The 288,358-nt window shown below is 40.8% G+C and overlaps 13 protein-coding genes across 24 annotated transcripts in view; 5 read left to right on the forward strand and 8 right to left on the reverse strand.

Annotated features, from left to right (window-relative positions):
* The first annotated feature begins 838 nt into the window (after window positions 1-838).
* Window positions 839-8,947, forward strand: angptl4 (angiopoietin-like 4). The gene is made up of 7 exons (XM_084056392.1): window positions 839-1,481; window positions 2,874-2,984; window positions 3,541-3,634; window positions 6,186-6,299; window positions 6,534-6,629; window positions 7,069-7,353; window positions 7,487-8,947. Exons 1-7 carry the CDS (start codon window positions 954-956, stop codon window positions 7,669-7,671), a joined length of 1,413 nt encoding a protein of 470 aa, XP_083912518.1. The 5' UTR covers window positions 839-953; the 3' UTR covers window positions 7,672-8,947.
* Window positions 8,948-11,061: 2,114 nt separating this feature from the next.
* Window positions 11,062-34,246, reverse strand: LOC311044667 (dipeptidyl peptidase 9-like). 4 transcript variants are annotated; one of them, XM_084056383.1, is made up of 21 exons: window positions 34,099-34,246; window positions 32,527-32,616; window positions 32,131-32,369; window positions 31,195-31,307; window positions 29,825-30,004; window positions 29,221-29,389; window positions 28,702-28,812; window positions 27,820-27,948; window positions 26,894-26,955; window positions 26,702-26,802; window positions 25,186-25,363; window positions 23,898-24,057; window positions 23,036-23,115; window positions 21,336-21,488; window positions 19,581-19,716; window positions 18,485-18,630; window positions 18,244-18,390; window positions 17,811-17,963; window positions 15,336-15,478; window positions 13,091-13,202; window positions 11,062-12,414 (listed from the first exon to the last, which is right to left on the reverse strand). In XM_084056383.1, the coding sequence occupies exons 2-21, from the start codon at window positions 32,580-32,582 to the stop codon at window positions 12,322-12,324; spliced, it is 2,661 nt and encodes an 886-aa protein (XP_083912509.1). In that variant the 5' UTR covers window positions 32,583-32,616; window positions 34,099-34,246; the 3' UTR covers window positions 11,062-12,321. The 4 variants fall into 4 exon arrangements, with proteins under 4 accessions (XP_083912509.1, XP_083912508.1, XP_083912510.1 ...); XM_084056382.1 differs by having other exon boundaries at window positions 29,221-29,392; XM_084056384.1 differs by lacking the exon at window positions 34,099-34,246 and having other exon boundaries at window positions 29,221-29,392; window positions 32,131-32,392.
* Window positions 34,247-34,920: 674 nt separating this feature from the next.
* rps15 (ribosomal protein S15) lies at window positions 34,921-38,343 on the reverse strand. The gene is made up of 4 exons (XM_084056394.1): window positions 38,287-38,343; window positions 37,814-37,899; window positions 36,775-37,009; window positions 34,921-35,082 (listed from the first exon to the last, which is right to left on the reverse strand). The coding sequence occupies exons 1-4, from the start codon at window positions 38,287-38,289 to the stop codon at window positions 34,969-34,971; spliced, it is 438 nt and encodes a 145-aa protein (XP_083912520.1). The 5' UTR covers window positions 38,290-38,343; the 3' UTR covers window positions 34,921-34,968.
* Window positions 38,344-41,452: 3,109 nt separating this feature from the next.
* Window positions 41,453-50,831, reverse strand: cnn2 (calponin 2). Its single transcript, XM_084056393.1, has 7 exons — window positions 50,661-50,831; window positions 46,717-46,838; window positions 46,413-46,479; window positions 45,794-45,931; window positions 44,588-44,704; window positions 43,715-43,861; window positions 41,453-42,941 (listed from the first exon to the last, which is right to left on the reverse strand). Exons 1-7 carry the CDS (start codon window positions 50,715-50,717, stop codon window positions 42,630-42,632), a joined length of 960 nt encoding a protein of 319 aa, XP_083912519.1. The 5' UTR covers window positions 50,718-50,831; the 3' UTR covers window positions 41,453-42,629.
* Window positions 50,832-54,124: 3,293 nt separating this feature from the next.
* On the reverse strand, window positions 54,125-62,884 carry crsp7 (cofactor required for Sp1 transcriptional activation, subunit 7). The gene is made up of 3 exons (XM_084056387.1): window positions 59,366-62,884; window positions 57,925-57,999; window positions 54,125-57,843 (listed from the first exon to the last, which is right to left on the reverse strand). The coding sequence occupies exons 1-3, from the start codon at window positions 59,435-59,437 to the stop codon at window positions 56,131-56,133; spliced, it is 1,860 nt and encodes a 619-aa protein (XP_083912513.1). The 5' UTR covers window positions 59,438-62,884; the 3' UTR covers window positions 54,125-56,130.
* A 283-nt stretch (window positions 62,885-63,167) lies between these two features.
* Window positions 63,168-84,325, reverse strand: crtc1a (CREB regulated transcription coactivator 1a). 4 transcript variants are annotated; one of them, XM_084056388.1, is made up of 15 exons: window positions 84,086-84,325; window positions 81,037-81,153; window positions 80,607-80,746; window positions 80,328-80,387; window positions 79,208-79,302; window positions 77,832-77,917; window positions 77,702-77,736; window positions 77,110-77,300; window positions 75,648-75,790; window positions 75,381-75,473; window positions 74,132-74,239; window positions 71,733-71,837; window positions 68,722-68,805; window positions 68,292-68,460; window positions 63,168-67,247 (listed from the first exon to the last, which is right to left on the reverse strand). In XM_084056388.1, exons 1-15 carry the CDS (start codon window positions 84,209-84,211, stop codon window positions 67,042-67,044), a joined length of 1,758 nt encoding a protein of 585 aa, XP_083912514.1. In that variant the 5' UTR covers window positions 84,212-84,325; the 3' UTR covers window positions 63,168-67,041. The 4 variants fall into 4 exon arrangements, with proteins under 4 accessions (XP_083912514.1, XP_083912516.1, XP_083912515.1 ...); XM_084056390.1 differs by lacking the exon at window positions 74,132-74,239; XM_084056389.1 differs by lacking the exon at window positions 71,733-71,837 and having other exon boundaries at window positions 84,086-84,322.
* A 142-nt stretch (window positions 84,326-84,467) lies between these two features.
* On the forward strand, window positions 84,468-90,546 carry LOC311045312 (uncharacterized protein). Its single transcript, XM_084057147.1, has 4 exons — window positions 84,468-84,569; window positions 87,626-87,727; window positions 89,165-89,509; window positions 89,996-90,546. The coding sequence occupies exons 3-4, from the start codon at window positions 89,175-89,177 to the stop codon at window positions 90,144-90,146; spliced, it is 486 nt and encodes a 161-aa protein (XP_083913273.1). The 5' UTR covers window positions 84,468-84,569; window positions 87,626-87,727; window positions 89,165-89,174; the 3' UTR covers window positions 90,147-90,546.
* A 2,515-nt stretch (window positions 90,547-93,061) lies between these two features.
* Window positions 93,062-95,584, reverse strand: gdf15 (Growth differentiation factor-15). Its single transcript, XM_084057915.1, has 2 exons — window positions 95,282-95,584; window positions 93,062-94,462 (listed from the first exon to the last, which is right to left on the reverse strand). The coding sequence occupies exons 1-2, from the start codon at window positions 95,544-95,546 to the stop codon at window positions 93,681-93,683; spliced, it is 1,047 nt and encodes a 348-aa protein (XP_083914041.1). The 5' UTR covers window positions 95,547-95,584; the 3' UTR covers window positions 93,062-93,680.
* A 7,675-nt stretch (window positions 95,585-103,259) lies between these two features.
* mast3a (microtubule associated serine/threonine kinase 3a) lies at window positions 103,260-153,368 on the forward strand. Of its 4 annotated transcripts, none has more exons than XM_084057711.1 (28): window positions 103,260-103,460; window positions 106,093-106,124; window positions 113,314-113,402; window positions 115,187-115,259; window positions 118,878-118,898; window positions 119,110-119,188; window positions 123,226-123,383; window positions 126,592-126,667; window positions 126,974-127,183; window positions 130,491-130,592; window positions 130,821-130,953; window positions 132,461-132,531; window positions 132,741-132,826; window positions 133,561-133,769; window positions 134,512-134,650; window positions 134,941-135,073; window positions 135,527-135,692; window positions 136,875-136,976; window positions 137,497-137,619; window positions 138,985-139,106; window positions 139,943-140,124; window positions 142,017-142,138; window positions 142,460-142,651; window positions 144,799-145,022; window positions 145,418-145,540; window positions 145,681-145,817; window positions 147,762-147,946; window positions 149,790-153,368. In XM_084057711.1, exons 1-28 carry the CDS (start codon window positions 103,422-103,424, stop codon window positions 150,683-150,685), a joined length of 4,224 nt encoding a protein of 1,407 aa, XP_083913837.1. In that variant the 5' UTR covers window positions 103,260-103,421; the 3' UTR covers window positions 150,686-153,368. The 4 variants fall into 4 exon arrangements, with proteins under 4 accessions (XP_083913837.1, XP_083913838.1, XP_083913835.1 ...); XM_084057712.1 differs by lacking the exons at window positions 103,260-103,460; window positions 106,093-106,124 and adding an exon at window positions 109,749-110,240 and having other exon boundaries at window positions 149,790-150,314; window positions 150,357-153,368; XM_084057709.1 differs by lacking the exons at window positions 103,260-103,460; window positions 106,093-106,124 and adding an exon at window positions 109,749-110,240.
* Window positions 153,369-154,348: 980 nt separating this feature from the next.
* Window positions 154,349-201,929, forward strand: pik3r2 (phosphoinositide-3-kinase, regulatory subunit 2 (beta)). Its single transcript, XM_084057725.1, has 16 exons — window positions 154,349-154,587; window positions 165,397-166,336; window positions 177,799-177,891; window positions 181,106-181,177; window positions 181,949-182,104; window positions 185,013-185,223; window positions 185,942-186,027; window positions 188,625-188,727; window positions 189,016-189,114; window positions 190,185-190,365; window positions 190,664-190,783; window positions 190,998-191,140; window positions 191,425-191,601; window positions 192,633-192,704; window positions 193,611-193,784; window positions 194,148-201,929. The coding sequence occupies exons 2-16, from the start codon at window positions 166,018-166,020 to the stop codon at window positions 194,353-194,355; spliced, it is 2,214 nt and encodes a 737-aa protein (XP_083913851.1). The 5' UTR covers window positions 154,349-154,587; window positions 165,397-166,017; the 3' UTR covers window positions 194,356-201,929.
* Window positions 201,930-203,311: 1,382 nt separating this feature from the next.
* ifi30a (IFI30 lysosomal thiol reductase a) lies at window positions 203,312-207,911 on the forward strand. The gene is made up of 7 exons (XM_084057740.1): window positions 203,312-203,565; window positions 204,739-204,927; window positions 205,686-205,760; window positions 205,969-206,055; window positions 206,201-206,353; window positions 207,336-207,404; window positions 207,611-207,911. Exons 1-7 carry the CDS (start codon window positions 203,428-203,430, stop codon window positions 207,677-207,679), a joined length of 780 nt encoding a protein of 259 aa, XP_083913866.1. The 5' UTR covers window positions 203,312-203,427; the 3' UTR covers window positions 207,680-207,911.
* Window positions 207,912-236,295: 28,384 nt separating this feature from the next.
* On the reverse strand, window positions 236,296-265,903 carry LOC311045722 (homer protein homolog 3-like). Of its 2 annotated transcripts, XM_084057738.1 has the most exons (11): window positions 265,440-265,903; window positions 265,098-265,146; window positions 263,829-263,932; window positions 259,231-259,387; window positions 255,682-255,813; window positions 254,379-254,483; window positions 251,629-251,759; window positions 244,424-244,580; window positions 240,837-240,944; window positions 239,717-239,797; window positions 236,296-237,277 (listed from the first exon to the last, which is right to left on the reverse strand). In XM_084057738.1, the coding sequence occupies exons 5-11, from the start codon at window positions 255,781-255,783 to the stop codon at window positions 237,092-237,094; spliced, it is 870 nt and encodes a 289-aa protein (XP_083913864.1). In that variant the 5' UTR covers window positions 255,784-255,813; window positions 259,231-259,387; window positions 263,829-263,932; window positions 265,098-265,146; window positions 265,440-265,903; the 3' UTR covers window positions 236,296-237,091. The 2 variants fall into 2 exon arrangements, with proteins under 2 accessions (XP_083913864.1, XP_083913863.1); XM_084057737.1 differs by lacking the exon at window positions 263,829-263,932.
* A 1,152-nt stretch (window positions 265,904-267,055) lies between these two features.
* The window catches only part of LOC311045717 (regulator of nonsense transcripts 1), a 26,862-nt gene continuing 5,559 nt past the window's right edge, over window positions 267,056-288,358 (reverse strand). Inside the window, exons 5-24 of one of the 2 annotated variants that reach the window (XM_084057714.1) lie at window positions 287,786-287,966; window positions 285,054-285,215; window positions 284,586-284,673; window positions 284,156-284,254; window positions 283,766-283,874; window positions 282,866-283,025; window positions 282,190-282,308; window positions 281,168-281,332; window positions 280,787-280,901; window positions 280,488-280,631; window positions 278,674-278,887; window positions 273,800-273,917; window positions 273,420-273,576; window positions 272,921-273,063; window positions 272,311-272,485; window positions 271,997-272,078; window positions 270,891-271,052; window positions 270,521-270,783; window positions 270,082-270,204; window positions 267,056-269,861 (exon numbers count right to left, since the gene is read on the reverse strand). In XM_084057714.1, coding sequence (XP_083913840.1) covers window positions 270,085-270,204; window positions 270,521-270,783; window positions 270,891-271,052; window positions 271,997-272,078; window positions 272,311-272,485; window positions 272,921-273,063; window positions 273,420-273,576; window positions 273,800-273,917; window positions 278,674-278,887; window positions 280,488-280,631; window positions 280,787-280,901; window positions 281,168-281,332; window positions 282,190-282,308; window positions 282,866-283,025; window positions 283,766-283,874; window positions 284,156-284,254; window positions 284,586-284,673; window positions 285,054-285,215; window positions 287,786-287,966 — 2,776 coding nt within the window. In that variant the 3' untranslated portion in view covers window positions 267,056-269,861; window positions 270,082-270,084. Of the gene's footprint in view, window positions 269,862-270,081; window positions 270,205-270,520; window positions 270,784-270,890; window positions 271,053-271,996; window positions 272,079-272,310; window positions 272,486-272,920; window positions 273,064-273,419; window positions 273,577-273,799; window positions 273,918-278,673; window positions 278,888-280,487; window positions 280,632-280,786; window positions 280,902-281,167; window positions 281,333-282,189; window positions 282,309-282,865; window positions 283,026-283,765; window positions 283,875-284,155; window positions 284,255-284,585; window positions 284,674-285,035; window positions 285,216-287,785; window positions 287,967-288,358 lie in introns of both variants that reach the window. The other variant, XM_084057713.1, reaches the window with a different exon arrangement.

The raw sequence follows: 288,358 nt of genomic DNA on the forward strand, positions 1-288,358 counted from the left end.
TGAACCCTAGTAGTCAACAAATGACAGGACCACAATGGAAACAAGCCCCTAGGACTTTTTGTGTTATCCTTTTCCGGTTCACTCATTGTAAACCGTATCTCTGTCCCTGTAAATTGCTAACTGTTAACAAAGTATTCAATCAATCAATCAGTGACAGGTAGGCTAATGGTCAAGTAAAAGAGTGCAGCACAAAGATAACAATTAAGTGCTACAAAATAATTAGGACACCAGATAAAAATCTAATCTAACATCTGTCTAAACAACTTACTATCTACATTTTTATCATTTGTGGACATTAAGCAAACAGAATGTCTACCTCTAAATACATCAACATACAGTATGTGCACAAGTAACCAACATATATTTGCATAGTATAACTAGCATCTATCAACAAAAAGAAAAAGAAAAAAGGATTATACTGCAAAGCTCTTTGAATACATCTTACTCAAAATTGCCATAGTGATGTGATGTGTAAAGGAGGATGTTCCTTTGATGAATACTTCACAATGTGTTATCCAATGATAATACATTATCAACAATTAAGACTACATTTATCTCAAACCGAATCAAATACTTGAGTGCATTTCCTGCTGGGAAATGTGTTCTCTTTCCTATGCTGTGATGGAAGCTGCCCTTATTGTTACATCATGTCTCTCCTCCTATGCCTCTCTGACAATAAATAGTTAATGGGGGGTAGAGAAACCTGAGAGCGACTCCACCCCCCACCCTCCCCTCCTGGTCTTCTCTGCTAGCCAATGACAGCAGTTGCCGGGTGGAACTAAGGGCTGTGAAACTATAAAACAGTCCTGCTGTGTACACTGGGGCAGGAGCTAAGCTCTCGCAGACCAAACGCCAAAAGGGAGGGTGTTGCATGCTACATCTCATTCTGCAAACCAATATAAAAGTGCATCCTTCTCAAGCAACCCTTCAACCACTCCACCAACAGAGCAACCATGAAGACAACTCTGGCTACGCTGACACTCTGCCTGGTGGCTCTCATGGCTACCGGCTTCCCCTTCGAGAGGAAAGGGGGCGCGACCGGCGGCGGCAAGGAGAAGCGGGTCCAGTACGCGGGATGGGACGACGTGAATGTGATTGCCCACGGCCTGCTGCAGCTGGGCCAGGGGCTGAAGGAGCACGTGGACAAAACCAAAGTCCAGATGCGGGACATCTCGGTGAAGCTCAAGGCCTTCAACGGCACCGTGACGGAGCTGGGCAAGGCGGGTCAGAGGCTGCAGGCCGAGGGACAGGTGCTGAGGGCTCGCGTCCAGGGTCTGGAGGACAGAGAGGGGCAGGTGTTGAACGTCACAGCCGAGCTCAGGGAGAAGGCTGAGGAGGGGCAGCGCGAGAGGAAGATGGTGATGGAGAGGATGAACCAACTGGAGGACAAGGTGGACACCATGCTGCAGGGAAAGGGACTGTTGCCCGACACCAACGCTGGCAACGCCGTCGGGAACTACAGTGACGCTGGTATCATCCAGGTGAGACTTGTGGGCGGGTTTCTCTCTGTAATGATTGCAGGTGACAATGGTTTGGGGAGGCAGGGGACATGGTTGGGGAGGCAGGGGACATGGTTGCGGAGGCAGGGGACATGGTTAAGCATGTGCGGTTTAGGGGCAAGTGTGAAGATAACGAGTTACATACAGAGCACAATGAGGATAAAGAGGATTATCTGTCTTCCTTTGTCTAACGACCATTCTCTCCCATTGTGTGGAAGGCAATTCGACCATTCTCTCCCATTGTGTGGAAGGCAATTCCTCCATCAGTTACATTAAGTTATAACCATAGACAACTGTGCTTTCTGCAGGCTGCTGCCTATGCTGTGTTCATATGGGCAACGCCACACAATATTACAGTACTTAGAACAATGTAAAGTTAAGCAAATATGAAATCTATTTTAATATTACGACTTTTAGAATGTAAACTCATGGTGTATATGAGTTAATGAATGAAGGAATCGGGCAGTGGGCCAGTGTGCACCAAATGGGGTGGGGGGAATGACCAGCGGATTATAAAGAGGCTCTTTTTGATAGACAAGGACAGTTGGCTTGCATGGTGGGGTTATTTCTATTGACTCAAAAGGAACTGAATGGCGATGCACAGTGAGCAATCTGGGGTGGGGTAGCGTTCAATGGACAGAGTGGAACGAACAGGCAACAGTGTCAGACAAAGGGACCTTAGCTCTCCTGCACCAGTTGCATATGTGTGACACATTTATTCTCTTTAAGTTGGATAATATATGATGTGATCACTGATCCAGGATCATCCAGCTGGAGATCTGGTTTGCTTTGTTGCTTCCCACATGCAAGCCAAGTGAATTGCAAAACATTTTATAGTGGCACGGAAAATCCCACGCTCATGAGTTATGTAACCTAAGCACGGTCCGTTGGGAAATAGGCTGCATAATCTACATTAGCCTACAAACGATTGTTGTAGGCTTTAGAGGTGGAGTATTAGGCTAAGTCTCTAGCCTGGATAAATGCATAGAAAACACCTATTTAAAATCTAAGTAGGCCTATTGGCTTACTTTTAACTAAGTGAAAAAGGCCACTGCACTGCAAACGGCTATGGTTGCTCTAATTGTGGATTTGTATTGATTCGTCCTGAAAATACCATTGTGCTACATGACTGTTTGCTTATAACCTAGACCAGTGGTTCTCAAAGTGGGGTCCAGGGACCTTGAGGGGGTTCCAAATGGACCCAAACAAGTCTGTAACTCTGAGAGTGTACAAATGGAACCACATGAACCCGTTATGGTGGTCCTTGAAATTAAAAAGTTTGAGAACTACTGATCTAGACTAGTAGTAGACATGAGATCCTATGTATAAAGAAGAGAACGGTCAATAAGATGTACCTGGTTGCTGTGCTTACAGATGATGCTGGAGACTCAGAACAGAAGGATCGATGACCTCGTGGAGAGGATCAGGCTGCAGCAGGACAAACTGGACAAACAGAATGTGCGCATCAGAACCCTTCAAAATCAGGTAATTATACTGTACATGCTTATTATTATTTGAACGAACAAGGAACAAATGTAAGTCGACTATACAAATAAGTTTGCTACATACAGACTCAAATGTGAGTAACCGGAAGACTCGCCCCAATACACGCTCGCCCCCCATTTCTTTTCGCGGACCAGCGGTTCTTGTTGTATTCTTGTATTTGTTTTTACTGAGGATAAGGTTAGAAATAAGTTTAGGGTTTAGGCATAGTTTGTCTGAGGTTAAGTTCAGGAATAAGGTTAGGTTTTGGCACCGTTTTACTGAGGTTACGTTTAGAAATATAAGGTTAGGTTTCGTTTAGGCCTAGCTTACTCAGATTACGTTTAGGAATACCAAGTGAATATCGCCCGATTTACCCCGGGGCGACCGTGATTTGGGGCGAGCGTTTTGGTATTCCAAATGTGCTGGAGAAATTGGAAACGCGTGTGATTATTTATGGCTAACGTATAGCTACATAACATTTTATCACGATCTGTTATTATAATAACATGTGCTTGTTGTTATGCCTGGCACTAATATTACTATTTGACTTTCTCAGATCCAGCTTACTAAGGAGAGGGCAGCCTTCAAAGCCAGCAGAACAGACACTACAAAGCAGAATGGCAGCGTGGAGCAACGAGACTCACCCATCGGTAAGTGAAGGCCCACATAGTTCCAAAATCCTTCTTTACATCGACGTAAGTCGTCTAATTAAATGGCCAAACTAATCCCAACCCTACATGCGATAGACCATCTGTTTACGAGCGACCGTAAAGAAGCTTACATCAGTAACAATTATAGGAAGGCTCCTCCAATTAAAATTCGTTCCCCAAATGTGAAAAAACGCCCATTTGTCATTGTTAATTAATACTCATTAATAATCACATCACAGTCACCGAAAATATATATATGCTTGTACAGAACAGGAGATTATTTTGTCTATTTAATCTCCTTTCTCATTTAACAAGGCATCAGAGGCCCAAATGAATCAGAAATAGACAGAAGATTGAGAAGAATGGAATTATTCATGGTGAATAGACAAGGAGCCTTCCCCATCTAGCAGGCAAAATTACAGTTACTCTGAAAGGCAGTTAATTACTTGACCTCCACCACTACCAAGCATCTGCTGCTGCAATCACAATTGCTCACAGAATTGTGCTATGACTGGTCCAATAGGCCTAGTCATAATGCCTGCTTTCATTGGGTCTGTGTCAAGCTGGATACCGGCCAACTGGGGAAAAGTTCAGACACAGAGGTCCTCTGGTTTATGCACAATTGATTAACCAAGTGACTGCAAGTTCCTGTTTAGTCTTTAAAGAGGATGAGGGGATAAACAGGGAGCTATATGTGTAATGCGCCAAGTGCCAACAAAGTGGGCAGTTGTTGCTATTGTCCTAATCGTTTATCACAAAATGGGTATCTTATGACGAATTAAAACAATATTATTTCAACATAATGATCCTAGCTTTGTTTTTAAAGCTTATTTAAATTGTGAGAGTTTTAGCCCGCCTCTGTCACGTTCTGATCCAAATTCTAGGCTATAATAATAGGAGCCAAGTAGGTGAGAGGTGAAGTGTAGCTAGAGGGTTCAGTCAGCCAGTAGAAATCACAATAAGACCTCTGATGGCAGCATTCTGACATCAGCAGGATTTGAGGAATGCCGCAAAAGAAACAGCTTCCCTGGCCAGGCTCCAACTGGGGGAAAGGTTGTGAGTCTCGGACAGTGTTAAGTCAGGGTCACACAGAGCCCTAGTACAAAGGGATTTACTCACCCCGTCACTTTCTGTGTGGGGAGGAGGGCTTTTGCTCAAACCTTGCATGCGATGTCCCTCAGATTAGGGCCAAAAGAAAAGGGGGGAGGAAAAGAAGAAGAAAGGGAGGTCTAATTTTGTCGGGTTGAACTTTGTACACACATCTCTCTGTTGTTGTGGTGAAGACACTATTACCTCCTCCCTGTGTTCAGGCCTGCTCACAAGCATCTCTCAGAAATGCACGACCTTTCCCCTAGATCTGTCACAGAGTCAGACAGCCCTCTCCTCCTCCTCCTTCTCTCATCCTCTCCTCCTCCCCCATCCCTCCATGGAGACCCCCCCCCCCCCCCATCACCTTCGTCTCTCTCGTTCTTTCTTTGCCATCGTAATGAATGTAAAGTGTGCCATAGTTGAAGAGAACCCCTGCCCCCCAATGTGGTTGTCCCTGCATTATATAAAACAACAATAATAATAATTAAAAAAAACATCATTGAAGGGGTGCTGTTGTGCCTTATGAGCCATTACAACTCAAATTGGCCCCTCGGGGCCTTGCATTTGTTTTGCACCACTGTCTCACATAGCAACAGCCTGCATTCTCCACACCACTCTAAGAGCATCCCCTGTGCATGCACAGGCCATGCGCTGCTACGTCACTGACTGGATGCTGTGCATGTGAGGAATGAGTGACATGCCAAGGGGGGGGGGGGGTGGGAGTAGAGGGGGGGTTAGAGGAATGTATGGCTAGATGCATGTAATCAATAGCCTAGGAAAGCAAGCAGCTGAAGAGGAGGGGTGTGGGTGTCTGCTTGGGAACTGGGAGAAAGGTCATGTTTACTACTGAAGGCGAGGAGTTCTCACTCCCTCGTTCGCTGCCTGTCTCTCCTTTGTTCAGTCTAGTGACTCACGGTCATGTTTTATCTCTGAGGTTTCCAAACTCGGTGATAAGTTCGCGTGGATCCCTTTTCTGTAGACTCTTATTTGCAAACACACATCTTTCACAGGGGAGCAGAGCAACAATAACAAAGCCTATAGCGAATACGTATCCAAAACTGTGTGACCTACTTCTGAAGCAGTACGCCGATTCATATTTCATGAGGTCCTGTTTAAAATTACTGCTCTACTTCTCCACACTTGAGTGTGAATGTTGTCCTTTCAAGACACTTGGTAGACCAAGTGGATTTGGGCCTTTCCTTTAAAACTCCATGCTGGCAAATCCCTCACAAAGTTCCATTCTGTAAAGTTAAAGAAAACAGTTTTTGTTGCTCTTTAAAGACAAACCCAAATAGCTAAAAATGTGTCATTTATAAATAGGATGTGCACCAGTGTAGGGGAAAGGTTGGTCGCTTTTAGTGTTTGTGGCCTTGAATGGTACTGACTTGAGATCAAGCCTTGTAAAGTTATTGTTTATGTTAATAGTGTTGTGGGTTTCTTTTCCTCTGTGTTCTCTTTCTAGAAATGGCCTCAGACTGTCATGAGCTGTTTCTGCGTGGCCAGACATCCAGCGGGGTCTATACCATCCAGCCATCGGGTGCCCAGTCTTTTGAAGTCTTCTGTGAAATGACAGCTGGTAAGTTGATCACAGACTTCACTGCCTTCATTGGTCTTAACTGCACAGCCGAAGTAGGAATTACTAACCAGACCATCGGTAACCGACTTCAAACAGAAGCATAGCTCAAAGTCACAAAACTGTTGTTTACAGTAAAAGGGGTTCCCTTACTGTAAGCTCATATCTACCATAGCCAGAGTGACTTGGACGTGAGATAGGACATGACTAATCCTTTCACGTTGTCTCTCTCTACAGAAGGTGGATGGACAGTGATTCAGAGGCGCCAGGATGGCTCTGTTGACTTTGACCAGCTATGGCAGGCCTACCAGAAAGGCTTTGGCAGCCTGAATGGTAAGTACATCCGCTGTTGTGTTTTTTCTGTCTGTCCCTGTCTCACTAGCTGGCCAGTCAGGGGATAGGGGATCAGTTATAGTCTACATCATTACTTCTTGCCACCACTATATGAAAGACTATAGGGTTAGGGTTAGGACGGTTTAAAGCATCTTAGCTTGTGCCGGAAATGAAGATTATCTCCACATTAAGATGCTTTTGTGAATCCCTGCCCAAAGTAGCGGATTACTTGTTGACCCAAGTCTGCCATCAGTTTGATTAACACACCTCGATAGCAAGGGAAATATATTGATCAAGTGGATGCTAATGGAAAAAGGAACAGCAAGTAAAGGTTTTATCAGAAGTTCAAAACCAACAAGAGACCATAGCATTCGCTATTGTAGTCACTTCCCCTGCACTGGGTGGTGTTTTAATGCTTTGTCTTTGTCTCCCTCTCTAGGAGAGTTCTGGTTGGGCCTAGAGAAGATTCACTCGCTGTCTAAAGACGCCGACTACATACTCAAGATACAGTTTTCTGACTGGAAGGAGGACTCGGACTCCCTCCGCCTCCGTTTCCGCCTGGGTGGAGAGGAGACCAAGTACACCCTCCACATCCAAGACTCCGACACTATTGGGAACCTGGAGAGCTCCCTGGCCACTGATGCTTCCTCAGGCCTTCCCTTCTCCACCCGTGATCAAGACAATGACCAGAAACCTGACACCAACTGTGCCAAACACCTATCTGGTAAGTTTTAGTCACGTCACTTATTTTGTGCATTTGGAAGTTCTAAAAGAATTGAGATAGACCTCAAACTGGAAATACATCCTGCAGCATCTTAACTAACACTTTTCCCTCTCTCTCTTTCTCTCGCTCTCAGGCGGCTGGTGGTTCAGTAACTGTGGCCATTCCAACCTGAACGGCAGATACTTCCAGAGCCCGCCTCCCAAGCAGAGACACCAGAGGAAGCAGGGTGTGTTCTGGAAGACCTGGAGGGGACGCTACTACCCTCTGAAGACCACCACTATGATGATTGCCCCCGCTGAGATAGGCAACAAGTCTTAAAGGAAAGAAAAGGAAACTAGGACAGACCTTTTCTCTTTTTAATGGTTGACGGGGTGGGGGTTCAGTTTCACTCCCCGTTTCAACGTCTGGGCGTCTCCCTGTGGCATAGACTTTACAACAGAGCTAAAGCCCACAAAACACAACCCAGAACTCATACTTGAATGGGCTCCATGTTTCCATCGCTCTGTTTTCTGAAAGCTAAGCCTCGACTCCCCAGAAACAGAGAACGAAAGAGACAAATTTAACGATGGAGACATGCTGAAGCACGGCTGATGTGATGAAAAGAGGAGTGGACGATTCACTGAGTTAACACCAGCACAGTGTAGGGTTTGAGCCTATTCCATTAGCAAAAGCTAGGGCCCCTAGGACTCAAATAGTAATGCTTTAGTTGGAGTACCGTAGGGCGAGTACTGGCCTGTGTGCAGTGTTGCAAGCCAGCCGGCATTTTCAACAAGCTGAGACTTGTCTCCAGAAATGTGTTTTTTAATACATATGTGAGCTGTAGTTGAGGTTTCTAGCAACAAAATGGAACTATTAGCTAAAAAATGGCTTAAAAAAGCTGCATTGAATTGTACAGGATTGAAAGGCAGCTGGAAGATTAACTTAACCCCAATGGTGCGGACCAAAATTTGACTTAAACTTAAGTCATTATTCCACAAAAATGTTATTGACCATAACCACCCCCAGTATGGCTTAAAATGGCAACAGTGTAAATATGGTCAATGGCATTAGTATTCAAAGGCATTACATGTAAAAATGGCGTTTCAAAAGAATTACAGTTTGTCACTGTGTTAAGAATGAGTGACAACAACTGACTGGGTCTTTGTTTGACTTACCATTTCCCTACAATGCATGAGGCACTGAAAACCATTCCAGCCTTTGTACAGTATAATGTAATGTACACTTATACATTAGTGTTTCCCCTGTGGAGATTTTTGAATCATTTTGAATCATTTTAAGTCATATTGACTGACCCTTAAAGATTTTAGACATGTTTTTGTACATAGTGTATGTATGTATGAATGAATGTTGTCTTTTCAGAACTTCTACTGTAACTGATTCTGTTGACATTTTCTTGTGACTGTTTGTGATTGTTGTTCCCTTTATTTAAGTGCTGAAAAGAATCAGTATATATTTCTTGTGCTGCCTGTTTGTAATTTATATTGTCTATATTGTCTGTTTCACATTTTCCAGATGTAACTATTGTTTTTTTTAAAAGAGAAAATAACAGATTCTTGGCCAGAATGAGCCAATAAAATTGATTTAAACTAAAGAACCTTTGTCTCCGTTGAATCTGAAGGGAAACTGTTCAAAAGTATGCATGTAGATTTTCACTATGAAATAATGTGGTTAATAATATATTTTGGTTACTTTGGGTCCTCGGGAGACACCAAATGTATCTCTTGGGTCTCAAGCTAAAATGTTTGGGAACCCCTGGACTAGACTGTGCTGAACATCACATGCAGATGTGGCAGATTAAGGGTTAAGTAGTTCTTGGCATGCAGCATCTCAACAGGCAGGTGACACTTGACAGGGAGGAATGCTCTGACCATGCTTAAGCTTGCTGGATCGCGTGGCACCCCGTAGCTATGAACATCCTGATCCCAACCAACTGGATAATAAGTACAACATGCAAATTCTTAAAAACATGTCAGATTTACGACTTTGTGACAGACCGCAGTGAAAGTATTGACAGAATCTTGGCTTACTTTCCTGGAAAACAAATATGTTGTTCAGCATTTGTCTCAAAAAAACAAGATGAATTAACCACTTAAACCCCATATGGGTAACCAGAGTCACCCAATAGTGAATTATTACATTATAATACATTAATATAAATTATAATGTATTACAACTATGATAATTACAATACAGTCCAGCAATTATGATTCTTGACCTTAAGTTATTACAAAATAATTTGTAAATATGTGATTGTTGTCATAAATCATTATGAATGTTTATGAGTGCTTATAGCTATAATTATACAATGTTATAAGCAGATTATAATGCATTACAAGCATGGTTATAATGCATTATACTAGACATGGGCTTCAGAGAAAGTATTACCTAAATGGAGTTATTTTAGGCATTAGGCTGTATATTATCTTTTTCTAGACCTTTGGTCTAAAAATGTGTAGATACCAGTACTTAGATTTACATTAATCATGCCAAAGATGTATTTTAATATGTTGAATGTGAAAAACAAACCCTTCATATTTGAGCAAAGACCACCAAACAGTTGCTCATATCTGTAAATTAAGACCAGGACTTGCTTTGGCATGCCTGGCATAGCAATTACACATTAGAAAGTTTGCCAACATAATCATTGTATTGTATCAAAATCAATAGTGTTGTTTTGATTTTGAGAAAAAAAAGAATTAACTGCATTTAGCAGAGGATAGAACTTTCTGAACTCTACACATCCCTGATACCCATACAACCAAAGAAACAAGCTTGCGTTTCTTACCCTTAAGAGACTGGAAATCAACGTCAGTAGCCTCTCTGACATCTTCATGTTTCACATCGACACAGGGCCTTGGCTCTCTTGCCATCTTATATGTGCCATCTCACCATGGCCTTTGAAAGTGAGACGGACGGGAAGACCATCCTGGGTGATTTCCCAGATGCTGGGTGTTTGGTACCAACCTCTCACACACATGACCTAGATGGAAAGTGTTCTCCTTTGAACTTGGTGTATCATGTTGTGATGGGAGTAGGGAGCTACTAGGTTAGATAACTTAACCAGTGGGGATGAAGGGATGTAATTTAGTTAACTATCACACCCCTTACTACGTTTATTGAAAATTCCCTGTGAGACAGTAGAGCTAAAATACAGTGCTTTTTCATAATGTATATGTGTGGAATAATCCCACACTACAACATGTACCGATCATGGCCATACATGGAGTTCAGCACCAGGCTTCTCTACAGTGGGGGTGTAAAGCAGCACAATCTCTGCTGCATGGTAAGATCAAGGTTAGACATCAATCACCTAGATAGCAGCACCCATGGTAACTGGGGGAGGCATCACTCATGGGTTCCCATGGCAACTGCACAGAAGGACCAAGAGCCTCTATGCTGCAGCACCTGAGTGAGGCTTTCACAAGCACTTACAAAGCCCTCATGTTCTCACTGTGGTGGTGGGTGGGTGGGGTTCAATGTTGGTGATATAAAGACAGGGCAGTAGAGGGTTATATTACCACCTCCGTCCTTATCATCACTCTACATAAACATAAGAGGGTCACAGTGGAATATTAATGTAGATAAACAAATCCTATTGAGAAGACTTACCTCTGGCAAGTTTTGTGCATGCAGAGTAGACTATATGTACACATGCAGAAGCTATGTTGTGCGTGTAGTCTAGGCTGAAATTAAAATGGAAAAAAAAGGTGACTTCATCATACATTTATTTATCATGTACAAATTGTATTCCGGTGGTACAAAGCTGTTTTAAGACTCCAGTGCTCACCCTCCAGTTGTCTTTTTATTGCGGTAAAAAAGTAAATACCAGCATGATCAAGAGTCAAGAGGTACTTTGGCAAATATCATAAAGTATGTCTTAAGAAGGCAAGCAGACATCTTGAGCGTTGAGAATGTGAGGAGGGGCAGAATAACGGCGCAAAAGGTGTCAATGAGTGGCGTCCATCGACACTCATAAAAAGAATAAAAATTCGTAAAAATATTTATTTGAAACAATACACACTTAAAATAGTTGATGCGAGGAGAGCCTGGGCATACTGCCTTTCTTAACACAACCTCCAATGTCGACACTCACAGCATGTACTGTATGGATATTGCATTTGATCTTATTCACAAGGTGGTCATTTTGTCCTTACTTCATAGGTCCCAACCAGAATATGAAGTAAACACAAAATGGCCACCATGTAAATATGGACAATTCTGTGCAATGCAGTGTATGTGTGAAAAAAAATTGTAGGCATGTTTGAGACAGAAAACTGAACGTATATATATATATATATATATACTTATATATATGCGCACATGCACCTACACACATAGTTAACCTTTGACTCATGTCTGCAAATGTGTCGATAGCTTCATATTTGAGCAGTCACTATTCCTAGTGCTGGCTCAACGGAATAAAAGGCGGTGCTGCAGGAACAAAAAACACACACACACACACACACACACACACACACACAAACACGCACACACACACTCACACAAAAACATTTGGCAAAAACAATCATGGTTCCAGAGATGAAGACGTGGGTGAAGCGATTAGTCTGTGAGGCACAGCACTGTGGACGTTTCTACATACACGCCAACATGTTCACTTTTCCGAGGTGAGATTGCAAATCTCTGGCCCTGGTAAACTGTAGCCGCCCCCACCCCACCCTGGCGGTCTGCACAGAAGAGGAAGCGGCATGGCAGAGACAGGGAAAAGCAAGAGAGAACTGTAACAACAGAACAAGAGAGCGAGAGAGAGACGAGGGAGAATAGTTTGATAGTGAGATGTCCAGTTGAGAGTTGGGAGTCGCGGGTGTGGCTACAGAACGTCTCTGATAGTCTCTCTGTGACACGGCTTAGAGAACACATGGTGGAGAGGGCTGGTGGAGGAAATGGGTGAGGTTCTGTCACAGGGGTAGGTGAATGACAGTGGGGTGATCTCCGTGTTGCTGTTTCTTCTCAAAGATATTGTTGTAAAAAGTGCAGCAGCATGATCTCGTAGTGCTCTCCAGACTCAGGGCAGCGGATACTGTGCCGCTCGTTGGGGTAGACCTAGAAAGGAAGAAAGAAAAAGGGTACTATCTGTATAGCAAAATGCTCTCAAATGTGGATCTCTACAAAAAACATACCAAACAGCTTATACTGAATATAATGCAGTACAGTATGCTAAATACAGACATATCACATTCATTCTAATCTGTTATGTCTGACAGTACAGTGTGCAACAACAGTAAGTGCAATAGCCTGCAACTCTGGTTCATTTTGTTGTACTTCACTAGGTCTGAAACTATCGATCATCTTCTTGTCGATTATTCCATCGATTATTTTGGATTCATTGATTAATCGTTAAGTGCTTCAAATCAAAATAGATTTTCTATAATCAACTAAAATGGTTACTCTGATGAGCCACTTAAGCCCTATTTTATACTTCGTTGTACTACGGTGTTGTGCAAAAATAGCATATACAAGCTCACCAGGTGTCATACTGAGACACATGGTGAGCATAGATATGCTACTTCGATATTTTTTTTAATCAATTTGATTAAAATTATACTGCAGCCCTATATTTCACACTACTAAACGTATATGTGTTTCATTCAGAAATCAGTCAAATCGAAATGAGATTTTTTTACCAAACAAAATTCTCCAGATGAACTGAACCCTTTACACCCTGATGTAAAATGACCAACACTGACAGAGTCGGACAGAGAGAGCTGGTGAGACTAACCTGTAGCTGGTAAGGCTTCCCAGCACGGATTATCTGTGACACTAAGAAGTTGGTGTGGAAAAAGTGCACGTTTTCATCTAGGAAGCCATGGAGGATCAGCAGACGGTTGGGCCTGAAACGACATCAGGAGGGTTACACCCATAATAAAGTGATTATATGGTGGTTATATAACTACTGTACCGAGAATGTATAATATTTACTAAGCGGTTTACGAGAGGGAGAGAAAGAGAGCGAGAGAGTGAGAGAGACAGAATCTAGCAGCAAAGTTTGACTTCAAGATAATTCCAACATAATATACACCACCACTTTATTTATATATTTTTCTATTACTGCTGGAGAAATGTTCTTTAATAACCCATTAAGACTACGAGGGTTACCGCCTTCCATTTCGACATCTCGCCACTCCGACTACGTGGCTTCCGCGTGCGGTTAGGGTTAGGGATAGGTTTAGTAATGTCGGAACAATGACATGTCGGAACAATGACATGTAACCGACTACGAGAATCCTTGTCGTTTTAGATTTCTTTGGCTATTCAAAAATAGCAGATAGACAAGCAGCTATGAGCTTGTAGATCTGCTAACATTTGTAACTCAAGTCTTTGCTTCTGGGGGTCCCTGGAAATAAATATTGAGAGATATTCTTATATATATTTTTTTGTTTTTAAATATATTTTTCAAAAAACTGTTAGGATTTAGAAAACATTTTAGAATCGGCCTCAGGTCTTAAAGGGTTAACTGGTCTTGACGTTAAATGCAAAGACCTTCATTTCATTAACCCATTACCCGCTAGTGTTCTTTTTCTTTCTCTACAGAACACACAGCAGTATTAGGTCATTAATACCCATTTGTGGTTCTGACACAACTGGAGTGTGCAGCGTGTGCTGATCCTTCATCAGTGTGGATGCTCTCATCATTTTCATTATAGATATCGTTACAGTTGCCATTCTAGGTGTACTGTAGTGTGGACAGACCTTTAGTTTGAGAAATATTGTAGCTCCAGGGCTGATTGAGTCAGTTTTGACGTGCATAATGTAGTGTAGCTTAAAGGCCTGATTTATACTTAGTTGTGCATCGTGTCTTGCGCTGAAAATAGCTGATCTACAAGCTCACAATGCGTCGCGTTGCAATGCGTTGTGAGCTTGTAGATCGGGTATGTCCTGTGCGAGACACCAGCGAGTAACCGAGTATAAATCAGGCTTGAGAGAGTCATGCTGCAGGCATGCCACCTGCACAGCACTCAGTGACTTATGGGCCTTAACCCATTCAATCCGGGAACGCATCTGTGTCAATTTAGATTTCTTTGGCTATTCAAAAATAGCAGATATACAAGCTCATGGCGTGCCACGCAATATATATCATTTTGTGGCATTTTCTTGTCATGAAAAAAGTTTGATAACTACTGATATTATAGCAACATATTTTTAAAAAATAAAAAAGTGTCAGGATTTAGAAGACATTTGTAGAATCCCCAGAAGCAAAGATTTGAGTTGAAAATGTTCGCTTTGAAAAAACAAATAGCAGATCTACAAGCTCATAGCGCGGCTATGCGCTATGATGAGCTTGTAGATCTGCTATTTTTAGATGCATTTCCGGATTGAATGGGTTAAATTAAATGAGGCTCGTCACTCATCTCAAGTATGAGACATGGTTGTTGGCTGAACAGAAAATAAAGAAGAATTCTATTATACTTGTGGAACTGAATGACGGTTGAGAACTTAGCTAAGACAACTCGGCATATTGACACTTCTTCAAATAAGGAAAAACACAGGTATGAGAAATGCTACCTGTCACATTTCAATTATAAGTTAAATCTAAACACTTTTGACACTCGTTATGATCGAGTCAATCTTTGGACTGCCCCAGTTCATCATCAATAAGGCCAAAGGGTTCTAGAATTTCACTTCAAAGATACATCCAAGTGCTACACAGCTGTTCAGGATAAGCATCTCTGACCTAGGGTATAGCTTTAGTAATGTGCTCTTCAAGAGGAATAGGGAATATCCTTCATAATTATAATTCAGCTGAATGAGTTGCTGCAGATATGCTATCATTAGACCTGAGCCAAAACATATATGGAACGTTTTCTAAATGTTAAAACATCAAAGACTGAGAAGTAGAAACATCCCTCCATGAAACCCCTACACTGAACAGATTCTTGTTCAAGTACAGTAATTGTGTGCGCAATGTGTGTGAGTGCGAGTGCGAGTGCGAGTGTGTGTGTGTGTGTGTGTGTGTGTGTACTGACTCGCTGGGAAGCTTGTCAACGTGCAGCGCCACAGAGCCCTCTTCATATCCCTGTTGGTTGTTCTCAGGCACATCCATGTAGCGCTCTGTGTAGCCTGTATCATAGGCCATCCACACAGTCACTGGGGCGCCCGCAATGGCCACCTACCAAGGACAATACAACGCACAGAGGTCAAATGGAATACAGTTAACCACATGAACACTAGTGTCCCTATTCTGGCCATGTCATAATAGGCGAAAATAGATGAACATATGGCAAAAATAGGCCAAAATGCTATACTAATGACATATATATATAGTATGTATAAGTGGTTAAAAAACAAAACAAAAAAATAGATAAGAATGAGAATTATAATGATAGTAACATTTTTATGTATTGCACTTTTCAAAGCCAAGTTATAAAGTGCTTCACAAACCAGGAAGAATAGAAACTGATCAGCTAAGAAAAATGTTAATAAAAAAATAGGTTTCAGCTACAATAAAATAAAAGATGATACAACAATAAAGTAATTCAAATAAATAAAAATGCCTAAGATTATTAAAAAAATACCTGACAATAGAAGTGATTTTTAAGAACAACTTGTTTATAGTAATAGAATATTTGTTCTAGTCGGACTACTTAATGGAAATTATCCGGACAATGGGCATTTTAGTTAGAGCTGTAGGACAAATTACAAAGCGTTTAATCACAAAAACAATTTTCACCCTTTATTTCAAAAGTGCTGATATTTTCTGGAAAACCGACATGATACACACATCTGAGCTAAAACAAAATCTGAGAGAGGGATGTGCATCTGGAAAGGCAGCATGACTATAAGTGGGCTGTTAACAATCGTGCGTTACCCAAGACTGACGCCATGTGGTTGTATGAGGCAACTACATTTGACATCAAGCCTGAAGGGCTGATGGCAGTTCTTCACAAATATCCACATCTCATCAGTACAGTCATGAGACATAATTACAGTTTGGGAAACAACACTTGAATTTCAACCCTGGTCTGATGTGAGGAGATCAATAATGTAGTGTGGCAAAACATACCCTATGTCTTCTGTGTATTTATCCGCAAAATGGTGACGTCACAAAATGACGACATCAAACACGTTGTTTCATGTCATCGAACATACAGAATGTACACCTGATTAAGCTGTTCAGGAACATATTTATGTTCAGTCAAACATTCACCGCTCAAGAAGATCAGTCACCCAAAATAAATAAATAGAAGAGGAGTTAACCAACATGAATGACTTGTTCCTGGTAGTACAGAGTGACATGTCATGGAGATAACAGAGCGTGTTGATATTGGTCACTCGACCATTATTATTATTATTATTAGTAGTAGTAGTATTACATCGTTCCCACGCAAGTCAGGAACGATGCAAGTTGGGAACGTATGCCTCACCTGGTTATGCAATAATACCCATTGTACCTGTTGCCAGAGTACTCACTGTAAATCCCAGTGCGGTGCAGGCGTACTCGGGAACATGCCCTACCGTTTATACAACGGACATTTCAGCTAAACAGCATTACTTTACACTTTGGCTATTCAAAAATAGCAGATCTACAAGCTTGTAGCGCGGCACCGAGTGCCGCGCTACAAGCTTGTAGATCTGCTATTTTTTTTTTTATCGTGAAAATGTGTGCAAATCTTTGAATATGTATATTCTTTTAAAGTGAACATTTTTAACTCCAATCTTTGCTTCTGGGGGTCCCTGGAACAAAACATTTTGAGATGGGGGTCGGTGGCCAAATAAATATCATTTTTTAGGGTCCTTGACATGAAAAAGATTGAGCACCACTGATATAGAAACATACGTTTTTTCAGAAAACTGTTGGGATTTAGAGGACATTTGTAGAATCGGCTTCAGGTCTTAATGGGTTAAGTTATCTTGCTGCTACCTATAGCTGCATCTACTTCTTTGTTCGTTCTGTATCTGCCTTGTGTTCTAAGCTGCTGAGCAGCCTCTGGCATATACATTCCCCCTGTGGGATCAATACGGGTCTATCTAAGTAGAGAAGAGACAATCAGTCATTATCAGATCATCTGTCAGTGCAACAAACAGGCGTGCAGAGTGTTCCCATTGGCTTGCAGAGTGAACACATGCAGAGTGTTCAGCCTCCACACGTTTTAAGTGACGGGGTCAAGTAAAGTTATGCGATGCATGTGTCCTCTCTCATCTTAAATGTTTATGTCATTTGCTAATCTAAGAAGCACAAACGTCAATGGAGTTTAAAATGTGAATGTATACAGGCAATCCTATATTTACTGTGTAATCTGTGAGATATGATTAATCATCTTTTTTATATCTTCCTGCAGCCAAATGTCCCATTTGGGACAATTTGTCCTATCTGAATGTGACTTCAACACAGTGTGCTCCCAGATTGATTTATCTGAGACAACAATGTCTTCACAAAGATCTTTAAGTCTCTGGACAGGAAAAGAAGGGGAAAAAAACGGTGTTGTTGGGCTGCTGCTCACCTTGAAGATATTAGGTCTCTGGATGAGGCCCATGAGTGACAGGAAGCCGCCGTAGGACCACCCGTGGATGGCCACACGACTCAGGTCCACAAAGTTGAACTTCTCTGCAACGTACTGCAGCCCTTCCACCTGGTCCTCAATCTCCACCTGGCCCTGGACCACCAAATACACAGCAGGACAGAAAGCAGGACGCATGGATACACGCGGCACATGTCAGCCATTAAGCAAAAAGACAACAGCATGTACAACAGAAATCCACTTTGTATCAATGCAATAACACAACCTAACTGCGGTGCTTCTGTAATTATAGAATGAATACAAGTGATTTCATTACAAATGTACCATGTATTCTGTGTAGTTTAGTCAAACATCACTATTGTTATTATTATTATTCCATTATTATAATATTTAGTATTATATAGTTGTTCTTCACCATTTTGTTTTTCAGTGCCCCTTCAAACTCCAAGCCCCTCTGACAGGATCCCCTCCCATCGATGACAACCACAGCATAGCCCAGAGCGGCCAGCGTGTTCAGACGCAGATACTTCATCCCCTTGAAGGAGTTGTTCACCAGCTGGACCTGCACATGCACACACACATTAAAACTAGTACCGCTTCTGCAGCTCCATAAACATCAATGATGCTACCATATGGGGGTTGGGTGGTAAGACTACCTGTGGGCCGCCATACACAAAGAGGACAGTGGGGTGTTTTCTGCCGGGCTGCAGTTTGTGAGGCTTGTACACCATCCCATACAGCTGGAACCCCGACTTTCCTGGGAAGTCAAAGATCTCTGGCGGGTAGTAATCTCCAGGGCATGCTGAAAGACACATGAATATATGTGGTCCTGTACAGAACACGGCACAATCTAGGAGAATAGGTGACATCTACTGTGCTAAAAATGTACAGACCTGTGTAATAATACGTTCAATATTTTATACATCTTGGAAGTGGTAATTGAATGAGACTCAACATGTAAGAGTGGATGTTGACTGTATGATTAAATGAGTTTCCAGACGGATTGCTCAGTGAATAAAATCTGCCTAATTCCATAATCTCTCATTCCTCTGCTTTCACAATTAAAGAAGATACATAATGATGACATTATGGGTGATTTATTATTTTATTTGTCTGGCCGTGTTGCAGACTGAAAAAAGCAGATCTGCAAGGGCTATAACTAAGTACAAATAACCCTTTACTGTGCTACATGTTCAAAAACTGTTCAGAATGTGAGCAGAATGAACGGTCAACAGTCCCAGTTATCTCTGAACCACATCTGTGGTTCAGAGATGTGCGGTACATAGTGGAGCAGTATGTAATGTCGCTGATTGCAAACCGGACTGTCTGGAGGACGCCTAGTCTGGATCTGACTGACCCGTCCTTGATCTAATCAAAGCTCGAGCTCAACTTTCCCCTGCACTTATTGACTCAATTGATTGTTCCATAAATAACCTCGCAGATAGGTGGACAACCTTCACATTTGTCCACACTCTTTGAGTAAGCTAAAAAAAAAGTGGCCAATTATGCAAACGGTTTCATTATTCAATTCCGGGAATTTGCCATATCAACTTCCATGTCAAAAGGAAAAGAGTCCAATGTATAACCTTCGCCACACTCTTCTTGTCCGATGTCATTTTCATCGATTTTATTCTTCTAACTCAACCAAGCATCTTCGCTGGGAGGCAGGCAACTCTTTGATATCAAGGATGCGTGTCAAAAACACTGCCATCGGCTCATGTGGTTTATAGATACATGCATTTGTTTCCTTACTTGGCGATTCCATCATGCTAGCCCAGAACTCGGGCACCAGGTGTAGCGGGTCATCATTGGGGCCAGTCAGCTTGTACACATGGACACATGGACACGTGCTCACGTTACTGTAGTGGCTGATAAACATGTCAAAGTTCTGTGTGGAGTGAGAGAGGACAGAGGGCGGAGACAAAAAAAGAAGGCAGTGATTAACCACCTCAACCCTATTATACAGTACTTCGTTGACCGGGGTCTCCCAGGGGTCTGTACTTGGTATAGAATCTAAACCAAATCCCTTCAATGAAAACAGACAATCTACAAACTCATTATGCAACACGTTGTGAGCTTGTACAGAAGATTTGCTATTTTCACTTATTATGACATGTCCAGAATAGGGATGCTAGGGTTCATGTGGTTAAGAGAGATGGCATGTGCCTTACTTTAAAATGCAGTACATCAATTCATTTATTCAAGTTCCTTTATTTTGGCAGAACCCAGTAGGTAGGTAGGTATAGAGGAAATTAGGACATCATGTGGCCGTTTAACATAGGGAGCCAGAAATCAAACAAAAAACTAAAAGCAGCAGTGCACTAATCCACTTAGCCAGCAGGTTCTGTACTAGGTGTTTGTTTGTGGATGAATTCACTATTTTACACCTGTTAATTTGTGACAGGTGAAGTTGAATTTGAGCTTTGGGTAGCGGTGATAGAAGTACTAGGACTACTGTACATCATACCACTAGCTTATGTCACACCACAGTATCCATACGTTATTTTCTGCTTGCAACACTATCTTTCACATGTATGCAGTGATAAACTCTTACCTATGCAGAAACGCCTTTCTTTGGCTGACACAAACCCTAACAACTGGACCGGTGAATGACATAATTTGGTTTCTCGTCATCATGCAGCCCTTGACATAACACAGTGTAACAGTTTGTCAACAGCACATCCGCCTGCTCCCCCTGCCAAGGCCAGATGGGGACACAGCATGACGGGGAGAGCTGAACACAGGGTCAATACTGGGGCTCTGGCAGGCCACGTGAGTGGCTTCTTACGCAAGCCGTCATGTCGGGGCTTTCAAATATTGAGTGATGCATAGTTCCAGCCAGGGTACACTGTACAACTACACTCTACAATGGGTGGTGAGATCAGATATCTCTCTGTACTGGTCAGAAAACAGGGCCGCAGATACTGATCTGTGAGGCCACCGTGTGGGTAGTACTAAGAACTGCCATTTTGAGACTAAATCTAAAGATGTACTCCTCTCTCACGTGTATTGTATACTATATTGTATATCTTAGCAGGTACAATATCTTATAGCAGCAGTGTCAAAAATGTAGAAGAGCAGAAGCATTAACTTCTTTGCACATTTGACCTTGCTGCTAAAAGATACTCTTAAGAGGTTTATCATACTGCCGTTTTACCTGCATTTTAAATGTACTTATTATATTACTATAATTACTATAATATATATTTAATTGTTGTGGAAGCACAGTCTCTACGGAGCATGTTCCACGAACATTTTGCTGCTTGGACCTGTATAAATAAGTGACAAATAAACCCATGTTGAATCTTGATTCTTGATTGAGGTTTCGAAAGTCAAAAATTTGTAACAGTCACACACCTACAGTATGAGCTACATGGTTTGTAATATTGACGGTCAATCGGGCATGCAGACATGGATTATCATCTAAGGGTACCAGGCTCATCAAATGTGAATAACTGAATGTTAAAAGGATTATGAGCAGGAAAGCAGGTGGCTGGCAGGCTGTACCTGACTAACAGAGCAGCTGTGAGAGAAGCCAGGCTTGGTGAGTCTGACCACATCCCCAGGAGATTCATAGCTGACCACGTACAGATGGTGCTCCAGGGGGGTATCCCTGGTGGCTTGGAAATACACCAGCTTAGTTGCCTCATTCACCCAGATCTGACAAAGGAGACACAGAGGTGAGAGGTCATGAAGGTAACAGTGAGCCAAGACTATATTATATACACATCGTTGCTGTTGGGTGGAAACATTCTTATGTCCAAAACCGTTACTTTTCAGGAAATGGAGAAAAAATGGATGCAATATAGTTATTTAGTCACAAGCTCGTTAATACTTTTCCTTTGGTTAATTATTTATTAAACCCACAGAAACTTAACAACTTTCACTTTTAAAATGTTACAAAAATAGCAAATAGTAGCAGGTCTACAAGCTCACAACGTGTTGCATGTGACGTTGTGAGCTAATAAATCCAATATTTTCTAACTTTTGCACGTCACTCTTGTACGACGAAGTACGGCATTAATTTACGAACAAATTAAAGGTTAAAATAGATACTACTGGACAGCAACGGTATATACCGGTAATATGCATACGCACGCATAGTTAGTATATTAAGGGCATAAGGGGTATAAAAACATTTATGGACACAACCCATTAACACATTAAAAGGACTGCAAGGGCCAATACTTCTAGCGGTTATTATAGATATTTGTCTGGAATACGGTTCTCATTTTCAGCTCGAATCCGGCAGGTAGAGTCGGATTCGGGTCGACAATTTCTACCATTTGGTCGGGTCAGGTAGGGCTCGGGCTGCAAGCACTGAGTGAATGTATTGAGTAACCATACAAAGGATCTCTAACAATCCAAATGAGTATGTTTACTTAGATGATGACATGGGGCAGAATTAGGTTTATTGTTAATTAGGAATAAGTTTATTACTTCTTTGAAAAATGAACAAAAACCTGAGGGAGATGTTTTACATTTTCTCCTGACTGCTGGTTGTATGTAATGATGGTTTGTGACTGGTTAAAGGCTCATACAATCACCTGCTAAGTCATTTTGGTCAATATCCACTGATGATGCCCACAGACCGAGTAAATGGTCCTAATTGAAGAACTGAGACGCATGAGAAAAACTTCTTGCCCAGCAAAGACGTCATTGAACAGGAGAAGGCAGCAGATTCATGAAGACATCCTCTATGCACAGTGAAAGGTTAAAACTCTATATTCTTATAATAATCATTGCTATAGAGTATTAGTTCAGTCACAGTCACAGGGGTCTCCCTGTCTCTCAAGCTCTTTAATAAATAGAAAATACATTTTCAGGTAGGTGACAACATTTCAGCTAATCAGGAGAGCCCATTTATCAGCTTCATTTTTATATTCACTTGTTTAATATGCCAAGTAAGATTCTCAATCCTGATTGGATACATTTGGTATCCCGAAATGAAAATGCATTTTCTGTTTAATAAAGAGCTGGAGAGACATGGAGACTCCTTGATACTGAACAAACACTATATACAGCAAATAGCAATGAGTACTATCATAATATAGAGCTATCTAACACTTATTTTAACCAAAGAAAAGCACTCACCTACCTTTAAGCCATACTGCAAAATGTTACATGTAAAATGGTCACAAAGGGATGCTGGGACAAGTGAAAGGAAAAGATATAAAACATTTTTTGGTGATGAGTCAGTATCTAACCTTAGATCCGTGCCTGGCCAGGACCTCCCACTCCCCGCTGGTCAACGTCATTTCCTCCTTGATTGCACATTTAAAGTCTCCTGAACAAGGCAGAAACCACAGAATCAGCATGGACAAAGCTAACAATATAAGATATTGATCCTTAAATTAACATCAGCATAATTATCTTTGGATACAATTTGTTAAAAAGAATGATAGACGTTTTATTATCGCTGTCAGGCAGAAACCCAATACTTTGTCCTCATACTGTGTTGTATGACAGACTGTGTCATGCAAAGGTTTTCAAAAAAAAAAAAATTACGAACTCACAATGCAACTGAAACCCGAAAAAGGGTAGCCAGGTTGAAAATGGTTAAGTCTATCTGTAGGTTTTCTAGGTATTTAACCATTGAAAAATATGTTCATGCTTATGCAAGGGATAATCAATGGGAACTAGGTCATTATTGAGACATAAATCCCGACAGGGTGATAGTACCTGACTCGATAGTGGAGCGGTCTAATCACCCTATTTCTCGCTTCAAATGTTTTCAAAATCATTCTTGAGAACAATGTTTAGCTGTACATGACATGGTGTGTTTGTTTATATAGCAGCCATGTTGGATACAGCACAAAATCAAGCAAACAGTCTTTGATTAGAGAGTGGTCGGTTATTGAGATCAGCGGTCATTATTCAAAAATAACAGACGACCGATGAATTCAGTGATTGACCAATCAGAATCAAGCATTCAACCAAGCTCTGTAATAAAACTAAATAATAACTACAATGTAGCCATTGGAACATAGGTTATTTTTTCCATTTCCTCAAAAGTAACTGTTTTGAACATACAAGGTTTCTGTCCGACAGCAATATGTAGGGTCTTACCCTCCTCGTGTTGGTAGTCCCCTGCCCAGTGGTAGCTGCCAGGTTGTAACAGAGACGTGATTTTATACAGGTGGGTGAAGTTTGTTTTCGACTCGTTCACCCAAATGAAAGTTAACTCGTCTTCCGTCGTTTGAACGAATGGATAGAAAATGTCATGAACCTGTGGGAGGGAAGGAGTGTAACGTTCAAAAGATGACATAACATTTCCCTCTTATTAACAGGGCAGACTTGTTAACAAGCCAGTCAAAATCAGACCACGTGGATATAAAGACAATGTTTAAGACCTATTCAAACATTTTCAAAAATAGCCGAACAATAAGCTCACAACGTGTCGTGATGCGGCGTGTTGTGAGCTTGTACAACTGCTATTTTTGAAAAATAATTCCCTATAATGACATGCCCAAAATAGGGATGCCAGGGTGAAGGTGGTTAAATGACTAAAGATATCTTTCGCCACATTGGGCCCGAACCACTAAGCTGGTCGTAAATATCAGTGTAAATAACGTGTAAATAAAGTGACTAAAAGAGGGTGTATTTTCTCTAAGCAAAAACCGACGTGCAATTCACAAAGGGGTGTGTAAATCCCTCATATGTGCGGATCACAATTGTTCCTAATTTTTGCCTGAAGGTCAGAGGCGCGTTCATATGGAAGATCCTTTGCATTGCTCCAAGCCAAGGGGCAAGTCTTAGATATAATTACGATGAGGCCGAAAAAATGGCCAGAGTGGCGCTGTTTTACCCTGCGCCGACCTGCGGTGTCAGAAAGAATTTATTTTAACGCAAGTGAATGGGTTTTTTGACAAACTTTAGACTAGATTTTCTTACTGTAATAAAAATTGTCATAAATTCTATATGCTTCCAGTCGCTAGTTTAAAGTCTCCTTTCAATCATCAGGATATGCGTTTTGCTAAATTATGGTCCTATTTATTATAAAATTGACGATAAAGTAGTCTATTCTCTAGGAGGGGCGGGATGATTTGATTGACAAGCTACACAACCAATAGCATTCATTCCCCGCCCCCCGCTCTTGATTGACAAGCTACCCAACCAATAATGGTCTGGTCTCATTCTGGCGCGTATTGAAAGATGGCGGACCTACAGTCTTGCAACAATCGGCTTCATTTTCGGTCTGTAGAAAGCAGCGGAGGGGGTTTGTCCATCTCATTTATACAGTCTATGCTCCAAGCCCCCATTTAAGACCATAAAGCTGTTTACACTCAAAATATGGGTGTAAACAGCTTAGTGAATCGGGCCCATTGTCTTTTCCCACTGAGCCCTGGCATCTCACATTGATCCAGACATCTGTGGTCTCTTCATAGATGATGTACGGCTGTGCATTGCCGGGAAGCGCCTCCAGGTTGTCCTGCCTCTGGGCTGGGTCGTCTGTCACAGGTATGAACATGGCGGGGGGCAGCAGGACCAGCTGCAGTCTCCGCTGGCAGCGGTCTAGCAGTACTGCCCAGCCACTACACACACGCACACACACACACACACACACACAGACACACACACACACAAACACAAACACACACACCCAGTTGATAAGAGGCGGGTTCACACTATGGCAGTCAATCTCAGTTGTGCTCATGTTGGAGCGAGAAGTGAAAATTTAAGAAAAATCCATAAAGTTCCTCCATCAATGTTCTTTGGACAAAGGGGGCGATCACACAGAAAAGCATCACTAGAAAAAAGTCGCCAGCAAAGCCATCGTTTTCCTATGGTACGGCATGCCTGGTGTGCGTGCCTCTCTTGCTCCGTGTGTTGTGTTTTTATAATGGAAGCATAGAAGTTCAAATACTCTTAACATTTTAGTGGAAGGCACGGAGTCACACCACTCCTTCCTGTTTTGATGCCGGTAGATGTGGTAGGAACAGTGGGACAATAGCAAATGCAAGTTTACGATTTTTTATTTTTTTTATTTATTTAGAGTAGCCAATTATTTTTCACCCCTTTTTCTCCCCAATTTAGTCATTATGCCAATTGATTCCTCCCCACACACATTTCTGTGTTGTCACAGCTGTCGTATCCTACTGACTCACCTGCCAGTGAGGAGCCTCCACCAGGAGGACGTAAAGCCTTCGTCCTACTCCTCCCGCCCAACACTCCCCGCTGACAGGTGCCGCCCCAGCCCATAGGAGTACGTGCAATGACCGATATCACCCTCCCCGCCCGGCTTCTCTCCCCCTAACACGGGCCAATTGTGTTCGTGTAGACGCTCGACAAAGCCGGATGCCCCACAGTGGATTTCAAACCCACAACCTCCGTGGTGGTGGGCAGTGACTTTACCACTGCGCCACCCGAGCTCCTAATGCAAGCTTAAGTTTGACATTATATTCAAGATTCAATGTCTGCTTAAATCCTTTTTTTCCCTGCGATTCATTATTCGATCACGCGGTTATATACACAGGTCCACTACACTCTACATGCTGTTTTAACCGATGTACCTTGTCAAGGCGTTTTTGACACATCAGCGCTTGTAGTGACGCATCTGGTGTGATCGTACCCAGCTGTCAGAACATCTCAGGACCCACTTTTGGGGTACCGACTAACTGCTTGAGAACAGCTGTCAGACAAGCCAGGCTAAACATGCCACAGTCAATATTTAAACCATTCCATTTCCTACCCTTCTAGGATACTTTGGTATAGATCACTAGTGATCTATACCAAAGTTCTTTATAGTTTCAGATAATCCAGAGACTCATCTGATCCTCAATTAGAAATATTCAGCGTTGTTAATGGCTGTGGTTCCACTTTTCGAAAGACAATACTTTTTAAAATACTTATGCTGCTACAGTATAACTCACTATTTGCCGTCACTCGTCCATCCTGCCCTGGCGATGTATTCCGTCCCAGGAAACAAGGAGGGGAAGGGGACAACAAGCTCTTTATCTTGCGTGCTCACAATCTGTAAACACACATACATACAAGCATTAGAAAAATGATGTAATAAGTGGTCTGGAAAAGAAAGAGAGACAAGCAAGGCAAAGTACTCTTACTCTTCCTTGAGGGTCTGTCTTGATTTCTGCCAATTTAAGGGTGGTCAGGGGATTTTTACTACCTGCAAAAGAGAGAACAACACGATTGGGTCAAAAATCCCAGTATTTGGCTCAGCTTTATGTGCAGAAATGTGAGCAATTAAGCTAAAGTTCCAAAAAGTGGTCCCAGTAATTAAAGTGCATAACAAGCAATGTTGAATTTATGTGTCAGTCCATCTGTCTTCTGACTCTTTTGTCTTGTGTGTTGCGATAGTGTGTTTCAGTTTTTTAAGTGCTTTTAATTTAAGAAGACATGGCAAGCACATGGATTTGAAAACATGCATGTTCCTTTTGTGTGTGGCAAAACACATATGCACTTTGGCATTCAGTTAAAGGGGCTATACCATGAATTTCATTTTTTTTTAGGTTTTTAGTATTTTTTGGGCTCCCCAGTGTCTCTTGTACCCAAATAAATATTTTTTTTTAACATTCAGTCATTCATGCTCATTTCATGGATTTCCTGAATGGGCGTGTCTGAACAGGCCATTTCAGAATGGCAGGGCAAGTGATGTCACTTGCCCTGATTTTGCATTGATGATGGCCAGACAGAATTGCTCAGTAGCTCCCCCCTGCCCAATAGGACGTTTTGGTATTGCAGCTGAAAAAGCTTGGAATGACAGACAGTCAGATTGTGAGAAAAAATATCTGGATGTTTTTTAGGCTTACAACCTGTTTAAAACGTATTAGGGGGCAATATTTATATATAATATATTTTTTTTAAATTCATGGTGTAGCCCCTTTAAGACTGTGTCCCATGTCATCAATCTGCTTTGGTTTGCCTACTGCTTTCAGAAAGTAAAAAAGAATAGTGATTATTCTAAATTTCCAAGAGGAACAACTAAAACAACATTCTATAGGAGAGGTAGTTGTTTTGTAGCACAACTCACCAGTACGAGGATATCTATATGCATCTGCCTTGCGCTCCTCCAATGCCGGAGATGGAACGTGAATAATCTCCACCCCCGTCTCATCCACCTCTTCATACAATAGATACATGGTCTTCCCTCCATCTGGGTCTGACAAAAACAACAAACAGAATTGATATTAAAATGTCAATATCCTACATTTAACCCATTAAGACCTGAAGCCGATTCTATATGTCTCCTAAATCTCAACAGTATTCTGAAAAACGTATGTTTCTATATCAGTGGTGCTCAATCTTTTTCATGTCAAGGACCCCCAAAATTATATGTATTTGGCCGTGGACCCCATCAAAATATTTTGTTCCAGGAACCCCCAGAAGCAAAGATTTGAGTTAAAATGTTCACTTTAAAAATATATATATTTCAAAGATTTGCACACATTTTCACGATTTTTCAAAAATAGCAGATCTACAAGCTTATAGCGCGGCACTCGGTGCCGCGCTATGAGCTTGTATATCTGCTATTTTTGAATAGCCCAAAGTGTAAAATAATGCTTTTTAGCTCAAATCTAAAAATGACACAGTTCCAGGTCTTAATGGGTTAATGTCTGCATGTGCTGCAAGCACATCCCATCTACATCTAGTCTGTGGTTGTTTCACAAATATGGGTTTAATTCAAAAGATATTACATTTTATTTATTGAACCCATATGCTTCTAATATCTTGACAAAGGTTTAACATTTAGATCTTAAAATTGGATACACATTTTTATAAGGCATCATGATCAGAGGGCCATATAGCAAACATAGTCTTACCCATAATGTGGTCCACCAACATGTATCTGGCCCAACACTACAGGCATTACAGTATGTCCTTTGTATTCATTCATATCTAATCATGTGCTGACCTTCTACTGCAGACGGGCTCCACCAGTAGCCAGTGAATCGGTCAAACTCCTCCTGGATGACAAACGTAGCTACACCTGCAGATTTCGGGTCCTCCTTCACATTGTCCAGACCTGGGTGAGTAATGTTAGGCAAAGCAGAAATGAACACAGGGAAAAAACTGAGTTTTATTACATCCATGTAAACTCCCTGGTATAGACATATACTGTATAACAGTGGTTTTCAAAGTGGGGTCTACAGACCCTCAGAGTTCAACAATGGAGTTCCAAATGGACACTTACAGGTCTGTAACTCTGAGAGCTATGAGGGTTCTTGACATTAAAAAGTTTGAGAACCACTGCAGTATAACAGACATTCAGAAGAAGAACAATAACTGCAATTACATCTCAACACAATAGCATCTCATATGTATTTTCTTCTTGCAGATGTCAGCTGTGATTCAACCCAACGATTATGTGATATCCTTCATCACGGTATATCACCAGCGCTGGAGAATAAAACTACACAGGGAGTCTTCAGACCTTTGTGGCAGTAGGTGAGCCTCCTCTCCTCGCCGGTCTTGATGTTGGACATCCAGAGGTCATTATTGTTGATGAAGGCTATGAAATCGGGGTCCCCGGGGGAAATCTTGGGGTCCATGCGGGTCCCTGAGCACTGGGTTTTCACCTCCACAGGCTTCACGGGAGTAGTCTGCTAAAACCAACACACACAAACTGTCAGTGGAGAGCAAAGCAGGAAAGCCAACTTGGGTTATGTACTGTATAAAAAGGTTAGAGGATCAAGACCCAGGATCAATGTAAAACGCTTGCATCAACATGGTCTATTGAATAGGAGTAGTTGGAAATACAGGCATGAAGTAGCATTCACGTCTACTGAATCGTAGATGTTGACTGTAACTCACAAAAAGTAGTGAACTAGTTGATTAATTGCCAGAGATATAATATTTATTTCATTCAATAGTGATCAATTCCCATCAAAAACATCTAAAATAAAACGAGTAAAGGGCTAACTAATGTAGACAAATCTGGATAGGTGGAATAACAGAGCTCCAAGAGGTTGTTTACAAATGGGCTGCAAACTGATTGGACTGCTGTTGTGCCAATGAGAATGAGACTTGTTACTCACGATGTAGCCGTTGGGTCCGCATGGTCCGTCCTGACAGTAGAAGAGGCTGTTGCTAGCCTGGAACAGGAATAGGCCCGTCTTGCTGTGGTAGTCGTACGAGGTGATCCCAAATGCTCCTAGACGCTTCCGCTCCCTCAACAGCTCCTCTTCTCGGGAGTAGGCCCCCTGGTGTGGCGTTGCCTGGCAAGTCCCAAGGTGAATTCAAACAAAATTGTTTTAGAAAATGATGTCAGAACAGGATTGAGAATTCAATTTTGAACAACCAAATATTTATCAGTCAATCTACCAGTCACTGCAGAGCAATAAGAATTGATCGTGCCATTGCCATACCTTCATATGACCCTTAACAGGTCATATGGTAGGTCTATGTTTGTGTTTTATCATTATAATTTTAAATTTGTCCTCCAGTGCCAGCTAACAATACTATGGCTACACCTTGAGGGATACCTCATCACTTCAATTCTCAGATATTTAAACTGGCTTCCTGTCTGTTTCAAACTCTGCAAATCTCAATTCTTCTCTTTATCTTGTGCTGCCATCTTATTCTAAAAGAAAATCTGTTTTATTTAACTTATCATTTTATATTCTATTCTCTTAATAACTATTTTGATTGCATTCAAATATCCTTATATAAATGTCTTTCTTTTGCACTTTGTCTAAATGATTTTAATGTGTAAAGCAGGGGTCTTCAACCTTTTCAGGCCAAGGACCCCCTAACTGAGAGAGAGATGAAGCAGGGACCCCCACCATATATTACATAAAATTGTGTTGCAGATTAAAGCTTTTCATAGATGTTGGATTCATGTGAATGTGTATTTTCAGACATTTAACGACTTAAACCGTCAATACTTATTAGTAAACTTTCACTCTGTACTTGGTCTGCTCTTTTTCCCCCTCTTTGCCGAAAATAGCCGATCTACAAGCTCACAAGGCCTCGCAGCACGAGGCCTTGTGAGCATGTAGATCTGCTATTTTTGGCTAAAGTTCTTCTTGGCTAAAGTTCTTCTCAGAAAAGGGATGCTAGGGTTCAAGTGGTTAATGTAAAAAAAAAAAAATCCTATCACACAAAGATTTGGCGGACCCCCTGTAGTAACTCTGAGGACCCCCTAGGGGTCCCGGACCCCCTGTTGAAGATCCCTGGTGTAAAGCATTTTGAATTGCCTTGATGAAATATGGTGTAGAAATAAACTTGCCTTGCAATATCTCAAAATAAATACTGAATTACAATACCCTGCCTACAATGAGACAGCAGAATACATATATTGTATGACAGTAAAGGTTCCAGCGGCGTTGCAGTGGTCCATGGGCGTCACACTTTCAGTTTAGTTTGGCAACAGCTTAAAAAGCACAGAATGAGAACGGATGTTCACCTGGAAGTGGTCCAGCATCTGTTTCCATGACAACACTAGCAGAGCCTCTTTACGAATCTTCTTAGGTATTTCGGAGAAGAGCAATGAGTTCTCTCTGCTTCCATAAGGCATTCCTGGGCAGATTTATAAAAGTCGAAATCAACACGAGAAAAAGAAGAGAACACTGGGCCCGATTCACTTAGCTGGTCGTAAATATCAGTGTAAATAACGTGTAAATAAAGTGACTAAAGGAGGGTGTATTTCCTCTAAGCAAAAAACGGCGTGCAATTCACAAAAGGGTGTGTAAATCCCTGATATGTGCGGATCACAGTTGTTCATCATTTTTGCCTGAAGGTCAGAGGCGTGTTCATATGGAAGATCCTTTGCATTGCTCCACGCCCCCATTTAAGAACATAAAGCTAAGTAGGTCGGGGAGGCTTATTGTCGGTATCAACCGAGAACGCGGTTACACAGTGAAACGGCTATCCCCGTTTCACTGCACTAGACCCCTGGTAGATGGATTGCTGAGGTGGAGCGCAACACCTACCATCAGCTCCCAGTACTTAACGCACATGTTTCTTTAGATGATCCTAAATTCTACATTCTGATCAAGTACTCTATATGACTTAAATAAAGTAGGTAGAGGAATAAACGAATGAGGGCTGCACAAAACTGACCCAAGACAAAAGTTTTCTCAAAAATACAAGTAGGAGGTAAAAACAATATGTTAATGATTACATTCCTCAGTGTGAATATAATGCAAAATATTCTCCCATGTGGGTATTTTGCACAGCGAGAGAAAATATTTCTGGCTGAATGAAACAACCCCTTGTTTAAAAGCTGCCTAAAATAGGAACTGCATTAGTCAGATTATGATTTTCTTATTGTTTTTTTCAATGAACTCTGCATCCCTAGTATAAACCCCTTTTGGTCGGAACAGTTTATTGTGTGACTTACCAAGATAATACAAGCGATGGGAGTGGGTCCCCTGCTTTTCTATCTTCTTCACAAACTGGAAGTCATGCGGTGCCTTGTTGGCGATCATGCCAGAGTACTTCCTGCTAGAGTGGATGATGTCACGGATGCCATCCCACGAGTGTTTCTCCACATAAAACTGGGAGGGCACATCCTCCATCTCTACCACCTCTGTGCTGTCCGAAAGGCCGTCCACAGCCGTCATGCTTACTGTCACACAGCTGGAGGGAGAGAAGAAGTGTCCCTATAAAATAAAGGCACATGCGTGCACATGGCGACTAATTTCAAATATAAGACAGCGTATAATAAGCTACAGTACATGATCATCCTAAAGTTCATGAGCATCAAAAAGGTTGACAATGCCGTTTCATACTCTACCTTTTCCAAATACCTTCTGTATTATCACTAAGCTTGACCTTCTTAACTCTATGCATTCACTGGTCAACGCGCCTCACCAGCTTCTGCAACCTACAAAATGAATAAATGAAGTCAAATTTAAAAACAATCATGGATCAAACAAAACAGTAGACATCTACTGTACATCAAGTCATTGAGTTCTCTACAGTTCTTCTGGGTCAATAAGCATTCTCAAAACTGTCAACCTGAGCTGTGCTAAGTTCTTCAGGGTCAATCGTCATACCATTGAGCAGATAACTTTATGTATTACACCCTTGGACACATGCTGTTGTGCAGCTTCAAACATGAGCAATGAATGGATCAAGGATCAAAAATAGATTGAATTTAACTGCCAAAAGATGAAGTCCCAGGCACTCAAAAAGAAATGCATAAATGAAGAAATTATGATTTTCGATTGAATAAGGCATTCTGATTACACGCTCATAAATAAGATTTGATTTTAAATCCCGGATGAAGGTGACATTGAAGGCATGGGAAACATCACTTTGCTGTTTCTATACTGAATACAGGAATAGGAAAATCTACTTTGAGCCACCATGTGGACAAGTTACAGTACTTATCACAAATGTAGGGTTCATAAAATAGAAATGAAAGAAGAACAAATCTATGCAACTACACCCAACAAAAGCAGTGCTGTGCATATGTTGTTAATGCGAGAGTATGGTAAACATTAATTGTGAGCCTGTCTGGTGTGGTGGAGCATATCACCACAAACATATTTATATAGGAAACACTGAGCTTGTGTGCGTAAATAAACACTCATTGTGACTCTACAGAGGAAAAGGATTTAATATGATAGCGGTGCAGAGTTATAATCAGCATCAGACAGACACCAAGGCCATGTAAAGAAAAGCACCAGTGACCAGCCCACTAAAGAAAAGTGAGAATTTAGGAATGGTGAATAACCAGATCTTCAAATAAACAGGATCAGGACAGCAGTATCGCTGTCCTATTGACTATCTATTGAGCTTTCCTAGAAACTTAACTAAGCCTATTTCATGTTTTCATTTACATCTGGTTCATATTTTTGTTTTAGGTCTGCGTTGAAATCTACATAAAAAGACGTGTATACCAGCTCGAAATAATAGACAGGCCCATCCGTTTAGTGCACATGTACGGCAGAACCAACCTTATAAAACCAAACAGCAATGTGGGTGGGGATCAAGTGGTATGTGTGGTAAATGGCTGGTAGCCTTAATGTTAAGTCAGCTAGCTCACAACAAATCTTTGTTCTCGGATTGCACCTTTAGCCTGTCACAAAACACCGGCACACTACAGATTCATAATGTTTCTCTTTGAATTCAAATGATACTGATAACACTAGCCTCTTTCAAAATAACTGTGCGAGATGTTACGTTTAGAAAAACATGTTCCCTATGAGACATAGTGACATGACAGCTTTCATCTGTCATTTCGTTGCTTTCACGCTAACGTTAGCCTAGCAGGAAGCTAACACTTGGTGGTTTCCTTATAAAACCTGACACTTCAGTCAGCGTCCCTGGGAAAAAAAGCCAAAGCGGGGGAATTACTTACCAAACTGGCCACTGTTTCTTTTAACAACAGCCCTACGTTTTACTAGCTTGGTATCAATACAATTCTGCAAGCGTTAAAGGTTGTGTCCATGGCCCAGAGTGGCCAGATACAAAATGTAGCTTTGCTTTCAGAAAGCGGAGGAACTAGGAGGAACCTTAACCCGGTGGATGATGCATCGGCACTTTTTTAGGGCCGCACTGCCGTTTACACCAGGCGTTGGCGACAGTCAAAGCTGCGCTATGTGCGCAACTTGGTCGCAGCCCAGGCCGAGGCTGCGCACAGCACTAGTTTAGTACACACGACTATCAAAACAAAGTATCTGTGGCATCACAGGACATGATCATTGTTGTTGTGTACCAGTTACACACGAACAAAATAATCCCAAATAATTAAACTCAATAATTCAAAAGAATTTTAACATTAGATGAAAATTAAGGTAGTTTAAAAAAATTCAATGATTTAACTTACATATTTCATTACACCACATGGTGGACATAATTCAATAATTATGCAATTTTACCAAAAAATATTAAACACATTAAAAATGTAATCATGTGCGGTAACTGGCCAATTTTGAAACATCCAGAGTGTTAATTCAGTGATGCACTACCAACACATACATGGGACCACAATGAAAATAAGACCCCAGGACTTATTTGTGTTATCCTTTTAGCCCAAGTGTATTACTGCACCTCCTTGCCGTTAATATTTTTGACTAATAAAAATATTCAATCAAAAAACAGTCAAACCATACAGATGCAGTCAGAGCACATTAGTGTACATAGTTTAATTTCATCAAGTAAAAAAGACAAAGCGGGAGAGTCTTGGACCAATTCTTTTTATTTATTTATACAACAAATAATAGCCATTCTACTTCAGAGGGATGAAACGGGAAGAATGTGTGGCTCCGATACCGGGGCGACCGTGCTTGACTGGCTTGTAGGTGATGGAGAACTCCCCCAGGTAGTGACCACACATCTCAGGCTGCAGAGGAGACAAAACAATCAATGTCAGAGAAGAATTCGAGAGTCCTATGCCACACTGAAGCAGTCTAGTGCAGGGGTCTTCAACAGGGGGTCCGGGATCCCTAGGGGGTCCTCAGAGTTGCTACAGGGGGCCCGCAAATCTGTGCGATAGGATCATTGTTTTTTGCATTAACCACTTTAACCCTAGCATCCCATTTTAAGGACAACTTTAGCAGAAAATAGCCGATCTACAAGCTCACAACGCTTCGCGATGCGAGGCGTTGTGAGCTTGTAGATCTGCTATTTTCGGCAAAGAGGGGAAAAAAAGAGCAGACCAAGTACAGAGTGAAAGTTTACTAAGTATTGACGGTTTAAGTGGTTAATGTCTGAAAATACACATTAACATGAATCCAACATCTATGAAAAGCTTTAATCTGCAACACAATTTTATGTAATATATAGTGGGGGTCCCTGCTTCATCTCTCTTTCAGTTAGGGGGTCCTTGGCCTGAAAACGTTGAAGACCCCTGGTCTAGTGTACTACCGTCACCCAGTGACTCATTACAGGCAGACGTTCAGCTGCGGAATGAATGTAAAAGGCACCAACACAACAAACTCACTAAACAGTTTGATGTTCAGCGTCTTTTGTGTTGGTTCTGCTCCTATATCAACTGTAGAACCTTGTGTATACTGGTACATGTTAGCTGTCGGTAAGGCTCTATAAGCAGAACTCTGACCTCTCCATCAATTGCATTACTACAGACTACACTAATCATAAGTAAATGATTTAAGTGGTAAAGTTCTCTTTTTAGCACCCTACAATTGCTATTGTTTTGTGGAAACAAAGTATACTCAAATCCACAAACCAACTCTGTATGGTGTGTAGCAAGTAAACAATGCACTTGCTACACACCATACAGGCAGTGTGTCGATCATTGATAACTTATAATATCAGTCCTAGTACAAATAAAAGAAATAAACAGTGGTGACCAAAATGCAAATTAAACCAGACAACATTTAACCCTACCATATAATGCCTTAAAGCACTTGCCATCTTGTAAACCATCTTATTAAGTGTTGTACAGGTACGTGCAATCATTAAAAAGGATCATGTAGCCAATTTTTTTTACATGAATGATCCATTTGAAAATCTAGCATTAAACTGCCCAATGCATTGTGTCTCGAGAGCTCGCCCTCAGAGGCTCTGGAACAATTCTTCCAGGTAGCCTTTAAAACACATCTCTCGGCAGGATGACTTATTTTATGTATAGGGAAATTTCAATTTGTGAAGTGGCCCTTTAATTACATTGTATACCAGATGTCAAGACATCTCAATGTAGATGCTGATAAATCAAAACAATTGTCAGCGGACTGTCACTCTTGACAAAGAGTAAAAGTCTTGATGGATGACATCTGCACAACTTCAGAACACGCCCCGTTTGAAGGTTCATCATACCAAATAAGACACCCACCATAATAAGATGTTTTCCTGAAAAGGCTCTAAATTAATGCTCCAGTGACCTTTGTTCACAGAAATTATACCATCAGATTTTTTTGCAGTTAGATGAACTATATATAGACAAATAAATACACAACACTTTTAAGTCTAAAATAAGCCAATAACATCAAGGCTTCCAAGTCATGACCAGCACAAGAAAATACATAGTGGAGGGGAAAAGGGTTCCTGTCCCTTTAGTCTACAAGTGTCTCACCTTGATTTCAACCTGGTTAAAGGTCTTGCCATTGTACACGCCGACCATAGAGCCAACCATCTCAGGCAGGATGATCATGTCCCTCAGATGGGTCTTGACAACCTCTGGCTTCTCCATGGGGGGAGCCTCTTTCTTGGCCTTACGCAGGCGCTTCAGGAGAGACTGCTGCTTGCGGCGAAGACCACGGTTTAGCCTCCTCCTCTGGCGGGCACAGTACAGCTGCATCAGCTGCTCACTGGAGGGGAAGATGGGCAAATAGACCAATTAATTGTTTACTAACATTGAGACTGGATGCGCAGGTGATTGTTTCACGCAATCAATTTCCAACCTGTTGTTTCGGGGTGCGCTAGTTTCAGCACACCCCAACCCCCTCTTGTGTGTTGGCTAGTGTGGCACGTCCTGGCGAGACCTGATAGAATGGGTTTCATTTAGCGCATACTGGTTGCACGCATACTGGTTCTTATCAGTGTGACGTCGTCTGTTAAGGGGTCTATAGAGCTGAGACTGTGTGCCACCACACCAGGTGAACATGGACGGAGCCATCAGGCAGATTTAATACTTTATAAACAGTTTGCAAATAGTATAGTGGTACGATTATACAATGGTGCTAAAAGGATAACACAAAGCCCTTAGGAATGGTTTCCGTTGTGTTAAATAAATCACCACGTAATATACTGTACAAGTCATCATCAGCTCTAGTAGCAATAAAACGTATATGTACAGTTAACAGTGGGGGGGGGGGGGGTTCTGAGCTTAAGCTTTATAAATTGCAGACAGGTGTTCTTTTACGGTGGTTTTGGAGGAGGGTAAGGGGTCACACTTTTTGATGTCTGTTGGTAGGGCATCCCACATTTTGGTGGCATAACAGTAGAGCAAATTTAACCACGTTTGTGATGAATCTGGGTTGAACAAGATCAGTGGAGCTCCCTCTGGTGTTGTGTCGGTGTATGTCTTTTGTGTTTTTGAAGTTGGCTGCTCATCACTATATGTACACATTACACGTTCACAGACTTTCTTGGAGTGGCACAGATTCACTTACTAGGACATGTCCAGAAGCTGGTCCAGGTCAACACCTCTGTAGGTGAACTTCCTGAAGGTACGCTTCTTCTTGATCTCGGTATCAGCCTGTGGAAACCACATCGAACAGCATCACTAAACCGTGGCATTCATGCTACGTTAGAAATGGAAATATGACAATTCTACATTGGCAACCAAGAGGGTATTGACCCACGTAGAGGCCCTCTACTATGGTGTAAATGTATATTATTTAGACATGTTTAAGTACTCAGTGCGGCTACACGATATGGTTAGCTTAGCCACCGGCTTCCATCGGCTAAAAGTTAAACAACAATAAATGGGGATTATCTGCCATTCTGCGCTGTAATTCACTAATCGATCGTTTGCAAAAGTGTGGGGCAACTGGACGTTATACATCGGTAACATGTGAGAATCTTTGATAGCTAAGATGAAGATAGATTGCATTATTGGATTTACGAAGGCTTGGAAACATACCATCTTGCCTGAAAATCCGGGGGAAAGAGAACTCCCTGAAATCTCGTCGGGCCTAATATCGCGTGACTACCTAAATCTTCCGGTTTAGCGCACGATCCTTTCCGGTCCCATGGTCCCAACTTGTTTGAACAGCAGATGGTGCTATTGTACCAAGGTATAAGGTTCAACCATATTGAATCATATATATATATATATATATATATATATATATATATATATATATATATATATATATATACATATACATATACATATACACATATACATATATATATATATATATATATATATATATATATATATATATATATATATATAGGAGGATATATATATAGGAGGTGTGTGTGTGTGTGTGTGTGTGTGTGTGTGTGTGTGTGTGTGTGTGTGTGTGTGTGTGTGTGTTTCTTTCTTTTTCCTTTATTTATTCAGGGAAACCCATTGAGAGCAAGCTCTCTTTTTCAAGGACGCCCTGATAACAAACATTTGAATCACATTACAATGTCACAACTTTGACAATAAAGCAAAAAAGAAAAGCAGAAGCATAAAACAACATTAAAAGAATCGCAAAAGGCAGTGAATCAGACAATACAGTGAGGACATGGATAACAACACAGAGATTTAAAAATCAGATGCAAGATAAACAGTGTGTGTGAGGGGGGGATTTATTGATAGATGTATATAAGTTAATGCTCAAATATGTGGACCCCTCAGCCAATAGTCCCCTCAGTGGCCTATACAGTACAAGGCCTCTCCTATGTGGTCGTCTGACTAACAGGACTAGAATCGGACAAGTACTTTCATATGCAAATAGATATTATGGGGGGACACTTGCTAATTCCGCGGGGGAAATTCAGCATTGAGCTTCACCCAGCTGAAGGCTGCCCAGATGGTTCTGATGAGCGTTCAGGAGGAGCACTTGGCGGTTAAGTGTCTTGCTCATGGACACCTCAACACATATAGCCGGGGCTCGAACTTGGGACCTTCTGTTTCACAGGCGGCCTCGCCTCTTTGCCCATTCAAGTCCACAGACCACCAGTTGAAAACCCCTGCGTATAGTTGAATGATTCAACTATACGCAGGGGTTTTCAACTGGTGGTCCGTGAAGATAGTGCATATGGTCCCTGACTATGCATTTAGTAATGTAGGAAAGTGAAGACTAGTTGAGAAACAGTGCACTAAATGACCTGGTGACCTATGATGACATACGTGTCAATGTTGTCAGTTTACTGGGAAGTCAGAGGTCAAGAAATTCCTCAGAAAAGGGAGTTAGAATGTCAAGAAGGGAAAGTGTACCAGATTGACTGGTTGAGTCATCATTATTAGGAAATGTGCCCATAATTGCATGTGTCTGCTCATAAGTTACAATCAGTATATCTGTTAACATGAGTTTAATATAGAAGTTTAAGAGTACGGACTTAGGGTAACCGTGGGATACTAGGAATATAGATCAGTGGTTCTCAACCTTTTTAACTCTGGACCACTAGCATAATTCAGTTAAATAATGAGTATTGTATCATGCAACAAATGAAATCAAGCCTTTAACAGTCATTATTTAATTTCAAGCTTTTTCCCCCCACACCACACCCATATCCCCTCCCAACACAACAGTGGTCCCCAGGTTGATTCTTAGTCAGGTTGGTGGTCCCTGGTGTAAATCCTGTATGATGAAATGTCTATAGGTGCTTTATTGATCCACACATGCCTTACAGCTGGAGTAGTGAGAGATAATTGGCTCAGGGGCCTCTGTGAGTCTTAATCCGTCCCTGACCCTAGTCAACAAATAACAGAGTAAATAGGCACATAAGTAAAGTGCAAAGAGAACATTGTAGTGCTTCAAATAAACTAGGATAACAGATAAACATCAAACCTAGCATCTGTCTAAACAACCTGCTATCTAAATAACATTCTTGACAGTTGTGTATGGTGACAAGAAGTCACAGTTTGACTGGTATTGTCCCGGTTTCAGGCTGGGTCCCAACAAAATATCTCTAAAATACAAAGATGTCCTAGTTTTCATCATTCCCTATCAAATTGTCCCTACCACAGTTAAAATAAGGCTAATGATAATATTATAGACCTACTTGTTTTCAGCACTTACATAGACACGCTTGAATGTGCGGTTCATTGTGAATGTGCGGGTTTGAAAATATGGTCCCCTCAATTTGTGGTTAAGCAAAGAAAACCAAACAACAAAAACATGGGAACAAGTCACAGACATGATGTTACATTTAAAAACACATAACAAGAACCGATGTGGATCAATATAAAGAATATGTTTTCAGCATGGCCATTAGGCCAGGGGTCTTCAACGTTTAACTGAGAGAGGGAGGAAGTAGGGACCCCCACTAAATTGCATAAAATGATATTACATGTTATACCCCCCTCCCCCCTTTTTTCTTTTTTGAGAAAGCTTTGATAAGAGGCTTTCAAAAGCTAGCTCACCATTTTTAGCGGATTGTCTCATCAATGTCTGTTGACCGAGATTTGAGACTAGCTTGGAAGTATTCCACTGTTTGTTTATTTTAAGTGCCTACAGACATTTAATTTGCACAGGACTATCAACAGTGTTGTTTGTTTACATATCATCTTTGCTAATAATATGTTGAGTTCATGTTAATGTGTATTTTCAGACATTTAAACTAAAATAATATAATAATTAATTATTAAATTAATAAAATCCGATTGCAGCCTCCCATAGTAATTCTGACGACACCCTAGGGGTCCCGGACCTCCTGTTGAAGACCCATACTGTAGGCTACATTCTCATACTCAATCATCTACTCCTGTATCCGCTGTATATCTACATCTACTCCTGTATCTGACTTGTTTGAGAGCACTCACCGATCCCGTCATCTTATCAGGTGTCGAATGGTATGTTATCTCATGAATGGCTTCTATTTGTTGAGTACACAATCACACAATATATCTTCAGTTATTGGCTTCCGAACTGGGCTACATTACTGCAGTCAACTTCAAGAGGGTGAAGGCCTTGTAACAAATGCTAACCAAATTTATATTATATCTTTTTTTAATCTATTTTTTCTAATACAAACTTCAAGAGGGTGAAGGCCTTGTGACAAATAATTAAACCTCCCCCTTTTTCTTGTTTTTTCCTTTTCTTTATTATATTCTATTTTTTCTTTTTTACAAATGACAACACATCTGATGAAGAAATAGCACATTTATTACAGTTTATTCACCAAAAATAATAATAATAATTCAGCTTGAACAAATGTTTCCATTATTTAAAAAAAGGATCCTGAAGGAATAGGACTGTAAGGCAGCAGTCCCATATGCAATGTTATTTGGTGTTTAGGCACCAAAGAGACTACATCTTGATCACAAATAAGAATAAATAATTTCTTTATATGATCACGTATAAAAGCATGCATGGTCCTCATATCAACCATCACTTAGGTATGATTTCTTAAAACACAACAAACAGGCAAATTAATTGAGTATTCTGTCTTGGAATGTTGAAAACTTCAGTTGAGCATCTATTTTTTTTAATATTCTCTAATCCAAAGAAAACAAGCCTGGCTCCAGTTGGACTGGCTATGCAAACAAAGGAACCCCCCCCCCCCCAAAAAAAAAAGAACGAAAGAAAGAAATTACACAGGAAACAAAAGAGTGAAATTAGTTGAGAGCAGGGATATAAGATGGTGGTGAGACAGTGGCTTGTTCCCACAAACCCATTTTGTTCCCTCGTCTGTCTCAGCAAATAACCAAACGTGCTTATCCTTTATGTCACTGACTTAAATACTGAAAGGATGCAAGCAGTACTGTAACAAATTCACATTATTATTCACATAAACTATGATATACATACCTTTTATCTAGTTTTCACAAGAGTATATAAATACAAGAAAGTGTTTAGATTTTTCAAGAACTTTAACCTTTTTTTATCTGAAAAGTCTCATTTTCATGTCCACGAAAAACAAAACAAAACAAAAAAAACGTAGGGACTTTCCTTGATTGACGAGTAATATATGGGACAATACAGAGTGGGACTTTGGCACTTCAGAAACTTCCCTGGGGTACAAAAGCTGCTCACTGCTGAGGCAGATACCGGCTTTAGTGGTTACATTCTAAACACAATAGCCGTTTGAGAACAAATATAAAATAAAATAAGACTCACTGAAATACAATTCATTGTGATATGTGTAACATCTCTCTTGCACAGATGTTGGTAAGAGGGAAATTTGATACAAAATTATTTGGATATTACCCAGAAAGGTGCAAAATCCTATGAGTAACAACAATACAAAAATAATAAAAAGCCTTCTTCTGTTTGCTGACAGTCTATCACACCTCTATACAACAACTTTCCTCGTCCATTCATTCTAATAATCAGTCCCTTCCGCTACAACCTGTTCCTCTTCATGGTAACCTTGGTAACCCTCGTCTTGGAAGTCTGGGATGAACTCGCGGGCTCCGCCGTCTCCATTCTGGTCTTCTGCTTCTTCTGTAGCCTCACCGCCTTTGGGACAGTATTTGGCATCATAGATCTGCCGGCCCAGGCCGAAGTTCTGGCCACTCTGACTGGCTCCCTGGTTGGACCCCATCTGCAGGGACATGGTGCTGTTGTCACATTTGTCTGTGCCCAGCTTCTGGTCGTAGATGGCACGCCTCGTCCCTGGGGCTGTCATTCCAGCCTGGCGGAAAACGGAAAGAGAGAGCGAGAGATATTTTAGACCCTTTAGTAGCATCTCTCTGGCAAGTCATTGTGATAACCTTAGACATGTCCTAACCCAAATTCTGAACAAAAGTCATATCTAGGTCTTGAGATTCTCAGAATGAACACTGATTTGTCACTGCACACAGCACTGGAACTAAATCCAGCTGGGTTCTAGGCCAAAGAGATTGGATGTCAACTCCAGCAGGCTGTTAGAAGACTAAATACGAAACTGATTCATCATAACAGGGCTCAAGAATAAACCATGCTTGGCCATGGTTGTCTGTGCTGTCCTGAATAAACCACAAGTTTCACTATGTTCAGAGAATAATTGTATTCAAATGTCCTTTTATAAAGCGTTTCCTTTGCACTTTGTCTTAATCCATCAAAACCTGGAAAGCAAAAACATTACTAGAACAGTGGTTTAGAACAGTGGTTCTCAAAAATAGCAGATATACAGGCTAATTTTCTTTTTTTTATACAAATCTTCTCTTCTGGGGATCCCTGGCCAAAACATTTTCAGATGGGGGGTCTGTGTCATGCAAAAGTTTGAGAACTACTGCTTTAGAAGGCATTTGTATAGAATCGGCCTCAGGCCTTAATCAGTTAATGCTCTGTTTGTTTGTTAGCAACTTAGCATTGTTAGTATTCCAAATAGAATAGAAAGACCTATTACTGTCAGCGAAGAATGCTAACAAGCCAATCTAGTAGTAAACCATTGACCATTGACAAACAACTAGTGCATTCCAGTACCTGGCTAGCCCCCTTGTTGGTGCCCATTTGCAGGCTAATGGTGGAGTTGTCCATGGGGGGCAGGATGTGAGCTTTAGGGTCATACAAGTGCCTCCTGGTGCCATATGCGTTCATACCTGCCTGGCTGGCACATTTGTTGGTCCCCATCTGATGATACAAGAGAGAAGAAAACACATGGATCAGTTATAGAATTACAACAATTTAGGCATTTAGCAGATGCTCGTATCCAGAGCGACTTACTGTATAAGTGCAAAATCAGAGTAAGTGGAGTAAGCATGAGCCCTAGACGGCAAACAACAAGGTAAATAGTCACATCAGTAGAGTGCAAAGAGAACAATGCCTCAAAGAAACTAGGTAAAGAACAACAAACCTAGTATCTCTCTAACATTCTTAACATTTATAGGTAGCAATAGATAAACAATAGTCCCATTGAACAGTTGTATGCTTCAATCTGCTGTCACACCCACAGCTACAGCAAATTATATTAAACTGGTAAGACAACCAGTAGCATTGTGCCTTATTCACACTCTTTACAGCAGCCCTCATATCTGTTTGACATGACTTGTTTCATGTGATGGCAACAACAAACCAGACAGGTTTAGGGAATTAGTGAGAACAATGTACATGTGTTTTCTATAAGTGTGGTATTGTGGTGTGGGAATAGTTTCGCAAGAGCCAGTGCACCGGTTTAAGCTGGTGAGCAATGAAAATAGCACGTACAAACTAGAAGTCAAATCAAGCTATTATCAAATCAATCAATATATTTGTGACAAATCACACATTTGTGTATATTATAAAAAAAATCAGAATAAACAAAAAAATCTTACATTATTCACACAATTCAGCCAGTTTTAAATTGAAATGTTAGTGTACCTGCAGTCCGATGACACACTGTCCAGCCTTCATCTTCTCCTCATCGAATAACCTCTCCTGCTTGTCAGCATACTTCACACCAATATCTACACGGGATTGGCAGCCTTTAGTCTTAGCCTGAGGGGGGAGAATGTAGTGTGTAAAGTTGTTTTGCCGGTTATCCAATAACATGGTCAGTTACCTTATTAGGTTATGCTTTTTCTGTAGGCTTTTATGGTGCATTACAATCAACTTAATATACTATAGTGTGCAGTTAAATATTTCAATATACCCTATTAGTTAGTAAGAAATATAGTAAACACATTTTCTATGCAGCATTCATGTTGTTGATACAACATTCAGTTTAAGTTCAACCAAAACCAGAACAAAGTATGGTGAAAAATAAATGTAAAAATAAAAATGAGTCTGTGGCCATGTCTGTAAACTGGACTCAAACTCATTGACCGAGTGTGTTCAGATACAAGACAAGTCACATACATCCTCATGCAAACATACACAACTCCTTTATACTGCAAGTTAAGCAATATTAATACAGCACTAGCCCCATCTGTGACCTCCCCCTCTGCTGTAGATCTGGGACTCACTCACATAAAATAAAGATTTGGCTGAGGGGGCGACCGGCGAAACAGTCAAATTCTTACATATTACATAGGCAAAAATTATGATGATCAGGAACGCACCTCTATCATAGCACCACGTTCCTGATTATGAACGTGCTTCTCGTTACATCCGGCGAAGGCTGGCAAAAAAATATATTTAAAAGGTTGTTTCATCCCATTGATTCATTTTCCCAAATAGTTGGAACTACATACATCTGTAAGATACCGGGACAACCTTTTTTGATACGATGATCAGAAATACACGTACACAAGTCGGATCTTTGCTTCATGTGACCGAGTCCCGGCGCTATAGCAGGGGGGAGGTCACAGAAGGGTCTAACACAGCCCCTGCTTCATCTATACTGCATACACTGCAGAAAAACACTTTTAATTAACCCTATTTTGGGCTTGTGATAACAGGCAAAAACGTTTTTCTTTTTTTCTTTCAAAACTAGCCAAAGTAGTGGCTCTGCAAGCTCACAACATGTATTGTTACAATGTGACGCACTGTGAGCTTTAGATCGGCTGTTTTCAAAATTCGTCATACAAGTATATAGGGCTTCAGTGGTTAAAGCAAATCTGAAACTGCTATGAAACTGAGTCTCACCATGCCAGCAAGCGCGAGCAGCGTGGTCTGGACCTGTGTCATATTCCCGCTCTCAAAGATGTCGTTGGCCTCAAAGATATCATTAGCCCTCAAGCCGTACGCTGTGATGGCTTTGATGAAGTTGGTCAAGTTTTCCAGCTGAAAACACACAAGATCTCAGGATTAACAATAGCATATATGCAGGATTTACAGGATTTGTGTGTGTGTGTGTGTGTGTGTGTGTGTGTGTGTGTGTGTGTGTGTGTGTGTGTGTGTGTGTGTGTGTGTGTGTGTGTGTGTGTGTGTGTGCGCGCGCGCGCGCGTGTAGAATTCAACAAGTCTTAAAATTAGCAGAGCCTGCTGCCCCACAGATATAGTGGTCTGGCTGATGTATCCATTATTTGACTTTAGTTTTTCAAACCACTTTCAACTTAGCGTCCCTATTTTGGGCATATCATTATAGGTGAAAGTTGAAAGCATGTTGAAAACAAATCTGTTGGGTAACCGTGCATATGTCGGTGTTTAACTAAATGCAATATTAAGTGTGTAATAAATGTTAATGGTCTGCTAAAGGAAACACATTGTAATTATGAATGCAGTGAATGAGAGCAACAATCACCCATGCTTTGAACAAACTTACTTGATGCCAGTTCATGGATGACTGGTTGACCTTTTTCACAGAGCCTGGCTGAAGTTTGTTGATCAGGCTTTGTGAAAGAAAGAGAGAAATAGAGAGAGAGAGAAAGATAAAGAAAGAAAGACAGACAGACAGAAAGAAAGATTATTTATCATTTTAATGGAAGCATTTCAGGTGGAGACATGGGAGCAGATGTGCAGGCTACTTTAGTTATACCATAACTCTTCAAACAGAGATGAGACATGGTGAGTAGACATTACACACTGCGTGGGAGTGTGACATGTGATGCCCTAAGAACATTACTTACTCGCACAGTATGACACCATTCTTCAGGCCTTTCTGGAAGTCAGGTCCGATGGTACATCCAGTCACATCTTCAATCCAGACCCTCAGCTCCTCCTCCTTCTGGAGGTCATACTTCTGAGCAATCTGATTGGACAGAGAGGTCAATGGTCAAATGTGTTTCACAATCAGACATAATTAAAACATGTTTGTCCCCATATTCATGTTTTTATGTATTAGGGACATGACTTGTTTGGGTACACAATATGCACAATACACATACATACACAGACAAAAGCCTAATTAAAGGGCTGCATACATACACATAACAAGAGTTATATGGATATTTATATAGTTAGATATATATACACATTGAAATGCAACCCAAACTATATAAAAAGAGTATGACTAGACAAACAAATATTTCACATAAAGCAATACATTGTGCCCAATGCCCATGACCACTAAATTATGTTTATGCTATCCACAGACCTATAGTATGTAGTGTCAATGTCAATACTGGCAGTCATATTTTTATTGTGACTGGTTTCATGGCCACTCCTAAATTTCACACTTGGTCCAAATGGGATATATTATGTCTCAGTGGTATTTTCCTTTAATGAAATGTTCTACCTTCATGGGGTGACATTGACATGGTGTGACCTAAAGCACGCACATGCACACGCACACACATACATACATCCTGTTGAGTAAACTACTTCATTCTCTCCTGAAGCACAGGAAAGGGGTGGGTTCAGTTTTATGTGATTTAACACACACTGACTCTCCTGTGAGGCTTGTTATTACCTTCAGGAGCAATGCTCCGATTTAGAAACTTTACAATCAATTACACATGTGTGAAAGGCACATTAAAGTTGGCCTCGAAAGGAACTGCTCAACAAGTAAACTGTGTGCATACAATGATGGATAGGCCTGTTTGCAGCAGGAAAGCTTTGCTGAACCATGTGTAAAAAAAAATATATATATATATATATATATATATATATATATATATATATATATATATATATATATATATATATATAAATAAATAAATACAAATCACTCAATAAAACTTAAGCAGCTGGCCTGCTGAGGTATTGTGCTCCTTTGAAGAGTGAAATACAGGCAAAAACATTTCAGAAAAGTTGAGTGAACGCAAACCAAGAGGCAATGTGCCACTAACCAAACCACAGAGTAACATACTATATACATCGGCCTGCTAGATGTCGCTTGTAGTCAAATGACAGTGGATTGTACTTCTAAGGAATGTCTGTCTGTCCTCTAATTACATTTGCTTCATACAGTTATCCACATGTTAAAATAACACTGGCTCTAGTCTATAGTTTAATTGCCCATAAGGCGTTTTAGAGATGTAATTTAGAGAGACAAGCTGAACTCAAGGAATTTGTCCTCAAGGAATTTGTCTTGTGGTGCTTGAATAAAAGAGCTGAATGGGGCAGTTAGTTGGGGCACTGTAATGACTGTATTCATCCAGTGGATGAAAAGGGGCCGTGGAAATACTCAAAAATGTTGCCAACTACAGCTAGGGTAGTTTGAATTAATTATATATTTCCCAAACTATGGGTCGGGAGTTATAAATTATTTCAAAAGAAAGAATTTCAAAAGAAATTCCATTAAAAAAAAAATAATAATAAGAGTAGTGAAAATAGCTCACAACGTGTCGCATCGCTGTGCGCTTGTAGATTGGCTTTTTACATTCGTTTGGGTCCCAGGGAGACATCAAAGTTCTCTTTTGGGTGCTCGAGCTAAAAAGTTTGGAAACCACTGATATAGAGGACTGTGTCTGTGTAGAATGCTGTCAGCTATTTGCTGCGTCCTCGAGCCTTAAGCCGAGAGGAAGGAAAAGTGCTAATCCTTGAATGCCTCACATTTCACAGAGGAGGCTACGTCACCAGTGGCAGGAAATACCAGTCAGCTCAACATCTCCATAACTCGCTCCTCAAGGAGGACACAATGCTAAGACTGAGTAAATCAACATCCATTCTTTACCATCCAGCACACTTTGTTCTGTGGACCTGCAGAGATGTGGGGAGGGGACAGGACCCTCTCTCTCTCTCTCTCTCTCTCTGCCATACATGGCAGAGGAATGCAAATGGAACTATAAATCAGCTGATGGTGGGCTAAAGGCACCTTGGTATGTATGTGTCAGAGAGTAGACTCACTGACTTAAATGCATAGGCTCTGCAGCCAGTTCAGCAGTCAGTACAACGCTTATTGTTACATGACACTGCAGGGCCTCTGCCAGATTGCCAACAACTACTGTACTTCCTTCTCTGTTTGCACCTGATGTTGCACCCATTGATTATCATACAAGGGACATGACAATTTGTGACTGACATGTATTAAACACTATGGCTTTGATACCTACCTATTGGGCTATGATGGTGGTAGGACTTTCAGCTCACTCAATTTGTTATTATTACACATGATCAAAATAATTAAAACACACACACACACACACACACACACACACACACACACACACACACACACACACACACACACACACACACACACACACACACACACACACACACACACACATTAATGCTACAACTTTCTTACAGAACACAATCTGAAAGTCCCTATTTTAGTATTTTTTTGAAAGAGCACTATCTCCAGTATCAACAGTGGAATTTTAAGTGGACACATGATGCGGATGCGCCCAAATATCTGCGGGCAGGTTCAAATAAACAAGGTGTTTATGACTATACCGAGGCAGGCTGCTGTATAAATGTTGCACATTCCCAACTAATCGTGCCATTCCGGAGACCCAAAATGTATGGGAGTGGATTTGTTCTTCGAGGAGACACTCACTGAAAACGGAGTTTTCCACCTTTCTACAAAGATCTAACATGACTTGAGCAGAGAAAGGTAAAGGCCGCTTTAGCACAGACAGACGAGAGCAATGGACTGGAACAGGGGTCTTCAACAGGGGGTCTAGGACCCCTAGGGGGTCCTCAGAGTTACTACAGGGGGGCCGCCAAATCTTTGTGTGATATGAACTTTTTTTTTTTTTTACCTTAACCACTTGAAACCTATAGCATCCTTTTTCTGAGGGGAACATTGACTGAAAATAGCAGAACTACAGTAGCAAGCTCACAAGTTGTGAGTCACAACGGTTTGGTGTAGAGGGAAAAAAGCAGTACAAGTTTTTCAAGTATTGAGGGATTAAGTGGTTAACTGTTGAAAATACACATTAACATGAATCCAACACAACGCTACACAAGTCTATGGATCTATGAAATCAATGAAAAAGTTTAATTTGATCAAATATGTAGTGGGGGTCCCTGCTTCATCTCTCTCTCTCAGCTAAGGGGTCCTTGGCCTGAAAAACTTTGCAGACCCCTGGACTAGAACAAGGCCATAAGGAGACTAGGGGAACCTTGGACAAAGGATGGATGGCATCTAGCTGTGGTCGGAGTGGTCCACAGCGTTAAAAGGAGGAGAAGTCCTTCTAACGCTATGGACCAGAGCTAGATGACATCCACCCACCCGGGACTAATAGGTGAATTACATTATGGCCTAATGCGGATCACAACGCCGGGCAACGAACTGCTCGGGAAAACAGAACAACAAAAGGGAGAACATTTTTGCCACAGCGACACGTTCTTTGCCGAAAGGACAACGCCCATGGACAACTTTTTTTTTTAAGTGAGTGTCCTAGCAGCACTTAAACCATGCCTTTCTTTCAAGACAAAACTTACAAGTAGGCTATGATGCTCCATAAGTGGGAAAACAAGTTCAATGTACCATGGCAAACTTAATCTCAAATAAAAACAAAAACATTTTATGTAACTGCAGTCAACACTCGTTTTTTATACCTGTGATTACAAAAAAACGTGCAAAATCGTATACCTTTAAATATCAACACTTAAACTACGTGTTGTGGTAAAGCATTATTATTACATATTACAACTGCAAGAGTATTATCATTTCACCTACCTTGTTTTTGACTTCCGCAGAAAACCCATAGGCAGGACCTCTGTTAAAACCAGCCATTGTAGAAGATAACTTGTCGACTTTCAGATACTTTACGTGTAATAAATGGACCCGCTTTAGGAACAGAAATACTGCGCGAAACTACGTCGTTTTGGTTTCTCTTCCAATGAAAGCCAGGAGTTGAACTAAATACTTCCTCTCTGTCCCGCGGCCCACCAATCAGAACGCTCCCACGCTGCAACGAAGCGTTCATCGATTCGAGGCTCCACTAGTGTTGCCATGTCGGCTTATTATAAGCGACTTTGGGCTTTTTAAAATAATAGTAATATTGCCAAAACACTGGTGACAGGGAGCATTTGTGTTGTTGGAATATTTAAAACATATTCCTATTATACCACATTTTATTGCAAGAGTTTTTGAAAATAGCAGATCTACAAGCTCACAACGTGTCACTATCGCTTCTTTTGGGCTTATTTTCATAAACCTGCTTATTTCTCTCACTAAATATGGCAACACTGAGCTCCACCTTTCCCTTTTTCTCCCCGAGGTCGTGATTGATATCAAAAACTCCTTATATGGAATGAAACTCCCCAAATTCCTGAATGGGGGGAGTGCCCCTCCAGTCCCACCCTGCATGCCAGACATGCAGCGGCCCCAGTCGCCTTCCTTGAGTCACTGTCGGGGGGGGGAGAAAAAACATGCTAGAACTACTAAAAGTTCGAGAAGCTACCATGACGTAATGATAGACCTGTAGAGCCTGGTTTTTAGAATGGAAGACGCGCGCGCGTGCACACACACACACACACACACACACACACACACACACACACACACACACACACACACACACACACACACACACACACACACACACACACACAAACACACACGCACGCACGCACGCACGCGCACACACACGCACGCGCACACACGATAGAGTAGAGAGTCTCTGATCTATCATCCATTCTAAAAAACAGGCTCTTCAGGTCTAATCAGTAGACCTGCGACCCGTCACCTGTAGTCTGTTTTTTTAGAATGGATGACACGCACACGCACGCACGCACGCGCGCACGCACACACACACACACACACACACACACACACACACACACACACACACACACACACACACACACACACACACACACACACACACACACACACACACACACACACTACTCATTCCAAGGTTTTTTGTACTGCTTTGGAATGATGAGAATGTCTAGTGCACTGAATTAGATTATGAGACCATGGTTGAAAGCTTAATGGATCATCTTGCATTCAGCTACTTCTGAGTCCAGCTTGGCAAAGCAGGGGCTTTATCTGATAATGGGAAACCGCTGGACAGTTGCCAGACAGTATATTTAATACCTTTCCTAAAGCCACAGCTTTGGTCACCATATACACTGCAATATTATTAGTATATTCTGAGTAAAATTATTCATTCTACTTTCTCCTTACTCATTTTGAATAAGTATACTCCAAGCTATTTTTGGAAATGCAAGAATTATTTAGGCCTACATAGTAGCCAGTTATGCTTTTATGATACAATCAAATGGTTTCGCACTTTCACAGCCGACAGCCACAGTGACCGTATACATTGCAACGGTTAATCAGAGTAGCCTATAATATATATATAATCTATATATAAAGAACGGAATCAAAGGTGATCAAAAAAATAAATCAAACATTTCTCTCTTTTGTCAACAAGTGCTCTCAGGACTCTTGCCGGAGCCCTCATTCAATGCCACTTTAACTATGCTTGCACCTCTTAGTTCTCCAAGATTTCAATGTCACTAAAAGACTAAGATTCAGACCTCCCAAAACAAACTGATTTGACAACTTCTCGGCCTGGACCCTCCTATTTCCAACACGTTTTTTTTTTTAGGATGACTCAGGGTAGAAGACAGGGTTAAGCAATTAAAAATGGGATTGGCTTTCAAGATAGTCAAAGGGGCTCTGCCCTCAATACCCCCATATCTGACTAACTACCTAAATAAAGGGAGCGATACCCACAGCCACAATACTAAAGGGAACGGCAACAACGACCTGGTACCACCCACCTATTCAAACATGGGTAAATTCTTGGAATGTAAGTGTGGAATACCCTGACACCATCCCTTAAAAAATGTGGATCACTGGCTTCCTTCAAAACAGGCCTGAAAATCCATCTTTCAGGAGGCGATAGGGGGAGGTAAACTCACCTCTCCCATAGAAAGATGATGGCATACACTATCTACATTCCCCCCTTTTCCTACTCTGTACATATAGCGTTTTATATTTGTAGATAATATTGTATTTTGGTGTTATTTTTTATGCTATGTTGATGAATTGAATACACAGGACCACAATGGAAACAAGTCCTCAGGACGTTTTTGTTATACTTATAGCCTAAATGTGTGACTGTGCCTCGTGCTGTTTTCATTTCTGTCTAATAAAGTATTCAATCAATCAATCTTCAAAAGCAACTTTTGAACTTTTAGGAACAGAAATAATCGTCTTATATGGGCCTATAACATGGGCCTGCTTACTTCCGGATATTCTACCACTGGAGAAAGTCCCCTGTAGTCTACAAACAGTTCTGACTGATTTTAAGCAGATGGTCAAAGGAGCACAAAGGGGGCAAGGATGAAAACACCTGTCTTGCTTTTCATATACTGTATACACCCACCATGGACAATTACACCATACCATTGCACACGCAAGTGTGATTCAGAGTCTGAAACACAGCATGCATGATGTCATGGCGGTACCTCAACTGGACACATCCACCTCCGACGGGGAGTACGCCTTGCCTCACATCACATCCCCTTGGCTTCAGGCGATGTGACTGTGTGAGGGTCTCACAGGTGAGCCTACTGATGACACACCAGCCTCTGATGAAACACGCAGCAACATGCAGAAGGCAGGCAGTGACTGAGTCACAGCCACAGTGTCTTGATTTAAGATCCCCTGTGTTAGAAGGAATAGCAATTTATGACCAAAATCAACACTGAAAATGCTACGAGCAGCATTTCACTGGTTCACAGAAGAAAAACAAAATGCCTTTGAACATATGACAAAAAACCTACAGGGACACAGTTAAGGAACAATATACTATAAGACTAATAATTGTTAAATATATTTTTTTTAAAAATGTTTGTCTGGGGCTGTTTGTCTGTTATAGACAAAAAAATACATTAATGTGCAAGTTTGCTAAGCCAATATTGTAATATGTCTCAATTCTCAGCTAAAATTCTTAGTTGTCACACATATAGAACACCTTTTCAACACAACATACAGCATACCAGGCAAAGTGCTCCCCCTTGTGGATGACTCTCTCTATGGTTGGGGAAAAACAAATCTTCAACAATGCATGATGGGGACAGACAACAAAAATACTAACAAGCCAGCTCATACAGTCAGTTTGACTGCATACTGATAAGATAAAAAAAAGAAAGAAAAATAGGAAAAAGAAAAATAGTCAATTGTGCAGAGGATTTAGATCACTTTATTTTTCAAACAAGAGATGTTGTTAAACACTGAACAAATAAAGATGCCCTAATCAAAAAAAACAACTCCTGATTCTTATCATCCATTGTTAGCACTTTCCTTTATTGCGAGCATTGCTGTTGTGCGGTGTCGTCATTGTCTGCAATTTCACCCATACTTAGTGTAAAAAAAGAGAACGGTGCATATTCCAGATTTTATAATCAAACATGGAATTTGGAATTCTCACACATAAACCTAGATCCAAGGACAGGCGTGTTTTATGCGGAAGCAAATCCAGATTTACCATTTACCAAGGCACATTGGTAGGGATGGAAGGTCAATGAATGGATGGCTGGATGCATGAATGCACTGTTTGCACACCATCTGGTCTTGGGCTCATTACTGTCATTTGTGGGCAACAGTGGTAGTAACAGATGAATACAAGAAGAAATAAAGGACTTATGATTTTTGTCACATGGAAAACATTGATGATGCACGCAGCTTTCTCTCCCTCTTGGCTCTACACTGGTCGAAACATCACTTAGACAAATGATAGTTTTATAAGAGCGACAGGATATCTGGTGTCTATATATTACGTACATACAATTTGAACTTGTGGGTGGTAAAGATCATTTCCTATACACACAGTTATCAAGTCAATGAAATGACTAACAAGTTGTCAACTTATGTACATGTACAGGTCAGAACGCTGTACCCTCACTAAGGCTTGATTTGTACATAGTTGTTGCAGGTGTTGTGGGAAAACAGCCGCTCTACAAGGTTCACAACAAATTGAAAGCTTGTAGATCAGCTAATTGGGTATTCGACACCTGCACACAACCATGTATACATTAGACTTAAGGGGCTTTTCTAAACATCATGTGATGGAATTCTTAGCTCTTATTCACAATATCTTATTGAAATGTATTTTTGTTGTCTGTTGTAGAAGCAGGCTATTGTAGGAGTTAGTAACACGCCGCTTAAACCTCGTAACTTCTTGGAAGAATTGAATTTGACTCTGAGACACGGACACATTGAAGTGCAGTGGTGGCAAGAGAGCGAGAGAGTGGGTGAGGGGTGGAATATGGAATGTTGGTGACCAATCACATTGACCAACCTTAAAGAAAACGGCATGCCTCTTTTGCATTGCAGAACAGGCCAACAACATTATGATGCAAACAGGGATGAAAAAAAGCTCGTTTTTTTGTTTTGTTTTTGAACATCTGTTTTGTTACACCTCCCACAAAAGAACTGGTCAAAATAAATAGATGCATACATGGTAAGAAAATGTATAATTTAGTCTTTTATATCTCACATAAAGCTTCTTGTAACTGCCAAATATGCAACAGTATTCCACACACTGGGCATGCTTGGCTTTACCTGTGCTAGAAGAACTCCTTTGAACACCTTTCTGGGTACCAAGTTAGTGGCCCAGACTGGACAGCTAAACCCTGCCTTCCCTCCAATAATATAGGACCCTGATTTATGATTTATTCTTAGTAGCTAGAAGGAATATAGGATTTATAGTATTGCCATAGTAAACCACAAAGGGCTATGATATGTACTGTACACTGGCAAATTTACTCATTTACGATAAGCTTGACCAGATCATTGAAAACTCTGCAAGCACAGGTATCATAGACCGATTTGTGGTTCCTGTGGATGATACTCTCCAGTTGTCCTTTTTACTTCCTAGAATAGTAGCAGCACTCTGCAAACAGGGCCTCATCATTCCTGTGGCTTTCATTTTGAAAAATAGAACAGAAACAGCCCTTAGTTCGACAAACGCAACTTTTTCTTTTATTAAACATCTCTTTTTTTTAATCTTTCTATACCAAAACCTCAATAAGATTATCTTTGAAAAGAAGGAGAGGCATGGAGGGAGTTTAGCTGGTCTGGCTTTCCCCAAACTCACAGTGGACAAACAAAATCACAAAGTACCCCATCTCTGTGGAGATGCAGTGAGAAAGGAGTGGAGAGGACAGCCGCCTTCCCGAGCTCCTCAGTCTAGGCAAACATATGGCAGGATGTTCAGTTTGCTTTCATCCCCATGAGGGTCCAACGATATGCACTCTGTCCAGTCATACCAGGCGCCGTTGGTGTCAGAACAACCGTTCACCCCCGGCCAATGCTGTGTGTTTAGCCTGACCATGTCCTCGTCCGTCACCTCTCGGCTGATGCCCGGCTTATCCACAACCGTGCAGTCCGTCTGCAGAACATGCGTCTTCCTTTTCTCCTTGATGTCGTGTTCCTCTCGTTTCAGGTACTCTGACATGAAAAAGTGTGCACTGGGGGCCTGGACCCCTGAGGAAGTGAGCACATTGCTCTGGAGGTTCAAGTAGGACTGGATGATTTCGTTCCTGGAAAGCTCCTTCCAGTTTGTCTGTTGGAAAGGGTTGGATGTGACTGCTTGATTGGAAACAGAGGGCTGCGGCACAGAGCTCTCAGTCCTCTGTCTAGACTCAGCAGGGTCAGGCATGAGGGCTTCCTCTGTGTGAGAGGGTTCTTTTTGTACCAGAGGTTTGATCTGACCTGTTACGGGGTCAAAGGTTATCCTGCGTTCTTTTAATCGTACAGGCTTAGTCATGTCCTCTATTTTCTGGCCATCTAGGTTGACAGAATAGTCTCTAGACCTGTACTTCTTTCTCCTCTTTCGGTCTGAGGAGGATCCTGCTACTTCCGCATCAAGCTCTTCCCCGGCCACCTTGGGGGACAACAAAGAGGAGGGCGTGTGCAGTTCAGAGTTGTGTATTTGGAGCTGGGGGTGAGAGAGGGAAGGGGAGACTGAAGGGGATTCCAGTGTTGGAGTTGCGTCATGTGGGGCGCAGTGGGGAGGGGCTTCTGAGGAACTAGCCCAGTGCATTGAAGAAGACCTATGAGAAGCAGGCAGCCCATCACCAAAGGGCGTCTGGGCTGGGGAGGTTAAAGGCTTGGACGAGGGCATGGGCGAGCCCCTGGAAGAGGGGCTTGGGATAGATGTCCCTTTTGGTGCACATGTTGAGGAGCGTTTAGACATTGTTTCCTGCTTCACACTCCTTGGACTGTTGGTGGGGCCACGGGGACTTTTGGCTTGATAATTCCCCCCCCCTCCTCCAGCACCGCCACCACCTCCTCCTCCACCCCCTTCGTCCATTCGGGCATGCTGTTGCATCACAGCAGCCTTGATCAAAACGGAAGTACTAGGTAGTTTGGCCACTCCAGGGGAGCTGGGGCGAGGCTTGACAGCGTTGATGGGGATTCTGGGGAGTTTATCACTTTCAGCGTGTTCTGTCCGAGATAGATCAGGAGACGGCACAACCTCCTTGTCAGGGAGAGCCTCTGGACTGCCTGCGATCCCATTGGTGGGGGGTGTCAAGACAGAGTTATTGTAAGAAGAAATCTTAGAGATTTTGGCTGGTAAGTGAACTCCGCTATCTCTGTTCTCACCCCGACGCTTGCGGCTACTCGATTTCTCTGCTTTGGGTGAATATGTGTTGTGAACATCATTTCTAATTTTGACTTCAGGGAGGCCCTTGACTGGCACTGAACTGTCAGGGGGAGAGGGATCTGTCCTGCAGGGATGGGAACCGCCATTGGTAGAACCAGGGACACTGACAGCCGGCCCCGGCTCTATCAACTTCTGCCAGTTCCGTAAGAGTTTCTTCGCACGCTTGGCAAGGTCTTCATCCTTGGTTTTCTTCCTCACGTCATTGATTAGTTTTCCTAAGCGAGTCTCCTGCATGAATAATGTTAAAGAGAGAAGTCAGCCTATGAAACTTAATTAACAACGACGCTCACACTGAGTCAAGTTACTTACCTCTAGTTCTTCTTTGGTGATAGGAACCTTTTCCAGGTAGGTAATTACTTCTAATACAACCACCATATTGGAAATCTGGATGGAGATAAATAACATAAATTGTTATGCAATAGACAACATTACACACACACACACACACACACACACACACACACACTATGAAAATGTAGCTGGTCTGCGATTTTCATAATGCAATAACAGACTACAGCAGAAATGTTGTATATTGCAGGCATGTTTGAAATCACAAGACTATTAGTATATTAATAATGACAATATTAGATTTTAACTTATTCTGGAATAGGGTGTTCAAACATCTGAAGTTAAGGGACGAATTCAACACTATCCTTCCTTAAAGTGCTTTCTTGAAACATATATTTGACTAAGAGAGGTCTGCAAGTGAGCGAGCTTACTCACTAGCTTGAGAACCAAAGCGACGTTTAAAAGTGTAGGCTCACAAGTGTCAACTCTAGGGACCCATTTTACCCTTTGACAGCAGCTTGGAATTAGTTGAACGTAAATGCGTTGTGATTTGGATTTTCGCCAGTACAGTGCTAAGAAAGTCAGGCTACTTTTAAACGTTGGGTGATGCATGTACGTTTCGTTTGGCTGCTAACGTTTACGTTCAACTTGGAAAGGGAAAATCCGGCTACTTCCTGAAAGCTAGCTACCGTTGTAACAACTAGCACCTGCCACGATCACTCCGTCAGTGTGAGCAGTGTGCACATCTCTGTATCAGCAAATACAACAATCCTCGATCAATGACAAGAACTTTTTGATGTACATTATTTGTACAGCACAGATTCAGAACACACAGCACGTTAACACGCGCATGAGACTTAACGCCACATGAACTTGTTCCTTTCCAGAAAATAGGCCAATCCCTGCTCACTCAGTGAGTTGGCTAAGCTAACAGTTAGCAGGCTCAGATACCAAGGGAAAGCCAATGACGTCACAAACAATAAGGAAGTGTGTGTATTAAGTGTCGCTGGACAAAATGACATTATTTTAACAGAATAAATACACCCTTTCAGTTAAAATGTGTCACTTTTTAACGAGCAAAAAGCTCCTGCGGTGAAGCACAAAAGGTTGTCTTAATAACTTCACTTAGGGCCGCGTCAATCTGAAGCACTTCCGATCAGACGACGCTTAGTTATGACATCACCGTCGACTCCTCTGTAGGTTCACTCTAGCTAACGGGCTAACGGCTTTAGCTAACGCTGGATAAGCTGTCAACTCAGGAGCCCCGCGTCGCTCCTCTATTTATCAGAAAACATGCGGTGAGTCCTCGTGAAACTGTCAACGTGAAGAAAACAGTCACTTTTTGTCAACATTATCCACGTCAACAGGTTAAATGACTCGGTGAAGTTTGCTGTTAACAGCAGGTAAACAAGCTAACGGTGGCTACGGCGCTAGCTAACTAACGGGCATCGCTTATGCTCACATTGCTGTGACTGTCGATGGCCTGCAGCAGCCGGTCTCTCATCTGCTGCGGAGTTGCGGAGGCCGTTGTCATTGCCCGTTCGGTGTCCGGCGGATGGTTGGGAGGAATCCTCCTTAAAAACGAACAACGCTGGCTCACTGGATGATGACACTCAGACGCCTTGGGTGAGATGTGCCAGGCGCCACAACTGCATACTTTTCCCCCGTCGTCGCGTGTGCGCTAGAAGGTTGGTTAAATGTCACATGGAGTCGGGTGTGTGTGCTGTGCTGTGCCGCTGCCTGCTGCCTGCTCGGCGCCCTGCTCTCTGACTACCAGTAGCTGGATCACCAAGAACGGCCTCCTGCTGCATTCTGGGAGACAATTAATTGGCTTGACGTCTGCGCGTCGTAGACTAGTAAACACAGACCTGCTGCCCACCCACACGTCCATGGAAATGTGTGCTTCTGGAACTATTTCATGTCAAAGACCCCCAAAACCCGTGATATGCGACACCCTGTGAGCTTGTAGGTCGGCTATCTGTTTTCAAATAGGTTATGTAATATATTTACATCTGCTGTGTTGGGCAGAAACCAGCTAACTCCAAAATGTTAAATTTTCAGGAAATGAAAAAACTAAATATACATTTTTCAGGAAATGAAGAAAACCTTATATATATTTTTTTAAACAAAGCAATACTGCCTCATCAAAGTTGATATTGTGACTTTATATATTGTCAGATACTTGCATGTGTCATTAGATTATCACCACTTTACCCAAATCCAGCTCAAGTGGAGTTAGGAGGTTTTGTCCATCATTGATTGAGAAGAACAGCTGACAATGGATCTCCAAGCTCACAATGCATCACAACGCGTGAATTAATGCCCTGATGATTATGACACTGCTTATATAGGCCTACAATAATAAGCAGGACTTTAAATATTACAATATCTTGAAATAATAATAACAATGAAAAGTATTAACAAGCTTGTGACTAAATAATAACTGATGGATCCATTGGTTATTTTTTCCATTTCCTGAAAATAAACTGTTTTGGACATACAAGGTTTCCACTTGACAGCGATGATATTCTTTGCTCTCAGAGGAGACTAATGTTGCATAATTCCCTGCTGAAGCTGAGGTGCAATGGAGCCATTAGAGGGCAACAAATGGCAAGACATGTTGTCAGTTTCTTTTCCCTTCTGTCAACCATGGGGAAACATGCAAGGACTGACAAAATATTGTTTTTTTCATATGAAACTGTGGAGTGGTTAATGGCTTTAAAATAATGTTCTCTGACAACATGTGCTGTTCTGGTCATGAATTATTTAGTGCAACCTGCAATGTTAATTCTTGTTGCAGTGTTAACATTTTATTAATGACCTACAAGGCCAGGTCCTACATATATAGATTTACTCACCTCCTATGAGCCATCCTGCAGCCTCAGATCTTTTGGCAAAGCACTGGTCATTCCAAAGTGTCGCTTGAAAACAGAAGGTGACCGTGCTTTTGCAATCACAGCTACGACACTTTGGATCAATGCCCTATCCGAGGAGATAAGGCTTGTTGAGTCTGTGCCAGTGCCCTGTTTTAAATCCCTTCAGAAAACTCACCTTTATAAACCTGCTTTTAACCCCCCACCCATCTCTGGCAGATGGAGACCTCCCACCAATTTGTTTCCCCTTATGCTAGGCTATTTATTTTTATCACTTGCACGCAAAATATTCATGCACTCTATAAGTATTCTTCAACAGGATAAAAAAGCAATATGTAAAAAAAAAAGTATGCTTGCTCATACAGTATGTTGTCAAAGATTAGAAATACTGCATACCTCGGGGCCAAGGCTCAAAAGGTCTTAAAAGTCATCAATAAATTCTAACACAAACAGTCAACTTTTCAGGCCGCGACCCAAAATAATTATATTTGAACTGGGGACCCCCCCCACCCTGACAAGCACTTGGAATTAAGGAGTCGAAGCATTACATTTTGTATGACTCGGTTCCACAGATAAATATTGTGAAGATAGTCGATCTACAAGCTCACGAGGCGTGAGCTTGTAGATCAGCTATTTTCAAAATGTATGCCTCTTTTTTAGGTGATATTTGACAATTTGGCCAATGTTTGACCATTTTTACATTTAGTATTTTTATTTATTTTTTATTTGAGGTATTAAAATGGTCTTAAAAGTCCTTAAATTGAAATGTGCAGATACCCTGTATACACTTATACTGTATGCTAGTTTGTTTACTGTTGAGTGAGAAAACAATGTTGCACATTAAGCAAATCATCTGGGACTGTGGTTTACAACATGGCATCTTTGAGCCAGTAGAACATTTCTGATACAGGTAATGACAAATCAAAGTTCCAGATCAAATTGCGTTTTCAGGTATATTTAATCTCATTTCATTTACAAATAGTAATGCAAAGATACAAAGACACAAGCTTTCACACAAGAAAAATACGTTAGTTACGATTTGAATAGAAGCTTATTTCATCCTTAATATAGCACACATATACAGCCAACTTGTGTTGTTTTTTTTCCTTTTCTTTTTTTAAAAGTTTTGGTCAGATTTGACATTTAGATGTAGAAAAAGCACAATTTGAAGAACAATATTTGATCCATTCATTTTAAAGGGTTAGCTCAAAAGTACAGGGTTACCAAGCTGTGCTGCAGAATGCTAGATTTTGCATATTTGATGAACATTGTGTTCTTTTGCTGTGAGTACACTAGCGGTGTAGCATACTCTGACATTGCAGTCAAATGCACGTGCAATATTTGGAAAAAGTACTGTTCTTAGAAACACATTTTACAATTTAGCTGCCATTGTATGAGGCTTGAACCAGCAGTGGCCTGTCCTCAAAATGCACACAAAGGACTCATGGTTGTTTGTCCCAAGCGGTTACTCTGAGTGATCACATGTAATAAACTATGAGACCATTTCATCTTTGTGGTTGAGTTTCCCTTTTTTACTTGCTGTGGCACCAAGATAGATTATACATATGGATCTATAGGCTGACTGAGCAGGGTTTTGATATCTGCTATTTCTTCTAACGCAGACTATAGTTGTAGAAGACACATACAGCGATACTCACAACTAGACAATTGTTTTTGACTGGAGGTTCAAGAAACCTAGAGCTAAATACTTTATTAAAGCAAAAATATGTAGTTTCTTAAGAGACTAGTGTTTTTAAACTCGGTATCATGCAGAAGACATTCCCCAGGCATCGGGCAGGAAATATCAAGTACATCTTTGCTGTTATGCTGCAATTAACAATGTAAATAATTAAATAAATCCATTGTAAGCAATATTTTGACAACGTCATATGGTATGTATCTAAATGATTTACTCTCATAAAATATTTTTGAATCAAAGAGGCTAATGAGTTGCAACAGCTAATAAAGCCCCATAGGTACCTTGCACATTGGGTTTTTGGTTCACCTGTTGCTTCCACACTGAACGTGAGGGAAAAGTAGTGTCATGACAGATTTACTGTAAAAACTAATTGTGTGGAGTGAAGGTTGTAATGAGAGACTGGAATGAGACATGGTACAACTTGTACCATGTCTCATTCCAGTCTCTCATTCAAAAATAGATTAATATGTTTTCACATTTGGATGCTAATCAGCTGTCACTAGAAAATTAACAAATGTAATTTTGGCATGGTGAAATCCTGCAAGTCAAATAAACCATGGGCTTCCAACAAGATATGTCTGCATGTTGAAGGTCAAATGGATACATTTCTTATCGAAAAACTATGGGAAAACAGTAATCGCCTATTAACACTGAGGACTTTTTCTGGACAGATTGAAATTACACAAGTGATATAGTATTACATTTTGAAAATGACATTCTGTAATATAGTCAAACAAAACAAAAACAATAATTTACACTGCAAGTGGTTAATATGTTTTCAGTATTCAACTATGCTGAAGCATTTAGTATGGCAGCGGGGCATTCGAAATTGCTCTGCTCTTTGTAAACGGTCTGTAAACTCTGGCATACAGTAATACCAATGACATATTGGTGCATAAAAAAGGTGGCAGTAACAAGACAACACATCCGCATTGCCTATGCTATTACAAAAAGTTAAACAAAGAAGCACCGTAACAGAAAAAAGGGGTCTGTTATATGTATTAAATAACTAATCACCAGGAATCTATCACGGAAAGGGGGGAAATATCACAATTGCATTTTGCGGTACATAAATTCTCAGTGCGTATTCTCACTTTGACACCAGGATCACATGAAGCACAAACAGTTTGTTCCTACTAAAAAGCAATATAAACAGCTAAGTATGTGGGCGTTGTACAGCACATAAGGACATACTATATTACAGTGTAAAAATGTAAGTACCAATGGATTGCATGTGCATAAAAGGCAGATTAACATATATCTGGTGCTTTTAGGTTTGACTTGCCAGTTCAATCAATATATTATGCTTAATCAAAGAGACAGAGGACAGCTTTACCAAACATGAAAAACGGAATACATAAGACACAATTTAGCATAACTCCACCATTCACTCTTAGCTTAAGTACATTACGTTTTTTTGCATTTGCAAGTCACTTAAAAACAAAAGATGTTTACCATACAGGGAAAAAAAGCCAAGCAAAACAGGGGAAATATAAGCCTTGAAATTCATGCTGTCACAACAGAATTTTTAAGATTTACACACAGGAACCTCTTCAGTCCTGCTCTAGAAACAGAAAAGAAAATATAGGTAACAGATGAGGAAAATGCATCACAAAATCAACAGTAGTGAAGTAAAAACTTTCAGGACGATAAAAGAGGAAAAAAGTAGTTGCATGCTTCAGTAACTCAGCTTCAAGTGATCTGTTTACATTAATCATAACAATACTGGTTCGAATAACGGAGGAATATGATGGCACAGGATACATGGGATATATACTGGACAGAGCATTTTAGTTAACACATTGCAGCTAGAGACAGCCTAGTCGTAGTGTACATCATCTTTCTAAAGATATATTTTAATGTGTTAAAGCACAAAACTCTTCACATTCCTTTAAATTAGGGGCATTTATTTTAAGAAAGGATTGAATTATTAATTTCTTTGAGATACTTTTAAGTGACTGTTCTGGTCTGATATAGTATGTTTTGTACTGTATCAGAAAAGGTTACACTTTACACTTGGCATATAATATACTGCTCAAAGAAATTAAGGTAACACTGTGATCCCTTATTTGTTTTGAGCAGTTTTCATGAGCACTATATACTGCTCATGAATACTGCTCAAAAACATTAGGTGATCAAACTGTTCCCTTTATTCTTTTGAGGAATATATTTCATCTGTTGAAGTATTTATCTAGAGCCCGACTGATATATTGGCCAATTATTTGACTTTTTTATCGGTATCTGCAATTAAGCAGCCGATGTGTCCCGATTTTCAACCTGGCGTCTCTATTGTAGCCATGGCATTAAAGGCAAAATTTTCTTTTTTTTCCTTTTTCTTTTTACAAATAGCCAATCTACTGGATCACAACACGACACGTGAGCTTGTAGATCGCCTATTTTTTTAAATGTTTAAATAGGGCTTAAGTGGTTAAATAAAACAAAGTTTAATTTAAGTTACATGTTCATATATTTAGGTTTTAAAAAATATATCAAAATGATTTGTTTATTTGTATATATTTGTTTGATTGTAAGTTAACTGTTCTCAAATAATTAATTTCAAGATTTTGCACTTTTTTCTATTTCAAAATATCAATCAGAAAATGGGTAACCAGTGGTCTAGGACTCTCCATTATCTATATCACATCGTACCCAAAAATCTGACATTGGTCGGGCTCTATATTCATCTGTGACAGTAACGGTTTGATCGGCATGAATTGTGGAATTGTGGACGTGGTTCGTAAACATGCTTCCCAGGGCAGGAAAAGCTACAACACAGGACTGTAGCTGTACCATATTGTCAACCACACTGTCTCTGCTGATCTCAGGAGGCATACAAAGTTTTGATTGGCTTTCCATAATTGAGGAAAAACTGTGTAACAATATTAGACAGATAACAAAAATATTCACTGATTAAGTAAAAACTCATCTCTTAAATAGACTGTATCTATATAGGATTTTCAAAAAAATATGCTTTCTTTTAGATAATTATATTTGTATATATTATTATATTTTTATGAAGGCAAGTCTGACCAAATAGGGGGAAACAGGTCCAGTGCACATAACAGTCGCAGGGGGTTGAGATACAGGCCAACTCGACAAAGACACGGAAGAGGGTATGCGCACATGACCAAGACACACACACAGATACGTCATACTAGCGTAGAAGAAGCACACCCCCTTTGACTTTAAAGTGTAGTGAAGAATGGGATAGAGTTGTTGATGTTGTTGTTTGGTCCTACGTTAAACAATAGTTAGAAGCTGGACTCGGAGAGGATGAAGAGATGGAGAAAACATAGTCTACATGTGTGGCCTAAATACATTCTGGTTGTATCTACACTGTTCTAATATAGAGGCAGTTCAAATGTCTTGGAAAAATAAAACTATTTTAGCAATACTGAACTCACATCTATGGGAGTTACACAGGGGAGAGCTTTAATGCTGCAGCACCCCTCATTCTTTTTCTCTTATGACTTACAAGTTAAGCTTACACACTGGCTTCCACTATGTACGTAAGAGTACATTTGTCTGCAGTATCTCATAATCCAAAATAAGTTACTTCAGTTTTGCATAGATATCATTACGCAAAATTGAATAATGTACTGTACATTTGAAATATAAAAGCAAGACCATAAACATCTTATTTCACAAAAAAAAAAGGTTTTCTGTTTTTTTAAATGAACGCCTTAATTTGTTCCTTTCATCCATTCAAAGTTCACTGGCATGAATGATGATGAGTATGATTTAAATTGTGAAAATGACAGATGATGGATGAAGACCAGCACATCTTGGAAATGCATCTACACAAATGAAACTGCTTGAATTATATAGGCCAAACCACATTCATAATAGTAAAAATGTTTTAAGTTTACATCAGATTTGTCCTGCCCTGTTGGTTTATATAACATTCAAATCCTTTTATGAAAACTGAATGTCAATCTATTAAGGCAAAAACAGGTAATCACAGTGTTTAGTGATTTCATGCATAACTGAAAACAGCTGTTTGACTTGAATTCTGAATTTTGCCACAGCAAATTGACACTTGCTATAAATACTGTTAGTAGAAAAATGAGTGTGATAACAAATAGTTTTAGGGTGTATTTGTAACGTCAAATCAGGCCTGTGACAAACCACATGGGAAAGGGAAGGATTATCACTCAGAATGATACTCGATATGTGAGTGTTGATGAGAACAAGAAGCTTGGCACAGAGAGGGAGATGAGACAAAGAGCAGTTTCCTATGAGTCATCATGATAATCTATGGTGTAGACAGGTGAGATGTACAGTTTGCTCTATAGCCATGGTTTCAGTCAACTGTTAATCCTTCTGTCAGCAATCCAATACCATCTTTCTGAAAAGAGATCGCAACCAAGCATTCTTCCAGTGCTCCTCTGTGGGATTGGGTTGGGTCATTGGGTGTGTGGCAACGGTGTAGGATGGACATTCTGCACAACTTGGGCCGCGAATCCCTCCTGCGCCCTGGGAGTCTGCCGCTCCTCTTGAATATGGGCCCTCGCTCCCTCAGTGCAGCAGGGTTCACACACCCAAGGTGTGTGAGGGTGGCATAGTTTAGAGCCGGTCAAGGCGGAAGGCATCCTCCGTGGCCGGGTCAGTCAGGACCATGTCAGGATCATTGAGCATGTGCAATCCATCAAGGGTGAGCGGGTCAATCTTCAGATCGTCCAGTGGGAAAGGGCCTTCCATGTCGAAGCTGACATCGGTGGACAGGGAGCTGGTCAGGTCCTTGGGCGGGCTGGGTGGAGATTCACCACTCACTGCCGTGCAGAAATAAAACAAAGGAAGGACATCAGCAGTTTAAATAACCACATGAACCCTAGCGTCCCTATTCTGGGCATGTCATATTCTGTGAATTGTGACAATAGGCCAACATTTGGCAAAAATAGTCGATCTACAAGCTCAAAACGCGCCACGTTGCGACATGTGAGCTTGTAGATTGAATATTATCGGCGAAGATATTTGATGTAGAGGGGAAAAAGTTGGGAACCAAGCGCAAACCACTGAGCGACCACGGTCAACGAAGTATATCCTATCCTATATTAAAATTGGCTAATGGGAGGACCAGCCGGCTGGACCACGTCATCACGCTCATGTCACTATGACTCAGCCATAACCATGTAAGGGGTTCCTAATGCAGCTATGCCCAAATATGGAGCGTGTTGTCTAACCTCAATGTGTCGTCATGGCATCAGGTGCAAAAAAAAACGTCTCCATATTTGGGCACAAAAGGGGGGATGCGGGACAAGGACTGACAGATACAGAGATCTCCGCATAGCGGCCTGAACCTCTAGTTACTAGAGGTTCAGGCCGCTATGCGGAGATCTCTGTATCTGTCAGTCCTTGTCACTGTGTGTGTGTGTGTGTGTGTGTGTGTGTGTGTGTGTGTGTGTGTGTGTGTGTGTGTGTACCAATGTAGAGTCTAGTACATTGGTTCTCAAAGTGGGGTCCGGGGAAAATTTGTGCAAACCTTTGAATATATATATATTTTGAAGCGAACATTTGTAACTCAAATCTTTGCTTCTGGGCGTCCCTGGAACAACATATTTGAGATGGGGGTCCGCGGCCGAATACATCTCATTTTGGGGGTCCTTGACATGAAAAAGTTTGAGAACCACTGCTCTAGTACATCAAAAATGCATTACTGAAAAAAGTGAATTGACTGATTCTACAAAGATATTGAAATTCATATCAATGGCCAAAATCTACAAAAGTGGCTTTCATATGAACTATTATTTCTGAACACAGAGAACTCGTCCCTTATTTGGTTGGAGGGAGCGCCACCCGAGACAGAGTCACAGCACCTGTGAAAATGATGTTGGGGATGTTGCCATGGCTACTGTAGCCCAGCTGCTGGGAGTCCTGCAGGTTGCCATGGCTACCAGTCAACCCCATCATGGCTGCCTGGGAATAGTTGAGCGTGGAGGCCTGGTTGTACAGGCTGTTGGAGTCAAACATGTTGAACTGCTCCAACTGATATACACAACAGACAAAAGAAATGATCAACAATACAATTCATGAAAATACATTAGATCAAGAAGTATAGGATATATTATGTTATGAATCTTGACGGACTGGTGGGGATTTTATAATACCCCATTAAATATTCTTGATGGATGTAATTATTGTTCATAAAAATCAGTATGTCCTACAAATTTCCTATTCTATATGATCTGTCTAAAGTGAATTAAAACATGCACTTTTAGGTCCCTGACTTCAATGCTTGGTACATACCTGTTGTGAGAGATCACTAGTCAGTCTGGATGTGAGCTGCTGATCATAGAAGTCTGCGAACACACTGCCCAGGATGGAGCTATGCTGCAATAAGAAGCAGACCCGCTCTCTTTGTTAAAACTAAAACACAATGTCAGATACAGAGCCATAAATATGAATCCTATACATATTGTGCTGACAACATATATATTATGGATGTTCTGGTGCAGGGATATGAATGGGAGTCGATGGGTATTTTTTCACAGTACCTTTTGGCTAATTCATGCACCATTTCATAAAGACAAAATTTGTTTCATTTCTTATACTGCAGCCAAAAGCCTATAAACAAAGTTTGTTTATAGGCTGCAGGCAACAGAAATGGCTCTATGCACGCACGCGCACACACACACACACACACACACACACACACACACACACACACACACACACACACACACACACACACACACACACACACACACACACACACACACACACACACACACACACACACACACACACACACACACACACACACACACACAAAAAAACATAGCATAAATGTTCTACATTTGCACTATAAAGCATGGCACATACAGAGCAAACAGTACAAGTTGTGTACGCATGGCTACCGGATGAGTGGTTTAGTGAATTAACTTATAATTGATTTTCTAACTTATTAGAAAATCAATTATTCATTCATAGAAAATCGCTTCAGATTAAATCTGAGACAGACCATTAGATCAATCACATGGATAACATCCTCCTATTCCTCTAGTGTTTGTGTGGACTGCATGAACATCTAATGGTAGTATAGAGCGTCGCAGTTCCCGCCCACTTCCAGTTGCCGGAAGTAAATACTCAATGCATTTTTCCCATTGACTTTTCCGAAAATATTTATATAAATTAATTTAAGCCTAGAATCAAGCTATCCAGGATCCTGGTGAATCATGACCATAAAACGTTTGATTCTGTGAAAAAAACTTTTTTGAAAACGGCAAAACAAAGGGTATTTATTAAACATAGTATATCATATCATTAAATATATTTTTTTTTAAATCACAGAAAAAAAGGTTTTATGGTCATGATTCACCAGAATCCTGGATGGCTTGATTCTAGGCTTAAATTCATTGATATAAATATTTTTGGAAAAGTCAATGGGAAAAATGCATTGAGTATTTACTTCCGGCACCCGGATTCTGCGCAACTGCGATGCTCTATACTGTGAATATCATGGAATATGTAGATCAAACGTGGCGCGGCCAGAGGGGGGCGTTCTTTCATTTTATTCCAGAGGAAATGAAATTCACATGAAATGTGGGGGGGGGATTGAAAATGTAGGTTATGCTACCAGTATTGGACTCTTATAGTGCAGAGTAAATTCTCTTGAGGTTTCTTATTTGAATCTTTTGATAGAACTGACAATAGAAATTCTCCTTTTCATCGCAGTCTCATAAAGTATTAGTAATTGGATCATATCTCCTCCCATGCCGTGCTCGAAACCAAATTATCTATGCATGCTGCCAGTCTCCCCGCAGGGTAAAGTGGGATAATAGAGTATAGCCTGTCAGTTGTGGTTTAACCCCTGTATATGATATAACCTCAGGACTGCCAGTGAGCCACTTCAACGGGAAAGGATCAGTGGTTAAAACAAACAACGGGACAACCACGTACACACACACACACACACACACACACACACACACACACACACACACACACACACACACACACACACACACACACACACACACACACACACACACACACACACACACACACTCCCTCACAAGCCAACTCCCTCATTCCCTCTTCCTCTCTTTCACACGGTCAAACAGTCAAACTCACACTCAGGATTCATGTACAGAGGAAGTGAAACTGAAGGGGGCCTGGTTCCCTCTGTGAATAAAGGCTAGAGGCGTTTTAATAAATTAAATTAAATGCATAATACAGTTTGCTGGAACAAATGAGAATTCTACATTGTTACGACTTCTTTTGTTGTTGCTCAGATTCTGAAAAAATATTTTCAAGGTTGTGCTTTGAATGTTTTTGCCCAATCAGAAGGCTAGGCAATTAAAATAGTCATTTACAGTACTTGCTATCTAGTATATCTCCAAATCACCAAACTTGTATACCAGCCCCATCACAAATTAACAACTGTAAGCCATGTTTACCTAAGGTGCGTTTAGCTTAGCTAACAGCATACACCGCCCTACTAGCAAGCGTTGACTTGTTCCAAGTTTAAAGGCCAAACCGCACCAATGCAACTAGTCGCAACTCCTTGCAACAAAACAGTTTTAAGGTCAACCACACCAATCCAACTCCTTGCAACTGCCATTGGGGATAATGGTTGCAAGTAGTTGCAAGTTGCAAGGAGTTGCATGGCGAATCATTGGTGTGAAGTGCTCTTAATAACACACAATTACATATACTGTACATAAATACAGACATTCTCCATAAAACCAAAGCTCAAAAGGAGGATTGTGCGTGAACCTTTGTAATTTAAATCGTACAATAATCCACACTCACAGTTACAACAAACAGTGCACAAACACTGTTAAGCATCTCTAAACACTGACTCAGATATTAATGCAAGTGACTGGACATACAGTACAGTATCGTGTGTGGGGATACAGTGCAGTCACCACAGAAGCAGCAGCAACAGAGGAGGGTGGTCAGGGCCACAGTTACATTGCAACACATCAAGGACAACAAGGGCAGGAGATTACAGAGATTTGATGGTCAGACCTGGGCAAAATAGGAACAATATGCCAGTCAAGTATTTGCAAGAGAGGGGGAAAAGATATTTGATTTGCGATGCTGTCAAGTGTTCGATCAGCTTAGGCTAATAAAATACACGCCAAAAAAACTATGCATTTTAAAATATAATTTTTGCCCAGATCTGCTTTTGGCAACACAAGAGAACAGCTAAGAGAAGACAGCTACTCGGTGACGACCACAGAACTACGGTGCAAGGGACGTTCACGTATATACACAGTGAGCCAATGGTTAATTTGGTTCAACACCCTTACTTGAGGCGAGCCTCCGGGTGAGAAGCCTTGATTGGAGACGGGAGAGGTTGGAGACTGATTGGCAGAGGATCCAATCCTACTGCGGTACTGTTGGAGTGAAGAGGCCTGATACAGGAGGATATGTTGGCATTATTATTCTCTCTCTCACTCAGGTTATATGAACTTGTCCTTATTAGAAACTGAGGTGGAATCTATGGATATCATTTCCAAGATGAAACAAAGCAGAATGTCACCATGAGATCGGGTCATTGGGTCATCGAGCTGTCCTTCAGTTGTGACCTTCCATACCATTTTCCATTGAATGTTGTTGAAGCGTTTGTAGAAAATGTTGGTTATATGTCAAGAACAAGTCTTAGCTTTCATAATTTGTGGCCACATTTGATGAGAAGTATGGTGTTGACGCTGGTAAATATTTGATTGCACAATAGTAGAGAACAGTTACAGGGTAACAACACATAGCCTACAACCATAGCATCCCTATTCTGGGCATGTCATAATTGGCAAACATGCAGCAAAAATAGGTGAACATTCAGCAAAAATAGCTGATCTACAAGCTCACAATGCATCAAGTGCGCATTGTGAGCTTGTAGATCGGCTGTTTTTTGCGAAGAGATTTGATAAAGAGGGGGACTAGGAGAGGACCAAGTATAGACCCTTGGGGGACCCCGGTCAACGAAGTACAGTATGTAGGGTTTAAGTCGTTTTAATGAGTCCATCAACAGCAAGCACGCCTTTGATGATTAGGCTGATATTTTTCTCTTCATTACCTTCCCCTTGCAGACAGATACAAAACAAATTGTAGTCACAAATCAATGGGCATAGATAGGATAACAATAACGTGATATCCCACAGGGCTCTATTATTGGACCACTATACTTTGCACGCATTTGTGACTTATTGTCACAAATCCTTTCACGAATGACGGAAGCAAAAACAGGTTTGCAAGAACATCTACAAAATCTGTTAAGTATCCCAGTACATAATTCGTTTTGCCAAATTTTCATTGGGGTGAAAAAACAAGTAATACTCTCCTATAACTTCCCTATTTCACAGGGCAGGGTTGACCGGGTATTCTACCCTGTCAAAGGGTAGAATACAATTGATTGATTGATTGATTGATTGATTGATTGAATACTTTATTAACAGTTTGCAAATTGTGCAGTGGTACGAATATAAAATTATGCTAAAAGGATAACACAAAAAGCCCTGAGGGCTTGTTTCCATTGTGGTCCTACTTTCCACTGTGGTCCTACAACACACACATGCTTGTGCTAAAGCATACAAAGCAACAGGCTCCCTTTTGCTCTATTCCTCTATGATTTAATTTCCCTAAACAACTCCTTGCTGTTTAAGCCTTGATTTATTATCATCTTTTTGCTTGTTTCTTGAGTTCTGTTTGTTTTTGAGGTGCATACAGTATTCTATCCAATCATCTATGAGAGTGTGAATAAGTTGTTTTTACACTACTTCATAAATTGGAGGCACAGGATTCTCATTCCGCTCCCAAAGAGGACCTAGATCATAATGAGCCTTTTGTGTTTAGAGTTGGACAATTGTGTGTAATGGTTGTAACAAAGTGTGCTAATAGTACATTTTCTAAAAAGTCTAATAAAATGAATATGAATTTCTTCTTTGACAATCGCTTTCAGATCAATAGTTTTCAGTTAAATCAGTTTCTTAGCTTGCTTTACTACCAAATAATATGTGGGCAAAAGATATTCAATACCAAACACAAAGTCAGAGGCATATTTGTGGACAAAAATGAATAGTAAATAGGTACAAAAATATACTGATAATCTGATAGGCATATGAAGGCAGACTAGAACATTCATAATCTATCAAAATACAGAGATTAGAGAAGTGGTAAACAGCTGAAAGTCTCTGAGCAAAAATATAAACTAGTAGTGTGCATTAATGACTGCCACAGTACAATATTCTATTGACCTCAGGTTTCCCAACCTGGGGTCAAGGCCCTAAGGTGCCAAAGATTCCTGTAACTTTAACATAGCTAACTCCCACACATAACATCATTATGAAGCACAGTAAAACATTGCTAACCACTTTCAACCTGGCATCCCTATTTTGACCATGCATTTGGGCTCTATATTATGTTATAATACGCATGAAAACCACTGCACTAGGTCTGGGCAAGTTGTCCTCAATCACTGTTGGGAGCTGGATTTTGGACCAGACATTAAAAACAAACGCCTATGATCATGACAGACCATGGCAGACTCCTCCTTCAGGCAAGAAGACAAGGCTCGTCATTATAGTTTGGTGCGACTGATTCAGTCACTGCATGGCGACCAGCAGGAAGTTCGCCATGCCACATTTTGAAAGGAAAATCATCTCACATTGCGCTATATGCTACAAGAAGTAAAGTCACATTGTGCACTCACCGTGCTGATGTCCATAGCCATGCTAGTCTGAGGGGAGGTCTGGCTGCCTGGAGTGGAGGAGGAGCTATGGTTCTGGACCAATGAGGAGGACAGCTGGCCTAGACCTGTCTATTGCAGCGGGAACAGTACAGTATATACAGTATGGTAAATCTAGCAAACCACTGGACCGATCAGTGCCAAATGTACTGTGCACACTCACACTGCCAACTTAGTACCTCCAATTTTTTTCATGTACTGTATGTTTTTGGAGATGTATTTTGGCTGGCTTCCAGTTTGACTGGCTTCCAGTCAAACACAGAGTTGTTTTAAAAAACATGTTATTTGTCTATAAAGCCCACCACGGGTTGGCACCTCCCTATATATGTGAGTTGCATCCTCCCCCCGATACCACTAGGCCACTAAGATCAGCAGATCAGGGGCTCCTCAAGGTTCCACACACCCGCCTGAAGTCAAAAGGTGACTGTGCCTTTTCGGTCGCTGCTCCAAAATTATGGAACAGCCTACCGCCACTTATCAGGTCTACACCCTCTTTGGGCATTTTTAAAAACAGATTAAAAACGCACCTGTTCTCCCAGGCCTAATACCGCCTGCCTTGGAGAAATGGTTGGACACTTGTTCATGTGCTCATATTTTTTTAGTTTCCTTAGCTATTTGCCTTCCTATTATGGTTTATATATTGATGCTTTTTTGTATATATTGATGATCCTTGTTTTTTTTGCAGTTGTATGTGTATGTATTTGATACTTTTTGTTGTGTGTTTTTTAACCTTGATGTACAGCACTTTGGTCAGCCTTTGGTTGTTTTTAAAAATGCTTTATAAATTAAATTGACTTGACGTGACTATTTTGGAGATGTATACTGTATTTTTCAAGATGTATCTGGCAGATTTTTCAGATTCCATTCCGACTGGCTACGATTGGCTTTCAAGTTTGCGGAAAAATCCCACAAATCACGAAACTTTGCATGCACACACCCCCAGTAGGCCAAGGAAGAACCGCCACCCTAAATCTTTCAAATCGGCCTCAGAGTGGCGCTATAAGAGCCCATTTCACAGTTGGGCCTATAACTCTTGATCATATAATAAAAGCCCTTTCCCCCTGGATTCCACACCCCTGCCCGTTTGTGCCAGACTAAATGTTTCAGTTTTTATGTTTTCTTCAAAACAAACATTTTTTTAAAAAATCTGAATTTCTACAATTTCAAAAATAGTTTTAAGATGTTATAAATAGAATGCTGGAGGACAACTCACTGGCTGGGTCTGCTGTGACTGGGACGAGGGCTCCTGGGTGAAGAAGGCATACTCGGACAGCTGCTGTTCCAAGGACATGGCATTGATGGCTGCCTGTGTAGGACACACAGAAACAGATAAGGCATACATTCTGCAAATCCACCGCTTTGCTAGTTAATTAGTTGAATGGGTCACTGTATCATCTTCACTGTATGGAACAATGATTCATTCATACCTCTCAAGGTAAATTAAATGTAAATTGAAGTGCTGGGTTGTGCTGAGGGGTACCTGAGAGAGGGTGAGTGGTGGGGAGAGTGTGGGGGAGAGAGTGAGGGGTTGGTGTTGGTTGGAGTCTCCTGTCACGTTCAGGATGAGAGGAACCATGTTGTCCTGCCCGGCCTGCATCACCATACCTTGAGAGGTGTTCACTCCTACCAGGTACACAAAAAGTTGATACATATAGTTATCAGAGTAGAAACGGTAAAAATGTATAGTATGATTAGTAGTAGTAGTATAGTATTTTTTTCCCATCAACTGTTTTAGTTGTTTTTACATTTTTCTCCCCAATTTAGTCATTGCATAGTTCCGTCTCAGCCAATCTCTACTTGTTGGTCTTGGGAAGGGTGTAGACAAACACATGGAGTCTGCTTCTTTTCACCTGACTGATTCACTGGCAGGTCATAATGCGTGCAGAGGAACACGCTATCCCTCCCAGTTATAAGCTACCTGCTGAAAAGGGGCCCGATGGCCTGCCCTGGTCGGCGTCCCACTCACAAACACATCCAATTGTGTTCATTGGCGCGTTTCGGCCAAGCCGGAGGCACTGTGGAGGAATCTAATTCCAGCCTCCACGGTGGTGGACAGGAACTTTACCCCTGCACCACCCGGACAATAGTATGTAAATGTTTAATGAGAAAGACAGATTGTCTGATTTCAGAGAAAGTTATAGCCTGTACTGTGCGTGTATCAAAGGTGTTGGTTATTATGGGGTAATTGAAGCAGGGTGACTCATTCTAAGTAAAGCCTAATTTATAAAGCACCTTTCTAAACCAAGATTAGAGCTTCACAATTGGTTACCAAAGAAAAGACACACTGAATATGAAATGGGGGCACAAATGACAGAATTAGAAATGTTGAGAGAAACAATCACAGGAGTGTTGTGGCTGGAGTGAAGGAGGAAGGGACACACTTTATCATGCCATGTTTTGCTAATCAGTGAGTGGCCACCACAGGTGATGTGTCTTAAATAGTATCCATGTCATCTGTCCCCGTAGGGGTAAGTCGCTGTGCGTACGGATTGTTTTCGGGTGGAGATATCGTCTTGACATGATAGAGCACAAATATATCTGGTAGTGCAAGATCAACCTTGAGATTTAGTTCAAATTTAGTTCGGCTTTTCGCCGATAGTTCTGTCTTCTTTCACACGCCGTTTGGTGCCCCACCAAGGTTGGTGCCCTGTGATTCAGCACCTACAGCCCGTTGGATAAGCCAGGCCTGACCAAGCTAGTAGTTACAGGCTCACCACAAGATTGATAAAGTCACCAGTATGCTTGGTCGAAAAGTAGGAAAAGGGAATCAAATCTCCATGACCTTTCCAAAACTTTATAGATCATTCATGATTTTCAAAAAGTCTTCAGGCTTGGAAAATGACATTTTCCACATTGTCCACATTACTTTTCCAAGATTGTCATGACTGTGGGAACCTTTTGTTTTATCTGAATAGACTAACTCCTGCCCGATGGTGTGGTACCTTGTGTGTTATTCAGGTTTCCAGTGCTGTCAGAGGTGCTGAGTGAGGTCGCTACCGCATCGTCTGTGTCCAGTGGCGTCGGTAGAGGAGGGGGGAACTGGATGTTGGTCAAGTCTGGCAGTGAACCACCGGTGTTGTAGGCTGCTGGGATGAGTGAAGTCGTCAGCTCCTGGTCCGGGGACGGGAATATACTGACGAAAAAAGAGGAACATGATGGCGAGGATGCTGGGCAGAGTGCAGTACAGCTTAAATCCCGTTACATGGGATTTCAAAAACAACGATAATATGAGGGGTTTTGCTTTAACTTTTTTTCATTTTCGGAGATAGCCTGTGATTTAAATGTTAGATCATTAATGTAAGCTAATTCAGGTTACAATGTGTCATGTCATCATAAATATAATTAGAACACAAATATATAACAGCTAATGAATGACATTTTTGTAACTTTAGTCATCAATGGATTTCCTTAAAGCCTGACACCACAGAAATAGCCGATCTACAAGCGCACAAGAAGTCACATTGTGATACGTTGTGAGCTTGTAGATCTGATATTTACTGTCTTCAAACTAACAGTGGGCTGTAGAACACTCACTTGATCCCTGGCACTGGCTTGGACCTTGAGGCATTCTAAAGGAGATAGACACATAATAACCCAGTTAAAATACTGGGTCAGGTAGTAATGAGAGCTGCACTGAACATGCACGTGAGTGCTGAAATCTCACCTTCTTGCACTCCCAGTTCTGTTTTTGTCCGTCCTCATCCACCTCTTGTTTAACGGTCTCTGATCCTGGTACAGTGAGCAAGAGGACTGAAGAGAGAAGCAGGTTAAATAGTTTGAAAATATGACAATGTCAATGCAGTGTTCCATTTAAATGAGTGTATGATAAGCAATAAGCACATGTGCTTATTTCATATGGTCAATGAATAAACAGAAGGATAGAAATCATAACCTCCCAAACAATGACTATTTAGAGGAGTGCATGTCTGTAGAGTACAATAACAGCCATACAATCAATCTAAGTGTAACTATTTTATTTTATTTTATATTTTATTTATCTTTGGTTTAGTTCTATACAGTTACTCTTATCTGTAGCTCTGTGTTTTACTCTCTTACTACTGTTGCTGCTATGATACCTGAAAAGGTTTATCTAAATGTATTGTATCTTATAAAGTACGTTTAGACTTGACTCATTTAGTCAAAACTAACATTATGCTGCTGTTCGCCAAATGCTGATATATGATTTATGAAAGAGAATCACATTCACACAGCCAATAGCAGTAATTAAAAAAACAACTGTGAAGTGCTCAGATGGTCCCTGTGTTTTCACAAGTCATTTTTCTTCTCCCCTGCCTTCAAAGCCATGCTCTTTAGAATCTAAACCCTTTTATCTTGTACCAGAGGGCTCTCAGCTCAACAATGACAAGAACGCAGAAAAACACATTTATCAAATATCAACCCAATGTCAGTGTACGGCACACTACGACATAAATAATAAGATGCATTTTTTTGCCAATCTGACAACATACATTTCTATAGGCATCGCCTCTAACTGTGGTGGATTGAGCGGAAGCAAACATGTTTTTAAGTCTTGAAATGTTCTCTTTAGTTTTATCTGAACTCCAGATCATTCAAGGTTCAAGGTGTTTACTGTTTGTTTGATTGATTGAATGAATACTTATTAACACGATTGTTAACAGTACAGGTAGTAAGTACAGTGAAAGGTTAAAAAGCATAACACAAAAAGCCTCAGGGGATTTGTTCCCATTGTGGTCCATTGTACTCAATTCATCAGTCATACATACACACACACACGCACGCACGCACGCACGCACGCACACACACACACACACACACACACACACACACACACACACACACACACACACACACACACACACACACACACACACACACACACACACACACACACACACACATACATTGGAATAAAGCTCAGTAGAATCCTGTCACTTACTGTATGCATACAATGCATACAGTAACATTATAGTCAGTGAAATTCTTGTACTTCGATATTCCTCAAGTATGTAGTAGATAACAATAAAATAACAAAATAAAACAGGATAGGATCGTCTGTACCTCGTTTAGGCTGGAGTTCCTGTGAGCCTCCTGCAAATGCAGCCTGCTGTGCAGGAGTCAGAGTACTCTGATGGAGCGCCGAATCAGAGTTTGTCCTGCAGCATGACAAATTGCACATCACTGAGTGTGATAAATGTAAATAAGGGAAGAAGGCATGTTACGAATACGGGTTAAGGTGTACGGCACACTGCATGGTCACTGCATGTACAGTACTGTAGCGGACCCGCATGGGGAGGGTTTCCACGTGCACTTATTTTGAAGAGGTTTCCTGCTCACCAGGAACACACTCTGATTACTTGGAATTAAGTTCACCTGTGTTGCTGACACTCAGCATGAGGCTGCTGATAGCAGCAGCATTAGAATAAAACTCCCTCAGTGGTAGAGGAGTGAGAACGGCATCACTATGGGACCAGTACACAAAATGTTTGTTTGATAAGGACCATGAAACGGACGGCCAAGGAAAGGACGGACAAACGGACGGTCAAGGAAAGGACGGACAAACATGAATGACATTGTGAGTTTCCTTGATGATTTGGAATGCTGATCTACAATGCAGTCTGTGACTATAATTTTAATGGTTTTGTGTTGTTTTCAGTTGGAACTGGACCATGGTCAAGCAAACTTATAGCACCGAGCTGGAAAGGGAACAAGGTGACTGTCATTTTATTGTCTGTCAAAATTGTAGGCTACTGTTCACGGTTGATGGTTCTGATCTTATTGTTGGATTCTATTGTTTGAGGTTTTTGTCTGCATTGCATTATACACTGTATATATTTGACCGTTTTTATATTGTAGGCTGTAGGTTTAATGCAAATGTCATGGTGCACTCTGTTTTATGATACTGTATTAATGTGTGATCATTGATTATGTATTGTATGCTTTTTCTCAGTTTCTACGTTGGGTTCCGAATAAAGATTAAGTAAAACTCATCAGTCGGCTTCACCCTTATTATCCAGCCGGGGTCTGCTACAGTACAGTGTACATTCGACACAGTCATTAGGTTCATTATTCTGACATCTGAGCAAATAGGAAATCCAACTTTTGGGTGCATGGGGCAGCAGTCAGGCAAGAATAGATACACGCTGAAAAGTTGTCTTCTCCGCACACCGCAAATTCTCACCTCCTCCAACTGGTATCGAGTGGTGGTGACAGGTATACTGCGGCATATGGACAGCTGTCAATGTGAGATCTCAGGTTAAGAAAATAAACCTGTAATTAATGAATTACTCTAATTAATTCAATGAACATGAACAAAAACATGGAACCCTGTAGTTGGTGGTTTTGGAAATGACATGTCTTAGTATGAACAACATTAGCAGTTGCTGGTAGAAAATAGCACACAGACTGGAGCCAGTTAACTTCAAGATGTTGAGAACCAAATAGATGTTGTTGAAAGGATATCTGTCGTCCGTGTTTGTCCACAGACAGGGGTCTGTGATGGGGTGACGTGATGCGGTTGCGGTCCCGGTAGACTCTGTCTACGAGACCATGGTGCCGTGTTGTTCTGTTTGTGTCCAGCCCTGAATTCTGAAATGGAGCCTGATAAAGGACAATCCATTAATTACATTATATAAATCATTAATAGACGCTGACATATAAATAATACATTTGGGGATTTTATTTCTCCTTCACTGGGTTGAATTTGCTTTGTTTTCAGTTTTTTTAAATAAACAACCCAATAATGTTGTTATATACATCTCATTTGGACCGAGCCATATTTATATGTATTGCTCTATGCAGGAATTGTAATTAATTGTTGTGAAAATCTCAAATCATAAATAACTGATGTTTTAGAGACTTTACTTGACCACAAAACCTGACACCCATACCTGAAAAGACATGTCAATAGTGCTGCTTCCGATCTGGTTAACATTTGGCAGAGACCCTCCATAGTACTGGCCACGGTTCTGGCCCAACTGCAAATACTGAGTCTTCTGTAACTGTAACTAGAAGCGTGGAAAAAGAAGAAGATAGTGATAACATCATGAAAACAAATGAATCCACTTTCAATAAGAATAACATGATTTTCATGTTTCACTCTTTATTCATACATTTTCAGTCATTATTATTAGTAGTAGTAGTAGTAGTAGTAGTAGTAGTAGTAGTAGTAGTAGTAGTAGTAGTAGTAGTAGTAGTAGTAGTAGTAGTAGTAGTAGTAGTAGTAGTAGCAGCATTATGACTACAAAGAGTGATGTTTTCTTCATTAACCATCTAAATAAGTTAAATATGCATGCATTTGATGACAACAAAGAAAAAAGGGTTCAGTAAGGCAGCTTGTCTCTTATAATTTGTGCAACCGATAATCAAACTAACCAATTTAATGAACAATAAAAAGTAATCGATAATTTACTAAAATAATCGATTAATAATCCATCCCTATTTTGGGCATGTAATTTTATATATTACACTACACACACTAAACTAACAAGTGAAAATATAGGGAGCAATTTACAGTGTGCACATACAGTGCATGCATTATATGACGTTTAAAAATAGGAAAATACATAAATGACATTACATTTTCGAAACCAGTGCATGCCATTAATGTTTCATAGGGACAATGATGAGGTTCAAGGTGCTGTAAGTGATATTTTTGTTAAAACAAAAAGTTTTTGGTTTAAAAGTTAAAAACTCTATATTTTGATAGTAATCATTGCTATAGAGTGATTGTTCAGTAACAGGGGTTTCCCTGTCTTTCCAGCTTTAGTAAACAGAAAATACATTTTTAGGTCAACAATTTCATCCAATCAGGAGAGAGAACCCATTTATCAGCTTCAATTTTATAGTGTTCCAATTCCAATGTTGTCTGCTCAATTGTGATGTTCTATCATTTCACGGACACTTTGGTCTAATCCTGGCCTATAATTCAGTTGGTCTGCATAGCTTCTGAATTTAAATAAATCCTCTGGCAGGCCAGCCAGAGTGAAGAGACAAAGCGAAACATCTTCAGTAGCTAATCTTCTTGACAAGAAAGAATAAAACTGTGGCCAGTTAATAAGCTTTTGTGGGCAGCTAGCTGAATTAGTGTAAGGTAAACTTAGTAAACCCACATGATGCCCTGTAACCATGTTTATTCCAAAACAATCTCAAATTCCATTAGACAGACCTATACGGTCCAATTCAATTGATGTCCAACATTGATGCAGGGCATGATGCCATAATAATAACTATAACTAAACGTGCATCATCAGTGCTGCATGTAACAAGCTTATACCGAGTTCAATACATAAGGATTATGCTACAAATTGTAATGTTTCTTGATCAGGAGGATCGCCCAGTGAATATACAGTAGCCTAGACCTACTGTAAATGTCTCCACCACAGTCAGAGTTATATAGGCACTGTGAGGGAATGATGGGGTGGACACAAGTTTATCAACTTTGTAAAGCTACAAAGAGTTAAATAAGATAAAAGCTCATTTTCAATGGGCTCAATTGATATGATATATATTTTCTGTAGACTGTAGCCTATGAAAACAAATAGCAAGCACTGTCTTGCAAGAGGGCAAGATGGATGGTTTAATTTCATAAATTGGATTTAATAACAAACACATTTCCAGGGCTTCATAATTACAGTACAATAAGGAACATTTGCCACTGAGCAGGCTTATATACTGACAATCAGACTGACTTGTCTCAGCTCCATTCATTGTATAGCCTTGTAGTTATTTTGGGGGCCTGTTTACAATCATCATAATCTGCTGGCTTTATCTTTGATGTGGTTGCTTGCTGCTACTACACAGAGGCCAAGATACCAGTCTGACAAGTTTCAACCCATAGGTATCACCACCACAAAGCCGCAATACGCGTGCGCTACGCCTTGTTTTAGCTTGGCTTCCGATCGGGGAAGTCGACGTGAAATCGGTCAAATCTCGATCGATCTGAAAGGAAAGGACGACAGTGAAAACCAAACCAATGCTGCATTTTGATGCGCGCTGTCAACGCATCATGCACGCCCCTTTGCTTCCCACCAGTCTAGTCTAGGACAACATGATATAGTGCAACTTTTCCCCACACGACATATCGTTGTCATACGTCTCTCTACACCATAGAACGAACGCACCTGACTGTTTAATACGTTGTCTGTGTGGAAATATGGGAAAAAACAGCTCGTAGCTGGCAGCTATGGAAGCGATCCGTTTGTTATTGTTTACCTTAGCTCTGGTCCAGAGCGTTAGCGCGTTCTCTCTAACGCTCTGCCAGTCGCGCTGCTCTGCTCATAGACCGAACATTCCACTACCATGCGAGGTGTCCAACTTAGTCGAAATAAACAAAACTATTTCGCTATTCACTGAAACAAAGGCAGTTTTGTGTTGTTGGAAATCTATTCTCCAGAGTGGGAAGCCTCTCAGGACCCCACCTTTTCTGTATAATACACTTTTTGAGCAGAAACTAAAACATGTCCGCCAGACGGAAATTATTGTATTTACTCACCTGCGCCCTCTAATAGATCTGGTCAAAGGTAATTTATATTGACCAGATCTGTAGAGGGCGCATGTGAGTCATTAAAATAATTTCCGTCTGGCGGACATATTTTATTTTCTGCCGAAAAAGTGTATTATACAGAGACGGTATCCTGAGAGGCTTCCCACCGTGGAGAATAGTCTTTAAGCAACACAAAACAGTCCCTGTTTCGACGAGTAGCGAAATAGCTGTCTTTATTTTTTTACTAAAGTTGGAGACCTCGCACAATAGTGGAATTTTCAGTCCCTGGGAATAGCACCCACTCCTAACAGAGCGTTAGAGGGAACTCGCTAACGCTCTGGACCAGAGCTATGTTTACCTCCACGAGCAGCAGGCTGCGTGCCGCGCGCTGCTCTGCTAGAGAGATGCAGATTTGACAGCTCGCCGAAACGGACAGAAAACAACACGTTTCTCACCCTGGCTGCTCTGGTGATGCTCAGGTCTTTCATCACCTCCTCGAACGCCGCCGTCTCCTCCGCCTGCTTCTGGTTGTGTAAGGCGATCTTCTCGCTGAATTTCCGCGGATTGCTCGAAGTCGCCATGTTTCGCCCTCCTCCTCTTTCCCTTCAATGAGACGCTGCGTGCTCTACGTCCCTGTGTGTGTGTGTGTGTGTGTGTGTGTGTGTGTGTGTGTGTGTGTGTGTGTGTGCGCGCGCGCGCGCGTGCGTGGGCGTCGTTAACGCGCACCGATCGGGACCGACCGGCGGCACATCTGGACTGTGGAGTGTGAGTGTGGATAGATCCCTGCATTCTCCACTTTTTAACCACTTAAACCCCATATGGGTAACCGGAGTCCCTCGGGGCTCAATACTATGTCTTCTCAGTTATTGTGGGGAAAGCTTAAAATAGCCGATCGACAAGCACAGAACACTATACCGATGCTGCGGCTAAGTGGTTAAGGTATATCTTCTCGTTTTATACCCTGCCCAGATTAATAGACTGTGTTGTTATATATTATAGCCTACTCCAAATGGGGTTATTGACAAATAATATCCATCTTCGATTGGTATTGGCATAATAATTCACAGTAATGTCTTGGCACAGACATTACAGAATAGTACCACTTAGTCTTAGACAGATGAGGTGAATTCATTGGCTTTGTTTCAAAACATAGAAACTAGCCTACTCTCTCTCTCTGTGTGTGTGTGTGTGTGTGTGTGTGTGTGTGTGTGTGTGTGTGTGTGTGCGTGCGTGCGTGCGTGCGTGCGTGCGTGCGTGCGTGCGTGCGTGCGTGCGTGCGTGCGTGTGTGTGTGTGTGTGAGTGAATGAACATGAAAGAAAGGCGAAAGTAGTCATTCTTGACTGAGGTATGCTCAACAGCACAGGGTTGGTGGCAGTCAGTGGATTGACTTGAGTTACATTACATGTCTCTCTCCATAGGGACCACAAGACCCAGACAGATGCTAATTCAAGAGAAACAGATGCAGGTGTACAATTTGCTGTATTTTATAATAATGACATGCCACAACTGAGATTGCTCTGTTCTTTCTCTCTCTCTCTCTCTCTCTCTCTCTCTCTCTCTCTCTCTCTTACACACTGTATTGTAAACCAGTGGTTTTCAACCTTTTTCGCGTCAAGGACCCCCAAATTGACAAATATTAGCCCAGGGACCCCCATTTTAAAAGATATGCCAGGGACTCAACCATTTAGATTTCTTGGGGGTCCCAATCTACACTGTATCACCATCATCAGTGTTCATTTAACTCTGAGAGTGTACAAATGGAACCAAATGGACCCCATTTGTACACTCTCAGAGTTACAGACATATAAGGGTCAATTTGGTTGCTAACTATTAATTTGGCTGGGGACCCCCTGGAACCCCCTCAAGGACCACTGGTGGTCCCCAGACCACTGGTTGAAAACCCCTGTTGTAAACAATGAAACAACATTGCTGTTTTGCCTGCCATTCACAGAAGGGGCGGGGGGACTAAATTGGCTGTGTGTGAAGTAACCACCAGGCATCAATTGAAAAGGAAGGGCATGCAAGGGAGTCTGCTTGCAGAGCTACCGAAGCCTTTAGATATGCTGTAAATGTTGAGGCTGAATGAAAAGGGTTAGATAAAACGGTGAAAAACATTGTACATTCTTCTATCCAGCTGTCATTGGACAATCCTTGTTTGTGTTTGGTTTATGTAAACACTCTGCAGCAGTAACAGTAGCAAGCTGCTGAGTATAGGCCTACATCTCAAAAGCATGAGGCAGCACTGCAGGCATTCCTCTGGGAAGACATACTCGTCCACTCCATGGCAGGAATAAAAAATGTCCTTAAAGTCCTATGTTTTATTTTTTATTATACATTTTACAGTGATCAGTTGCATCCTAAATTATGGACCTAGCCTGTGATCATACATTTGAAAGGCTTTGACTTTTTACAGGGGCCAGTTCCGAATTGCAGCCACCTGTAAGTGCTCTTTTGCGGTTTTGAAGGAGAGTAAGGAATAAGGATTCACATGTTTTTATAACTGTTGGTAGGGCATTCCACATTTTTGTCGGATAGCAGTAGAACAAATTGAATCCCTTGTTAGAGACAAATCTGGGTTGAACATGATTTGTGGAGCTCCATCTGGTGTGATTGTGGACGTCATTGACGTTTTTTAAGTAGTTTGACAGGTACATGTGTGGCTTTGTGGTGTAGCGTATCTTGTAGAGCAGGCCTATTGCAAGTTGCTGTACTCTGTCCTCTACCTCCCTGAGCCATCCCACCCTATAAGTGAGCATGGGTTAAATGAGTTGTAGATGTAAGGCCAAGCAGTAGCCTGACCAGTTTACTTTGGGATGCCTGGAGCCTTGTTTTTAAGGCCTTTGTGGTGCTATATGTATATGGTACAATGAGGGTGAGGTGCATGCGTAGTCGAAGTGACATTGAATGAGTGCCCCAAAGAGATCTCTAAATAGCAGGGATGTAGGGCTCTGATGGTTCTATAAGCACCATTTTACATCCTATGAAGAATAATAGCTTGGTTGCACAGAGATCATTAAAATGAAAAAAGAATAGAGGAAGGCATCAACCTGGGGCTAAAATGATTCTGTGACCTGGGAGTGACATTGGCACCAGGGGGCAGTGTATGCCCTGCATATACTGACTTACAAAACCTTTTGATTTTCAGACTGTCACAAAGCTGAAAAGTCACACTCACTGTATAGTTTAGGGTCTGGGTTCGATTTTATGAGCTGGTGATTAAATATTGTATGTGTAAAAGGGTAAAAGGTCCTCATCCATATAGTTATACAAACATATGTATAGTATTATATCCTCAGAAAAACTTGCATTTAATTATATGTTATGTCTTTATAAATACGTGTGCATATTTTACATATGACGGTCTAGCAGCTTATCTGGAATTTGCACCTCAAAAAGTGAAATCATGCATGTCTGATCCATTTAATGACAGATTAATTTAGCTGATGTGATATGATATGTTATGTTATGTTATGTTATGTTATGTTATGTTATGTTATGTTATGTTATGATATGATATGATATGATATGATATGATATGATATGATATGATATGATATGATATGATATGATATGATATGACAACCTATAACAAACTTAAGGCACAGCACTGTTCATTTTGGCACCTTAAAGCGCTAGACAGTTCCTCTCCCCTAACCTCATAGTCACTGATTTGGATCTCTTTTAGCCCATCGGCTAATCTTCCAGGCCACATAAAAAAAACATAGCATTACAGCATAGGCCTACAATAATTATAAAAACAACAACCAAATATTACAGCATAGACATCAAAATACAACAAAAATAATAAAAAATAAAAAAGCAATCCTAGTTATGAATTCCATAATTTGCTGGATTGTCTAAACCCCTAAAACACAGATTTCACAGCACATAATCATAGCCCTTTGCAGCTGTATGGTTATCACCATATACCAATGAGGCCTTTACAGGAAATCTTAAGATAGACTTTCTTTTTCACTAAGTTCCTCTATTTCAGGAAAAGGGGGAACTACACAGTTGCATGTGGTTTATTAAAGACAACTGAACTATATTAGACCAAAGACTCACAGCTTCACCCAGATCACAAGAGCTTTGTTTGGTAAGTCTTCATGCTTAAAATGTTTTTATTTATTTATTATTAAAATGTACCCATTCTTCTTGGTTAAATTGTTATTAACCTCTTAAGTCCTGGCATCCCTATTTTGGGCATGTCATTATACTGTAGATGAAAATGTTCAAAATAGTTGTTTTCGAAATGAGCCAATCTACAACACATTGTATTGCAATGCATTGTGAGCTTGTAGATCTGCTATTTTTTAAATAGATAAAGTATAAAATAGGGCTTAAGTGGTTAAAGCAAACATTAGCATAAAGAGTGTGTTGAATTATTGACCTGCATTTTCTTAATTAATCCTTTTTTTAAACTATTCAGGGCATATATACTCTGTTAAATAATATGTATTCTCAGTTTTCTTTGCCAACAAATTCATAGCAAGATGTCAATGATGATCTAGTAGTGCTCTTTTACAAATGGGAACTAAAGTACAGTAAGAGTTAAAATATCTTCCTTAACCACTTAAGTCCTATTATATTCTATGCAAAAACAGCTGATCTACTACAGTACAAGCTTGTAGATCATCTATTTTCAGAAGACAATGTTAGACTTTTCCTTTCCAATTTTGGGATGCCAGGGTAAAATTGGTTAAAGGTAGGGTAAGTGATTTGCAATTATTCAAATAATTGCAAAATGGGTCTATGTTCTGATAGTGCTCGTTACTATAGAGTGTCCTGTCCATATAAGGAGTCTCCATGTCTCTCCAGCTCTTTATAAAACAGAAAATGCATTTTCGTTTCAGTTTCAGTTTCATTTCCAATTTTATCCAATCAGGATAGAGAACTCAATCAGGATATAGATTAAACAAGTGAAATTGGAAGTGATGACACTAAGAAATGAGCAGGCAAAATTATAACTGGAACACTATAAAAATGAAGCTTAAAATGGGTACTTTCTCCTGATTGGCTGAGATTTTGACACCTACCAGAAAATGTATTTTCTGTTTATTAAAGAGCTGGAGAGACGGGGAGACTCCTGTTACTGAACAAACACTCTATAGCAATGATTACTATCAGAATATAGTGCTTTAACCTTTAAAAAAAATACTTTTTGTTTTAACCCAAAAATATCACTTACCCTACCTTTAATCTTTGTGCTTTCTAACAAATGTAAATTTGCCTGAGCACTCTACTGGTTATGAAATATATTTAAGGCAAGAAACAGAAGTCCGCACACTGTGATTTTGCAAAAGCTCCCAGTCCAGGCTTTATTATAGATTAACGTTTCGACACATACTTCTTTTGCAAAGTCACAGTGTGCGAACTTCTATTTTTTATCTTGCTTTAACTCCACTGCTGGTCCTGCACCTGCCATCCAGCGGATGTGCTAGTTTTATTTTTTCTCTATGAAAGATATTTACCACCATAGTTTCAACTAATTATTGCAATTTAAATAAAATGTCTTCTTCTGTTATTTTGACAGTGAACACATCATGAGCCTCAACTCAACAACTTGTTCCCTTGTCAACGGTACAGAAGTGTGCTCAGTTGGACCCTCCAGCTCTTCTACTATAGCCCTGGCTGTGGGACTGAGCCTGTTCTTTCTGTTGCTTGTGGTCGTAGCTGCCCTGGCTGTGTACACACAGCGCACTAGATGTGGGAATATGTTTGAGTCTGGGAGCAGAAGCCACAAGAAAGAAGACAATGATGAGGATAATTCCCAACGTTACACTATGACCAGAGAACAGTCCAGTGGACAGGCTCCTATCTATGAAAACTTTAAGGTTCAAACTTCTGACCGAGGAAGGACAGCAATACACATGAACATGTGAGTTAACCTTGAGTGTATGTTACCATAGTCCAATCAAAGACCAAAAAGTATTAAATTAATGGAAAATTTAAAAAAATCCCACTGAAATTTCCATAGGAAAAGCTAAAATGTTGTCTGCTTGTCAAAGCAAGAGTTAAGAAAAAGAACACAGCGGATGTAGATTAGGAAATATTGTGCTTATGATTTCCCCATTTTGCACAACAAACTGCTGTATTTCCACATTTGACCCATATATATATAAAAAAAAACGATTAGTCCACTCTGTCAACGAATGACTAAGTTTTAGACTTTTCTCCAAGCCAGAGATGAATGTTGACAACAAGAGGAAGAATGACTGTGCTTGTCAACCATTATTTGTCTTGTTGGCGTAACCGTGTTCAGGGACCTTTCATATCATGTGCCATAGCTGTACTGGGACACACATTCTGACATGCACCCTATCAAACTGCACTTACCACCCTGACCCCTGTCTCTCACCTACAGGTCACCCAGTGACCCCGAGGAGGATTTGTACCTACAGTGTGATTCACCAGATGATGCAATATACAGCAATGACCTGGCCTGCAGGCTTTCCATGCTGCCGCCGGTCGGCCAGGAGGAAGAGGACCTTTATATTGTTCCAGATGCAGTATAAGCAGGAGAACAACAATGGGAAGTCTCTACCAATAAATCAGAGTCTCCAAATTACCTTCACTGTATACCTAGAGTCGTTGTTTTATTGTAACAAAAGAAAGGTGGAGGCAGAAGACTCCACTTTTTACTACAGCTGAGTTATGAGCGTAAAACAGCGTACAATTGTCTGTAGACGTATAGTCTGTACAAATGTTTTATTTAGATTCTATAGAATCTCAGATGAGAAAGGCTAAAAAAAAGTTGATATACAGTACTTTGTTAATATATTTTTGAAAACCACCCCTTTTAAATGATCACTCTGTTAATGATTACATTATAAAAGTATGTTCTAATAATGTATTATGTTATTAATATAAATATAATATATTTAATTGATTTTATTTTATTAACAGCAACAACAACGACAACAGCAATTTGATAATTTTCTCTGTTAGCGTAAATCCGTTTTATGCCTGTTCATCATAGTGAAATTGATGAGTTTATACTTTAAAGCTTCTGCTTTTGTACAGGAATAGCACAGGAATGCATTTGAACACTCGTTCTGACCGCAGGTCATCCAGCGGGATGATGTAAAGTCATGTGTTTTACCGGATTCTAGAGAATCTGATGACCATGTGTGCTCCCGGAGTGGGAAAAATGGACATGGGTGTCATAACTCACAAAGCCTGTACTGAAACTGATCAAGTGTATATGTATAGGCAATGTTCATTGAAATTATGTTTAAAGTGCTGTTCAAGATCAACACAAATCATTGTATTGATTTCATTTTCAGTGTTGGCCCTCTGCCCCCATATAGAGGTTTATTGTTTACTACCTGCTGATAATTTTGATAGACCCTGGACTGGTAAAGATACATGGTAAGAGAGACAAAAATAGAATAAGCTTTAATTTCTAGTTCACCAAGTTTTCAAGGGAAAGGTACAAGGTTAGAGCCACCGTGTTCAGATAATACTTGCCAAAAGATAAGGGCCAAGTAGCAGTTTGCTGAACACAGTGAAATCCTAGTAAGAGGAACAAAATCCAAGAAACAAGGTGGTCTTTTTTTTTCTTTCTTTTTTTACTTTCCACCTTTCATTTCTAAAGCTTGGTGACCTCTTCTTTCTTCCTTTTTTTCTTTCTTACTTTCTTTCTTTCGTGCTAAACTGTCATTAGTGGCTTGACTCCTTCAATACACATTTCCAGGAAGGCTATTTGAATAGCAGTGCTCAAAACCAGGAGACTGCCGTCTAACTCCTAGCAGAGGGCAGGCTGCCATAGATTACACTTGGAGGAGCCTGACAAATGTTTTTTTATACGTGTATACTTTGGGTGGCACTGCCACTCAAGGCCTTTCAGAATATAAGATTGAGAACGTTTACATCAGTCCGTGGTTGTGTAATTATGGAGGATGTCATCCTTGAAACAAAGGAATGAAGGGGTAGCAACCGGACAAAAACAAATGAATGAACAGTTACTGGCGTGCAGAGAAGAGGTAATATGGTAAACATTTGTGCGATTAATTACCCTTTGACTTAGTTACCTTTTTATTTCATCAGTTAGGGTCACTTGAAAATGCCACACCTTTAAATTCATCAACTTTGTTAATGGAAAAACAAACTATACGCTTATGCATGACCTTTATACATACTTTAACTGAGAATCAGCTGTTGGCCTGGGCTGCTGGCGTATAGCGGTCCAGGCACCTAGGCTCAATGTAGCCTGACAGAGAATCAGCTGTTAGGTGTGGTGCCAGTCTAACATTAAAACATTACATCCTTAAACATGACTATTTAAAAAATATTATAAATACGGTTCGCCACCCTTTAGAAACATAATTTTCTTCTCCTTAGATCATAAACATACACAGTACAAATCCTCTGTGTGTAAAAATGGACATAAGGGACTAAAGGGTCCAATGCCTGGGTCCCAAATGGACACTTTTACACCTTCAGGGTAAAATTAACAATGAGGATTTTACTGTCTAGATATAAGGTTATTTCTAAGATCCAACTCACTAAAAACAATATAGAATAGTTTTTAGTTTTCTCATTTTGCTCTTTTTAATGATGCTAATCATTTGTTGTATTCTTTGCCTTGTTCCAGATAAAACTAAGATATGGTGATTACACTTATCATATTATATCTCATATTATTATTTGCTCTATTACCTATAACTTATCTCAGTGGCATTCAAAAGTAATTACCACAGACATAGTCTTTGATAATCTGCAATGAAAATACATTTACAGTATCTTCACAGATAGGTAATCTGAATGGTTCTGAGTTTACACAGAACACATCTGTCTTGGATGTGTTTTACCAAATACACTTTTCAGTGTATAATTCTGTTAGCTTTGCTCCCTAGGTCAATGACTCAAGGCCGTGCTGGGAACAGCTGCGAGGTCAAGGCTAGGAGACATACTGTACTCTGCCGGGAGGGATATGCTATCATATCTTTTACGCTGTAGGTTTCAGGAAAACTCTGACCGAGGAAAACGTTGAAGTTGAAGTGCTTGTAAATGTTCTTAGCAGTCCAAGAGGTGCACACTGCACGCACATCCATTAGGCTATTGCGATGGGTGCTGAATCACATAGGTATAACACTGTATAGAAAGGAGAAGGTCTGCACACCGTCTTAATGCTCCCAAAATATGTATTTATTTATGGGTTTTACCGCTTAAATAAATACATTTATTTTGGGAGCATTAAGATGGTCTGCAGACCGTCTCCTTCTCTACACTTGGAAATGTTCTTCCAATCATTAGAATAGTTTTTTTCAACATAAAGGATGAAACATAATATTTGATCAAACCAAATATGTTTATTTCAACATACATATTTCTTATTATTTTCTAATTAGTACATATTTCTATACATTTGAGTGCAAACATTTTGCATCAATAATGCATTGCATTTTTATTCATCTGATCATATTTAAGGAAATGTATTTGACAGTAAACTAAATTACAATTTAAAAAAGGGTCTAAACAAAGTACCTCACAAAATAGTGTTTTCAAGAACCATTATGAAGGGAATAATACATAAGTATATTAAATATTGTACTGTAACATACAACCACAATACAACACACATATAGCATTAGACATAAAAAAAAATAACTTACAATAAATACTAAACAGCATCAGACATATACAGTAGTAGTGCTTCTTTTACAGTAAACGTTTGTGTATTTAAAATTCCATGAATATGAACTCAACTAACAATATGCTTGACATACCTACCAAAAATATTACCTGGAGAAAAGATTCATTTGCGATGAAAACAAATATCAAAAGTTCCTGACCTCTTAAACATGCAATGATCTTTAGCTAACATTGATTTGATTATTCAAGTAAGTTTAGTAACATATTTGAATGACAGGAGAAAATGTAAACAAACCTAAAATCTAAAATGTAATGACGGTAAAATGGTGAATTATGTATGTACACTAGATGACCGAAGCTGTGAATAGGCAATGACATACATTGTATTCAAGTAGTTCAACATTTCTGTTCTAATGTTAATTTGCTCATGCCTGTACTTGCCTCAAAGTGGTTCAGGCACAATGACATTTGCTGACAATCAAGTCGGCAAAGGGAGTCAGCTTCAACCTTCCCCTACTGTCATAATGCATGAGCACCATGGGCTCATAGGCCGCAGGCACACAACAGGGCTGATGGATCTCTGTACTGGTCATCTGGTGCAGCCGAGATTTTACCTGGGTATGCATGCTAGCTGGTTTATAGTTGTGGGGGCAGGAGCCATCACAGAAATGCATGGTGTAGGTGGTCGGGGACACCACCCAGTCTGACCAGCCAATGTCTCTGAATGACACAGTAATGGTCTTTCGGCAGCAGCGTCCTTGCTCATCACAGTTGTCTTCTTTGTTAGAACGCGGCTGTCTCCTCCTCCCAGCTGGTTTTGGTTCTGTGAGATCTAACTCTAGATCAAGCCTCGGATTTGCCTTTGAGCCATGTCTTTGATCCCAAGTCAGCCCAACATCCACCACCAGCGACTGAACATCACCACTCCGTCTCCACGTCTCTATCTCAGATTTGACATCCACTGTCAGAGTTTCGGTGGTTGACACATTTGCATAGAAAAGAGGAGTTTTCAGTGGCTTCGCCCCAGAGATTCTCACTTGGATCTTTTGCCTTATTTCAGCCTGATCAGGCACCGATTCATCTAAAATCTGCCTGTAAACCTTTAGCTCTGCCCGCACCAGTGTCAGTTCTGTCTGGATGTTAGGGTTCTTTTGGAAAACAGCTCTGTACCATTGGATGTGTTGATGTGATTCTGTGTGTTCCCCCATGCTGCCAAGATCTTTCACAGGGTCTACTGGAGAAAGAGAAAAACATAATGCTGTGAACATTGATGTGGTCATTTCTGTGCCCTCACTTGCTATCTCTGTTTAAAAATTCACTTTGTCGAACAACTTCATGGCATGACATTTTAATTATTAAAAACTGGGGGGGGGGGCGCCGATAGCTGAGTGATTAAGGCGCGTACCACATACATAGGCTCGGATGATGCCTGACAGTTTGATTCTTGGGCTGGGCAGGCCATTGCTTCATGTCACTCCCTTACTCTCTTCATATAAAAAAAATAAGTAGAAAACCCCACAAATATTGTGATATAGCATGAAAATAACATCATTTTCATGCTTTAACATCATAAAGCATTTTCTTAATTCAAATATCCCCTGCACTCACATCCAGAAACGATGTTTAGCTGCTCCTACGAAAGGCTGCCTAGTATGACCTCGAAAAGCTCCTTTTGTTTTCTTTGTTTGTTTTAGGGGCAACAGAATCTATTTCTAACGTTCACAAACGTTTAATCTATTCACAATTATGTTCCATACAGTCAGTTGATTCCTATCTTTTGTAAGTGCTGGAACAGACAGGATGGTATTTTTAGCAGAAACCAGTACTGTGCCTATTGTCTGCATCTACATGGGAGGACTCACACAGCAAGTTTTCTTTTTTTTCTTTTTACTAATTAAGGGTGAAATTTGCATGGTGCCAGTCCAAAAATAGATTTCTACTTCAGATCGTTCAGTGAAATACTCAGAGAAATACTAAAGTAAGATGTTTAGGGTTGTGTGATGAGGACCAAATCGGCAACTATTTTTCAATATGAAGTAAATAGTTGATTCACCTGTAGCTGGGTAGAGCACAGTGGACATTCTGTGTGGAGAATACTGGTATTCTGTCATTGACTGGGTTGAATTTCCTCTGAGCTCCCTCAGTTTTTCCCTGTAGAGCCAAAACATCCTCTTCAGTTCCTGGTCAGAGGCCTTTTCAGTTGGCCTGGGTTCTCTGTCCATGCCCAAGGAGCTCAGCATCCCTGTCTTTACTGCCTCAAGAAGGAGGACTCTCTGGCTCTGCTCCTTGCCTGCATCAGGTGCACCATCATCAGCCATGTGAGGCCGGCCCTCCCCTGAGCTGGATAATGCGAGAAGAAGGTGCACGCATGTGAGAAAAGAGTAGAAAGTAAGTGATCCCAGCATGATGAGTCAGCCAGGTAGGTTCGGTCTTTGACTGGTGGAGCTCACTAGAAGTGAGTAGTGTGTCAGTGGATATGAATGAAACTCTTGACATGCTTTCATTTATAGAGCATCTGTGTTGCCACACCCCTGGCTCGTCAGGTGAGCAGCACTCCTTTGGCTTAAAAAACATTTGTCATTAGAATTTATGCAACAAACATTGTGTTACATGTTCACAATATGTAATGCTTAATAAGCATCTCATATAAAACTGAATGTTAAACTGAATATTGCACAGCTACACAGCCGAGAATTGAATGTGCACAATAAAAAATACATTCTTCCCATTTTGAAGACAAATGTTTTTTTTATATAAATAAGTCAATGACACAAAAATAGACAACAGTGGCTCACTGATGTCTTGGGGTGAAGTTGAACCAATAACATCAATACACCTTTGTTATACATGAACATTTAATCAAACAAATGACCATATACTACAAAATCCTGAGTGTCAATTCATCTCTGAGAGTGTAAAAATGGTCATACATGTACCATATTATGTGTTATGATGATGGCCAGAAATATAAAGTACCTGTCTTTAGATAATTAAATAACTAAAGTATGCAGTATGCTGGTCACGTAACCAATTTGATCAATTTAGAAACAGCATGTCTTTATTATATTGAATCCCTCAAGCAGCAGCAAGCTGCTCGCAACACAAGGGTGGGGGTCGGGGATGAGGTTAAGTAACTTACTCAAGAGCTCCTCAATGTAATTGATGAGTCAGGTGACAGAATTTCTAATTCACTTCTGCTATTAATGAAACCACATCCTAACATAACTAATAGATGGTGATGTAACATTGTAGAGTCCATCATTAGGACTCTACTGTGTTACATCATTATGACAGAAATGTACTTTCTGTCAAAAATCTGTTGTCAACATATCCTATTTTAGTGACTGGAATAATACAATGTAGGAACCAAATTATTTTGGTTACTTTTAGTGATGTTTGTTGTTATTGTTGCTGTTTGTACCTAACATCTAAATGTATAGGCGACAATTCATCTTTTCCATCTCTTAGGTTGCCAAAAAGCTGCCAGTGAAATAAAATCAGTGCTCAAGTACGTGTCTTCGTTCTGAATTCACTATCAGTTAACAAGATCAGTACAGTACGTGTTTATGGTGCGGAGTCCCCACCCTATGATGTGTCACACAGGCTAACATTGGACCTTATTCTTTTCACCTAATAATGGCTTTCCCCAATGTTGCCTGATAAGAAATGATGTCTCCCTGTACATATACATCTTGACATATATACTGTCATACAAGGCAGAGGAAAAGACACACAGCATACATATACTACTGTATAATGAACTTCACCTTTGACCTTGACCTTGGGTGCAGAATGTTGAGAAGTGCACCAGTTAAAGCTAATATGTTGCTACTGAATCCCTGTATGAAGATTCATTCAAATTGGACCCCAAATTAGGGTGGTTGTCAATTTTCTATTAACAGTAACAATGAATGAATGAATGAATGAGTGAGTGAATGAAAGACATTTTTTTTTTCGTGTGTCTTGGAACCTTGGGGAGAGATTATTACCCTCCCTCCCCATTCTTTTCCTGATCTCTCTTTTCATAGTAGTTAAAAGAACAGTTTATCCCCAGCTGGTCTTCCGAAGTTCTCTTGATTTATTTATGGAGGTTTTCCTGATAGAAAGTAACAAAGCAAGTGTTTTCTAAAGCAGTTCTACTTTTACACTGATTTAACTGATGCCTAGACACATCATTCATATAAAATGGTCATCTAGTGAATTACAATGCCCTTGCGCTAGGGTTTTTTTTGTGTCCAAAATATGAGTGTTATGCTATTTTAACTGTATTTATATGGTCATAAGCCATGCACAGGTTTCTGAACCAGTAATGTGTTTTATGGTTTAAAGGTACTCCAACGGCGATACAAGGTGATAAGAGTTGGAACATAGTTTTGTCCCTGATCCTCTCGCGTGCAGAGAGAGGATTTCTGAGCACTGAATCACTGAGGTGATGAAATAATGGTGCTCAACAGCGTGATCATACCTTTAGGGGTTAAGTGTGTGAAAGGTGTCCAGGTGTGTGATTCAGCCTGTTACTGTGGTTCACATAGACCTGTCTCTTTGCTTCTCTCTCTCATCATTTTAGGATTTGACTGATAATAAAATTGATTTGTGCTCTAGACCATTGGTTCTCAAAGTGGGGTCCGGGGACCCCCAGGGGTACTTGAGGGGGTACCAGGGGGTCCCCAGCTAAATGATGGATAGGAACCAAATGGACCCTTGTGAGAGTGTACAAATGGACCCTTGTCTGAGAGTTAAGTTAACATTGATTTTACAACATGAATTGGGGTCCCAGAGATAGAAATGCCATTAAATGGGGGTCCGTAGCCCTAATGCATGTCAAACTGGGGGTCCTTAAAATGTATCTTTTCAAATGGGGGTCCGCGGGCTAATAAGTGTCCATTTGGGGGTCCTTGACATGAAAATGTTTGAGAACCACTGCTCTAGACTCAAGGCTTACCAAATATAGAGCCAGGTCCGAGAGGCCAGCATTACAGTCCAGAATAAACAGAAAAGGCTCGCACACTGACAAAAGAAATTGAGCCTCTTAAGGGTTCAAAAATATATTTATTTACAAAGTGAATCAGCACTCAGCGTGCTGATGATGGTCTGATGACGAAACATCCACTTGTCAGAGTCTGAGTCTTTTCTGTTTATCCAAGATTTTACTGGTGACTTTCAAATCCTTGCCAGGCCAGGCTCCTAGTTACATTTTAGATAATTATGCTGGTCCCGACCCGTATATAGCCACACGTAGCTCCTGAGATAGGGCCCTCTTGGTTGTTCTTAAAACTTAAACAAGGCACCTAGGCTTTGGAACGCCCTACTTGAGGATCTAAGGCTAGCAAAATGCAGTGTCATCTTTTAAATTATTTCTGAAATCCTGCTTTTATATTATAGAGTTTATTTTATGTTTTGGTTTGTTTTTCATTTGTTTTTAATTTATGTTTTTCAATGTTTTTTTTATCTTAATTGATGTTAATTGTTAGATTTTTTGTAACCCTGTTTCAAAAAGTTATTTAGAAATAAAGATAATTATTTATTATCTGTCTTTCTCACACTCAATCACTCGGCGTCTGTTGAGTAAAGACGGAAAAGACACAAAACAACGCAGACTTCTGTCATCAAGACAAAAAGAAGTTATTTTTGTGTGACAGAAATTATGCAATAGTTTCATCACATGATCTGGTGACAGAGTTGTTGGTCTTTCCCCATTGAGAGTGCATTCTTCCTTAGCTGTGGCAATGTCAAGGGAACAGAATATGTCACACAATGACCAGCAAATTTTGTGTGTAACCTACGTGTGCCCAAATGTTCCTAGAAAGATTAAGAGGTAGGAAAAACTGGAAAATGAAGATATTTTGCAGGTTCTTGACTCTATTACGGTTATGGTTAAGGGCTGTTTAAAGTTATGGCAATGATTGCCATATTAGCCATGTATTGGTGAGGGTTATATTTAGGGTTAGCAGGAGTTTGAGTTTGGGGATTACATGAAAAGTCCTCACAAGTAATATTTCAAATGTACAGTATGCATGTGCACAAGTGTGGAAACACGTCAGAGATATATGCTTGAGCACGTATGTATGTGTTTGCTTGCATAAGTCCACAAATACAGTACATGCAGGTACAATCCTGTGTGCTGTCCCATCATCGGGTATACTGTAGGCCAGGGATTCCCACATTTTTTAGCTCAAGATCTCCCGGGACCCAAACTTACAAAACATTCATTAGGATTTAACCACTTAAGCAGATCTATGTTACACGTTGTGAGCTTGTACATCTGCTATTTTCACAATTTCTTACATTAGTTGTTTTATTTATGGGAATCATTTTGAAAGATGTTTGAATTTCTTCATAAAAGTCAAGTTTTTTTGAAGATCTTTTGAAATAATAATGAATGGAATTGTAGGAAAACATTATATATACTTATTTGTGACCCAAGAAAATGGGTCCACGACCCGAAAATGGGTCCTGACCCACTGTTTTGGAAACAGCGCAGTAGGCCACTGGTACTCAATGTGAGGGTCCTTGAGGGGGATTTAAGGGGTCCCCTGCTACAATGACCGATAGTTACCAAATGGAGCCTTAAGTGTCTGTAACTCTGAGAATGTAGGTGAGGATTTTACAGTGTAGATTTGGTTCCCAGAGATAAAAAACAAAACAAAAGAAGGATCAAGCTGGGGCCTTGGAATTAAAAATGTTGAGAAAAAGTGCTGTATGGTGATACTCTGCACTCTCACACCAATAACTGTGAGTGATAGTGATTACCTCAGTGCTTCTCCACCAGATCTCAGACCCACCTTCAGACCCCACTGGTTGAGATATTCTGGCCAAGACTTTGACATAAGACACATACTGTAGTCAACACAGCTCCAGGAGGCCCTCTAGTGATAATGAAGATGTCAGCGCACCCTGTGTATGGGGTTAACCTATTTTGGGTCATTTTGTCATTATAGACAAAAACATTGCAAAAATAGCAGATCTACGAGATCTACTATAGAGTGTTTCTCCAGTGACAGTGGTCTCCCTGTCTCTCCAGCTCTTTAGTAAACAGAAAATAAGGTTTCCGGGTGGGATACCAGTTTTATTCAATCAGGAGAGCTCACAGGATACAGGATAAACAAGTGATTTTGGAACTGATGAAACAAAATTGGAACTGGATCACAAATGTTACTATAAACACTATACAAGTTGATACTGATCTTTGTGGAGTTCTCTCTCCTGATTGGTGATTGGATGAAATTGGTGGTGACCTGAAAATATATTTTCTTTTTACTAGAGAGCTGCATGGAGAGTCAGGGAAACCCCTGTTACAGAATAAACACTCTATATTTGTTATAAGCTTCCTAGTAATCTTTGATATAGAGTCTATATCAAAGATTACTAGGAAGCTTATAACAAATAATATCCCTTACACCCCCTTTAATCTGAGCCAGGGGTTAAAGTGTGATGAATTTACCCTAGATGCTGGTTTAATGGCAGTTCGTATTGTGTTTCCTATCATCTAATATTCCATATATGACATTGAATCCTGTGATATAGGACACACAAAGCTCACATAGTTCAATGACCAAGCATTGCAGATGAATAAAATGGAGGGAGACACTGAATGACTGAAACAAAAAGAAGAAAAAAAAGAGGAGAGGCTTTCATGCTTGGCTCCACTAATGAGCACTGATTATTTGAAGTTGACCTCCCCTGAACAGGAATGGACAAATACAGCACTCAACCACACCACTAAATATTATATCTCACGTATTATGCTTCTAAACACACAGTCAAATCCTCAGTGTTATCTATTTGCAACGCCAAGAGTGTAAAACTGTTGGGTTACATTTGTACACTCTCTGAGTTAAATTAACACTCAGCATTTTACAGTGTATATTAGGCAACAGGAATTGGCCAGAAATGTATATGACAATATATCAGACCCAATAGGTTTCATGTTCAAATCTGAATTTAAAATATAGTATTTTCTCCTACAGTATGTGGATAGATGTCCATTGGTATTATTATTATTATTGTTGCTGTGTATTTTAAAACTTGCAAAAATGTTTCTTAATTATTATTAACACTTTTTGTGTTACTGATTGTTGTGAGCACACAAATTACATTTATCTTTGTCACCTTGGGTTGATGGTTCCTTGGAAACCCCTGCACAAGGAAGCTGGTTATTATGGCCTTTGGTCATTGATTCTAATCTTGTTTGGTGATGATGCCTGGAAACAACATTGAAGGACGTTTGATGGCGAAGAAATACAAAAGAAAGGTCATGAAAGGTCATGTCAAAATGAGGGGGGCGACACTGCCTAACCTAATAAATGATAGCAAACAATTTACTAAATGAAATGTTGAAAACTACAGTGACTGAAAAGTGGAGCAAGGAGCATGGAGCAAGTGCATAGAAATAGGCTGACATGATCTATCAAATCTCTTGACCAAGGGCTATGTGCTCCAATTTGACTTCATTTTGCAAATTTAGTTTTTTGGAGTACCCAGACAGTTTTATAGCCCAATCAGTGGACAAGCCCAAAGGCTTCTCAGTCAGACCCTAAAATGTGCTTAAAACAGAGAACAAGGGTGTATTCATGCTCCAGCCCTCACATCAGTGACATGTGACTCCACACAACAAGACACCGACCATTGTATGGAAAAACACGATGGTACCATTGAGTGACAATCATAAATAAATCACACTGCTGCCCTTTGTAGATGACACCAGGCTCCATTATTCTTCGCCCTCTCTTTGGATGTGTATCCTACAGTACAAATACCACATTATTTCACACGATTGGAGAATAGTAGATCAACAGTATTGCATTAAACAGCTAAATGCACTGTACAGAGCAGACCACAACACAACACAACACAACACATGGAGAGACAAGTGGAGAGCATATGCTGGAGGGCAGAGTGCAATAAGGACATGTTATCTTGTAGTTGTTGTTAACAGATGCTGTCTATTATTGAAATAAAGCTCTAAATTAACCATGGACCAGGTCACCAGGGAGTTATAACTACTCTTGGAGTTATGGGTCACATCTCACATGACGTGACAACATCTCAACCTGTGGCATCATTGGTATAGCCTTGGAATCCCTGCCCTGGGTCATGGGCAGAAATACCTGTTGAACAGGTAGCCTATTTCCTTGATGGAAATACCTGTTATGAAATTGATGCATATAGGCCTACAACATAAATATGATAGGCAACTAAGCATAGTAGCAGAAGCAGCAGCAGCAAAATGCACGGTTCACTGAATTTTACAGTGGGTGGGATGATGAGTCCCACAGAGTTCAATACCACATCCTATCTAAATGGATTCCCTGGCTGCCTATGAATCAGTGGTGTAAAGTAACTAAGTACATTTACTCAAGTACTATACTTAAGTACAATTCTGAGGTATTTTTACTTTATTGGAGTGTTTCCAATTTTCTGTACTTTTCTTCTACCCCACTACACCTCAATAGACAAATATTGTACTTTTACTCCAGTACAACTATTTGAAAACTTTAGTTGCTAGTTACTTTTTGGTTTTGATTATTAATACAAAACAGTAACCACTTCAGCCCTATATTCATTTCGGCTATTTGAAAATAGCAGATCTACAAGCTCACAATGCATAGTGATGCTACGCATTGTGAGCTAGATCTGCTATTTTCAAAAGATTTTTATACATTTTTTACATTTGAAAACTTGTGCAATGGGACATTCTGCATAATGAGCGCTTTCTACTTTTGGTACTTTAAGTACATTTTGATACCAATACTTTTGTACTTTTACTCTTTAATTAATTAATTAAATGTAATTCCGGACTTTTACTTGTAACAGAGTATTTCTACATTGCAGTATTTTTACTTTTACTTAAGTGGGGGAAAAAACCGCTAATGATGGGTCCCACAAACACAAGTCCTAATCTAAAAGGATTCCCTGGCTGCCTATGAATGCAGCAGCAGGGGATGTTGTGGTGGGAAGCTCCTCCCTGTGGTTCGTTCCAATATTCTCATTCGATCAGGTGATCAACCCGGCTGGCAGACAAGCCATAGTGGGCACCAATTCGGGCAGATTATCATGTGGAAGTGTGTGTGTGTGGCGTAAAACCCACCGAGACCGCTGTGCGCTGTGTGGCGGCGATGAGGAGGACTCTTTGCAGCGGTTGTGATGCCAGACAGGCTGGTTGAAAACAGCGGGACTTTGTATCGTCTTCAGCGATGGACGAGCCGAACATTCTGAGACGTCGTGGGCTGCAGGTAAATGATATATAAGAGGGCATGTAAGGTTCTATTCCAGTGGTTTTCAACCCTTTTCATTTCAAGGTTCATTATTTATTAGGCATTTGAGCCCACCGTTTACCCAACGGACCACCGTTTGATTTGACTTGAATATTTTGTTATCGTTGGATACGATTGTGTCCATATTCCATGCTGTATTGATGTGGTACCATAGGAGACAACATGCAAACGTTGATCAAAATAACAATTATTTAATTAAGTAATGCAGATGTTTAAGAATAATTTAACTCTTGAGAGCTTAAAATGAAACCAAATGGACCCCATTTGGTGTCATTGTACAGTGTAGCCTACACTCTCACGAGTTAAAGATCTATAAGGGTCCATTTGGTTGAATACCAACTCTCCATCATTTAGATGGGGACCACTGGAACCCCCTCAAAGACCACTGGTGGTCCCTGGACCACTGGTTGAGAACCACTGTTCTTTATCATCCTTATAACGCACGCGTTGCATAGCTGCCGCTTGTCAATGCAAGTGGATTGATAATGGAGGGACAGACTGAGTCTGTCAGTCAAACAGTGATTACATAAAAATGCCGTGCCAGTTCGACTAGCACTTGTAAATGGCACATAAAGAACATTTCTCTGGGTTTTTGCCTGGGCGCAGCATGGGGTGGGAGGAGGGGATCTCCTCAAATTTTCCATTCACATGTAACCAAATAATGTCCATTGTTTATTATTCCACTGAGACTTTGATCCGGCGATTATGTGATATTGTTTTGAAACAGTAATGAATACTATCGATCCGTTTTCACCACACCATGAATGGAATGGTGTCCAATGTATTTGAGTAGGCTGTGGCACCGTGGCAGTGACAGAACCCTGGAACCACAGAGCCACAGACACTTGATAATGCCACTCTTATTTACTTATAGATTAGAATGAGAATATATTAGTTGTCATCATATCAATATCAAATGGATAATAGGCTACATTGTGATTTGGTCTTTTATGTTAGATAACCTAAAAATAACAATGGATAACATCATTAATGCTATATTATCCCTTTTCAAGGCTGCTTGAAGTAGCCTATGGCATAACATACTGACAAAGCTTGCACAATTGATCTAACAGATACATTTTGCTATAGCAATGTCAGTATGTTAGTCACAGTAAGTCTCTCTGTTTTTAATGTATTTTATTTAAAGCAAGCAAAGCATTATCAGTTGGCTATTTTGATAAATAATACTTATCTGTACATTTCTGCTACCCTGAATACCTTCTGTGTTTATTGAAGTATTCAGAGGTACATGGGTAAAAGACCATCCTTAGTTGCCTTGGTGATAGGAGCTTAAACCCAACGAATCAAGCCTGAGTGGTTGAGACATCTCTGTAATTCTTTCCTGTCTTGTTTATCATTGAGGAATGCCCGGAATGCTGATAAAATGTTTTTTTTTTCTATCGATCATTCATTTTCATCCTTAGATTGAATGGAGGAAGCTTGCTGCTCATTTTGACACAAATGTAAAATAGGAATTTTGGTTTAATTATAGTGGTGGGTCATTGTCCAACTGTACAGCCTAACCTAATGCAATTAAGATTTATGTGCATGAGGTCCTATATGCAGAATGTTGATGATGAAAGTGAAGGTTATGGTCTGTGAGGCTTTGATATCATTCAGGTTTTTAGAAACAACTCTTATGCTCCCTCAATAAAACACTCCATTTGTGGATTGTTCCGTTAAATGAAAACCCAATGGACATTTTCACCCCACTGACATCTATCAAGGGTGACCCAATTTTTGCATCTATCATGATCACCACCAGTAAAAATACCACGTAACATTATGTTCTGTACTCTGCTGCAATGACCCACCTTCTTATTCTAGTTAAGAACAAGTGAGGTTCTGGCTTGCCCAGGGTGCAAAGTACCCGGTACACAGCCTTCAGCAACTCATGACTGTGATGAGGAGAAGACCCATTTGGCACCTAAGAAAATAGGTCACACTATAGCTAATGATCTTTATGCTGCATGGAAGGAAGGCTGCAGGGATGGAGAGAAGGATTATCACCGGAAGATGAGGATATTACAGCAGCTGAAAAATGCATATATTTTATATATTTTTAACCAATGTATAGCATTGGCTACTACAGTATTTGTTTACATGTCATGAATATAAAGCCAACTTTATACTCCATAGTATGATCGTGTCACTTGTAAAAAAAAAAATATATATATATATATATATATATATATTTTTTTTTTTCTTTTCAGCAAACAACACCGTCGTGCAATGGAGTTTAAATTAAGCTTTAGGAGCAAAACATAAAACCCTTCAAATTTGACTGGTTCAGTGAGGAGGCGACCACCAGCCATACTTGGGCATTCATAGTGAGAGGAGCCTATGACACAAACAAGGAGCACCAGTCAGAGCATAATCTTTCCCTTGTAAGGGAAAATGTTTTTCCTTGCATGTTCTCCCTGACACTGATGTGGAAATTAACCCTTTTGCCATGCTGCAGCAAACGCATCACGCTGCTACAATAACAAGGGCTGACATCTCCATATCAAAGCAATATTGTGGCTAGCTCGCAGCAGTAATGGTTATTATTCCGTTTAATCATGCTTTCATCTTCATTGTTCCTTTCCAGAAAGAACTGAGTCTTCCACGCAGGGGAAATGTGTAAGTATTACCCCCTCCCTCCCTCTCTGCACATGTTGTTCTAGAGTATAGCACCACTAGAGCAGTGGTTCAGAACGTTTTTATGTCAAGGACCCCCAAATTGATATGTATTATGCTGTGGACATATATTATTTTTATATATTATTATACGATTTGTCTCTCAAAAATAGCTGTTCTACAAGCTCAGACAACGCATCATTTTGCTGGAGACCCCCTGGAACCCCTTCAAAGACCCTGGGGGTCCCCGGACCCCACTTTGTCAGAGTTAGACATTGCTAAGTGCTTCATAGTCTGCATGTATCTGAGAAGTTAGAATCAGCCTCACCACACAGACAGGTTTTACAGGAGATTTTTCGGTGACATAGGTTGCAATAATTATACTCTGAAATGACAAAGAAAGAAGTCATTTGGACAGGCTATGAAAACCGACAGTGGGAAACCCCACATGGGCCTTTGTGGAGTGAATCTGTGGCCTTATATTTTCTCCTGTGCTTGCCCCTTCCCACGACAAGAGAGCTCATAATCTTGTGCATGCAGGATCACTTAACCACATGGACCCTAGCACCCCTATTCTGGGCATGTTATAATAGGCGAACATTCTGTAAAAATAGTAGATCTACAAGCTCATAACGCGTCGCAATGTGATGCATCGTCTAATTTTGGCGAAGAGATTTGGTGTAGATGGGAAAAAAGGAGAGCGCCACAGTATAGGCTCCCGGGATACTCCGGTCAGCGAAGCACAGTTTATTGGTTTCAAAAACTTCAAAAATAGCCTATCTACCAGCTCATAATGCGTCGTTCTATGGTGCGTTATGAGCTTGTATGTCTGCTGTTTTTACTATTTTTGAAAATGCTTGAAAGTTTATAATGACACGCCCCAAAATAGGGGTGCGAGGGTGAAAGTGGTTAATGACGTTTCTTTTAATACTATAATATTAACATGCTTATTAACAGTACAGGTAGTACTATTAGCAGGTTATGCTAAAAGGATAACACAAAAAGACGTAGAGGCTTGTTTCCATTGTAGATGTAGACGATCTGTACGTGCACAAATAAAATCTCTGCCATTGGAATCCGTGAGGTCTTGGTCTTGCCTCAAAGTCTGAGGCGCCTTGCCTAAATGTACTTTTTATGACAAACTACAAAAAGTGCTCCTGGAGCACAGGTCTCCGCCAGGTCAGGTAGGTTATTGTGGGCCAGCAATGTTGATGGAATATGAAGAATCGGACCGATCCATCTTGATCACATGACTATAGAGACAATGTGTACCGATTTGCGTGATGTTTGGAGAAAATTTGTAGGAGTAATTGAATTTTTTTTTTTTGCAGAAATCGGCCTCCTAGTGGCTCTATAATAGGGCAATGTCAAAAGGGTGGCATTTGTTCCTTGTTCTAGTGGGTATGTGCGTGCAAAACTTCACGGAAATCGCACGCTGCGTTCATGATTTGAGGCATTTTGTTCAAAACGGGGCACTCCTGCAAACTTTGGAATCTCCAATCTTAGCCAATCAGGATGGAATATGACAAATCTGAAAGACCTGTTTTGTTTAATGACAATAGAGATACTGTGTACCGATTTGCGTGATGTTTGGACGAGATCTGTAGGAGTACTGTAAAAATAGCCGACTAGGTTGTTGTACCGAGCTTTCTTGTATTCCTGTAAAGTGGGGGGCGCTCCATGACAAAGTCAACTACGTCATTCCTGTATCCAGATCCTTCTAGTAGTCACTGTTTTCTTAAACACTTTAAGCCCGCCATCCTATTTTGGGTTTGTCATTATAGATTAAACATTTCTAAATGTGTTCAAAAAGTTGAACAAATTGCCAATCTACAAGCTCAGAAGGGCTTGCCTTAAATGGTTAATATTTTTGTGGCTGGTTGGATGTATATTTAAACATTTTTATTAGGTGCACATATGGTGTAATATGGGTCCGTGCTCATTTAAGGCTGGCTGGATTAGTCAGACCCACATTTGGTCCATGGGAGTATGTGGTATGATGACCAGTTGTTTTCACTGAGGCTGAGTAAGAGGAAATCAACAGGAAAAGGGGGCAGTAAGTTCAGGTCATACTATCAGTGACTGGTATAGACTTACTGGTATCAGTATCGTAGACTGAGACAGAGGGAATTTACTACTGCTGACTACCAAGGCTATTATCGTTCTCCAAGTCAATAAACATGCTTCAGGCAATACGGACAGGTTTAATTTTAGCCGTGTTGTGAATGTGGTGTAATTGTGGACCATGAGCGTCAGATATTAGGGTCACTACTTAATATAGGGTCACTACTTAATATCTCTCTCTCTCTCTCTCTATGTCCTTTTGAATTAGAGTTTTATTCATTTTACAATTGGATGTTATTGAAATATAAACTGCCTCTAAAATGTTTCAGTGGTGGAAAGTAACTAAATACATGTAGGCTACATTGCCTAGATTTGAGGTACGTTTACTTAACTAAAGTATTTCCTCCCTCAACTTTAGACTGTCTTCTACTCCACTACATCTCAGAGGAAATTTTAATATTGTACTTTTTAATCCACTACAATTATTTGAGAGAATGTGTTTAGATTATTAATACAAAACATACATTACTTTAAAAATGATGATGTGCTGTTATAGTTTAAGCCACCAGCAGCACATAAGTAGGCTAATTAAAACAAGCTCCACCTTTACCAGCTGCAACATTAAAGTTATAAACACATTAATGCATTACTAGTTAGTCGTTACAAATCCCATAATATAATTGTGTAAAGGGCAATTCTGCAAAATGTGTAGGCCTACTTCTATCTACTGTAGGCTTATTACATCTATACTTAAACCAATACTTTTGTATTTCCACAAGTACAATATAGCATACAATACATCATGCCATCAGGCCCATGTGAAATGAGCCTACATTGCTTGTTTTAATTAATTAGTTGAGGCTATAAACATGTAACTAAACTAATATTATGGAACAGTTGCAGGCAGCTCACATGAACCTACTGCATATGCCTAGAAATAAATCAATATAAACCCCATGATAGGTCGATCATATGTGTGAGCATGAGGAGACAGACAGACAGACAACATCATCATCCTTAATGACAACTTCCTCTCTCTCCCCGGCGCACTACATTAGTCCCTCCTCTCGATCAGTGTTGCCATGTCCGCCTATTATAAGCGACTTTGGGCTTGTTTTTCTGTAAAATTGCTTAAAAACATTGGTAGTTGCGGGTCGCTGTTTTTTGGGCTTGTTTAAGTGTAGTAGTTGCTTATTTAGGCTTGTTTACAATTTTTTAAATGTATTATTTAAACCACTGGTTCTCTTCTTGACATTTTCATGTCAAGAACCCCAAATGTTATGTGTATTTGTCCACAGACCCCCATCTGAAATTAATTTGTGCCAGGGACCCCCGTACCAGATTTGTGTTGATAAAATGTTTCAACAATATTTCACATTTTACACCTTTTTTTCTCCACAAGATTTTTTTGAAAATAGCAGATCTGCTATTTTCAAATAGCCAATTTATATAGGGTTAAAGTGCTCATGTGGCCTAGTTGCTTCTTTGGGGCTTGTTTTCATAGACCTACTTGTTTCTCTCGCAAAAGCTGGCAACACTGTCCTCGATGCGTTGCTGCTGCCGCTGACACACGATTGCGCGGCCGTTCCATTGCTGGAAAGTTTTGATCACTTTTTATGTGTCGGCGAATAGATCAGTCGATGATGATGGCACGGTGTCCCGCGGAACACGGAGTCCTGTACCGATCAATGTGTTCCTTGTAGGGCAAAGAGAAGAGACAGAGCTGGGGATGATGGCAACCTCGCTGGGTTTCTTCTTATCCGCTCTCCCCTGGCTGCGTTGCCAGTTTGTGCCAACAACAACCCTGAATGGAGTCTCTGCTTTCGGACACGGCGTACTAGGCTAGCCCTTAGCCTAACAACTACCGCCGTATCATTCTAAAAGGAATTTGATTTGATTTCGGCAAAAGTATAACATCCTTTACGTGTCTGGATTGAATCGTTTACTCGCCTTCATCATTATCATCATCATGTCGGACCAAAATTACTACTGGACCGTCTTGCCAAGCTATAAGACTAGTTTTGTGACCGGGGCGATGATGAAAAGGACAAAAGGGTAACTATCATGTTTTGGTTCACTTATTCTTCATCTTGATCTTAAAGCGAAGATTCAGGATCAGATGGTAAAAAAAAGAAAAGCATTGTGTCTCCAGTCGTCACCTCTGGAGTTGTCATCGACTCCCTGCTGTGCAGTGGTGTAAAGTAACGAAGTACATTTACTCAAGCACTGTACTTACTGTACAATTTGGGTATTTTTTACTTAACTGGAGTATTCCCAGTTTTCAGTTGTTTTACTTCTACTCCACTACATCTCAGAGGCAAATATTGTACTTTTACTCCACTACAAATATGTGAAAACTTTAGTTACTTTGTAGATTTGGATTATTATTATTAACCACTTCAACCCGATCTCCAAGCTCACACTCAATGCGTCGCATGAGCTTGTAGATCTGCTATTTTCAAAAGATTTGTATATATTTTATACAATTTGAATACTTTTGTACTTTTACTCAAGTCAATTTTGAATTCCGGGCCTTTACTTGCAACAGAGTATTTCCACGTTGCGATATTGCTACTTTTACTCAAGTAAAACATTCGAGTACTTTTTTTTCCACCACTGCATGGTGAGCTCGCTGTCCCCTCCTTGTAATGCCGTTGTGTCCGACAAATAGCAATTTGTTGAACGTTTGTCCAGGGCGATGCCGTTGACGGTTAGCTCAGCAAAACAAATAGTAATCTGGGCTTGCAGAATTGTTATGGCTCAGTCTGGTGTCCCTTCGTAGGTCATATGATAGCCTGTGTTGGATATACATCCGCCCTATTTTTTTTTGTTTCCGACATAGAAACGTGGCCATTGTAGAGCTTATTGTTGTGGGAGCAGCAGCCTATGCATTGTCTGTCTTGCAGAGTTACCAGCTGTCTGTCGCTTATAGGGACAGAATGTCCCGATCCCGATTTGGATGGACTGGACGTATATGCATATATTTGTGTGGTAATTTGAAGAGAAAATCAATAACTGTTAATTCCAAATCATGCCTTTTGATAGGCATATGTCATTTAGATTATAATTTCCCTAACCACTGTAGGCCACTAAAAAGACCCACCCAACTGATCTGACAGATCAACCCATTGCCACCTTTTTTATTTGGATTTGGGTAATGTCTATGCTTTAGAACAGTGATTCTCACACTTTTTAATTTCAAGGACCCCCAGTTTGATATGCATTATGCCATGGACCCTAATTTCCTACAATTTTCAGTCTCTGGGACCCCAATCTACATTGTAAAATCCTAAATCTGAGAGTGTACAAAATGGAGCCAAATGGACCTGTAAGGGCCCATTTGGTTCCATTTGTACACTCTCTCTTACAGACCCGTTACTTCTCAAGGACCCCTGGGGGTCCCTGGAGCCCACTTTGAGAACCACTGCTTCAGAATCATGCCTCCACTCTGGCGATATTAGTCACTCAGCACATGATGACTTTGAATGGAACAACCAAGTGAATAAATAGAGACGTTTGACTAACAGACATGTAGGCTGTACTGTAGGCCTCTCTCACTGGCCCACATGCATCACAGCTAAGTACATAGTCATCTGTCAAGTCCTTCCAAACCTCTGTTGTTAGTTCTTCCACAACAAGAATAGCCTTATCACTGCTAAGTGTTGATAAGCAAATCACACATGGTGGTTTGATGTTTTGATGACGTATTGCCAAAGCTACTATATCTACCAATGACAACAAGTCATCCATTTATTTATTTCCTGATAAGGATAAGATGGGATGGTTAAAGTTCATGTCTGTACTGGTATCTAGGAGTCTTCTTTAGCCAAACACGTATTGGCTCTCTGCAGTCTGTCTGTGCCAGTTTGCATCACTTTGATTTGGGAGGCGTACACTGTATGACTGCCTGCCCCAGAGCCAACACAGAAATGTCAGGCCTGGTTGTTGTCTAAGCTCTTCAATCATTTTAGGTCACTACCAGAAAGAGGCAGCGTCAATATAATACCCAGGAAGAACACCAGGAGCACAGAGCATGATGATGTGACCCGACTAGAAACAAGACAGCCTCTAATGTCATTCTCTGATGTCATGTTGATAATGTCAGTCTTTCCAAATATGGAGGGGATGGTGGATCTGAGACCCTTCACAAAAGGAATGTGAAAAGTAGTCACACAAAAAGAGGGAAAAAAATATCAATGTGAAAAATATTTAGGGATTCATTTATATGGGGCGGCAGTGGCTCAGGAGGTAGAGCGGCCACTTGGGAACCGGAAGGTTCCCAGTTCGATCCCGGGCTCCCCCAGAGTTCGTGCTGAAGTGTCCTTGAGCGAGACACTGAACCCCTAATTGCTCCCGATGAGCAGGTTGGTGCCTTGCATGGTATCCTCCGCCATCGGTGTAGGAATGTGTGTGTGAATGTAATGCACAATCATTGTAAAGTGCCTTGGATAAAGGCGCTATATAAATGCACCATTTACCATTTATGTCCTTAGCCTACTGGCTGCGTGCAGAATAAATTTGGCGTTGTGGTTTGTGAGATTAGCCATGGACACACACACAGACCCTCTTCTAGGTGGCTCACCTCCCAGGAGCCACCTGACACCATAAAAACAATGAGGAAAATAATCTGAATTCTGCTCTGTAGATTACGCTCTAATCCCTATGGACCAGGATTCATATGGAAGCCATTTTGCTCTTTCATCACCCCACCCTGTCGTGTGAATAAGGTCAATTAGCAGGGAGGACAGAGGCCCTACTCTAACCATACTGACTACTGTGATAAATACACTGTGTTCCTATAGATCACTGACTGAAATCGGGGTTGAATAAAGTTGTCCACTTATTATGAATTTATGATGATGTAATTACACTTTCTACTATAGATCTTTTGTTATAGAGCCAACACTCAAGTCGTGTCGCAGTCCTTGACAAACTGGCTTCTCAAAAAAATGCCACAAACACTTGCTAAAATCTACTGTGAAGAGTGGCAACTTTATCTTTTAGAAAAATAACAATTTGTTAATGAAAATAAAACTATTGCCATCTAGGCTCTGGGTTTCATGTCAGGTATTCTAATAACATTGTTTAAAGTAAATGCTTTTCTTTCTTGCTTTCCCCCCTCACATAGCGCCCGTAATAATAAAAGGAGGAGTCTGGCAGTTGGAACCCCTTCGCCCACACTCTCAAGACCTCTGTCACCTCTCCCACTTGCTACAGGTAAAGATGGATTGTTTACACATTTGTCTGCTGCTCTGCACACTGCATGATAAACAGCTTATTCGTTAGTTTAGTTATTATGAATTATTAGTATTTATGCATGCAGAGAACCACACACAGGGAACAGGCAACCATGTCAAGACAATAAGGGTTGTTGTTTCTCTGGCATGTCACTGGACTAGATGGGTTGTTTAGTGTCCTACATATGACTTGGGTGTGGTATTAGTTTGAATGGGGTTTGTCACAAGACATATACTGTAAGTACCACCTGTCTGCTGTAGTGTTGCTGTGGTTTAGATTGCAATTGATTATAATCGCGCACAGTGAGATACTATGTTGCTTGTTTTCTCTTTGCACTCATTTCTCAAAATGGTTTCTAATAGGTTTATTTATGCTACACTTACCTTGAAGCTGTTAATATTTGGCAACATCCGGAGTGTTCGTTTGTAGGTGATTTACTGGCCTGGTTTTACCTTTCCCTGCACCCACTGATATCTAAACCAGTGGTTATCAAGGTTTATTTTTTATGTTCTATTTCAAAGACCCCCCATAACTCAGAGAGTATACAAATGAAACCAAATGGTGCCTTTGGTTCCATTTGCACACTATGTAAGGGTCCATTTGGAACCCCCTCAAGGAATCCTGAGAACCACTGATCTAAACAGTTGTAATGGGACTGACTACCATTTGTAAACAGTATTCTTTATTGTTAAACTACCAGAGAACGACAGTCACTGTCCAATTCATTCTATTTTGGCTGAATTAAAAATAGAAGGTAATGAATACCAGACTTAATATTTAAGCAAATTGCCTGAGTTAGGCAGTGGGTACTGCCTAACGTAGTGTGCATTGTGGAATGTGGAGGAAGTGCAATCTGTAACGCCACTCGTGCTGATGGTCAACCAGCGAGCTTGATGGCACTACAGTAATTGTGAGTGTGTTAATCAGCAGTTAATGAGTCAATGAGCTGCCCCTGTCTGGCAATTACTAAAGGGCAGCCAGTTGACTTTGTGCCAAAGCACTTTAGTTAGGCCTGTCCACAATTATTACATAATCGTCTCGTCGCAATTATTTGAGATAATCACAATTATTTTTTGCATAATCGTCATAATTGTTTCCATGTTGAAAAGTTTTCACATATTTTCAAATATTTAAAAAAGCAGATATAGCAGATCTACAAGCTTACTAGACGCTTGTAGATCAGCTATTTCAGCTATTTGTATGTATACAATTATTTAAATATTTTTTTTTTATATATTTAAGTCATTTGTCATCTGCCTTGTGCAATTTTTGATTACGAAGCATAAAAGGCAAACAGAAAATATTTTCATTAATGCGTTCCAATGTTCAATGCCAAACACACAATTAAATCGCAATTATTTGAGTGACGATTAATCGTCAACTTACATTTGTAATCGTGACAGCCCAAACTGTAGGTAAAAAATGGTTGAATCCTCCACGGTGCATCTGGCTTGTTTTCTAACAAACACAATAGGCCGTGTTGGCAGGTACAAAGCCGGGTGGGGAGGGTGATTCCGTCTCTACTGGTTGGTCGCAGAACTGGGGAGGATAGCGTGTTCTTCCACACACGCTACGCCCTCTTGGTAAAACTCTTCACTGTCAGGAGAAAATAATTTTCTGGCATCTCCATGGTTGTCTACACACTATCCTCTAGAACAACAGTAGGGGTCAGCAGTGATGGGGACTGATTGGGGGAACAACAACATTTAGCCCATAGAAATATCTTAGCCATTTCTTACTGTTTATGTATTGTGTTTCTCCAGCTGGCAGCAGTCCCTCGGAAAGCCCCAGAAATATCTCTGCCAGCAGCTCTGCCAACTTTCAATTTGCCCGCAGGTAAGAACCAAGTCAACAGTTTTGTCTTGTTTGACTTTAATTGACTTCAGTTTCATGCTAATCCTGAGCTGTTTTCTCCCAGCACCTGATTTAAAAACAACTACATCTCAGTTTGATTTGATCTGTTTGTTCTGTCAATAACAGTTATGCGCCTTTCCTACTGGACAAACCCCCCAATAACACACACTAACATCTGGCTTTTGTCTTAATGGGAAAGGTTACAATAGGCATTCATTCCTTGGATAATTTACTCATCGATCAGCAGTAATGGATGGAAACTTGACACCCTGGTACATGCACATTGTTGGCCCTTTTCCAGCACAATGCTATGATATGATGCCCATTAAAGTTCTGGACGTTGTAGTGGTGCGTAAATGGACAGGAACAACATGCAATGATTTGTTCTCATGAGTAAAGAAGGAATGGTCAGATGCGTCATTGGAAGCGTTCTAAATACCTCCCTGCCTGGCAGGTAAACTGTTGGTGATGTGGAATGCAGTTCTATTAAAGTCAATGGAAGCCACAGTGAGAGGTTTACAAATGAACACTATACCGTTGAATTATTTAGACATTTGTCTAATAATAGTTTCAGGAAAATAAAAGAAAACCTATAATTTCCTGACCTGTTTTTTTGTCTTGATGTGCACATCATATAATCTTTTCTAGTTATCTAAAGAGTACATCTGACTGTCAGCATGTCAGTTTAGAACGCTTCTCTGTGGACAGTGACCTCTCCTTGAAACACTTTCTACCTGGCGTCCATACTTTGGGCATGTCATTATAGGTAATATAGTCAAAAAAAATCTAAAAAGTCCCAAACTTGCGAAAATAGCTGATCTACAACAAGCTCACAAACGGGTCACGATGCATTGTGAACTTGTATATCGGCTATTTTCACCATTCATCGTACGGTAAAGTATATAGTAGTAATTGGTTAATAGGCTCATATCATGGAAAATGCTATATTGGCAATTTGGCATTCACACTGGAAACATTATCACCTGGCACAAGAGTTCAAAACATTTAATCCCTATCCAAGTGGATCAGATTTAGATTTTGACAATAGAAACATTGTGTTATACTTTTAGCATAATTGTTGTACTGCACTACCATACTGTTCTCAAACTGTCTAATAAAGTATTCAATCAAAAATATCCAACCTAGACAACTAGAGATGAACAAGTTCAATGCATAAGGAAGAAATAGCCCACTCAAGTGCATTATAGTATATTCTATTGTATTTATTTATTTTATTTAAATTTATTTGTAGTCACCTTTTCACAACAGGGCCAAGTTGGGTTTGCAGACAATATATAATAATGTTTTGCAAAAATATAGAAATATAATTCCTAATATTTTGTGTTGGGGGAACTTTTAATGAGCAAGCCCTTTGCTGGTATTTTCTTCACCCTATAGTGGAAACAAGAATATATGAGGCATGCCTAAGCAGCCAAAAGGCCCCAGGGCCACTCACAGGACATAGGACTTGGCATTTGTCAAGCCAATTAAGGCAGGAAGTCAGTTCACACACTCATTACTTGGATATGTTGTGATTATGGAAAAACAATTCATGCATCATACCACAGTCCTCTTGTGCTTCTTCTTGTGGTTACTCAATGCGCTTAAGCAGAACACTAGAAAAGAACTTGAATGCTTTATCACTTGCTATAAACATTGATTTCAAGCCAGTTGGATTTTTAGGCTAGGAATCCACATAACTACACTAGCTTGGCAGGATTTACGCATGTTGCTCCTTGGCCAATGAGTTTATTTAATAAGAACACGATTTTAGACTCCAGTACTAACATGTCGAGCATTTCACTTATAAGTACAGTAAATGCTTCAGGATTTAAGAACTTGCACTTAAGTGTTTCACGTGAAGTAGTTTGTAACTAGTTATTGAAATTTCTACTCTGATACTGTATCAAGAGTTTTATAGCAGCACAGTACAGGGTACTACACCATAGGGTTCAGAGATGGGGGCATCTTTTGAAAGCATTTGCTTGGCACAAAGCCGCGTGACTCATCTGAATTTATTGAGGCTCTTTAAGCTGCCAGTGTTGGGACAGATGCTGTGCCTGCACTTTTGAGAGCTCCACCGGCGCTGGTTGTTATTCACAGCCTATATACCTCTGCTGTTTATGCAATTACTTTTTTGAGGTAAATATTCTCATGAAATGGGAATATTTGCTGCAAAGAACCAGGAATGTTGCAAACTAAGGATGGCCATTTGAAGAAATGTACCCGAAACCCGAAATTTCCGAAAAAAAAATTGTTGCTTGGCAACTAATTTGTAATCGATTCGATTACCATTAATTGATTAATCATTGCACGCCTATTTCTTTTTTTTATAAATATTTATGTATTGACAATGCACATGTCTCTCTCTTTTTTATTTTTAAAAACAAGACATTATTATAAGATACACGAAAAACACCACAAAAAGGAAAACCAAAAATATTGCACGCCTATTTCTGACTGGAGAAGGATTTCCAACACTCTGATTCACTGTCATGATTTTCTGTGGCTTTACACCCTAACCACCCGACCCAAACCAGATCCACATTTTAATGTACGCCCTTTCCTCTTTAAGCTCGCAGGGACCTTAATACCTAAACCTAATGACTGAAGTCACGCATTACATTTAATAATGCATGCTGGATGCCACATAGGTCTGTTATGAAACAGACCACACACACACACACACACACACACACACACACACACACACACACACACACACACACACACACACACACACACACACACGCGCGCACCTACCTTTAATAAACTAATCTATTAACAGGACTAATCTCCTGGTTCTCTGGCCAACACCATCCAAACACAGAACCCTTCCAAAATCAATATGTCCCCATCGATTTAGCTATGCGTTGTTCCAAGTGCTTGGCTCTACCAGGCGCTAACCTGACACACATTTGACCATCGGTGTCATTGCATATTGAATCTGTTCTCAGAGCTGTCAACAAAAAGGGGTGTGTGTCCTTAGACTGATGCCATGCCGATATAAGATGGGGAATCAGGATGAGGTTAAGGGAGGAAATGTGTGAACTGTGACAAGTATAGATTAACCACTTAACCACTTTATGTCATAGGACAAATAGCGAAAATAGCGCGTCGTGAACGCACCACGTTGGATGAGTCGCATTGTGAGCTTGTAGATAGGCCATTTTCGTCTACTTTGATAGCCGACATTGTCACCTATAATGACATGCCCAAAGTAGGGACTCCACGTTGAAAGTGGTTAAGCATGTGTGGTGTTATTGGGGGTACAGTATGTATGTATGTATGTTGGTGAATACAGGGGATTGCATGCAGTCTTGTGCACAACAACACATATTGTTGTTAGTGTGTGTAGGTGTCTACCATAGGATGTGTACAGGTATGTACAAATGAATCACAGTGTGTGGGACATCGTACTACAGTATGAGAGCTGCAGTTTGGCAGGTGTTTCAACAGCCCACTGCAGACAACCAGACATAGTGTGTCACTGTCATTAACCACGGTTTGTTCTCTCTCTCCCTCTCTCTACCTCTTCTTTCCCTCTTTCTTTTCTCGTTCTCTACCTTCCTGCCTCTGCCTCGGTTTGAATCCACATAGCCACCTGGCTCGTACTGAAAGGTAAAGACCGCTTACAATTTCCAACTACAATTTCCAGCATTGTTTAAAAGTTATGCGTTGGCCTCACTCCCGTATTCCGAACATCAGTTGTTACAATGACAGATGAGAGGACGAATCGCCACTGAAGGTTGAAGAGGGGAGTGTCGCAGACAAATTTCCAGGTTTCATACAAATCCACTAAAAACAACATGTTATTCTATTGTCTCTACAGAGCGGACGGGCGAAGGTGGTCTGTGGCTTCCGTTCCCTCCTCTGGATATTGCACCAACCCACCCAGCTCCTCAGTATCTGTGAGTCCAGTTCTCTCTCTCTCTCTCTATGCCTCTCTCTATCTCTCACTCTCTGTTCCTCTCCCTCTCCTTCCACGTCATCAAATATTCAACTTCTCTCTAAAACCCTGCCATGGGACTATTTATCTCCCTGTGTCGCTAATACTCAGTGTGTCAGTCAGTCAGATGTTCAGTGGTCCACTGTGTGTCGTAAACTTGCGGTCGCTGCTGAACTGTAAATCCTGTTTAATAACATGATGGACTACAGAAAGATACCCATCTATAGACGTTGATTTAATCAGTCAATTCCAAAGGGGGGTGACTTGCCTTGAGTTGTTTCCTTCATGGACGTGTAAATTTACACATCTTAAATTCCACGTTGTTGTTCTGCTGAATAGACACAATTGATACATTTTTCGGATGCCAGTGGAAGACATGATAACAGTTTGAAATGCACCCAAATGGTCACGGTTGAATACTCTTTTGGTGGCATTCACTCATATTATAAGATATTTTATTGGAAATGGACGATCCAGGATGCACGACTCAGGGATTACAGGACAGATCCGATAACAAGTTGCACGCAGAACACTTCCTTCCTCTCTCTCTGCTTCATGGGCCTTTCATCATGCTTTTTGCTGCAGGGAGCCATGGGTGGAAGTGGGGAAAGAAATCAGTTTTCTGTTGTTACCAGGGTTATAGCTGCAATAGGGCTGGGCAATTAACCGAAAATATATCAAAACTCATGTAGGTTGATCGAATAATCAAGAAGCAGGGTTTTTTTTGTCATTTTTTGAATACAGTATATCAGCAAATCGGTATGACAATAATAAACTAAATCGATTATTCTGATTAACCACATAACCCTGTATTATACTTCGTTGTACAATAGTGGCTTACAAAAACAGCGGAAATAGCCGACTCACAACATGTCACGATTCGTTGTGAGCTTGTAGATCTGCTATTTTTACTGTTGAAAAAAAGACGGATCATCATATTGATTTGAAGTCATATCGACCAGCCCTAAGCTGTAATGATTTATTCAGCGTCTCAGGATTAAAGAGTAGATTTTTAACTTGGAGGCTGTAAATATTTGTGGAGCAAAATAAAAAAAATAAATGGAGCTTAAATAATATCTTTATGACGTAGCCAGGGTCTAAAATTGGTTTTAAAGAATGCTAATTTATCTTTTTATCAAGTTTTAATGTTTTTGGTAGTATGCATAAAGTCCATAGCCTCTACTTATTGTATGAGTTTTTACTACAAAAAATTATGATTTGTCAAGTTACTGTTTTTGTGAAAGATGCAGAGACAGAAAGTTTCGGATGTACGCCATTTAAATGCTCTAGGTACATTTACGATTGCATCAAGGCCTACTCTGTTCTCCTTCTCTGTATTCTGTCTATGTTCCCTGCTGAGCTGTAATGCTTGCTGCCCTCGCTTGCCAGAGGAAAATACAGAAATCACTGGGCTAATCGCTACAATAACATTAGACTTGTGGAAAAGCAGCATTTTTCCTGAATGACATCACTGCTAAGCAAGAGACTGGATGACATTGCACATTTCCTTGTTCAACCCTTCCTCTCTGGAAGTCAAATGATGGGCATCCAGCCAGCTAGGTTGCTCGCTAGCTACTGTAGGTACAGTAACACCCATTAGCCGAATGTTGACGAGCACTGCGGTGATAATCTTAAAACCTTGTCTTGAAAGTCTTTGCTGAAAACTGCACCCAGTCATAAAAACAATGAGTGGGTCTTGTGTGCTGGCTGTAATTTTCTATAGCCTAACACATGGCTTGGAGACGGTGAGGTCAGGCCCTTGCACACAATGGCCTTTTTGAAGCCGTGCTGTCAGTGAGGTCTTTATGTTGCGCTTGCTTGACACTGACGCCTCTCCGATTTCCTCCTCAGGTCTCTTTCTCTGGCTCTGTCTTATCGCTCTCTCTGTCTTATGTTCTCTCTCTGTTTTAATTGCTGTCCTTTTTTTGTTTCTTTGACAATCTCTCTTCTCCCTCTGACTCTGTTTCTCTATTTTCGTGTTCATTCTCTCATTTTCCTCTCTCTTTATCTCTTTCTCTAGTGTTCTGTCTCTTTTCCTCTTCTGGTCAGAGGAGCCGCTCTGCCCCCCTTTGCCCGTCCTTGAGCGAAACCCGAGATCCCTGCCAGACAGGGACTTGCTCATACATTCCAGGCCTTGTGTCACACATTTTGGTTCAGGGAAAACGAATGCCTAGCATCGCCGATGGTCAGAAACCTTGTATATCCTTATTTCATCTTATGTTGTTGTGCCCTTTTTTTTATACGTTGTCATAATAGTGTCATATAAGAGTAGTGAAAATAGTTGATCTGCAAGCTCATAAAACTTCTTTTGCTATTTCTGAAAAATTGTGGAAAGAACAGGGACACCAGGATGAAAATGGTTAAGTCTGTCTCTGGATTTTATTAATACTTAACTGAACCTGTTAACAAGAGCTTTTGACTAAATAATAATAAACTACATTGAATGCATTGGAACACACTTTTTTCCATTTCCTGAAAAGTTACAGTTTTGGACATACAAGGTTTCTGCCCGATAGTGACGATAGCTAGTCAACACAACAGCCGCGTTTGCCTGCCTTCTGGGCATTCTGCAGAGGGCGAACAAAGAAAGAAATCCAGTTTCTGCAAAGTGGAGCAGGAAAGCTCACTGAATCACTTCTTTAACCCATTCAAACCGGGAACGCAACTGTGTAACCTCTTAAACCATTATTTTATACTTTGGCTACTCAAAAATAGCAGATATACGAGCTCATAAGGCAAAATTGTACAAGTATTTGAATATATATATATATTTTAAAGGGAACGTTTTTGACTCAAATCTTTGCTGGAAATGTTCGGGGGGGGGGGGGGGGGGGGGGGGGTTAAGAACCACTGTTTTATAGCAACATAAGTACAAAAAAAAACAGAGCAACATAGCAGATCTACAAGCTCGTAGCGCTGCACTCGGTGCTGCGCTATGAGCTTGTATATCTGCTATTTTTTTAATAGCCCAAAGAAATCTAAAAATGACACAGATGCGTTACCAGTTTGATTGGGTTAAGACTGAAGAATTTATGATGTTGATGCTTCATTGCAGACTGCCTGAGCAGAGGACGTTGTCCTTGTTAACTGTGACATCTAATTTCAAACCATAGAGGAACATGAAAGCCTTTAAGCTTCTCAGTATTAGCAGGCTGATGAATTAGAGAGAGTGTTGCTGGTGTGATTCTTGTCAGAGGAAGCTTTTCAATACAGGATGTCATGTCTCTTCAAAGCTGCAAAAACAAAGCCTAAAGCACAGTAGAAAAGCAGATTAAAGAGACTAGAAATAATTTACCGAGAACATGTAAATGGGAAATGTGGCTGTCTGTATGTATTCAGTTACATTTTAACCCATTCAAACCGGGAACGCATCTGTGTCGTTTTAGATTTATTTGGCGATTCAGAAATAGCAGATATACAGATGTGTAGATCTGCTAATTTTGAAAAAAATAATCGTGAAAATGTGTGCAAATCTTTGAATATATATGCATTTTTAACTAAAATCTTTGCTTCTGGGGGTCCCTGGAACAACATGTTTTGAGATGGGGGTCCATGGCCAAATACAGATCATTTTGGGTGGTCCTTGACATGAAAAAAGTTTGAGAACCACTGATATTATAGCAACATAACTTTTTTTCCCCAAAAAACTGTTTTTTTTAGAAGACATTTGTAGAACCCCCAGAAGCAAAGATTTGAGTTAAAAATGTTCGCTTAAACATATATATTAAAAAAAATTGCAGTTCTACAAGCTTGTGCCGCGCTACGAGCTTGTATATCTGCTATTTTTGAATAGCCCAAAGTATAAAATAATTGCTATAGCTAAAAATCTAAAATGACACAGTATGCGTTCCCGGATTGAATGGGTTAATTAAATGCATGTATTGGCTGTTAGTTATTTTAGCATATTCATCCCCGAATGTTGCCGTCTTGCTTATGGATGATCCGTTTATGTCTCTTGTTCACTAACTCACCCTCTCCGTCTCTTCCTTCCTCATCCAGTCCTCCTCTTCCCAGGAGTTGTTGCACCACTTGCCGTCCCAGCCCACACAAGATGACCTCCATTTCCTGTTCAAACACTTCCGGAGCACAGAGAGTGTGGCCGACGAGGACGCCGCACACCAACCGCCGCCCCCCAGGCTCCGCTCCCGCAGTCTCAGGTGCTTTGGATTCAAATGCTACATTTCTTTTAATTAACCACTTAAACCCCATATGGGTAACCGGAGTCCCTCAGGGCTCAATGCTAGTGTGTTTTCTGTTATTGTGGGGAAAGCTTTCGCTGAAAATAGCAGATCGACAAGCTCACAACGTTGTGAGCTTGTCGATCTGCTATTTTCAGCGAAAGCTTTCCCCACAATACCGATGCTGGGGTTTAAGTGGTTAACCAATTAAACCCTACATACTCAGTTGACCAGGTATAGACCCCTGGGGTGCCCCAGGGGTCTGTACTTGGTGCCCTCCTTTTTCGCCTCTACACCAAATCTCTTTGAAGGAATTTTGCTGATCTACAAGCTCGCAATGCATTGCACTGTACTGTAAAATCTGCCATTTTTGCTGACTGTTTGCCCCCATAATAGGAATGCGAGGGTTCATTTGCTTAAGATTATATTTAGTAGGTAGTTCAGCTTTATTTAGAATTGGACAGGACGCAAGGCACAGAGAGATGGACAAATAGAACAGGGAACATCATGTTGATGTTGTTGACCCAAAAATCGGAATGATAAATGATGATGCGGACACACTCTTGCGTGCTTGTTGTGCAAAAACAATTTGATGCCTACCGCCGTTCAGCGGCCACAGCAACCATTACAGCATCGTACAAGATCACAAGTGGTTGATGCACAAACACAGAACCATCACTATAGACATGGAAGTGAGTATTTAAATGTAGACAAATTAGTTTTAAGCCACGCTTAAACTCACTACAAGCTTAGAACTAGTCTAGAACTTCAGTTGGTGATCCCCCTGGATAAGCTCATGGCGTTTACTCATCGCTTACCGTCACCACACTCATTACAGCAGCGATCCCCAACCTGTGGGCCGGGGCCCACTGGTGGGCTGTGAGGATATTGCAAGTGGTCCCTCAAATAATTGGCAAAGCACTAACATTGTATTGATAATATATAATATATATTATCAGATATATAATAATGTCATGGAATAGTTTCTTTAAAACCATGTAAAAAGTTTTCATTGTGATCCCAATAAAGAGGAACTTAAAGTATACTACGTTTTATTTAGTTCCACTGATCCAAGTTGGAGCACAATCGATTGATTGATCATTAAACTAAGCATGTTCTGAAAATGCCTGCAGCCCTAAAGTGGTCAGATGGGTGGGCCGCAAACGCTTTTGAGATGTTCAAGTGGGCCCCTGATCTGGAAAAGATTGGGACCCACTGCACTAAAGCTCACACAGCAGCACTCATCTCAGCAGTACAAGTGACTGGAGCAGTGCTGAGATTCAAGCCTGTTGAAGACATTTAGGTGGGGCTGTGTGTGGAGGATGGTGGAATGGACTTGATGTGGTTGGGTTTATTTACTATGACGTGTTCCTGCTTGTGTAGGGCACACACACACACACACACACACACACACACACACACACACACACACACACACACACACACACACACACACACACACACACACACACACACACACACACACACACACACACACACACACACACACACACAGCCTGTGGCTACTAGGAAAAGCTCTAGATTAACTTACTTGCTGCCATAATAAAGCAAACGGGTAGGAGTAGTCTCTTCCAGTATAACAATGGGTGTAAGACACCACAAAATGGTTTAATGAACTGAAAAGGAGTAAACCATGTGCTCTAGTGATCTTAGTCACCAGATCGCTACACAATTCAGCCCTTTTTCCAAAGTTTTGAACACTACCTTCTGAGGCAGCTCTTTCCTTTTATAAATGTAAGTAAATAAATACATGGTGAATATGCTTTCCAGCTACAGGCGACATGGTCACTGCTGCACTACCTGTAGCGCACACACACTTATGCGCGCACACACACAGAAGCAACTGCACATAGTTTTGAAAAAGTAGCACTATTTTTAAACGCCAGAGCTGACTAGTACGCGTAATTCACCAGCTAAAGAGGCTGATGAATTGGCTGGTGTCAATGTTCCCCGTTATATTAATGGGTCTGCCTTTAAGAAAATACAGAGTGACTCCATGTTGAATATTGCGAATACTATATAATTATATTAGGTAATAATAGGTTTAATAAACAATTTTTATTCAGCAGAGGAGACGGAACGCTGGTGGTAGTCGGGTGTTGGTGCCTCTGTGGGCCAATAATGGGGCATACAGAGACCAGCAGATAAGAACAGCTGTTCTGCGTTTGTCTACTAGGGTTGTGATTGAACACCTGATAAATAGCTAGTGCTCGTGGTAAGCGCCTTTTTGGTAATTTCTCATAGGGTTTAATGTAAAAAGGTGCCTTTACAAATGTAAAATAAAAAGGTGTTTAGCGTGAACATACTCTTAAGGCCCAGCTTACAGATACAAAAATGATGTATCCACAAAGTGCAATAGTTAAAAAATATGTGAGCAATGCCACTTTCTGAACGTATACTATACTTACATACAGTACGGACCTGTTCATAACGGGAGTCTAAATGTGCCTTTCATCTAAATAAGACCTCCCAGGGATTCTGTCATACTGTTAGATTACGCAGATTATAACATTTATGTAACTGTGGTATCTGGGCCAGCTTTGAGTAACTGCACACATTTGCCTTTGTGAACTACCGCTGTCCTAGAAATAGTAGCAGAGGGTGTGTGCAACAGTTCTTGAGTACTTTCCAATTGCTCATGTGCAACTACTCATGTTGCCACTAAATGATAGCAGGGCGCATGTGCAACTGTTGATATTGCCCTGAACTAGCACCATACTGTGTGTTACAGGTTGATGCTGTATTTGTAGCATGCAATATTATATGTGGACATACAGGATCACTATGTATATCATTGTTGACATTACATTGATTTATAATTGGTATGCAGTATGCACACACATTCACCCTTCTAACGGAACTTATAGTAGATAAGGCTATGAATGCAGTACGTGAAATTGATCAGTATCATAGTAAAAGTATCAACTTCAAATATGGTACGTTGATGGCTCAAGTGACTAAACATAAGGAAACCATTGGTTGATTCCCATGAAGCCCTCTGAATTTATTTTATGGAGATACGAAATTGACATGAATTCGTTTTTTTTACACACACACACTGAAATGGTAATATATATATATAGTAGAACATAACCCATATTTCGTTCTACGTTTTATGTATTTATAAGCATTTTAATGACCATTTTGCATCTCTATCTCTGCATAGCCCTGGGCGGACCTGTGGGACATTTGACAATGAGATCGTCATGATGAATCACGTTTACAAGGAGCGCTTTCCCAAGGTATAGTACGTGCTCCTCTCATTGTTTAAATGTTTTGTTTTAATGTCTCCTGCTCTACTCACTAGATGAAGATATATTAGTGGCATCACATGTCCTGTCCCATATACTTAAATTTCACCGATCCATGTGTAGCCATCAAACAATATTAAACAAGACAAAAAATGTACAAGAAGGTGTCGTATGTAACACATATGCTTTCTATCATTCTCATATGTTTTTCTCAGGTGAAGGTATATCATTTAGTACATAGTCACTTACATTATTTCTCTGTGGTCAATAAACTTTCCTATCTTTGGTATATCTCAGGCGACAGCCCAGATGGAAGGGCGTCTGCTGGACATCATTGCAGATTACTCCCCAGGCAGTGCCCTGCCACTGGCTGATGGTGTGCTGGGCTTCATCCAGCACCAGCTGGTGGAACTCGCAAGAGACTGCCTGGACAAGTCCCATAAGGGCCTGGTCACCTCGCGTTACTTCATGGAGCTGCAGGAGAAACTGGAAAAGCTGTTACACGAGGTGGGTTGTCATTGTTGCCATTAGCTACCTAATAACCATCAACTGGTTAATCAAATTGATTATACTGTACATCAAATGCATAAAAACAGAATATCATTTCCAAACTGTTGAAGAGATGAGTTTTAGGCTGTCTTTTGTGTGGATGTTTAGCAGAGAGACCGTGGTTTGAAATGTCCCCACCCCACAGATGGTGCTGATGGCTCTGGTTAAACTTTAGTTTTTATTAAACAGAAGAATGCATAAGCCAAGTAGGGCTGCAATTATTAGCAAGTTTTACTATTAACCATGATTTAAAACGTCACAATGAATTAACTGTATTATAACTGTAACTGCATTATTTGGCTACTGTATTGTTTGTGTTTTGAAAGGCAAAAAATCTGTTAAAATATGCCAAAGTAATTTTGTGGGGAAAGTGTAATAAAACCTCAAATTTGCTATTTGCGATTTCTTTATACATCCACAGTGCTGTATGAAACTACAGATACTAAAATCGTACCCTCAAAATGTAGACTATCATCCCTAAAGCCAAGTTGGGACCAAACCTTCTAAATGTATCATGAGCCTTTTTGGTTTGAGCTTTTCTTTGATCACTTATTGTTATTCATTTCCCTGCTGAGTTACATTTTCAGTTGAAGAATACAACTCCAATATTTACAAACTTTAAGCAATATAAATGATTAGTTCTGCATATAAAACAAGGTGACCTTAATTGATTGGAGATTCTGTGTTTTCTCTTGTAAGTTGTCCCACCCCTCCCTGATTTTTTGCAAAAACAAAAGCTTGTTTTGTTTGGCCCATTAAGACATGAGTGTGTTGCTGATTGTTGCATTTTGACCACTGATTGGTTTCTCCCTGTGCTCTGACTCCATCCAGCTCATTAGCCAGTAATGGGGTTGTCATTTTCTATTACTACTTAGACGTTGACATTGCATTATGATTTATTATGTAACTTTCCATAAGAAGAACAATTCCTATCTCAACTACTGTTACTGTTCTATACTCCAGTCTCTACTTTTTCATGTCAAGGACCCCCAAATTAATATGTATTCGGCCGCGAACACCCATTTCTAAACATTTTGTGCCAGGGACCCCCACACAAGATTTGTGTTGTTAAAATGTTTAGAAAATATTCCATATTTTTAACAATTCTTCAAGATTTTTTAAAAATAGCAGATCTTCAAGATCTTTATTAAGATTTAGATCTGTTATTTAAAATTTAGCGGGGGACCACCTGGAGCCCCCTCAAGGACCCCTGGGGGTCACCGGACTCCACTTTGAGAACCACTGCTCTACTCTATACTGGACAATGGATTGCCGTTATGGTCCCTGAAGGACCTTTTTTTTCCTGAGTCGGTACTATGGCTTTCTTAAAGGGTAAGACCACTTTGGTAGAGGTTTGGGTTGTGTAGTTACCTTGCCATGATGTAACTCTAAAGGTGGGCAAGAAATAAAAAATAATTGCTCCATTGATTAGAAATTGATAATTCAAAATATGCTCCTCATTGACTTACATTGTACGGTAAACCTGCTCTCAAAGTCACTCTTTTAGCACATAAATGAACCCAAACGTATTTGATTCAGACAATATAGAGCATCACCAAACCCAGTACTGTTTGTTTTTTTAATAAAAATGTCAACTTCCTGTTGATTTTACTATTTGAAGATCTGGATCCGGATCCGCCGATCCAGTCCGGGTTTTCTACTTATTAAAAATGGCAAAATCAACAGGAAGTTGACATTTTTATAAAAAAAAAAAACAGTACTGGGTTTGGTGATGTTCTATATTGTCTGAATCAACTTTGTTTGCGTTCGTTTTTGTGCTAAAAGAGTGACTTTGAGAGCAGTTTTACCGCACAATGTAAGTCAATGAGGAGCATATTTTGAATTATCAATTTCTAATCGATGGAGCAATTATTTTTTATTTCTTGTCCACCTTTGGAGTTACATCATGGCAAGGTAACTACACAACCCAAACCTCTACCAAAGTGGTCTTACCCTTTAAGCATTACAGTAGAGTCTTCTGAAAATAAGGCCACATTTGAGAATCAAGTTATAATAAGATCATAGAGTTCATTTCTAACGACCCCATTGGTAGCAATTTTCCAGACCCTATATGTGCTATCCTCTTCTCCCAGCCCCCCAAATACATAAATAAACAACATTACTATAATTATTTTCAAGTCATGATGGCAGCAAATATGATTTTCCAGCTGGATGGTAGCTTCATTTAATCAAACAATGCTCCCAGTCCTGTTCTCTAAACAATCCCAGCCCAGCCTGGCCCCCTTAGGCCTTGTAGTGGAACAGTGGATACTGTTATATAAAACTGCTTTTATAAGTCAGACTTGTTTTGATAGTGTGTAAGATGACCATTTCTAAACCCCAGAATCAGAACCAGTAATCGTTAAAGACCTAGAGATGAGCAAAGCTTATTATGATTTGAATTTCTTATGAACATTCTTCTCCTTTGTTCCTTTGTTTCTCTGTCCTGCTCGGTAATTGGTATTTTCATTTGAGGTTTGATGTTTATGAAAGACTTATTTGGCTTGAGCAGATTTAGTGTGATGGTTTTACACCAACCTTTAATAACCTATACACTCGGGACTCTGCAACCTTAGCAACCAATGTTGTAAAAATGTAGAATTGGTTTATGATTGGTCCTGTAAACCTCGTTCTGAAAACTGATTGGATTAGGAATATTAACCAGTAACACCCAAAGAAATCCCAGTGACCTCTTTCCTTTCAGCAGCAGTATTAGAACACACGCTGATAAGGCTGCTATTTGATAACGGCAAGGTAATGCTAGCTTAAGATAGGGGAACATTGTTGATAAGTTTATTCATAAACCTTTCCTAATATTTATTAGACGCAGTCACACGGCCAGGCAAAGTGACCAAATGAGTAATTGCCCAGCAGAAAATGTTGGAATATGACTGGGTGCCTTAAGTGTAATGGGTGCCTAGAAGAATATTCCCCAAAACTTCAGTGAACCTACGGTATGCTGTGTTCTAGAGCAGCGATTCCCAACCTGTGGGCCGTGGCACATCGGTGGGATGTGAGAATATTGCAAGTGGCCCCCAAATAATTGTCAAAACACTACGAATAATATAAATAGTAAAAAAAAAAATATATATATGTAGTTTTTCAGAAAACTTATGTCAGGATTTAGAAGGCGTTTTTAGAATCGGCCTCAGGTTTAAATGGGTTAAAAAATGCACTTGAAAATGTATCAAGCAGTTGGTGCACATGCCACATGAATCACATATCATTTACTTGACAATGTACTTTTTGGTCCTTCTCTCCTCAGGCGTATGAACGTTCCGAGAGCGAAGAGGTCGCCATCATCATCAAACTGGTTAGGAATATTCTCATCATCATCTCCAGGCCTGCCAGGCTACTGGAGTGTCTGGTAAGACCAGCTAATCGCTAGCACTTTAATGACAAGCCATTAACATGCCATTCACCTGCAGAGTACCTGTCAGTCATCCCAGGTGACTCATACATGGTGACAATATACTGCACTGTCCCAGGTGTAGGGCTGCAACAGTTAATCAAACTAGTCGATTTAATCAATCCCTATACTGTAAGTGAAATGTTTATGGACTGCAACACTTTTGATTTCTTCTGTTTACTATAGGAGTTTGACCCAGAGGAGTTCTACCATCGTCTGGAGACAGCAGAGGGCCAGGCCAAGGGGAGCCAGGGAATCAAGACAGACATCCCCCGATACATCATCAGCCAGCTGGGCCTCACCAGGGACCCTCTGGAAGGTACCGCATTGATTCATTCTTTATTTTTGACTCATTTTTAAAAAAAAGTGTATTTTCTTATTGATTTGTTTGTAAAAGACAATGGCTGTGAGCTGGTTTTGCGCTGAGCCCGAATGATTGGAATGTCCCAATTCAACCCAACATAGACATTCCTTTATTAAAGGTTGTTGTTTATTGTCTGCAGACCTGTCAGTATATCCCACGATGACCCACTTTTAGGTCCTAGCCCACTGGATGAAAGACCACTGGTTTACATTAATATAGTGTTTCTCAATAACTGTGCTCCACTTTTGCCTCTCCGATAGCTTATGCTTCACCAAGCACTGATCTAGGAAACGACCAAGACAATTAGTTCTGAGAAGCTTTATGGCGGTCTACATCATTTTCTCACAGATGTCATGTCCTGCATTGCATCTCCCTACCTTCCTTCAGAAAACATATTCTCGTGTTCCTGGAGCCCCTCCTGTTATTATGTCAGGATCTGAATTCCCCCTGTGGTTTCCCCAGCTGTGCTTCATGCCCTGCCTGACAACAATACATGGAGTGCTCCACCCCTCTGCTAAGTGTGCCACAGCCCATTTGATAAGGTTACCAACAGGACACCATATTATACTCCTTTGTGCAAGTGTAGAGTACATCTGGCACTCTACTGCATTGTTAACTGAAAAGTCCTTGGCAAAGAAAAAAGAAAATCTGCCATTTTCCAAATACACAATTTCCTGATTGACTGAAATAAAATTGAGGCCTGGGGAAATCAGTCACACATGACATTTCTCAATCCGAACAGGTTATGTAGGTTGTTGGCCATGGTGGTTGTGCAGTATGTCACCATTGTCAGAAGTGAAGAAGAACTGTTACATGTGTCGTTTAAAAAATATATATTATTATTATTAATTATTTTAGCCTTTATTGACAGCGACAGTGGAGAGAGACAGGACATAAGTAGAGAGAGTAGGGGGAAGACATTCAGCAAATGGTCCATCCATCCGGGAATCAAACCAGGGACTGGTTGATCATAGTAGTATGCGCCCTAACCACTCGGATATCGGGGCGCCCCAAGCTATGTGTTGTTGAGATGCTGATGTGACTTTATCTTCTTTGGATGGAATCCAGAGCAAATTTCCCTATGGTGACATTAAAATATATCTTATCTTATTGTCTTAAGGCCAGTCCACACCAATGCAACTCCTTGCAACTCCTTGCAACATGCAACTACTTGCAACTACTTGCAACCATTATCCCCAATGGCAGTTGCAAGGAGTTGCATTGGTGTGGACTGGCCTTTTATGATGATGCAAGTCATTTAAATGAAGCAGTTAAATTACACAATTGGACTTTACGTGACCATTTGTTTTAGTTGAAAATAAATCATTGTTGTTGCGTGAAACATTGCACTTGCACGACCCTGTGCTTTAGAACCATACAGCCAGCTTAAGAAGTCGTCTTGATACACTTTGAATAAAGTGGAACACAGTAGACTGACCTGGTATCTGTTCTCCTTTGTCAGATATGGTCCATTTGGAACAGACCAGCCCAGGCCACGGCGCAGCCAGCAGGGATCCTGATGACAACGGAGAGGTACTGTAAAACACTGAACCCCAAGGGGGGGTCCGTGAAAGTTTTGTAAATTGTGGACATTTGGGCCCAAAAAGGTTGGATCTGACAGATTTTCCAAGCATGAAAGGAAGAATTACGAAAGGGGCTGAAGAAATTAATATTAATAATAAATAACTAAACGTACGTACTTACGTAATGTTTTTTGCTTTATATTTGTCTGTGTGTTGCAGGGTCGGGCAGCCTCCACCCCTCCACGCAGGAAACCACTGGAGAGTGACTTTGAGACCATCAAGCTCATTAGTAACGGTGCCTATGGGTGAGTTTGCCTTTGATTGACTGACTCCGTCTGTCTGTGGAAACTACAGAGCCCTAATAAAAACAGACAATCGTGAAGAAGGGTTTGCGGTTGATTGGTTAGTTTAACATTGCTGTCTCTTTAACATTGTTCTCTCCTCATTTAAAGTTCTCTCCTGTCTATCAGTACTCCCTTGCACCCCTCTCGCCTCTTTTAACCAAGCCCATTAGGATCTCTGTCCAGCCCACCAACCATTTGTCCCCCCCTCACCAATATGCACATACATGTGTCCTACGTATTCTTTGATTTCAATTTGTACTTAGTATGTTTGGTATCTATTTGCTTTTTCTTTGTTGCACATCGTGATACCCTACACATGAATTGTACTCTTCAAGTTTGACTCAAAGTACAATACTGGTGTCAATGTCATTGTCTATTCACAGCTTGAGCCGTACATAAACATAGACCATGCTTAGATGTTAATGGATTTCATTTTAAATTATGAATGTATTAACATTTTCTCCAGTCATTAAAATAACTGATCTTATCTGAAAAAAAAGATCACATTTTTGGCTAAAATGTTCAAATCAATCTGCAATTGTAAATGCGTTAAAACAATAACGTAACTTTGCCCCAAAAAATAAAGGTGCCATGAAGCTGTGTATAGTATACCATGAGTCATAGTCATTGGGCTAAACATGCCAGACCGCCAGCCTGGTCCTTTAATTTGCCTCTGACTCCGTCTTTCCCTCCAGGGCTGTGTTTCTGGTTCGCCACAAAGACACGCGGCAGCGCTTTGCCATGAAGAAAATCAACAGGCAGAACCTGATGCTGAGGAACCAGATCCAGCAGGTCTTTGTGGAGAGAGACATCCTGACCTTTGCGGAGAACCCCTTTGTGGTCTCCATGTTCTGCTCCTTTGAAGCCAGGAGGCATCTCTGCATGGTCATGGAGTATGTGGAAGGTAGCGTTTGCTCTGGATTTGGTGGGCCATGGTACAAAAGTGAGACTTAAGGCGAGATTTAAATGTCGGTGGGGGCCAGTTTGATATGGGAGGGTGGCTTATTCCATAATTTGGGGTCTACTACCGAAAAGTCACCTCTGGTCTTTAAACGTGTCTTTGGGACGACAAGTTTCAGTTGGTCCTATGACCAATGACCTTGGAGGAGTATAGACATGTAAAAGTCAGAGAGGTGCTGAGTCACCAAACCATTCATTGATTTAAAAACAAACAATTTCATCTTAAAATCAATTCTGAAGCGAATAGGGAGCCAGTGAAGAGTAGCCAGAATCGGTTTGACATTGGTCATGCTTGCTGGTTCCAGTTAAGAGACGTGCCGCAGCATTTAAAAGTGCAATGGAGGCCTGGTTTAAGCCAGCATAAAGAGCATTACAGTAGTCCAAACGTGATTGGAGATAAAAGCATGAATCACTCGCTCAAAATCATTAAAAGATAGCACAGATTTAATTTGAGCAAGCAGCCTCAGATGATAAAAACTGGATCTGACCACAGCATTTAGCTGTTTATCACGTTTAAATGCATTGTCCAATTTAACGCAAATAATAATGAGAAATCTTGGTGCAAGCCTTCAAGCAAGAAATCTTGCTTTGATCTGTAAGAGCTGGATGTAGGCCAGAAAGTCGACCCAAAACAGCACAACAACAAACATAGAGAATAACATGTTATGTCCTCTGGCCATCTCTAGGTGGTGATTGTGCCAACCTGTTGAAGAACATTGGACCTCTGCCCGTGGACATGGCCCGCATGTACTTTGCAGAAACGGTCCTAGCCTTAGAGTACCTTCACAACTATGGCATCGTACACAGAGACCTCAAACCTGACAAGTGAGTCCTCGACCAGACTTTCCCAGTGTCCGTTTGTCAAGAGATCGGTTTACTTTAAAGGGTGACATTCTCTTGCATTTCACAGAGCACATTTTGCATTTTGCTCTCCAGTTTCAGGCAGAGCCTATTGAGGCTATAGGATGTACTGCTAAGCTCCAAAGTTACGGGCGTCCTATTTCTTGATGGAGCAGATTTTGTCTCAGATACATTAACGTGTCTCAACGTGTTTGTTTTTCTTAATTGTTGTGTTTTAGTTTTTCTTAATTGTTGTGTTTCTTTCTTCTTTTTAGTTTGTTAATCACTTCCCTGGGGCACATAAAGTTGACTGACTTCGGCCTGTCAAAGATTGGTCTGATGAATATGACCACCAACTTGTATGAAGGACATATTGAGAAAGATACCAGGGAGTTCATTGACAAACAGGTGAGCTGCTCCTCTCCTCTCCTCTCCTTGTCTCTATTATTTTCTTCTCTTCCCCTTTTCTTTTCATTGTTGTCTTTACTCAATGTTCCTTTCTGTCCCAGTCTCAGTTTATCTGACTGTCTGACAACATCATTTCCACTTGTGCTACACTTAGATCATGAGTTCCGTTAGGGGGCCATAGCTGAATGGGTAGAGAGGCCGTCTGGGAAACAGAAGTTCCCTGGTTCGTCTTCAGGCCCCGGTCTGTGTGTCCCTGAGCAATACACCCAACCCTTAACTACTCCCCGGGCTGTATTAATGGTGCCCACTGCTCCTAATAGTTAGGATGCAAAAATGTAGAGGACACATTTTAAGTCTGTGCAAATGTTCTGTGACAGAAAATACCTCTAAGGGGTGGGGACCATATTATTATTATTATTATTATTATTATCTTTCATGTCCTCCTCCCTGTAGGTGTGTGGAACTCCAGAGTACATCGCCCCAGAGGTCATTCTGAGACAAGGCTATGGGAAGCCAGTGGACTGGTGGGCTATGGGCATCATCCTCTATGAGTTCCTGGTGGGCTGTGTTCCTTTCTTCGGAGACACACCAGAGCAACTGTTCGGTCAGGTGGTCAATGGTGAGAGATCCATTAGTTTGTCACATTAGTACATAGATATTCAACTGGCGGCCCGCGGGCCACATGCGGCCCGCGAAGAGCTTCCTTGTGGCCCCTGGCCATATTCCCCAAAAAAAAAAAAAAAAAAAAAAAAGTTTTTTTTTTTTTTTTTTTTTTAATTTTCATAATTATTATTTATTTTAACTTTGATTTATGTTATCAAAGTTAAAACAGTACAAATTATTTATCCTTCATTAGTTCTTGAAAGGCCATCTTTCATTGGAACGTAACTTAGAACCTTAAATAGAACCGAATTAGACCGAATTAGACCCGAAAAAAGGTTGATTTATATTGGTCAAATAGAACCGAATTAGACCCGAATTAGACCGAATTAGACCCGAAAAAAGGTTGATTTATATTGGTCAAATAGAACCGAATTAGACCGAATTAGACCCGAATTAGACCCGAAAAATTTCGCGCGCGTGCGCTTCGCGCACGCGCGCAAATTGTGTGCGCACATGCACGCGCGCTGCGCGCGCGTGCATTTGCGCTGTGTGGCCCCCGACTCCAAATTATTTTACAGTTGTGGCCCCCTGCCTAATCTAGTTGAATACCCCTGCATTAGTATGTCTTGCCGTGCCTAGATGCAAGGATGAAAAGTTATTTCAAATGTTTTGGTCTTGGGATATTTGTAATACAGGTTTGAATTTCTTGTAAAGGAGCACTAAGTGATATTTTAGGCCACTTTTTTTATGTCAACAAATTGAAAAGGAATAATATTCTTTAATATGTATTACATGTATACTCCCATGAGATGAATATTCAAATAGTTTCATAGGCTTAGAATTAGCTATTTTAGTCTGCAGTCTGCTCAGTGCAGGTTGCCTTCACATGTAGGCTGCCAAGTTCCCTGCCACGTGCTTACTGGGGCGACCACGTTGTAGAAGAACGTTTTAGCACACAAGGAAGATCACTTAGTGCTCCTTTTAATTCTGAACCTCTGTATTGTCCAAAGGCAATATGAACAGAGACGTTGTCATCCTTTGGTTTCACTGTGTGGAAAAACAGACGAGATGCACTAAATTCACAGAACACCACAAGACACGAGGACATAACATAATGGAGCCTCCGGTACACACTCCAGCTCATAAATCCAACCTGATTGATGACCGAGTCGACACACAAACTGTTTCTTTTCCGTAGATGAGATCATCTGGCCAGAGGGGGAGGATGCCCTGCCAGCTGACACCCAGGACCTGATCACCAGACTGCTGAGGCAGAGCCCACTGGAGAGACTGGGAACAGGTTGGTGACCACCTCCTCACTAACACTGTATTAGACTGTTACTACTGGATGAATGGATGAAATCATGGATAGATGCTTATAGATACATACAATAGACCCGTGGGTTTCAAAGGGAGCCAATTGGAAAGGAGAGGAATTTGTTTTAATTCATAAGATTGTTGGCATCCCTAATTTGGGATTTCTTTAAGAAAATTGGGATTCATTTTTTATTAAAAGAAATAGCAATAATAGATAATCTTCAAGTTCACAACGTGTCAGTTGATTTGTTGTGAGCTTGTAGATCGGCTATTTTGTTTTGTCATTTTGCCAAAGGGGACACTGCTGTTTGGGGATCCTTGGCTAATATTAGAAAAGTCTGAAAAGCACTGCAGTAGACTGCAGTAGCCTTGTTGGGAAGTATCCAGCATGTACAGGTAGGGGCTGGAGAGTCACAGTCCACAAATGGGCAAAAGGATTAGTCTTAGCCACCATATGCATGTGGCAGGGAACCACATTCATGCCGGTCTGTTGTCTCCTCCAGGGGGAATCAGTGAGGTGAAGACACACATGTTCTTCCTGGACCTGGACTGGACCGGGCTGCTGCGGCAGAAGGCAGAGTTCATACCGCAGCTGGAGACGGAAGATGACACCAGTTACTTTGACAGTAGGTGGCACACCAGCTTACATGACCAAATAACGGTTCTGTGCAAGTGCCGTACACACACACACACACACACACACGCACACACTCTCAGGTGGCTCCCCGCTGAAAGCAACAGATGACACAATCTGCTTTGACAGTGTGCCTCAGCTCCACTACTAGGATACAAAATGCACATCTGTGTGTGTGCACATACACACAGAATGTCTTTAAAATCATATTGTGTAACTTTATTTTTGACAATCTTTTACTGTTATATTTTTCACGTGTTTAAATTAATTTATTTCTTAGATATTTTTTGAGGCTTTTTCTGCCTTTATTTGATAGGAAAGTAGACTGACTGACAGGAAACGGGGAGAGAGATGGGGGGGGGGGGGTGACACGCAGCAAAGGTCGTCGGTATCGTCTAGGATTACCAGCCTAGGTGCCCAGACGGTTACGCCAACCGTCCGGACCACGTGTTTCATTTTTGACAACTTCTCTAAACACTATTAAACAAAACTGGAAGTGTATTTAACGACTTTAACTTTAAAATCAAAGCATTCCTTTTTTGAGCGGTACTTCCATATAGACAAACACTACACTGACAACAGAGCTATGAGAGGTGTCACCAAAAAGACTACTGAAATGAATGTTACACAATAAAGTAGTACTTTAAGTAATGGAATGGATTCCATGCAAGTTCATAGTTGTCTGTAATCTTTGTGCTGAATTGTAAATCAGTCCACACTTCTAGGAAAAGGAACTCTGCCATGGTCTTGAGCATAATGATAATAAATCTTATTCACTGTTCCAATGTATAAAACGCCTTCTTCCAGAAGAAGGCAGACCATAAAATGCCTTCTGTTTGAACTGCAGATGGTTTGATTAGCTGCAAAGTTGCAAACCAATCTCAGCTTTATAATTGTTTTAGGTTTATCAGAATGCTAGAGCATTTCACTGCTTTTTCTTCATCTGTCCTTTGATGTGATATAAAACACACCCAGCCGTGTTTTATATGTATTTTAGTTGTTAATGCATCCAGCAAGGTTAAAGGTTTCTTCATTGTTAGGTCCTGTGTACAGGTACATAAAAGTACAATTATTTTGTTCTCCATTGTTAGCAAAGTGCTGTCTACTACAGCTACCTATTCAGTCTCTGGCTTTCTGGTTTTCTGTAGTTTTTTTTTTTACTCTTATTATGTCCAGTTTCTGGAAGGAACTGTTCGAGACAGTACATCAATTTTATTAAACCAACAACCTTTTCTGGGCAGAACTGTGTTTTCCTTCTCTTTCCTACCAGACCAGGAGATGATTCTAAATGTGGATAGGGAGAATAAAGTGCCAGTGTTTTCCATGACCCGTTAACATGTGCCACGTGTTGTTGCAGCCCGTTCGGATCGCTACAGCCACCTGGACTCGGACGACGACGACGACGACGACGAGACTAATGACGACGAGTCGTCCCTTGAACTGCGGCAGTTTTCCTCCGTCGCCCATCGCTTCAGCAAGGTACTGTACCCCCCCCGCCTCCGGCTCCACCAACGTTCTGTCAGTGGTGGAAAAAGTTCTCAAATGTTTTACTTAAGTAAAAGTATCAATACTGCAATGTAGAAATACTCTGTTACAAGTAAAAGTCCGGAATTAAAAATTGACTTGAGTAAAAGTACAAAAGTATTGGCATCAAAATGTACTTCCAAGTACCAAAAGTAAAAGTAGTCATTATGCAGAATGTCCCATTTCACAAGTTTAAAAAAATAGCAGATCTACAAGCTCACAATGCATTGTGACCTTGTAGGTCGGCTATTTTCAAATGGCCGAAATGTGTATAGGGCTGAAGTGGTTAACTCTCTGAGTGCCAAAAATGAGTTATCCCGAGTTTTTTCTGAATGCCCTCAGTGCCAAGAACGAGTTAAAAAAATAATAATTTGCTGCTCCATTCACTTCTTGTTTAACTTATTACTGAAAAAGGCTGTATCTCGGCTCCTGAGCACTTTTCTTTTACTTTAAAGAAATTGCTGGCACAGTATGAACATATTTTTTTATTTCATTGGCACTGAGAGAATTAATGTTTGTTTTGTAATAATAATCAAAATCTACAAAGTAACTAGTACTGTAACTCACGTTTTCAAATAATTGTAGTGAAGTAAAAGTAAAATATTTGCCTCTGAGATATACTGTAGTGGAGTAGAAGTAAAAGTACCGTACTGAAAACTGGAAATAAAGTAAAAATACCTCAACATTTTACTTAAGTACTGTACTTGAGTAAACGTACTTAGTTACTTTACAGCGCTGCTTTCTTTATCACATAAAAAGCTACTCATACACACACATACTTGTCCCTCTAGGTGTACAGCAGCACAGAGTATCTTTCCACCTCCACGCCATCCAATCAGAGCCTGTCTTCATCGGAGCGCAGCCACAGTGAGGAGAAGGAGGAGCGCTGGGAGGGAAGGGGGATCCACTCCCCCTGCGATGGACACAAACAACCGGGGGCCGGCGACCGGAGGCCTGATGGACACAGAGGAAGGTGAGGAAGAGGAGGGAGGAGTCAGAGGTTGATCTGATGTGCCGATTCTTAACTATTTAAATCCTCTATACGTACTAGTTAAATGGACCCGAGTTGCACCTGTACTAGGTACGCTCTCTTTCCACCCTACACCAAATGTCTTCGCCAAGCATAGCCAATCTACGAGGTCACCACGCGACGCATTGTGAGCTTGTAGATCGGCTATTTGTGGCTAATGTTCACCCTAGAATATGGATGTTGGGGTTCAAGTGGTTCAAATAAATTATAATTTCACTTAGAAATACAATGATTTCTTTCCTAATCATGTTGACTGTATACATTCATTTTGGATGGTCGTTATTTTTGTTTTGGTTCGTCTGGACCCTAGCACAAGCCATTAGACATTAACACCAAACTATACATTTATAAACGTGACATCAAACATACCCCAAATCCCTGAGAAGACGAGGGTCGGTCTTTAATTAGCCCCTTTGACAAAGTTTATAGTGTAGATATTCGCCAACGCTTGCACCAAAAGTAAGATAGCGTAATATGGCGCCGTCTTGAAATCACAGATATGTACAGTTGCTGAACAAGCATGCTGGATTTGAAAATAACTTCCCTACTGAATTTAAATATTGATTGTCACACTCGCACATGACTAATACTGAGACTATGCTGGCATGGTCTGCCACCTTTTGCATATAGCTGTGAACAGCTTTATGTCAAATTGACTGTCAACTTGTGTAGCTGTAATATCAATCACATTACAGAGCTTACAGAGAAATTTGAATGACAGAAATCTGAGAGAAAGATGGAGAGTGGTAGACAATGTGCATGAGAGAGAGAGGGAGGAAGACGGTAGGGATGATGTACAACGGGTAATCAAATGCCACGCTACTCTTTCATGGCTATAGGTAGAAATGTCACTGCATCACTATAATTAGGGCATGCCTCCTGGCGAAGATTTGCGCTCCACTGGGTGTACCTTTCTAGTTCTTATTCCAGTATTGTTCTTTTATAGCAGGGGATAAAAAATAATCAGCATATGGATTTTTCGGTCAAAGGCTTTCCTCAGTGTAGGACCTTGATTTTCATTGAAATATAGAAATAATCATTGGTGGGACACCGATAGCTGAGTGGTTAAGCCGCATACTACATAGTCTCTGATGCCTGACAGCGAGTCCCGGGTTCTATTCCTGCTGCATGTCACTTCCTGTCTCACTTCATGTGGTAGGACAGGTGAGATTGATGGTTTCTGAAACATCCCACCCCAAAAGAAAGTTCTTTTTCTGACTTTCCGTACCAAATAAAGGCTATACCCAATTATGATGTCCCAGCTTCGACTTTGTCTCGTCGTGACGTGTATCGCATGTCATCCTTTAATTCTTTCTTCACCCTCTTCTTCCGGTTTGTCTTTACAGTTCAGAGTGATAGTCAAAGTGCCTATAAAATAAACTACCAGAAAATTAGAAGAAGAAATGGCAAAACATAAATATCAAGAAGGCAAGGAAAAATATTAGACGGGGGGAATGATGTTGTTGATCATCTGGTTTCTAAGAGACTGTCATCGCTCCAAGCTCAGCCTGCTGTGATGGGAAAACAACACAGCAGAGCCGGTAACACAGGAAAAACACACACGCCTGTGCCAGTTAAACTGTCATTTGGGTAAATGTGTGTTATTAACACAGTTGAAAGGGAAATATGCGGTAGCCAACCCATACATAACTACGATCCCAATGAATTGTAAATGAAGTTTGCTATGCTTACACGCATTATAAATCACTGGATATGAGCATCAGCTAAATGCCAAAATCAAAATGATAAAAACTGACATTTTACCAGGGGTGCTACTTTTGTTCAGGGCATTTCTCCAAATAGTATCCTCTAAATTCTGTCTGTTTTCCTTCCAGCTTGCGACCCCGTGCCTCATCCAGCTCTTCCCAGTCAGAGCGCAGTGCCAGCCCTCTGGTGATGAACAGCACCCAGAGCCTGGACACCATGCCTCGTTTCGCCATCTCCGCAGAGGAGGAGGGTAAGGCTGACCGACATACATATGGACATACTGAAATGACTGCATCCTACTGTACCGCAAAGCCATAGACGGACACACTAAAATGACTGCATCCTACTGTACTGCAAAGCCATAGAGAGTACCAAAATGCTGTGCTTTGCCAACAGTGTAGCTGGTATTTAAGTTGATACTTGTTATTTATTTTAAAGGCATGATCTTTGTCTTGATTGTGACCATTAAACAGAAAAAAAGTTATTTCCTGCTTTAAATCTTTGCGAGGATGCATTATTATTTAGTCGAACCCAGTCACAAAAACACGCTCTCTGCTGCTGCTTCCTCCAGATGGAATGGTCACCAATTTACGGCGCATTCGTTTGAGGAGCAACAGCACAGGCACCAGGCCGTCCTACAGGAGAGGAGCGTCCCGACGCATCGCCCACCAGCTGGAGACGCCGGAAAACCCCAGACCCCCTGCTGCCTGCAAGGTCCCCAAGTCAGCCTCTGTGTCTGGTCTGTCCCTCATCATCACACCAGGTACAGAGGATACTGTTACTGCTTCTAGTTGTACTACTGCAGTTATAAATACACTATACTATTACTATGACTACTACTACTAGCACTACTGCACAGCTACTACTACCATTATTACTAATAACATATACTGCTGCTGCTGCTGCTACTACTACTACGACTACGACTACTACTACTAATAATAATAATAATGAAAGGGGTATGAAGTCATCAGAAGCCAGCATAGCCCTTTAATATAGCTGAATGGTATTTTTTTATACCTTTTGAATAATAAACTATAATTCATGCTGCGCCCTCTGCAGCATGATGTAGCCTTATGCACTATCAAGTTCACACTGACTGTGCAGTACCTACCTACAGTACTGTTATAACATAGATATGGCAGGGATTTAATACAGAATACATATTTATTATTCGTTCAGGTTTAAGGTTCCACTTCCTCGTTGCTTAGGCTGATGATATTAGTTCAAATTTGAATAACATTGTGGACTTGACCTTGTTTGTATGACAGCACCCTTGAATGCCATGTTATCTACCCCCGCCCACTAGCACTTACACATGCACACAATGGGCCTCATTGACTAAGCTTATCTGCATTTACGCCCCTTTCCACGTTAAGAGTCTGATTCATCAAAAAACAAATGTCTGTGGATTGTGACGGACGTACACTCTTTCTCACGTCTGCTCGGAGGCAGACTTACATGGGACCAAAGCTTGCGTATATGTCATTAGAATACCATTCTTCATGCAAAATCAATTACAATAGTACCAAACCTCAAATAAAATATTCATGCGCCCAACATTGTCAAGATGTATTTTAAACAGTCTATTGCTTGGATGTAGGCTACATGATAGATATTCGAACCAATATATATTTATCAGTTGTATTTAGAGCTGAATTATTAGGTCCCTCGGCATGTTTGCCAGTGTCGGCCACAGTTTCACATAATGATGAAAATATACTATCATGCCTTAATGTCGCAGGAGGCAACAGACGCGCCTCCAATGTCGCAGTATTATTTTATAACATATTGATCACATGAACGCCTCACACAATAGCCTAATAAGTCTAAATCATCTGATGAGGATACAGTATGGATGATATCTAGCTTTGTCCAGAACAGATCCATTTACCATTTCGACGTAGGACAGTGATATATTAATCCAAAAGTAGCCTGGTTCCAGACAAATCTGCCATAAAAAATAAAAAAATGCCCTTGCCAGATTAGGTCTGGCCCCTCAAAATAGAGATGCATTTCTCTCCCTCCGAAGTTGTGAGGGACCAATCAGGGCCCAGTATGCAAATATGGGGCGGGTTTATCAACAGAGGCATTTTTTTAATTTGCCCCTCAGAAATGCAGGTTCCACACAGAGATTCCAGACTAATATCTACGTAGTGATATTAGTCTGGCCATGCCAGGCTAATCCAAAAGAGGAATTTCCCCTCAGTAATCAATAAAGCTCTGGTCCATAATCGGATAGCAGCGTTCCACTGTGCCCTGGATTCCAGCATCATCTTTTTACCTCAGTAAAGGTGAGCAATGTTCAGTAGAAAAAGCTTATATCATATCCTTTCCACGTTTTATTAGTCTATTTTTTTTTTTTTATATATATATTTTTACAGTAGAGGGCTAGAGGTCTATTAGCCTATTATTTGGTCGTGGGGTTAAACTTTGTAAACTTCTTATTCTCATTACACGTGAGAGCATTACTTTATGTTCAGCTGATCCATCGTGCAATCGGGGGATTCGCTCCAGACAGAACAGATGTGCAAGCTGTCAAGGCGATGCAACACCGACGAGATCTGTTCTTTTTGACAGGAGACAAAGGTGAACTTCTTCAGCATGGTGAAGTTCACGTTGGGTGAAGTCAGTTTGAAGTTATTTCCTGTTGCCTTTTATGGTATTAAATGGGGTGTGGAACAATGCAAATGATCTACTCGTAAACGCGCTTCTCAAATACGAGCAGCTGAGATTCCTCATGCCATACACCTGCGGTACACACAAATCAAGGCTGTACACTCCCTTTCTTGAATTGCACGTCAGATTGTGCTTGGAGAGTATACACACCACTTTACACACTTTATTTACACACAATTTACGAACATCTTAGTGAATGAGGCCCAATAACTATCCTTCCCTCCAATTCAGACGACTCAGCAGGTCCGCCCACGAGTCCCAAGTCGTCGATGTCCCTGTCCTCCAACCCCTCGTCCCGAGACTCGTCCCCCAGCCGAGACCTGTCCCTCAGCATCAGCTGTCTCCGGCCGCCTGTGGTCATCCACAGTTCTGGGAAGAGGTTTGGCTTTGCACTGCGGGCCATCCGAGTCTACATGGGAGACGGTGATGTGTACACCGTGCACCACATGGTGTGGGTAGGTGTTCTGAAATTAAAATATAGTATATAATATAACATACAGTAATAATATTTATTTAAATTGTTTTTTACATTGGTTAGAATATCGGGTAAAAATGTACTGCTATGTTACTAGCAACAGTATGTACAGTGTATAATGGCATAGGCTTTATATATTGTTCACATGACATGTCAAATGTTATATTTCCAGTATCTCTAAAATGGTTGATAATAATTGACCCTTTGTGAAGTCCCGCCCGTGGTCCAGCCCCTTTTCGCACCCATTGGTAGCTGTTGCGTGGTTGGATAAAAAATACTCTTCTCTCCATCCATTACCATTGATAAAACGTGTTTTTAATTAGCCTCTAATTGATATTTAATCAATGTATTAAATTCTTGTGTCTTTCTCTACAGTGCGTTGAGGAGGGCAGTCCAGCTCATGAGGCCGGCCTGAGGGCAGGTGACCTCATCACCCATGTGAACGGGGAGTCTGTTCAGGGACTGGTGCACACGGAGGTGGTGGAGCTGCTTCTAAAGGTACACACATCTACAACAAATGTTCCCCTACTCATCCTAAAATACACTTATGACTTATGGATTTAAGTATTTCATAATATACTGCTCCTGACAGCATATGACAAGAAATGAACTGAATCTCTTGTAAATATTTTCAATAGAGTGGCAGTAAGGTGACCCTGCAGACCACTGCCTTGGAGAACACCTCTATCAAGGTGGGCCCTGCCAGGAAGACAAGTTACAAGGCTAAGATGGCCCGACGCAGCAAGAAGAGCAAGAGGAAGGATGGAGCAGAGAGGTAAAAGCTCACATATTAATAGCCAACCGAATCCTGATGGACTGTCCATTACAGAGACTCGTAAGCTGCATGCATGCAATAGAGAATAAAGTTGCGTGAACCAGCAACAAATAACATAAATACCCCCAACAATCATGCTCACAAATATCAATAGCGTCTGTCCATTAGTACAGAGAAGCATACTCTATGTATGCCGTAAAGCAGTGGGAACCAACCTTTTCAAGCCCATGAGCACTTTTTATTCCAATGTGTATGCCGAGATCTATCACTACCAAAAAAACACCAAGAGTAAGACATAATATTTACTTTAGCAATTTCTGACAGGCTCAATCTATCGGCATACACCCACACAAAGGCTAGTGGTCTAAATACGAATAAACAAAATGGCAAAACTTGGCTCACAGTTTCAGGAAGGCTGCAGCCAGCCAGAACTTTTCATTGAAATGAACGGGTGCGGGGGGGGTTGCCTCCTCTCCCAATACACAAACCTGTTTGTGATCGACTGTGACGGCTTTGTTGGTGTAAGAGATTCGCTGGGAAAAGCTCTTGTGTGCTTGCTGGTGGAGAGAGAGAAAGTGTGTGTGTGTGTGTGTGTGTGTGTGTGTGTGTGTGTGTGTGTGTGTGTGTGTGTGTGTGTGTGTGTGTGTGTGTGTGTGTGTGTGTGTGTGTGTGTGTGTGTGTGTGTGTGTGTGTGTGTGTGTGTGTGTGTGTGTGTGTGTGTGTGTGTGTGTGCGCGCGCAGTGACGTGAGGATGTCACAGGTTCTGTGCATATTGGCTGAAATACATACATATTTCAGTCGGGCAACTCTTGGATTGAATAATAAATGATTTGCCAACTAGATTTTACAGGGAATGGAATGAAATAGACCCCCATAAGGGAATCATAGAAACGGAGCACACAGGTGGATGCTGGGGTGGTGGTGGGTGCACAAAAAAACCTCATAGAGTAGAGCACAAAGCAGCATAGCAGAGTAGCAAGATGGCAGAGCAGCAGCAAGAAGAATGAGCTGTGAGCAGGGAGGTTTAACCCATTCAATTTTTCTAAAAATAGCAGATCTACAAGCTCATAGCGCATAGAGCTTGTATATCTGCTATTTGTTTAATAGCAAAATCTAAAATGACACAGATTTGTTCCCGGATTGAATGGGTTAAATAGCCCCCCCCAATCAGATGGAGAGAGCCTGTGACTGATCAGCTGATCAGGAATTGGCGTTCCTTTGAGTTGTCTGCCTGAACTAGCTCCGCAGGCTTCGCGTTTTTTTTTTTTTTTTTTTACATGCATGCAGTATCTAACTACGATGCGAGTTATACTGTACAAGCAGTTTAACTCCCTGTTGTGTGCGTAGGGAGAGAGAACAAGAGAGAGCTGTGACCAGAGCAGAGAGTTAGCTGGTCTATGAGCCTGCGCATGGGTGTTATTGTTTCTGTTCATACCAAATAAATATTTGAAGGTGCTTTAGACACCTTATGCGAGCATGAAGTACTGAACCCATTACATTAATCTAACGGGGGAACAGTGGTTCAGGGACTTAGAGCGGCTGCTTGGGAATCGGAAGGTTCCAGGTTCGCTCCCCTTGGGTTAGTGTCGGAAGTGTTCTTGTGCAAGACACTGAACTGCTTCTGGTTTGTGTTTTGCATGGTTTCCTCCGCCGTCAGTGAGTGAATGTAAAATACTTTGTATAAAGACACTATATAAATGCACCATTTAACAGTCAAATGTCGGCTGGTTACCAACGAAATAAAACAATCAAAATGTATTCCGAAAGAAAAAGTGTCTCTGCTCCCTACACAGCAAAGTGTGGCTGCATTTCAGACATTGCATTGTTGCATGGATTTATCCCAACTTTACTGTATCCCAGTGGTAGCTATTAGAAGTGAGATAACATTGTGACTAAATGCAAGTAAAGTATGTCACTCAATTGCATTTCCTCTTCTTTCCTCAGCAGGCGACGAAGCATGTTGAAGAAGCTGACCAAGCACACGCCTCCTCCCCCCATGCAGAGCAGCCGCAGCTTCTCCTCAGGATTCCACCAGTCCTCCAGTGACAGTCTCTCCGGCTCCCCGACACAGAGCCTCTCTCCTGGGCCTTCCACACCCTGCCGTTCCCCTGCCCCGGATCACTCTGGAGGTGAGTGGAGATGACTTGCTAGGTGTTTTGTCCATGGGTAACAAAAAGCCCTAGTATGATTTACATCCCAAAAAAACGGGGAAAGTATGACAACATCTTGTATCAGGAGACTTTATGCTTTGGGAGTATTGTTTTTTTTTCTCATCCATAGACCAGTGATTCTCAACCTTTTTAATTTCAAGTGCCCCCTGATTGATATGCATTAGGACACCCTTTTGATGACATTTTAATCTCTGGGAATGCTGTAAAATCCTGTTTGCTGGGGACCTCCTGGAAACCCCCTCAAGGACACCACGTTGAGAACCAGTGTCTTAGCGCACCAAACCTACCAAAAAAGCACCGCACAAACGCTTTATTGATGGCAGATCTCACGAAGGTCCTACAGTATGTTTACTGGTGCTAGATCCCGCGAGAGTTTGTTACTGAGACAGAGAAAGGTTGTTAACAAAGTAGATTTTCTTCGGATGAGAATGTTGAGAAGATGTGTGGCTTGTGAAGAATGGGTCCAATATTTAGTTCAGTGTCCATGGGGCTACAGAAACATTTAGAAGCTGTGTTAATGTTCACTCTCCCATTGGAATTAATAGACTCCAACCTACGTCACGCAGATACGGGAAGTAAACCGGAGATCTATTTGTCTTGGGCACAGGTTTGCACACGACTGTTCTTGCCAAACCCGGCCGAACCGAGATGTCTGGTCACCCTATATACAATGTATTTCTATGAGAATACGTGTGGACAAGCTTTTTTTCCCACACAGAGTGGAAAATAAATCACGTGCGATCGGAGCTCCCGTGCGCGGCCAGTGAGAACGGCTGCATTCATTAACATGGAGCGGAAGAAAAGCAGCATCCGTTCGCTTATGTTTGTACTGTAGCAGCTACAGTCCTGCAGCTGCTGACATTGCTCTCTATAGATGCAACCATGCTGCTCTCTGCTGGATAAAGAAGGAAATAGGATGTTATTACGCTTGTTTTTGTTTGTAATACATAGTACCACTACCTGTACCATAACACTGCAGGCAGCTGCAACCTAAATAGGGATGTCTTACCATGTCAATTATTTGTCTTTAGTGTGGTATTATTAATTACATTTTTCATTTTGCCTTTATTTTTGCCAGAATAGTCTCTTAAGATCAAGATCTTTATTGAGAAAGTCCTGGTATGAACCATCAACAGGTTGCATGTTTTATTTGGAGTTTTATCGTCAACATTATAGATTTGAAAGGAACTTTGGTGAAAAAATTTATATATTATTATACCTTTGCTCTGTCTCATTTGCAAAGAATCTTCCTAGAAAGGATACTGTATATGGGACTAGTTTCATTACAGTAGGAATCAAAAGTTTTAGGAAACATCAGGTCCCTTGGCTATGTAGGATATCCCATAAGGCTGTGTAGTTTGGCCAGCGACCCATACATCCAGTTATTTTAAAGGTTTATTTTGTTTATTTCAAAACTTCCTTAGCCTCAGCTTCAACCCCTTCCAAATAAAATAAAATGACACAATCAAACATCGTCCATGAATGAAAATTTAAAAAACGATTTGTCGACCAACGTTGTTGTTGGTCAGTTCCGTTAAATGCTTGATTAACATGGAAACCGAAGGCACAGGTTGCGTAAAATAACATTAGTCACATGATGCTATACCGCTCTTAGTTTGGCTCAATTCATGTAACCTTTTGGACAAAACAGGTAACCGATGAGGAATGTTCCCAACTAGGTTCTAGGTGAAGCAAATGAGAGACAGCCATTATGTTCTAATGACTTTATAAAGTTTAACTGGCATTCACTTGGTAATCTAAACAGACTAACAATGGTTCTGTTTCATTCCCGTTCTGCTAGATTCCAGCTCCTCTCCATGCTCCAGCTCCCCCAACTCTCCAGTGCCGCAAGCCCGTCCCAGTTCCCTCCACGTCCTGGGTCGCTACAGCAAGGCTGGCCGTTGCAAGTCCACCAGCAGTATTCCCCCTTCCCCACTGGCCTGCATCCCCCCTCCCCAGCCTCTGTCTCCCCAGTGCTCACCATCGTCCCTCCCCAATCACCCAAAGGCCCTGCACGGTTTCCATGGCAAGACCCTATCCCCCCCCACCATTGCCCGCCACTCGGTGCGGCCCCGTAGTGCAGAGCCCCCGCGCTCGCCTCTCCTCAAGAGGGTCCAGTCAGCAGAGAAGCTGTCAGGTGGGTACCATGGCGACAAGAAAGCCTACGCCACCCGCAGGCACACTATGGAGGTGCCTTTGTCCGAGGGGGAGGGGCTGGAGGATCTAGAGAGTGACGCGGCTGCCGGGTTTGTCTGTGTGGGCGAGCATGGCCGTCAGGGGCTGTACATTGGCGGACAGAGGGGCCACCGGGATGCTGCCACAGGAGGCAACGGCGGGCAGAGGGGCCACCGGGATGCTGCCACAGGAGGCAACGACCACCACCTCCGCTCACCAGCCACACCACCTCACCGCAGCAGCAACCATCACACCAAGGAAGTGGTGGTGATGAGGAAGCTAGCTCTGACAGAGCGGAGGGACTCCTTCAAGAAACAAGAGGCTGTGCAGGAGGTGAGTTTCGATGATCTAGAAGAGAAGGAGGCAACACCCAGCCCCACACTTCCCACAACGCAGCCCAAGGCATTCAAGGCATCCTGGATCAACTCAGCCGAGTCCGAGTCCAGTCTTGCGCTGGTGGCTAGTGGACCACAGGGTACAACGCAACAGAAATCCAAGCCAAAAGAGAAAGAGGGGTCTTAGTTTTTGTTTTAATAGGTCAAAATACAGTCTCATTCAGGAAAGAGATGAAAAATTCCTTTTTAATGACTACGGTCACGCTGACCTGCTACTGTATTTTAATTTGAATGCATTGCATGTGTCCAGAAAACTGTGTCCAAGCCCAAAATTGTCACAAGCAAATACTCGCAGAAGGACAGAAGAACAAAATAATTAGATGTCGTCTTTTTGAGTAACACATGCATCACTGCAACCACACTGTTAACAGAACATGTGCCAAAACTATGTTTACCTTTTTGGTGTTTTGGCCTCCTCTCTTTTGGTTCTCAAATCACTGTGGCACCTATAACTGATGTATTTTGTAAATATCTTTTTTTTTTTTTATGAAGAAACTTATTTATGACTTTTTTATGCTCATTAAATTAGTTTTTGGTTGCTGAAAATGCCTTGATGGTTCAGCTACTTTATTTCAGGAATTGCACAAACTGTATGCAGATGCTCCATTGTATTAATAATTTGCAAACCCGCAGAGAAACGTCTCTGGCGCTTTTTAACTGTTAGCACAGTCGAGGGGATACAGTTAAATATCAACAGACATGATTCTATAGGGAAACGTAGATCATGACCTGACTCCTGAGTGTGTTCAAATTTGGCCTTTTAAACAGAATAACGATGTTTTGCCTCTTGTATGTACTGTATTATAATGTCAGATGTTATTCTGTCCCGCCCTCTCACAAGAAATGTATGAAATACCGTGGTGGTTATCATTTGTATTCTTAGTTATTCTGAACATGTACTTATAAAGCAGAAAGTTTTAAATAGTGAAATATCAAAATCAAAATACTTGGAAATCTAGCTGTGGCGCCAAAGCATGACTTAGCCATAGGAACCATTTGGAACAGGTACTGTAGTTGTATATAATTTAAAAGAGGCTTCATGCATGCATAGGCATTATACTGCCACATGCTGTCACACATGATTCAGTGATGCATTGAAACTAATGGGAACCCTGTAATGATTCAAATGACAGAGTGGTCGACAGAAGATGTAGATAAAGGGTTTGTGACTACCTTTGGAAACCACACTGTTGGCTCTGTCCTGTTCTGTCATATCATTGTCTACCTGCTTGTTGAATCAAGCTTCTTGGCCTCTCCTTACAAATCTAATCTAGTTGAAGTAAGTGTTTTGCACAAGTCATTGTAGGGTTATTATAATACATTTGGAGCACATTTATTTTTCAGACTATCTCTCTGGGTTTAAGAAATTGTACAGTGTACGACAAAAAGAAAACCGGCTCCATCGTGTTTTTATAAAATAAAAAAAAAGTGTAGTGAATGAATGTTTACATGTTAAAACAAACGTTTTCATGTGTGGATTATTTTTTTGTCATGGTTTCTGATGATAAATTATTGTTTGTGAATGGCATAACACCACAGACCCTGATGAGTGGATGAAGGAATGAGTAGAAACCGTCTCCTTTTTTTGTATATTTTGATATGGAAGCAGTCTTGTTGCAGTACTAAATAACCTATGCTGTTGATGTATATTGTATACACAATGATGGACCTTATAACAGGTGTGTTGGTGGTGTTAAAAAAAAGAAGTGACCTTGTTTGTGTAGATGAGCTTAGAAATGGATCAAAGAGGTGATAAGTACAGTGCAGTAAGTGGGGTGACCTGATCATTCTCAAAGAAACTCTTGCACCGCATATCCCAATGCATCACTCCTAATGACTTTTTGTTTTACATCTCTTGGGTTTGGTCATGGGTTTGATGTTGAATTGTTGAGTCTAACCCTAAGATAAATTTTGCTAGCAGATGAGGACATTTATGGCTTGTTAATGCACAATGCATTTTTCTTGTTTTCTTCCTTTTGGATCAACTGTTATTGCTTTCTTCTGTAGCCGTTGGTTGATCAACTGAAAATGCTTCCATTCTTCATGATTTCAAATTGATTGTTTCATAGAACAAAGACGGTTGCATTTGTGTGGTGATATCAAAGAATACTGCCGTCAGTAGTTGCAGGGACAGGAATCGACAATGTTAGAATTTAGAACAGCTGTTTAGCATATACTACTAACACTTCAACATGAGCAATGTGAAAATGAAGGGTTGGAATTGAAATTTCTTGTTCATCTCACTTTGTGGGCATACAATAATGATTCACATGTGACTCATCACAGGATTCTTTAAGGCAATATACATCCATATACAATATGAAGTACTCCTACCTATCTTTATGCTCCTCTCACCGTGTTTCCCTGTTATACCCAAGACATTTATTACCAAGGTGTATCTTGTTATAAAATGAAATTGTTTTTGTTTAGTTTTTTAAGTTCATTTTATGGTATGGTGAATACTACAGTATATCAAGAAGATCCTAACTAGAAACCCACACAAGGCCAGGTTGGGGTAATTCAAAGAAGGGAATGTACAGATTTGATTCACATGAAAACATATTAATCTCTCCTCACCACAACATTAAACTGTATCATTTTGGAAATGACCTGACTTGGGTTGTCATCTTTCACATTGGTCCAAAAGCTCTGTTTTGTATGTGTGTTAAAATGGTTACCCTCCCCAACCCTAATTGACATCCAGTAATTGGTCTTTACTAATTTCCTAGTCATGAGGTTGTGGTGCAGACTAGTGTGATGTTTCACATTTTCTATTGTCTTAACGGTGCTTGAAATAAATGAATGGCAGAAGAAGAAAAAGTAACGTGTGGTTTATTTTATCTTTCATTTAACACATGGCATTTTTTTGTGCCACAATCAGATCCAACATGCATATTACTTCATTGGTCATAAGTACTATACATCAGTGGTTCTCAAAGTGGGGCCCGAGGACCCCCAGGGGTCCTTGATCATTTGAACAACACAAATCTTATATGGGGGTCCTTGCCGCAATTTTTTTTCAGATGGGCGTCCAGGGCCAAATATATTCATTTGAGGGTCCTTGACATGGAAAGGTTTGAGAACCACTGCTATACATAACATCTGCACACTTTCTCATATAATTCCGGGACCCCTAGGGGGTCCTCAGAGTTGCTACAGGAGGGCGGCCAATTTTTTGTGTGATAGGAACTTTTTTATTCATTTATTTACTTCAACCCTAAAGCATCCCTATTCTGAGAGAAACATTAGCTGAAAATAGCAGATCTACAAGCTCAAAGCGCCTGCGTTAAAATACGTTGTGAGCTTGTAGATCTGATATTTTCAGCAAAGAGGTTTGGTGTAGAAGGAAAAAGGAGCAAACCAAGTACAGTGCCAAAGGTCAAGTTTACTTAGTATTGAGGGTTTAAGAGGTTAATGTCTGAAATTATAATAATAAAAAAAAAACATTGATTAACACAACTGATAATAGTCAACGAAGCTATCTATGAAATCGATGAAAAGTTTTTATCCGCAACACAATTGTATACAACGTAGTGGGGGGTCCCTCATCTCTCTCTCTCTCTCTCAGCTAAGGGGGTCCTTGGGCTGAAAAACGTTGAAGACCCCTGGTTTAAAAGCTTATCTGAAGGAAAAAAAACTGCTGATAATTGTCAGTCAGGGTCAAGTTTTCAGCCACTCAATGACAAGTCTAGGAGGAACTAATTCGATCTTTTCCGACTGGCTTCGTGTGTTTCCGCCTCTCTTCATATTAGTTCCCACGCACACTCTCCTTTTTGCTCCGCCGTGCTGTGCTGCTGGAAAATGGCTGTGTGTGTAGGGAGCTGAGAGTTATGTGCGGTACAAGAAGGAAAGCGAGAAAGAAAGCGAAGCAGAAGTAGTGAACAACACCGCCGGGCTTGGAAAGAAGTTTAATTAATGCACACAGAGACGTTATCGTTGGCGTATATATACGGGAAACACCATTTAGAAATTGTGTCAAAGCAACAGCAGCCACAAGTGAGAAGAAGAGAGGCAAGAAAATATCTGCGGGTGAGTTTTTCCAAGTTATTGCACATTTCCAGGGCTGCCACTGTACTGGAAAATGGTGGAAGCGCTTGCAAGTGTGTCCTGTATGCGCACTCAGCTAAGCGTTGCTGACTTGTGCCCTAGTTTTAAGTTTCAGCACAAGAAAAAGCTTTTTTTCCCCCCACATTATGTTTTGCACTTCATATACTAATATATATATTTATATATATTAGTATTTTATCTGTAACCATGTTGCCTCTCGCTTGCTACTCGACGGGTTGACATGTATATCATCCTAAAAACCCGTTACTGTAATTTCTTAAAGACTTTTCATAGTGTTGCAGTTTTTGTCGAGAGATACTTGTTCTCAAATCCCAGTAAAACTTTACATTTCTGCAAAATGTGCAAAAGTTTTCCAAAACCCTGTTCTTGTGGTAAGTTTTATAGCAATTAAAACCAAAGTAACAAAACCCCTTATTATATCCTCCTTTTGGGGACTTTTAATGCATTTTATTTTTGTGTCAGAACGTGATAATGCAACAATAATGGCAAAGGTCTGTGTATAAATTGTTACATATATAGACTGAAGTTGCACTGTATGCAACAGTTCTAAAAGAAGAAAAAAAAATCAGAAACCATGTCCTTGCCTTGTACACACAAGCAGCCTTAAAAAATAATATTATTTACACTTAATACACCTATTGACCACGCTTCTGTTTGTAATACCACTGTAATATTCTATGAGATGAATATCTGCAGGCTACAGTTGGTTATGCAATATGGATGATGTGTTGGGATAATAGACCTATCTTCTACAGTATATAATTTGATGGGTTACATCTTAGGCTTGAAGATTTTGCATGCATCACAGATGAAGTGGTGGAACTTATGCTACTTGTGTAATAATAGGCCAAACCATTCAACTGTATGGAGAACCTGCTTACTAATGAATTGATGTGTTATGTAACTGAATATCAGTCTTGCATTGTACTGTGCTATCAATGTATGACTGGTTGCAAAGGCTTATTCATGTTTTTGAACACCCTATTATGGTTTAAATGACTTCCACAGCTAGGTTCTTGAAAAATAGATTTTCTAAATGTTATCTGTTTTCCCCTCAGGAGGCTCAGGAAAAATCTTGTTAATTTGTAATTCAACCTAATGTAAGATTATTATTATTTTTTAAACTTTTTTCATATATGTTCTTCAGCCCAAAGCCGTACTTGAACTGAACAAGAAAATTAAAGTAGAGCAAATTATTTGATCAGCATTAAGACTAGCTTAGGATGTAGCAGCAGGCTACACTATAACAGCCAGAGTGTGAACCCTGGTTTCTTACCCAGGGAACCAAAGCTCTGTTGGTGAGCCAAAGGATCTTAAGTGGCCAAAGGAGATATATGGAATCAGGGAGGGATATTCAGCTAAACCCAGCTGCTTTAGACTCCCCCACCATGAAGAAATCTGTGCCTGGTTGGGCACATTACACTCACAAATCTTGGTTCATTACATACAGTGCAAATCAGTGAAACCATAGTCCCTAATAGGATCAGTCTAATACTTTTTCTTATAGTTCAACCTTGTTTTCACCATGTATTCTTTTATCATGTTATGAGGCAACACAAGGAGTATGTCACCAAATTAATTTCCAGAATGCTACATAGGCAGTGGTGTGAAGTAACTAAGTACACATACTCAAGTACTGTACTCAAGTACAATTTTGAGGTATTTTTACTTATAGTATTTAGTAGTATTTCCAATTTTCAGTACTTTTTGTTTCTACACCACTACATCTCAGAGGCAAATTGTACTTTTACTCCACTACAATTATTAGAAAACTTAGTTACTAGTTAATTTGTAAATTTTGATTATTATTACAAAACATACGTTAACTACTTGAGATCTATTTAAACTTTGACTATTTGAAAATATTTTGAAAATATTTTTTATACATTTTAGACATGATGAACTTGTGAAAGGGGACATTCTGCATAATAAGTACTTTTACTTTTGGTACTTGAAGTATTTTTTGAAGCCAGTACTTTTGTACTTTTACTTAGAAGTTTTGGTTACCCAGACTTGTACTTGTATTTATACATTGCAGTATTGATGCCTTTACTTAAGTAAAACTTTTGAGTACTTTCCCCACCACTGTACATACATAGGTCTTTTCAGTTTGCAAAACATGTATTTATTTATGGTAATAAGACTAGTGTGTTATAACAGACTGATGGACAGTTAAGTCTACACTATACAAACAAGCCTCTTAGCTTGACTAGCTGAATTCATTTGCTGTAGATGGTAGTTACTCTGACTTTGAAACCGTCGTATATATTCTCACAAAGAAGTAAAAATCTGTCCAGTGGCTGATATCTTTAGTGCTGGTAAATGGTGTTACAGTAGTATTTAATTGGACTCACTGTGGCCGTAGGGAATAATAGCAGATGCTACTGCGTGATATTTGTTTATGTTTACGTAGCAGGAATGGTTTTCTACTTTGTGTTTGTACATGTGTGTAGGATTAATGGATATTTTCTGTTCAAAGGGTAGGGGAATGCTATTTTTTAGGGGAATTGCTATCACTCGGTAAATTATGGAATAGAGCAATAACTACTGTAGTACAGTGGTTCTCAAACTTTTTCATGTCAAAGACTTCAAAATGTATATATGTATTTGGACCCCCATCTGAAAATATTTTGTGCCACGGACCCCCATACCAGATTTGTGTTGTTAACATTTTTCAAAAATATTCCACGTTTATTCAATTTTTTTTTCAAGATTTTCTTTGAAAATACCTGATCTACAAGCTCACAACAGGTTGCACTGCGATGCATTGTGAGCTTGTGGATCAGCTATTTTCAAATAGCCAGTGTATATGTGGAATTGTCAAACTGATTTTTATGCTATATCAACTAATTTAGCTGGGGACCCCCTGGAACCCCCTGAAGGACCCCCGGGGGCCACTGCTGTAGTAGAGCAACTAAACACTCTTCTGCTAACAGCATAGCCAGTGAGCTAATGTCTGGTAACTAGGCATACTGCAGGATCGACTTATCAGATTGTGTTGCTTTGGTGTTGTGTAATGTTCAGACCTCAATGTGGACACAGGGAATTTGGTTGAAGGTAACTTAACCACATGAACCCTGGCGCCCCTATTCTGGGCATGTCGTAATAGGCGAACATTTGGCGGAAAAAAGCTGATCTGCAAGCTTACAACGCGTCGCCAGCTTGTAGATCGGCTATTTTCGGCAAAGATTATGTGTAGAGGGGAAAAAGGAGCGGAAGAGTGTAGACTGGGGAACCCCAGTCATAGGGTTTAAGTGGTTAAGTGTTGTTCAGATCCCTCCATCTTGGTTTTAGAGGAAATAAATCTAACGAGTCCCCTCTAATCCTTGTTCTAGCCTATATTACACAGCCTTGTGGTGCTATACACTTTTCAGACCATTGTAAGCCTGGAATGTTAAATTAGATATGTACAGTATCTGATCTTGCTCCATACCACAGTAAGCTTTTCACTTTCATGTGGAAAGATACAAATTCAGGTGGATACAAAAAAATAAGAAGAAATCATAAATGCCTCAAAGCCTTACAAACTCTTTTGGCCTATGCTCTGGGTCTGTGGCGCAGTAGACTTTTCAGTTCCATGTGGACATATGGCTGCAGGCCAGGTTGCGTGCGTGGTGGCGTCTGTTTCAATTGCTGTTCTACGTATGGCAAAGATAGATATACAAGAATTAAGGGTGGACGATATGGCCTTCAAATAATATTGATTTGAAGATTGAAATTTAATTTAATTTAATTTCATACAATATTTTATGATTTTATCATGATAATGATATTCTTGAGGATATGTACAAATAATTTTAACTGCCCTTTTGTCTTGGCTTGTTCTACTTAACTGTCACCCGAACTGTACTGTAGATAGGACAGTTGAGAGCAAGGGGCAGAGAGAAGGGGAATGCAACAGAGGTCTCCGACCCAGAATTAAAGGGATATTGTGTTAGGTTGACACTAACTATGATGATAATAATAATAATAGTAACAATAATGATAATAATGATAACAACAATAATAATAATAATCTTTATTTATATTGCACATTTATTAACTAGGTTACAAAGTGCTTTGTAGGTTTTAAAAAGAAGATTTAAAAGAGAATACTGAGCTCCTCACAGAGACTGTTCCAGAGCCTGGGGGCTCTGAATGCAAAGGCTGATCATCCCTAACGTCCCTAACGATCGTCACTAACCTGGACCTTACCAGTAAGACATTGCATGCATTAGGACTGGACGATATGGACAAAATGAAATATCGCCAAATATGTACCAAATTTTACCAAATATGTTGCTATCGACATTGTGACGGTTGTATTGTATTGTAACGATAACATACATATATATTTATTTTAGTTTTTCAAAAATGTAAAAAAAAAAAGAAAAATAGCAGATCAATAAGCTCACTATGCTTCGCGATACATGTTGGGAGCTTCTAGATCGACTATATATTCACAATTTTTGGAAAAAAAAAGAAGTGTAAAATAGGGCTTACAGTAAGTGATTAAAACGACAACACTTATGACATATCACAATATGCAAAATCCCAGTCTCATTTCAGGGTATTTATTTAATATCGATATATTGCGCAACTCTACACTTTATCTGAGGATAACAGATTATGCACTGGCACTTAGGTGGTCAGGGTCTCAGTGAGGTAACTACTGTAGGTGCCAGACCCAACGCAACCAGACCATGACAAGCTTTGAAAGTTAACAATAAAATCTTTAAATCAATTCTAATATTAACTGGCAGACAGGGAAGCTCAACTAAAACTAGAGCGCTCATATCTCCTTGAATCAATTATATGCCTTGCAGCCACATTCTGCACCAACTGTAGCCAATGCAGAGAACTTTGGCCGAGGTAGAAGTACAGACAAATGCAATAGTCTAAATATTGAAGAGATGTGGGCATTAACAACTATTCAGATCATCACTGGGTACAGAAGACCTCGTTTTACTTAGCGATGTACGTATCTCAGGTGAAGGTTGAAGATTGAACAACCATCTTCACTTAAGTATTATAACAGGGGCCAGAAATACACCCTGTTTTTTTGCCACTGGTGTCACAGTCACACTACGACACTATGGGAGCACGCAACTAAGACTTCATTGAATTTGAGAAACTACCAACATGTTTTTGGCTTGGCAATTCATCAGCTTAGATATTTTCTGTTCCAACATGTTTCGCCTGATCTGATTAACATTACTACATTTACATTACCTGCAAAACAGCTTGCTTAATATTGGAGTGCAACAGTCTGCTGGCCTATTTACTCTTTGATTTTTGATCATTTGGTATTACTGTTCTGTATACTGATTTATTTTTTCTTCCAAAACTGTACATATTTTTGTGGACACATCCCAAATTCCAAATCCGTCACAAATACTGGATTACACTTTTTCGTAGTCTCACCAAAGCACTTCTCTCCCTACCTAAAGTTTATTACCTGTCTGTCTCCTTTGGTCAGCTAGCTAGCTTCTCCTGAGGAAGACAAACCTTGTTTTCTATTTGCTTGTTTCACAGTAAAAATAAATATATTCTAAGGGTCAAGCTGTTAGTGCAAACTTTTCTTTTATTCTGAAATGTCCTGCACCAGCGACAGATTACGTGGATGTACACAACTCTAACTTTTGAATTTCTAGCAGCAGTGCATCTGCTTTGGGAAGGCGTTATGGGTATGACAAACATGCGGTGTTCATGGGATTGTGCTCTTATTTGAGGCGGGCATCACAATGTGTGTTTGAGGAGGCATGTGGTAGTTTACTCGTCCCCAGGCTAAAAGTGGGGGTTGGCATTGACAGGAAGCAGTACCCAGGGGGAATTGGTAGTGACTAAATTGAAGAAAATGTAATACATTTTAAAGAACTTTAAAATAAAAAGATACATTGGCACCCACTCTTACTCATTTTTAAAAGCATTGTTTAAAATATACCAGGACTATTGTGTCACTGTCAGATATGATATCCTATATCCCTTGACAGGAACCTTACTATGGCTTATCTATGGCTCAAGTTCGCCCAAACGTCAAGTCACCTTATTGCCACCATATTGTATTTTTCTTTAACTTGATTAAAGTCATTTAAAGACAATCATAGTAAATTGCATGCTGTTTCAGTCTTTGAACTGTCTATACATGTGGTGGTGTGTAGTCAGTGTCCAGAAATGCACGCATGCAGAGATTTTGTGCATTATAGACAGAACTATTCCCATTGGGAACGCACTCCCCTCTGGTTATGCAATACCCCTTGTACCCCTTATCAGAATACCCGTTGTACCCATTGCCAGAGTACCCATTGACACCGTAGTCAGTGTACTTAGTGCAGAACCATACAGTACTTCAAGGACAGTCTATGACGTCAGTACGATGAGATCATATCAATGACATCAGGGATCTCCATATGGCCAAAAAAGCCACACAGACAGACAGACGGGTACAATGGGTACTTTGACAACAACTACAACGGGTATTGCATACCCAGAGAGGCGCAATGGCGCATGTTCCCAACAGGCATCATTAAAACGGGCATCAGACTAGTACTGTAGGTTTAATAGCTAGTGGTATACAAAGTACTTAAGTCAAAGTATAGAGCTGAGTATAGAGCTCACAACACTTTGCTTAAGTGGTTAATTTATAACATAATACATTTTCACATTCTAATACAAGTACACTTTCCCTTCCTAGAAATGTAGTGAAGTCAAAATTACAATATTTGTCTTTAAAATGCAGTGGAGTAGCCAATAATACAAAAGTACAGATATTCACAAAATGTTCTAAATTATAGTACTCAAGTAAATGAACTTAGTTAATGTCCAGTGTCCACCACTGCTAAGAGCTAACATGTTTTGTCTAAAATCATCATCTGATGACCACACTCTAGCAACTGAAAGAATTCCGTAGAAAATACACTGTTTTCATTAGTTATTACTTGCTTCCCATTATTATTACATTCCATTATTATTACTTTCCATCATAATGACTATCATAATGATTACTATCCGTCATGCATTACAATCAGTATTTCACCTTACAATCAGTATTTAACCTTGCCATCTACTGCAATGAATGTTAAATGTTGTACATATTATGCTCCCCCACCCCCATTTATTTATCCAGACGTGAACAGTGTATGACATGCAGCACTACAACAGGGTTAGGCATAGAAACAAAAGCAAAATAATCCACAATACCAGTGCTACAAACTCTTTGGGGGAACAGTCTCTGCTGAACAGTACCAGTAACATGTAATGCAAGATGAACCCCAGCATCCCTATTCTGGGGGGAACATTTGCCAAAAATAGCAACTCTACAAGCTCACACGATGTGAGCTTGTAGATCGGCTATTTTTGCACAAGAGATTGTTTTTTATATACGTAAAAAAGCAGTCCAAGTACAGTTGCAACTCAAGTCCGTTTTCACTTAGACTAGAGGGTTTAAGTGGTTAATCGTGTTGCATTCAGTTCCAGACTTAAAATACATAGCATTTATGTACAGGACTTGTTATTTGTCGCTGCTGGAGTTGTGGTCTTATACAAATTATGGATATTCTAAGATAAATATGATATAGTGTAAATAAGACTTATAGTTATAGGTCTATAAATATTACTTGTGATTTATAAATAAGTATGTCATAACACCATATTTGTCAATATGTGATTGTGTAGTGTCATGCGAATAAGACTGCAAACATCTTAGATCATGGAATAGAATAGAATAGGATAGAAAAGAATAGAAATGCATTGTCTAAGATGGAAATGTATTTATTTATTTATTTTTGCTTTTGTCTATGAGAGAGTACAACGCACTACACTACGGTTAGGAACAAATGTGATATGCGTCGCATGTAGACTTGGATGAATACTAGAACTGACCTAGTGGAATAATGTCCTATACAGTACATACGTGTATAGAGGACAGGAATATATTGTGTTGTATACACTAATTATGGCACTAAAATCTTTATTTCAGTGCGATCCTCTTGGTAGATTTTTTAAATAATGTTGTGCTGCATCCTTATAAATAATCAAAATATTCACCTTTATTTCCCTTAACATGTTACAGTAGCTGAGCACCATTTGCTGATTCTTTTAACATTACACTCACTTCACAGTATCCATTTTCTCAATGTTATGTTTGACATATTTATCCTCATTTTCACTGTCATGTTTATCATGAAACATGACAAGCAATCATCAAGGATTTGAAGATGAAAAAAAGTCAAGCATGTGATAAAAAGGCTGAGTTGTTTGGGTCCGATGCTTGATCACTGCCTAGATACATTTTCTAATATTAGAACATTTCCTTGATTTGCCCGGCTTCAGTGCTGACTCTGGAGCACATGGCCAGAGCAGCAGCCAATGGGAACGCAGGACTTGCTTTCCCTCTCTCTAGCAACAGTGAGTTACTTGCTGCCTATTCATTAATTATTTTCCTGTGGTATCCCACTCAGCCGTTTGGAGTCCGCTGATAGCAAAGTGCGCTGTGTCTCTCTTCTCTCTCTTCTCTCACTCTCCCCTTTTTCTCCCATCTCTTGCTCTCTTCTCGGACTGAATAAAAAGTCTTTTTAAAAAAAAAGAGGATGGATCCAGTGACAGGGAGCTTGCCAGCTGCCGTTGCTGCCTTGAACTGTAGGTTACTCCAGCACTATCAGACCAGGACTGTAACAGAGATGATTCTCCGTTCAACTCACAGTAGTTGCAGCACTTTTTCTGCCCTGGAACAAAGCAACCCACAGGACTATCAAATCAAAGTGCGGGGCAATCATTCGTCGTCATCTGCTTCTGCGACTACGTCTTTTTCGTTTTTTCCTGCTTTTCGGCAGCAACGTGGTGAACATAAACAAATACAAAATGGCAAGCGGAAAAACACAACTGGACTTTTTCCCTGGATGAGGACGCAGAGGGGGGGTGGGGGGGGTCAGTTGGAGGCAGGACTGTGTGTGTGTGGGGGGGAGAACAGGCGGAGGGGTGTGGGGGCTATGGTGGTGTGAGGATTGTGGGCTGTGGTTGGGTATGCCAGTGCCACGTGTCTAGCCTGGCACCTCTCGCTTCTTGACTCGGAGGATGTTGGAGCGAGAGTCTGGTTGAGCCTATCCGGCTTCTCTGTGAACCAAAAGTGGGGTGAGTGTTGCACTCTGCTACATCCTGTTATCATGATGACTCTTTAATGTTTTCGGATGACGGCACTCTCGACTTGAGAACGTTTATGGTGAATGTTTACTCGATTTTTGAATTCGGTGTGTGTATGTGTGTGTGTGCGCGCATGTGTGCGTGTGTGTGCATGTATTGAGGGGGAGCTGGGACGATGTAGGTTCTAATGAATATACCCCCACATTTGAAGATGCGCCACAGACGTGTGTTTATTTTTCGTTGACTTTTATTTCATTTTGGCACACGGCGACACAAATTTGAAACCCGGTTCGACGATGAACGTATTTGAAATGATTGCACAACATCGGGCCTCAAAAACTGGGCCTGTAGTTATTCTGATTTGGACGTTTAGAGAAATGGCCCTGAAGAAAAAGCTCATCACTCCTCACATAGAAGGCCAACACTTTGATCCACTTTTCTCTCTTTCTGCATCTCATTCTTTCACTGTCATCCCTACAGAGGTTCACAGAATCATCGTCCTTGATTACGCTTTGGGACCACAGACTTAATCTGAAAACCCTAATCTCTCTCTCTGTCTTCCTCTCTCTCTTTCTGTTCTCTCTCGGAGTAGAGTTGCCATTTTGAGGGTGAACTTGGTATCTTTTTTATTTTCTTGCCTCATGTCTTGCTGAAGGCTCTGAAGGCAAGTGAAAAGGTAAATGAATAACCGTTTTACCATGGGTGAAGTATTCCAATGCTTTGAACACATTTTTTTCCCCCCGAACAATTGTATCTCTTGAATCAAACGAAATTGAACCCACGGATGTTAGTAAGGTATCCTTTGGAATAATTATAAAATTGTTTCACCGTAATAATTTTACATCTAACACTCGATGATTTATAAGGCCTTATAGTGAATTTGCCTATTTCCAGTCCATGGGTGACCTTTTTACCATACATAGATAGTATGATTGACTGGATTAATGCCATTAATGACATTATACATGTGCTTGGGTGGTTGTTCGATTGATTGTTTGGTCAATATTGTCACATGCAATAGTTTTGGAACGGAGTTGGCTGCTTTTAAAGAATGCACCCTAAAACATTTGTGGGGGAACAGCCTTTTTTTCTTTCCTCACAGATTGAGAGAGAACCGTTGCAAAGGGTTTAGCATCTTTCGAAATTTTAAGACGTTTGAGAACCATAGTGCAGCGGCATTTTCATTGCACGCACACAGTTTGCGCAGTTTTGTCGCATGAATTTGTTCGGATTCCGATAATTGTTGGTGGAGTCGATTTTGCTTATTTTATTTTATTTTGAAAGTTCCTTGTTTCTGTGAAAGAGGTGATGCGTCAGTTAAGGCTGTGAGTGTATGACTGTACAGTGGAGGAAACAGAGGCTCCCGTCCAGGGACCCAGTCTGCTTTAGGTTATGACGCAGCAGCATCATCCGATCCCTCCATCCCAACCCAAGACTGCACAAACGCACTGAGCTGCCGCAGTTCGCCATTTTCATGCTCCGTTTTGGAGCTTTGCTCACATAGACGTGCGCCTCTGCGCTCACGACTCTTTCCGAATAACAAAGGTCTTCGCTCGATACAAATAATCTTATATTTTTAACAATTTTAGTTAAGTGTTGTTGTTATCGATTAGACTTATTGAAAGCTTTTTTTTTTACTTTCATGTCCTGCAGGTTGGTCTAATCCCTGTCCAGAACATGTGGGAGCCTGTGAGAAGTGAAGAGGATTAAAGAACCTTCCCACTCTGCCGTTCATCGTCCAATCACGCCACGCGTTTCGAGCGGGGAGAGCCAGCAACACGGGCCCTCGGCTGGTTGATGTTCTAGAAGGCAACGTAGAGCATTCTGGAAGGGTGCTCCGGCAGCGTCCAGCCAGTAGGTTTTTGCCGCTTGAAGGAGCATGTTGCCAATGCTCTCCCTCTGCTCCATCATTTGGCTAAACCGGGGTATCAAGCTGAGGAAAGTCCTCCAGTCCACCAACACTGGTCAGGTCTGAGTCAGCTGCCACAGTAGGCCTATCAGCTACCTACCTTATACTACTTCGGAAATGCTTCTAAGCTTCGGGTGATTGTTCTCCCCCCCCCTCCCTTTCCTCCCCCCCTCCCCTTTCTGAGTCACCACATCTCTACCAACAATCCCCCAGACAAAATCATCCCAAACCCTTTTTTTCTCTTTTTTTTGTTCTGGCGGTTGAAGTTCTGTGTTGCTGTACCCGTAGCGTTGCATCGGGACACGGGGGGTCCGCCGTCTTATCCCTGCGTCGGTGGCCATTTTGACTTTTGCTCATCTTTCAAAATGGCGGTGGAGGGCTTCCAGTACCGTGCCCTCTACGCCTTTACCAAGGACCAGGAGGAGGACTTGGACCTGCAGCCCGGCGACCTCCTGACAGTCAGCAAAGCCTCTCTGCTCTCTATGGACAACTACCAGGAGGGGGTTGTAGAGCACCCCGAACGCCTGGGCTGGCTCCTGGGTTTCAATGAGCGCACCAAGCAGAGGGGTGATTTCCCAGGGACTTATGTAGAGTATGTAGGGCCCGTTCGCAAGGCGCTGCCCTCCAGCCAACCCAGGTCCCAGAGGCCCCTCCCTGCTGCTCCCAGGACAGATACGTCTCAAGGTAAGCAACCTTGAAATGTATTAATTTTAGTCTATTGCACCTTTTGTGTGAGCGTGTACATTTGGGGCACTGTAATATTAAAGCAGATTTTCAGTAATTTGCTCATCTCACTAATTTATAACTAAGTTATATAATAAGAATATTTTTTTATTGTCACTTCCATAATACACACTCGGCATACATGGGAGCAAAATACCGCTCTCCGTAACTCTTGGTGCTTATCACATTAAAAACAACAGACACATTAAAAAGAGGCAGAGGTATTAAAAACATAAAAAGGAGTGAGAAAGCAGCAGTAAAATAAGGAAAAACAACATTGGTAAAAAAAAGAAAGAAGTGCTTTAATATTGATGATGAGCAAATGATGCAGTGTTTTGACAGTATCAGGGAACAGGAAGATAGTTTTTTTTTTACAACTTAGGTTTGTGCTACATGTTACTTTCGTAAATTATTGTAATAAGATGTATTAAAATGACATTGAGAATAATACAGTGTTACTTCAGCCTGACACTGATACTGAGTTTTTAGCAATGGACATAATCTTATATTAAAATTGGCTTAAGGGAGGACCGGCGGGCCGGCCGGCGGACAACGTCGTCACGCTCATGTCACTATGACTACTTTACTTTATTTGTTTATTTCTGGGACAATGCACGTTAAGGAAAATTCAATACATGTACAAGAAGTGAATCAATTTAACAATGTCATGTAAACATGCCGGATTTGTCTAGAAGCGAATTTCCATCGGTAGCTCCACAAACATCACAACAACATGACATAAATAATTAATATGGTTAGTTTTTTTATTTTTTTCCCCCACATATTTGAAAATAAATAAATGAATATATAAAAATTCATGTTTATTTATTTTTATGGACATTTGGCAGTGACCACAAATTGCACCCCCTGTTAAGAGGCGGCATAAGCCTTTCCTCATTGGAAACAGCTAACCAAATTCTATGGGCTGAATGAAGGCCTAATCCAGTTACCGACTGGACTCTCCTTTCCGTGTCTGGTCTTCATTCTGTCCGCCTGTGTGGCCCCCTTTACACCTAACATCAGCATGTGTCTCGGGCATCGAAGTTGCATCTGGAGAGGGCTTATCTGCACAAAAATGCATACCTCTCCTCCTGCATTATATTCAGTTCTTGACCCTCAACTCAACTCTGCTGCATTGTGAGGGGAAACGGGAGAGCTGGGGTGGGGGGTGGGGCAGGGGGTTGCAATAGCTGTGTTCAGCAGTGCAACTATGTGCCAAGACCAAGTTTAGTGATTTGAACAGGGCAACGGCTAATCAGATCTTCACAATGATTTTTGACGCTGAAAGTTAAATCAACACCCCAACAGAGGTGTTTTTTGTGTGGCTCTTGTCAAAGGCTGTGTGTGTGTGTGTGTGTGTGTGTGTGTGTGTGTGTGTGTGTGTGTGTGTGTGTGTGTGTGTGTGTGTGTGTGTGTGTGTGTGTGTGTGTGTGTGTGTGTGTGTGTGTGTATGAGAGTGTGAAACAAATGGCTGTTGACTAGTGGTGAAAAGTCTCTCTCTGATCCATTAGGAAATATTAGTCCAGTGTTCACAAAGTTCAATATCGCATTTTTTTCTTAGAGATAAGTACTGTGATCTTTTAAGTCTCTTTGCAGTTTGCACCGCCATGACTTCTTTGAAGGCTGATTCATACTTAGTTGCACACTGGTGTCGCCGCACAGTGGATGTCACGCTGACAGTTGCGATCTACAAGCCCACAGCGCGTTGCGCTGCATCGCATTCTGAGCTTGTAGATCAGCTATTTTCAGCTTGCTTCACGATGTGTGACCGAGTGTAACTCAGGCTTCAGAACACAGGCCCGATTGATATTAATTCATGATGGTCAAGAGAGGCTTCTTTCAACAGCAGCCACTTCCAAATCAAACATATACTTGGCATGAGCCCGGGCCTACCAAAAAGCAAGGCCAGCTTTAAGCTAAAACTTTTGATTTGCTACCAAAGTTCCTCCACACCCCCAAAGATTTTGTTCATTTCCTCCTCTTTCGAACTCCCTCCGCTTTTCCGCTGCAACCGGCCAATTTATTTCGAGGTAGAGCCACAAGTTCATTGGGCCAAAAGGGATAAAAAGATGATATATCATACTGCTTATGTGATTTGTACCGGGATGAAACCATACATTTCCCTTGTCAGGATCCATATTCTCCACAGTTCTCCTGTGTTTTTTTATGACAGATAGGCTCAGTACCACTGTGAGCACGTAGGCTGTGAACTTTGAATTACCTCTGGTCGGGCTGATTGACTATTCGTCATGCACAACAAAGTACACTGGGCCTCATTCGCATTCATTAGTTTGATTTCATTTCAATTCACTCCCTTGCCATTTATACTGAGAAGCCTTGATATGCGGGATGTCTAGTAGCTTCAGTGCAAGATAGAGCATGCATGCCCAAAACTCCCTTGGCTTTGTGTGCCATTGTCAAGAGGGATTTCTCAAAATGTCTGATAGGGAGAAAAATGTTAAAAGAAACAAAATACAAGCGCAACAAAGGAGAAAGGAGTTATGGAGTTATACAGGTAGAGAGGTAGGCTGTAACTAGAACTATGGAGGAATGGAAGCAATAATTAGTACCCAGACTCAGTGGTGGAAAAAGTACTCAAATTCTTTACTTAAGTAAAAGTATCAATACTGCAATATAGAAATACTCTGCTACAAGTAAAAGTCCAGAATTAAAAATGTACTTGATTAAAAGTACAAAAGTATTGGCATAAAAATGTACTTAAAGTACCAAAAGTAAAGTACTAAAATGTTGGAAAATAGCCGATCTACAAGCTCACAATGCGATGCGTTGTGAGCTTGTAGATCTGCTATTTTCAAATAGCCTAGGTATAAAATAGGGCTGAAGTGGTTAATGTATGTTTTATAATATAATATTTTGTATCTGAAAAGTACTAACTAGTAACTAAAGTTTTCAAATAATTGTAGTGGAGTAAAAGTACAATATTTGCCTCTGAGATGTAGTGGAGTAGAAGTAAACGTATTGGAAATTGGAAATACTCAAGTAAAGTACAAATACCAAAAAAGTGTACTTAAGTACAGTACTTAAGTAAATGTACTTAGTTACTTTCCACCACTGCCCAGACCTAGCCACCTCCTTGCAGTCACCTCAGACTTTCCGACAGTAAGACAGACCAGTTGGGCAGAAGAGGTTTGTCTGTCTCAGTTGGATAGGAGGGGGCAGAGGTACCAAGCGAAGTGCAGAGGGAAGGGAAGAGGCAGGGTAATGGTCGAAGAAAAGTTTGGCCAAGCACCAACAGTGCATTGTAGATTCGATTTGGGTAGGCCCAGATTTTACAGATATCATCTTCATCTCCCTGAAGGCAAAGAGACCCTGGTTGTCGGGTGAATAGCACTATTGTCAGTGTGCCCCACTTTGCTGTTCCACAGATTGCAACATTTGGCATTCGGGAGCAACATCGTGGCCTAGTGGTTAGGGACGTTGACCGACGGGTAAAGATCTCTGGTTTGAGTGTCCCCTGACGCTCATCCCCCAGCGGTCTATCGCTGCTCTTGCAACAACATACTTTGACATCATTTTTCAAGTAGTTTCGATTAACCAACTTTTCAAGTAGAAATTTGTCTGATATCAACTACTTTACTTATATAAGTAATTCAATAGTTTTACTTTCAGTATATTTCAGGGTAGGGTAGATAGACCTTTATTGATCCCAACAGGGAAATCCAGGTGTCATAGCAGCATGAAAAAGACAGAACAGATATAGGTAATAGTACGGCTACAAAAAAAAAGATGAATACAAATAAATCTAGGTAGATAGGTAGGTCTGACCTAGCCATCTGCTCTTGGAATCCTTACCATCAGCTTGCTGTTTCTCTACACTTTCCTGTCTAATGAAGATTAACCCATTAAGACCTGAGGCCGATTCTTAAACATTTTCTAAATTCTAACAGTTTTTTGAAAAAAAAAAAAGTTTCAAGATTTTTCAAAAATAGCAGATCTACAAGTTCATAGCGCTTGTATATCTGCTATTTTTGAATAGCCAAAGAAATCTTGAAGTGACACAGATGCGTTCCAAGTCTTAATGGGCTAATGAAGATAAAGAAAAAACTGACCCAAAAAAATCTAAATACAAATAAAATAAAAGGTTCAGGCTTCTGTGCAGGCCAATGCCTGTTCTCTCATGTAATGTGAATATTTGATAAGATTGATTGCTGGAAAGAGCGTCCCTACATGATCCGGAGCAACTGTCTGTGTGACATCCACTGCGTTGTAGTTGTACCTACGCTCTGCCGATATGTAGCATGTCACATGTGAATGCTATGTGTAGACTACATATGAGCCTAAGTGGCATGTGCAAAGAAATAGGCCTAAATTCCTTATTACCCTGTGTAATATGGCAATGAAGTGGTTTAAATTCCCAACGTAAATGGTGCTTCAATAGTTTCTTTCACTATCAATCTTCTATTTAGCATTCTGGAGATGAGATTTTCTTTTTTTTGCAAGTGTTAATTTCAGCCAACAAGGAGGTCATGTATGCATGCAGCACGATAACGTTGGCTCCACACACTGATTTTCATGGAAGAGATTTTCTGGTGAACGACTATTTCACCATCTTTTTGGTGCATGTTGTCTTTGATTGCAACTTTGATTGATAGCTGTAAATTACACTTTGACAGTCTTGCCAGATTGTGAATAAAATTCAACTCTGTACCCCTGACACCGAGGTGAAATGTTTCTCAACTCGTGGCGCAGCAGAAATAATTTTACAAACCTAGGGAGGGATTTTTTTCTTCTTTCTTTCTCTCTCTCTCTCTCTCTCTCTCTCTCTCTCTCTCTCTCTCAATCCTCCCTCCCTTTCCTCTTCCTGGCCTCACTTTTACTGCCTGCTGAAGTGAACCATGGCTTGGCATTTTTGCAAACTCCTCCCTTCTCCTTCTCTGCCTCACTCACTCTGTCGCTCTCTTCTTCTCTCCTCTCTCTCAATCCCCCCCCCCCCCCGCCTCTCTCTATTTCCCTCCGCTCTGCTTCGCATACATGTCTGATGCTGTCTCGGGGCAGCTATAAACCATGTAGCGGGGCCAGTTCTCAGAAAGGAGAGGCCTCGTCTCACTCTCCCAGCTCCACTCCCTGCTCCTTACCAGGAAAACGCTTTCAAAGAATCCATGGAGGGAGGGGGGGGGGGGGGGAGTGAAAAGGAGAGAGATATGGAGAGAGTGAAAAGGAGAGAGGGGAGGGTGGGGGGGGGGGCTTCAGTGTGAGAGCCAAGGCCTCCCCAGCCAACTGCAAATATAGGAACCAGCTGTATTTGGTTTCTGCTCTATTGTTGCAGGACTCTTTTGGAGTTTAGAAAATGTGGCATAATACACAGCAAACTCCTCAGTGCTAATTTAGAATATAGAACTGGAGCAACAAGTTAAAGTTACCGAGGATTTTACTATGTATGTTTGTTCATGGTATCAATGATTGGCAAGAATTGTTAATTCAATAAATTCTATCATAATTCCCTGTTGTTTCTTCAGAACAATTCCTCAATTAAGTATTAACTGCTTGCTCTGATCACTGAAGCAAACAAGAAAGTGCAAGAGAGCGTTCAAATGTTTATAGCATTAGGGGACTGGTATCAAGTTAAGTGACCAAACTGGCTAGTATGGTCTTCTTAAGAGCACAACTTGCCAGAATCCCTTGGATTTGCATGCTAGCATGGCAGTTACTTGACCTAAGTGTAACCTAATGATAATTTATTTCATATTTTAATCTACCTCTCATCAGCTGTTGTCTGAAGCACCTGAAAAAGCCTTGTGATGTTTTGCGTCCTCTGTTCCAAATTGTTCGACAGATCATTAGGTTGCATTAAGCACACCTCAGCAAGCCTAGCTTCTACCAGCACATTTATTTCACTCTGTTGCACTAATAATTAATTCCTCTTGTGAACAGTGGCCTGGGGCTTGTGAAACTTGACCCGGGCTACTGTAAATATCTCTTGTGTTTGACAAGAAGCGAGGGCTCATCTTCTATACATGTGTGGCTTTGAAGCACGTTGTGACAGAGGAGCTGCCGATGTGCTGGGTCATGATATATCGCCAGTCTGCATTGTTGGGATGCTCCGAACACATGTAGTCATGAAACCTGACCAGCCGCCGTACATACGCTGTCTTTACACACACACACACACACGCACACGCACACACACACACACACACACACACACACACACACACACACACACACACACACACACACACACACACACACACACACACACACACACACACACACACACACACACACATGCATACATACTGAGGCACAAACTCACTAACCTTGTCACCACTGTACGTTATGAGTGCATACTGTATGCCACCAACGTGAGTCCAAAAAAACCTTTTGGCCTTTTATGAATTTTCCATTTGTTTCCATGGGTTTGAAGTTATTATTAAAGGAATGCAATTAGAGGTCACCTCCTTGAGTGGTGTATTCCAACATATAGGAATAATAAAGGTTAAAACAAACAAATTAGAATGGCCTGAAACCTCACTTACCGTAGGTATAACGCTACTGTGAAGATGTTATTTGGTGTTTGCATAGACATATGGGGGAATTAGGGCTTTTAACGGAAAACTACAAACCGATATCTAATACAATGATGTTGCCTAGGGTACAATGTTAGGCAGCAAGTAGTAGACAATTGCATCACTTGCTCCTTCCTACCATGCAAACTCTTCACCAAAAAGCTAATGGCATTGTGGTCACCAAACACCAGTACCAAAAGAGTGTCCACCGTGTCTATTATCTTGTTAGGCTTGTTGTCTTGTCACTGATTTAAATTCCCAAAGCGGATTATGTGAGTCATTTCTCATTTAATAAAACCATTTACATTTTAAAACGGGTGCCGTCAACATCTCAGTGTTGTATAAGGCCATAGGCAATCAGAAATTTGGGCTACACAGAAAAGTCCTGAGGACTTGTTTCCATTGTGGTCCTATGTATTCAATTCATCAACATAGCATAAAAATAACACCAAAATACAATATCGTCAACAAATATACAACACTATATGTATGTCAAATGTAAGCAGTTATCACTGAATAACATGGATACATTCCAATGCTGAGACATTGAACTACTGTAAAATCATTACTAATGCTAGTATTTTTTTTATTTTAATTATTTCATTCTGTTCTACTTTTTCTATTTATTTATTTCCAGTGGTTTAACAGGACCGGGCAGACAGTGTGATCTTTTGAATCAATTATTATTTCTATGGAATTCTGCTATTCTTATTTACTACTATAAAATCTATTCTAATGCTAAGAATGCACTCCATTCTATTCTATTCTACCTTCTCCTATTTAGTTAGATATTTCCAGTGGCTTAACGTGACCCGCCAGACCGCCAGCTCTTATGAATTTATTCTTAATTCTTATATCTATGGATGGAGTGACTTCACTCCTGACCTTTGCACGACTATGTCGGATATGGAGAGAGAGAGCGATAGAGAGAGAAAATGAATGTGGGAGCGCCAGCCATGTCTTACATAAGCATTTTGATGGAGCAGATACAGCGGCAATATTTTGCTTCACATACTGTAGAGTCACCTTATCCAATGTACTTCTGCCTCGCCGCTGCCTTGCACTGAGTGGATGAAGTTAGCCAATGCAAACACGCAAGGACCACATCTGCTACACTTTGTCTGACCTTTGTGGGGCTTCCAATGCAAGCATAATGTTCACTTTACAGGCTCATTTAAAATGGCTGAATGCCATCTTCGTGAGTGTGTCTCGGTCGAGTGTTTCTCTCGATCGGTCGTGTCTTAGCTGTCAAATTTTTGCTACCATTACTTTATTGGGGCATTTCTGAGCAGAAACTGACAACCCTGCCTTATAATCACTCATATACTCATTCAAAGTGCAACAGTGCAAGGCTACAATATACATTATATATACGTACATATATTGTAGTATCTTATTTTTCCTTTCTATAGCTTTCTTTTTCTCTGCTCACTCCCTATCATTCACTCGGTGGCTGTGTCCCAGGACATGTCAAGTCATAGGCCTGTCTGTCTGCCTGCAAACTGCTGAGGAGGTGGTTCTAATTTACTAATGATAAGTTGCTGTTGCTCCTCTCTCTCTCTCTCTCTCTCTCTCTCTCTCTCTCTCTCTCTCTCTCTCTTTCACTCTTTCCAAAACCCTGAGAGAACTACAGGACCACAGCTGCTTTCTAAAGGAAAGGAAAAAAAAGAAAGAGAAAATGAACTCTTCCTTTGCACGAAATTCGAAGTTTTGTCTAAGTGTTTTTTCCTTTCTATTAGAAGAGTACAGCTGATATGTATGTGTAAGTGCGTGCGTGCGTGTGTGCAATAGAGAAAGTTCCTTCTCCTCTAGGAGAATCTGGCAACTTCTTATTTTTTTCTTCCCACCCACCTCCCTAACTTTTGGAATACATGTGTTTGGTGGTTTTATAGCCTATATTTGTGCTTATTTCCCTATTTCATTTGATTTCCCTATTTTATTGGCTGCAGCCCGCCCAAACCCAAGTGTATATGAGGTCCATGCAGGCCACGTCTGCGGACGGCGTTCAGCTCGGTTGAATTGAATAATCACTATATTTTACTCTCCAAAGCAATAACTTTTGCATTGTGCTGTTGCACGCCTGGCCTGTGCCTGTATTGTCTGCCTTTATGGCTATCCAGCCTCACTTGGGGCGAGTTTTTAATGAATCTTCATGAGGATTTAATTAAAGAAAGACTCGCTGTGGAAATAAACATAACAGAGTAGGAAGATTAAGTCGGACCATCAGTGCATCTGTCACTCTTTAATGGCTGTGTGTGAAAATAGACAATCTATGAAAATCCTATTCATTCCACCTGTGATCGTGTGCAGTGCACACGTGCTGTATGAACAAGTATTTTTGCAGTGCACACATGTACATGTATTTGTACGTGTATATAGTATGTGTGTGAAAAAGCCCCACTCACCCAAGGAAGGAGGGGTGTGCTGCCCACTGTTGGTGGAAATTGTAGCCAGCCTAGTGGTGGTTTTGTGTATAGTTTTGTCCTTTGAGCTTGCCATAGTTCTTCGATTTGTTCAATGCTTGCAAGACAGCAGATGAGAGCATGCTGGATTATCATTTCTTTTGGTTAAACCTTGGTCATATAGGCAGTCATATAAACTGTAAGAACATTCCTTTATTTTTCTTGTAGTTTTGTTTTTAGTTTTTCTTTTTAAATGTTAGAGTAGACTATAATTGTTTTAGCCCAAATCTTTCTCCTAATTTCATGTCAGTTAGCCCTCCACAAACATTTCTGTAATGCCACTGCTATTGTACCCTACTGGCTCCACCTGCCCGTGAGGAGCCCCCACCAGGAGGATGTAGCACCTCCGTCCTACTCCTCCCGTTCAACACCCCCAGGTGACAGGCACCATCCCAACCTGTAGGAGTCGCTAGCACAGTGACAAAAATGGTCCTCGCCACCTGGCTTCCCTCCCCCTAACACGGGGTCAATTGAGTTTGTATAAACGTTCGGCTAAGCCGGATGCACCGTGGTGCATTCGAACCCCAGGAGTCCGCGCTAGTGGACAGGTACTTAACCCCCTATGCCAACCAAGGGACACATTTTCTTTTATTTAGGTAGTTGTAAGGATGTTAATGCTCATCTAATAATTTATACTAGCTGACAGTTTAAAGGTTAAATGTAAATAGCATCAAGCTAATCAATTGACATTGTGTTTTTGCTAGTTGCATGTAATTTGTGTAGACTATGTTTGTTGGAACTGTAGCAGTTTGATTTGAGCTACATTGTAGCTCTTACAATGTGTTTGTAACGGCTACATTTTCTGTATTTCAGTTTTACAGCTTTACCCACGTATCAATGAACAGCCTCTTCTTAACATCGGTTTCATGTTCACTCGAAAGACCGTTCGCTATCTGCCAAACTGGCCAGTCAGTTACACCTAGGGAGGTCAGACTAAGGGGCCATCCTGCCAAAATGTCCATGGGCGATAAAGGCAAGGCAGAGGGCTGTCTGTTTGCGTGCTAGCTGGGTGCTAAAGCTAATGAGAGTTAGAGACTCTGCCAAGCAAAGATTCCATGTTTAACAGGATGGTGTGGACAGGGGGCTGAAGAGAGAGAGAGAGAGAGAGAGAGAGCGACAGAGAGAGAGACAGACAGTGAAAGATGTCGGGAGAAAGAAAAGTTGGAAAAGAAAAATAATTTAAGAGAGCAAAGGACACAGAAAGAGAGAGAGAGAGAGATTAAGGCAGACAGAGAGAAATGTGAGAAAGAACACGAGAGCAAAAGGACACAGTAAGAGAGACAGAGAGATTCTGAGAAAAAGAGAGCAAGAGCCAGAAAGAGACTGAGCGAGCGAGGGAGGGGGGGGTGTAGCGGAATGTGCTGACGCGGCGTTTCTTGCCTGAACTCCCCAAATTAATAATCAGTGGTGGTTTAGCCGAGCCGTGCCAGGAGCAGCAGCCTGCTGCCAAAGCCCCGGCCAAGAGCAGGACCAGACCCTCCCTGTTCCCAGCCCCCACCTAAACCCCTCCCAGTACACGGGCCCCCAGCTCTGGGCCTGAACGTGGAGGCTCCGCTTCCCCCGACCCGGCCCGGGCCAGGGCCTGAAGCCTGGTCGGGGCCTGGCATGCTGCCATGGGGCTTTTGCTTGCTCAGGAGTTTTGATTAAATCCTTTATTGTACTCCGCTCACGCAAAGGGCCAAGGCGAAACGCTGCACAGGACAGACCAGAGAGGCTAGGGAGAGAGAGAGAGGGAGAAAAGAGAGGGGGGGTATGAGGTCTCTTTCTCCCCCTTTCTTTCTTTCTTTCTTTCTTTCTTTCTCCCTCTCGCTTTCTCTCTGACTGAAAAGATGTTTGATTTAGTCTATGGGGAGCTGTAAAGTAGATACAAAGTTTTTGTTCACATCAGCAGTGCTGGATCTGTCTTCTCCCCCACTCTGTTTTCATTCTCCTGACCGAAGCCCCCGTTCTTTGCCTTTGTACACTATCTTTTGCTTTTCTTGTCTGTTTACTTACTGTACATGTTATTATTACATTGCAAATGGATGTCATCTGTAAAATGTATTTACTAATATGTAGTTAACTGTGCATGAGTGTGTGTGTGCATGTTAATGGCTTAACTAACAGTGTACTGTATTTGTGTTCAGGATTACATTTGGCTAGATACACTGTGAAGTATTGCCGGACAGTTTTACGTTGTAAAAAGACACTCTTTTCACAAAAGGGCCAAAAAGTAACTTTTTTTTGTCTAACGACCAGTGAAGCCTATACCTCATACCACCGCTTCCTCTGATTTTGCAGATAAACAACGACTTTCTCTACGGGCTGTAGAATATTTGATAAAGTGCTTCTTAGTTGACTGTGCCATTGTCAGAATGTTAACCCCCCCCCCCACTGTGGACTGTTGGAGGCTGCCTGTCAGAAGCATAACTGTGATCTGTGTGGTTGTTAACAGCTGTTCCGGTGGCAGACCTGAGCGAGCAGTTCACACCACCAGAGACGGCTCCCCCAGCCCTCGTCAGCTTCATCCAGGCCATAGAGAAGAGAGGTACAGCCATGAAAACCAGCCAACTTTTTCTCTCTCTCTCTCTCTCCCTCTCTCTCTCTCTGTGTTTTCCCGTCTCATCTTTCTGTCTCTCCTTCTGTCTGTCTGCTTTAGTTGCCTTCATGTCCTGAATTCTCACTCTCACGTGCACTCACACTTTTCTTAACCACTTGGGTCTATACTTGGCCCCTTCTTTTTTCCCTCTACACCAAATCTGTTTGCGGAAAATAGCTATTTTTGCCAAATATTCGCCTATTATGACATGCCCAAGAATAGGGAACGCTGGGGTTCATGTGGTGAAGAGTCAAATACCGGCATGTAGTATGTTGGGTCTGGCATGGGTACTGTATGCAGTGGTACAAACAGACCAATTGGAAGACACACAGGTGCGTCTTCTTTATTGTATCCGCCAGGAGACTATGTTTTCACTTTCCGCCCCCCCACCCTCGGCCAAGCTAACATTGGTCAAGCCTCACGTGACACTGTAGGATCTGGAGAGAATTTTACAAACTGTATTTTCCCTACAGTGCCAGAATTTTTCCAGCAAAGAAATTTGCATAACTTGCTGGAATGGCAATGGGAGAGACCGTTTTCACGTGCCCTCCTTGGCAGCAAGAGTTCTAGTATTGCCTGATAAGCGACTATTTTCATTTGTTTATGTTCTAACGGTAGTAACTTTAGACTGGCGCGAGAGGTGACTGTAAGCACGCGAGACTGTAACTTTAATCCATCGAAAGAACAGAGGATAACAAAGGATATTTTCTTTCTCTCTCTCTCAATCATTCATTATCACGGGGATAAGGGGGTTAACAGGTGGAGCTGGCAGATCTGTTTCTAGCCTAAAATCTCAAGACATATCTTGAATGTCAACTTAATCGATCGTTCTTTTTTTAAACGGCCACTTATTCAATCATATTAAAAACAGCTGTGTGCTGCCTGCAGGTGTTCCGACTTGCGAGCACTGTGAGCACTGTGACTCTCTCTCTCTTTTCTCTCTCTGAGGGAGTGAGACGCTCACACCCACCCTCTCCCTATAACAGAGCTAATTTTACTTACATCGTAGTTGGACAAGCCATCCCCATGCAACATTTATTCTCAGAGTTATGTCAACATTGCTTTGAAGCATTTTTGTCACTGAACAGTTTTGGCAACCAGGTATGTACAGGCAGCCTGTCACACGCTCGCTCTCTTGTTGAAACCAATGCTCGCTCGACCACGATGAACGTTAGAACGTTCTCCCACTCGACACTCTCTCTTTATCTTTGTCAACGTCATCACGCTATCCCAGTACTTTAATTTCGAGCGTTTTCACAGGGGAAATTGAATTCCGCCAGTACATTCCGGAAGAATTACTGGGAAGCATGCCGTAAAATTTCGAACACCAAAACTTCCGCCACACAAGATCAGTGCTTGTTTTCACATGAGATGAATTTCAAAATTTCCACTATATTTCCTGCACTTTGGCTAGTCAAATTATGTCCTTAAGCTCTATTTTATACTTTGTTGCATGGCGGTGTCAATAGCAGACCCACAAGCTCACAAAGTAAGGTCTTGTTAGCATGTAGATGTTCTACTTTTGGCTTTTTTTTTAATTTCTTTCTTTTTTTTTTATAATTTAAAGGTAGGGTAAGTGATTTACTTTGGTTAAAATAGTGTTGAATAGCTCTATATTCTGATAGTACTCATTGCTATAGAGTGTTTGTTCAGTAAAAGAAGTCTCCCTTGTCTCTCCAGCTCTTTATTAAACAGAAAATGCATTTTCAGTGTTCTCTCCTGATTGGCTTACATTTTGTCACCTACCTGAAAATGTTCTATATTCTGTTTACTAAAGAGCTGGAGAGACCCCTGTGACCGAACAAACGCTCTATAGCAATCATTACTATCAGAATATAGTACTTTAACCTTTTTATCAAAAAACAAAAGAATTATATATATTTTTCATATGAAAATATTTTCCTATGATGACATGGCCAAAATAAGGACACCAAGTTGAAACAACACTGGATTAGATAGTGGCGTAGATAGTTTTTCTTTCTAGGAAGTGCTAGTGTAACTGTAACTCAGCAGCATTCTCAGTCTGTTTTTTGCATCACTGAGTGCCCAGTAGCAGCAGCAGTAGTCCATTCACACTGCTTTATTAACAAATTACACTCAGGAGGACTCCATTCACAGTTTTTCTTTTTTTTTCTCCTCTCTCTCTCTCTTTCTCTCCCTCTCACTCACACACACTCACACACACACACACACACACACACACACACACACACACACACACACACACACACACACACACACACACACACACACACACACACACACTCACACTCACACAAAGGCTCTTGGATACATACGCTACAAACATACACACACTCTCTACTTTTTTTTTTTAGCCCACAAGAGAAATAAAATTGTCTTGGAAGTCATCATATGGCTTTTCTTACAAGGAAGTAGCCCTTCAACTGCACTCTCTCAGCCATCGTGGGTCTTGGGTTATATATGTTTTAGGAATACAGAATTTAGACCGAGTGGTCTTGGTATTTAGCAAAATGTTCTCTTAGCAGCACTAAAACGTAGAGTCTCCTCTTCGGTCCCAGAGCTGTAGCTAGCTATAGCTCTCCTGGGCGTAGTCATTTGCAGAGACATTTATTTGTATTGTGTCTCAGCTTTCTCAGTGCTATTAAACCACTTAAACCCCAGCATCTCTAGGGAACATGCGTTGAAAATAACCGATCTACAAGCTCACAACGTGGTGCGTTGTGAGCTTGTAGATCGACTATGTTCGGCGAAGAGATTTTGTGTAGACTGAAAAAAGACCATTAAAATGTTTAGTAGGATTAACCGTTGTACCCCTAAATGTCTGTCATCATGCTACCGCAAGTTTTGTAGCCCAAGTCAAGGAGCCATGCATGAGGAGGGGCCCACTTCACAGGAAGAAGTTTATGTCTTTAGTGTATAGCTTACATTCATGGATGTGTTTCGTCTTCTTAATGCATTGAATGCACAGTTGCGCATTTAATTCCACATTATTCCTCCCTTCTTCTAGGAACATAGTGCTGAAATGCACTACTCTGCTCAGTTCTTCTCCTTTTCTTTTCTACTCTGCTTTGCTCGATTCTGCAGTTTATTTTTGTACTTTACACATCAAATATATCTAATGTTAATCTACAGTATGTATTATTTCTTCCTATTATCTACCCTATTGTCAACCTTTTTTTAGGTCTGGACTCCAAAACACTGTACAGGACTACTGGCTCACCTCCAGACAGTCCAGTATACAGCCTGAGTACTGGTGAGTTGGCAGTTCCATGGTAACATTACTTCACTAAGACAATAGATCACTCTTTACTTTGTAGCCTGTAAATTAGATTGCAGGTAGTTAATGGGTATAATAAGATAACAATTATTGATTGATAAGCAATACTGAGAGTTTTGAGTTTTTATATAACAATAAAAGTACATGTTAATTTAGCTTGTTACGAAGTAAACAGATCTACACTGCAGTTACATCTGCTGCGGGTGAGTGATAACTTGTATGGAGATGTCAACTATTCAGTAAAGATATCTGCTAATTGTAATACAATTGCAAGTAAAATGATCAGTAGTTAATTTGTGGCAATGGTCATTAAAAGATATCGATATCCTAGTCAACTACCCTGTAATATACCAATTAAAAAACAGAAATTACAATTTCAATAGCATGTTACATGCTGCAAAGTTGAATCTGTATACTTTAGTGAACTGTCCTCGACTAATATAAAGCACCAATTACTGTATAAATAACATGTAATTACCGTACTCATATAACTTAACATTTAACTTTTTCAACTTTTTGTCTTCCATTTTGTCTTTGGGTTAAGTAAGTCAAACCTTTCTGGTCAGACCTATTGTAATCATTTTCACAACAGAAAAACATTACTTTCTATAAGCCTCTTCATTTATAAGATAGAAATGGCACCATGACAATGCATGCACCTCAATGTATACTTATTATGAATGATTGTTTAGATTATTAATTGTTACATTTGAAACATGTGTGTATTCGTCTGTGCTTCGTTCACAGAGAGTGAGCTGGCTGAGAATGATATAGGCTACCTGTCGGGGTGCGTCCTGAGCTACCTGAGCGACCTCCCATCACCCGTCATCCCTGCCGCTGTCTACCCAGACCTGCAGGCAGCCGTCACGTTACAGCAGCAGCAGCTGCTACAGCAGTCTACAGGTCAGTGTTAACCACGTTAATATATATACCCCTGGCATCAGGGGCATAGTGGTCTAAATGTGCAGTTATACAGTGTAGCGCTGGGCGATATGACTTCAAATCAATATCACGATTATTTCAAACCTTTGCCTCCATTACGATTCATAAGTATATACAGTCCTTAACGTGGTTAATCAGACTAATCGATTTAGTTGATTATAAAAAAGTCTATTTGAACTTTTTATTTTCAATATATTTTTGGTTAATTGCCCAGCCCTAATACCACTTACACCCACCTTTTTAGACCAGTGCCACGCACATGCTCATGCTCATGCCCGCACATGCACGGGCGTGCACACACGTGTCCACAAGACTGCGTGTTCCCATACTGTCACACCGTTTTTGTTGTTTATGTACTGTGTAAGTATGGGGTGGAGGAGGAGGGTTGCAGGGACTGGGGTAACAACTCAGATTGATAGGGTGATTAAAGTTTTCTTTTCGCTCTCGAAAACCGGTTCCTCCAGTCTACGATGAACGCGTGTTAATTGTCTTTAATGTCTGTCTGTCTGTCTCCATCTCCATCTCTGAAACTAAAATAGAAACAAGTTCAATAAAATAAAAATTGACAAGACTAGAATTACATATAAAACCATCTTTGTTTTTGTTTTTCCACCATCACATCTGTTGACATGCATTCTATTATCTTACCTTTCTTAGCAATCAAGGCAAAAAATGGTCTAACTTTGCTTATGCACAACGTAACAAAAATGTATCAAACTAAAATGAATATTTCATAATGCTGGTCGGAGCTAGCCTGTAAACCAGGCCCTTAGGCAGATTTGGTCTGGCCCCACTCGGTTGTGATTGGATTTAGCTTCCCCCTAAGTTGTGAGGCACCAATCAGGGCCCAGTATGCAAATGTAGGGCGAGTTTATCACCAGAGGCATTTTTTTTAAATCAGCCCCTTGGAAATGCAGGTTCCACACAGAGATTCGAGACTAATATCTACGCAGTGATATTAGTCTGGCCATGGCAGGCTAGGTTGAAGCGTCGCTGTCTGCATGTGCTCATGCACATGTTCGTGCACATGATGTCATTAAAATAGCGTAGCCCCAGCTACAAAATCCCCAGTATACCACTGCCTGGTACCCCTATTCTGGGTTTGTCACAATAGGCAAACATTCAGAGAAAAAAGCTGATATTGTACATCGGTTGCGTTCACCAAAAAACATGTTGTGACGAGTTGTGATTTGGTGTACTGTACAGACCCCTGGGGGCCCCCAGTCACTCAAATATATATGATTTAAGTGGTTAACTAGTAGCATGAGCAAAATATATTCTTTTTTTCGCACACATCTTTGTGCTTATGATCAAATACAAGCAAAACTGAGCATCCTTTATACCCGGGGGACTTCTGATGCTTATACATACAGTATCAGCAGGCATTATCTAGGGAAAATTCACACCCTAATTCTAAATGGGATCTATCCATCACCATCCATTATGGTGATGGATCTTTTACTTTGTTTTAAGTTAGAACATGTTAACTAATTGCCACGGAATAAATACATTAATTCCTGCATCTACCGTCCCCTTTGCCAGCGAAAACTTTTACTGTACCTTTGAAAAATCATGGAATATTCTCTGTGACCGCCGTCCTCACAGAGATCGGCTCATTACACGCACGGGGGTCCGGTAGAATCGGGAATGTGTCCGGCCGCGATCCTCCATTCCAGAGCTATGGCCGTTTGAATGTGGCTTGTTTAAAAAAAAAAAAAAAAACTTTTGTGAATCTTTTAATGTTTGCAAACAAACAGCGGGAGTCCTGCATCCCTGCATCCGCCATCTTTAATATTATTTAATGGAGTTACACCTCCCTCTGGTGGTGCACCTGTCGATGTAATCACGCATTACGATTTTGTTTGACAGGAAGTAATTAAGGTTTGACTTTTAGTGACATTTGATATGAAAAAATCTTAGTTTAGCAGTTTTTTCTTCTTATTTTTTTTTCACCATAATGCTAGATTTGTAATAAACAAACCATAATTTAATTGTAACTAGCCATGTAAATATTTCCCTGTCATAGCAGCCTGGTAAAAAGCACCGTGTCATGAGTAAACGGTACATCTCCAAGCTCCCGCCTCCCCCCACCACCACCACCCACATGCACTCATCAACTTCCATTATAGAATTGCACGGGACTCCTAAAAAATTTGCCATGAGCTGCCGATGACGTGTTTGTTTTGTGCGGGGAGAATGTCGCCCCTTCATAGCTTCAATGCATCCAATCTGAGTAAAAGGTTTGCACGAGGCCCAGAAATGAGCTCAGCCATGAGCTGCTGCTGCTGCTGACTGAGGAAGGTTGACCCTCTCAGCCCCAGAGAATGGAGCCAAGTGTGGAGAGGCGATGAGCTCATCGAGGCATGTCAGCAATGCTGCAGCTGATTCTCCTGAGCACAGTACACGGCCATTATCCAGTTATACTTGACCTATTTACCTATTTCACCCCGGACAGGGTACATCGAGGATATCATCAGAACACACACCTCGCCTAATACTAATGACTTGAACCCTAGCATCCCTATTATGGGGCTATTTTGGTAGGAGATATTTAGTGTTGAGCGAAAAAAGGAGGAGACATAGTATAGAGCCCTTGGGAATCCGGTCAACAGAGTATAGGGTTTGAGTCGCTGCAAATGCCCCTGGTAAGAGCCCAAACGTGTGCGCACACCTGGCATGGAATACTAAGCGCAAATTCCTAATTTCTTTGTTTGACAACTTTGTGTTAGGCAATGCTATTGCAATGGATAAACACCATCCATCAGGTGCTGCCAAGCACTAAAACAATGTTACACCCACCTGCTACTTATATGAATTCAGCATCATTGTAAGATACCATAGAATATGATTGAAATTCACCCCATGTCAGATGGCGCTGTGGCGGGCAGTCGGGGTCGAGAGGTGAGCCAGGTCCTAGAGAACTCCACCAGTGTGCCGCTCCACCACCACCTCACCCTGCAGTACCTCTTGACTCACCTGGCTAAGGTCACCCAGGGACAAGTCTGCAACGGCCTGGACACACACACACTGGGGCAGATCTTCGGACCACTGCTGATAAGGACAGACCCATCCAGCTCCGGGTGAGTTAGATGCAGACAGTGTCATCAAGAGACCAGGAACTTAAAGTAACACTTTAGTAGCGGTTTGGGTTGTTTTGCGATGATATAACTCCAAATATTGGCAAATATATCTTCAATAGTTGCTCTGTTGATTCAAAATGGATAATCAAAAAAAAACTCCCTATTGAGTTACAAACTGCAAACAACACAGGTTTCGGCATTGAGTTTGTGAGACGGATCATATACCATAAAGTGATATATATTTCTGTCGTAGTGTAAAACTACGGTTACGTATTGTAGTGCAGGCACATGCAACAATGCCCATCTTACGTAAAATGAAGACGGGATGTCCTTTTTTTCAAGCTCCCAAGCCACTAAAAGGAGCCAAAATACATGCAAGAATCACCTTTGTTGCACCTCCAACTCACTCATGTTGCCTTCCCCTCTTTACACGTACTAGGGTGACATTTATGTACAGTACTTAAAGTAATTGAAGTTATCTCGCAGGATGGCCAGGTAACGACACAACCCAAAGCTCTACTAAAGTGTAATTGTGCTTTAAGGGTGGTTTTACTTAACTTTAGATGTCTGGGCTCTCCACCTTTAGATAATCTGTTAGGATGCAGTTGAGGTGGGTCACTGGGGTGGGGGGTTAAATTCAGAGCAGGTGTTAATCTGATTTCTCAGGATGTTCTCCTGAAGCTGCTTTAGATTGACTGATTTGCTGATTGATTGGCAGGTTGTCATTGGAGGAGGACTTCCCTGCCCTGGCGGTGGAGAGGCTGCTGATAGAGAGGACAGCAGAGTATGATGTCACCCCCCCAGGTAACATGATGTATAGTAAACCAGAGCAAAATGTGTTTTATGCTACAGTACACCCAGCAATATCTAGGGCTGTCACGGTTATGACATTTTACTTCACAATTAATTGTCAAATAATTGCGATTAACGAATTAATTGCATGTCGTTAAAAATGGCTTTTAGGCTTTTTTTTTATCTACACTTTTTTGTAACCCATTTTTTCACCCAGTGCCAATTGCCTATGTAATCCTGGGCGCTACTCTCCCTCTGCCAGCCTAGGGAGAGCCCATAACTGAGCTCATGCCTCCTTCAATGCATGAGCAAGCCGCTTCTTATCACCTGACAGGGGGGAGTTTCCCTGGTAGGACGTAGGGCGTGGAAGGAACACGTTATTCCAACCAGTTCCTTTCCTCTCCATCAGGCGCCCCGGCTGACCAGGGGGAGGCAGTATAGAGACCAGGATTACTGCATGTTTTTTGTGAGGGTACCTACCCTAGGGGACATGGGGAGAACATGAAAGGCCCTTTCGCCACGTTTCGGCATGTTTTGAGCTTGTAGATCTATTTCCACAATGAAATGCTTGAAAATATGTGAGCATTTTTAACATGGAAATGAATATGATGATTATTACATTACAGTCATTTAGCAGACGCTTTTATCCAAAGCGACTTACAATAAGTGCATTCAACATAGGTAGGGAACGAAAACTACTAATCACCAGAAGTCTTAAGTGATTATGACGATTATGCAATAAATAATTGTGATTATCTCAAATAATTGCAATTAGGCGATTATGAAATAATTGTTACAGGCCAGCAATATCCTGAGTGTTAATTTAACTCAGAAAGTGCAAACATTTACAGTCTATTTCAAAATTTTTAGAGTTCAGTTAACACTCATGGTTTTACTGTGCAGCACTGTTTGACAGTGTAGACACAAGCAAAGTAAGGGATAAGATGCAGGTCTCTGAGAGTTGGAATTGAACCAGGGACATTGTGGTTATGTGGTTGGCGCACTAACCCGTTGAGTCACCCGGGCGCCTCGCCAGTGATGCATATAACATGCACTGTAAACTCCTGAGTGTTCATTTAACTCTGAAAGTGTACAAATGTAACTAAATTACTGGTCCATTTGGTTGCATTTGTACATGCTTGGAGGTATAAATGGGTAAATGAACACTGAGGATTTTACTGTGTACCCTTCTATTTTATTACAACTACTAAACAACCTCCATTTTAATCTGCATTACGAGGGTTCACTCACACCACATTAAATATGTTAGCACAGTGGAGGACTCTTAATGATTCATATTTACTTAACACTTTCAACCTGGTGTCTGTTTTTCGGGCATGTCATTATAGTCGAAATCTAACCAAAAATGTCCATACATTTCAAAGATTTTAAATTTGTGAAAATAGCAGATCTTCAAGCTCACAACACATCGTCATGCAATGCGTTCTGAGCTTGTAGATGGAGTATTTTCGCTATTTTCTAAATTGGCCTTAAAGACATATTTGGTGAGTACCAAAATAACGACTTTTAGCAACCTCTGCTGGTCACTATCGTCATTGCAGGTCTTTAGCGGATTCCTGCATTACCCAGAATTCCTTTCGTTTTCACTGGAAGGCGGAAGCGTTTCAAAAAGCGTTCTTTTTGTTGTTTTATACTATCTGCGGATCGTTTCTCTTAGCCAGTGGAGCTTTAGTTACCGTGAGCTGTGCTTTCTTTTGCTGTTGTTTTTCCATCTTCAAATCCTATAAAGCCATAAAAACAGTGAGAAATTCCTTTTTGTTACTAGCGCGGTAGTTCCGGGGAAAAACGCGAAACCGGTGCATTTCCGTTTCCGTTTTCTGGCCGGATGACGTCATTTTCGCTGGAAAGACGCCCCTGTCCACTTTCAATAGAAAATATGTTTATAAAAGGCTTTCGGGGGTGAAATTCATGAAATGGGTGTTGTGAAACATGTGCCACTCACAAAATATATAAAATCTAACTAGTATTACTTTAAAGTCATACTGTGTTGGGATGTAACAGTAAACTAGAACTGTTCGCGACAGCTGAGAAAAAATAAAACTAGAGAACATTAATTATCTCACTTACTACCGATGGCCAATCCAAGTAGGTACTGTACATAGGTTATGTGTGGTTGAAAGAGAGAGAGAGAGAGAGAGAGAGAGAGAGAGAGAGAGAGAGAGAGCGTGCATGACATGAAGGAGAGTATTAAGTTAACAGTGAACGCACCAGTCATGGCCATGCACTGCGTACAGTTTAGTTTATCAGACCGTCACCACAATACTGTGGTTTGAGACTCCTTCACCAGTACGACTCTCTTTTAAAGCTACATATCACACCTCTGTGATATCCATGGGCTCTGTTTGTAACTGTTGTAAACCTAAAAGAGAACGTGCGTGTCATTCCCAAATTATTCCCAAATAGACAATGTCACAAAGCTAACAAGCTAATGGCCTTTGTTTTATGCATCCTAATGTCATTTTATAATTGTGTTTCCTTTGCTTGATATTTTGTGTAAAGCACATTGAATTGCCTTGTTGAAATGTGCTTTATAAATAAAATTGCCTGTGTGTGTGTGTGTGTGTGTGTGTGTGTTTGTAATCATTCAGCTCTCCCAGCCAAGCCATTGAAGTCTAAAGTTACGCCAACAGCCATGACAGAGATATGCAGCCTGCTGAATGAAGCTGAGTGGTACTGGGGAGAGATCTCTAGGTAAAACACGCACGCACGCACGCACATACACACACACACACACACACACACACACACACACACACACACACACACACACACACACACACACACACACACACACACACACACACACACACTTTTCCCACAATTTCTGTTTTGTGTGATATGTTTCTTTTTTCACTAACTCAAGTGTGCTCTATTATATGAGAATATTTTGTCACCCTCATGCAATAAAATCTCAGTTTCCTTCTTTGGGTGTAATTACTGGTAGTTTTAACAGTATGGTAATGTGGTGTCTGTTTTCAGAGAGGAGGTGAATGAGAAGCTGCGAGACACGCCTGATGGGACATTTCTGGTCCGTGATGCCTCCAGTAAACTGGAGGGAGAGTACACCCTCACCCTCAGGTCAGCTGCACACATTGTTGATGACAGTGTATCTAGTGTCCAATCTGGTCTGCTTCAAATACCTTTGTTGACATTGTCAACCAGTAAGTGTCTTACCCGACACCAGGCTCTATATTTCTCAATGGAAGAGTAGAGAGACTACCTCCAGCCACTGCGAATGTGCCAGTTATATTGTATTAACATTTTTTTTCCGGAATGTAGCTTTAAGTGTTCAGTCCAAAATAAGGCATTGATCAGTTGAAAAACTAATGTTTTCTAAATACGCAGCTCTTTGAAGCTTTTGAGATGCGTACACAATTGGTAGCCCTTTTGCGTACCATTTTGACAAGGACGAATCATTTACTATTCTCTCCCTATCTATATGCATCTAGAATGCCACTGAATTGGCAGAAGTGGACAAAGCACCACTCGGCTCGGGAACTAGCTCGGCTAGCGCATTGATCCGGCTGAAGTCCGCTTCTGACTGCCTGCCTCTTTTTGATGTATTTAATGGTGTTTATTAAAGTTGAGCCTACATCGTCTGCATTATGTGCCAAGTAGACTGAAAGAACGAGCCCAATCGATGGTCTTGAAGGGCGGATCCAAACCCAGGCGCTGGATTCCAGCGCCGCTTCCTATTGCTTCACCAATCTATGTCGTCCCCCCCCCGCCCCCCCGGCCTGTGCGCGGAGCACGCTGACGTCACCAAATGTAGAGCGACGCCCCTCTGCACTCTGATTGGTTAGGAGATAACAAGGTCCTAAGACCAGCGTTCCTGCAAGGTTCTCCCAGCCTTTTTTTCTTTTGAAAAAAAGGCATGGGTTTCCAAGGCTATGTGCCAAGTGACGTGGACTACTAATTGATTCAAAAATCAATTTATTGTTATGTACCAGTACATTACCCAGTGTCACCAAGTGGGTCCTGACCAAGTGGCATGTACGCCGTAAAACAACTGTTCCTACTTGTTAATTCCTTTGTTATGATGTACTATTACTGTTATTATATAAATACAAACCAATTTGACCTTTTTCCGTGTTTCCATCCCTTGCTCATTTGAACTCCTCCTCTCACCTCTTCTTCATCCCCTGCAGGAAAGGAGGGAACAACAAATTGATAAAGATCTACCACCGAGAGGGCAAGTATGGCTTCTCCGAGCCCCTCACTTTCGTGTCTGTGGTGGAGCTCATCAACCACTACCGCCATGAGTCCTTGGCCCAGTACAACGCCAAGCTGGACACCAAGCTCTTCTACCCCATCTCCAAGTACCAACAGGTGAGGGGGGCTCATACACAGTGCTGTGCCACATCTTTAGATTTAACGGCTCCAGAACTAAAATTCTCAAAACTCAAATCTCAGTCTGTGAACACAGTCTGTGCTGATGAAGTCCATGCAAAGTCATACTTAGCTTCAGTGCAATGCCATGCACCTTCACGAAATAAGGACATCAAGTTTATCTTTTGTAACTAACACCATCAAAGTCATGTTGCTTTCTGTGCTACTGTATGTGCGCAGATATGCATTCCAATGGAAACTGAGTCATTGTTGTGTTTTTCCATGATGTGGCCACCAGTTGGTGAAGGAGACCAGCATAGAGGAGGTGGGAGAACAGCTGAAGGTCTACCATGAGCAGTGGCAGGAGAAGAGTCGCGAGTACGACTCCCTGTATGAGGAATATACACGAACCTCACAGGTATCTGAAGTGTCTCTTGCTCTCTCTCTCTGTCTCTCTCTCTCTCTCTCTCTCTCTCTCTCTCTCTCTCTCTCTCTCTCTCTCTCTCACACACACAGACACACACATATACAGCATTCATTCAGGGACTATAGGGGAAATTTAAGACACTATTAAATCTCAATCACATATGAATTTCACTGATCTCTCTCTGTACCTTTACCCTCTTCCGCAGGAGCTGCAGATGAAGCGGACCGCCATTGAGGCCTTCAACGAGACCATCAAGATCTTCGAGGAGCAGTGTGAGACCCAGGAACGCTACAGCCGAGAGTGTCTGGAGAGATTCCAACGAGAGGGTAACGAGAAGGAGATCCAGAAGTAAGTGAGACAGAGCTTGTACAAAGTGCAGTCACCATGTACTTGACCACACATGTACAACTCATATATAATTGGCTTTCAGTCAGTGTTACAGCTGACATCTATAGTTGTTTTGATTGAATTGAATTGTTCAATTGATTTATATAATCAAATCGAAACTGAAAGTAGACCGGTGATTTGCAAAAAACATCAGTCAGGTTGATCTGAGTTTGAAGAAAGCTCAGACTAAACAAAAACACTGATTCTCTGTCTGGAACAAAACTCACTGGATTCTCTCGAATCAGGATCCAGAGCAACTCGGAACGCCTGAAGTCTCGAGTGACGGAGATCCACGACAGCAAGCGGAAGCTGGAGCAGGACCTGAGGCAGCAGGTCAACGACAACAGAGAGATCGACAAGAAGATGAACAGCCTCAAGCCCGACCTCATGCAGCTCCGCAAGATCAGGGATCAGTACCTGATGTAAGCTCGCCTTCGCCTAAAACCAAATATGCTTTTGTAATTTTAAGCCATTTACGAACTGCGCCCACACTCACACACAACGTGTGTGAGTGTGGGCGTATTCAGTACCTCATGCCTAACTAAGTGTACAGCTACATACCCAACTTTCACATTTAGCCAAACCTATCCTCATCTTTAACCCATTAATACCTGGAACTGTGTCATTTTTAGATTTGAGCTAAAAAGCATTATTTTACACTTTAGGCTATTCAAAAATAGCAGATCTACAAGCTCATAGTTTTGAAAAATCATGAGAATGTGTGCAAATCTTTGAACATAATATATTTTTTAAGCGAACATTTTTAACTCAAATCTTTGCTTCTGGGGGTCCCTGGAACAAAATATTTTGATGGGGGTCCGCGGGCCAAATACATATCATTTTGGGGGTCCTTGACATGAAAAAGATTGAGCACCACTGATATAGAAACATACGTTTTTCAGAAAACTGTTGAGATTTAGGAGACATGTAGAATCGGCTTCAGGTCTCAATGGGTTAAAAGAACGACCTTGAGGGAATAACAGTAAAAGACATTTGGGCATCACTGGAAACACACACACACACACACACACACACACACACACACACACACACACACACACACACGATCAAAATAGAATATCATTGATGTCGGGCAGAAGCGTTTACGCCAAACAAGAGTGTCATGCAAAAGTTGAGAAAATAGACAATCTGTACAAGCTCACAGGATGCGATGTGTTGTGAGCTTGTATATCTTCTATTTTTGCTATGTTTTTAATCAATTTGAAAGTGAAAGTGGTTAAGTCTGTGGGGTTTATAAATATTTAACCAATGAAGTATTAACAAGAGCTTGTGACTAAATAATAACTACATTGGATCCATTGGAACAGGTTATTTTCTCCATATCCTGAGAAGTCATGGTTTTGGACATACAAGGTTTCCGGCCGACAGCGACGATATGTGGTACATAGAGTAAGCCAGTAATGTCTAACCAGTGGTGGACTTCACTTTGCAGATGGTTGACTCAAAAAGGGACACGGCAGAAGAAGATCAATGAATGGCTGGACATCAAGAACGACGCTGACGAGTAAGTGTATGACATTAACCCATTAAGACCTGGAACGCATCTGTAGATTTGAGCCAAAAAATCATTATTTTACACTTTGGCTATTTTTGAAAAATCGAGAAAATGTGTGCAAATCTTTGAATATATATATTTAAAAAGCGAACATTTGTAACTCAAATCTTTGCTTCTGGGGGTCCCTGGAATAAAATATTTTCAGATGGGGGTCCGCGGCCAAATACATATCATTTTGGGGTCCTTGACATTAAAAAGTTTGAAAACCACTGACATAGCAACATACGTTTTTTTCAAAGAACTGTTAGGATTTAGAAGACATTTGTAGAATCGGAACCTCAGGCCTTAATGGGTTAAACATCTGATCATAGGGAATTTATACAGGTGCTGGAAGGCCTCGAATATGCTTGATATGTATTTATTTGTTGATTTTATATTTTAACCCCAGGGATGCACTGGAAATACTCAAATGCTCAAGTCAGTTTGCATAGGGGATACATCTAATCATGCTGAAAAACTCAAAAAACATTGTCTAATTCTTTAGTGTAATTTACAGAGAGAGTAGTTTAATTTAAAGAGAGAGCTGTGGTTGTTGGATTAGTTGGTACCGTGCTTAACCTGCAAGGTGCATTGAGGATGCTCGAAATGAGTTTGAGTTTGAGTTTTGAAAACCTTTGCAAACCTTGTGATCTGTAACTAATCATTTGTCATTTTAACGACTGAGAGATCCAGAAATGCCACTTGTAATTGAAGCACTGTACTCAGCGGGCTTCTGAGGTTGGCTTCAAGCTGCCTCCTCGTTGCTGCAAGGCAAGGATGGAAATGTCAAGAAGGTGGCGAAACAAGTTTCCTTATCTTGTGTTTATCTCAGGAATCTCAAAATAAATGAATGCTCCTTTGTCTCTGTGTTTCCAGCTCCTACTCGCTGGTGGAGGAGGATGAGGGCTCGCCCCACCACGACGAGTGCTCTTGGTACGTAGGCGACATCAAACGCACCCAAGCCGAGGAGATGCTGAGAGGAAAATCTGACGGGACCTTCCTCATCCGAGAGAGCCAGTCACAGAAGGGCTCCTTTGCCTGCTCTGTAGTGTGAGTTTTTGCAGTTTTAATTTAGTTTATGGAAGTTATGTGTTATCTTTTACTGTTACTCTTTATCACACTTTTCTTCCAATTCCAATAAGTTAACCACTTAAACCCTATATATACTTAATTGTCCGGAGTTCCCCAGCGGTCTATACTTGGTCCTTTCCTTTTTTTCCTCTACACCAAATCTTTTCGCCAAAAATAGCAGATCTGCAAGTGACCCGTTACAAGCTTGTAGATCTGCTATTTTCTGAAAATGTTTGCCTGTTTTTCCATGCCCAGAATAGGGACGCAAGGGTTCCTGTGGTTAAGGATTCAATTTGTAGTATTTGTACCATGAAACTGAACATTTCTCTCCTGGTTTTCCAGTGTGGAGGGCGACGCCAAGCACTGCGTCATTTACAAGACAGCCACGGGGTACGGCTTCGCCGAGCCCTACAACCTCTACTCCTCCCTCAGAGATCTGGTGCTCCACTACAAAAACGTCTCCTTGGTCCAACACAACGACCAGCTGAATGTAAACCTAGCCTACCCGGTTCTGGCCCGTTCACCCAATCAAAACCAGCACCCCAGATGAGCTACCCCGCCACATCCCTTCCCCCAGCCAGGGTGGGAAGAAAATGTATTTTTTTTTGTTCATTCACATTGAAAAAAAGAATAACAATAATCAACCTATGAACAGTGGTTATCAACCTGTTGAAGTGGCTGCTAGACTTGGAGGATTCACCAGCCATGGCCATAATTGAGTGACGTTTGGCGGGTGCTTGACGGTGCTTTTCTTTTTTCCCACTCTGGCCTCGGCCCAGCAGAGGGCGCTCCTCTCCGCTCACAGCATGGCATCAAAACAACATAAAGCACACAAATACCAACAACTAAGCACTGTACGGTTCATGGTGCGCGTGGCGCCTTAGCCAGTACGCCTATACAGTGTCAGTTACAGTATGAGAAAACTGTGAGAGAAGATGTCATTGATATGTACCAACAACAACAGCAACAAAACAGCCTACACTAAATGTTGTTAAACAAGGTCACTAAAAGCACACAGAAAACAATTTAAGCCTCAGACTATTGTTTAAAAAAATACACAGAGATGTAGAGAGATGAAGGTGAAGGAGAACAGGCTGTCGGACGAGGGGGAACGCCAAAACAAAGTAATTTTTTTCCTGCTTTGGCCTTGCCTGCTAACTTGCTGTAGACAAAGGCCCTGAGCTGTCATCCCCAGACTGCCTGCTAAAGTCTCCTTAGACAAAGGCCTGAGCTAGCTGTCAACCCCCAGGAAAAGGACTGGCTTTTGGCTAACCGGGCTGCTCGCATTGCTTCACACCACCGATGGGCGACTGAGAAACCTTGGTCCAGCGGGGGAAGTAGTCACTGGAGCTTGGAGGAACTTGTGTTGTTTGGGTGCGGGGAGGGGAGGGGAGGGGAGAGAATGCTGCGGTTGTGGGAGTTAATTGTGTTAGAGGGTTCTAAACTGTTAGATTCGATTTAAAGCTTGCTTAAGTGCCATAGTAATAGCCTTGACTGACCACGAGCCTGTGTCACAAGAATGAGGGCCTACATCGGGGAACGGATGGAGAGAGGGAAAGACGGAAGGTAGGGGCTTTCTAGAGAAAGCTACAGTGTAAAAAAAAAACTGCTTATATATTTTTATTGAATAGATCAAGCTGCTGTGATTGGTTTCTCTCTCTCCCTTTCACTCCTGGCCTCTCTGTGAATTTGTTGATAAGGTACAGCATCATAGATTTACACGGTACAAGCTTTGGTGTATTGTGAGTATACGCACTGTAATCACAATACACTAAAGAAAATGGTACATTGATGAATGCAGTTGACTAGGATTCAGGTTGAAATCATGGATCATTGAGAGACTCTGCACCAAGCGTGTTTTTTTTGTTTTGTTGTTGTTTAAAACTTATACTTGCTTCTTCTTCTTCCTCTTAAATACTGTAGCCACCTGTAGCCACTGACTTCAGGTATAACTGTTAGTGTTGTTCTAAATGTGTTTATTTCTATATGCTAATGACACTTAAAAAGAGCATCTGTCTATGTGATTCTGATATCTTCAGTACTGTATGTGCTTTGTCTCTAGCTAGGAAGACTGTTTTACTGGTACAACATTCTTTGCAGATGTTTTTTTTGTTTATATTTTTTTGGACACAGATTTACTCTCGGTACTTGGCCACAAAAACACACTGCTCTTGACTTTTTTTTTTGTACGCGTGCGAGAGGCCTGATTCACAGTGCTGGAGAATATTGTACAAAGTGAGAGAATTGAATTTTAGGTGTAACGTAGCGCAGGTAAACAGAAGCATGCAGTCAGTACAGTACAGTATGTGACACTGATGCATTTTGATGGCTATAATTTCTTATATTCCATCATTTTGCTATGCTCTCAGATTCTGCTCGGAGGACGCACAGTATCCAGCTAATGTGAGCCAAATGAAGGATGTCTTTTCATGTAGCAAGAGAAAAAAAGAACCTGTCCTTTTGCCATTTAGCACGGCCACACTTGACTGAGAGATTATCTGCTCTGCAGTATGCATGAACTCTATTCTTTTTGGATTTTCCCTTTTGTTTTGTTTTTACTTGGCACCTGTGCTCGATACTCGTGCTGTCTATATACTTTCAGTGCTGTGTTGTGTTTGAGGATTAAGCACAAGACAGTAGTATGTGAATGAGACTAGGTTTTAGATACGGACACACTTCCGAGAGCAACTCCTTCCCCCATGTTCTGTGTTGTAGCAGTGACTTCCTGCTGTTCCTTTATGCCTGATTTATACTTGGCCGCGCATCGTGTTTCACGTGCTGCACGCAACTAAGTATAAATCAGGCTTTATGTTCATGTGGCTGGAGGCAACGCTTCCCCAACCATCTCTTTTGTTCTATCTCTATTTCAAAGCACAGTCCTTTCGCATGGAAATGGAACTATTGAGTAATCGTTTTGTGGTCGATGAAAAGGTCACGCCGACAACAGGCATCACGTAATGACATTTAGTAAATTTAATCTGGTGGGTTGATTTAAGTGGTGCTTTTTTTATTTCTGGAGATGAAAATAATTAATCTCCAGAGTTTCCCCACTTATAGTTGTCCCAGTTTGCCAAAAAAGAAAGAAAGAATAAAAAAAAAGAAAAATGGTATTTTTGTAGAATGTGTGTAGAATAGTTTACAGTAGTCCGGAATGGGAAATTATGAAAAAGAAAGAAAAAAAAAGAATTATTTTTTTGAGAGTTGCATGTTTGGCATTTTAGACTTTCTTTTATTTTGGAGTTGGGTAGGGATGAAAGACATTTTGAATTCAATCAAAAATAATCAACAGTACTGTACTGCTTTGCACAGTTCTTGGCAAGAAGAAACAACCAAGAATTAAACTAGAAGTGACAGCGGTGTTTCTGACAAGAGAGGGCTTAAAAAAAGTTCAATCAGAAAGATTTAGAAGTGCCTTTTGTCATTAGAATTGAGCTCATCTCTTCTCCTCTGTTGTTGAGGCTTTGCTCCTGTAGATGGTGCCATCGCCACATGCTGTGCTCCTTGTTTCATACTGTATTTGTCAGTGATCTAGACTTAGAATAACTCTCAAATGAGCATACATAGTTGTCGTGTGTGTGTGTGTGTGTGTGTGTGTGTGTGTGTGTGTGTGTGTGTGTGTGTGTGTGTGTGTGTGTGTGTGTGTGTGTGTGCAGGTTGGCATGTGGTTGTGTGTGCGTGGTTGTACTGTATGTGTGCATGAGCATGAGTGCGAGCATGTCATAGATATGAGAGTATTTTTTTAGTCGTGCCTCTTTGTTACGTATTCAATAGCTGTTACATATTCATTCTTTTCATGGTGGGGGCTGTACAGTAGCTTGATGGTCATTCTCGTGGAGTACACAAGCTAGCTTTTCTTTGGTGTATTGTTAGATACAGTTCATGATTGAATAAGAACCCACGTTATATAGAAATGTGAATAATACACATCGGTAGCCCAGAGCAGTTTGTTCGAAGCCTAAGCTCATTTGATAAGCTCCCAAGTGATACGCATGCAGTATTTCTCACAGTGTTTCATATTTCAAGTCAGTTCCCTCTGAACTTAATTATCTGGTTGAGCCATCCCCCATTTCTGACACGTGTACGGTACTGTCGGTCGGACCAACATGTTTGTGATTGCACTTTTATTTTCCGTTCCACACACACCCTCCCTGACCAGTGTATCTAACTTCCAACACCGTAAAGACTGACTTTAAGGAGCATCAGTGAAGCTCACTTGCCCATGATAGTGTTTTTTTGTTGTTGTGTTAAGTTCTTTCTTTGCAGTATGTCATCAATGGTTGACATTCTCACTTTGTCGTTATTAGTGTACACACTATACACTTTACATTTTGTTGGATGTGTGTTTGCCAGCTGTCACGTAGTTCTGGTCCTGTTGAACAAACCATGGCAGAATGATTGCCTCATCCCTAGTTCCTTATATAATTAGTTTTACAGTATACAACTCTCCTGTATAGTGCAAATGACCACATGTAGTAACTGTTCTCAAATCATCAAGAGCTACTGGCTCAATGTACAATATTTAGTCACTTTGCGAATCTGTCCCATCTTAACAAGTCATTTAATCTCACATGAAGGCTCTTCAAAGTATACATTTATTTTAAATGTTGGCAGAGTGAGTTTGTTTAAATTGATTCCAAAGCAGCTCCATTTGCAGTACACATTGTCATGAATCAGAGGTTATTATATTGAAGCAAGTTAAGGGATTTCCTTTATTTCAAGGTATCATCACTTGGTTCAAGAAAACTCTCAAAAGTTCTCTGTGGAAAAATGTAACAGCCATGAAAAGTGAATGGAAGATTTTATACCTTGTCAAGATGGATGTTTGTTGAAATGGATTTGATTTGTCTTTGGCCTGTTTTGGATGCATTGTGGAGTGGACTGTACCACTCCTGTAGCCATGAAGCCATGGTTGCATGAGATGGACCCATTATGAAAACGTGTCATTGTGCTTGGACTCTGAGCCGAAATTCTAAGCCTGCTTTCGGTAGCTGCAACTCTCACCCAGGTCATCTTATTAGATAGGTGTTTGTGTCAGAGCTTCTTGGAGGAAAAAAACTAAACAATTTGCTTTTATGATACACCATTAGTAAAATTATTATTTTTTTCACTATCTTCAGTACACACTGTAAAAATATTTTTCTTGAAATGGCGTCAAACATGAAGCACATCTGTCGCTGAATGCAAGGAACAGGCGTACATTTGGTGTCTATTTAGGTGTGAAGAATGAGAGGCGTACTATAAAATAAAATATTTTGAAATATATCTTAAGATATCTATATTTTTGGATTCTATACTTCTGATTTGGATTATGCTTGAAACCAATCAGAAACGGAGGCTTTGATGTGAACGTGATCTGTCGACTTGCTCTGCAGCTGCTTTCATATTCAACAGGTCGAGCAGTTCTTTTTTGAAGCGCAGGCATTTATATTAATCAGCCACAAGCTTCATCCTGATCAGCAACAAACAGATCCAGTTGATCTATGTTAATATAAAGCAATGAGCATGATTATTGAGAGCATTCAGAGGATGAGGCGAGCTCATCTATATATGTTAATATTTACAGAGCTGAGTCTATTTGTAAAACAACAGTTTATTTTTTAATGCGGTCTTGGCTGCTTTGCATTTATTACAGACATTTGAGGGGAGTTGTTGCTTTCTTTCTCTTAACGTGAGAATCTATAATTTTAAAATACATTTCAGCTGAATGATTATAGGTTTGTGTTTGTGTTGAGGCAATTTGAAAGTTTCACCGACAAGGTCTACACTTGTGGGTGGAACAAACACGATAGGTTTCCACCATAGAGATGTACCATAGAGCGGACTATTATGCCTCATTTTTACTTGATTGCACATCATGTCGTGCACCTTAACTAACAGATCTACAAGCTCAAAATGCATCGTACAGCGTTGTGTTGTGAGCTTGTAGATCTGCTATTTTAGTTGTGTGACACCAGCGCACAACAAAGTATAAATCAGACTTTACATTGTACAACGTACACACAACGTACAGTAAGCCATTTTTAACATTGCATCCTACTCTGGTGTATTTCTATGGTAACTGTTTTCAAGAGGGGCATTCATTCTGGAGCAATACATTTAGACAAACCAGCCAATACTAAGCAGATGATAAAACTAGTACAATAATCTGGCCAAACCTTAAATGCAACCGAGGTTCAGAAGCACTCCTTTGAAATACGTAGACCTTTGTACATGGAACAATGATGGCATTAGGAAGTGTTCATTTATGGTGCCTGAGTATTTTTTATTTTTTTTATTTTTGGCTTTTTTAAAAAGCTGATAGATTTGTCTGTCCAAATGTTTTTGTTTGTTTATATCTGTTAATGATAACCTTACAGAACCTATAAAGAAAAAAATAAGCTAGCTTGAATTTTTTCCTCCATACAGAAAAAATACAAATGTTTACGATATGTAATTAACCAAATAGCAAGTATGCATTTGAAAATCAATCTGTCTGTCCCTTAAAGTGGCTGCGATAGATTGATTTGATTTATATTTCTTTTTTTTCTTCTGTCATTTTAAACTTGAAAATGTTATGACTGCTTGTTCTCTTTTCTGTATTCATTTTTTTTACTCATCAAGACAGTGCTCCCTCAATATGACAGCATAGCAGTTGTTATCATAACCAATACATTCAACAAGATGTTCTTTAGAGTGTACAGTATGTGGAAGGTAGAATGGTCTACACGCATTGGTCCACCTCGTATAGATGTTTATTCATTCAGTTTCTATATTCTGTACTGTACCTGACTATTTCATCTTACACTGAGCCTTGTATATGCCGGACTGAATCCTAACTTGGGATACATTTGAATACATCATGGTAGACTTATATGCAAGTTTTCCACTTGACATTGATATACATACAGTAAGTAAGGTGTGGTCTTAAAAAGAAAGAATCAGGACTCAGGCCAGAATTGTTTTCTTTCTTTCAGAATCCCCATGTTGTGTGAACAGTCAGTAGAGGTTGCATGCTCAGTGAAAATGCCTGTGTAGTTTTGGGACAATTCAACTGAGCAGGTATTAAGGAAGAGGCATTCTTTGTTTTTCACAAAACAACAAACCATATCAGACAAGAACAGGGAGACAAAACAAAAAGTTGTTATGTCAAATATTACAGTTCGTTAGAAAACCAAAAATCTTCCCAAATTCTTGACACACCCTTACTCAGAAATCATGATGACTCAGATTCAGACTACACTTTCATTTCCCTCTAGCAGCATTTGTCTAGTCTCTTCAATCACCCCATCCGTCATGCTGAAAGGTTGCTTGCTTGTTTGATTTGATGTGACTGTCGTAGTATTTCTCACTGGTGTATAGTAGTACATATTCACAAACCCACCCAATACTACTTTGGAGACAGTATTGACTGGGATAGATTGAGCAGCTTTTTGGACACCACATCCTTGTCCAGGAACATGTCTCTATACTTACATGGCAACATCATTTATGTTTGATATACATACTTTGTATACTTTATTCCATGTCTCAGCTCAAAATAACAGATTTTTCAACCTTCAGTTGAAAATCTGCTGTTTTAAAGGAGCACTATTATGGGTGTATGATGGGAAGGTGGGAAGATCATTGGCTTGCTTCCTGTCTTGACACCCAACTGTTTCTCCTATGTTGTCCAAATATTTGCTCAGTATATCATAGTCTAAACAACTCTCATACATACATTGTGATGTATGTTTTCTTATTGTAGTGTGATGTGATCTTCTCTTTGTTTTTCAAAATGGTGAATGGAAAATGAATGGGACAGTCAGATAAAGCTACTCTACACCAAAGTGCAATTGAACTCAGAGGGAGCACTGTCGTTACAGCCAGTGGAGGCCCGCTGGCTGTGGTGTGCACAATCTATGTATGTATGATGATTCTTGTTCTCTTCCCTCGTGTTTTTCTTTCCTCTTTCAGTCTGTAGTTATTCAGATGCATTTCTCTCTCCTGTTCTTCCTCTCTTTCTTTCTTTCTTTCTTTCTTTCTCTCTCTTGTGTACAGCTTGCTTTGGAGTTGTGTTTGTCCCCAGACAGGTACTCTTACATCTGTACGGTTCTTTCTTTAGGTTGATGCAATGATTTAAATGACAATAAAAGATGTATAAAATGAGGTCTGGTGTCTGGTGTTTTTTGCTTTGTTCGCTTTTTTACGTCACCTTATCAGTGGAGCGCTGTAGTCAGGAATTATGTGAGAGTCATCATGTTAATCTTTCATAACTTGTAGAGGCTTGGATGACTCTGATGCGGTGTGCATATCTCATGACTCTTCCTAAGGAAGGTGTTGGGTATCATGTTAACAGTAACAGTACAGAAATGAGGAACGTACATACATGCATCACTGACCATCCATTGGCAACGACAATGTTTCTGAATAGACCTACTATATATAAATAGGTTTTCCCCCCAGATTTACTTCCTCAGATTCACTTCCTTAAAATAGTTTGTGTGCCCCAAACATAATAATACATAATGTTAATCAGGTGGTTACATTTGTAACCTAGGTTTGTCATGTTTGTCAATTGTGCACAAACACAAGGCCTTCATTTAATTCATTATGAGGGTTGGAATGATTTCAGTCTAGACTATTAGGCTATTGTTTACTTTAGGCAAAAAAAAACAAATTGTTTCTTGTTGATGGTAAAAAAAAAAGTTTTTAATAACGAAAAAACATCACATGGATGCACCTGGGACGTATCATCATTGTTGTAGCCTGGGGTCATAGGATGTTTCGGGTCTCGCAACATACACCCTCGCCCAGGTGACACAGCCAGGGTTGATCAAGCCCTGACTTACGTCCCAGGTAGCACCCACGGTCAGTCCTAAATAGGGAAAGACAGGGCCACTCAATACGCTTGTCCGAAACTACTCTGCCAGGAATGGGGGAGAGGAGATACTCTGGCACGTGGAGGGACTAGGCTTAACTTTTAAAAGTTAAGCAAATATTTTTGAACAAAAAAACAACCTCTTTGAGATCTTTGGAATCCCTTCATCACTGTGTAAAAAGAATGACGTAATTACAAAGACCAGAAATGTTTCCCTTGCAACTTCATATCCTGATTCTGAGGGTTTTCTTTGCCACTGTATCGATATGCCTATGTAGCCTATGTCAGAAAAAGACTTGTGAGATATAATTTATTGCAAGAATATAATATAATATAATAGCTGAGAGAGAGGAACCCAACAATTCAGCCCATTTTATTTCTATTCAGTGGTGTTAAGGATATATAGGCCTACCAGTGTATATATATTTATTTATATGTATATTCATTTAAATGCAAGTCACCACCTTGACCAGTGTGACTGTCATGTGGTTATATGACTCATTAAAAAAATCCAGCCTTTAATGAGGGCTCCGTAAATTACAGATTGAAAAGCATTGTAAAGCAACTTTGCTTGTCTGCCGGAGTTAGGTGACGCTGTTGTCGCCACATGACCCGACAGCCAATCAGAACACAGGTAACCTCTGTTAAAGGCAAGCCCCGTACGTAGTTTCTGTTCAAAGAAGTTATCCTCATCCTGAAGTTGTTGTAGCCGGCGGCGGTAGATTTGGAGAGTGTGTTTGCACCTTTATTTTACTGTAGGGTCAGTGGTTCCCCATCGAGCTAGAGATGAAGGTCTTTTTGTTGTTGATGGTGACTCTGTGGTCATATTCGGATAGTGCTCACTGCACTAGTCCCATCTCGTCGAGCTGCTCTCACTCCCCGGCGCAGTGGTGCTCATCTCTGGAATCTGCTATCGAATGTGGGGTAAGAAAGTTCATAGTGTGAGTTGTTTATGGAAATAATGATGTATAGCACCAACTTCAAAATGTTGACTCAGCAAACGAGCCGAGGAAAATAGAGCTATTGCCAATAGGCTAATAAACGTTTGAGGAAGTTATCTAGCCTTTCGTATCTATGATAGTCTTGGGCTTCACCCCTCAATTGTCGCTAGGCATCCGCGCGGAAAGCCCACAAAAAAAACATATAAAGTGCTGACCCTGTAGCCCCGGATGTTAACTCAACATTAGGAACCTGTATGCACTGTAGAAGCCCGTATTTTTCAATAGATCCCGTCTGTGTCGTATTCTGTCGGAAATTCCCTGTATTCCTCAATGGGCGGTAGTAACGGGGCGCATCTGGTAAAAGCCGGTATTACAGTCAATGTGAACAGGAAGTAAACGAGGGGGGGAATTTGGCGTTCAGACCAGACGGGATTAAAACACCTCTATTGAAAAATACGGACTAATGCAGTGCACAAAGATTCCAAATGCTGAGTTAACACCCGGGGCTACCGGGTAAGAACCTTATATTTTGCATTTGTACACGTTTTTAGAAATACGGACATTACGGGCGGATGTCCAGTGACAGCTGGGGGGTAAAGCCCAAGACGATCACAGATATGCAAATGTCACAGCACCAAATTCAAAATATCGACTCTGCAAACGAGCCGAGAAAAAAGGACCACCTATTGCTAAATAAACGTTTGAGGAAGTAATCAGAATTGCTTCAGTCAGAATACATGTCCATTGTCCTAACTCACAGATATCCCACTACACTCATTCCTCAATTTACACAGACATATAATGATGTTAACATCTGAAGACCCTTCCACAACAGGTCAGCGAGAATTGCTTAAAAGCTGCAATACCACAGTATAATTGGGAAACTCTAGGGAGTGAGGGACTCCAGGGCAATATATTACAATTAGGAACTGACCAATGATACATCAGTATGGATAATAACCCACACAGTTAAATAATGTCTGCAATGCATAATGAACAACAGCACAGGGTGCATTGTTGAGTGTGTAAAAAAAACACTCCACACCTAGCCTAGAGACATTAGCCTACATCCCAAAGTCCAGAGTGAGATAAACATAGAGCATACATAGATATAACAATATATTATAACTTCACACATGTCTACATGCTCCTGTAGGTCTTGAAGCAGTGCCTTGAGACCAATTTCACCAGGTCCCGTAGTGATGCACCAAAGGTCCAGGTGGAGCTGTACTATGAGTCCCTGTGCCCTGGCTGCAGACGTTTCCTCACTGAGATGCTCTTCCCTACCTGGGTCATGCTCTATGACATCCTCAATGTCACCCTGGTGCCCTACGGCAATGCACAAGTAAGTTGTACACCGAACAAAATAAGAACGGCAAGTATTCATTTACAGTATTTGAAGTAGGCGTACCAATCACCATGATAGAAAATAGTTTACTGCAGTATTTATGCTTATGTTTCTTACATTTTAAAACATATGATAAATAAATGGTATAGAAAACAAAATGTCAATAAAACAAATGCACCTGGAGGTGCAAACAATGCCCACACTATCTTCTATTGTTCTACATCTCTTTCCCTGAGATATGACATTATGATGCAATTATGACAGTATGTTAAACATTAGTTATCTCTTCAGGACAGTCAGCTGATCATTCCAACTAAGCGTCAGGAAAATCTGCTTATGATGCACTTGCACTCTTGCACTTATTGTGCCCGCCAGGCTGCGATTTTTCATAGTCCATCCTGATTGGCGAATTTCGAACATTGCTGGCCCACAATAATCTACCTGACCTGGCGGAGACCTGTGCTCCGAGGAGCACTTTTTCTAGTTAAATAAAATGAGAAACCTGATTCTGAAATTGCTGAAAATACTGAAATTTAGCAATTTTAAATACTAGGGTGTTTGTTAGTGTGGTTGCCCGAAAGGGCAGCACACTATACCAGTAATACTACTTGGGTGATTTTATTTAATATTTGTATTATTCTTATTATAGATAAATTAAAGGTTGTCCCGCTACTCCTCCCACAGTTTTGGCGGCACACACTTGTTAGATTTAAAGTAATTTGTTATGTCTATTTTTTGATGATGTGATTCTCCAGGAAACATCTGAAGGACAGAAGCATGTTTTCACTTGCCAGCACGGGCCGGAAGAGTGTCTGGGCAACATGATTGAGGTAAGGGTTTTTCCTCAGGTGCTCACTGTGATTGCTCACCAAATCAAAATGGTAAAAGTCTTACGCTGGTACTCACTACAATAAAGGAGTATACTTCTTTCAACTTGATATACTCAATAATACATTCGTTTTTAAAACCTTTTCTTTATTGTATACCAGGTAAAAATGAACCTAATGTTGGTATATTTATCCCTTTTCTCCCATTCAGACATGCGTAATGCACCTGTCAGACTATGCCTTCCAGGTCATCAACTGTATGGAAAGTGCTGCTGACGTCATCAAAGCCGCCCAGCCTGTAAGACTGTGTGTGTGTGTGTGTGTGTGTGTGTGTGCGTGTGCGTGTGCGTGTGTATTACTGGTTGTGTGTTTGTTTCTCTGATATATCCCTCTGTATCAGAAGTTGATTAAGGTTTATTCACCCTCTTTCTTTTGGTTTTCAGTGTGTGGCTCTCTATTCCCCTAAACTGTCATGGGCCAACGTGATGAGCTGTGTGAATGGAGACCTGGGCAACCAGCTGATGCATCAGAACGCCTTGAAGACCCAAAGCCTGAAGCCTCCACACGAATATGTACCCTGGATCACTCTCGATGGGGTAACCAATGCTTGTTTTTTGCCAGAGTGTGCAACTAAAACTAGGCATGTTGGCTGCACACGAAGGTTGCAAAGAACATCACGCACCACGCCATTTTTTTAATCAATGCACAGCACACACCATTGTAGTTATGGCCACACAAAGGGATCAACCCCGCCGCCACCAAAATATTCATAAAAGCACTTGAGCCATCAACGTTCAGGTTCATATGATGCACACTTGTGGAACTTGTTTGTTTGGCTTGTCAAGCCAAACAAACATGGTTACGACGTTGTGCTTAGATTAGCTTTATTGAAAGTCATGAGTTGGCAAGCTTCATGAGTCGGGCCAATCTTTATTTATAGAGCACATTGTTTTCGACAAGGAAGTTAATTATTCTCCAAGGCTTTGCCTTTGAACTCTTTTGTTTGCAAAAATGTGGTCCTCAAATACGTGTGGTCCTGGAGACCGAGAGTACTGTTGGATTCCGACCGAGAGTACTGTTGGATTTCATTCTAGCCACTTAATCAGGGGCTGAATTAAAAATGGTTTGGGACATTAGGTTATACCAGCTACTACCTGGTATAATAGAATGGTATCAGTATCACGGTTGAAAATGAGTGCTCTCTACTAGGCATCTGTGCACATTCCAATGTTGTCCTGTACACTGTAGATGGTGCCATTTCCCTGAATCTCAAGCTCAAATCATGTCGATCTTTATATCACATTCTTTTATACAAGGAACCAAAGATAAAAGGAATGTGTTTAACAGAAAGGGGGGGGGGCAGCACAAAAAAAAACAATGTCAATGTAGAAAATGTCAAGTTGATTTAACACAAAGACCCATGTTGAATATCAAGTTCAACATGGAGTTTATATTCATTTTATTGCTATTTGAGTTTTTCCACAAATACTTATGAAAGGGTTTAAATGTTGGTATTTACACTACATTGTTCTTGTGCAGTAGGTTTTAGGGTGTATTTGCTTAATTTTTATTTTACAGGAACACACCGATGACCTGCAGAATAAAGCCATGGCTTATCTCTACCCTCTGGTCTGCAGCATGTACAAGGTACAGTTCCAATGGTATATGTGTGTGTATATGTAGATATAGTATCTAAATATACACGATTTATAGTGTTTATATATACACACACACACACACACACACACACACACACACACACACACACACACACACACTCTATACGCATAGGAAACAACACAGGGTACAATCTCCGTTTGGCCTTGCCCTTCATCATACACTTGTCTCTCCAGGGCCCCAAGCCTGATGCCTGTGGAGCATCTAAGATGAGACGGTTCAGAAGCTACTGCCACAAGGAGTGAGGGACCAACATGGCACATGCCTTAATGTTTATTCACTAGTAAACAATACAAAAGGGAACATTATTATCACTCAGGTTTTTTAAACATTCATTAATGGCACTAATTGTTTAGAACTGAATAAGAGTAAAAGGCTGTTATCTCTATTTTTTTTTTTTAATTGTTTTTTATAAAGGGATGAATTATCACTGTGTAACTTTAAAATTGAGGTGACATTAAAGCGAATTATTCTGGATCTGTTTGTTTTTTTTACTCGGAACATTGGAATGTGGTTTGTATGAGTTTCACTGTATTACCATTTTTATTGTGTAAATGAATGATTTGTATCCTCTAAACCGGTGACCCTCAAGCATGGTCCTGGAGACCCAGGGTACTGCTGGTGGTCAATTGTAGACACTTACTGTAGGACCGTTTGAGACCTTGGTTGGGACTGAACACTGAAGCCTAATTTATGCTCTGTTGTACAACACTGCTATTTTTGAAGTGTGACACCGTTTTATGATGAGAAGTGGGCAGCTTCCAGCCTGAAAAAGATCTTAAACCTGTTTTATATTATGGGCAGCAGGGGGCAACTTCAGTGGATGCAAAAGGTGTATTATGTAAGTCAATGGGAAAGTAGCCTCGGAATCCCAATGGGAAAATGACCCTATAATGACTTGATTTATACCTCACAATTAATCAGGGTATGCTTTTAAGCGTGGCTACAGCGAGGCAGAACAATGCATCTCTCCAGTGCCACCCTCTCGTCCAAATATGGTAACTTCAGTTTGCAATGAGCAATGGTAGAAGCATCCAATATCCAACATGACGAAGATCAATTTATTTGAGGCTTAAAAACAGCCTCCACAAACCAATTAGTTTCACAGTCTTCGACTGGGACACAGTGATTTCTGCTAACTAACACCTGGTATAAATAATAATAGTAATCTGGGGCAAGGGCTACAGTTGAGAATGAAAAAAGGGAACTCAGTGGAGTACAAATCTCCACCAGGAGGCATGCACCGCCCTCCCTCCATTGTTGTATCTGTGTGGTGCATATGGTATTGTTTTGCCATTGTGTGTGTTTGAGAAAGGTATGATGCAATGCGGGGGAAAGGCTCTAATAAAGGATGCTGAATGCTAATGCCTTGTGTCAATTATGTTTGTACAGGGCTAGATTGGGAAAACAAATCAGGACAGGAATGTAAATGTGAATACCTGTAAAAAATTGACATTAAGTAGTTAAGGCAGGCTGACAAAGTATGGCAACCAGCTGATGAGTCACTATGAAAGTATTCATATATTGTATATACAGTTCAGGGGTGAAAATTCTGGTACGGTCCAGTACCCACCACTAAAGGATTCAGTGCCGGTACACAGTACCAGGAAGAGGGGAGAGCTGTCTAACAAACATTTTCTCCAGTTGAATATTTTCTTTCCAGTTTACTTACTCAGTTTTCAAAGTGGACAATCAGGGCTAAAAAAAATCACCACTGTCCCAAAGCAGTCCCATTCCCCAAATGTATTCTTAAGAACAAATCTGCTGCTGAGCCAATCAAATGAAACTATGGGAAACTGAACCGGAACCGGAAACCCAGGACAGTTGTGCATAGAACTATTTTGCTGTTTTATATTAATGTTGTGCTCTCTAGGCATTCTGTGCACAGTCCAATGAAACCGGTTTCATAGAGAAAGATCAACTAGTTTTCATATTGTCCTGTAGATGGTGCCATTTCCCTTAATCTCACCCTGTAAAGCAGCTAAGTACGTTTACTCAAGTACTGTACTTATAAGTATTTTTTATTTTACTGGAGTATTTCCAATTTTCAATACTTTTACTTCTACTCCACTACATGGCAGGTAAATATTGTACTTTTACTCCACTACAATTATTTGAAAACTTTAGTAACTCACAGTTAGTAACAGAGTATTTCTATATTGTGGTATTGCTACTTTAATATCTGAGTGCTTCCACCACTGCCGTGACGTGCCGTGCAATAATTGTATTCGGGCAGAATGAAACATGGAGCTCGTTCACTTATTTGTCATCAAATGTTAACATTCAAGTTAAAGTGGGCTGATAACAAATACGTCACGGACCACATGTGTCACCACCGCGTGCAACGGTTGAAAACATACTACATTTATTTACTTAAGTAGAAGTATCAATGCAATGTAGAAACACTCTGTTACAAGTAAAAGTCTGGTAATCAATATGTACTTGAGTAAAAGTAAAAACGTATTGGGATTAAAATATACTTAAAGTACCAAAAGTAAAAGTACTCATTATGCAGAATGTTAGACCATAGACCCCGCCCACTCTCTGAGGAGCTCCACGCAGCTTCAGTCTGATAATCAGGATATAATGTTCCATTTGCCTCTGAGACGTAGTGGAGTAAAAGTAAAACTATTGGAAATTTGAAATACTCCAGTAAAGTGCAAGTACACCTACCTAAGAACTGTACTGAAGTAGAAGTATTACGTAAATGTTGCTCAGTATTCAGCGGACCAGTGGCGCAATGGATAACGCGTCTGCCTACGGAGCAGAAGATTCCAGGTTCGAGTCCTGGCTGGTTCGATGTTTTCTCTTTTCCTATGAAGAATTGAATACACAGCACTTAATGGAAACAATTGTACTTAATGCCTTCTTGGGTTCAATCCTTTTAGCATTGTATTTGTATTAAACAGTAGTACTGTACTGTTTGTTTGCAAACTGTTAATAAAGTACTCAATCAATCATTGAACGCCCTACCAGGCGCTTGGCTATGCAATTGTACTCCTTTAAAAGTTCAGAGATTTATAATGGAGGTCGATGGACGAATTTGGGACCTCAAAAAAACACTTTCACCTAGAAACTCCATTCACAGTTCAAAAATTCCACCTTACTGTGGACATGCATGCTTGAGATTTTTTCTTTTGAAATCATTTGTAGTTTTGGAGATATTTAACTTTAAGCGCCCCATTCATTGTCGATGCGGCAATGGACATTTAAAGGCAGGCTTACAACTACATACTTACGTCTAGTAACCTCATTCATACTTTAAAATGTTGATCTTACTCTGGACATGTTTGCCTGAAAAAGAATCTTTGAAATGTTGCATAGTTTTAGAATTGTACTCCTTTAAAAGTTCAGAGATTTAGAATGGAGGCGGATGGAAGGTTAGGGTTAGGGTATAGGGACCTCAAAAAAACACGTTCACCTAGAAACTCCATTCACAGTTCAAAAATTCCACCTTACTGTGGACATGCATGCTTGAGATTTTTTCTTTTGAAATCATTTGTAGTTTTGGAGATATTTAACTTTAAGCGCCCCATTCATTGTCGATGCGGCAATGGACATTTAAAGGCAGGCTTACAACTACATACTTACGTCTAGTAACCTCATTCATACTTTAAAATGTTGATCTTACTCTGGACATGTTTGCCTGAAAAGGAATCTTTGAAATGTTGCATAGTTTTAGAATTGTACTCCTTTAAAAGTTCAGAGATTTAGAATGGAGGCGGATGGAAGGTTAGGGTTAGGGTATAGGGACCTCAAAAAAACACGTTCACCTAGAAACTCCATTCACAGTTCAAAAATTCCACCTTACTGTGGACATGCATGCTTGAGATTTTTTCTTTTGAAATCATTTGTAGTTTTGGAGATATTTAACTTTAAGCGCCCCATTCATTGTCGATGCGGCAATGGACATTTAAAGGCAGGCTTACAACTACATACTTACGTCTAGTAACCTCATTCATACTTTAAAATGTTGATCTTACTCTGGACATGTTTGCCTGAAAAGGAATCTTTGAAATGTTGCATAGTTTTAGAATTGTACTCCTTTAAAAGTTCAGAGATTTAGAATGGAGGCGGATGGAAGGTTAGGGTTAGGGTATAGGGACCTAAAAAAAACACTTTCACCTAGAAACTCCATTCACAGTTCAAAAATTCCACCTTACTGTGGACATGCATGCTTGAGATTTTTTCTTTTGAAATCATTTGTAGTTTTGGAGATATTTAACTTTAAGCGCCCCATTCATTGTCGATGCGGCAATGGACATTTAAAGGCAGGCTTACAACTACATACTTACGTCTAGTAACCTCATTCATACTTTAAAATGTTGATCTTACTCTGGACATGTTTGCCTGAAAAAGAATCTTTGAAATGTTGCATAGTTTTAGAATTGTACTCCTTTAAAAGTTCAGAGATTTAGAATGGAGGCGGATGGAAGGTTAGGGTTAGGGTATAGGGACCTCAAAAAAACACGTTCAACTAGAAACTCCATTCACAGTTCAAAAATTCCACCTTACTGTGGACATGCATGCTTGAGATTTTTTCTTTTGAAATCATTTGTAGTTTTGGAGATATTTAACTTTAAGCGCCCCATTCATTGTCGATGCGGCAATGGACATTTAAAGGCAGGCTTACAACTACATACTTACGTCTAGTAACCTCATTCATACTTTAAAATGTTGATCTTACTCTGGACATGTTTGCCTGAAAAGGAATCTTTGAAATGTTGCATAGTTTTAGAATTGTACTCCTTTAAAAGTTCAGAGATTTAGAATGGAGGCGGATGGAAGGTTAGGGTTAGGGCATAGATATTCAACTGGCGGCCCGCGGGCCACGTGCGGCCCGCGAGGAGCTTCCTTGTGGCCCCTGGCCATATTCCAAAAAAAAAAAAAAAAAAAAAAATTTTTTTTTTTTTTTTTTTTTAATTTTCATAATTATTATTTATTTTAACTTTGATTTATGTTATCAAAGTTAAAACAGTACAAATTATTTATCCTTCATTAGTTCTTGAAAGGCCATCTTTCATTGGAACTTAACTTAGAACCTTAAATAGAACCGAATTAGACCGAATTAGACCCGAAAAAAGGTTGATTTATATTGGTCAAATCGAACCGAATTAGACCCGAATTAGACCGAATTAGACCCGAATTAGACCCGAATTAGACCCGAAAAATTTCGCGCGCGTGCGCTTCGCGCACGCGCGCAAATTGTGTGGCCCCCAACTCCAAATTATTTTACAGTTGTGGCCCCCTGCCTAATCTAGTTGAATACCCCTGGGTTAGGGTATAGGGACCTAAAAAAAACACGTTCACCTAGAAACTCCATTCACAGTTCAAAAATTCCACCTTACTGTGGACATGCATGCTTGAGATTTTTTCTTTTGAAATCATTTGTAGTTTTGGAGATATTTAACTTTAAGCGCCCCATTCATTGTTGATGGGGCAATGGACATTTAAAGGCAGGCTTACAACTACATACTTACGCCTAGTAACCTCATTCATACTTTAAAATGTTGATCTTACTCTGGACATGTTTGCCTGAAAAGGAATCTTTGAAATGTTTAATAGTTTTAGAATTGTACTCCTTTAAAAGTTCAGAGATTTATAATGGAGGTCAATGGACGAATTTGGGACCTCAAAAAAACCCTTTCACCTAGAAACTCCATTCACAGTTCAAAAATTCCACCTTACTGTGGACATGCATGCTTGAGATTTTTTCTTTTGAAATCATTTGTAGTTTTGGAGATATTTAACTTTAAGCGCCCCATTCATTGTCGATGCGGCAATGGACATTTAAAGGCAGGCTTACAACTACATACTTACGCCTAGTAACCTCATTCATACTTTAAAATGTTGATCTTACTCTGGACATGTTTGCCTGAAAAGGAATCTTTGAAATGTTGCATAGTTTTAGAATTGTACTCCTTTAAAAGTTCAGAGATTTAGAATGGAGGCGGATGGAAGGTTAGGGTTAGGGTATAGGGACCTCAAAAAAACACGTTCACCTAGAAACTCCATTCACAGTTCAAAAATTCCACCTTACTGTGGACATGCATGCTTGAGATTTTTTCTTTTGAAATCATTTGTAGTTTTGGAGATATTTAACTTTAAGCGCCCCATTCATTGTCGATGCGGCAATGGACATTTAAAGGCAGGCTTACAACTACATACTTACGTCTAGTAACCTCATTCATACTTTAAAATGTTGATCTTACTCTGGACATGTTTGCCTGAAAAGGAATCTTTGAAATGTTGCATAGTTTTAGAATTGTACTCCTTTAAAAGTTCAGAGATTTAGAATGGAGGCGGATGGAAGGTTAGGGTTAGGGTTATGGGACCTCAAAAAAACACGTTCACCTAGAAACTCCATTCACAGTTCAAAAATTCCACCTTACTGTGGACATGCATGCTTGAGATTTTTTCTTTTGAAATCATTTGTAGTTTTGGAGATATTTAACTTTAAGCGCCCCATTCATTGTCGATGCGGCAATGGACATTTAAAGGCAGGCTTACAACTACATACTTACGCCTAGTAACCTCATTCATACTTTAAAATGTTCATCTTACTCTGGACATGTGTGCCTGAAAAGGAATCTTTGAAATGTTTAATAGTTTTAGAATTGTACTCCTTTAAAAGTTCAGAGATTTATAATGGAGGTCGATGGACGAATTTGGGACCTCAAAAAAACACTTTCACCTAGAAACTCCATTCATAGTTCAAAAATTCCACCTTACTGTGGACATGCATGCTTGAGATTTTTTCTTTGAAATCATTCGTAGTTTGGGAGATATTTAACTTTAATGCATTGTCAATGCGGTCGAACCAATTACTCCCGCGGAGACATCAAATTTCTCTTTTGGGCCTTGAGTCTTGGGACTCAAGGCCCAAAAGAGAAATTTGATGTCTCCGCGGGAGTAATTGGTTCGACTCAAGACTCTTTTGGGTCGTGAGTCTTGGGACTGTTCACTGAAAGACAAGATAAAGCTAAAAGAGTCAGGTAAAAATTGGTTAATGCCCTTCCTGGATTCGAACTAGGAATCTTCTGGTTGCAAGTCCTCTATTTTAACCACTGTACCACTGTGGTTTACACTTGTGTTCAATTGTGTGCTCTTCAGTGAAAGACAAGATAAAGGTACAAGAGTTAGGTTAAAATTGGTCAATGCCCTTCCTGGTTTCGAACTAGGAATGTTCTGGTTGCAAGCCATGTATCTTAACCACTGTACCACTGTGGTTTATTCTTATTGTGTTCAATTGAGTGCTCTTCACTGAAAGACAAGATAAAGGTAAAAGAGTTAGGTAAAAATTGGTTAATGCCCTTGCTGGACTCGAACTAGGAATCTTTTGGTTGCAAGCCCTGTCATCTGAACCACTGTACCACTGTGGTTTATACTTGTTTTGTTCAATTGTGTGATCTTAAGTGAAAGACAAGATAACGGTAAAAGAGTTCAGTAAAAATTGGTTAATGCCCTTCCTGGATTCGAACTAGGAATCTTCTGGGATCAAGTCCTGTTTCTTCACCACTGTACCACTGTGGTTTTTACTTGTTGTGTACAACTGCGTGCTCTTCAGTGAAAGGCAAGATAAAGGTAAAAGAGCCAGGTAAAAGGTGGGAAATTGTTCATGCTGGTTTTGAACCCAGAGACTTCTGTGTGTAAGGAATATATCTTAACCAATGCTTAACCACTGTGGATTGTACTTGTTGTGTTCAAGTGTGTGTTGTGATTTCCACTGAAAGACAAGATAAAGGTAAAAGAGTTAGGTAAAAATTGTTTAATGCCCTTCCTGGATTCGAACTAGGAATCTTCTGGTTGGAAGGCCGGTATTGTAACCACCGTACCACTGTGGTTTATACTGGTTGTGTTCAATTGCGTGCTCTTCACTGACAGACAAGATAAATGTAAAAGAGTTACAGATAGGTAAAAATTGGTTAATGCCCTTCCTAGATTTGAACTAGGAATGTTCTGGGTTCAAGCCCTGTATCTTAACCACTGTACCACTGTGGTTTATTCTTATTGTGTTCAATTGAGTGCTCTTCACTGAGAGAAAAGATAACGGTAAAAGAGCCAGGTAAAAGTTGGGAAAATGTTCATGCTGGTTCTGGACCCAGAGACTTCTGTGTGTAAGGCCTGTATCGTAACCAATGCTCCACTGAGATCAGTACCACATCTGTTCTATTATGCGGCTTTCATTGAAAGATTAGGTTACAAGAGCCAGGTTAAACGTAGAAAAATTTAAAAGAATTACATTTTTTTTAAAAGGTTCTGCTTGTGGTAATGCTCTCTTTCACACTCTTCATTGAAGATTATATATTAGTATTATATAAAGGTGCAAGAGCCAGGTAAAAGTTGGAAAATTTTCATGCTGGATTTGAACTTGAAATCTTCTGGTTGTAAGCCCTGTATTTTAACCACTGTAGCACTGTGGTTTATACTTGTTGTGTTCAATAGCGTGTTGTGATGTTCACTGAAAGACAAGATAAAGATTTTTTTTGTACTATTATATTATATTATATATATATATATATTACTATTATATTATATATTATAATTATGTCATGTATCTCCTATCCAACAACTAGAGTTATTATTTTAATATTCAATTAAAAAAATGACATGACAATGATTTTATAATGGGGGTGTTTGGCGGGGGGCACCAAAAAAAATCTTGCTTAAGCCCATAAAAACCCTAGGGCCGGCCCTGGGTCCGGGGACCCCCAGGTGTTCTGGAAGGGGTTCCAGGGGGTCCCCAGCATGTTATTATACCATCCACTTTGGTAGAAGTTTGGGTTGTGTAGTTACCTTGCCATGATGTTACATTACCAAAAGAATTGTATTGATACAAAATCACAATACAATACAAAACAGACACAAACAACATACAAAATCCTGGCCTTCTGTAGCCTTTTTAACATTTTATTCTCTGTATTTTCTTATTAAAGTTGTTTTGTTTTGATTGTGTTCTACTTAGTTTAGCTCTGTAAAGCGACTTTGAGTACTCAGAAAAGCGCTATATAAATTCCAGGTATTATTATTATTATTATTATACACAAACAAAGAAATTATCAATACATCTATATACACATAATACATTACAAGTATGGATAAAAAAAACTCTTATTTTGAAATGCGCATCGTTTTGAAAGGAAACTGATTTTTGGGGGCCCCTTGACTAATGTGCATCAAGCCTACGTTCCCCATGCACGAGTAAAAGTAAACAACACGGATGTGGGACATTATGGAATATAAACCCAGTGAGCCATAGTCGGCTATTAGACCTCTGTCTGAAACGGGGTCATAATTGGTCTAACAGTGAAAGTTTTTTAGAAGCCTACACGTTGATAGCTGTTTTTTAAGCGTCTATATATAGACGTCTATATTATAGACGTCATTTCAACGGCTATAATATAGATGGTCTATAAATAGACGCTTAAAAAAACAGATAATCAACGTCTGGGCTAAGACTAGCCCTTAGACGTATTTTAGACGTCTAATAGCACGAAAATGCTCAGTGGGAAGACTTTGGGGCAAAAGTTCATATTTACCACCATGCTCTCTGAAACCAAGACAATGTGGGCATATGGAACAACGTGTGTTCTCTTTCTCATCTTTGCAGAAGGTGAGTAAGTAATTAATCTAGTGCTGACAGTGGTGGAAAGTAACTAAGTAAAGTACATGTACCGGGAGCACGGTGGCGCAGTCGGTAGCGCTGTCGCCTCACAGCTAGAAGGTCCTGTGTTCGATTCCCGCCAGGGACGCTGTGGGCGCTGGGGGCGTGTCTTCTCCTCCGCGTCATCAGCGCCCATACCCAGGGTGGGGTTGACTCTGTGTGGAGTTTGCATGTTCTCCCCGTGTCTCCTAGGGGATGACCCGTACCGTAGTGCATTCTGTGAGGCCAGCGATTGGCTGAGGTTTCTCCAGTCAATGTGGGAGGGATCAGCTTAGCATTAGGGTGTGTCCCTGTTTGGACCATTTGCATGTCATTTACACATGACATGGTCAAAAGGTCCTGGGTTTGATCCCGGGCTTGTGCAAGGCCTACTTTACTTTAAACATAACACCAAGCAGTACATGTTGTAATCACAAACATCTTAATAGTTTGTTGTACTGTAGACCGACATGGTGTACAGTACATGGTCTGTAGACCATGTACTGTACGACATGGTCCGATCTACAATCTACACTGTATGACATAATGCTCATACAGTGAAACAGTAAGCACAGCGCTGCAGGGACTCGAACCCTGTTCCCAGCAGAAACCAGGAGTACCTACTACCAGTGCTTTTTTGCCATGTTCACACCATGCCCTTACTTGCATGAAAATGTATGAAAAGATATGAATAACCTGGCTTTACCCACACAGCTTTCCTTTAGTAAAGCTGTAATCACACTATACAATAGCATAGTGATTCTCAGATTTTATATAGTATAAAAATCAGCTAGCCACTATAAACCCTATATACATCATCTATTTGAAAATAGCCGATCTACAAGCTCACAACCCCTCACAGGTGGTTAAATGTCTGAAAATACCCATGAACATGAATGCAATATATCAATAGAAAAAAATCATGTGTAAACAAAAAACATGAATTAAGGAAACACTGATGATAGTGAAAATCTGAAAGACACGTTTTGTTTAATGACTATATACTGTGTACAGATTAACGTGACGTTTGGACAAAATCTGTAGGAGTAATGTCAAAAAAAAATGTTTTGCAAAAAGCGGCCTCCTGGTGGCGCTATAACAGGCCCATGTGTTTCGCTGCGATCATGCCAACAGTCCTGGAGATTAGCTGGTCACAGACAGACGGACGGACACCCACACGGACGGACGGACAGACAGGGTGCACAACATACTCTCTGGCAGAGACAATAATATGAACGCATATGCCCTATCACAGTGGTTCTCAAACCTTTTCACTTCAAGGACCCCTATTTGAACATTTTCTACCTCTGGGACAGCAATCTATACTTTAAAATCCTAACTCTAAGAGTGTATAAATGGAACCAAATGGACCTGTGAGGGTCCATTTGGTTCCATTTGTACACCCTCTGTTTGAGAACCACTGCCCTATCATGTACACTAAACAAGAGCATAGGAGCCTAGACATAAATAAATATCTCAGATACAGTAATTTGGTTAGAATCAACATATCTGCAATGCATATTGTCTAAAACAGTCAATCACTCATTTGATTTCTCACCATTTCCTCTGCTGTATCATTTGGCCTATAATCCATGTTACACATCGTCGCCCTGCTAAACTAATGGCCTTTGTCATTTTTTAAACGTTTTTCAGGAACAATAAAAAACTGATCCAAAACAAAACTATATGATATTTCTTAATCATTTCACCCAAAATGTTTATAACAAATTATGACTATTTAAATAGAAATAACACTGTCTGTCAGTTATGTAACATAAGAGATTTAAATAGGTTTAAATAGGTTTAAATCGGACTTAGGCCAAAAGAGAAAAAAAATGGCCGAAATCAGTAAATAATTTGGCCTCACAAAACCATGCGACTTAGGCCAAAAAAAAGGCCTATTTTGTCCTAAGTCACACTAGGGAGTTAGGCCATTATACTAAAAGGGGAGTGAACAGCATGATCCTTTTCAATTAGGAGATGGGCGATTTTACCAGAGGTGGCCAGTGTCATGAGGAGCTGACTTAGGCAAAAATATAATTTTCCTCAAAAAATTACTTAGGCCATTAGTTTAGCAAGGTGACGACATTATAGCCACTTTAAACCTTTTATCACCTGATTGAAAATAGCCGATACAAGCTTGTAGATTGGCTATTTTCAAAAAATCTTCAAATGGTCAAAAACATATTCATTTTGAGTCCTTGACATGAAAAGGTCGGAGAACCACTGCAACAGCACACAGGATGAACATGTATTGAACAGCTTTCTGCCTGTCTCTGTCAGTCCAAAGCCAATAGGCCTGCTGCCTGCATATCATTTAATATCTAAAATAATATGAACACACACCAGGGGATATCACAGTGGTTCTCTAAGAGCTGGATTTCCACTGCAGCTTTAGCACCACACTGTCATGTTAAATAACTGTACTGATGAACATGAAACTACATGAAAAATGTGTTAATATCTATAGCATACATGGGCAATTGGCGGCCCGGGGCCACATGCGGTCTGCAGGTTAATATAGGAATACTGATATATTATTGATTTCAGCTGTTTACAATTACAAACATGCAAACATGACGCGCTTTAATTACTTCAGTCTATATTAGTAGCTTAATGACTGGTATTAAAATACTATTGTCTTTTTTATGTCCTATGTATTTGTATTTAAGTTCATAAAGTTGACATAAGTATAAATAAATGCATTTGGAATTCAATAAAAATGTTACTTTTCAGGATTCCAATTCAAAAGTAGCCGATCTACAAGCTCAAAACGTGTTGCGGTGCGACACGTTTTGAGCTTGTAGATCGGCTACTTTTGCTACTTTAGTTTGACATAGACTGGCGAAGTACAGCATTCATTTACTAAAAAAGTTAAAATACGGAGATAAGAGGTGTCGGCCTGACAGTATATGCAATGTGGCCCTCTGGAGTGAGTGTGGAAATATAGTGGCCCCCTACATCATCAAAGTTGCCCACCCATGATCTATAGCATCAAAATCAGCAAGCTACTATAGACCCTATATACATCAGCTATTTGAAAATAGCCAATCTACAAGCTTGTAGATCGGTTATTTAAAAACATTAATGAAGTGAAAAGTGAAAGTGGAATATTTGCATAAATAACTGTCTCAAATATGAACACACAGTATCCCCTGTCACAATGGTTCTCAAACCTTTTAATTTCAAGGACCCCCAGTTTGATATGCATTAGACCACGGACCCCCATTTGATAACATTTTCTATATCTGGGACCACAATCTATACTATAAAATCCTAACTGAGAGTGTACAAATGGAACCGCGTGACAGCGTGACAACTAATTGAGTGATAACATTTTATGTAAACATATAACAGGACAACGGTGAAACAGTAAGCACAGCGCTGCAGGGACTCGAACCCTGTTCCCAGCAGAAACTAGGAGTACACTACCAGTGCTTTTTTGCCATGTTCACACCATGCCCTTACTTGCATGAAAATGTATGAAAAGATATGAATAACCTGGCTTTACCCACACAGCTTTCCTTTAGTAAAGCTGTAATCACACTATACAATAGCATAGTGATTCTCAGATTTTATATAGTATAAAAATAGACCCCCCAGGGGTCCTTAAGGGGATTCCAGGGGGTCTACAGAAAAATGTGTTAATATAACATCAAAATAAGCAATAAACCCTATAGTCAAATGCATATTAATTTGGGGGTCCTTCACATTAAAACGTTTGAGAACTACTGTAATAGCACACACGTATTGGATGAACATTTTATTCACATAAACAGCTTTGAGTCTCTCTCTGTCCAAAGCCTCAACTCTATTACACTTAGTTGGGAGCATAATGAACACACAACATCCACAATCATGTAGACTATACATAAAGGCCTACACATAATTAAATATCTCAAATAATATGAACGCATAGTATGCCCTATCACAGTGGTTGTCAAACCTTTTAATTTCAAGGACCACAATCTATACTATAAAATCCTAACTCTAAGAGTGTATAAATGGACCCTCATGGGTCCATTTGGTTCCATTTGTACACCCTCTCTTTGAGAACCACTGCCGTATCATATTATTAAAATAACTGTACTGATGAACTGTACTGGGGTCCCCAGAAAAATAGACATAATAGACATAAATAAACAGCTCAGATACAGTGATTAGAATCAACATCTACAATACATTACATTGTCTGAAACGGTCAATCACTAATTTGATTTCTCCTCATTTAGCATTTGGGTTGTATAAAATCATGCATGTTACACTGAGCAGTTTACAAACCCACCCAACCCAGATGGAGGTAAACATATGTGTTGACCAACACACCTTGACTCATGACCACAAAACATTAAACTGTCATGTTAAATAACAGTACAAAAACGGAGCTAGAGCTCTTTCCCTCAAACTACTATATAATAAACAAAGCTAAACATATTTTAAATAATATGAAATATAAAATCGAGGCTGGTGATCAGTGATGTTCTGTGAATAATGATATGTGTCTAGCATGGACTGTTTGTTAGCTTTAAGCAGCTTTCAGCCCACTATAAACCCTACATCAGCTATTTGAAAATAGCCCTTAAGCTACAGGTTACAGACAGCCCAGTACACTCTTATAACATCCCAGATTGAGCTAATAATGAATCCACTGTGTTCAGCAACTCACCAGGTTATCTGAGCATACATTTGTTTGCTTTACCATGTTATAAACTGTCCCATAGAGCCTTTAAACCCCTCTTTAAATAAATGATGCTACCGCGCTACATTTTGTTAGCATCTCCTCCTTTCAACAAAGACCCTTTTAAAATCATATTCAATAAAAACAATCTGGTCTTCCTTAGGGACTAAGGGGTATATAATGATCAATGATTATGTCCTATCCCATCCCAACAATACAATCAGAGAGCCGTGCGCCTTTGGAACCTCAACCACTAAGGAACAACTCACGGCCAAAGCACTGCTCCATTTCACTCCCAACTTGCTACAAAAATCACCCATGCAAAAGTATATAAGTAATTCTACTTAATTTTCAACCTTCACATGTGCCTCCTTTTCTAATAATCATAAAGTGTCATAAAGTGTCTGCTCGCAATTTAATTCCGGGTGGTCAATCTCACCAGCCAATCATCATCTGCCAAACAGTGACCACCCTTTCACGTTGCCACGTCCGTTGCCACGTCCCGCTGACGTGCGCAAAACAAGCGCTGCCGTGCGCACTATGCGAACGAGCCCAAAGGCGCGCAAAAATAAGCCGACCATTGCTTATACAAAAAGTCAGACCTGGCAACGCAGCCTACGACAATCATGTGTGAGAGATCTAAGCTATGGGCCAGAGAAGCCGTGTGCCATGCACCGTATCTTAGCAACAACGAAAGCGCTCACTCTCATTGGTCGTGTCACGCTAAGAGCAGTTTCCAGACAATGGCATCGCAGAGAGCTTGCTGTACTGTTTATATATATCTATGGCTGTAGCCACCAAAGTCAGTCGCAGCGACGACGGACAGGGCGCTGTGATAGTTGGCATGTAGCTAACGCTAACGTGGTTGTCATGCCTGCAGCGGCTGTGCAATCACTTTGTCAACAATGCACGTTCGTGTGGTAAATGTTATTATTGCTGCTCCGTTAGTCCATTGTAGATGGTGTAGTATGTTGTGGGCTTGTGTGTCTTCTGCTGTAGCTCCACACTGTCCACAGCAACTCCAGTAACTAACGTAATGGCAGGACCGCCCCGTGCAAAGCACGTTTAGGCTGCATTATGGTACTGTAGTCATTTCAGATAATTTCGGTCCGATTAGGGACCGAAATGTCCCCCCCCCCCCCAAATAATCATATTTGAACTGGGGACCCCCCCATTTTGTTTGACTCCGTTCCACAAGTCAATATTGTGAAAATAGCAGATCTACAAGCTCACCACGCCTCACGTTGAGAGGCGTTGTAAGCTTGTAGATCGGCTATTTTCAACATGTTTGCCTCTTTCTTATATTATTTGACAATGTGGCCAATGTTTTATAGTATAGTTATGTGGCCAATGTTTTATAGTATGGTTTGTTGACTACTTTTGTTGCAGTACAGGTCTTTTCCTTTACTTTAGCTTTTTTATTGTCTCCGCCAGGCCGAAAGGCATGGCGCGAGAGTATGTTTTAGCCCTGTCCGTCCGTCTGTGGATAGCTAATCTCCCGCATCGTTGGCTTGACCGCAGCGAAACGATGCACACACACTCCCTGGATGCCAATTCAGAACCTCTGCCCCATTTCTTTCACATGGCCCTGTTATAGTGCCACCAGGAGGCCGCATTTTGCAAAACACATTTTCTCACAGTACTCCTACATATTTTGTCCTAACATCACGCAAATCGACACACAGTATCTCTATAGTCATTAAAAAAAACACATTTTTCATATTCCATCCTGATTGACTAAAAATGGCTTCCAAAGTTTGCAGGACTGCTCCGTTTTGACCAAAATGCCTCAAATTATGAACACAGCATGCACTTTCCGTGCAACTTTGCACCCACATTCCCACTATGCCGAGGAAGAAATTCCACTTGAGATTTTTCTAATCAGCCTCATGGTGGCGCTATAACAGTCCGATTTGTGTTTTCACCTATAACTGCACCAATCTGTGTAAAACTTTGTATGTGCACTCTGTAGAGGTCAAGGAAAAACCTTTCCCCTGCATCTTTCACATCTACCTTTTATAGCGCCACCAGGAGGCCGACTTATGTAAAACATATCTTCTATATATACATTTCTAAACCCAAAACCCCCCAAAAAAACCTGCCACTGTGTGGGACTAAACACAAAAACAACATATCAATGTCACTAACAAGACACGCCACAACGTGCAGAATTACTACGCGCAGTCTGTAGGCCACTTCATACTGCTCAGCACACATCTGCCCCCTCGCAGCATAATTAATTGCGGCCAACACAAACTCACAACATTACAGTCGGCCATGTTGTTCCTTAGCGTCATCGCCGACCACCGCCCAACGAGACCCAAGTGAGGTCAGACAACACACTCCATATTTGGGCATAGCTCCATTGGGAACATCTCCTATTATGGCGTTATATAACCGCCCAACGAGACCCAAGTGAGGTCAGACAACACACTCCATATTTGGGCATAGCTCCATTGGGAACATCTCCTATTATGGCTTTATATATTATAGAGACCAACAAACACAAAGCACCGCGCAGCGGCTAGGGGGGAGGGGCGCGCAGCGCCCCAACCCTCTAGTTAGCACAATTGGAGACATTAAACATCTGTTTACAAGGCACCTTACCTGTCTTCTTCTGCTGATGCTGCTGTCTGACATAAGCTCTCACCAATGCTTGCAGCCAGGTCTGTTTGCCTTTATTATGTCCCCCAAGATTTATTTGAAAATAGCAGATCTACAAGCTCACAATCCGTCATGATGTGACACGTTGTGCGCTTGTAGATCTGCTATTTTCAAATTGACTATGTATACAGTGGGTTTAATAGGGCTCACACCCAGTCACTCGTTTCTCTCACAGAACCTGGCAACGCTGGCTGTGACAGGAGTCTGTGACAGATGTAAAAATCCACAGCTTGATGTCATCAAAACCATATAAAACATCAAATATAAACGTTGTTGGGTCCCAACCAGCACAAAGAGACCATCCGTGGGGGCTCCTGTGGCCCATATAGTCACTTCTTTTGGGCTTTGTTTTCCCAGACCTTGTTGCTCGATTCTCTCGCAGAGTCTGGCAACTCTGGCTGCTCAAGGCTGTGGAAGAGATGTCCAAATCCAGGCCTTAACGTCATCAAAAACATATAAAACATAAAATCGAAATGTTATTGGGTCCTAACCAGCACCAAGGGACCATCATTGTTTGGTGGTGGGGGTCTATAATGAATTAAAAAGCATAGAGTGCTCCTGTCCTTCTAAATGTAAACAAAGATGGCTGCCGTTGAGAAACTCAGAGAGAGTGAAGGGGGCGGGGACAGGCAAACGAGAGAAATTTTCAGGAAGGTGGGGGCCTCTGGAGACTGGAGAGTGAATGGAGGTCTATGAGGGGGGCGACTGGAGACATGGCTGGAGACTGTCTCCAGTCAAATTGCATGGCTGTTAGACTCAAGCCCTGCGGTCGGGGGTCAGTTAATACCCTCACAAAAACATGTAGTAATCCTGGTCGCTATACCGCCTCCCCCATGACAGCCGGGGCGCCTGATGGAGGGGAAGGGAAATGGTTGGAATAACGTGTTCCTTCCACGCGCTACGTCCAACCAGGGAAACTCCCCCCTGTCAGGTGACAAGAAGGTCAGTTGGCTCTCATGCACTGAAGGAAGCATGAGCTCGGCCCTGGCCTCCCTGGCTGTGGGGGACTGGTGTAGCGCTGGTGTAGGGCTGGTGTAGCGCCCAGGATCACTTAGGAAATTGGCACCGGGTGAAAAAAATGGGTTACAAAAATCGCAGGATTAAAAATTATAAATAAATAAAGTACATGTACTCAAGTACTGCTATTTGAAAATAGCCGATCTACCAGCTCACAAGTGATGCGAAGCGTTGTGAGCTTCAAAATATTTTAATACATTTGATTTTATACTTGTGAAACCTTACCTTGTAAAACGGGACATTCTGCATAATGATGAGTACTTTTACTTTTGGTACTTTAAGTATATTTTGATGCCAATACTTTGCTACGCTTTCTCCCTGGATCCATTTATTGCGGCCGTGTTTCCTTTCTTGCTTATTTATTATACATTTTACTTCCTCGTATGATTCCGGGGAGACATTAAATTTCTCTTTTTCCCCGGGAGCCGGGGTCTTGACTCAAGACTCTTTTGCGTCTTGAGTCTTGGGACTCAAGACCCAAAAGAGAAATTTGATGTCTCCTCGGGAGCCGGGACCCAAGCCTCAAGACTCTTGAGCTAAAAAGTTTGTGAACCACTGCCATTTAGAACAGTGGTTTTCAACCTTTTTCATGCCAAGGACCCCTAAATTGATATACATTTGGCAGCGGACCCCCATCTGAAAATGCTTTGTGCCAGGGAGAGAGAGAGAGAGAGAGAGAGAGAGAGAGAGAGAGAGAGAGAGAGAGAGAGAGAGAGAGAGAGACCACTCACGCCTTCCAACAAAAAGAACAATCAAATACTGCCATTATGATTTATATCAAAAACTCAAGGAACTAGCAAATTAACTAACTTGAATGGCCGTGGCTGCACATCAGTGAGGGGTCACACAAAAAGGGTGGAATCCCCCAAAATAGGAGAAATGGAAGAACAGGAGTTGTCCAGGAGAAATGGTCAAATAACAGGAGTCTCCTGGTGAAAACAGGAGAGTTGGCAGGTATGAACATCACCAAACCCAGTACTGTTTGTTTTTAAGCTGTGTTCCGCTATCATATATAAGCAGGATATGAGCCGTCAGATATAAGGCTTCCGGTGGACTATCTCCTCAGAATAAGAGTATCCTCTTGAGTAAAAAGAAGCCATTAAAAACTATTCATTTGCACATTAAAACTATAAATTAAGCATTTAAACGAAGCTAAATCATTTTTCTGTGAAACAAAAACAACATTAACTAGAAAATGTGCTCCTCGGAGCACAAGTCTCCGCCAGCAAATATTGGAATTTATTCCAAGATTGGAACTTTGATGATAGTGTGTACGTCAGATGGAACATTGACTGCATTACCGTGGATTGCCTTGAACTTGTTGGCAACTTGTTGGCAAGCCAACAAGTTTCATGAAGGCAATACGTTGACTTACCAACCTTTCCTCTAACGGGTGCAAATCCTGCAGTTCTCGGGGTATGGCATCCAGTAATAAGTTGTTAGCCCAAGCCTGTGGAGGGAGTTTCCCCATTTTAAAGGAGCGATGACATGTGTGACAGATCCAAGTGTTGTTTTGCTTGATTGCAGTTGGGTCTTTGTCCAGGAGACTTACAGTATCTATTGTTGCTGTGTACTTTGCAGGTTTTAACTTTACCACTGTTTCTCTGTAGAGCATTCGTTCACAGGAGAAACAGACATAGTTGGGTCCACTTTCTGACATATTCTTTAAGAATGCGGCACCAGCTTGAACGTCTTCTTGTTCTTTAGGTGATCTGTAGCATCTCTTCTTATTGGTGTAATCTGCTCGTTGATGTTGTCTTTCATCTATTGAATACTGTGACCAGTGCCTTCTTTTCCTTTCGATGTTCTTTACAGACTCTTGTACTTTTTCTTCCAGAGAATGTAGCAATCTTTGCTGTGTCATGTTGTCAGCATTTGTGGCTCGTCTTTGTTTTTTGTCATTTAGGGATTCAAGTGGTCTTTGTCTCTGTTTCTTAGCTTTGGCTTTCTGCTGTCGGCATTGCGCCTTTGCTTCTTCATGAGGTTTCAGACGATAATTTCCTGCTTCTTCAGTTTGCGTAATGAGAGTTAGTTGCATTGTGTGATCTCAGCTGTGATCTCAGCTGTAATCTCAGTTTGTACTGGAAAGTGCTGTTCCTGAGCACAAGTCTCCGCCAGCAGCAGGATTTTTGGTAAGGAATTTATTCCAAGATTGGAACTTTTTCTGCTTACTGTCAAAGCGATAGATGTTTTCCACATGAGTCAAGGCACAAGTGTAAGCAAGTTTCACGACTTTCGGCCAAACGAGGCATGACTTTTGCCTGTTTAAAGTTTGCATTTAAAAAAAAAATGCTATAGCCAATATAAGATTGGTTTCAGTTTACATTACTGCAAAGTTTCAATCAAATGTGAGTCTGCATGTATGTGTTAGGGGCAGATGAATAATTGTCATAAAACTGCAATAGTTAAAATCTCCTCCTGGGATTTTTGAGTAATCTGCACAAAACATTTAAGCTTTGGACCTTTGCCGACAAAACGTTGGTGGCGGATTTTCCATAAGTGAAAAAATTAAGCTTTTATGAGCCAATGAATGTTTTTCATATAATTCAAATGGTGGGAGATCTAAAGGTCAGAGGTCAAAAGTCAGAGGGTGAAAGTTGTTCAGCATGAGGAGACGCAGATGTGCATATGTGTATCGAAGTTTCATGGCTGTAGGTCAAACAGGGCATGAGTTGTACCTGTTCAAAGTTGGTATTTTCCATTGAGTGCTATAGCGCCACCTTTTGACGAAAGATTGTGAGAATTATTTCTTGATAGTTTTCCAGGACCATCTACCATATGGCCGAGTTTCGTAAAAAGCGACAGCACGGTTCAGCCAGAACTGCGAAAAGTGACAGAAGTGACAGAATAATGCGAATATCAAGACGGAGCCTGGCTTGAAGCCTGGCCCCGTAAAAATGTATCTAAATGGATAAATGCTGTATATATATAATGCCGTACATACATACATACATACATAGATGTGTGTGTTTTCTATTTACGGGAGAACAATGGCTTCCATTATAACATGCTAACTTTCCAGGAATAGAAAGCTATTAGCTTGGATTATCTATATCGATGATGTCACTGGTAGACGGGTTTCTGAACTGTCCACAGCTAGCCCTTTTGGATCGTTATGTCTTTCACATTTCAAGGACAAATATTGTACTATACATTCTCAGTCTTCCCAGACGTATCCACAGTGGTTGCTTTTCTCTCAGAGTGTTTCCCAATAGACTAGCTTTGTCTACCCGAACCACCTTACCAGTGTGTAAAATAGGAAAACAAGTAGGATAGTAAAAATGATCATAACAAATACACCCTATATCAAATAACCCACTGTCTGAGTCAGCTGATTGAGAGATTTTGATGTCTAGATTTTCTATTAAGCCTATGTCATCTTTCCAAGAAGCAGCGTAGGTCCTTATTTGTAACCTAAAAGCTTTTGTGCCTCTGTTCTGTTGTGTATTGATTAGACTATCCTGGCTATGATACATTGTCTGTTTGTCAGACACCAGAAATGCTGATTTTTGTGTGAAAATGCTGACAGGTAAAACTGTTTTACCCAAGAGATGGAGACCTGTGACACTTGGAAATGAAAGCCAAAATCCAAGACAAAGGTGGTACAACAAATAAAAAATGTGCCAGTGTTGGAAGAAGTACTCACGTTTTCCACATAAAAGTATCGATACCACAAGGTAGAAATACTACAAGTGTGAGTAACAGTACTTGATACAAAAGTATTGTATCAAAATGTACTTAAAGTACCAAAAGTATGCAGAATGTCCCATTTCACAAATGTATAAAATGTATACAAATCTTTTGAAAATAGCAGATCTACAAGCTTGTATTATTTTCAAATGGCTGTATACAGAGATGAAGTGGTTAATGTATGTTTTGTAATAATAATCAAAATCTATAAAGTAACTAGTAACTAAACTTGTCAAATAATTGTAGTGGAGTAAAGGTATGATATTTGCCTCTGAGATGTAGTGGAGTAGAAGTAAAAGTACTGAAAATTGAAAATACTAGTAAAAGTACCTCAACATTGTACTTAAGTACAGTACTTGAGTAAATGTACTTAGTTTCTTTACACCACTGCAATCTGCAAATGGTGTGTGAGAGAAATGTAGTAGTCAAGATAAGCGCTTTGACTAATAATCTGACCAAAAGCAGTATTTTTCTAAATAAACTGATAATTCACACTGATAAAATCACTGGTACACCTTCTAGGTTAAATTAACACTAAGAATGTTTCAGTGTAGACTGGGGTACCAGAGATAAAAATGGTATCAAATGTGGTCTATTGCGTAATGCCTATTAAATCGGGGATCCTTTAGATAAAACATTTTGAGAATCATTGCATTAAGCCTAAAAACTAAATTACAGACAGCGTGAAATTCTCTATGGGGTTTTAACACTATCCCTAACACATGGTGTGATGCCCTGTTCTTTAACCACATGAACCCTACCTACTATTCAGGGAACGTCATAATAGGTGAACCTTCACTGAAAATAGGGGAACATTTGGGGAAACAAGGGAACCAGGAGACCTGGTACTGCCAGACCCCTAGTGGTTGAAATCTGACGGACTTCGCATGACGTGTCATGCAAAGTCACGTCATGCGAGGTCCCTTCTATGCCCATGTATGGACGAAAGGGTTACAAAGCCTCATGTAGGCCGACCCTCGGGGTCTGGCATATAGGTGAAAATATAGCTCACAACATGTTGTGTGAGCTTGTAGATGGGCTATTCTTGCCGAAGAGATTTGGTGTAGAGGGGTAATGAGGAGCGGACCAATTATAGGGGGATCCCGATCAACAAAATATATAGTCAACAAATATATAGGGTTTAAGTGGTCACTAAATTACAGACAGTGGTTAAGCACTTCACCCATTTTCAAATTTATCTTCAAATAATTGGTCTGACTCCTCATTATAAGAGGACCACATTTCCATCTATTCACTCTGCGTCTCATTGGTGAACTATGGACAGTTCGGAAACCTGCCTACATGATATCTTCGATGGGGAGTCCAAGCTAATAGAAACTACAGCCTTTCTCTTCCTGGTAAGTTAACATACTGAAATAGAAGCCGTTATTCTTGCATTAAAAAAAAAACTGGTTTGAAATGACTGAACTTGCCTACCGATGATGTCACTGGCAGGCAGCTTTCTTAACATTCCACAGTCCTCGTCAGACACAGAGCGAGTACAGTTATGGTGCCATCTTATAATGAGCATTAGTGAGGACCAATTATACGAAGATAGGTAAAGAAAAAGTGTGAAGAGGTCCTTTAACATTGTCCCTTGAGGCACAGTCCCAGTAACAAACAACCTGTCTTGAATCACCTCCTGTATCTACTGTTCCACTTTGATGCCAGCTTCCTTTTAACCTGACTCTGCCAGATGGGGGCGGTATTGAGTAACTAGGTTCCTCTGTGAAACAAATGTGTGAAGCAGCTTTTTGGGTTAGGGTTAGGGTCTGGCTGTGTCAGGTTAGCTTCCTTTAGCTCCTGAATCAAATACTCGTTTTGTGTTATCAGCTCCTTTTTCTCTTTTTCCAGTTCCTCAATCTTCCAGCTCATCTGTTCCACCTCAGCAGAGAGTTCGGCATTCCAATGCTTCAGTGCCTCATTCTCCCTTCTATAGAGGTTCTTATCAGGTTTATCCCAGGATTCAATTCTCTGCGAAGTTTGTCCGCTTATTGTTCTTGCTGGTTGCGCCAGCATTGGTGTAGTTCTTGCTGGTTGCGCCAGCATTGGGGTAGTTCTTGCTGGTTGCGCCAGCATTGGGGTAGTGCTCAAACCATACCTGGAATTGGGTCGTGATTCTGCCTTTAGATGAACAGTAGGCCCGTACACCCGTCGTTGCCGGGCTAACTTATCCTCATTTATCATGTTGTTTATGCGCTGTATGTCTCTGTGATGGTCGGTCATGACTGATGATGCAGATTGAATAACTATATGTGGGTATTCGTTTATATAAGGTTATTGCTCATGGCGGTTGGCGCTTCTTATTTGAAAAGCTCAAGCGCATATGGACATACTTGGTGACGTCAACGGCCAAATTAGTACAATGCCCAGCCCATCACTGTGCTGATTGGCTGGGGCCTCAGGCGAAGGGGATTCAAGCCGTTTCTTTGTCACTCGCTCACACAGGTATAAGCAGTGGAATGTTGGTGTGGCATAAGGGTGCAACAGTACGCTGGTACTAATTCAGTACCAGCGTACTCAGGAACGGCGCAAGTCGGGAACAGCACAATGCATGTCCCACCCGGTTATGCAATACCCGTACTTGTTGTCAGAGTACTCGTTGTACCCGAGTACCTAGTCCAATACCCATTACCATTATGGAGGCCACACTGGGAAAGACCTAGCTTGTTGGATGTCTAAATGGAAGTACTGGAATTTGGCGTGATTGGTAGAAAAAGACAGCTTCTGGGGAAGTGCATACAACGGAAGTTGTATGCATATAGACACTCCCTATAGACACTCTCTACATAAGGTTCTTACCAGGCTTTTCTCTCAGAGATGAGAAAAGGCTGGGAACAAAAGGGCTATAGTCTATGACGTCAATACTATGACGTCATACTGATGACATGAGGGATCTCCTATATGGGTATAAAATAGACACAGACAGACTTGCCCAACACCTCACTCACATCACCTGTGTCTCCCATATCTAGTCTATCGGTCATTTATGTACTGGAGAAAAAAAAGTCATTTACTGTCCAGCATAACATGTCAAATAGCAACAACACTGTCGATTGAAGTAGATTGATCAACTCTTGCTCTATAAACGCATGGAGTTCTATTGTACATGCTATAAAACAAACATAACGCAAAGCTTGAAGCACATGGGTTGGGTTTGCCAATCAAGCATCAGCCAATGTCTGTAGACACAGACAGACAGACCTAGTGCAGACAGACAGACAAATACAGACATTTGGGGATTTTCGGTTCTGGACAACGGCCACTCGGCACAACACATCCCCAGATCAGCTGTGACACTGAAACACCTTTGAAGTCGATTGGTCGGATGCCCAGATGGTGACCAACTCATGCCTGTGACAGATACGCAGACAAAATATCACAATATTCATCAGCAGTGTGACTGCTGATGAATATACAGTAGCAGATTACATGGGGAACTTGTTTTGCTGCTTCAAGGAGGAAATGCATTAGGGGAAATATTTTATAAAATGTATACAATTACTTTTGTCAGCCAACTCACCTTGATTTCTTATCCCACATTGACAAGGTAGCAGGGGGCAAGTGTAGCTAGCCTGGCATCGTACATGAAACCTTAGCCCTCAGATTTGTTAGGTTTCCAGGCTAAAGAGTAGCACTAGCATCGTTTCACAAAATCCAATTTGGCCCAAGACTGTGGGGGTTATAGATTTTGCTTAGTCAAGGAATAAAAAATCCCTCAGTGGGGAGGGCATTCATTGACAAAATCCCTAAACCTATGATTGTACTTGCATGATCATTTAGATTTGTCTACAGTATGTGACAGAATTGGTTTTCGAGATCCAATAACTCTAGTCATTAAAAGACAGCATTTCTAGGGTGCAGTTTATACAAGGCTGTAGAACAGTGTGTAGTCATAAGTAAAGAAGAAGACAGAGGTCATCAGCAGTATCCATCGGGTTGAACTTGTCCTCCTCCATAATCATCATAACGATATGGTTTCTTTTCTCTCTTTCGACACAAAGCTCCCAATCATTTCAAGGGTAAATTGGGTGACCCGGCACTTCTTCACATACAGTATAGGAACACATTCAAATGTTTTTTTCCTCCATGTATTCATCCTGAGAAGTGCCTCATCTTTGCTTGAGGATGGACAGACATTGTCAATGTCAAACTATAACATCCAGAAGGTTACTGCAGGTCAAACTCCCATAGCATTTAGCCATTGCTGTGAACATTGTGTTAAGACTGTAAATCCATGTGAGCTACTATTTTACTTTTCACTACCTGAAGCATTCAATAGCATTTGTTTTTACATAAATCCTCATGCATTGGCTTTTTATTTGACCTGGTTGTGTCTTTAGTCATTATCTCCTCTTTTTCCTCGTCTGAGAGGAGGTATGATTGAGCTTTCTCTGAGACAGCTCTGTGATCAAATGATCTGCAACAAGTATGTGCACACACACACCCACTGCATTCTTATACTCTAAATGCAACAGTGAACACGTTTATATTTTTCACTGCTTAGTATCATCAACATGGCTGAGTTCGTACCTAAAAGAACATTGAATTTAGATACTACTAGAGTTTCAAAAGTAGTTTGCAAGGATCCAAGCAATTTGCAGGAATGGTATTGTGCCTTCGGTAAACAGTACAGTGGTTTTGATGTGGGTAGAGGACCCAGTGATAAGGCCATGATGTCCTTGCTCACGTACAGCCTGAGATACAAATTAAGCCATTGTAGCCTACTTATGTTTTTTTTAAAGAGACTTTAGAGGTTAGCTGCCCGAACATCTAGAGTATGTCACACCGCCGATCCAACCAATATGTCTGAGTCATGCGATCACCTGAGTCATAGTGTCAGGGGCTTTGTCAGAGTACCCGTTGGCGTTGTACTCATCTGTCTGTATCCCTTTTTTTGTGCCCATATATGGACATCCCTGATGTCATTAGTATATGCCCATACCCTGTATATTGGCATGCCCATGGCATATTGGTTGGATCGGTGGTTCTGGACAACTGGATATCCATATATGCCCATACTGTATATGGACATATCAGTCGGATCGGCGGTTCTGGACAACTGCATTTCCGAACGACTCTGCGGAGGGCACCGCACTCACTCGAGTCCTTGCTGATGCATGCTCCGAGTTTCAAGTTGGTCGCTCCCATATATGCACATATATATCTGTGGTTCTGGACAGTCGGCTCTATATGCCCATATATATGCCTATATATGGGCATATCGGGTTTGTTTATGGTTATGTCTGAGTCATAGTGACATAACTATATATGGGCGTATACAGTTTGTTTATGGTTATGTCCGAGTCATACTGACATGCCTTTATATGGGCATCTCGGGTTTGTTTATGGTTAAGTCTGGGTCAGAGTTATGTGGCCGTGGTACTGGCTATTTATGGGCGTACTGGGTTTGTTTATGGTTATGTCTGAGTCAGAATGATGTGGCCGAGGTCCTACCTATATATGGGCGTATCGGGTTTGTCATAGTTGTCCGAGTCAGAGTGGACTCCCAGTGGTCCGCAACCACTGGGAGTGGTCTCAAGTCAAAGACAAAGACAGGGGTTGCTTACATTGGTGATACCGACATATAAATCGAAGGTCTTATGGTTATTGTTGACAAACATTATCATGGGACTAACATTAGCATGTCTTCATGCATGGTGTTATTTTCAGTTTAAAAAGAGTGTTTGAAGAAGACAAGATTAACTCCAATATTGTTATTGTCAATGATCCTCTTCTTGACTATTTATTTTTGCTGACATGGGTGCACTTTTTATTCTCTAGCATTCTCATGCAAGTGAAGCTTGAGGCCATGTTTTATTAAATCTAAACATCTGCCTTAGCACAGCCTCCCAATTATCATCACACTTACATCAGACACAGTGCAAATCCACATGACAACAGTCCAGTGTTCTGGACTTGGCATTACTACTCACATCCACATACTTTTTAATGGTTTCTGAATAAGGCGCATTGAAAATAATATTCAGTAGACTACCTTAACAAAATCTGCGCAGCAAGTCAGAATCTTTAGTACAACACAACCACATCCACAAAGCCTGTATTTCCCCCAGCAGACTTATCAATTAAGGTGTCGAAAAATTATAGTTGGCATAAAAATGTCTAAACCCTTCCTTGAACACATCACCCTAATTAAAGTAAGCAGTGTATTATGTTGTATTATAATACCAAGTGAGTTGATGGTTTAACAGCTTAAACTTAACAGTAATTTGTAGACTAATTCATGACTTAAAACTTTTCTTATAATTCCTTAGAAACACTAGCATACAGCCTATTCATTTGTATCAAGTGGAAAACACATTTGGCCTAAATTTGATAGCTTAATGTACCTTAATGTACAAACTACTGACAAATAACTTATCTTAGATTATTATTATGTGCCCTATGAACACTAACAAGCTTTTTCTACTGTAACTTTTATCAGTGACTGCTCTTGATGTGATCTTTGGTGTCTCTTACTTAAATGCAAAAGCAACAACTGAATGTACTTTAAGTTAAATGTCCATGCCTTACCCATACATCATACATTATGGTTAGCATGCCCATGAATGACCCTAGACACTTAACATGACAACTTGCATACAGGTCCTTGAATAACCATGTAGAACAACCTCTACACAGTCAATGTTTTCTTAATTGACCACATTCATTAAAAAAAAACAAAAAAACATCATAATTGGGTTGATGGGGTTCACACCGCCTGAATATAATGTAAAAGCAAAATGGCTGCCGTGTGACTATGGTCAACTGTGTACCAGTTTACCAGAATGAATTAATATTCAAAATGTAGGATTGAGACTGTAGAGGTTAAAGTCTGCATAGTCCTTCATCAATGGGAGCAGAACTGCATGACATTTGTAGACAAATTTTAAAGGTAGGGTAAGTGATATTTTTGGGTTAAAACAAAAAGTATTTAGTTAAAACGTTAAAGCACTATATTCTGATAGTAATCAATGCTATAGAGTGTTTGTTCAGTAACAGGAGTCTCCCCGTCTCTCCAGCTCTTTAATAAACAGAAAATACATTTTCTGGTAGGTGTCAAAATCTCAGCCAATCAGGAGAAAGTACCCATTTTTAAGCTTCATTTTTATAGTGTTCCAGTTCCAATTTTGCCTGCTCATTTCTTAGTGTCATCACTTCCAATTTCACTTGTTTAATCTATATCCTGATTGAGTTCTCTGTCCTGATTGGATAAAATTGGAAATGAAACTGAAACTGAAACGGAAATGCATTTTCTGTTTTATTAAGAGCTGGAGAGACAAGGAGACTCCTTTTACTGAACAAACACTCTATAGCAATGAGTACTATCAGAATATAGAGCTATTTAACCCTTATTTTAACCAAAGAAAATCACTTACCCTACCTTTAACTACTTGGATTAAAATGTCTCTGGCTATAAAATACAGTAGGTGAATCAGAACACAACAGATGATTCTCTTGTAGGTTTCCTTTTCTCTATCTTCTCTAGCTTGTTCCTCCAATTACATCACTCATTCTTACACTATTATACATCCACATTCAGATTTTTTGTTTTTCTTCACAAAAGTCAGTTCCTCGGAAAAGTATGAAAAACTAGAAGCACCAGTTCTCGACATTAAATGCCTAGCACTGTTAAGCACTTACCTTAGATTTAGTTTATTGCATCGGATGTCACTCATGAAAGCAACGTGAAAAATGTGCACTACATTAGATCAGACAATATCATTTATGCTGCTGCTGCTTGCTTGGGGCGATGCCACAACCTACATGTAAGGATGAGAAGTACAGTCAGCCGCTGCTGCAACAGGGACATGGGGTGGCCACCCTCTTTCCACAGCCGAGGTGGTTCTTGTGCGTGAAGAGGACCTGGACCAGCTCTATCCTGATCTCCTTGTGTCCTCTCCCTAATGGCCACTGCTAATTGAATCGCGCGTAATCTCCTATATGCTTTCTTTCTAGTTGATCCTATTTGTCGATGAGCTTGCATAGGCTCTGCCGGAGGTCGTTCAGGTCAAAGATCTTGATGTCCAGGATTTCGATGGCCCTCTGGATCTCTGAGTCCATACGGTCTCGGTCTTCAAGCGTGTTGTTAAGGTTTTGCTCCGTGTTTTGGATGCGCCTCTCCAGCTCTGAATTACGCATCTCCATATCCTGAGTTGCACAAGAGGGAAGAACGGGCAGAGAACAACTATGTAAAAGAAGTTGGTAACACTTTCTATGAAGCCCATGTCTACAATGCTATAATTATAAGCACTCATACATATTCAAAATGCTTTATATTTTAAAGGCGCCCAGGCCACTCTGACACAAACAAAATGTTGGACGGCGAGGTCACTGAATCGCAAGGCTGGGAAGAGGGGTGCTCCTTACCGTTACCACAGAAATGCATAGCAGAAAGGTATTAATGACTGAGTAAACAATCTACACACTAATGCTATTAGCAGCAAGAGCTGGCAGCCCGTATAGCCCATAACTCTATGGTATAGCCCCGTAGCTTTAGGTCTGCCCACTGGTTGGGAGTATAGAAGCGTGACAACAGAGCCTATCCCATAGCCTTGGGGACCGTAACCGTGACAACAGACGTGGCCACGCATGCGCAGTAACGGCGAAAACTGCTGCCGGAGAGTTAGACAGAGTTTCTAAACAGCTTGAATTTGTGAACTTGTGTTTCTAAACAGTTTCTAAACAGCTTGAATTTGTGAAGCATTATGCAGACCTCACGGTCTGCATAATGCTAATGGTCAATGCCCAGTTCAGATCAATTGCTCAAGCCAGTGAGGAGAAAAATGCGGATCAGAGAGTGTGACTTTCCTTAATCATATGTAGGATGGTGTGTAGACTGAGTCAGCTGTGATATCACCCATTGGCTTCTACAGATCCGTTTTGAAGCCACAATTTCAGCTCCGCAATTCAAATCCACCATCTTGTAATTTCAGGTCCCGAAAAGCAGGTAAGAAACGTTTGTGCTGCCGGCTTAACTGATTGGCCAATGGAACAGAAGGTATGAGCACTATAATCATGGTGAATGAAACCGCAGCGACAAAAAGCGACGGCGCGAAGCAAAACACGATGTGCATCATCATTCCCGACTTCCATGGCCCCAAGTAGTTAAACGATTATAATGCATTATATGTATGCTTATAATGCATTATAGACATAGGCTTTGTTGAACATAATATGTTCTATAAAGCCTCTGTCTATAATATTATTACCAGACTGGTAAAGAAAACATTTGTACTCTTAAGTTCCAAACTTTTGATAGCAAACAGCAAGAAATCTGCTGCTTGCCAGCCAACCGCTCTGGCATGATCCTCCATTTGTAACTCATATAACCAATTGTAAGTTAACCAAATCAAGCCCCCAGAGTTGCTGAGAAACATTGAAGCCGCCACCCCAGTGGCCAAAGCTGGAACTGCAGGCGGGGAGAAATACATGCACGAGCAAAACATACTGAGAGATATTTATATATATAAAATTTTATAAATATAAATATGTAAACATATTATACATAAATACATATGCATTTACATATAAATATGCATCTCGAGTGTATTTAATAAATATCTCGCGTTCATTCCTTGGCAACCGGGCTGCCATGCTCATAACTCTTAGCCTGGTAAACCCTCCCTCCGGAAATCTCATTTCCATTTGATTTCAGGAGTGAGTCTGGCCTGACCCGCCTTTCTGCAATATTCGCTCTGTACGCCGAACTGACGAGCCTATCAGCGTCGTCGCACATCGTTCTGTGATTGACAGCGACAGTTGGCCAATCAGGTGGCGAGTTCGAGTGAGCCCGAATGAAGCCGAGTGCAGCCTGACTGGGGCCGACAAAAAACGAACGGCAGCCATTGTTGTTTCTGCGAGTGCCGTCACTTGTTATTTTCGGTTTTAAAACGGTCTCAAACTTCTTTTTTGAGGCACGGAATTTACTATTAAGATATCGTTTGGATAGAATTTAGTTGTTTAACTTCATATATGTGGTCAATTAATCATGACAGAGCCTATTTAAAAATATAAATTTAGAGAACCGGCAGGGGCGGGGAGTGACACGCATGTATCCCAATAAGGCAACCTATTTTCGGCATGGCCGTCCCAAAAGTCCCGTTGCGTCACATAGTCTGGAGGTCGTCAAAATGAACTGCTGATTGGCTGAAGGGGAAAAACGATCATTGGTTGAAGGGGTTGTCAGTCAACGGTATTACTCCCGCCCAACTCCAGCCCACAGCGAATATTGCAGAAAGGCGGTTCAGGCCAGACTCACTCCTGAAATCAAATGGAAATGAGATTTCCGGAGGGAGGGTTTACCAGGCTACATAACTCTATGGTGTGTCCAAAAAACGACTCAATAATTCTACTTCCGGCAGGCTTCCGGGTGCTTCAAAACGCCACTGAGCACATTCATTGAAATGATAGCTGGGGGCGGGGCAATCCGCCCTCTAGTTATATTATACCTCTATGAACCAAATAGACCCATGTACATTTGCACAATCTAAGAGTTAAATTAATGCTCAGGACTATGTAATTGCCGATCCTGTCAAATCATATTAATAGAACTGAAGTATGTAGTAAAGAGTAGTCTTTCACTTGTACCTGTAATCTGTGCATAGCCTCATCTCTCTCCTGCTCCATCTCATGGTATTCTGCTTTCTTACTCTGCAGACAGTGGATCTCCTGGAAAAGCAATAAAGTAGCATGTTACATGATGCATCTCTCCATCGGTAGGCTACATAATATTCCATTTCTATTTTAATTTGACATTGTGTGCCAATTAATTATGAAGCCATAGCATATTTCTACATTTCTCACTTCTGCTTTATGAAAATGTCATTTGTACAAGTGATACCAGGTGAGTAATTTAATACATACATAAATGATAAATAAAACTGTGTGTTGAAGTGGTAGTCCTCAAACCCTGAAAATAAATTGTCCAACTGTTGATACAATGGTTAAGAAGAAATATTTATATAAGGAACACGGAGAAGAAAGACTTAGTGAAATGTGTTGGTGAAATGTGCACCATGCATGACATTTCACACATTCTAGGCTGTGACCAATGACCATTGCACAATCTGAAAATAATTATGTCTGAAAACAAAACTTATAAATGTAAAAGAATGTAAAATATATTTACATTTACATTTTTATAAAAGAGAAGTGAGAAAAAATAGGAATATGCTATTACTTAATACATTGTACTGTATTTTCTATAGGGCTACTGAATGAAGCATTCATCAAAACATTTAATCATTGAATGGTTATCTACAGTGAAACCTTTATTATTTGAGCCTTTTGATTACAGATGTTGTATTTAGAGCTACTGAAGCAATGACATGTATTACAATTCAAGACAAAGGCTTATTCAAATTAGGAAATGCACACTATTAACATGATATGTTAGATGCTGTGGAGCGTGGTCACTGGGAGAATGGGATTTTTAAGCAGTATACTACATTTTTGAGTGGTGCCAACCACTCCTATATCTGACTTTGTCTGTGTGTCCGGGTGTATGTATGTCCAATAAACAAACATTGATGACAACATCAATACGGGGCTCATCAAAGGCACCACTCTCGTCACACAGGGTGTGATTTTTTAAATATGTATTAGATAACAGTGCATATTCAACATTGGTGCCATGGCAGAGGTCTACAAGAGGTTTACAAGACTGAGCTTTGGTAAAGAGAATGGTGTGCCCTACGACAACACAAACCTCATCCTTGGCCTTAAGCAGAGCCTCTAACTCCTCAAGTGATTGGGTCAGCTCATCCTTCAGCAGGTCACTGGGGCCTTGGCCTCCATGGGCCTCCAACTCAGCCACCTTATGTGGATAAGCGTATATGACACACGCACGCACGCACGCACGCACGCACACGGACACGCACGCACACACACAGGATTTGGAAAGATTTCAAAAGCTGTTGCTCGCCGGTACTCGTACAGTAGCTACTACTACAGTGACGGTTATCTCTCTCTATCTCTTAGACTTACATAATTGCTCCAACGGTGTGAGTATCTCATGACAACGAACTTGTAGCTTGCCAAGTTTACAAAAGATGATGAAGGGCTATCTTATAAGGCATTAATACAGTAGTAGAGCAGTGAAACTTCATATAGACCTTTACTATATACATTACTGGAACGTCTGTGAAGACTAGCCTCTCCTACCTCCTACCTCCTTATATAAGCTACCATCTAACCTCCCCTACCTCTTCCTGCACCTTCTAACCTCCCCTAGCTCCTTATGTACCTTCTACCTACTTACTGTAGCCCCCTTGCCATTAAAGCATTGCCACCCACTTTTCATTGTTGTCCTCCAAATACTCCAAATAAGTACCAAACATGTTCTCCCTGCGGGCACAGTTAATATCTTTATAACTGAACTGGAGCACCTGGAACATGGACAACTAAATATGGGAAATGTCTCTCTAACTCATCACAGGTTCACTATTAGAGACAGTGGTATCTCTGTGCATGAATAAAACAGGAAACTGTAATAATCTGTACCCTCTGAGATTCACTCACTCTCGTTTTTTCAACTATTAAATTCCATAAAGCTTATGGCATTATTACAGGAAGACAGCTAATGGCCCTGGATTGGCTTACTGGCATACTCTGCTGTGTCTTACATAAAATTAGATCAGTCGGTTATGACACTTTATGCTTTTCACAATTCATTTTAGTGATATGACTCAAACTGTTTTATGGGGACGATTGTGATGCTGTGTGACTTTTTTTAAAACTCTACTGTACGGTATGTGAAAATTAATGAATACCTAAACCTCCCCTGCTTAGTGAATGGCTCAGACCACCTCCCAAAGCAGCAGGCAGGGCTAGAGACACACCACCATTATCAAGTAACTGGGAATTGAATCCTCACTGCAGTGTCAGCTGGGCCCCATAAAACAGAACCAAACTAGAAGGACACCTCTAAAAGGTCCCAACCTCTGAGACGGTCTTGAGAGAGAGAGAGAGAGAGAGAGAGAGAGAGAGAGAGAGAGAGAGAGAGAGAGAGAGAGAGAGAGAGAGAGAGAGGGAGAGACAGAGCGTACAGTATGTGTGTGTGTGTGTGTGTGTGTGTGTGTGTGTGTGTGTGTGTGTGTGTGTGTGTGTGTGTGTGTGTGTGTGTGTGTGTGTGTGTGTGTGTGTGTGTGTGTGCGAGAGAGAGATTGAGAGAGAAAGAGAGCGAGAGAGAAAGAGAGAGAGACACAGAGAGAGAGAGGGAGGGATGGAGGCTGGATTATTTTTAACTCTCTATGGGCTAGGAGAGGAGTGCTAGAAAAATGAAGGAAAAAAAGGGAAGAAGAAATTAGTATGGCTGCCAGCTCCCTCTAGTGATTTCTCATTTCTCCTAACTGGGACATTGAAAGTAGGATATCGCTGTCCTACAAACCCCTCTCCCTCTCACAACCCCCGGAGACGTGAACCATTTTCAGCCACCTGGTCGTCATCTTCAGCTAGAAAAAGGAGAGCATGCCGCAAAGCAGACCAAGGCCTCACTTATTTGAATTTGAGGATAATTTGTTAATTGTAATGAAGATAATTCATTGCTGACATTTACAAAGTGATAGAAGAAAATAAATTGGGCATCAATACTATTACTACAGTAATGGGGCTGTAATGGAAAAAAATATGAAGGTCCTAAAAGACAAAATAAGAGGGGTTTGTAGCCATCAGCTTAAATGAGCACCCCCTTCCCATACCCCCAAAATGAATTAGCTGTCCAGTAAACCTTAAAATCCCTTTTATTGATGACCAGAGGTACCTGCAACCAGTCTCAGCTTTGATGTGACTTAAAGGTGAAAATGTGGACAGAACATGGATAATCACTGCATTTACAGTATATGGCCTAAAGTCCCTCATGATAAAAGTGACATGTGCATGTGCATATTTGGTACTGTATATTTGATGTCAGACTGGTTCAATTTGTTTTGGTTCAACAAAAAAAAAAATCGGAATGGAGGAATTGAATTGTATGAAAATGATGGCCCAATCAAAACCTGTGTGACCTCTCTCGGCAGATAAAGGCCACACGCCTGGGACATCCATCTCTGTCATTATTGAAAAGCAAAGAGACTGAGGGAGAAAAGAGAGCGACACACACTGACTCATCAGTGTCACATTGTTCTTGTTTGGCTAAGGCTTTGCTCCTGCAGTGACCTGACCGTCTGCTGTCACTACAAAGTTTCACCGCACTGACACTGAAAATTGGATATGTGTCCCTGACCATCAACTTCTGCCCTGCTTCTTACAACAGGAAGAGATAAGACAATGATGGAGGACTGTATTTAGCTTAGCTATGACCAAGGGCAAAACCAATTCAACTTTTCTTCAGAGCATCATGAGGAAGGTCTAATTGGAGGATATACTGTAATACTTGGAGTGTACCGTATTGGGGTCAAAATATTGACGTTCATTTTCACTGTATGGCAAAAAAAGGTCCCAAAATCGCAGTTCTAGCTCATAAACAAATGCAGAGGGGATTTCGCCAATATTTAAAAAACTAGTCCTGGTACTGTATGTAATTTGGGGAAAGTGAAATGTCTTTATTTATGTTGTATTACCTTTGACGGAAGTTCTCTAGTGCAACAAAAGTGGATGCAGTAGTTCACAATATCGGCGCAATACGATCATCACTGACAATGCCAAAGAAGTACAAACCAGGAATCATTTGTTTTTATATATAGGCAGAAACCACCTTCTTTGCATTAATTTACTGTAGGTGCAAGCATTTTGATTTCAAGAACATTTTTGCCATACAATGACAGTGAAAGGAATCATTCGGTTCAGATAAAGATTATATTAGAACAGTCCGATATTTTGACTTAAATCAAGCGTAGGTAGCTTCAACAAGTTGAACATAACTTAAAAAATGTTTCTGTCTCATCTTTGAACTTCTATATTCTAGTTGTACCTGTTGTCTTACACAAGCTAAATATGTCAATATGAAAATATACTACATCCTCTAGTCTACACCGACCTTTGCTGGGTTATTGGGTCTTAAGTCATACTGTGTAACTTATTCAATTAAACAAAAGTTGTTTTTGATATAATCTTTCACTGGCATATGTTTTCCACAACCATTCAACATGACGTTTTTGAACTTTTCTAAACACAATTTAACAACATTTTACATGAATATCAAACATCAAATACATTTCCCGAAAGGATTCAGTCTGACCAGAAGCAGGGAAAAAACATATCCCCAGGCAATAAAAAAGACCAGCGGAGGGGATATCAAAAGCAAAGACATGGATCCCCCCGCCCTCTGCAAATGGAACCCTGTGTGTAGGTTCTCACCTGGTCTCGTAGCCTGTCAGTCTCTTCCTGGTAGGCTGCCAGCTGTTTCTTCCACTGCTCAACATTGGAGTTGGCCTCGTGCAGCGCTGCTACTAGCTTGGTGTTGCTGTCCTGCAGAGTGAACAGCTCAGCCTCCAGGTTCATCTCACAGATCGATCTGAAGAGAGAGAGACACACACACACACACACACACACACACACGCACACGCACACGCACACGCACACGCACACGCACACACATACACACACACACACAGTGAAATGGCAGTGGATATGTTGGATGCAGCTCAAAGTGAACTTTACTCAGGTATCTAGTTCGTCGCTGTCTGACCTTCCTAGCCCGTGTTATTAAAGAAAAACGGACGACAATAGACAAAACTTAATCGAAAATCGGCGATCGATGCATGACTTTGAGGACATTAAGTATGCAATGACAGATTTTCTTTTCTTTCAGGTTTTCAGGCCTAAAACTATGGTAATCGGGCCGGCCGGCAATCGGTGCCCTTTTGAAATTCCAGCCCCTGCCTCTCCAAATCCCTCTGCACGTCCCTGACACACACACAATGTAAACAAACGATATTTAGAATTGAAAAAATACACAAAAATCTCTGTATCTACTACAGGTACAACTAGAATATAGAAGTTCAAAGATGAGACAGAAACATTTCTAAAATTCAAGCATTAGATGGATTAATTCATGTCAAGTTTGAAATGTCATCGTATGGCACAGGCAGCAAGATACATGCTGCTCAAATTTTTGGGAAAACACTTGACAAGAATAAAAAAGTCCAGAGCAGTGGTTCTCTGTGTTTCAAATATAGTCCTTTTATGAACCGGAATCAGTCCTCTTCAAGTGGACCAAGAAGTGGACCAACATAAAACGGAAATGTGTTTGCTTTCACATTGTCAGTTAATTTGAAAGAGGACTCTGTTCTCTTTCTGATCAACTTCAGCTCTGATGGGGCCTCTGTCCTCTTTCTGTTCCCATTATAGTACATTTTTAGGGTTGCACTCTCGACGGTCTACGGCAAGCATAGAGGGTTAAAATACAATGGCATGGAAGATAGAAGTGAACCTGGAGCCTTTTGTTTTCACAATGCACAAGTTAAGTTAGACCACGAGTATGACTTACTTCAGAGGGGTCTGAGTTCTTTTGGAGTGTTCACATATGTGTGAAAAATAGCTGACTCATGATCTGAGTCCACTTCAGGGGCTGAAAGGGTCCAAGTGTGAAAACAATTTCAAGGACTCCCAGTTTGGTATGCATTAGGCCACAGCCACCCCATAGCTCCAGAGAGTGTAAAAATGGAACAAAATGGACCCTCAGGGTTAGGGTCCATTCTCAGAGTTACAGACCTGTAAGGGTCCTTTGGGTTCCTATTCCTAACTATCAATAATTTAGCGAGGTACCCCCTGGAAACTCCTAAAAGACCCCCAGGGGTCCCCAGACCTCACTTTGAGAACCACTGGTGTAATGTATAAAGATTGCTATATGAAACAGATCTTTATACATACTGCCAAGCTGCTCTACATAGCAGTGTGCATGCAGAGCATGCACAGAGCATAAACATTTCAACTACTACAGTAGTATAGTACGTAGCAAGTGTTTGAACATAAGAAAACTGTTGGCCTCAGGCTCCAATCAACACACACACACACACAACTATGACAGCTCTGGCAAAGACAATAGGGGCTGCATGAGAACACCTATGGCCACGACTCTGAATGAAGGCTGCTATCATTAGATCGTCATTAAAATAATCAAAATACAGCACACAACTCATTCATCACATCGTACGTGATGTTGGATAGAGAACTCCCGATTTGAGTATACAAGAGTATCACAAAGCCAAAAGACAAGAAACATCACTGTCCATAGACTACTCTGATATTCAAAGACTGCTTTCGGGAAGGAGGGGGGAGACAGGCTCTGCATTCATGGCCAAGTTGAGCATTTTGCTCCACAAAATGCTTGTGAGTATCAAGGACATACAGTAAACAGGCAGGGGCTAGAGGACATGCACAAAGTGTGCAGGAAGACATGGTTGTCACAGTTTAAGGCAATCATCACTGTCATTAAAATCTGTGTTCCTCTATGTTTAATCAACAATGCTGGTAAAATCTCTATGACAGTCAAACAGAATTTATCTTCCGGGGCTGTATGTAGATTTTCAAGGCTTAGAATATGGGTTTATTTCTCCCTACAGCTATCAGTGCCTGAACGAGGACAAAAAAAAAAAAAAAAGATACTTGCGAAAATGTACATATGCAAGTCCAAATGATGTATGCCATCTGCACAATCAATAAATCATGATTGTAACTACCCCCCCTTATTCTGCACATTCCAAGATATTTTACCATACCTGCCTTAAAAGGTTTTTATCATACCTGCTTTTATTACCTTTATACCATATCATAATGTTTTCTTATCTATATTTTTTCTTGTACTTCCAGTATAATAATAATAATACTTATTATTATTATCTTTATCATATTTATCATGATTCCAAAGCAAAACGTACAAATGATAAAAATTTGTAGCTGCTTCCATTTGAACTATCTCTGTGAACTGATGTTAAATGTCAACTATATATAGCTTTATTATCTTAAGAAGAAGCAAAACAGAGAGCTATCGAAGTTATCGAAGTCAAACAGCACAGGTTACAATCTGCTGTAATGTTTTTTTTTTGTCCAGAAAGGTCCAAAAGAAATGTCTCCTCGTCCCTGAACATTTGCCCTGATCATTCCAGAAAGGTTGAAATTTTACCATAGCAACAGGTCACCATGGTAACTACTTGAAGAACAGCTTTCAGTAGTAATAATGGCACTGTGGGGTAGGAGAGCTTAGTGGGTGGATCATACAACCCTTCTTCCAGGTTATGTAGAGACCCTTTTATACACACATCCCACAATATTGCCGTAAAGGACATGGGTCAATATGCTGGCTTTGCACAGCTCTGTAGGAGGGGTGTGTGTGCGTGTGTGTGTGTGTGTGTGTGTGTGTGTGTGTGTGTGTGTGTGTGCGCGAGCAAGCGCGAGCGAGTGAGTGTGTGTGTGTGTGTGTGTGTGTGTGTGTGTGTGTGTGTGTGTGTGTGTGTGTGTGTGTGTGTGTGTGTGTGTGTGTGTGTGTGTGTGTGTGTGTGTGTGTGTGTGTGTGTCTGTGTGTGTGTGTGTGTGTGTGTGTGTGTGGGTTCATTTCTCACACCGCTAGACCGATTAGCACCATATTTCTTGTGCACAGAGTCAGTAGGCCACAGAAGTACTGTACCTCCACACATATTTCTTCACGTGTTTTTTTTTTTTTGTCTTCGTGGCAAACTGAGGACTTTTTTTTAACCGAAACATGTATCTGTTCACCGTTTTTGGTAGCTTTTACATTTTGTCTCACTATGATCATTAAAATAAAATAAAAATTGCATCTTCTTAGTTTGGCTTACGCACCTGACCGGAATACTGACCGGAGCACAAACTATTGTTATATATTTTTAGAAATATTCTATTATTATGTATAAGCCAATAGGACTCGAATCAGGCTGAAATCTGTCCATATTTGGAGTCATACATCATAGATGTCACAGGCTGGCCACATGAAGTCTGAGATCCACATGAAGCCACGCCATTCCCATGTGGCTGTTGAGATTCACATGATCCAATTGTGTGCCATGCCAAGTGCCATGTATAACATACACGCCCGGCAGCGGCATTGTTTTCTAAAATGCTTTCTAAACAATATTAGTGTTGAAATGCTTTTGCTATCCGTGCACATTTATACTTTAAATACCCTTAAAATGCAAGCAAAGTTGCAGAGCATGGTAGCATAACATTACAACAGCAGATTCATGTGAGCAACGCATGTATGCAATCAGAAATACATTGGTGCGACACACACATAACACGTCATCAAAACGTGATTCTGCCAGGCCGCCTGTGCCTTTTACACAGATATCGATTTGGCTCTGAGACTACCTACACGACTAGCTTAACGGTGGAATAACAATGCCCCCCTAATCTGTGTCTGTACCTATTATACAGAACAGCGAGGCTCAATAACGACGCAACATTCCCAAACTGAATTGGCTGTGTAAAATGGCCTTATGAGTCAGCAAATTAGCAACGATCATTTCCTGCGAGTGTGTTTCCTATTCAACATGCCTGACTTTAATGTCCTGTTAAAAGCCTCATGAAGTCAATAACACCAGAGTATCAGAAGTGAAGAATAGGTCTCAGTGTTTATCATACCTGCTTTGACTCTTGCTTGCTTGGAGGAGCAACGATGTGGACACGACAAGAAGAAGGTGGACAATGGTGGAGGGTTTAAAGTAATTAGTCCTATTCAACAAATTAATTAATTAATTTAGTCCTATTTTGATAAATCTACACAACATGAATTTATATCGATCATCATCCATTTTCAAAGTTCAGACAACTTTATTATTATTGGCAGTGAAGGTTGTCTTGTGCCTGAAAAATAAGGAGATCTACAATTCACAACACATTGAGATGCGAAGCGTTGTGAAGTCGAAGACCAGCTATTTTCGCTGCTTTTGCGTGACACACACAAAGTGTGTCACGCAAGTGTGTGAAAGTTGTACAAGGTGTCTGCCTGATAATATGTTAGTAATCAAGAGCAGCATTGAAACTGCTCTAAAGGTCTTCAATGACATCCACTCCAACACAGACGGTGGCAGAATTTCAGTCTTAAAGGTCAGGTACTACTTTGTGTCTATATAATTACAATACACATCTGAGGAGCAAAAAATGAAATGCTGAGCTCTCCAAGGCTTCATTCAGAGTCCTACTCTGTTAAACATCGACATACTCCTGCACTGGCTCAGATGATGAAATACAACAATATATGTTACCATAATTACCATAATAGAGCACCGACGTCTGACGTCACTGCCGCTAGAGGGCGCTAACAGCTGTTATTTTTTTGTGTTGAAATCCCCATATAGGAATCTTTATGGGGATTTGATACAGCATGTTTATGGAGAAAATGTAATTAATTCTGCCTTAAAAGTCTTAAAAACTACACTTCCGGGTCTGAAATCACTGTCCCTGCAGCAGCCGCTCCTCGTTCATCATGGGAAATGTGGTCTTTGGGTCTTTTGACTCGTTTCTAGCATTTATTGTGTTACTCTTTGGGTACATTTGTACATTTCCACCTTCAGTCGATGCTTCATATCCATATGAGTACAATCGTTGGGGTGGTGTGTTTATTTTTCAAACACAGTTCTTATGTGAGGCAATCTAAGATTCCCCTATGCGAATTGCAACACAAAAAATCACACCCTGTGTGAAGGTAGCGGCGCCTTTGAATACATTATGTCATCGATATGTGTTTATAATGTGTTTATAGCCATGTGTCACGTGAAGCTTGACCAATCACTTTGTTGACGGGTCTGACCAATCAGAGCGTCGACGGGTCTGACCAATCAGAGCGTTGATGGGTCTGACCAATCAGAGCGTTGACGGGTCTGACCAATCAGAGCGTTGACGGGTTGACCAATCACTTTGTTGACGGGTCTGACCAATCAGAGCGTTGACGGGTCTGACCAATCAGAGCGTTGACGGGTCTGACCAATCAGAGCGTTGACGGGTCTGACCAATCAGAGCGTTGACGGGTCTGACCAATCAGAACGTTGACGGTGAACGCGGACAAAGTCAGGTATAGAGCAGGATCCGGCTAGCGCCGGTCCGGCTAGCGCCGCTAAAAATAACGCCGGGACCCAGGGGGATAGCGCCCTATAGCGGCAGTGATGTCAGGACTTCGGTGCTTTATATCACCAGGGGGAGGGACTATGATCCACTACAAGTACTGAGTAAACGCATTGAACTAATCAATGATTGAATGTGCCATAATTTTCTTCAATTAGACAAAGACAAAACTGAAGTAATTGGTTTTGGAGCCAAGGAAGAATGATTAAAATTCAGTGCTCGGCTTCAATCGGTGATGTTAATAAAAACCTCAACCCAAGCCAGAAATCTTGGTGTAGTCATTGACCCAGACCTAAATTTCGACAGCCGCATTAAGACAATTACAAAGTCAGCCTACTACTATCACCTTTAGGAATATATCAAGGATTAATGGTCTTATGTCTCAGCAGTATTTGGAAACACTTGTCCAAGCATTAATCTTCAGTAGACTCAACTACTTTAACAGCGTCTTTACAGCACTGGTTCTCAAAGTGGGGTCCAGTGACCCCCAGGGGTCCATGAGGGGGTTCCAGGGGGTCCCCAGCTAAATCATTGATAGTTAGGAACCAAATGGATCCTTACAGGCCTGTAACTCCAAGAGTGAACAAATGCATTTATACACTCTCAGAGTTATGGGGGTCCGTGGCCTAATATATAATCAAACTTGAAATTGAAATTAAAAAGTTTGAGAACCAGTCTGCTCGAGTCCTTACTAATACCAAGAAAGTGGATCATGTCACTCCAGTTCTCAGAATGGCTTCTTGTCTGTCAAATAATTTATTTCAAAATAATACTGTTGGTTGATAAAGCATTGAAAGGTTTAGGGCCAAAATACATTTATGATCTGAGTTACATTATTAACCATCCAGACCTCTCTGGTCATCTGGGACAAGTCAGCTTTCTGTCCCCACAATCAAAGCTAAACCTGGAGAAGCAGCGTTTAGTTTTTATGCACCATATGCTATCTGGAATAAACTCCCAGATCAAAGCTTAAGACTTTACAGTTTGCTGCTGGCTTTTACTGAGGTTTTTGATTCAATTATTGTGCTGCTCTGTAATTCTATTCTCTTATTTTAGTTTTATTTGAGCTTATCCTCATTTTATATTCTCCTAACTCTTTAATAATATTTTTGGGGGCATTCAAATGTCATTTTATAATGTCTTAATACCCTTAATGTTTTGTGTAAAGAACTTTGAATTGCCTTGTTGAAATGTGCTATGCAAACAAACTTGCCTTGCCTGTCTGTTCCCAGCTCAAAACCAGGGTGACCAGGCTCTTGCTGTCAGGACTCCTCAGCTGTGCAACTCTTTCCTGAATTTCCGGCAACTAAGTCACTATTATCTTTTAAATCTCTTCTTGGAACTTACTGTACAGAGAAAGACTTTTTCATAATCCATTTATTATTGCTACTTCTACTTCTTTATTACTATATTTGTATTGATTACATTTTGCGTGTGTGCATGCTTGCATGCGTATGTTTGTTTGTGCGTGTGTTTAAATAGGTTACCCTTCAGAGAGCATTTTTTTAATGCGTTCCTTCTCAGCAGAGAGGGTGATATCTGCACTCTGGCTTCGGAACATCTTGTCTTCAGGCCCATTCGAACACATCTGTGGAGACTGGAGTTCATCTCCGAGGTCCTGAGACATGCACCAGTACACAAACATTAATAAACATACCTGCAGTAGATAAGATAATGTGATAGCCATTGTAGCACTCATCCTCTACTTCTGCATTTATTTCGCCTTACTATTGCAGACACTTCTGCAGACTAGTCTCCAGATAATTTCTTGTAACTTTTGTTGGCAGTAAAATAAAGGAAAACTAAACTTTTTTGGGGGAGGATGCAAAACTGCAGTAATTCAAAAAGCATACAGTAAAAAGAGGGACTTTATACATAAAGCAGATTTTATATATATATATATATATATATATATATATATATATATATAGTACAGCCCTGTGCTATTTGCCCATCATCACAGTAATAAATACATACCTTGAAGGTCTCAGGAATAATAGTACAGAGACATGGAGTTATACAGCAGTATAACACCACTGATATTAACTTCTAGTCACCAAATAATTGTCAAACAGTGTCTGTCAAAAGTAAAAATAAATAAATGAATATGAAAGACCCACCTGTGAGAACTACAGCAGTAACCGATCAGTAGCAGAAAAAGATAGAAAGACATCTCTCAGTGTAATTCAAGCACGCAAGATACATTGCACACTTAAAGAAATGGTAAAAGTCATGACATGTTTAGCTCTGCAGTACTATGTACTAGTTCAAGCACAGAGCTACTGAGCAGTCATAACATACATTTAATTGATGCAGTTCACCTTCATTCGGGGAATTGGGATTTTCAGTGTTCAATAAATCACTTTATTGATCGCTGAAATTTGAGACAAACCACTTGAAATCAATAGAATTCAAAAGAAATGGACAAGCTTGTCACGGCTCAGGCAGATGTGACTGATGGATAATTGTTGTCTATTGATCGTGAAGGAGGCCAAGTACTCAGCTGACCACGTTTTCATCATTGCATCGGTCCGGTCGGAGACCTCTCTGCCCCGTGGTTAGTGAACGCCGATGCAGGAGTGCTCTGCACTGCTGGACAGCCCAGGATAATTTTATCATCGCCCTACTTTTCATCTCTTTCTCTTCCCGTGGAGACGAGTGACCCAGCTCACTCTCTCCGTTTCCTCTTTCTCCATACTCTTTCTTCACCTTTGTTTTGATTTTTGACTGCGATTTGACAGGCTTCAGAACAGCCTGTCAAATCACTGATCCTCAGCCAATTTAAGTATTGACATGACTGCATACTACATTTATCCAACTTGACCTGGGCACCTGTCCTGGTTGAATAGCTAGGTTCAGATTAGAGATAAAATGTCATTCAATCTATGGGGGTTAGCAATTTAGCAGCCACAGAGGCTTGCAACTCTTAAGAGGGTTCATAACTCAAATATCTGTATTGCTAAATAGAAACAATAACAATCAATAGTCATAGATACAGGGTCACTCCTTAAACTGAAACTAAGAGAATACCTTTCATGGTAAGAAATGCAATCTCAGCACTCACAGAATTTCATCACAAAAGTAGGTTATAGATTAATAATAAATATAATCAAAACAATGTATCAGAGATACAGTACTACACGTGCATGAGTATTTTGTACAGTATCTCTTTTTCTTTGCACTGTGATGTTTGTGAAAAATAAAGTGTCTAGTATAGATTTGAGGTGGCTGGTCAAATTTGGCCATCTTCCAGCTACTGTGGCTGGTGGGCCAATAACATAATCATCCAGCCTCACCATTCTCCTACAACAACTACACAGTGTTCATTTAACTTTGAGATTGTACAAATTTGTAACTCTCAGAGTTACAAATTGGATTTTACCGTGTACAGTATATCTAAAGAGCAAAGTAGAAACGTAGCATGCCGAACGTAGGATGTCGAAAAAGCAAGACCAGATGTCTGCTGTCAGACTCTTTCAGACAAAACTATTAATTGCAATCACAGCGGTTAGACTTCCTTTTGTTCAGCTGTCCCCATTGTATGCCTAATGCCTAAGCTGACTTCTTCCTGCATGTAACAATGCCATTTCCTGAACACATGTAGTCTTCCTAAAGGATGTAAATACTATGAGAGGAAGTGACTTGCATAGCAATCCCCCATTCTGCAAGATACCAGGAAAGAGAAATCTGTTCTCAGCATTTAGACCAGAAAAGTATTTGAATTGTAAGTGTAATTCTTAATAATAAGGCTGTCCCCTTATAGTAAAATAATCGATTAATCGGTCAGTTTGGTCTTATAGTTGATTAGTAGTTTTTTTTCCTGATGCTGAATTTATTATTTCTTGAAAAATGATGAGCACATGTCTTAGATACTATCCTTTAATTCTACCAGTCTATAGGCCAATAGCCAGTAGGCAATGAGAAATCAACATTAGACAGTTAAATTCTAGTTTTGGCGAATGCCTATTTTCGCCCATGAATAGGGACGCTAGGGTTAATTCATATTGTTAATGTTCATAGAATCTTTGTTTTTTCTGTGGTGTACTACCTACACTCCCTCTGACATACTAGCGCCATGGTGGTCCAGGTGGTGTACTTGTCAAGCCGCCTCACACTACAGAAACAGGAGATAGGCTCCTGCCCTGTGGGCCACATGGCTCAGCAAGGCTTACTTTACTACCTACACTGTGCAATTCATGTAACATTCAGCGCACGCTTTTGAGAAGACTGAACTCACTTGAGGAGCAGCGATGGTGAGGGCTTGGCTGGCCAACTCCTTATCCTGTGACTTCTCTCGTGCCAGACGAGCTGCATCTTTCACCTCCTTAAACTTCTCGGAAAACTTTAAAAGGTCAAGAGAATATTTCTGATTTAGTCCAAGGTACACAGCAGGATATGACAACGCTGAACTCAAATCACATGACTTCACCTGGACTCTGACTGAAGCTGCAAGTTCAAACCTGCAATCCGGGAGTATTTGTACCGTACCCATTTGCAACTTTTCAGTGTGTATGAAACAAATGGAACCTAATGGACCCATAATGGTCCTCAGAGTTGAATTAACACTGAGGATTTTACTGTGTAGAGGTATGGGAAATAATCTTTTGTCAACTTTATATTCACATGATACATTTAAGTGAAAACATGAAATGTGTCACACCCCCCCCCCCCTACTGTTTTAAATCCCTTCTGAAAACTCACCTTTATAAAGCTGCTTTCAACCCCCAGCACTCTTAATTTTGTCATTATTTCTTGTTAGAGCATCGCAGTTCCGCCACTTCCTGGTGCCGGAAGTAAATACTCGATGCATTTTTCCCATTGACTTTTCCAAAAATATTTATATCAATCAATTTAAGCCTAGAATCAAGCTATCCAGGATAGCGGTGAATCATGACCATAAAACCTTTTTTTCTGTGATTTTTAAAAATTTTATATTTAATTATATGATATACTATATTTAATAAATACCCTTTGTTTTGCCGTTTTCAAAAAAGTTTTTTCACAGAATCAAACGTTTTATGGTCATGATTCACCGCTATCCTGGATAGCTTGATTCTAGGCTTAAATTAATTTATATAAATATTTTTATAAAAGTCAATGGGAAAAATGCATTGAGTATTTACTTCCGGCACCAGGAAGTGGGCGGGAACTGCGACGCTCTATTGTGATGTATTGTTTTTATCTTTATATTGTAGATTCTTCTGTCAAGCACTTTGTGACTCTGTTCTTAAAAAGTAGTATACAAATAAAGTTTATTATTATTATTATTATTATTATTATTATTATTATTATTATTATTATAATTGTAATGGTTAAAATAGCATTTTATTCACTTACAGTATCCCTGTTGACCAGAGTCCCCCAGGGGTCTATGCTTGGTCCCCCTTACATCTGCTATTTTCAATGAATGTTCACTTGTTTTTGCCAAATGCTCCCCTGTTATGAAATTTCCAGAATAGGGATGCTAGGGTTCATGTGGTCTTAAAAAAGAAAATCCCGGATTGCAGCTTCTACAGTCTATGGATGACAGCTTAATTCACCTGATGCAGCTGCTGCTCTGTAGCGAAGCCCAGGCCGTAGACCGTGTTGGCCCTGCTGTCCGCCCACTGGCCGAACTTCTGGGACGTCTTGGTGAAGGTCATACTGGGTGTAAGGCTACAGTTGATGATCGCCTGCAGGTGCAGAGATGAACAGAGTAGTCAACCGTTTGTGTGCAGTTTACAGAGGCTGATAAGAAAGACGCAGGCAGCAGACACATCAAGAACAATCTATGCCTGTGGCAACACATTTGCTCTGTGCGTTAGCACGTGGACCTTTTTATATATATCATATGCGTATAGGCCACAGACCCCCATTAAATACTTTTTTGACTGGGATAACATCCCATGTCCAATATCTGCCTGTGGAAATGTGTTTCGTCTAAATATGGGAGTTTAACGTGACTTTTAGATGATTGGTTCAAATGGTTTGAGGACAGACTTGTTTTCCCATTGCCGCTATCGCTTCCCATGCCCTGGAGGAGCGGTCACAGATTTCGATATGGCGGACAGAGTGCTGTGAAGTTAAAATTGCAAATTTCACTGAACAGGATAATAACAGCAATGATGTCATGAGATGTCGGAAGATCGCCTGCAGGCCTTCAAAAACGTTGTATATCTCAGGTATGTGTGCTTGTATAGCTTTAGCATAGATGTTAGCAAGTGAAGCAATGCTAGTGTGCTACCACATAATCTGGATTAATGATAAAATCATGGATATAGAGCTATTCTGGCCACAGTGGCCGGCCACAGGGCTCCTAAGAGTGGACCTTAGGACCTTAGAGTGGACACATAACTCTGAGAGTGTACAAATGTACACTTGAGTTACAATCCTGGTTCCTAACAATCAATAGTTTAGCTGGGGACCCCATGGCACCCCCTCAAGGACCCCTGGTCCCCACATTGAGAACGACTGCTCTAGATAAGATGTGTGTATCGACTGGTTTTACATTTAGATTCAAAACACAGAAAGGATCCACATTAAGCATCATCTGACTGACTGAAACAATGGATCTTTAACCATGCACCGTATGTATATTGGTCAGTTGCTGCTTGTTCCTGTATGAGTAAGTGACAAATACCTTCCTGTTATTTGACTTGTTTCTTTTCCTGTCCATTCTTTCTTTCTCTATTCTAACTCTGAAACTTTGAAACTGCAAATGTGGGGAGCTTGTATGAAAAACAATTTTACCCATTATTTTACAACTGTAATTGTTTGATGTAACAATAAAGTTGATTCTGAAATTCTGGTGTCAATTATCCTCTCTTATACAGCATTGATTCTCTTTTATACTCCTTTATAATTCCTATGGATGTTGTGATTCATCATTTGAACACCGTACTTGTATTGAGTAAATACTGCAGCCTTGCCAATAGTGACATAACCTGCTTCATACTGTAGGAACAAGGGAAGAACAGGGTAAAAAACATCTACACAAGAAAAAATACCTAAAGTTCTGTGTGCTTACGGATTAAGGAATGTATGCCGGACTTACAGAATGTATATTTGAGGCGTATGACGTCGATGACGCAAAACAGCGCGTTAAGACGTAATAATTTCACGACAAACATTACACCGAGAAATTCACAGAAGATATAGAGTATTTGTTTTCCACACGCAATCTCCTCCCATCAGAACTATACGATTTATTTTCAAAATAGTCCAAATGTTATCACATCACATGCTCTTTATTTTACACAGAAAGAGAAAGATAGAGGTTAAAACACAACTGATTTCTCCCAGGAAGAAAGCAGCCAGCTGCAAAAGTTAGGAAAATCCTTAGAAAGGTGGCTGATGGCACCTCATTCCCTACATCACACAAGGCACATTAAGAGTCTGTCCTATTTATAACCTTTTTACGTCATCTCAGGCATAACGATAATGGAATTGATTTAAAATTCCAGAATTGGAGGGCAACGGCTGCTTATGAGGAAGGTTTGTGCCTCCTTCCCTTCCCTCCATCAAATTGTTACAGGACCCTATACTACAGTAAAATCCAGTGTTAGTTTATCCAGTTCAGAGTGTGCAAACGTAGTGAAATGGACAATGAGGATTTTATTTTTGCATGGTGACGCGTTTGACACAACATGTGGGGACGGGTGACAACATCAGTGGAGATTAACGCCAAGCCAGACACCAGTTCTGGGGGGATTGGGCTGCTAACCAACCAACTGCCACCCCGCACTGCATTGTGGGAGACAGGAATGTGGGTCAGTCCAGATGGGTTAAGACCACCTCATATGCATGTCCCCCTTCGCTTGTTGTCTCCCTGTAATCTAAATCCGGACTCCAGTGAGGTCTCTCCTTCACAGCCACTGTATTTTGTTCATTGTACACAGAACAATCTGTCTTCATTTAACTGTGTACAAATGTAAAAATAAAGTGTTTAGTAATTTTTTGGAGGGCTGGTACAATTTGGCAATCTGCCAGCCACTGTGGTTGGTGAGCCAAAACATTTATCATCCACCCTGAATGCAATGCATCTCCATTCCCCCACAATAGCTATACAGTAAAATCCAGTATTCATTTAACTCTGAGATGGTACAAAATGTCACCACATTGACCTTTACGGGTTCATTTGTACCCTGTCAGAGTTACAAATGGATAAAGCAATGCCGCAGATTTTACTGTGTATGTATTTATTAATTTGGAGTGTAGTTAGTGGAAGGAGCATAGTTGTGTGTAGCTATACTGTTTTCTGTTTTGCCTTTGCCTTCGAAGGAAAAGTGCTGTCGGCCTTCAAAAAACCAAATAAGGAGCTAAATACCAAAAAGCCATAAAAAACAGACATCCTAAAACAGAATTCCTTTTTCTTATGTCATTTGTTTTGAGTTGTGAACACTCTTGATCTCTCTAATCAAGAGGCCACACTATTTATACTGTACTATTATCACACATATAAGGCACGCATTTCTATTCCAAAAACTCGACCGAATGGAGGAACAGTGGACAAGAGCCACCTTTGTCATAGAACGATGCAGTTTCTACGTTCACCCGCTTTCTAGATAGATAACTAATAGATTCTTTACTAGTCCGTAGCATAAATTCATTTTGCGCCAGCCAGAAGGACACAAAACACAAACAATACAGCAATACACTTAAGTAACAAGTTAGCTACCACAATAAACATCCTTCACACAAAGTACTAGGAAGGTTGTGATGGATGAGCAAAGACAGGATTTACGCACAGAACTGAGATGTTAGTTCAGAAGTGGTATACTTGAGGGGACAAATGATCTCTGAGCCAGAGTTTGTAACCTCAGTAGAGAATGCTGTCGTCCTGATAGCATGCAATAGCTTTACATTTTTTAAGAACCCGGGTTGACGATCTTATGGAGTTTGTTTTTATTACTCACAGATAATGAATCTGGTATGGTTCATTATCTTTGATAATAAAAACAAACCCCATAAAATCACCAACATTTCCAGCAAGATAGCACATAACTTGGCATTGGCAGTATGATATCAAGGTATAACACTATTTATGTTACATCTACTTAACCACCATGCTCATCAAACACCATCACTCTCTTCATCCTCCATGATCTCACCTTGGTCCCGCCCACGCTGATGATGCGGTAGACATTGCGGTTGGCGTCATAGAAAAAGGAGACGGTGACAGCATGCTTGCTGGCGGGGATCCAGTTTCTCTTGGTGGCGGGGTCGATCTGGAACACGTGGGCCCGGACGCTGAAGATCGGCTGCTCCCTGGAGGAGGAACATACAGGCAATGAGGGAACAATACACCTCAGCAGCATTTGACCTAGGGCTGCCTGGGCAATTAACCAATTATATCAAAACCGAAATGTATAGCCGCTAACGACTTAATCTTGCTCATATAGGTTCATTGATTAATTGAGGCAGGGTTTTTGTGATAATTTGTAAATAATCAAAAACATTCTAATACACTTTTTTTTTATAATCGACTACATTGATTAGGCTGATTTGTTGTACAACGGTGGCGTGCAAAAAAATCATTAATCGTACTTGAGGCAAAAGTTTGAAATAATCATATTGATTTCAATTCAATTCGATTTTATTTAAGTGTCAAATCACAACAAGTTGTCTCAAGACACTTTACATGTAGAGCAGAGACCCGCCATTGTCCCACCCTGAGCAAGCAATTTTGCGACAGTGGCAGTGGCAACTCCCCCTTAACTTTTTGAGGTCATATCTTCAGTCTTGAAATCCTATCGCTTAGCCAGCCATTGACCATTGGTTTATGGGGAAAAGCCCCATGTGCAAACCCTTCAGCAACGTTCCATATAAAACATTAACCACTTAAACCCTTTATAGTTCGTTGTCCTGGGACCCCTAACGGGTCTATACTTGGTACCCTCCCTTTTTCCCTCTACACCAAATCGCTTCTCCGAAAGGTTTGTGGTTGATCTACAAACTTGTGTCATGTGTCCCTTGTGACATATCGTGAGCTTGTAGATCAGCTATTATTGTCATGGTTTAAGTCAGGGCAGGATTGTAGGACCCAAGTGCAGGAGAGACAGAGGCAGAACTGGTCGGTTTAACAGGTTTATTAACTCAAAAGGTATTAATATAGGCAAGGGACTGAACTCACGATGTAACACCACGCAACATAATACAATGAACAAGCAACGACAGGTGCAAACACAGGGATTAAATAGACAGGGAAATAATAAGACACAGGTGAACTCAACAGACAATCAACACTGGGATAGGCTGAGGGACAGAGAGTACACAGGAGGAGAACATGACTAATCAACAGGGAGGTGAGACAAGACAGGTAACAGTAACTAGGCAGAACAGGAAACAAGACTACAAAATAAGGTACAGAACAAACGCAGGGCAACAACAACAGAATAACCAGACTAGGTACAGAACAGAACAAAGGCCTAATAAGTCCAAGACCTTGCTTATAAGGGCAGGAAGGTCTAAATAATAAAGTCAGAGTCCGCGGCCCGAGGAGCGGACCGTGACAGGCCTAAAGAACAGGCCTAAAGTGTCCACGACCATATAAGGGCAATGAGTCCACGGCCCGCGGAGCGGACCGTGACAATTATCAGCTAATGTTCGCAAATTGTTTGCCTATTATGACATGCCCAGAATAGGGACACTAGGGTTAAAGGTGTGTGTTTTAGGTTACTTATTTAAGTTTGTGATGATTTTTTCAATGGTTGCTTGAAAGTCCGTACCTTCTCTATAAAGCCATAAACATGTCATTTCCTTCAAATCGTGATTATATGGGAAATTGTTCCCCCCCTACCATCGTCCACCTCTTTCTTTGACTTTGTCTGAAGGCCATTGATCCACAGATGTTGGAATTGCCGCTGGCATTTCTCACCCACGGAGAGCCATGCTTGGCTGAAGTGTATGCTCATCATCACAGTTGACTAAAATGCTCTAAACCCTCTTCCAAATGCCATTCACCCTCGCTCTGCTGCTGCCAGTGTTTGCTGCAACGTATCCTAGTTACGAGGTAAATATTTCAAAGCAACAATGTCACTGGTGTTCTAGAAATGTTTTGACCACAGTAGTGCAAGTTCCACCCTCTCGTATGTTCTCTCTCTCCCTCTCTCTCTCTCTCTCTATTTCTCTCTTTCCCTTGCACCTCCTTAGTTGGATTTGTGTTTATGTACTGTACTGTAGTGTGTACAGTATTGTATTCCCCACTTCAAATGCAAATGTCCGCTGAGGAAAATTACAAAATTACCAAGAAAACAGATAAAAGCATAGAGGAAGTCACAGATCATGGCATTGGCAATAAAACTGAGGACACACTAGCTTGGTTCTTTATGATTTAAGTATTGGGCATATCATTGAAACAGCATATTATGTTGTCACTGACTACTCTACTGTCCAACACACCAAAATTAAAATGGGTTTGAGAATTAATAGACTACTAAATGTTGTGAGTTTAGTCTCTCTCTCTCTCTCTCTCTCTAAATACATTTTAATGCTTTGACATTCTGATAAGAGCTGACAAAACAACAGTATGTTGTCACATTCAAAGGGCAAATATTATTACCAACAGGGGTTGCACAAGACACAAGGCTGTGCAAAATAGATAGGTGGGCACTGTGCAATTATCTAAGCAGGTGTGAACATATCAATCAGAATATCTGCCTCAAATCTTTTGTTTGCTTATTTAATTGTAATCTTTTTTTGATTGGAATTCACAAGAGACATAAGTTGAAGAGGTTTTGTTGCAGTACTGTTACGTCTGAGCTGTTTGTGTTCTACTTACAATTTTTCTGCCGAAAAAGCCAAATAAAGATAAAGAGTAAAATGGCAGCCCCCCTTTCAATCTTAATATTGACCCTATATTACAACATTATGAGTCAAGTTTATTTATGTTCTTCAAAAATGGAAATGGTTCGAATCAGGGCACTCCCATTTCTATGCAGCACTTTTGCATTGCTGCGGCTGTTCCTGAAAGAACCGTATCACTGTATATTTATATCTGACCTCTTTAGTGGCACACAAATCCAGTAATAGATGCAAGTTAAATAATGCTGTGTCTTTGTAGGGCAGGCAATATCCCTCTGAACATTGGACACAAACAGGCAGTGCAGCGCTGAGGTGGCCAGGTATTGATATCCTGCAATGCATCCTGCATGGTGGAGTACCTTCTTCCATGAAGACACATGAAGAAATCCTCCCACTATTTATGATATAGAGAAACATTATCACCTCCCACACACACACACACACACACACACACACACACACACACACACACACACACACACACACACACACACACACACACACACACACACACACACACACACACACACACACACACACACGATATTCCAAGGACCCACTCTCCATACATTGTACTGAACAATGGCATTTGGATGCCTGTCCCACTCAGGTCTGACAAAGCCTGTGTTGTAATTCTCCTCATTGTCTCACAGTAAACCCCCTCCCCACCTCCTGTCAGTAGATCTCATGCTAAGCCAGCCTCCGCAGACCACTAGACACACAGACAGTGATGTAGGGCCGGGCTGGGCTGGGCCAGGGGATGAGGGCACCGCACTGTGACAGCTAGCGCCTATTGACTTTGGCCCATTTAGTTTGAGATTTGTGCAGTGGCTTTATGATAACAGGATTTGACAGTCGTACAAAGATACAGTATGACAATTACAAGGATTGTAAAGGTGATATATTCAGTGTACAACAACAAATGTCTGGTTATGTAGGAATTTTACATTTGGCTGTTATTTTGCGGACCATGTAATAGAACTCTCTCTTTCCTTGCCTTAAAGGTAACGTAAGAGCATATTGTGCCAAATGTGAGAAGACTACAGTTGCATTCATCTTTAACTGTAAGCCATCCCTCACATGTGTGATGAAGGCCCCATGGGGTAAGTGGCAGGCAGTTGCATTTCAAAACAAATACGGTTCACAGCGAAGCATCACCCGATTCACCAACGACACGATTTCAACCTGTATTGAGCAATTTCTTCATTCACCCATGCCGATGAGGGAGGAACAAGGGAAGTCCATAAAGTTATTCCATTATATAGGCAGGGTCAGGGGATATGTTTCAACCTTGCCTGAGGTCTGAATTGCCGTGTCGTCTACACTGAATATTTGGCAGCAGCGTTGCACCCTTCCATCCTGCTGGGATCACCTTGCAGCAAAGGAGCCGACGGGACGCCCCAGGCACATTAGATCTGCCTCTTTTAGCTCCCATTACATTCCCTGAGTGCCTGAGAGCAAGCTACACACTCACAGACCTGAGGAACCTGTGTAGGTTCACCCTCACTTGTGACAGACAGGGAATTGAACCTACGGTCGGTCCCCTGCGGTATGGTCCGGCCGGTAGCGTGCATAAACTCAAAGCGGGCGGATGTGACACACAGTCAAAAGACAGATGACGGACTGCAAGAGGATCGGCTGAAAGAGGATTGGACACATACAGAGGATTGTGTACTGTATATATCCACAAATACACATGTTCAATGTGTGTAAGGGTGTATGTGCAAGTGTATGTGCAAGTGTGTGTGTGTGTGTGTGTGTGTGTGTGTGTGTGTGTGTGTGTGTGTGTGTGTGTGTGTGTGTGTGTGTGTGTGTGTGTGTGTGTGTGTGTGTGTGTGTGTGTGCGCGCGCGCGCGAGGATACAGGGTTAAGTGGATAGAACTTTCAAGAATCTTCAGTAACCCACCCTTCATCCCCAGCAGATGGATGCACAGCCTCCGGGGCTTAATGGGGTGTTTCTTAGCACAACAAGGCCTGATGATCATGATTAGATGACAGCCCAGCCAGCACCTTAGGATGAAACAGCCTGGTAGTGTATATCTACAGTCTACCATTACACTAATGCTCGAACAGTATGATTTGACCTTCCAAAAACATTTTTGCACACTTTTTTTTCTCAAATAAAGTGTGGCTCATTTGACCCTTGGATGTATAATAATTGATTTGTACAGTTAAAAGACAGCACACAACAATCAATTACAGTACGAGTAGCAGACAAGATTTTGTCTGTGGCCATTCACCGCTGACTTACAGTATTTTCTACTGCACTGCTAATTCATTTGAACTTTACAAACAGGAACAACAAAAGCTACAATAGAGCTCTAGCCTTAGGATAAATAATACTATCAGATGGCAGAGTTTTCCCTGAAATAGTCAAGTACAAGATATCACCAGTTGTTTCCTGCCTTGTGCCATGTTGTGAGCTGTCTCTCCCTCTATCGCTCACACACACACACACACACACACACACACACACACACACACACACACACACACACACACACACACACACACACACACACACACACACACACACACACACACACACACACACACAGTAAAGCTGTTGGTACTCTGCTCTTTCTGAATTACAACTGAGACTTCCTAAACAGGGGTCATTACAGAGAAGTATGGATCAAATATTCTCATCTCTGGGAGATGTTACCTTAATACACTGGGAAAAATTACTGCCGTAATTTAACTATTACATCAAGTTTAAAAAGGCTCAAGTTGCCATGACCATATAAATGTACAAAACTGCATTTTGTACAGGTATAGAAAATGTAAAAAATATATATATAATGTATATATTTACTATTTAGATGTTCAAATTTCAGTACGTGTATTACCGCCTGAGTGTACTCTGCTAAATATATAAATCGAGAAGAGACTCGTTCTGCAAACTGACTAAATTAACAGCAGAAATTGTCAAGTATTAGTTCTATGCTGTAATATTGTATTTGTCTCTTTTCTAAAGCCAAAGCTTACTTTCCCTAGTTGAGATCAGACACAAGATAGGCTGTTTCTGATCTCAACTAGGGAAAGTAAGCTTGTGCTCATGTGTGACTGTTGGGAGGTTGACATATCAAGGTCACAAGAGCAACAGCAAAGTGTTAAAATATTTTTTTCCCAAACGAGACAAGGTGGATAATGGTTAAAAATGCATGTTTCTTACCTTTCTCTGTGGTGAGAAAACATCTTACACGGAGATTGAGACTTCTTGTCTATGGAAGAGAATAAAGAGAGAGAGAGACACTACATGCATGACTTATAGGTTTGTTATCTGCACAACATAGATCTTGACTGGGGGGGGGGCGGGGGGTTGCAGGCAAAAAGAAGGTAGGTCGTGTCCCCGCGTGGCATAAAACTGTACCAAGGTACCCAACATCCAGGCACAGGACAGGGTGGTTTAGTGTAAAAGAAAAACTTTGCTCTTCCACACATAGCCTAACTAATCAGATCAGTATTTAGTGTAGGCTATCTAGTTCAAATGTGCCTTAATTTTCCTGACACTCACCCCATTTCGATGTACAAGAAATTGTTGATTATCTTAATTTTCAGGAGAATTTCTTCTTTTTTTGCGTTCAGACACTGCTGCCTGATGTTGCAAAGTAGGCTGCTGCCAGTGCTGCTGTCCCGAGCTCTTCTGTTGTTCCCAGTCCGGATCCGGATGCCAACCCAATTAATTCTCCTCTCTTTTTTTTTTTTTTTTTTTTTTACTGCAAAGCCCTATTTCGCCATTTGACTATAATAGCGCTTTGCAAACAGACGCGAAATGACAAGAAACGTCCCTCCCGTACTCACGTATTGAGTCCGATCGCCGCGTCAGAAGAACCAGACAGTGTCTCGCTGACTAAAGTGACTGCAGCAGTCAGTCCCGTCCATCGTTCATGGTCAATAAGCAGCTGGGTCTTTTCTTTTTCTTCGCGACTGGATCAGTTTACTTTGAAACCTCCGCAGCTTGCGGCTGCTTCTTGTCTATTAGAGATAAGCCACTACTATGCACTGCTTTAAATTCCTGCTTTCTGACAGCAGCACGAGGAGCGCGCCGGGGTCTCCGGTTGGCTGCAGCTGCGCTTCACAACCGTTCAATGGGCTACATTTGTTGCCACTGTCAGTCAACACTATACTACCACCTGCTGGCTCCACAGTGCTGAGGATCAAGTGACCAATCAATTCAATTCAAATGAGCTTTATTGGCATGAGAACACTTTACGTTTACTGGGCCAAAGCAAATGTTAAAACATAATAAAAAAACATTTACATTTAACATTAACATTCAAGAAGAAAATGGGGAAGGTATGTAGAGTTTTGGTTCACTGGGAACTGTATATCAATAAAGCATTCAAAATTAGTGTAATTTTCTGTCATTCAATCTTCGAAATCTTCAATCTTCGAAAAATAGGTAGTCACATATTGTGAGCTTGTATTGTGTTGAGTCCACCACTGGTTGGTTACGCCTCTTGCCAATACCTTTGCACTTTATCTGTACTTGCACTCAAGTACAATTTTTAATACATGATTTGTAACAGATATCTCTCAATCAATATCTCAATTCAATGGAGCTTTATCATATAGGACCATCTTCTCACTCCATTTGACACGTCAACAGACTGACAATATAGGCTGCTAGCCTATAAAACGCTGTTATCGGGGCATGTTAGCCATTATTTTATCCATTAGCAAATTTCTGCTCCACTTTTCCGTGTGTGTATGGAACAGTGACAGGACACCTGGGCATCTCGATGTAAATCGTCTATTTTGTCCAAAATGTAAAAAAAAATGTAATATTTGAAAAATGGTCTTAAGTAAAATAAAGTATACATGATTAAACATTCGACAATTAAGGTCTAATATTTATACAATTGCAACAAAACCTGTATATCCAGTCATTTTGGGGCAACAAGTTGAAGGATAAAATAGTCTGATAATACCATGGATCACATCATCATGTATACATTATGTTTGCATCGAGGTGCCCAGATGTCCCTAGTGCCCACTGCCCAGCTATCCTGTACATAGCTCTAAACGTTAAACATAGGCCTATATTCTAATATAAACCCAAAGGATGAGCTGAAAGGCTGAGCTGGAAGTACTAAACCATTTCAAAAGACAATGGCACATCACTTGAAATGAGCAAAAAGAAACTGACTTTATTGTTTTCCCCAATGATTTTAACAGATTAACACAAAATAACAATCCCTAAATGAGTAATACTCAAGATCACACAAAGAGAAAAGCGGAAAACGCCAAAATCAGAATACAGAGGCCTCTATAAAGTCACATCTAAAAATGTTGGTAGGAGTAGCTACAGTATCACTTCCAATCTGAACCATGCACATTGTAATCAAATCAGTCAACATGGTTAGTGTTTTCTTTACAGAAACAAATAGTGTTTTTGCCTCTAATGGATACACATGTAGCAAGTAATGATAATTTCATACAAGGACAGAAGGTAATGGAGTATGGAAATGTAGTCTAGATTCGGTCAGGCAGTTTTATTTCCTCCATCGCTACACTGCTTCATTTTGTGCATGCAAATTAATTAGCAAAACAAGGTATACAAATGTATTTTGGGTCAGATACAAATGGTGATAAAGATGCAGCTACTGTTAAGATGGCCTTAAAGTGACCTGAGTTGATCAGTATTTCAATTTGGAATAATGATTCAAATCCATTGAGCGTACATTAATAATCTAATGCAGAAGAACATTTTAGTACCACTGAACCAGGCAGCATTCAAACACAATTGTTGAATGGATATTAAGCCTCATATACTTTGTCATATGACATGTGTCAGTTGCCAAAAGTAATTGATTTCCAACTGAAAAACATAAAACATTAACAAAGTTTAATTAAACACTTAAACACCATTCACCCTTATGTTTAAACTAAATAATGTCATTTAGTGTACATCATGGTGACAATGGTAACTAATCGTGTCGGTCTCACAATTCAGTGGCATAGAAGCATGCCACATAGAAGGCAAAGGGTTAGGATGAATTGGAATCAAATGGTAATTGTGGATTAAACAAGTTTCATCATAAGGTTACATGTTACAATGCATGTGTTCTTACAGGGCATGGGAAATGAAAACAAAGTAAGCATAGCTCACTTAAAACTACAGTTCTTCAAATTTCACTATACCGAAGTTCAATATAGGACAAGTTGTACTGTTGTGAAACAGATGCACATTTCTTTGTCAACAGTAAATCAACTACTAAGCAAGAAATGATGCATTCTTTGGGGTAAAGTGCTACCTAAATCTATACAACAACCTTCTGAGGGCCATCCTGATAAAGAATAATTTACATTTATAGATGATCCTTTGTTAGACATCTAAGTGTAATGTATGATCTAAAGCAGAATCAAAGAATTTCACATCTATTTCACATTCAAATCAAGATTTCTCAAGAGGCTCAAACACTGTCAAAAGCTATGGCCACCCTTTATCTTCAATCTATTCTTTTTCAGATGAGACAGAAACCATTTTATGAAATGTTGCAACATGTAATGTTGCCAGCTGTCTCTCTCTTTTTAAACTTATTCTTGCTTATCGATGATTTCATTTGACTGTAAAGGGAAATCTTTTCTTGCATTCAACTAAAGACTTACTGGGCAAGTGTCTTAGGAATGTACCACTCTTCTGTATCGAGTTATTTTATGGATATAGTCACGCTCAAGATGAGGCCAGTCTGCTGTACTAGCTTGTGTAGGTTCAGAAGCTTGTGGGTTGGCTGTCAATCACGTGGGAAGCTTTTAATTTGGAAATCATCAAGGACAAAATAGCCTCACTGCTTCTTTCAATTAGAAAATGGTTACTGTATGTCATTTTACTCTTTTTACCTACAGAAAGATACATTTGGAAGAAGAAACCAAAAACAACATTGTCTCACTCACCACAGACCTCTCAGGGCCCGTCACCAATTTGTCTTGAGACAAAAATGTTTTTCTTTTAACACATTTTGTTCTCTTTTTTTCCATTTTCTTTTTTCTCAAAAGCAAATTCCACCGCTTGCTTCTTTGCAGACCACCTTGAGAAGACCCGCTTGAAAGACGGCCACCATCGCTCGCTTCCCGTCTCTCAGAGAACCTCAATGAAAACAGACTTTGTGGAGAAAACCTTCCAACTCAAAGTTCAGAATGAAAAGCAAAGGATCCGCGGCTACTTTCCGCCCCCGGAAGTCATTTGATCTGTCCTAGGGCACGACCACCTAAGTGCATTGGAACACCTTGTGTTTTCACTCTCTTAACGTTCTCTGTGTAGAAACACAGAGCGCAAGCCCCAGAGTCAAACTTTGAGTTTAAAAAAAGTTCCCGTATCGACTGACTGCTTCAAGAGTTGAATGCCCCATTTTGTTCCTCTCGCTCTCCTATGCATATGGGACACAATCGGTGGAGTGAGCTTGGAGGAGGTTGATGAGAGAACACCTCTCCTCCGTCGTTCTCGCCTTATGGAGCAAGGTCCCCAACCGTACTACCAGGAGATCCCTCAATGGTGTGGAGGGGGGGAGGGGCACTGGAGGAGAACATGGCAACACTGCCCCTCGGACCCACTGAAAGATCTTTCTGACCCTTCATCCCCCCTCCCTTGACCCATTTCTGGTCTTTCCTCTCCAACTGCACTACTCTGACCAACAACACCTCCACCTCTTCGACGTGTTGTTGTGTGCGAGTGGCAGCGCCCTTTCTGGCTCTCTCCTTCCGTCTCCTGCTCGTTCTCTTGCTCGGTCTTCCTGTCCAGCTCTCCTCATTTTTTCCCTGTCTCACTCCTGTGATTGGTTTGGCTTCTCTTGGTCTCTCTCCTGTCACTTTCACACAGTGGTGCTTCAGTTGTAGCAGTGGAAAACGGGTATCCATGTTTGTTCTTTTTTGTTATTACCCAGATTAAAATGCAGACGAACTAAGCTCAACACAGGCCTAGCTCCTTTCCAGCAACCTGAGAAATAAATGCAGAAAAGGCTTATTAAGAGAATTTAACAGATTTGTCAGGCTGTATTTAAAAAGTGTGTTTCTTAATATAACATAATATGGAATTATTATTACTACAAGGAATGTTATTTGCTTTCAAGTAAAGTTACAAAAAACTAAACAAAAAAAACAAATGCATGTTAAAAAGTCAAGGGTTCCAGATAAAGTTGCAGTTGCAAATGCCTTACAGCCTAGTACTGGGACAGTCCAGTTACACCAGCGTGTTGGTAGGCCCTCTCCCCCTGGTAGGTGGAGTCTTGGGACAAAGCCACGTCAATCTGGGACTTGAACTCATCTCCGAGGTAACTGTCCTGTAAAGGGAAAAACGAAAACCAAAGGAAGGAAAAATAAAATATTGAACACGTCTTTTGTTCTTCACTCATCACTTCCTTTCTAGACAGGACAAGAGAAAACATTTACAATAGTCTGAAGACGACGTGTAGTTTGGGTGTAGTTTAGTGATAGGCAACAGTGCCCATCACTAAACTACACCACTACATAAAGCAATAAAGCAGCTCAGCTCGTAAAATAAATGGCTTCTAGCTCTATATAAATCGGACAATCAATACAGTTTTAACAGAATCAAAGTTCAATTCCAACACTTCAAACCATCAGTATCAAACAGACCTGTGAGAGTTCAGGCTGGGATAGGCCAGGCTGGCTCATTTGGGATGGCTGGCTCATGGTGATGTAGCCCTGGGTGAGAGGGCCCTGGGAGAAAGGCTGGGAACCCAGGTCCTGACTGGCCTGGCTGCCACTCAGTCCGCGGTCCGCACCACCGTTACCCCCGCTGTGGTTCCCCATCCCACCACGGTTTCTCTGACGACCGCCTCGTGACCCTCCGCCACCTCCGCCGCTGCCAACTTTGCCCTTCATACCTCCACCACGACCTGGAGAGAATTAAAAGTTTATAAATGATTTGGATTTGATTTGGATTGTACAATATGGACACCATAATTGTTTCCGTGAGGGAACTGGCAGTGCTTTTTTTTCTCACCTGTTGCAGGGCCGTTGATTTGACCCAGGTACCCGGGTGGAGGCATGGGTGGCATCACCAGGTTGAATGGAATGGGGATGTTCATGGAATTCATGGGGTTTGGGCCGGTGCCTATCATTCCAATCTGGTCATGGGTCTGGAAATACATGTTGGATGTACGGCCTGTGGTGGAAATAACAGTATTTTACTCATAAAGCAAATTAAATTTATAGAAATGCATTGAAGGCATGTGTACATTGTGTCATTGAACTGAAAAGCTTACCAAATTTTGGTAAGCTTTTCTGTTCAATGACACAATGTACACATGCCTTCAATGCATTTCTATATGTAAGTGATATGAGGTGGTCATTATTTGAAAATAAACCTTGATGTTGGTCCGGCTTTGCCCTGAAGGGGTTTATTTTCCAATAATGTCCGCCTCACTGTACATTATTCTGCTTATTGCACAGGTATCAATACTTCACATTATTACAACAAATGATTATAATAAATATTATAAAAAAATATTTGTATTAGGTTACAAGTTCCTTTTCCATAGCAACATAAGAGGCAGGGCAACGTTTGATATCGATGATTTTCGATTCTGTAATTCGAACTATGCCGAGTCGACTTCGCAACGTTCGGCATGGTGACTCAGTCGCCGAGTCGCCTAATGGCTCACTCAGAGTGCCTCACAAGGCTCAAGTCCACTTCAGACGGCGTGCCTCCGTCGTAACCATTTTTTGCCCAACTACATCCGAACTTAATATCGGGGGGCTGTAGCCTGTTCTCACCAACTTCCACGCCAAGTGGGGAGAGTGGTCCCCCGCTGGGGGCGAGAGTTCCGTGCAAAAAATGGGGGCAAGTGTGTTTTGGGGCGAGCGTTCCGGTTACTGTTGTGCATTGCATAGTTATGAGTGACAAATCAACTATGTTTAGAATTAGAGTAGACAACTTGCATAGCGCGTGTCTGATATTTGGCTGAATATATTGCCCAATATTTGGTCAGACGGTGGCCGTTAGGTATATTTTTACATATCACCCATCCCCATTAGGAATATATACTTTAAACATAATTATAGCATTGATTATCAGCATGATTGTTAAAAGTATGAGGCATCACTTACCATTGCTGCTGCGGTCATATGCAGAACCAGGAATGAGGGCCTCCCTGGCATCATACATAGCAGTGCTCATGAAACGACCCCCCTATGAATCAAGAGAACACACAATGCTATTCCACTATGTCTACACAACCTCTGGCAACATATTCTGATCCTTTTCCTGTGAGATCAGCGAGAGCCAACACATTTATTTATCATCCAAGCCCAGTCCCGTTATTTTTAAGATCAAGGCCATTTCATGGGATGTTCTCTGTTGGTGACTTGACAGAAACAGTAGTAGGTTTTAATGAGTCCAGGGTGCCACTGTCTCAACTCACAGGGTTAATGGTGTTTACTAGCTTGCGGGGTTTGCTGAATTGCATGAGGCTCTCTCTCAGGTTGTTGAGGGGTCCTTCTACAAGGACCTTCTGCTCCTTGTAGTAGTTCAGCAGGTGGTTCCACAGAGGCTGCTTGGACAGCGCTTTAGGGTTGCCCACGATGATCACACCGTACCTTGACAGAAACAATTATTTTAATCCCTTGAACCCTGGCGTCCGTATTTTAGGCATTTTGCCATTAAAGCTGAAAATGTTTTAACTTCTTTCAAAATAGGGCTTAAGTGGTAGCAGACGGAGAGAGAAAAAGGAGTGAAAGCAGTTAGGACAACTGCTCATAATAAAAGCGAGGACTAGAAAAATAATGGTGATGAACCACAATCACTCATATTTATAGTAAAATACCAAGAACCGCCAATGTTATTGAGAGAGATATCTTTTAAGAGCAATCAAGGCATGTCCAAAGCAAGATGATCACGTTGATAACTGAATAGTTAGACCTGAAAGGAGCTTGTGTCTCATGTTGGTTGAATTACAATGAAAGCATTCAATTGCCACCCCTTGTAAAAATAGAAGTAACTTAGGGCTATTCCATTTCTCAGTAAAGTGTCACCTGGCTCTGGTGAGAGCAACGTTGAGACGCCGGGGATCGTTGAGGAAGCCGATGCCCTGGTGCTCGTTGGCCCTGACGCAGGACAGGATGATGAAGTCCTTTTCTCTCCCTTGGAATGCGTCCACACTGGCAATCTCCACCTCCTGGGGAAAGGATTGGGAAGATCTTTACACTGCAGATCTACAACTCATAGCGTGCCGCGTCACAGCTTGGACATAGTTTTGTCAGGCTTCGAGGGACGCATGCAATGCGCCGGTAACGTATTACTTCAGGTAGATAGAATCAAACATGGGTTTCATGTTTTATAATTATTTCAAGAACCACATAGTACAACAGAAGGAGTACTCCGGCTGGCTCAACTACCATATGCATGCACCATATTACCACAATGTCCTGGGTTCAAATACCTCAAGACCTGTGTTGCATATTGTCCCCCCCTCTTTACTGAGATGTCTAATCAAAACAAAGCTGCCTTGAAACATTAAAAAAGTGATTAGACCTGGTAGAGCTTTGTGTGGAGGGAGCCACTGAACTGCATGTACTGAACCAGATAGGACCTCTGACCCTCATAGGGGGTGATGATGCCAATCTGATCTGGCTTGGCTCCGGCTTTCAGCAGCCTGGTGGTGATTTTCTCCACGTTGGATGCCTCAGTCCTGGAGTCACAAAATAACAGGCATTACATTACAGATACTGTAAGTGTCTGTCAAGTCATTAAGATTTCTGAAAAAAAAGAAGAATATAAGAATATATATATATTTAGTTTTATCACTTTAAAATAGATTTCATGGAAACAAAACTTCCTTGATTGAAGACTTCAAGATCAGGTGCTAAGAATAACAAATTATTACATCACAGAGCAATCAAGCTATTTGAAACCTGTTGAGATAGGAAGTTCCAGAGCTGGCAATCTCCTCCTGGCCTTGTGTGACATAAAAGAACATGGGTTTGTCAGGCTGGGGCCACTGGAAGTCAAAGCCCTTCTTCACACGGTCCGCTGTGGAGTGAGGAGAGATAATAAACCAGAGATGACTCAGACAGTGACTGATGTAGAACAAAGAAAACAAAGTGTGTGTGTGAGGTGGAAGACGGTGGGCTTGTAATGCTGGTGGCTGCCAAAGTCTGTCTTTATACAGTCAGCTGAGAAAAGAGAGCAGACAAGGCGTTTTCTATATTTTATGGTGTGGGTGGTAGGCCAAGCCATCTAGAACAGGGTCTGTCTGTATTTCTGTAATTCTGTATGTATGTATGTATGTACGTATTTTATGTATGTACAGTATGTCTGCATGTCCACTCAGACATAGACCAATCACTGCTCATTCCAGTACCTGGTGAAGTACAAGTGAAACTTAATACCTAATTTACTTATACAGTGTCTTGCGCCACAAATAGTAGTGCTACAAGACTCACTCTGCATGTAGATCTTGTCGATAATGCTCTACACCAATGATTCTCAACCTTTTCAGGCCGCGACCCCCCAAAATAATCATATTGGAACTGGGTACCCCCTATACTATGCAGATTTATCTTGGGTACTTGTTCTCATATTTTTGTTTTTTAGATTGGTTTTCCCTCAAATGTTAAGAACTTGATGTTCAGGCCGCTACGTGACCTGAACATCTATGAGTGCCGATCAGAGCACTAGGTCACGCGAAATTCGAATGTTATATTTGTGACTTTTGTTGGCCAATCAAACACACACTCTCACCTACCCACCCACTGTAAACCCATAAGCCAATTGCCAAATTGTAATTGCTTTTATCAGTGTGAGACAGGATACACATCCAAGTATAAATCAGGCTCAAAAGTTTGGGCAGAATTGAAAATCTTTAGTATGCTTGCAAAAGCGTGTTTTGCCAAATCTCTTAGTTACACAAACATTGTTCTTGGGAAGCGGTTTCGTTGTTACTGGTGATGTATGGCACACTAGGACATCCACACAAGCTGTTGTTTGGCACTGAAGACTGCATTATGATTTGTGTGGCATCCTTCACAAACTGCACACATATCAACTTAAGGTAGGGTAAGTGATTTGCTTTGGTTGAAATAAGTGTTAAGTAAATATTCTGATAGTACTCATTGCTATAGAGTGTTTGTTCAGTATTAGGCGTCTCCTTGTCTCTCCAGCTCTTTATTAAACAGAAAATACATTTTCGTTTCAGTTTCATTTCCAATTTTATCCAACCAGGACAGAGAACTCAATCAGGATACAGATTAAACAAGTGAAATTGGAAGTGATGACACTAAGAAATGAGCAGACAAAATTGGAACTGGAACACTATACAAATTAAGCTTAAAAATGGGTACTTTCTCCTGATTGGCTGAGATTTTGACACCTACCGAAAAATGTATTTTCTGTTTATTAACTATATAGCTGCCAATGACGTATATATACGTCTTTTAATAATCAGCTGTTGCCTGCCAATGACGTATATATACGTCTTTGAAAAAAAGGATTTTTTTTTTTTTTCAAAAAACATTTTTTTTTTTTTTTTTTTTATATATTTTTATAATTTCAACCCTTTTCGAATTTCGAACAGATTAGGAGCTAAAAATGTTCAAAGATTTGCTGCTCCATTCACTTCAATGTTAAAATTCAAACGGACAAACAATTTACATTGTTTTTTGGTTTAAAACTACTGGTTCTGAGCTATATTCAAACATCAAACAACACATGTTAACGAGGTCAAAATGACCTCGTTGACATTTGTGAAACCACACCTGAATCTCATCTGTGATTAGAAACCATCTGGGGAGCAATCATACAGGAGGAAAAAAATCTGTGGCTACGCGAACAGGTACCAAAATCATGGCAAAACCCTGGCAGAGGCTACATAGCCTGGTAAACCCTCCCTCCGGAAATCTCATTTCCATTCGATCTCAGGAAGGAGTCTGGCATGAACGCCCTTTCTGCAATATTGGGGAGTTTCCAGCGAAATCAGGACCTAACCGTGCTTATCAGCGTCGTCGCTCATCGTTCTGTGATTGACAGCTTACGTTGGCCAATCAGGTGGCGAGTTCGAGTGAGCCCGAATGAAGCCGAGTGCAGCCTGAGAGCCGCCGACAAAAGACGAACGGCAGCCATTGTTATTTGTGCGAGTGCCTTCACTTCTTACTTTCGGTTTTAAAACGCTCTCAAACTTCTTTTTTGAGGCACGGAATTTACTATTAACATATCGTTTGGATAGAATTTAGTTGTTTAACTTCATATATGTGGTCAATTAATCATGACAGAGCCTATTTAAAAATATAAATTTAGAGAACGGGCAGGGGCGGGGAGTGACACGCATGTATCCCAATAAGGCAACCTATTTTCGGCATGGCCGTCCCAAAAGTCCCGTTGCGTCACATAGTCTGGAGCTCGTCAACATGAACTGCTGATTGGCTGAAGGGGAAAAACGATCATTGGTTGAAGGGGTTGTCAGTCAACGGTATTACTCCCGCCCAACTCCAGCCCACAGCCAATATTGCAGAATGAGCAATCATGCCAGACTCCTTCCTGAGATCGAATGGAAATGAGATTTCCGGAGGGAGGGTTTACCAGGCTAGAGGCTACAGACTGTTCTGAAAAAACTCTGGCAGTCAATGTGTTAAAGAGCTGGAGAGACAGGGAGACTCCTGTTACTGAAAAAACACTCTATAGCAATGATTACTATCAGAATATAGTATTTTAACCTTTTAACAAAATACTTTTTGTTTTAACCAAAAAACATCACTTACCCTACCTTTAACTATCGATAGTTCAATACTGAGTTGACAGGTAGGTCATAATGTTATGTTTTTACTGACTACGTCATGGCAGCCCCTAGGCGTTACAGAATCAATTAAAAGGCTGAACATGAGACTATACAAGGCGAGTTACTCTTGTTTTGTCCACTGATTTCAATCGTCCATCAGTTTTTCTTTTCTTTATGCATTAGACGTTGACTTGCCTCTGCGTCCTCAAATAGTTTCAATGCTCTATTGGGAGACCAGCCAGGCAAGGATAATTGAGCAATATAGCATAAACAAAAATGAAATCAATAAGAGTACTGAAGCCTGAAGTCATTTTCAGGGCAGTTTCCATCTAAATTTGTTTTACTTAGATTGAAAAGCATATAGATTTTTTACAGGTTACACACACACAACCAGTCAAAAGTTTGGACACACCGTCTCATTGTTTGTTTGTTTTTAATCCTTTTCTACATTGTAGATACTGAACACATCAAAACGATGAAAGAACATATGGAATTACGTAGTAAACAAAAAGTGTTTAACAAACCATAATATGTTATTCTTCATTACAATAAATATTAAAAGTAAATATTCATAGACACAATTTGTTTTGATGAAAGCTTTGAACACATTTTCTCAATCAGATTCATGAGGTAGTCACCCTGGAGTGGTTTTCTATAGCCTCAGAAACCACAAATTAACAGCTGCTCAGATTAGAGCCCACAATAGGCTTCAAAGAGTTCAAGTGGCTTAGTAGATTTCTGGTTCCACCCACCTTGTCTTTGTGAGACACAGAGAAGATGAGCGGATGGTTTCTTTCTTCATGTGTGGTTGCCAGTGTGAAGCATGGAGGAGGTGTGATGGTGTGGGAGAGCTCTGCTGGTGACACTGTTGGTGATTTGTTCATAATTCAAGGCACACTTAACCAGCATCGCTACCACAGCATTCTGCAGCAACATGCCATCCCATCTGGTTTACACTTGTGGGGTCATCATTTGTTTTTCAACAAGACAATGACCCCAAACACACCTCCAGGCTAAGGACTGTAAGGTCTATTTGACCAAGAAGGAGAGCGATGGAGTGCTGCGTTAGGGCTACTACACACTGCAAGACATTTGCTCCGATTATGCTCTCGTGACCTTTTTTGGCGCTGCCGACAAAACCCCCGATCTGATGCGAGATCGCAGAGGTTTTACTCGCTGTGTGTGAAAGGCTCTGCGAGATGATTTGGCCATGATAATAGTGCTCGGCGATGCCTTCCCAAGCGTTTCTAGATGGTTTCTAGCAGTTTGATATTTGGCTCTCTTGCCGACTGGTGATCATACAGTATGAATGGGGTTACGATCACACTGCGAGCAGATCCGTGCCACAGCCAATGAGAGCACATTACAGCCACCGTGGCTAAGGGAAGGTCGCTGGACATAGACCGCAGCTCCTGGACCTGAACGATCTGATGACTCCCCGACAACTTTTAAAAGTCGTACAATGTGTAGCTGCCTTTAGGTGACCTGGCCTCCACAATCACCCCACCTAAACCCAATTGAGATGGTTCGGGATGAGTTGGACTGCAGAGTGAAGGAAAAGCAGCCAAACAAGTGCTCAACACCTCTGGGAACTCCTTCAAGACTGTTAGAAAACCAATTCGGGTGACTACCTCATGAAGCTGATTGAGAGAATGCCAATAGTGTGCTGTCATCAAAGCAAAAGGTGGCTACTTTGAAGAATCTAAAATATATAAACATATTCTGGTTTGCTTAACACTTTTTTTAATACATCATTCCATACATGTTATTTCATAGTTGCGATGTGTTCAGTATTAATCTAACTATGTAGAAAATACATTTAAAAATAAAAACATTGAATGAGAAGGTGTGTCTAAACCTTTGACACACACACACACACACACACACACACACACACACACACACACACACACACACACACACACACACACACACACACACACACACACACACAGTCTCATGACTCAGCAATGGTCAGGTAAGTTTTTAACACTTGAAAGTTTCTTCCAGACTCACCAGCAGTAACTCCGTTCTGTAGGGAGCCCTCATAGAAAATGTTGGAGGGGAAGGCACTGAGGGCTGGATGCATGCGGTACTGGACCTGCAGACGAATGGGTCGGATCCCTAGAACCACCAGACGCTCAAACAGGGACTGGGAGAGGCCGGCCTTGGCCGCCTTCTTACACATGACGACAGGACCTAACTGGCAGTGGTCACCCACCAGGATCAACTAGGAGGAAAACATTACATAATACATGTAATATCTAGAGGGAGGAATGAAGGAGGGGTAGACATTTTACAGGGCCATACCAACTGCAGTATGACACAGCAGTTAAGGGTTTTCAACTCTGGTCATTTGTCTTGTAAATATAACTAGCCACTGTGCACAATGCATACTCCCACTTCTGAGCTTCTTTAGGCATGCTGCCCACTCTGTGTTCTTTCCTTCTAGAGCATAAAGTGTATGCTTCTCTCCACACAAACGCAGACAGAGAGTGGCCTGCATTGTCACACTCACAATTCAACGGTGCCTCTTCACACATTCTCTGAAAAGAGCCTTCAGCTCTTGCATTACATTGGATAGAATCTCTTTTGGCATCACCGAAGATGGCCATGAAGGAATGGTATTCAGTGAGCTCTTTTAACTCATTCACTGCCAGAATAAAACATCGTCTATAGCCGACCTTGCGATTCCGAGTGTTTTCACTAACCTTTGAAAAATCAAAGAATATAGTTTTTCACGACGATTCATCCATCGGTCGCTTTAAAAGACGTATCCGAGTCTCGTAGAATCGGCGGGGGAAAAGCGTGCAGCCGCGATCATCCGATCCATAGTTATTGGCAATTGAATGTAGGTTGTTTTCGCCAAAAAGCAACAGAAAGCACTCAAAGCAGATAAAAAGACATTCTTCCAAATCCATTAGAATGGAAGTGAATGTGGCTGTTTTTTTTGCGATCACGTGATTTTCTGCTTCACTGGGAGTCAAATGGTGACTCATGGGTTAGCGCTCACCAAAATACTTCAAACACGTCATTGGCGGTGTGGCCATTGGAAAAGAAACACGTCAAACACGTCATTGGCAGTGAATAAGTTCAAGGGCAAGACCACGTTGGTAGAGGTTTGGGTTGTGTAGTTACCTTGCCATGATAGAACTCCAACGGTGGACAAGGAATAAAAAAAGAATTGCTCCATTGATTAGAAATTCATAATTCAAAATCCTCATTGACATACATTGTACGGTGAAACAGCTCTAAAAGTCACTCTTTTAGCACATAAACAAACAAAGTTGATTCAGTAAAAACAGAACATCACCAAACCCAGTGCTGTTTGTTTTTTAAATAGAAATGTCAATTTCCTGTTTATTTTACTATGATTCGGATCCGGATCCGCAAATCCAGTCCGGGTTTTCTTCCTAATGAAAATGGCTAAATCAACAGGAAACAAACAGTACCGGGTTTTGTGATGTTCTATATTGTCTGAATCAACTGTTTGCGTTCGTTTATGTGCTAAAAGACTTTGACTTTGAGAGACGTTTCACCGTATAATGTAAGTCAATGAGGGTCATATTTTGATTTATCAATTTCTAATCAATGGAGCAATTATTTTTGATTTCCAGATTTGGAGTTGGCAAGGTAAACTACACAACCCAAACCTCTACCAGAGTGGTCTTGCCGTTTAACAAGTGCTTTCAAGTAGTGCCAAGAGTCCACTGAACAGAATTGTATTAAGAGTGGTCAGATGGCTAGAAATGGGAAGGGAAAAACATTTTTATTTAATCATTTTACTTAATACCTAAATGCATTTAAATAGGACACTGTAGTGGCCATACCTGCTTGGCCCCCAGAATGACAGGCACCATGCATTCTGGCTCAGTGGCCTGGGTACTCTCATCAATCAGAATGGAACGGAACTGCATCTTAGCCAAACGGGGGTCACCAGCACCCACGCAGGTACAACAGATAACATCAGCATTCTGTATGGGCAACATGGAGGGTTGAAAGGAGATGTTCATGTAGTTACATATATGTGTAATATAAAATCTCTTGTTTCACAAAGAAATCACAGGTTTATCTGCTTACTATTGCCACAAAGTGCTCAATATTTACTCAGTAACATAGGTGTCATTACCATGAGCAGCTCCCTCTCAGCAGTGCGTTTCAGCGCCCTGTATCGCTTCTCATCGGAAGAGGACAGCTCTCCAGTCTCATCCTTCAGCTGCTGTAATTTCTGAAGCTCTGGCATGCTGCAGGTACAAAACAAATAACACAGTTGGAGATCAGCGATGGCAAGCAAAGTCTTGAATCTACTAAAATGTTCTGAATGGTCTGACACATGGGATATGGTGCATTGGTATTGGTTGGACGTGAGGTACAAAAGCAGCTATACTAGCACAGGCAACAAAAAAATTCAATCAACAAAAGAGAAGCCAGCTAACCCTAACCTGAAAAGACATAAAAAACATTTTTTAAATAAAAATGGTGGCACAGATCTGTAGTCAGCCACTGTTACCTGTCCATGTTGCGGATCTGGTTGTGCAGAGCCAGGAAAGAGACAGGCGAGTCTATGGCCTCCCTGCTCTTAGCACACAGCCTCACCACCTTCAGTCCTGTCTGATGGATCTTCTCAGTTAGCTGGTCCACAGCAATATTACTGGGAGCACAAACCAGCACTGGACTGGAGAGACACATGATATTGCATTACTTTGGTGACCGGTAACTCTGTTATTTAGCTGTGAAGTAAACACTATTACCAAGTATTCAAATCCAAGCACCAAGAATGTATTTTAATAGTGCAGTGCAGTCCGAGCACAAACACTATAAATACACTTATACCGTGGCCCCAGAGAATACACAATTCTGATCGGTTGGGGTGTGCAATAGTTTCAGATAAACTGTAAAGAAAGAGAAGGTCCTCACACCGTCTTAATGCTCCCAAAACAATGTATTAATAGAGCGGTAAAAACACAACGTTTCGGCCTCTGCGGCCTTTGTCTTTTGTACTCAGTACACCTGACAAAGGCTGTAGAGGCCGAAACATTGTGTTTTTTCTATTAATAAATTGTTTTGGGAGCATTAAGATGGTGTGCAGACCTTCTCTTTCTTTACAGTTTATCCATTTTGATCCAGCACTGTTCTAAATTAATACACATAAATGTTAAGTCCATATTAGCTACAAACTTGACTAAAACATGGATTTTAAAATAACTCATCCTTCTGTGGAAAATTAAACAAATGTGGTGATACGGTGTGTGTGTGTGTGTGTGTGTGTGTGTGTGTGTGTGTGTGTGTGTGTGTGTGTGTGTGTGTGTGTGTGTGTGTGTGTGTGTGTGTGTGTAAAAGACGTTTTGTCTTTGTCAGCTGACTGACTCAGTTGGTAGTCGTTTCTAGGTCGTTACTCCAACTTCTCCCAATTCGCCTCGACATCATGCATTATTCTACGATAATTGCATGGTTTCGTCATTGATTATGCCTCACTTAACACAGACCCACAAAAGCAGAGGAGAAACCACAGAAGCAATCCATTAGTCTTACCCATTGCCCTGTCTGGCGAGGTGGTAGACTATGGTGGCAGAGGTGACAGTTTTTCCTGTGCCAGGAGGACCCTGGATCAGACTGAGGGGACGCTGCAGCACTGTCTTCACAGCGTACACCTGCAAGAAAAAAAGAAACAGCATTTACTTCAAGTAATGCCCAGGGAAGTCTAATGTGAAAGAACTGGGGCACCCTAATAGAAGTGGGGTTATCTCTACAAAAATAGTCATCTGAAAATCATCTCATTGTTTTCTAAAGGCACTTCACATCAAAGCTTGCACGTGGGAGAAAACACTGGCTCCAGCTGCATGCTACAACTGGAAGAGATTAGGGAACTAGGGAAATATTTTGTGTCTAATATTTTACAAACTCTTAACCACTTACAGCCTATACTTAGTTGACTGGATTCCCAAGGGACCTATACTTAGCTGACCGGATTTCCAGGGGTTCTAAATCTATTCGCCGAAAATCGCTGACAAGCTCACAACATGACACGTTGCCAACTTGTAGATCAGCTATGTAGATCTGCTATGTTCGCCCCAGAAAAGGGACATTAATGTGGTTAAAGCTTTCCATTATTATGTATGCCCCTGCAACTGTATTGGTGAATTACACGTGATTGAGATTTGCCTGATAGTATGATCTTTGTAATTAACTGCTTTGATAATTTTCTCACCTGCGAGTGGTTGAGGTCAGGGAGACCCTGGGCGGTGAAGCGTTTGGGCAGCTGACATTTGATGATCACATCCTCCACCTCATGGCCCAGCAACTTGTGGTAGATGTAACCAGACACAGAGGTCTCATCCACAGCAAATGTCTTCAGGGCACTTTGCATCCTGATAGTGGAAACACATGATGATGATCATGCATATGATAAGGCTCATACTACAGCCCTGGACCAACTTGCTTACACTAATAAATACTAAATAATGATTACGATTATGTTGACGGATGTTCATTGACCTTAGTGACTAAATGATTGAGGATTACCCTAAAATTCCACAAGGTCAAATATACTAGGCATTAACACATCCACCGCCAAGGGCTAATCTCAGAATGTACTCACCAGTGCCAAGTTTTTTTTGTTGTTTTTTGTTTTTTTCACGTCGCCATAGACCTTGTTAAAATCCATAACAGTGAGCTCTGCTTTGTTTACATACATCGCCGACATCTGCCTGCGTCTCCCACTCAAGACCACGTGTCAAACGGGGCAGCCATGTTTGAGTTCTGACCGTTTATGTTAACATGGGAAATGCGAGGAGAAAAAACTGCAAGGGCTAAAATGGACTTTTAGTGTGCGCCTTAGAATGGAGGCCGACGGGAAACAAATAACGGGATCGCAAATAGTTCCGACTTCCGGTGGTGTTACACTGAAGATGGTCCGTGTAGAAAATTGGGGAAAAAAAAAAAAAAAGGAAAAAGCACCCAGACCGTAGGGCTACGGTCTCGGCGCTTAACAGTTGGATTTAACGGACCGTAGGACTACGTTCTTGGCGGTTAATGTGTATATGTATATTCATTCAGTCAGATTTTTTTTTTAAATGTATTATTTATGGTACTAATTATAATTAGATACCTGTCAAAGGAAGTAGACTTCCACACAAAGTCGACCTGGAAGTTATGTGGGACTTCCACCGGTGCCCCAGCACTGCTCCTGAGCTCTATGGCAATTTCATCACCATAGTCTGGTACAGGCAGTCAAGGAGAACATACAGTACTGTAGTATCCTACAGCATAACATTATACGATAGGTTTGTACCTGCTATGTCACCGCCCTATAAATGGAGTACAAATGTAATGAGGAGCAAATGATTTAAGTGAACCACAGTTTTAAAATGCAACATGAAGCTAATCTTTGACAAACGTGTTTGCCCGAGTACAATACACAAATAGCAAATGGAACAAAACAACAGAGATAGTCTGTTAATATCTGCGTGACATGAGCAAGTAATGATAGTAAGGATACTGTCAGGGACTTTGATGACATGTCCAATGCCTTTCCAGAGGGGGGCCAAGTCTCCTTTGTACCTCAGGCAAATCTCATCTCCCTGCATCAGACGCATATCTACAAGACAGAAGAGAGGGCATAGTCCGAGTAGACACATGAGTTCTGAAATATACACATTGCTCCATGGAATATAGATGCCTGATTTGTAGTAGTAGTTTTTATATACAGATTAAAACAAAAAATATGAATAACAAAACTAAAAGTGAATGGCACGCACACAAACACACACATACATCAGTGTCTGATATGATACAAAACTATTTTGACATAAAATATATCTGTGTACTCCGGTAAAAAGAAAATTGTCATAATGTAATGACACAGGCCACTGATAGACAAACCATGGTGATGACAATGACCGCGAAGATGAAGAAAAACTAGGAATTACCACCTGAGTCCGTCTTGGGAAGGGAGAAATAAGCAATCCGCTTTTTATTCAGCCCCAAGTCCCACCTCACTGTTATATTGTCCTGAGTCTGATTAAAGGAAACAAAAAAAAATAAATGAACCACTTGGAAACAGTGTCAGTTTTCATACTGTTAAACCTTTCTATACTGAAAATACCTGCAGGGTATATACAGTACATACAAAGAGAATAAGAATGAATAGTGTCACTTAATGCCATTTGCAAAAATCCCAACTCACACAAAATAATTTAGGTAACAGAAATTAAGTAATTCAAGCAATCTGTTCCGTTTTGTCTGACAACCAAGAACTTCTAGCTTTTCTGTATGCCTCAACAATAGTTTCAGTTTGTTTATCCGATCAGTGTATTAAAGCAGTATATACAGTACAACGGAACTGCTCATAACTTGAAAAACTCTTCACCCAGCCTCACCATATCAGTTGTACAGACCTGAGACTCTTTGAGTTTCTTGTCATAGTCTGCCTCCAGTTTGACCAGCGGTCCGAAGATGTTCTGGTACTGGTAGGCATCCTCGTAGCGCAGCAGGACATGCTGGGGCTCCTCGTCCACACCAGGCTTCTCCAGGTCCTCCAGGGTCGCTGTGGGGTTTTCCTAGTGACAAGAGACACACAATTAACCACATTATCCCAGGTGAACCCATTTTGAGCAACTTATCAGCTATAGCCGATCTACAAGATCACAAATGACCAGGTCAGTAGCCTTGTGGTTAAACTGTCGCCTCTGAGAATGGGAGGTCAGGGTTCAATTACCCAGCAGGGTCATAACAAAGACTATAAAAATGGGACCCTCTGCTTGGCACTCAGCATCAAGGTTGGATTGGGGGTAAGTCCCTGTGACATACTAACGTCATGTCCAGGGGGTATACTTGTACATCATGGCTGGGGGATGTGCTTACATCAAGCCGCCTCACGCTACAGAAGCAGCAGATAGGCTCCAGATAGGCTCCAACCCTATGGGCCACAGGCTACTTACTTTTTATAAGTTCACAATGTGTTGCATAGTGGCACGTCATGAGCTTGTAGGTCGGCTATTTTCAAAAAAAATAAATATGAAAGAGGGCTTAAGTAGTTAAGGAGGAAATTAAGCACCGAGAATATAAAGATGTGAATACAGCTATACTGCAGCTGTGTTAGCTTGACACTGTTAGGGATACAGTCAGGGTCAGCCAGGGACAGGCAGGGCTTGAATTAGATAAAAGAGACATTGACCAGAGCTTGAAGGGATAAATGTTGGAATGATAAACACTGTATCCACAGAACTAGTGAGATAAGAGGCTCATTGCCATTATATACACAGATACTGTATAAGGGGTTAAGTAAGGACATGCAAAAACATAGCTCAGCCAACATGATTAATAATGGGTGGATAGTGTATGAGCATAATGATATACTGTAGCAGCTCTTTATGGCATTGTGTTACACATAAAACTATACAAGTTTAATAAAGTTAGCTGACTTCTGCGAAATCTACAGTACTAGTTTTAAAAAAAACACTATCAACTAAACTTTTGACCAAAGTGTGACACTAGAGGAAAGGCCAGAGATTCACCAAAATCAGTCAATTCATCCTGCAATCTGTCTATTAAGCCCTTTTCCACTTGCACATGAAGCAAGCATACAAACTGCTTAAGGATGCATGACAGAAACCCACCAGTGGGGTCCGGGGGTAAATCCTCACTGCCTTGAAGGCTGTTGGCTACACTGTGTCATTATGACATGACATTATAGACTTTCTTCCCATGCAATGCATATATAGACTTTCTTCCTGTGCAGTATGCACGTTGGTGCCAGCAAAGCATGGCTACCCTTGTTTGCATAGTTTATGGCTTTGTGGTAGAGAATGAACCTTGCATGACCTTAATCACATCCCATAGAGGGAATGTACTGTATTTTCACATCCCATAGAGCAGGGGTGGGTGACCTTTTCAGTCACTTGCTCACACTGTTTTCCAAGGCTGGCGTGATCACCCAGTGCCAGACAGTCAAAATGATTTGAAAGTGAGGTGAAAGTCAATCATTTAATAACAAGGGTAATGAAGAATGAGTCAATAATTGTATATGAATAATAAAAAGGTTAAGATAAAAATAGTTTGTTTTTGATCAACTGATCACCTGTTAGAAAAGGTGGTTGCCCAGTGCACACACCCCTGCCATAGAGGGGATGCATTTTCACATCCCACAGAGGGAAATGTAGATGCTTGTTGTTTATCTTCAATCTCAAATTTCAGCCATGACCAACTGCACTTACTCCTTGCATCCAACTTTTTCACTACCAATGCATTACTTTCTTCTAAATCACTCATTCTGTAGTAAGTAAAGGATCATAGGACCTAGCCTGGGATCCAGCCTGATTCGCTACGTTCGGCGGACTTGTTTCTCTCTCTCCGCTTATCAGTCTGGAATGCACCCCATTGACTCGTTTTGCAGAACTACACTGGAACTACATATGTTACGTTAGGCAACGTCGTTGCTGATTGGATGATATTCAAACGAATGACGAATCACAACGATCGCACTGTTTTTTTTGTCCCGCCCTGCACCACTGACCAATCAGAAGCCACGGCACGATTCGAAACGTTTGTCATGTCCCGCCTCCCTTGGAGATAGGAGGCATTCCAGACTGAGAAGCGAAGAGAGAAAAAAACGTCCGCCGAAAGTAGCGAAGCAGGCTGGATACCAGGCTACATAGGACCTGTTTTCTTAGTCAATTTACACTCATCATTATTTCACATTGAGGTGGCTCAATAAAATCATATTGACACAGCAACTCATAATGATGATAGTTTAGCCAGTAGTTTTCTACCCAGAGATAGTCCCAGACACCTCTAGGTACGCATCATCACACTCTTTCATTATGAGTAGGCACACGTCACTCTTTCACCAACCCTTGAGTAGGTATGCATCACACTATTATGGTTGACTTTTTGCATGTGTGACCATCAATTGTACAATTTTGAAATAACTAACAGCAAATGATATGGCACTGGCCATATGGCAATCCAGTGACTAATTTTCAAGATATCGTGCTTGGGAGTAAAGTGACCAGAATTACCATCCAACATAGCCATCCTAAGAGGTAAAAAGTGAATCCATGTAATAAGCATTACAATAATGTGGTAGCCAATCAGAGGCCATGTTGAAAAATAGTTGGATGGAAGTTACCTTCCAGAGCTCCTCTAGCTTGTTGATCTGCTGGGCTGTGATCTGACGGGCCCTGAGCTGCTCCTGTTCCGACGGGATCTTCACCAACCAAGAGAGGAAGCAGCGGTCCTGGATGAGGGGCTGCCATTGGGAGCTGTCCCAGTTGATGTCCTTTAGACTGCTTTGGCTGGCACATGGCTGCCTGTGGGTTCACCCAAACAAATGTGTAGCAACGCTTCATCAACACTCATTATGAAGATTAAATGTTGGGAACTATATAGTAGTGTTTGGAACTATTGGTCACCTAATAGCAAGCATTACTTCCGCTTTGTTCTCGGCATCTCTGAGCACACCGAACTAATTCTGAAAAAAACTGTAACCCATTTAGACCTGGAAATCCTATACGTTCTCATACCCTTCAATCCGGGAAAGCATCTGTGTCATTTTAGATGTTGCTATGTATATAGCAGCAACAATTTATTTTTGAATTAAAACAAAATCTAGTTTTTCAGAAAAGAATTGGGACTTAAAAAGCGTTTTTAATATCAGCCTCAGGTCTAAATGGGTTACGTTGATTTTGGCAATAAACAATTG

This window comes from Gymnoscopelus microlampas (assembly GCF_963454915.1).
Source record: "Gymnoscopelus microlampas genome assembly, chromosome: 5".
NCBI lineage: Eukaryota > Metazoa > Chordata > Actinopteri > Myctophiformes > Myctophidae > Gymnoscopelus > Gymnoscopelus microlampas.

What these genes read in the sequence shown, in the direction of transcription:
- angptl4 (XM_084056392.1), top strand. Translation starts at nt 954, where the DNA reads ATGAAGACAACTCTGGCTACGCTGACACTCTGCCTGGTGGCTCTCATG. An exon ending in GTGACGCTGGTATCATCCAG is followed by an intron (nt 1,482 to 2,873) that starts GTGAGACTTGTG and finishes CTGTGCTTACAG; the next exon opens with ATGATGCTGGAGACTCAGAA. An exon ending in TCAGAACCCTTCAAAATCAG is followed by an intron (nt 2,985 to 3,540) that starts GTAATTATACTG and finishes TGACTTTCTCAG; the next exon opens with ATCCAGCTTACTAAGGAGAG.
- LOC311044667 (XM_084056382.1), bottom strand. Translation starts at nt 32,582, where the DNA reads ATGCATAGAGTTAAGAAGGTCAAGCTTAGTGATAATACAGAAGGTATT. An exon ending in AGAGACCTAATATCTTCAAG is followed by an intron (nt 15,479 to 17,810) that starts GTGAGCAGCAGC and finishes TGTCCTTGGTAG; the next exon opens with GTGGCCATTGCGGGCGCCCC. An exon ending in GTTGACAAGCTTCCCAGCGA is followed by an intron (nt 13,203 to 15,335) that starts GTCAGTACACAC and finishes ATGTCGTTTCAG; the next exon opens with GCCCAACCGTCTGCTGATCC.
- rps15 (XM_084056394.1), bottom strand. An exon ending in CAGCTTCTGGACATGTCCTA is followed by an intron (nt 37,010 to 37,813) that starts GTAAGTGAATCT and finishes CTTCCCCTCCAG; the next exon opens with TGAGCAGCTGATGCAGCTGT. An exon ending in TTAACCAGGTTGAAATCAAG is followed by an intron (nt 35,083 to 36,774) that starts GTGAGACACTTG and finishes TCTCCTCTGCAG; the next exon opens with CCTGAGATGTGTGGTCACTA.
- cnn2 (XM_084056393.1), bottom strand. Translation starts at nt 50,717, where the DNA reads ATGGCTGGTTTTAACAGAGGTCCTGCCTATGGGTTTTCTGCGGAAGTC. An exon ending in CATCCATGAACTGGCATCAA is followed by an intron (nt 45,932 to 46,412) that starts GTAAGTTTGTTC and finishes GTGTGTTTTCAG; the next exon opens with CTGGAAAACTTGACCAACTT. An exon ending in AGTGTGTCATCGGACTGCAG is followed by an intron (nt 43,862 to 44,587) that starts GTACACTAACAT and finishes TTGTATCATCAG; the next exon opens with ATGGGGACCAACAAATGTGC.
- crsp7 (XM_084056387.1), bottom strand. Translation starts at nt 59,437, where the DNA reads ATGACAACGGCCTCCGCAACTCCGCAGCAGATGAGAGACCGGCTGCTG. An exon ending in CCATCGACAGTCACAGCAAT is followed by an intron (nt 58,000 to 59,365) that starts GTGAGCATAAGC and finishes ATCTCCATCCAG; the next exon opens with ATTTCCAATATGGTGGTTGT. An exon ending in TCACCAAAGAAGAACTAGAG is followed by an intron (nt 57,844 to 57,924) that starts GTAAGTAACTTG and finishes TTATTCATGCAG; the next exon opens with GAGACTCGCTTAGGAAAACT.
- crtc1a (XM_084056388.1), bottom strand. Translation starts at nt 84,211, where the DNA reads ATGGCGACTTCGAGCAATCCGCGGAAATTCAGCGAGAAGATCGCCTTA. An exon ending in CACCACTCACCCTCTCTCAG is followed by an intron (nt 75,474 to 75,647) that starts GTACCCCTCAGC and finishes TGTCCTACACAG; the next exon opens with GCAGCCATCAATGCCATGTC. An exon ending in AGTCACAGCAGACCCAGCCA is followed by an intron (nt 74,240 to 75,380) that starts GTGAGTTGTCCT and finishes CCGCTGCAATAG; the next exon opens with ACAGGTCTAGGCCAGCTGTC.
- LOC311045312 (XM_084057147.1), top strand. Translation starts at nt 89,175, where the DNA reads ATGAGCCTCAACTCAACAACTTGTTCCCTTGTCAACGGTACAGAAGTG. An exon ending in ACAGCAATACACATGAACAT is followed by an intron (nt 89,510 to 89,995) that starts GTGAGTTAACCT and finishes TCTCACCTACAG; the next exon opens with GTCACCCAGTGACCCCGAGG.
- gdf15 (XM_084057915.1), bottom strand. Translation starts at nt 95,546, where the DNA reads ATGGCTGATGATGGTGCACCTGATGCAGGCAAGGAGCAGAGCCAGAGA. An exon ending in TGTGCTCTACCCAGCTACAG is followed by an intron (nt 94,463 to 95,281) that starts GTGAATCAACTA and finishes CTCTTTCTCCAG; the next exon opens with TAGACCCTGTGAAAGATCTT.
- mast3a (XM_084057709.1), top strand. Translation starts at nt 110,155, where the DNA reads ATGTCGGACCAAAATTACTACTGGACCGTCTTGCCAAGCTATAAGACT. An exon ending in CACCTGGCTCGTACTGAAAG is followed by an intron (nt 118,899 to 119,109) that starts GTAAAGACCGCT and finishes TTGTCTCTACAG; the next exon opens with AGCGGACGGGCGAAGGTGGT. An exon ending in CTCCGCTCCCGCAGTCTCAG is followed by an intron (nt 123,384 to 126,591) that starts GTGCTTTGGATT and finishes ATCTCTGCATAG; the next exon opens with CCCTGGGCGGACCTGTGGGA.
- pik3r2 (XM_084057725.1), top strand. Translation starts at nt 166,018, where the DNA reads ATGGCGGTGGAGGGCTTCCAGTACCGTGCCCTCTACGCCTTTACCAAG. An exon ending in CCAGGCCATAGAGAAGAGAG is followed by an intron (nt 177,892 to 181,105) that starts GTACAGCCATGA and finishes ACCTTTTTTTAG; the next exon opens with GTCTGGACTCCAAAACACTG. An exon ending in AATATACACGAACCTCACAG is followed by an intron (nt 190,784 to 190,997) that starts GTATCTGAAGTG and finishes CCTCTTCCGCAG; the next exon opens with GAGCTGCAGATGAAGCGGAC.
- ifi30a (XM_084057740.1), top strand. Translation starts at nt 203,428, where the DNA reads ATGAAGGTCTTTTTGTTGTTGATGGTGACTCTGTGGTCATATTCGGAT. An exon ending in TGCCCTACGGCAATGCACAA is followed by an intron (nt 204,928 to 205,685) that starts GTAAGTTGTACA and finishes GTGATTCTCCAG; the next exon opens with GAAACATCTGAAGGACAGAA. An exon ending in TGGTCTGCAGCATGTACAAG is followed by an intron (nt 207,405 to 207,610) that starts GTACAGTTCCAA and finishes TTGTCTCTCCAG; the next exon opens with GGCCCCAAGCCTGATGCCTG.
- LOC311045722 (XM_084057737.1), bottom strand. Translation starts at nt 265,120, where the DNA reads ATGTTTTCTCACCACAGAGAAAG. An exon ending in TGCTTAAGGCCAAGGATGAG is followed by an intron (nt 239,798 to 240,836) that starts GTTTGTGTTGTC and finishes TTGCTTTTCCAG; the next exon opens with GAGATCCACTGTCTGCAGAG. An exon ending in AGGCTATGCACAGATTACAG is followed by an intron (nt 237,278 to 239,716) that starts GTACAAGTGAAA and finishes TGTGCAACTCAG; the next exon opens with GATATGGAGATGCGTAATTC.